Genomic DNA, 272,856 nt, shown 5'->3' with positions numbered 1-272,856 from the left:
AGACAATACAGCTAAAACAATCCAATAATTTACTGCCTCTAAAAAGGGCTGGTCCCAACCCCCTTGCTCCCATCATCGTGTTTTGACATTCATGTGACTCCCTGGGAATTTCCTAATCAGAAATAAAGTGAATAGTTTTCTACTGGGTTAGCAAAAACTAGTTCACAGGGAGACAGCAAAACTCATGGGGCAGTCCTGCACTCATGGGAGCACAGAGGAACAGAAGTACAACTCAAGTAGCAGCAGGTGACAGACAATTCTGGGGGATGAGCAATAGCATTTTTGTTTTTCCTTTCCTACAAATGCCTTTGATTCTTGGATACGTTAGTAAGAAGCATGTAGGAACCCCCAATGACTGTTACATCCATGCTTATCTTATGCTTTTGTCAGGGCCACAAATAGTCAGATTCTAAATAAACCTACATGGATACTCATCTTCAGCTTCTCAAATGTTGTGCCAGAGCACAGCTAGGGCAACTTTCAGTTTTGTACAAAATACAACATACCTACAGAATTATTTTGCTGTCCCTCTACTGCAGCATTTAGTGGAAAACCAGGCTTAGAAATATTTTCAGTAAGTGACTGACAGTTTATCCAACCCCTAGAATTAAATAATAACAACAAAAAGTTTTTATTCAGAAAGAATTGTAATCTCCTTAGCTTAAGAAAATTTCTACAGTACTTAGAGTTTATTTATGCCATTTTGTACTTACTTGTGGAAACAATTGTAGGTATTTTAGAGGCATACATATTTCTCTTTACAAGGACATGCAGTAACCAAGACTTCCAGTTTCCTAAGTGGAGCTAGCTATGTTTGTACATTCATTCTCTAAGTCAAAAAATGGCCCTTCCTACTTTTATGACTTCCTTCTGTACTTCTTTTATAAATTCATCTTCTACTGAAATCCTTCTATAGCTTTTAAGAACAAAAGGTCTAATATTATTCATTACAAATTTTTGTTTCTGTCTAATGGTTTTCCCTGAGCAGTTTACTGTCACACCTGTTGCTTATGCCCTTATACCATTAAAGTTAATATCATCAACAAAAACAAATACAGGTACAGTTTGACCCACCCCAGACAGAGAATTACCTCCATCATATATATTGATCCTTCACTAAGCAAATCAGAAAACTGCTTCACAACAGAACACTGAAAATAAAATAACATACAAATGGAGGTATAATGGCATTGTTCAATGACAGTATGCCTGACTGGAATTCCTGTGTGATATATTATACTCACTGCAGTAGAGACTGAGACTGGTCAGTTGTGTACGCCTCTTGAGGTATCTGAATGAAAAAAAAAATCAACAACTTAATAAACAAAGTACTTTATCATTTACTTTCTCAGCTTTATTACATACTTACCTCTTTCCTTTCATAACTGAGTTGGGAAACAGAATTTTTCAATCCTATCTTTACATATGTTACTAATAAGTTACAAAAGTCATTCCACTTACATTTTTTATTTGTGCTATTTGACAAAAATGTTGAAAAATAAATCAAGACTATGAAAGACAACACTCACCCAGAAGGAAAGCATACTTATGCAAGTAAGATATGATTGCTTTAAACTTCAGACGTTATACATCAAAACACCAAAACACAAGGTATTTTTATTTCAACAATTCCCTCTTTTCATTAAATAAGACAGGTTGCTGTTCCAGAGACTGTGGAGTGTAGTATACAACTCTCAATATCCCTGGAAAAGGAAGAATTAAGGAACTTCACTGACAAGACCTGCACATCAGCAAGCTCCAAGTGTCAGGGCTGCCACATACAGACACAGGAAAGGGCATGTGGGTAAGGAAAGACCTAAAGTCAGAACAGGAGCCAAATTCAAACTCTTTAGTAAAAGGAGCTTGGATCCAGTTTTTGTGCCTCTGACTGTACACAAGGGAGAAATCTCCTCTGGTATGGAAAAAGGAATCTTTATGTAAAGTCTAAGGCAATTTAGGAATGATTAAGTTGGGAAAGTGAACTGCAGAACGGTTCTCTTCCAAATAAGCTGAAGACTGGATTACTAGTGGACTATTGGCATACTGGCTGCAATTTTAAACAAATCATTGACACACAGTCAAGAACATTCACAGCACTAGGAAAACTCTGGGAAAGAACATCTTGGTGTGGACAGCAAGTGATGACTTATTTAGCTTGCACAAGGTATTAGAACAACCATTTTAGCAATGACCTGAAGAGCCACAGGTGGAGATTGCCCAGTAGGAAGGATTGCTAAAAGGCTCCTTGGAACAGAACAGATTCTTCAGGAACGGTTTCTACCACAATTATTCACGGATGTAGTTCCAAAATATGGAAATTGAATAGTTGGCAGGAAGTTATTGCCTCTGCTATATACACCCTTTGTACAAATCAGCATGGGAATTTACATAGAACATTATCCAGAGACCAGTCAAGGCTAGGAGGATAAGCAGAACAACTACTAAAGCCTCTTTGACTGGCTAACGTTGCTCAGAGAGATGCTTAAAACTCAACGAACTACCATCATATCTCAGAAGAAGGAGGAGTTATTTTGCCTGCTACAAAATTAGGTTCCAAGCAAGATCAGTGTATTGCTGATTGGTTGAGAGGTCTTAAATCATAAAAGTTACACAAGTAGTATTTATGGCCACTGACTGCAAGTACTGGGAACAGCCATTTCTTGTGCTTGTGCTCTCTTCCTTTCAGTATGGAAATTCCTGCAAAACTCAGCTGTTTTTTCTCATTTGAGCACTTATTTATACAGCCAACTACCTGAGGGGACTCTGGACATGTTCCAAAAAAAGAGTAAAGCTGGGAGTGCCACCTAACAACTTTAGGTGCGCTTCACCAAACTGGGCAAGAAAAGAAAAAGAGTTACCCAAACTATTGGTGAAAAGTACTAGGTTTCTTTGCTTTTCTGACTTGTCCTTTTGTGAACAGGGTATTCATCCTTAGACTTGGAAGAATCCCTTTCTGGGCCTGCAGATCGGCTGTTCTGGTGAGAGCCATGAAGCCAAAGACTTAGGTTAGGCAGCAGATAGTCAGATAGGCTCCCAGGGGAGAAAGGGAGAGAGTAAACGGGCACTTCCCTCATTCCCTCAGTCCTTAGACAACTGTGATAAATTTCAGTCAAGACAACCCTAGGACATGCAAGCAGCAAAATAAACTTATGGAGAACAGCCTTTGAAATAACAGCATCTTTTTGGTTTTGTTCACTGTTTCCCACACTGTCACTTGAGAGAAATTTATTTGCAATCCTCTAATGCTCTGTAAAAATGTTCCCTTCAGTGGAAGAAGGGTCTTTTTTCAATGAAGTTTTTGTCATCTAGGAAACACTTTAGTTCTTTTAAAAAACCCTCTGATACTGGAATAAGGATACATAGATAGTGGTCTTTGGACTGGTGAGTCCACAGCACTAAAGACAGTGTAACACACACAGGCTTTAAAACAATCTCAGACAAAGTCTAGAAACCTCTTTGCTTCTAGTTGTTTCATGAGCATGCTATATGCAGGTGGAAAGCTGATTGCTCAACTGAACAGAAGTTTATGGGCTAGCTACCAACTGTGGCCAATATATTAAAAAGTAGGCTAATTAGTAGATTAGGAAATGCAGAATTATCCATAGACTAGAATAATTACCCCATCATCACGCAAGCATACATTTTATTCTGCATTTCAGATTATTATCTCTTTATTTTTTAAAGAACCAATTGTCTACCTGTTGGATCACAGATAATCTTCATAATGAGTAACTGAGGGTGTATTCTGGCATGGTTAACCAAGATGGCTATCTTTCAGGTCCTGAAGGGAACATACTAAAAAGTTTGTGCACCACAACTTCTTCATCTTTGTCATGGGTTTGTTCCTCGAATTTGAAAGGTTATAGCCTCATGGAATACCAGGGAAGAGAATTTGATACCTTCCTGGAGAGAATGCGCTTCACATATGACAACTGTCTTGCCATAAAATTCATTTCAGCTGCAAGCTACCAGGCTCTTTTGCACATAAAGAATGTGAGGCCCAGTGAGTTTATTAATAATTTACAGTTAGATATGTGTAGCAGGAGACACATCATTTCTATACCTACTGGATTTATCGGTGTTTCCTCCTGACTACATATGTGGTCAGAAAATCCCTGTATAAAACAGATTTCTGGAGAGGCAGGTCCTAGGAAAAAAAAAACAAACCAAAAAAACAAACAAACCACAAAACAGAAGAAAATACAGTAATTAGAGGTAGTTTTGATTGCCTTAATTTCTACATAACTCTCCATAACTCCATAAATTTCTACATAACTCTGCAGTTGAGGTATATGTATCAAAGCTTCTGATATACAACAGACCTAAGTGGTTAAACAGCCTATCTAACTAGATTTTCAAACTACAATGTAGGAAAGGTCAGAAAGGAAAATTTATTTTACTTGGTGTTCCAGAACCCTCCCTGAGTTTGTATTGGAGATTAACTCTTTCTTCTTATTTTTTTAATTAACAACTCCAATTTTGGCAAGCTGCCTGATCCATTTGACTAAAAATACTTGTACTCCTATATGGAATAATTTATTTAATGACTAGGCAAAGGAAGATTTCTCTCTGGAAAAAAAAAAAAGGAGAGAAACCCTAAGGCTGGACCCTTAGGTTTCAAAACTAAAATGTTACTGACGTTAATATAATAGCCATCAAATTAATCTTTATGTTATGTATCTCATCAGCAAATTGCTACTATACAAGTATGCACAAATACATGAATAATGAAATACTAATTCCAATTCACTGAATATAAAATGCTGCAGGTAGAATGTTAAAAATACCATAATCTATTAAATTTACAGATACCAAAAACCCCACCCAACCCTCAGATAAATCCCCACTTCACAAGCTGAACAATGAGTCAAATAAACATGCCTTAAACCATGTACAGGGAATGTTGCCAGGTTTTAATTCTAGTGCATAACCACACGTAAGCTTAAAATGGGCTTATGCTTCCTTCCTCTGACAAAACTATTGAGCAACTATGAAAGGTTCAGCATCAGGAAATCACAGCCATAGGAAAAGCTTCTGCAGATTTCAGTGGGCTGTAGGTAAGATTTATATTAACTCAGAGAAGGTTGATAAAAAAAAAGAGTACTCCACTAAGGTCTTCAAATTGGCAAAAAGACAAAAAAAAATCTGGAAGAACATGAGAACATCTTGTGTCACTTAAAGAACAGGCAGACTCTGCATTGCTGTAATAAAACATATAGGATGCAAATCAAGTGGACCATATAAAAATGCCAAGGATGTATCAGTAAAACTATTATGTAACTACAACATGCTTGCTCACGCAACCTATTCTAAGGGAGTTATTAGGGCAGATTTTAAAGCTTTAAATGAGTGTGCATGCATTTATGTTTAAAGTAATTTAACAATAAACTTAAAATAATGCACTTAAATATCCCTACCCAAATTCTGTATGTTCAATTTGAAAATAATATATTATTTTTTAAATACTATATGCAACTATAGTTACATATGACCATTATGTGTATAGATTCCATTTATATGACTACTATGTGTATATATTTATTTTATTCCACTCAAACACAATACACTTATCTAAATAAAAACAGATATCTCTACATATAGTTCAAACACTTCCCAAGCCAGGCATTCTCAGTGGTAGTACCTAAGAAGAATGGAGAAACTAAGAGCAAACCTATTTTGCCAATATTAAAAATGTGCTGAACATTCTTCTAATATACGAGCTAAAACTGTAGATATAAGAGAGCACATACAGTTCATAGAATGAACTTCATGCAACACATGTTTTAATAACATGGATGCCGACAACATCCGCAGCAACAGTTTATAGAAAAAACTAACACAGATGTAAAAAAGAATCTGTTCTACCTTCAGCAATTATTTCCGTCGTCAAAGCCACGTCCTTATCAAGAAAAAGTAACCTTTGTAAAATAATTTTTAAAAAAAAAAGGTAAAAGGCCGTTAAGCGGTTGCGTGTTCTTCTTTTTCACTCCTATAAACTCAAAGGGCAGTTGAGGGCAGCCGAGGGCTCCCATCTTAGCCTCCACTGCTGGGACACTGCTAACCGCTCACTGGGCGAGTGCACCTCTAATGCTGACACCAACAGCAAAGGACCCCCAAATGGTGAGCATGTACCTGATACTCTGTACCGAAAGCCTAGGTAGGCAGGTACATCACCACTTTACATGTTTCCAAGTGATACTGGGCCACAAACCCAGTACAAAGAAGCGCAGCTGCTTCATAGTTTTAATCTTTGCCATGTCTTAAAGGATACAAGAGATAATGACACGCAAACGGTATCAAGGTAAAGTTGCAGAGAGGTAACATCAGGAGCAACCATATCTAATAGTGTTTTATTTTTTTCTGAGTTGGGCTCTGCTGTGTTTCACTTCCGCTAAGATGTTATTCAGGAGGGTCCAGCGGCATGCCCCCAGAGGCCCACAGCATGCATGTAAAATAAACGGGTCCATTTGCAGAGCTGAGAGCTACTGAGTCTAACGGCATGCAAAGCTGGCCTCGACAGAGAAAAAAAAAAAAAGATTAAAAAACCCTGAAAATACACATTTATGAAATAATCTGCGGGAGATCAGACGCGGGGGGGTGGGGACGACGGTTCCCGCGTGTGGACACCGCTCTCCTGACACCGAGCCCAGAGTCAAGCAGGCCGCCGCCAGCGGCCCGCCTCTCCTCTCCTCCCCTCAGGGGCGGCCCCTCCCTTCTCCCGGCGCCACAGCGGCCGCCACGCTCGCACGGGTGCGCGCAGTTCAAGCGGAGTCGCGTTACCACCGCCGCCTGCGGAACTCCTCTTCGTCCAGATCGCTCTCGGTCACAGAGCCCTCCACCACCGTCTCGTCGCTATCGCTCTCACATCCGCCGCCCCGCTCCCCCATGGCGGCGCCGCCGCCGCCACTCCCCTTCACCGGGCGCCGTCGGCAGCCGCCTTTCCCGCCACCGCACCACGCCGCGCCGCGCCACACCACGCCGCGCCGCGCCGCTCCCGTCAGCGGAGGCCGCCATTTTGTGGAGGTCTGAGCCCGGTGGCGGTGCGCTCCGCCTCGCCTCGGGTGGCAAAGGCCCCCCAGTGTGGGTGAGATTGGAGTGGCTGGCGGTACAAGTTAAATTCAGCGCCCCTCAGCACGACTAGCCCCTGCCTTCTTGGGGTGGCGGTGCCATCTCTGCGCTGTCGGCAGAGATTCCAAGATTTCAGCCTCCTTGCTAGCGCAGGGCTCCTGCTTCTGGCCCTGTCGCACACATCATTCAGCAGAGCCACAGACCACTTAGCGTACTCACAGCGACCTGCATGTCTTCTAAAATCCCTCAGGTTATCCTAATTTGTTTACTTCTGTGGCCACGTATAGGCAGCTAACTTCACTTGCTGTCCTGAGCATGTGTTCAAGCAGGAACGTGTCTGAGGTAACCAAATAATTAGTTGCCAATATTTCCACAGTATTTGCAGTAGCACTCTTATACATAACCCAGCAATCATCTGATAATCACAGCAACATTTCCTTCGGGTGGGCCTGTTCTGCCTCGGCTTTGCTTGTGACTCCGCAGCAGTGGGGACTGCTCCCCGGCTCCCGGCCCCTGCTCCCTTGCTGCTCCCATGGCCCCCATCAGTGCGAAGCTGGGCTGCAAGCGGGCCACTGCGAGAGCTACAGGTACGGAAACATGGTGGAAAATGGGGTGTCGACAGTTGCACAGACTGCAAACTGCAAATCATTATAGTGGCTCCTGCTCCCAGTGAACTTGATGATAAAATCAGCATTTTTAGTACTTGCCAAATCTTATTTGTCACCCACTGCTATGGAAAACGTGTGGAAAACAGACCAAGGCACTAAAGGTCATCTTAAATTATGTATCAATTATGCATAATTGTTGCAACTGTGGACAAATTGCTGTTTTGCTTTGACTTAGTGATATCCATATACAATTATAGCAATTGCTGTGCATATTACCAAATTACTCCAGAAATCTTGTTGGTAATACTTTATTCTTTTCAGCTAGTAAAGGTGAGATACTCAATAAAATATGAGTGTTAAGAAGCTGGCCGGGAAGATGGATACACGATAGTGAGTTATTTGGATTTACATGCATCACATCAAAGATGAGAATGAAGAGCGTATTGACATGGTAAAAACTGGCATGAATGATTTCGTCATTGACAACAACTGCTTTGGGTGGAGTTTAGGAAACCTCTTCAACAGCATATCCTTTTTTGAGAATCACATTAACACTTCACAGCATGGTAGGTTTCTCATAACGAAATGGCGCACGTCGGGAGCAGGTTTTGGAAGAGGTGGCGTGTATATCACCCGCAGCGGAATTCCTGTGGGCTGTATTTCGTTTGCAAACATTAGCCCGCAAGCTCAGACCCAAGAAAGCCAAAACGGCCGTACAAAACGGGAGCGGTGTATTGCAACCCAAACCGGCATGTCGCACCTGACTCGGCTCCCCGAAACAGAGAGGTATGACGCCATTACTTAACACCCTGGTGAATCGCATCCAGGCAGCGGGGTCAGCGTCGGGGTGAGCGCAACCAGCAGGGGGGCGGGCAGCGCGCGCGGGGGCGGGGCGGAGCGCGCCGGCACGGCTCTCGGCGCTGGGGGCGGAGCGAGCCTGTCAGTCGATCTGTATATGTAAATGCATCGCGTCCCGCCGCCCAATCGGGGAATACAGAGAGGGGAGCGCGGTGGCCGATTGGCGGGCGGCCCATGGCGAGATGGCGTGTTCCCCGCTCCTGATCCAGGCTCGAGCCGTGGGGCCTCCGCTGGGCGGTTGCCACGGCGACGCGGTGAGTGACGCTCGGCGGGCTGGGCGTGCCGCGCCCTCGCCATTGGCTGCGCGATCGGGCGATGGCGGCGGCTGTTGCGCCGTGCCCCGGGTGTCCTTGCTCGGGGCGGAGCGGCCGGCTCAGTCGGCAGTGCGGCGGGCAGCAGCAGCAGCAGCAGCAGGGGGAGGAAGAGGAAGAAGTGGAGGTGTGTTCACCTCGCCGTTGTGCGGCGGTGCGGCGCCGGGGCGGTGAGGGGGTGCTGGCGGGTGGGGGGGGGGGGGAGAGGGAGGGAGGCCGCGTTTCGGTCAGGCGCTGTGCGGGCAGCCCACCCGCCCCTCGCCACACGGGTCCTCAGCGGCCGGGTGACGGGCGGTGGCGGCGGGCCCCGAGCGGCGAGCGGCCCAGTAACGGCGAGGTGCGAGGACGGTGAGGGCCGCCATCGCCTCCCCTCGGGAGCGGCAGCTACCCCGCGTCCCGGCCCACCTCGCCGCCTCCCGGGGTGGGAGCCGCTCCCCGGCGTCGGAGGGTGCGGCCCGGGGCGCGCTACCCTTGCGCGGGGCCGCCCCCGCGCCGGCTGCCGGCGGGCTGCGGCCCGGGGCGGGCCGGTGGGCTGCGCACCCCGCCTCTCAGAGGGGGCTTGAGGGGCCTGCGGGAAGGGGTTTCCCTTCGTGGAAACAAAAAACCGCTACCTGGCAGTTTGACAGGGTCTGTGTCGTGTCGTACATCTTTCAGGTGAGCTCTGCACAGGTTTTTGCTCAGCTATTTTCACCACTTCCTTTATAATACTGTAGCTATTGCTGGGTTCCTTTATAATACAGCAGTGTGCTGAGTCAGGCAACAAGAGGTGGGAAATTCGTGCTGATCTAAGAGATGGTGTTGCAGATGCCTGCTCTGAAGCGAGTGAGAGCTGTGTGACAAGCCCTAGGTATTTAAGCAAATAGCCGCAATTACGTGGCAAATTAATGATCTAAAGTGTAATATACAACCAATCTAGGTTGCTTTCTACACTCTGGTGAAGTTTTTGAAGGGATTGCCGTTGTTTTGCTTTTTTGTTTTGTTTTGTTTTGCTTTGATTCCCAGAATGGATAGGATTTACTTTATAGTCTCTTGGAAATTTGATGGAAAACACAGGCAAGCAAGAAATGGATAGGATTTATAAAGCATCCCTTTTGAACCACCATTTTGACAATTAACAAAATTATATTGATAAACCTCAGCTCTATATTTAACGATATGCATTGCTAATTTCAAGTGGTGAGTCAGTGTAACTGTATAAATATTTTTAACAGAATTAGAAATATGAGTTGATCATATGCATTGAATTTTTTTTGTGGCACTCAGTAATGCAGAATCAGTGTATGAAATCTTCATTGGTATTTTCTAGAAATGTCAACTGCATAGCAAAAAACTCCATGCACTTCAGGCAGGTTAAATAAACATGAAGGCTTTAAAGAATCCTTTTAGGTTAGAAATTACTGCCGCTCAGTTAACCCCAAGATCAGCAGTGAGGCGTCCTGTGTTTCACAGCAGCAGTTAATGATAAAACACTGTCTAATAATAGATCTTACAGATTATTATTCTCATAAAGAAATTAATGTGGTTTTCCCCTAATTTATTTAAGTGAAGCCACTTTACAGCTATTAGTTTTGCGTAGAAATGTGAAAAATAATATCTGAGGAAAGACTTCAAAATCTTTCTAACAATTTATTGATTGTCTAGATAATTCCAACTATCAGAATTTAGGAGTTGTATTACTAGTTTTAGGACTGGGAGGACTCTATATATTCATGTAGCAACTACTAATTCTCACTTTCCTGAAACAGTGTGGTATTCAACAGTATTTCTGTTTTCATAGGACATTGCTATGCCTATTCTATTTTTGCATTCTTTCAAAGTGTTTGGCACTAAGATATTCCTCTGGCTATGTCTTATTTTAGTTTTCCTAATTAAAATATACCTTCCATTCTCCTGAGGAAAAACTAATGCCACTTTGGAACACTTTGCCAGAACATAAATCTACAAAACAGTATGTAGATTACATTGCACAGGGGAAAATGAAGAATAAAGTTGACTTTAAAAGGAGTGGATTTGTTGGGGTTTTTGTTTGTGGTTTTGTTGTTGTTGTTGTTTTAAGACTTTCTGTCAGGAAATGAACTGATTTTTTTCCTAAGGGAGGCAGTCCTCTGGATTATTTTCTCTGTTTGGTTCCATGAGCCATGGAAATCCTGTCACACCTTCACTGTGAAAGGATGAAGAAAGAGGGGTTGTTGCTGTTGGTGCTCATATGGCTGAGATTAGCATTGTAGGAAACCAAGATGATTCTGGTATCTTCAGGAACACTATGCAGATAGATTTGCCCTCTTATTTTGTCCGTTGAATGACAGCTTCATTGCTGATGTCCAAGCAAAAGAAATAATACTAGAAACATGGTCTTCCCAGAAACCTGATGGATAGAATGTTACTATTAAGGCAACACAAAGGGATTTTTTTTTTATCCTTTGAAGGGAGAATGTGTAGACCCCTCAGTCCTCTATGGAAATCATTACACTGCAAGGTTTGTACATGTAAATACTGAATTATAGATTGTCTTTGTTAGCTAGGCTGCTACTTAATCATCTTTTGAACTTTGTGATATAATTATATAACTAACATTCATCACAGGGTTTTAGAAACTGTTAATTTTGTGCAATGAGAAAAGCAAAGTCACAGTACTGAGAGAATTTTATGACATTTTGTTTCTATGCTATAAAAGGGAACTAAATATCCTTGATGAGGTTGTGTAAAGGTATAACGCAGAGCAAATAGACTGGGATCTGGTTTTTGTAACTGAAGGATGTACAGAGCATCCACATTCTCATCTATGTGAAACAGAGGTGTGAGAGTTTGTCGAATGTTTGTTACCTGTTGAAAGCCAAGGGGATGATGAAATGCATCAGTAACAAGGGAATTAGTTATGGGTACAAGAGAACCGTCACAGAATACTGTATGTGAGAAGGACTATGCTTGAGGTGAAGAGGGAACTGTTTTGAACGTGCTTAACTTGAATCACTGAAGGATATTGAGCAGAAAGAGAAGACACAGTCAGAGGAAGATGACACTGCAGTTCCTGCTGCTGAATTTGAGCATTACCAAAAAAGGCCAGTTGGTAATTTGTATAGTTAAAGTTAATCAATATTTTTGATAGGAGGAGTGAGTAGAAAGAAGTAACAGAATTTAGTGAGTGCCTACATGGGTGGTAAAAGCAAGAAGTTGGAGTCTAAGTGGTATTGAAATTGCGTGACAGGAAGATACTAAGAGATGTTGTGAGAGTGGTGGAGACTTGTAAGACATTGAAGAATCAAGGGAGATGTTTATTAAGAAGGATTGAGAAGGCAGGAGCAGATCATACTGTATTTCAGGAGATTAGAGATAAATGTGTTTTACATGGAAAGTTGAAAGGTGAAGATTAGTTTCCTTGCTCACTTCTTCCTTAACTGGTTTGGGTTTTTTTCTGAGGGTTGACTTGCAGAAATTTGTAGAGCCCTATCTTTTTTCCCCTGAATCTTGTACATATGAGCTTATACAAAATATTCTTTCATTGCAGGCTCACTAAGTATACAAAAACATTCTTGAAAATGTTGTCCCGGCTCTTTCGAATGCATGGTCTTTTTGTAGCCTCTCATCCATGGGAAGTCATTGTGGGAACAGTGACTCTCACCATCTGTATGATGTCCATGAAGATGTTCACTGGGAATGATAAGATCTGTGGCTGGAATTATGAGTGCCCCAAACTTGAAGAAGTAAGGATTTAAATTCACGTTATAGTACTTCTTGTTAATTGGGAGGTCCAGGGTTTTCTGTAGAATAAGATCAGGTAGTCATGTAGTAGGAGGAAAGCAGCTATGCAGAAACCTACCGCCGCCTTTTGCCATTGTGGATATTACAGCTGTATGCAAGCAGTGATGCATTACACAGGTTTTAATTAAAACGTAAACTTCCAGTGGCACAGCATCTAGTGAACAAGGATTTTATATTGATATTGATTGCAATATTTTAATTTTTTGAGACAGACTAGGAGTGGTACTTACTTTATTCTGAAACTTCCTTTTTAGTGCAGCTTCACAATGGATTTTTTTATTATTGAAACTGAACAAGTTACTGCCTAATGTAAAAGCTAACTAAGTTGCTTTGTATTTCAAACAGGATGTTCTGAGCAGTGATATCATCATCCTGACAATCACACGCTGTATAGCAATCCTTTATATATATTTCCAATTTCAGAACCTAAGACAGCTTGGATCAAAATACATTTTAGGTACTGTACCTGATTTTTGTATTTGCTGTATGCATTTTAATTGGTTTCTTAATATAAACTGGTAATAAATAATTTTACAAGTTATTTACAGAACAGTGTTTTAAATATTTGCTAGATAGCAGAATAAATATTCTGCATAAATCAAAGTGCCATTTTTTAAGAGATTGTGTAGAATTATATAAACACTGGAAATGTAATTATTGAAATAATTGTTTATTGTGTGAAACAAAAATATAGAGCTGTTTAAGTCAGTTTTAATTCTTGCTGATAATGAGAAGATTTATGGCTTTTATTTCTTAGAGTCTTACTTTGAATGCAGTACAATTTCCAGATTTAAATATCTGTATAAAAATATCTACTTCAGTTTGTGTCTGAACTGCTGTTAATGCACTCTGAATGATAAGAATTGTCATTTGGTTCCTTCAGGATTGGTCTGAAGGTATAATTTTTCTTTTTTTCTTTTTCTCCCAATGTATGTGAAACAAAAATTTCCAATTCTCTTTTTTTTAAAGGTATTGCTGGCCTCTTTACAATCTTCTCAAGTTTTGTTTTTAGTACAGTGGTAATTCACTTCTTGGATAAAGAGCTGACAGGATTAAAGTAAGTAATGAATTGTTATTCTGGATTTCTTCCTTGATTAATAAAGCTTGAATTTTAACATATGCCTCTTTTTTCCAGTGAAGCTTTACCATTTTTCCTGCTCCTGATTGATCTGTCAAGGGCAAGTGCATTAGCCAAATTTGCGCTCAGTTCCAATTCGCAGGTAAGGGGGTTTGGGGTTGGTTGGTTGTTTTTAGTGGAGGCGGTGTTTGGGTTTTTCTGCAATGGAGCTCTTGAATTTACTGTTGAATGTACTGTACTGAACATTATCACATGGCACGGGGGTTCGAACTATTTAAGGTCCATTACAAGCCAAACCATTCTATGATTCTATGAATAATGCAGGTGGAGAGCCATAAAGGTGAATACTGTATTGGTGATATATAAAAAGGATCAGATTTCATCTAGATTCTGTTTTCTTTTGTCTTCAGTCCAAATCAGTGTTCACTTGAATAATAACACTACAAAAGCAGTGTGCATAATCATAAGCTAAGTTAATTGTATGTATGAGTATTTCATAGGTTTAGAACTTTAAGCTACCAGTGCTTATAGCTCTGTTGAGGAGGCTAGAGTTCCTACACCAAAGTCTTCCCTAGAACAGTTATTGATAGAAAAACATTAATATCTGGGGCTCAGGAACAGTGTAGAGAGAGACATATAATGTTACAATGCTGATACTGGAAAAAGCATGTATCTAGACAAAATCCTAGCTGAACAAACATAGCATATGCGTAGACAGAAACATTCATGCTCTAATAGAAGTAACACAGTGCATCAGGAAGGATTGTCAGGACATCTTGCTTGTCATACATTGTAATGTTTTTTTCTTAATACTCTTAAGTTCTGAAATAAAAGTGTACTTAGTGAAATTGATTCATACCTACAAAATACTGTACATTGTAATTGAGCATACTAATTGTGACCAAATATTGTACATAATAATAATATCACATATATAATATGCAATAGACTAATATATTAAAATATAATGTTGTATACTATTTCCAGAAATTCCAAGTACAGAATTCTTATTCCTTTTCAAGAAAGTATTTCAGAAATTGGTTTTCCCTACAGCTTCTCTTCCCCCTTCCCCCCAAAACCACCACCAAAAAAAAAAAACAGCAGCAGACCCTCTAGAGTTTGCCATGCCTGGCTTCTGGAGGAATTATTTTTCCCCCCAGCAGGAAGGTTTAGTGTCTTTTATGTCCTCTTTTCTGTCACCTGAGTCTGAAGTGCTAAAATAACAACAGTTAGGCTACAGATATGTGGTTGCAAGACCTTTTGAAATGCCGTGGCATAAGTGGCCCCTATATTATATCTTAGAAGTCTAGGAGTCTTGTTCTTTTGAGTGTATTGTAAAGTCCATGCCGATCAGTGTTGTAGGAGCTTAGAATACTGATGAGCCAAAGGTAGGAAAATTAATCAAAATTAAACAGTCTTGTGTAAATAAAGACCGTCAAAGTATAGTAACTTATGGGAAATAAAGCAATTAAAGAATGTATTCTCTTCTAATAGTTAATTTTCAATGTATGTTTAATAAGGCCTTATCACCATACTACAACTCAATTTACTGATTGTGTTAGGTGTACTTCCTTAATTAGATTTTTGCCTGTATGTTAATGCACAGAAATTTTTTGTTTTAGGATGAAGTAAGAGAAAATATTTCTCGTGGAATGGCAATTTTAGGCCCTACGTTTACACTGGATGCACTTGTGGAGTGTCTTGTGATCGGTGTTGGTACTATGTCAGGTGGGCAATATAGTCTAAGGGTCTAAAGCTTTCCAGTTCAGAAAGACTATTTGAAAGACATTGGGATATTGAGCGATTCAAATAATATGTCTTACCCATGAGAATGGAGCAACTTAAACTATTTAGGTATTTATTTACCTTCCTGATTAGCCTATGTTACTAGTTTCCTGCAGATATAAATAATACATACATGTTGAAGAGAAGTTTGAAATACAGATAACAGCTTTCCTTGAGCATTGTGCACTAGGAACGGACTTCTGTGCAGCTGCTTGTATAAAATTAAGATCTCCTGTTATTGCCATCATTCCTGTTAACACCTTAAAGTCGTGGTTCAGCCTCAGTCAGCAACTAAACACCAGGCAGCCACTCGCTCACTCCCCCCACCCCTGTGGGATGGGGGAGAGAATCGGAAGAGCAAAAGCACACAAAAAAAAACCCACTTGTGGGTTGTGATAATAACAATAATGATAATAAAATGGAAAAGGAAAAGAACAACAGAAACACAAATGATACAACCGCTCACTGCCTGCCAACTGACGTTGCCCATCCCCGAGCTGTACCTGCTGCCTGCCTCCCCCGGCCAGCTCCCCCCAGTTAACATACTGGGCATGACGTTACATGATATGGAATATCCCTTTGGCCAGTTTGAATCTGCTCTCTTAGCTGTGCCCCCTCCCCTCCCGGCTTCTTGTGCACCCGGCAGAGCCTGGGAAGCTGGGAAAGTCCTTGACTAGTACAAGCTCTACCCAGCAATAACTAAAACATCTGTGTGTTGTCAGCATTGTTTTCATACTAAGTCCAAAGCACAGCACTAAGCCAGCTGCAGAGAAGAAAATTAACTCTATCCCAGCTAAAACCATGACAAGCTGCTAAGTTTTTCTCGTGGGCATTCTTAAAAATGAGTTACACTTCCAGTACACATACACCTATTTCATATTCTTGCAAAAAATTACTACCTCTAAAAATTACTCCAGGTGAAGAAAGATACTGTAGTTCAATTAAAAATAACCAGTCTTTTACGTCTTTTTCTCCGCACCCCGTCTACTGATCTTCATCAGTTCTGTGTGCAGTAGCAGTTGTCTTTCCTTAAGAAGAGAACGGTTAAATGTAATAGGCAAAGGATGTTCACATGTAAAGAACTGATTTCTTTGTAAAATAAATCAAAGTTCTATAGGTAGGACTAACGAGGGTTTCTGTCTGCGTATTTGTTTGTCTTTTGGTTTTTATGTGGGGCTTTTTAAAAACATCTTGCATACCTTAAAAGCATCTTTCAAAGCACCTGCTTTTCAAATTGTTTTGGACCTTTTCAGGATATTGTGTATTAATAAACTGTTTTCCTGTTTACATCTAGGAAAAATACACCTTATTTTGGTGTAGCATCTAGTTGATTTTTTTTTTTAACAATTTAATCTGGTAGCTCTTTCATCTTTACTAAGTTAGTTCTGCAGTGCATGTGCGACATGGCTAACTCACTTTTTCTGGATACCAGGCTTGTGAAAGTATAGGTGGAGTATATACTGTTTCTTGTTGCCTGAACACTTAATTGGCCATCTTGCAGCAGCAATTTCCGTACATAATCTAGGCTAATTGTTCTTTGCTTAGGTAAGTGAGAAGATTCAAGCTCCACACTTCGTATTAATTTAGAATAAGCTAATACGTGATGACTAGGGCTTAAAACGCTTGTTTTTCATAAATCTAGACAGTTCCCTCTATAATCTGCAGTGTCAGTTTAATGGTTTCTTGCTTACTTTTGCAACACTTCTTTAAGTATATATAAAGCCCATTGTATATTTAAATGTAATAAATGTCTCCTTTTATATGTAGGTGTACGACAGCTTGAAATTATGTGCTGCTTTGGCTGCATGTCTGTTCTTGCCAACTACTTTGTCTTCATGACCTTCTTCCCAGCTTGTGTGTCTTTGGTATTAGAGGTAAGATCAACTTCAAGAGGGCATCAAGCTTAGTATTCAGACCCTGTGCTTCTTGTAGGCTATGCATTTCTTCAGAGTTCCATGCCAGCATGTTTATCTTTCTTTCGAAGCGAACAGAGGGAATGCGCAAAAAGAGTTACGCTGGCTTAGCTGATAATAGTAACTTGTTAATGCCTCTTTAAATGAGTCACACTCAATAGTATGAGTTCTGATCTAAAGCAGAGTGAACAAATTACATTGTAAATTATTGGCTGTCTGGGCTTTTTCACTATTTAAAGGCTAAGGTAGACTAAACAGCAGATTGTAGGCAAATTGTTGGTAATTTCTTAACGCTCAAATAAAAATACAATGCTGAAGCTCACTTGTTGGTTCTTCTATTATGTCCTAAATAGGACTTATTTCTAAATTTTGTTATGCTTGCAGCTTTCTCGAGAGAGTCGTGAAGGGCGCCCTATATGGCAGCTTAGCCATTTTGCTCGTGTTCTGGAAGAAGAAGAGAATAAACCAAATCCTGTAACACAGAGGGTCAAAATTATTATGGTTTGTGGCTCTTCTTTACTTGTGGTTATGCAATCAGTAAGGTGTCCTGGTGCAATAAATGAAACTTTTGTTTCCTATAGACTTGTATTCTGCATCCCATTAGTCTAGTTTACTGTGGTAATTTTTAATGACATGCCCTGTATCTACACCTAAAGTCTTCCTGTGTATGCCATTTCTGTGCCAAACACTCAGGGCTTTTTCATGTGTACTAATTCCCTCCCTCTTACCCCTACAGTACCCTCAGCTTCCTTTCCTTATTACTTGACAAGAAGGAGGATGTGGTAGGACAGACTCAAAGCAACAAGTGTTACAGTAGGCCAAAAAGGGTGTTGATGAGCAGTTTGGAAAAACAGCCTTTAGCTTTAGACTTCTGAGGCATGGGAAGCAAAAAAAAAAAAAGTTTAATTTTAGTAGGTTAGATACCTAGTTACAGTTGAAAAACTAATATTTGTTTTATTGTTTTATGTTTTTAATACAGTCGTTGGGTTTGGTTCTTGTTCATGCCCACAGTCGTTGGATAGCAGAACCAGCTGCTCAGAACAGTACTGTAGAAAATTCAGTGGGATTGGATGAGAATGCACCAAAGAGAATTGAACCTAATGTTTCATTATGGCAGTTCTACCTTTCTCGGTAGGTGACTTCACAGAAGAGAAGTGCATTTCCTTGATTAAGGTGTAGTCTCCAGTGCTGCCAAGCTATGGTCCTAGGGTACAACACTTGTAAATTTGCAGATCTGACCACTGCAGGATTTCTTGGAACCAGAGGTGACATTTTGTAAGAAATATTTCAATACTATGCCATTTGACCAGTCTCCTTGAAGTAATCAAGAACATGATCAGGAGCAAGTTGTCCTGTATACGTCAAAACAGTATCTTTTCTCAGCTTTTAGCACAGTCACCTTTCAGAGCACACTGGAAGATAAATTTTCTGACTGCTTTAGAGTAATTTTTTATGCAGAACTTCTGACCATTCATACACAAGTACATGTGTATGTACATGTACATGGCAAAAGCCATGTCACTGTTACTTTTCCTTCGGCTCAACTGAAGTTAGTGGCACCTGTAGTTCCATATTACTTCTGAAAACTCAGAACTGTCTGTTTTAGGGTTTCCCCCCACCATCTTAGCAGGTCAGCTTGAATCATAGTTATCATTGGTAGAGGATGATAATTGAAACTTTCTACTTTATCATTGGGAGATAGGTGTTAATGTGATGTAGCTGTCAGTGAATATTTTACAGTTATTTTTCTTACTGGGACTGCTTTTTAGCTAAGATTTAGTAACTGTGTAATGACATCTGAAAATTCTTATGTTGTTAATAATACAAAGAATGATTTCTCTACCCTAAGTTAGCATACTTGAATGTCCTGGTAGAAAATGTCTTTTGACTGGAATTTCTATAACTGTATAAACTGTGATGAAACTATTACCTTTTCTAAAGCAAAGGGATGTCAGAATGCTGCTATAAACAACAAATTGTATATACCCTGTACTTACTTTCTGATTTGTCTGTTTTAGAATGGCCAGTGTGGATATTGAACAAGTAATCACTCTTGGATTAGCCCTTCTTCTTGCTGTCAAATATATTTTCTTTGAGCAAGCGGAGACTGAATCCACACTCTCACTGAAGAATCCTATAACATCTCAGGTGATGGTCCAGAAAAAAGTCCCTGAGAATTGTTGCAGGAAGCAATCTGGATTTTTGAGAAACAATCAGAAATCTAACAGAGTAGAAGAAGCCTTAGTTCTCAAAGATGGAAATGGTAATTTTCAGCATTTTAAAGTCTGAACCTATTCCTGAATATTTGGAACAAATAGTGAAATGTGTGTTAATGTGTTGTATTTCGAATCAAAACTTAAGAATTTTGTAAACTGAAGTTTATTTTCACTGTCTTTATGCAGCTGAAGTCATAAAACCTGTATTAGCAGAGTCATCAACAAAGGCTACATTTGTAGTTGGCAGTTGTAACCCCGGGGAAACTTCTTCATCTCTTAATGGAAAAGAGGAGGAAATTGAGTTACCTAAAGAACCACGTTCTATTGAGGAATGTGTTCGTATACTTGGAAATGCAGAGGTATGGAAAAATAACTTTTTAACCTCTACTGCAACATCTGATTTAAGATTCTTATAGTTAATTTTCCAGCTTTTAAATGATCCTGTTGATTACGATGTCATTCTTCACAAAATGATGTGGCTTTAATAACTGGGGGGGGATGTGCGTCATGACTAAAACAAAAGCCTTTCATAAGACACTTCTCCAGTCAGTTGGGGCAGAGGGGAAAGGGGTTGCAGCTTCATCTTCGTGATGTACCAAGTCATTGAAGCTTCATCACATGTGCGTGTAAGTGGGTGTCTGACGAAAAAGGTTTTGATCACATCCTGTCCTACTGTAAAATCTGACATTGGCAGTTGATTCCTTTGGATGTACTCTGATAATGTCATTGTAAAGTTGTTAAGCTTTTTCATTTGGAAACATCTAATAGGATTTTCACCAAGAGAATCTGTACTTCCTCTCCCTACCCTTTACACTTCCAGAAAGGAGCAAAATTCCTTACTGATGCTGAGGTTATCAGCTTAGTTAATGCTAAGCATATCCCTGCGTACAAATTGGAAACCCTGATGGAAACTCAGGAGCGAGGTGTGTCCATTCGCAGACAGATGTTATCTAAGAAGCTTCCTGAACCTTCATCTTTGCAATATCTTCCTTATAGGAATTACAATTATTCTTTGGTAAGTAAAAGGCAGACAGGCAAAACTCACTGTAAAACTGTTTTCCAAATACATTAAATATGTTAATTCATATACGTCACTTTGAGCACAATGAGCTTGTTCAAAACTGATGTAGAGGAAAAGAAAAGGGGCAAACATAAGGCACTACCATTTATTCTTGATGTTTTTAAAGCTAGGGAGGTGAGTAAGTTTTGTAGCTTACCCAAAAAATATTTCCTACCAAAGTATGCAGCTGCCTTATCTCAGAAATGCAGAATTCTACTAATACTGAGCCTGAGTTCAGCGGAATGATAATACTACCTTGAGCCTAAGTTAAAATGGAAGTTCATTTAAAATTCTTTTAACAGTATTAGGGTTTTTTAGGAGTGTTTAAGACTTAAGAAGATTCAATACATCTTCTAAATACTAGACTTGAGCATTATTAGCTGTTGATAGCTGTAGCTGTTAGCTTTTTGAGGTGGGAATTGGTTGCTTTATGGGTAGGGTTGTAAGGTTTTTTAAGATACCTTGTTGTATCCACAGGCATCATAAGTAACATGATGTACCATACAACTGTGGTGCAACCTTAATGATTCCTTCTGTATTATTTTTGTAAGGTTATGGGAGCTTGCTGCGAAAACGTGATTGGATATATGCCTATTCCTGTAGGCGTAGCAGGACCGCTGTTTCTGGATAACAAAGAGTTTCAGGTGCCAATGGCAACAACAGAAGGATGTCTTGTAGCAAGCACAAACCGAGGATGTAGAGCAATATGTGTAAGTATTGTTTGTCTGGCATGAAAAACTTCCTATATTATGAAACATATTTGGGGTGATACAGGGCATGTTTTGACATCCTAAAAACTAAAATTAACTTGTAGTAATCGTACTTTGTGTCCCTTCTGCTTCAATTTTTAGCTTGGTGGAGGAGCAAGTAGCCGCATTCTGGCAGATGGGATGACTCGTGGGCCGGTGGTAAGGCTGCCCACTGCTTGCCAGGCTGCAGAAGTGAAAGTTTGGCTTGAAAGCCCTGAAGGCTTTAAAATAATGAAGGAAGCTTTTGACAGCACAAGTAGGTTAGTACAGTGGCTGTTCCAGCCTTCTTTCCTGACATAAGACTTCTATGGATGGTAGAAACCTCCTAATTGGCTTTTTTGGCATGCTGCAATACAGGAAATGACATCTTCATTTTGGCTGTCCCATGTAGTGTGAATCTAAGGGAACAAAAGTCATTCTGGCTATGTACCAAGGCTAGCAAAAAACATTTTCCAGTGATAAGTGGTAAACAACTATATCTTAGCAACAAATACATTTGCATTGTGTAATACTTAATACATTATTTATTTTATCTAAGTATTTAAATATGAACATAAAAGCTTACTTTGATTTTTAGTAGTTACTATGCAAAAAGTAATTCAAAATTTGGAATCCAGCCTTTCCAATGATATCACTAATGTTAATAATCAATTTTTGAGGTTCCAGAGAATATGGGATAAACTAATGCTAGAATTGAAATGCTAACAAAATGTAAAACAGCATTAAGAATAAGTCTATTTCAAGCTATACAGTTTTTTCTAAGATGCATGATTACCTGCTTTCTTTAGGGAGATTCAGAGAGAGATTTGCTTATCAGTTTTGTTTCCCATCAATCTTACAAGCATCAGCAAAGGACAACATGGGTTTTGCTGTGCTGTAAAACAGACGTAAGAATTTCCAAAGGTCTCATTTTTAGTTTATACCTGATAGTCAGACGTCTTAAGGAATACGAATGAATTACATTTATGTTAGCACTTCAAGATACTTTATTTCATTAAGTCCAGAGATAGAAAACATAAAAAGGCAGCAAATGCTTCTACAGTGAACCTTTTAAAAGTATTTGCTCAAGAGAATCATGTGCATGGTAGCTGAGGGTTTTTTCCTGCACTGTGGGAGAAGGAACACAGAGTAGTTAACAGTGCTACCTGCAATGATTTACTGTCATTTTGCCACTTAAAACTAATCTAATCTTTTCCCTTGAGGATTTTAGGTAATTGATAAATTTTCTTGCAGGTTTGCACGCCTACAAAAACTTCTCATCAGTTTGGCTGGTCGTAACCTTTATATCCGTTTTCAGTCTGGAACAGGAGATGCAATGGGAATGAATATGATTTCAAAAGTAAGGACCAGTCCCCTTAAGTCTTTTCAATAAATGTGTATTTATTTTAAATAAATGATAGCGTATCAATGTGTGACTACGTGGCACATGAAGGCGGAAAGATAAAGACGTGGCCCTGTTAGCAATGCTAGAAAATGATGGAAGTGTTTGACCTTGTCAAGTGTAAACAAGAATAGGATGAGAATGGTGAAAGGAAAAAGTATTTTAACTTATTTTTTATTATTCACAAAAAGTGGTCTTGATAGTATGGAAGTTAAGCTGGTCACTCTGTTGCTTTGGGCCAAAGATTTTGTCCAGCAGTAATTAATCTGTTACTGTGTTTATCGCTTCCTTGTAAATAAAGGATTAGGAATCTGGTGAACGGCAGCAGAGGGGTGTTCTCTGGTTTTTGGTTGGTTGGTTTTGGTTTTATGCAGACGTGGAAGAACCTGAGACATTGGGGGGGATGCCTTGTGCTGTTTGAGATTAATACTGAAAGACTTAGATTTTTATATATAGAAGAGGCAATCAGAACCATTACATAAATGGGTCTGGTCATAGACAGGTACTACACACTTTTGTCTGATTTCCTAGTGTAGAGAAGCTCTTTCTGCTACATCCAAATCGAATTAATTTAATGCCTGTAGGTTTTGTCTTGGTGCATGTTGTATCTTCCGTATGGTAAGCATATGCCCATTCACCTGGAATGTATCCAGAGAGTCCGTGGGTGTGGGGAAAACCAATTATTCTCCATATAATTCCCAAAGTGATTAGGAAAAAAGATAGTGATGATTGGTTTTGTATTTTTTTTTCCACTGTTTCAGATTGCTTCCTGCATTATGTTCTTCAGCTGTAACTGATGATCTGGTTAGACTTAATATGATCTTGCTGTTCCACTGCCCTTGAGTAGCTTGTTTTGCAACCATAATGATATATACTCTTCTAACAGGGTACTGAAAAAGCACTGGCAAGGTTGAATGAAGAGTTTCCTGATCTCCATGTTATAGCTATTAGTGGTAACTATTGTACAGACAAAAAACCTGCAGCTATAAACTGGATAGAGGGAAGAGGGAAGTCTGTTGTCTGTGAAGCAGTCATTCCAGCCAAGGTTGTTAGAGAAGTAAGTGAATGCTTTCTTTGACTCATTTATAAAATGCATACGTTTTACAAAACTGATTCCTATCTTACATCATAAATATTAACTCTAAGTTGTTTTCCAGGAAAGGATAATTCCAACATGTATTTTCAGATACAGCTGTAGGATAAGCCATTTTTTGTGAGACAGTGTATATTTTTCCTTTCATTTTCTCTTCTGACATAATGTACGTATATTTAATGATGCCTGTCTAGGTGCAAGCATTACTATTTTCACTTTTTACTTTTGAAAAAATTACGCCACAGTTCGACAGTGTTTTACACAGGGGCTTTTGCCTGACATTAAACCCAGCCATTTTGACCATTTCATTCATTTGCGGTCTCTTGCACAAACCTGGTATTCTCTTCAAAGTTTATATGCCTCCTACTAGAATGGAAACAGATAATTGGGTGCTTCACTTAATTCCAAAGCTGCCTTAGCATCTTGTATGACAAAGGGTAACCTTTATAACCGTTGCCAGTCCTAGCCTTGGCACACTTGTCCTACATCTTAAGGACTACCTTGGACTCTCTTACACCTGAGTCCAGGTGACTGGTTGTGTGCATCAGACCAAAGCCTTGCTTGTTACCTGGTTGCCAGCACTGGCCATGAGAGACTATACTCAGGGAGGGGTTTACTACACCATACTTGGCATAGGATTCCATCAATTTGTTCAAGATGTTGTTAACTGGAGCATTTGTATTTGATGGATTTTGTGTGATTGTTTGTTTTCCCCCAGTAATTTGTCCAGTCCCTCATTGTGAAACTACATAAACTTTTAGCACTAGTATTTTGGGCAGAATTCCACAGCACAGCTACACCTTGTGTAAGAACAACCTCCGTTTTATTGTTGATCCCATGTGTTGATGCCCTAGTTTTGTACTGGAAGAGATACTTAAGACTTCTATCTTCACTCTACTGCCCAAGGTTTTACAGCTATAACACCATCCTTCCACCAATTCTCATTTTCAGACTGAAAAGTACTAGTTCCTCTATGAGGATGGGGTGAAAAGACTATTGTAGCATGTCTGTGAACATCCCTATCTCTAGATATTTTTCAGTTCTAAAATTTCTAAAATTCTGGGTACAGAATTGGACACAGTACTCAAAGTGTGCATGCAGGCTGGATTTATACATTAACATAATTTATGTCTTTTGGGTTTGCTTACTCGTAGTTCCCCTACTTTAAAACTGTTTGCATTTTTACAGCTGACTCAGTGGTAATATCTATCATAACCCCAAGATTTCATTCCAGAGTAGTAATGAGGAGCCAGTCCTCTGGTAATGGGCATGGACAGTTTTTAGGTAGACTGGGGATGTTTTTCCCCAACCCCCAGCCATGTACATCACTACATTTACTTACATGAACTCTTAAGATGTAACCTTTATGCTTTTGTCAGCGTTGTAGACTTTGTGCAGATCTGTCAGCAGTTGCTATTCCTGCTGCGCTGGAATATCTTAAAGTTTGCTCAGCACTATCTTCTTTGTTCTCTCTCATCATTTTTATGCTAAATTCAGTGTAAATCTCTTAATTTACAGTCAGTATAGTATAAGTATGCCACTTAATTTGATATTACTGTGCACAATATTTATTTATTAATGTAGCACAGCAGTTTGTGTTTGAACTCTTCAGTTTATCTCTGTATTCTTACGCAGAGCAAAATTGGGGAGGGTTTAGTGTCTGGGGCACCTTGGGAGGAATGTTGCTATCATGTCAAAGTGAATTAATGGGATATTTCTGCCAAGTTGATTTCATTTGTTTCATTCTGAAGATAATGAGATTTTTAAACCAAGAAGGTAGCTGGTGAGCTTTTCTTATCGGCCTGTGCAAGTCCAAACCCTGGACTGACTTCTCCATTGTTACTGGGACAATGCAGCCTGCATTTGAAAGGGTTCCTTTTGAACAAAAATAAAAGTAGGTATCTAGGACAGTGATTGAGCCAAATTCCATATGGAAGCAAATAAGGGGCGAGGGCTTATTAACCGTAAATAGAGTTTGTCTACTCCTGCCCAAGGAATGGTGTACTAAAAGTGCTTCACTTTGCCTAGGTATTGAAGACAACCACAGAAGATATAGTGGAAGTCAATATAAACAAAAATTTGGTGGGTTCTGCAATGGCTGGTAGCATAGGTGGCTACAATGCACATGCAGCAAACATTGTGACAGCTATCTACATTGCCTGTGGTCAGGTACGTTTGTTTTACACCTGTTCAGATTTCTTTAGTTCAGTAATTCTTAACCAAACACTGAGTTGAATGTTTTGGTTTGGTTTTGTTTCTCTCCTTCCTGATCTAAAGGATGCTGCGCAGAATGTGGGCAGCTCTAACTGCATCACTTTGATGGAGCGCACTGGTTCCACCAACGAAGACCTGTATGTCAGCTGCACAATGCCTTCTATAGAAATAGGAACTGTTGGAGGAGGCACCAACTTGCTCCCACAGCAGGCCTGTTTGCAGGTATAAATCAGAAAGTTTAAAGCAGTGTAACTTCTTACATCAAAGCTCGCTTTCACATTGTGTATTTTGTGTCTGAGTAATGTGGTGGGAATGGGGCCTTTTGAAACTTGGTGTGTTTGACATGAAAATTTTAGAATTATCTGGTGATTTGTTTCCATTTTTCTAGTTTCTAAAGCTTAAGGTGCTCAATATTAAAGAGACTTAAAGATAGTTGATTAGATATAATTTGGAAAGACTTGTTTTAATATTAAACTTAGCATAAATTAACTTAGATTTGATAGCATAATATTGCATAGTTTTCTTTCCAGATGTTAGGGGTTCAAGGTGCAAGACAAGATAACCCTGGTGAAAATGCCCGTCAGCTTGCTAAAATTGTTTGTGCTACAGTGATGGCAGGGGAATTATCACTAATGGCAGCTCTTGCAGCTGGGCATCTAGTCAAAAGCCACATGATCCACAACAGGTAAGAAACGGAAAAATTACTGTCTTTCTCTGCCAGTTTGCTCTTCTTCCAGGTACCCAAGATTCAATGATTACATTAATAATTGCAACATGTAATAGTAGTATAACATTTTAACTGTCTAATGTAGTTATCTTACTGTTGTTATAAGGTCAAAAATAAACCTACAAGATCTTCAAGGAACCTGCACTAAGAAGGTGGCTTGAATACTGGAAGAGTTTTGAAATGAAGAATTGTACTAGCAACTGACCAGGTGTACAAGGAAAAAAGAAATCTGTGAAGTTTAGAATGAAAATCACCTTCAACTCAATGATGTCTGTGTAAGAAAAACAGAGATCAATGGACTTGCGTGAGACTACTTACGCCTTTGACCTTCTTCAGTGGTTAGAGACAACCATGAAAGAAGTCAGATGTCTTGAACGTGGCTTTGGAATTCTTACTCCTACACATCATTTTCTAAAGAGTCAGTCTTATGTTTTTACAGGTTGAGATTATTTTGACTAGTAAGTAGGTCAAAACTTGGCTTGAATGCGCTGGTCCTTGCCATCTTTATTTTCTGGTTAGACAAGCATGTCTTTTAAAGTGATAGCAAACCAAATCACTTCCCATGAACTCCCAATTTAATTTTTATTCACATGTTAAACTTAAGCTATAGGACACTTATATTGATCATACTAGTTTTATAGAAACCTATGTCTATATAATAGTACTTAATTCGCTTGCTGTTTCGGCTAAGCAGCACTCATTGTTTCAACTCCACGATTTAGGTTATTCCTTTATGGAAAACTTGTGACCTGTAAAATTCTGAACTGTTAAATATAATCTGTACTGAAGTAGGGAAAAACAGTGTCTGCAGCTGTTTTGTTATTTTATTCTGGCAGAAAAATCAGATCTTGACACTGGTAACTCCACAACCAGTTACATGTCAGACAGATTAGTAATTTAAGCAAATGCAGTTTCTCAAACTTTTTTTGGTAGGAGTGTATTCAAACGACAGGAGTCGAAAGCAGATGTTTACACTTCTTTTGAAAGATGTCTGTTAAGGTACAGTGTGTTTGTATATTCCTATTTTTTTAAGTGTTTGACACTTATTTCCCAAGAACAGAAGTGTATCCACTGCCAAACTGAGATAAAATGAAGCCAGAAAATCATGCTGTTCTTTAACACTAGGGTTTTTTTATGTTCTAATTCCTTATAAACTTTTCTTTTTAAGGGGATGTATTTATTTTAAGAAGAAATCTTACCCTTTTTTCAATGGAAAGTGCTAATTAAGGGAATTAAGTGAAATGACATGTTAATACAACACACAGTTTTTGTATTAAAATACTGTACTTGGACCAGTGAAGCAGTCTCAGGTGTTATTAATGTAATACAGAAAACCCAGGTGTATTCTGGTTTGATTTACTGTGGGGAATATTGCTAAACACATCGCCTTGCCTAGTTAATCACAGGAGGAGAATTGTCAGTATGCTTGATGGTGATTTTTTTTTTTTGTTTGGTTTGCGGTTTTTGGTCGGGTTTTTTGGGGGGAATCAGTGGATTGGACTGGCATTCTTGCAGGAATGCAGCAGCATTCCTAAAGGGGTGACGAGCAGAGGTCCTTTTCTAACATGCGGATTTGATATAAATCGTGATGGGTTGTTTTGTAGTACATCAACACATTAATATCGTTGTAATGAGCTCATAAAGCTAATGTGCAAGCATGAAGGTGTACTACATGCTAGATGTGTTATGATCGCATGTAAATATCATGAATGTTGATCTTCCCGCAGTGTTGTTGCTAATATCTGCCATTTTATTTAAGGAAAGTTGGAACTACTTGGTTTCTGTGTTCATTCAGTGATCTTATTTAAAGTAACACTGTTCTGGCAATAAATGGTGGTTCAGTGTTCATTTTGGTGGGTTTAACTGACATTCTGTCTAGCAGAATTAACATTTTGTATTATTACTAAATTGTGTACATTTTGGTACAGAATTACTTTTTCAGTTTCAGTAAAACAATGGAAAATGTGTTGGCTTAATTGTGATATTTTAAGCTTACTTCACGACTTAGTGACATGCCTTAGTGGACAATATAAAATCAGAGGCTTACAGAAAATACGACGTGTACAGCGCTAAACCTGGTGGGACTATGGCACCGGAGCTTCTCAGCTTTGTTTGCAGAAGCCAGTACTCGTTTGTTCTCTCGAAGCTAATTATGCAGTTTGTCCAAGTGGGAGAGCTAATTCACCACAGCATTAGCGACACCTTCTGCTGGGACCTATTTGGGCATTTCTCCTATCTTCCAGAAAACTGTTGGGTTATACTTGGGGCAGTTTCTCACGTGTGCTACTTTTTAATCTGTTGACTTGCTGCCTGAAGTTTTAAACACTGCTTTCATCAGGAAACTGATTTTATGAAAATACACAGTATTTTGTAGTCTTGCAAGACCGGTTAAGCTGGAAGGGTAAAAGAACCCTTCAGCTCCACATCAAGAGCTATTTGAAATCCTTATCAGAGCTTTTACTTATCATAGTGCATGTTAACAGCGAAGGGGTTAAGCCTTTTGTCAGTACCCCACCAAAAGTCCTGGGAACTTAGCAAAATTTCCCCCTCCTCCCCTCTTTCCCTCACCTGTAGTGCAGCTCCCACCTTTGGTCTTGGTGATGCCTATCAGTCTACACTCGGGCATGCCATGTAGCCTGCATTCTTTTCCAGTCTCCTCAGAACTACAGGTTTTTATATCGGGTTACCATTTCATAGGTGTTAGAACATTTGGGGAAGGGGAGGGGTCTTGTTCCCCTGCATACACACTGAAAATCCTGTGTGGCCAGATTGCTGCAGTGCAACAAACAGCCTTGTACTGTTCGTTTTGAGTCCTCGGCAAAACCGAACCACCTGTCTGTAATCAAGTTTCAAAAGCTGCCACAACTTAAATGCTATACTATTATGGTTGATACAGCTTTCCAAATATCTTAAAACCCTAGAAAAAATAAAACAGGTAAAAATTGTGTATTTAACTCTGGTAAATAGTTTGCTTCTCTCTTTACCTAGATCACTTCCTTTCTTCTCTGTGTCCTGACTCTACGTTACCCCTGCCATGCCCCCATCCCCTTCCTGCCATCTGACGTGAGGGTTGCAGTGCTGTGAGGCTGGGACGCTCTGCAGCCCCAGCTCTCTCTACTTACACAGTCCTTGGCCACTTTGGTATCTCTCAGCCAGCATAAGATGTTGTCAGTGACACGTGCCATATCCAATCTTTCTGACAGGACCAGCAGCTTCTGCCTGCGCAGCACAGGGGTGCCAACCACGTTTGTGCTGACAGTACGTGTGATACCAGAAGCCTGTAGCCGAGGGTGCCTTGGCGGTGGGGCGGGGGTGTGCCAGCAAGGACCCCCACAGAGGCGCTGCTGAGCGGGCACACCGGTTCCCAGCGGAGAGCATGGCTGAGGGCACACCTGTGTTCTCTTGGGAGCGCTCAGCTATATCAGGGCGTGTCTGTGCACAGCACTGTTGGGAAAATTTTCATCCTTGGCATAAACCCTGCCCATCACGTGAACACAACTCCGAGACAAGCTGTGGTAGGTGGTCTGTCCTCACACTCCTTTCAGCTGCCTTTTGGGGTGGAGTGAGAGCTCTTACTGCCCACAGTGCTTTTAAGATACATTATCATCTCCACCTCTCTGGGGCCACGGCTTACCCTTTTTGAGGTTGTGTCCTCATCCCTCTCTCCCTTTGGCTGTGGTTAGGAAAGGCTGACACTGTGCAGTGGCACCTGCTGGAACAAGGAGGTGACGGTTTGTGCTCCAGGCAGTGCCTGAACTACAGCAACAGTTTCTCTGCTCCACAGGTCCTCTCTGGTGCCTTGGGGAGCTCATGTTCCTGGCAGGTGCATCTTGGCTCACACACAGGGCAATTCCAGGGCCATGCATCCAGGGAAACTCCTAGCGCTGACAGTTCGTACCTTGTCTTCCTGCCTAGAGACCACTGCCAGCCCTCGGCTCACCGTGGCATGCCAGCCTCTGGGATGAGGCTTGCCACTGAAGCTCACCTTACCTCTACAGTGCTCAATGGCTTTTGTGATCTATTGCAAAATTACCTAGAGTCCCATCTTCACCACTGGAGTGTGTTCAGTCCACTTCTCGATCCACCCAGGAGGACACTTAGGGCCTTTAACCCCAGCTTTCACAGGTTCTTTCCAATTACAGAACTGTCACAATCCACTCTTGGGCTGAACAGTTTGGCAGAGGGTAAACCCCCTTGCTTTCCAACCGACCTCAGGTAACTCTGGGAAGTTGGGGGCAGCTGGGCTTAACTTCTGATTAACTCCAATGTGTTATCATGACTAGGTTCCTTTTGCATTCTCAGAAACAGAATTAAGATGCAAAACAGAGTCAAGTGCCAACAACAAGTACGCAAGAGAAACGGAGAGAAAAACAGTGAGAAAGGGAAAGAGAGAGCATTGTGATAGCTACCACCACAGATTTGCAGCATCCCCTCAGTCCGGTGTATCTTCAGATCCGATGGGAGAATGTTCTAGAACGCTCCTCGTGGTCTCTGCTGTTTTCCCCTTTTCATAGTGTTGTCCTCTTGCATAGTCAGTAACTGTTCTGTGTACCCCTGCCTCCCACTCGGCGGTGGGGCGCATGCCCAGTACTGTCACTAGAGGGTGTTTGAAAGTTCTAGAGGGTCTGAGACCCCCCCCCATATGCTGTCAGTCGACCCTGGGCCCGGGTGCATGCGCAGGAGACGTGGGGTCCAAGAACTCACTGGGCTGCCCTGGTGATTAAACTGTCCCGCTGAGTGGCCATGGTGATCAGGCTTTGGTAGTTAAACTGTCCTGCCAACAATGTTTGAGACACATTTCTAGTCCCTTACACCACCCTGTCGCTCAGCATTGGTGGTGAATATAGAGACAGCGATGAAAGACTAGAAACAAAGGCAGAAAGATTATATCAACAACAAAGATTTTTGGCTATGAAGGCCAAAACATTGTAACGACATCGACTCTAGACAAGGGCAATGCCTAACATCAGTAACAATTTCATTTTCAATGAAAACAGGTTGGGGAGACAAGCAGTTTATGCAATTTGGACTGTGGATGACACAGACTGACGTACAGCTCGAACGTGTTTAACTCCATCAGGTAACACAGTGGGTACAAACTTCATATTTGTGACAACACATTGGATTACCTGAACCAAACATGGGATGACACACGGCAAAAACAGTAACATAGCTAGACCACACAATAGGTAAAATGAGATTTGTTTAACGCAAGGACCCCTGGAAGCCAGGAGAACAGATCAACATTCCAGCCTTCCCAGGTTTGGATGGGAACATGGGCTAATTTCCAGATTCCAGCAGTAATTTTGTGTAACAACCTTGCCATTGTCATAAATTTTTAAACAGCAGTTAGAATAATTCAGTTTCCCACAGGCTCTGCCTTCTTCAGCTAGTAGGTAGTCAAGAACCATGTGGTGCTGCTAAATTGCAGTTTGCATTTGGGTTGCCTGATCTGCCAATAGGTCGAGGGCCTCAGCTGTTTGACTGGTGATAATTTAATACCGCTTGCAGCCAGATAATGCCATTTAGGTGGTAAATGTGGTCTCGAGTGCCACTAACACATTCATTGGGGTACTGCATTGCGGGTCCCTAATGTTGTATGATACGCTGGGGGCTCCACACGTCCTCACCACAGGACTGGCCGCTCCCCTCAGTGATGGAGGTATCAATAATTTTGGATCATTTTCCCATTTCAAATCATCATATATTTGACCGCCTAAATGGTCTCCACCTGTTTCTGGGAGTAAGAAAAACAATGGACGGCTCACCCCAACATGACATATTCCTGACCAGTTTGCTGGCAGTGCTTTATATGCATGGTTTCCACATATCCAATAGTGTCCCTTAAGGGCCACTGATCCATTAGCAAAGGGTCCTCTCCAACATTCTGCGTGGGATGAAGGGTCAAAATAAGGGGCAGGTTCTAAACCAAATGGGTCACTTTCAACACAACAATATAGTGATTCCTTTGTGGTGTTTTCACAACAGGGTGTGTCTGAACAAAGTTCTTCCCATGTTCTCCTCCAAAGGGGCCAATCTATTCTATTACAACATCTACAGTTGTAAGGTCCTGCTTCCTGGTCCCAAATACATTCATGGCCTACAGCAGTGCCTGGTGTTAGGCTTAAGAGACCAAAATCTAGCAAATGCGTTCTTGTATCCCTCATCATTCACCCACGCATAGATATATATGAATTCATCCTTCTTATGTGGCTCTTCCCCCACCTGAACGGCTATGCTTACGTTCTGGTATGTTCACTCACACGTGCTGTTACCCACAAAGGGGCCATCCTTTTGTGTTCTAGCCAAACAATATTTACCTTTCTCAGGCGATTTTATGTGCCATGGTGAATCATGTGAGCTTTCCCATGTTTTGTTGTCTTTTGTTTCACTGTAATTACTCACCAAGCATTTCGGTAGCAAAGGTATGGCTACCCAGGGCCAACTTGATAGGCCAGGTGGTCCTCCACATATCCAGCGTTTTGTGAGATTATAAACACTTGCTAATTGTTCAGCCAGTTGCATAAAAGAATTCTTTATATCATTCCCTTCATCCCTAAATTCTCTGAGGGGGTAACTGCTTGTTCCAGGGGTTGCGGCCCATACAATATACCAGAACAACAAAATTGACGTTTTGCTCTACAAATCCAGCCTAAGCTTACAAATTATATAAAAACAATCCCAAAAATACAAATGGTTAAAGCCAAATGTTGGTCTTCCCACATTCGGTCTCACTCCTGCAGAGATCTCCTGTGAAATGAAACAAAATATCGACTTGGCCTGCTTGGGCTTCCTCTACACAGTTAAAATGAGGGAACGATCCAGCGAGTGTTAATTTTGTACTCTTTTTCCCTAGGCATCTTTAGCTTTCTAGGCATATTTATTAAGGGGTTCAGTGAGTACAAGGAGGATGGCCCCAATGGTTGGCATTTCTACCAACACTGCCTGTCCAGGAGAGAAGGTTGGTTCTCTGGGAACACCAGGAGACTGAGGTTTTGGAATTTTAGCTAGGGGTTTAGGACAAAAGGCATGTAGTCGGGGGCATCCATTTATTCCCCAGCGATTGTTGACTCGGGTAACTGCATTCCAGAGACGCTCCGCCCAATGCCTTTTATGAGGTTCCAGAAATAATTTTAAAAGTCCATTAGTTCGTTCCACTATCCCATTGGCTTGGGGGTAATACGGGGTGTGGAATACCCACATGATTCTCTCTTCCCTTGCCCACTCCTGTACTCTGGCAGCGGTAAAATGACTGGCATTGTCTGACTGAATAAAACTAGGCTTTGGGAGGGAGATAAACCAAATTTTCTGGGCCTGCACTGTATTTTTCCCCAGTTGCTCGTGGAAATGCTTTGGCTTAGACTAGGCCAGAAATTACTTCCACGCCTACTAATACATATTGTTTCCCTTCTGAAGTATTCTGATTTTTCCCCTGTAATTGGATCCCGATGGGTTTCAGGGAGTCCCCGGATCAGGGGAGTCATCCTCGCTGGGTCCACAGGCATCATCATCAGGGCTTGAGGTCCTGATCATACATCATTTGGAGACAGGACGCTTTCTGCACACTTTCCACTAACTGATCCACTGTACCTATTATGGCAAGGGGATCTCCCCTCTCCAAAGGGTTCAGCTCTCTGGCTCAATACGCGGCCCTCTGAGTTAGTGACCATGGGGCTCAGCGATTGCTTGTAGTTAGGAGCACACCAGACCCCAATATCCTTCTGCTTCATTCTCTGACAACAAAATTCCATCCCCCCCCTGACAGGGGCACTCTCCACACATAGTCTGCCTCCAGTTCCCATGGAGTTCTCACCAAGTCTTTCTTCAACTTTGCTAGTTCAGTTGATATAAATGAGACTTCTTTGGTCAGAACTTGAGGATGGTCATCATTATTGTCCTCATACAAATACTCTGTTTTAACCAGTGGATATATGTGAGGGAGGCTTTCTACAGTTTTCCTGGCCTTCGGCAAGTCTCCCTGAGGGTGAGACTGTTGGGTAGAACTCACTGGGCTGCCCTGGTGATTACACTGTCCCACTGAGTTGCCATGGTGATCAGGCTTCAGTAGTTAAACTGTCCTGCCAACAACGTTGAGACAAATTTCTACTCCCTTACAAGAACCCGGCAGCATTCCCACTAGTGCTCAGGCTATTTAGAAAAAATGCAGTGGATCGACCCAGCAGGTCGGGGGAGAGAATTGGAAGGGTAAAAGTGAGAAAACTCATGGATTGAGATAAAGACTGTTTAACAGGTAGAATGAAGCTGCACACACAAAGCAAAATAAGGAATTTATTTGTTTCTTCCCATGGGCAGGCAGGACCTCAGCACACTAAAAGTTACTTGGGAAGACAAATGCCATTACCACAGACATCCCCCCATTTCTCAGTCTTTCCCTGAGCTTTTAGTACTGGGCACACCACCATAAGGTGTGCAATATCCCTTTGGTCAGTTGGGGTCACCTGTCCCGGCCATCCCCTCCCTAGTCCTTGCCCACCCCCAGCCTGCTGCCTTGCGGGGGATGCAGGGGAGAAAGAAGCACAAAAAGAAAACCTTGATGCTGGCAAACCCTGCTTGCAATAGCCAAAACACTGGTGTGTTATCAACACTGTTAGTCATGAATCCAAACCACAGCCCCATACAGGCCACTGTGAAGACAGTTCCATCCCAGCCAGAGCCGGTCAAAAAAGAAAATCTGCATCTTGGCACCAGTATCTGCTGAGATCTACAACAGCCAAATAAAGACCAGCTCTTAGAATCACAGAATGGTTTGGGTTGGAAGGGACCCTTAGAAATCATCTAGCCCAACCCCCCTGCACCTTCCACTAGACCAGGTTGCTCAAAGACCCATCTAACCTGGCCTTGAACACTTCCAATCACGGGGCATCCACAACATCTCTGGGCAACCAGTTCCGGTGCCTCACCACCCCATTGTAAAGAATTTCTTCCCTACCTACTTTATTCTTCTGGAGAAGACTTGTACAAGGTCAGTCCATTTTCATAAGCTAGGATGCCAGGATTAAATAACAGTGCCATAATAATTATGCCACTGACCAGCCTCTCCTAGGACCACCGGGTGAAAGACCAGACTTAGGCAAGTCTATCAAGCTCAGAGGAAGACTAGTCACATAGGTCTGTCCCTTCTAGCTCTCTGCCTGCTACCACACCACAATTTGCCAAATTGCTTCCCCCTTTCCCTGTAATGAAATGCTGGTCTCCAAGAACAAATAGAAGGCAATCCTGCAGTATGTGTATGCCATAGGATGCCTCATCATCAACCCACGGTCTCAGACAAGTGGTCTTCCAACAAGGTGGTCACTGTGTAAAGTTGCCCTGAAAAACCTTACTTCACTCTCAAAACAAGTGGGTGATGTTGCTGCCTTCTTTTGCCCAGCACTGATTCCTCCACCAGTGTTTTGCCCACAGCCCACACCCAATCAAGCCTGCTTTATACACTGTGCATGGGTATAACCATGCTGCTAAGGGTAAAACTTTTTTTTAAAAAGGAACTCAAAACAAGCCAAGTACTAGTGTAACAGTAGGTACAGCAGTCCAGGTAATTCCCCTCCTTTCATCTACAAGAGCTGGCATAGCTCTGTGTGAGCTGGCCCAGTCCAACAACACTAAACCAGATAAAATTAGTTCAAATTTTGGGAATACTGGCTCTAAAAGAATGCTTCATTAGTGAATAAAAAAGGCAGGTCTATAAGGCACACAGAGAGACACCACCCTTGGCAGAGTTTCTGGCTAAACAGAATTGCACTTTATTGGGAATAATCTTGGCTTTCCCATGTGAAAATTGTTTCTGGGTAAGTAAGCCTGAAGAGTTGGATGGTCACTAAAGAAATGTTCTCACAGCAACTTCTTTTAATATTTAACAGAGCACGCTAAACTGGTCATTTAAAATGCAGGGGACACAGTCACATAGCACAGAAAACTACATGCAACTTCAGTTTTTGCTTTGGTAATACGAGTTTAGGAACAGGGACAAGTCTGGAAGACACCAGGCTGGCCAGCTCATTGAACTATCTCACTCAAAAAACGTTCCTGCTTTGCAAGGTAGAGAGGAATATATTATAACATGTATTATACTAAGGCTGGTAATAAGTCATCAGTTGCCTCAATTTTGTTGTCTTCCCTCTCTTTGTGCTCTAAGCTTATGTAGTCCCTTTATTTAAGACAGTACCTCAGCTATTGACATCATTGCTCGTCATGAAATGGCTAAGAACAGCCCAACGTCCCCGAGTTACCTGTTCAGACACAAAATCACTTATTGAGTAATGCTAGCCTTGAAATTCTGTCAACAACTTCTAAAAACATAAATTATGCCATGGACTCATTATATAAATTGCCTATTACATAACTGGAGTAATTAATTTCAAGAAGCTCGCACACAGAATTGGTGGGTGGAAGGCTTTCTGCTGTTAACCCACCACCAGTGAATGGAGAAAGCAATTTTGATAGACGAAGGTGACAAAATGGGGATTCGGACCCAAAGCCTGAGAGATGAGTGAGAAAAAAAGAAATCCAAGTTTTGGTAACAAGGAAGAAAAAAACTTTACATCCAATTTATATCTAACTGACCCTCCCCACTGTTGGCGTTATTTCAGTGTGCGAACATGGCTGGATCACTCGCTTCACCAGATGTTTCCCTGCAGCAGCTCTGCAGGGAAGGCTCACCTCTGTGCACTTGAAATGTTGTTAGTCTGAGGTGAGATAAAGGCCTGGCCCCACAGGGGCATCCCATTTCCCTGACACAGCCACGTGTGTAAGAAAGGTTTAAAAGGGAGCTGAACAGAACTTAGGTAGGTGGCTGGGAGTAACATGTTCATCCTCCATTTCTATCTCTGTTTCTCTCCACTTCCTCCATCGGTCTGACCAACTGCCATTTGTGCCTGCAGTGTCTTACCTTCAACAAGTGCAGAAAATTACTCCTTTAAGATATCTTAAAGGTATGGAGGCGCACTATAGAGCCTCAAAGCCCAAGGTGACAAGCAGCTCAGCAGCTGCAGGACTGTGTCATCACTGCCTTTTACATGACTGGTGAGGAAATTTGGAGGTGTTCTCTGTGTGTGTGTGTAAGCTACTTTTGCTCATCTATTTTGTCCAGTCTTGCAAGGGTCTTTCCCACTTTGGGGTAACCTGTGTTTTCTGCATTGCACCTCCAACTAATGGTGAGGTAGCTGCAAATAGGGAAGTTGAAAGAAATTGCATTTCAAAACAGAAAAGTAGACATCCTCTTTGGGGTTTTTTTAGGCATTTGTAGAAATGTTACCACCTACCTCAGCTAGGCAAAAGAGATAATTTGTATCACCGCAGAAAGAAGTGAACCTCAGAAACTACCCCATGCCAAACACTGAAGTGCGTTTTCAATTCGTTTTTACTTTTCCCAGTTATCTTTCTCAATATTGATTCTTTCATTCTAACTATATTATAAGCACATTAACTAAAACTGATCTGTATACAAGACAAAACGATTTTTTACTCTTAGAAGCATGAGAAAACTTTTAAACCATTACTCAAACCTTTTGTTGACTATTTTCTTCCTTTATTTCAACACATGCCTCTTACCCACCACCAGGGAAGTGCGTACGACACATGCAATGTGTATGCACTGCAGCAGCTACCCTGGTGTGTGGTTCCAGATTCAGCAGCAGCCAGCTCCCTCCTGGATCACACTGCACTCCTGAAGTCCCCCCAGTTAAACTGCATGGCTGTGCTGTAGGCTAGCTCAGACTTATCAGGGCTTAAACAAATTATTACTGGGCTGGGAGGGTAGGCTTATACCATTTCTCACTTGCAGGTGTTTGGCTTGTGTAATATTTATGTAATTTATTTGGGGGAGGCAGGGGACACCACCACTGTGTGTAGAGACTGATAAAGGAAAGACCAACGTGCTGTTTACTTTCTGTGCAGCACGAAGGCTTGCAATAAAAACAGCTAAGTCAAAAATCATATTTACAACTCTAAGTTTGTGATCTGTGGGACTGAATTTAACTGATACATACCGGGCATTTCACAGAATCACACAGAATCACAGAATCCCAGGTTGGAAGGGACCTCAGGGATCATCTAGTCCAACCTTTCTAGGAAGAGCACAGGCTAGACAAGATGGCCCAGCACCCTGTCCAGACAACTCTTGAAGGTGTCCAACATGGGCGCGTCAACCATTTCCCTGGGGAGATTATTCCAATGGGTGACTGTTCTCATTGTGAAAAATTTCCCTCTAATGTCCAACTGGAATCTCCCCAAGAGCAACTTGTGTCTATTCCCCCTTGTCCTCTCCATGGGACTCCTTGTAAAGAGGGAGTCTCCATCTTCTCTGTAGCTACCCCTTAAGTACTGGTACATGGTGATGAGATCCCCTCTGAGCCTCCTTTTCTCAATCGTAGATTCATAGAATCATATAATGGTTTAGGTTGGAAGGGACCTTTAGAGGTCATCTAGTCCAACCCCCCTGCAATGAGCAGGGACATCCTCCACTCGATCAGGAGGCTGGACAGGGCTCTGAGCAACACCTTGGATGTTTCCAGGGATGGGGCATCTACCACCTCTCTGGGCAGCCAGTGCCAGTGTTTCACCACCCTCATTGTAAACATTTTTTTCCTTATATCCAGTCTAAATCTACCCTCCTTTAGTTTAAAACCATTAGCCCTTGTCCTGTCACAACAGGCCTTGTTAGAGAGATTGTCCCCATCCTTCCTATAGGCCCCCTTTAAGTACTGGAAGTCCCCCACAGCCTTCTCTTCTCCAGGCTGAACAACCCCAACTGTCCCAGCCTGTCCTTGTAGGATATGTGCTCCAGCCCTCGGATCACTTTTGTGGCCCTCCTCTGGACTCGCTCCAACCGTTCCATGTCCTTGCTGTGCTGAGGGCTCCAGAGCTGGACGCAGCACTGCAGGTGGGCTCTCACCAGAGCAGAGCAGAGGGGCAGAATCACCTCCCTCGACCTGCTGGCCACGCTTCCTTTGATGCAGCCCAGGGTACGGTTGGGTTTCTGGGCTGTGAGTGCACACTGTTGGCTCATGTCCAGGTTTTGTCCACCAGCACCCCCAAGCCCTTCTCCACAGGGCTGCTCTCAATCCCTTAACACCCCAGCCTGTATTGATACCGGGTGTATCAATGCCCCAGCCCAGGTGCATACCTAAAGTCTCCATAGTACTAAAAGTCAAAGTAATTCACTGTAAGCTTTTGCAAAGATTTATATAATGCTAAGAAGAATATCGAAAATTGGAGTGGGCCATTACCACTATACTGAACACAATTGTATATACTGACTTCTCAAGGACAATTACAATATATCTTGGTGTGGTTGATTTACCATGGTAAAAGACTATTTGCCACTGTTTATCATGCACCATTTAAAAGTGAGAATCTGACACAGAGAAAAACATACATTTTCATAGTCAAAATACTAGCTCTGATTGGAGAGAGTGTTTGCTGAAGAATAACATAATATGCTGGATGATGTATGAGTGTCTTAAACAACAAAAGATTCCTTAACATGTTTGCCAGGTTTTGACTCAAGACTTGTGTTTTGCAAGTAGAGCAGGACTATGTAATATATTTTCTCAGCTTTCCTTTTTTCTCCTTTGTGCAGGCAATTAGAGGTGATGAAAGAAAGAAAATATATCACTGGCTTGAGTAAGCCATTGTGTGGGCAGTTATGAAAAGTTTTTAATTTCATTAGAAAGTGTAGAACTTTTTCTCTTTTCCATTGAACTCAGGCATTTAGTTTGTCTATGTTCAAAGTGGGCAGCTTCAAAACAGTCAGTGTATTGTTATTTTTCTTGCAGAGTATTGTAATAATATGGATCAAAAAGATTAAACTGATATTAGGTAAAACAAGGGAGAAAACTAATACCTTCTAGCAAAAATGTCCCGTGCATATACACGTGAGGAAAGAGCCCACAGAAATGACTGAGAAAGGGAATAATAGAGCACAAGAAAAGCAGACATTAGGCTGAGGGTAAGATCAAAACTATACATATCAGAACAGTGTTAGGCCAACATTAAGTGATTCTAAAAATCCCACCACTGGCATTTTTAAATTTTTTTTCTTCTCCTGGAATCTAGAGAGAAACAGTCCATCAAGCAGCTTTTTAACCACCAAAGTGACTAACTGACCATTTGACTGAGGTCCAGATATAAGCTGGAGCATGTTACCTCTGGGTGGCTGTTTTTCAAAAATTGTAGGCTGAACTCACCTCTGTGCTACCAGCCTCAGGAGAAATGCCCAGGGCTACCTGCTGTATCAGACAGATGCACAGCATAAAGTATCCCTTCCAGGCCAGCTGAGAAGTATGTCTCCTGAGCAGTTCATTAGGGACTGTACTGCTATTTCTGCCTTGTGGCTCCAGGCTTGTTGAGGTGTCAGTGACACCAGTGAAAATGAAAACATGTTTTCTGACACCAAAAAGACCAAAGCAAAACAGCCAGAAAATTGAAGCTTCTCAAACCATGAGGAGAAAGAGAAAAATTCTCATCTTCTAGATACTGGGCTTTTGTGATACAAGTCTTTTGTGCTATAACTGGTGAGTTTATACACATGCCAATTTTGAACTAAATTATACCCAACACCACATTTTGGTGGTGTTTTTTCCTGCACCCATTTTTGTATTAGGGTCCAGCTGAGACTTAGATTGAAACCAAGTCTTTTGCTAGTCTTACTTTCACTGAAATGTAACATTTGTTTCAGCCTTCAAGGCTGAACAAACCCAGTTCTCCCAGCCTATCCTCATATGGCAGCTTCCCAGTTCTCTGATCACCCTGGTGGCCCTCCTCTGGACCCCTTCCAGCCTGTCCACATCCTTTTTCTATAGCGGGGACCAGAACTGTACACAGTACTCCAGGTGTGGCCTGACAAGCGCTGAGCAGAGCGGGATAATGACTTCTTTCTCTCTGCTGGTGATGCCCTTGTTGATGCCACCCAGCATCCTGTCGGCCTTCTTGGCCGCAGCAGCACACTGTTCGCTCATGCTGAGCTTTCTGTCCACCAGGACCCCAGGTCCCTTTCCACAGAGCTGCTCTCCAGCCAGGTGGATCCCAGTCTGTGCTGCACTCCTGGATTATGTTTTCCCAGGTGCAAGACCTTACACTTGTTCTTGTTTCTGCTACTTTTTGAACACGCAGACTTTTCCATCTGGAAACAAGGGTGCAAAATCTGCAGCATCCAGATGAGAACCCTGGCAGGCTGGATTTCTGCCTTTCCAAACTGATGCATCTCTCCCATTTCACTCCCAGTAAAAATTTGTCTCCCAAACTGCCGCAGGTGCCCAAAAACCATCCCGCAACACCTTGGCACCCGACCTCTTCGCGCCGCACCATCCCCTAGGCCAGCGCACTGGCACCTGCTGGCGAACCGCGATATTTCTGAGGAAGATTTCACACAAAATTTTATGCGTACACCTTTACACTGCATTAGGAAATGAGAGGGTTGCGGGTAGAACCGAAGCGGGGGCTGCGCCCGCCGCCCCGCCGAGGCAGCGCTGGCCAGTGGCGCACGGCGGCCTGCCGCTCCCCGCCGCTGAGGCCACCCGGGGCCTCCCCCGGCCCACCCGAGGCGTGCCCCGCCTCCGCGGCACGGCCCCGAGCGGCACCGCCAGGCCGCCAGGCGGCGCTGCTGCCCCGCCGCCCGCGTGCCGCTCCCTCCGCCCACCGCCCTCAGCCCCGGGCCCGGCGCGGCGCGGCGCGGCCCGGCCCGGCCCGTAATATGGAGGCCCCCCCCGTGACCATGATGCCTGTCACGGGCGGCACCATCAACGTGATGGAGTACCTGCTCCAAGGTAAGCGGCCAGCGGGCCCCTCCCGCCGGCGTGGAGAGCGCCCGGCAGGCCGCGGGCCTGCCGCGCCGCCCAAAGGCGGCCCTCGGGGCTGAGGCGGAGGGCTCCGGGCGGGCTGAGCCGGGCGGCTGCGGCGGCCGCCGGGGCTGAGGCGGGGGGGTTCCGGGCGGGCTGAGCGGGGCGGCTGAGGCGGCCGCCGGGGCTGAGGCGGGGGGCTCCGGGCGGGCTGAGGGGGGCGGCTGCGGCGGCCCAGAGCCCCGCTCGGCCGGGGGCGGAGGGGAGGGAGGGGGGTAACGGATGGGCCGTCTCCGCCCGCCGCAGGAAGCGTACTGGACCAGAGCCTGGAGAGCCTGTTGCACCGCCTGCGCGGCCTCTGCGACAACATAGAGCCGGAGACCTTTCTGGACCACGAGATGGTGTTCCTGCTGAAGGGGCAGCAGGCCAGCCCCTTCGTGCTGCGTGCGCGGCGGTCCATGGACAAGAGTGGGATGCCCTGGCATTTGCGCTACTTGGGGCAGCCGGAGATAGGCGACAAGAACCGCTATGCGCTGGTGCGCAACTGCGTGGACATTGCTACATCAGACAACCTGACCGACTTCCTGGTAGAGATGGGCTTCCGCTTGGACCATGAGTTTGTGGCCAAAGGGCACGTGTTCCGCAAGGGCATCATGAAGATTGTGGTCTACAAGATCTTCCGCATCCTCATGCCGGGAAACACGGAGAGCATTGAGCCGCTCTCCCTCTCCTACCTGGTGGAGCTCAACGTGGTGGCACCAGCAGGGCAGGACATCGTTTCTGATGACATGAAGAACTTTGCTGAGCAGCTGAAGCCTCTAGTGCACCTGGAAAAAATTGACCCCAAAAGGCTCATGTGATTGAAAAGCTGGGCAGTTAAGTCATTGGTTTTCTAAGTGATCCTGAGAAGGGTGTTTTTCTAAAATGCCTTTTGAGGGCAAATCAAAAGAGGGAGAGGGGAATAAAAGACTAGGTATCAGTGTTTTGTTGACTGCAGTTACTAAGTGTTTTTTCCTTTGCTTGTAGATGTGAACAAAAGGGGATAATTCTTTAATTCCATTCAAAATATTAATAAAAATGCTAATATTGGTAGTTCTGTTGGGGAGGTACATGTTAGAAAGCATATTGCCTAGCAATCAAAAAATATTGGACTTAGGGGAATTCATCCTTCTGTGTACCAACATCCCAGTGCTGCTTGCTTGCCTTTTTTTTTTTTTTTTTTTAAAGCACCATTCAGGTATCCAGGTATCCTACCCAGTCATCCTTTTTTCTAAGTAATACATGAAGTTAATATCCTGTAATGCAGGAGGAGATGTTTAACACACTCATAAACCCAGGAACTACACAGTATAAAAAAAGCAAGTGTACATTTGTGTGGGACGGAATAGTAAAGTAATAGCATATGTAAAAGTAACGGCTAGGGCACAAGATACTTTAGTGAAACTGTTTCTGATATAATCAAAGTCAGAGTTGGAGAACAATTTAGCAGTAATATGGTTGCCAGGAGTTTTACAAATCTTTTAACACTGTTCCATCTTTTTCACTGAAGTTGGGCACAGCAGCCTTAGTTCATAAGAAAGCAGTAAGTTACATGGTTTTTATTTATTATTAGACTTCTCACACCTGACAGCATTATTGAAAATTGACACATTAAACAATTAAGAGCATTGTATAGCTGCTAATTGAAAAAGTGATGTTTAGCACCCCTCTTGACAGCAGGATGGTTAGTTACCCTCCCTGTATTTCAATGATACTTGAGTTAGGTTTGAGAGTTTTCAAATACAGCTCAAACAAAAGAAGACTGGTAAAACTAGCAAAGATAAAGAAGCTTATTTAAATTTCTCAAGTCCTTTACAGAAGGCAACCATTTTACCCGTTACTAAATTGCACCAACCTCTGTCAGAGACATTGCCACCCACCAGCACCACACAACTCTATGAAACAACTAAAGGTAAAGACCAGCCCCACAAAAAGCCTCATAAATAGCCTTTTAAGTTAACAGCTACATGTTCAGCACTGGAGTTTGGACAAGATAAGCCACAATAACTAGATTAGCACTCACCTGATGCAGTGTCTTAAGTGTTCTACTGATGTGGGCTCTGCATAAGGAGTGTGGGACACAACTGATTACTTGAATGCCGGCTGGAGAATGCCATTGCATTGAACACAGCCATGATTTTCCAACAGGGTACAAGCAAGGAGGTGGCCTGTGGGACTGCTCGTTACCTAGGCTTGAAGCATTTTCTGGAGGACACACCTATAATTCTTTTGTTCGTACTCAGGCATGACTCACCCTGATCAGACAGCATGTTATCCTGGGCCTCCGAGTCTGGAATTCTTTAGGATACTGTTACAGGACATCACTTCCCAGGGGGTGAGGCGTAGGCCCAGAGCTCGAATGTGCTGGGTTGCTCTGCAATTCAGCTGCAGTCCCACCCTGGCAGGTGGGGATCCTCAGGGCTGTTGTCATATCCTGCCACTGCAACACTGGTTGGGAGTTGCTTGCCACAGACTTCCACCATCTGTATCTTTCTCTTGTGACATGAAATTTTACAAAGAATTCCAATGGGCCAGAAAAGTTGAACATTCTGTGACAGATTTTTTGAAGTTTTAAGTACAAAGACACACAGAAAACAGTAAGTACACAGGTCTTCCCCATTGCTTTGGAAAGGAATTCGCTTGGTAAATTACCTTCCAAGCCTCTTTCTAAGTGGAGGGGCAAACAAATCATAGAAGGTTGATGTTAATGTAATGATGACAGAGAGGTAAATCCCACATGAAATTTCAGGCAGACCAGGTCAAGCAAAAGGAGGCTTAATGGAGAGTTCATAATCGAAGCTTTTACGTTTTAGATGACAATAGGTCTGACTATTGCTTGATCTGAACTATCACAAATCATCATTTAAAATAGTTCTTTTTAAGGATAATTAGTTTAAACCTTAAAAATTGCAGCAATCCCCATTACCAGCCTTCCTTATTCTAGCTGCAGAGGAGGCAGGTGTGCAGAGGAAAAAAAGCTTACTGCATCAGTGGTTATAGCTGAAGAGAAATGGATGCTTCCAGGCATCTAATGCTCAAAAAGTGTATCCCTTTCTTTTATCTAATGAAATACACTTTTCTCCTATTGATATCCTGAAGAAAATTTATTCTTCCACTAAGCCATAATAATGAACTGTATGAGCTTGGCAAAACAGAATTTGGTGGCCAGAGAAGGGAAATGAGATAGGGAAGCACTTGTTTTATGACTCTATCCTTGAGGAGAGCTGAGAGACTGATCAAAGGAAACATCCTGCCTCAGGAGATGCTGAGAGCTGAGAAAGGGGGTGATAAAGTGTATAGTGAAGGAGAACAACTAATCGGGATGTTGATAAGAATGAAACCAAAGCGTCCTTTAGGTGAACTGTCATTATAATACTAAAAATCAGGCCCACAGGCCAGGAATCTCCTCCCTCTAATAAGCCCCTTACTCTCTGAGCATGCCTGGTAAATTAAAAGTGAGCTGTATCTTCAAGTTGAAGCGAGAAAGTAATTAATCAATTACTAGCTGAGGCGTGTGAATAATAGCTGTGACTGACACGTTTAACTGTATAAATGCCTTGTAGTCTCTCGGTGCGGGGTGCTAGCTTTGTGGGCTACCACCGAGCACCCATCTTCGTTTAATTAACAAAAGTTAATTAAATAAAATACCTTTGCTCTGTATGTAGTTTGGCGTTTTGCACACTGACTAAATGAACTTGCTTTTTTTGGATAACACTATGGCACTTAGCTTTTATAGCTTTTATAGCATAACCCCAGTGAATTATCATTCATTACCTACAGTCAAATTATATTGTAGTTACACAGACGGCTACAGAAACACTTAACCTCTCCTTACTGGAAAGTACGTATTTTTTTAATTACACACATATCCTTTGGGACCAACAATGTGACTATTCTTTTCATTTTATTTTGGGGAATTTCTTTCTGCCAGCTAAAATAGGTGTATTTTTCAAGGGCAGGGATTACCTCAGGACTCTGTATTTGTTGCAATGTATTACCCAAGGCCTGATGCAGCTGAGCTTAAGGTAAGTTTTCTTATTGTGAAAGTAGGCTGGAGGAGTGGGCCAGCAAGAACCTTATGAAGTTCAACAAGGAAAAGTGTAAGATCTTGCATCTGGGAAAACATAATCTGGGAGTGCAGCACAGACTGGGATCCACCTGGCTGGAGAGCAGCTCTGTGGAAAGGGACCTGGGGGTCCTGGTGGGCAGAAAGCTCAGCATGAGCGAACAGTGTGCTGCTGCGGCCAAGAAGGCCAACGGGATGCTGGGTTGAGGACGGTCACCCATTAGAATAATCTCCCCAGGGAAGTGGTTGACTTGGCCACGTTGGACACCTTCAAGAGTCGTCTGGACAGGGTGCTGGGGCATCTTGTTTAGACTCTGCTCTTCCTAGAAAGGTTGGACTAGATGATCCCTGAGGTCCTTTCCAACCTGGGATTCTGTAATGCCTTCTATTATTTCAAGCTGTTCCTCCAGTCTTGCAATCTTGTCATGTTTCTACAACTTCACTGATTACTGTATAAAAAGTGGAAATCCCTGCATAACAACTAAAGGTAGGGTTGTTATTAATCCATTAGGCCCAGCTATTTCTGCTATTAAAGCTTGCTCTACAGAAGCTCATCCCAGTTCTTAAAAACTCTTACTTTAGAAAAAGCCACAAGTTTATCCTCTGGCGCTCCTCAGTCTGGGATCTCTATTCTTCCCATGGAAACTTCCATAATGTTATTTCTGTACAATCGAAGACACGCTGTAATAACTTTGGAAGTGCTCCATATTAAGACTAATCTATGGGAACATCTTTTAACATACCTCTGATATGCTAGCACAAAACGAGCTTTTTGCTATATAAAATAATGTTGCATTCAAGTTTTCATCTCAGAAACCTCAGTAATACAAGCAAATTGAATCTGGGGCTTATCTTTTTCCTCCCTCCTTCTGTTTGTGGGCAGTGATGTTGTAAGGAACAGGCAGACCTGATCTACCAACACATGACTCCATGGCTGGTGTCACCGATACAACTTTGGGTTTTTTGATAATGGGATGGCCTACATGGCACTGGGATTGCTGGCATCAAATGGGGGACTCCTTTCTCAAAGGGGAAAGAGGGTCTGTGCTCAGGAGCTTGTGGGGCTCATTGACAGGGCTTTAAGCTAGAGGCAAAAGGGGAGGGGGAACATATCAGGCTTGCCTGTGACAAACTGTGGGACGATACACAATGGTTAGAGGGACAGGCTGCTTTTGTGAGCCCTCAACCTGCTGCCCAGAGGAGCGCTGGGGGCACTGCAGTGCAGTCGAAGTCTTGCACAGGTAAGCTGGGGGCTCCTGAGGTAGTAGGCGCCAACAAAGAAACTCCCATGAAACACCTCAAGGGTATCAAGGGGTGCTCCAATAAGGAGACACAGCCCAAAGACAGCTGAAATGCTTCTATACTAATGCACGCAGCATGGGAAACAAACAGGAGGGGCTGGAAACTACCATGCTGCTGGAAAGCTATGACCTAGTTGCCTTTACTGAAACCTGGTGGGACGAATGCCATGACTGGAACGTGGCTATCAATGGCTACAGGCTGTTCAGAAGGGACATGCAAGGAACGACGGGCAGAGGCGTTGCTCTCTACGTCAAAAAATCCATACAGTGTGAAGAGCTGTCCCTGAAGAATAACCATGAGCAGGTCAAAAGCTTATGGGTAAGAATCAGAGGCAGAGGCAACCAAGGGAACCTTGTGGTTGGTGTCTAATACAGGCTGCCCAATCAAGGGGAGCCTGTTGACAAAGCCTTCTTCCACCAACTCCAGGAGGCTTTGTGCTCACGGGCTCCCATCCTACTGTGGGACTTCAACCGCCCTAACACCTGCTGGAAAAGCAGCGCAGCAAACTGTAGTCAATCCCGGAGATTCCTAGAGTGTGTTCAGGATAAAACTTCGTGAGCCAGGTAATAGACAGCCCTACCTGAGGGGACGCAATACTAGACCTGATGGTCACCATTGCAAGTGAGCTCATCAGTGACATCAAGATTGGAGGCAGCCTGGGCTGCAGTGATCACACAATGGCGGAGTCCACACTCCTGAGGGATATGGGGAAAGTGAGGAATATAGTCAGGACCCTAAATTTTAGGGAAGTGGAATTCCAGCCCTTCAAGGAGTGAGTCCACAGGACCCCCTGGGAAACGGTCCTCAGGGGCAGGGGAACAGAACAGAGCTGGCAGATCTTTAAGGACAAATTCCACACAGCGCAAGAGCTCTCAGTGCCCAGATGTAAGGAATCAGGCAAGGAAGGCAAGAGACCAGCATGGCTGAGTTGAGACCTGCTGGTCAAAATAAAGAGCAAGAGGGAGCTGCACAGGCAGTGGAAGCAGGGACAGGTATCCTGGGAAGAGTATAGGGGTGCTGCTTGGTTGTGTAGGGACGGGGTCAGGAGGGCCAAGGCATGGCTGGAGCTGAATTTGGCAAGGGATGCAAAGAATAACAAGGCAGGCTTCTATAGGTACATGATCCAGAAAAGGAAAGTCAAAGAAAGCATACCCTCTTGATGAAAAAATATGGTGGCCTAGTATCAACTGAGGAGAAGTCTGAGGTGCTCAGCAACATTTTTGCCTCATTCTTCACTGGTAACCTCTGTCCTGACCCCTCCCAAGCCACTGGACCTCAGGATGGAGACCAGGGGGATAAAGCATCTCCCACTGTAAGGGAAGATCAGGTTCATAACCGCCTGAGGAACCTGGATATACTCAAGTCTATGGTACCTGATGAGACGCATCCCAGACCCCTTAGGGAATTGGCTGATGAGGTTGCCAAGCCACTCTCCATGATATCTGAAAAGTCGTGGCAGTCAGGTGAAGCCCCTGGGGGCTGGAAGAAAGCAAATATTGTGCCCATCTTTAAAAAGGGTAGAAAGGAGGACCTGGGAAACTACCATCCTGTCAGCCTCACCTCTGTGCCTGGGAAGATCATGGAACAAATCCTCCTTGAAGCTCTGCTAAGGCACATGGAGGACAGGGAGGTGATTCGAGACAGCCACCATGGCTTCACCAAGGGCAAATTCTGCCCGGCCAACTTCATGGCCTTCTCTGACAGAATGACTACATCAGTGGACACCGGAAGACCTATGGATGTCATCTGTCTAGACTTCTTTACAAGCCTTTGACTCAGTCTCCCACAACATCGTTCTCCCTCAACTGGGGAGCTATGGATTTGATGGGTGGACTGTTCAGTGGATAAGGAATTGGATCGTTGCATCCAGAGGATAGTGGTCAATGGCTCAACATCCAGACAGAGACTGGTGACGAGTGGTGTCCCTCAGGGGTCTGTACTGGGACCAGTTAATATTTTCATCAATGACATAAGCCACTAGGATCAAGTGCACCATCAGTAAGTTTGCAGGTAAGACCAAGCAGAGTGGCATTGTTGACACCCCAGAAGGGCAGGATGTTATCCAGAGATGACAAGCTGGAGAGGTGGGCCTGTGAGACACTCATGAGGTTCAACAAGGCCAAGTACAAGGTATGCACCTGGGCTGGGGCATTGATACACCCGGTATCAATACAGGCTGGGGACTGAGAACAGGGATTGAAAGCAGCCCTGTGGAGAAGGGCTTGGGGGTACTGGTGGACAAAACCTGGACATGAGCCAACAGTGTGCACTCACAGCCCAGAAACCCAACCGTATCCTGGGCTGCATCAAAGGAAGTGTGGCCAGCAGGTTGAGGGAGGTGATTCTGCCCCTCTGCTCTGCTCTGGTGAGAGCCCACCTGCAGTGCTGCGTCCAGCTCTGGAGCCCTCAGCACAGCAAGGACATGGAACGGTTGGAGCGAGTCCAGAGGAGGGCCACAAAAGTGATCCGAGGGCTGGAGCACATATCCTACAAGGACAGGCTGGGACAGTTGGGGTTGTTCAGCCTGCAGAAGAGAAGGCTGTGGGGGACTTCCAGTACTTAGAGGGGGCCTATAGGAAGGATGGGGACAATCTCTCTAACAAGGCCTGTTGTGACAGGACAAGGGCTGATGGTTTTAAACTAAAGGAGGGTAGATTTAGACTGGATATAAGGAAAAAAATGTTTACAATGAGGGTGGTGAAACACTGGCACCGGCTGCCCAGAGAAGTGGTAGATGCCCCATCCCTGGAAACATCCAAGGTGTTGCTCAGAGCCCTGTCCAGCCTCCTGAGCAAGTGGAGGATGTCCCTGCTCATTGCAGGGGGGTTGGACTAGATGGCCTCTGAAGGTCCCTTGAACCCAACCCCTTCTGTGATTTTAACTGCTTTCCTGTCCTATGTTTTCCATAGGTTTTGATATTGTATATAGCTTTATAGATGATCTACAAGTTGGTTCAAAGGTAAAATGTTTTAAATAAGTTTCTCCAAAGGACTGAAAGTTAAAAATAACTACAAACCAGGATTTTTCTTCATAATTTTTAATACTTTTCACTTTTAAATACTGGTCTTAAATTTGTGATTGTAACATGGAAGAGCCAACTTCTTTTAATTTTTAGAACTTATCATTAGGATAATAAAGCTATTATAGAACAAATAGTTACACTCTACACACCCAAGGTACTCAAAAATATGATTCATGTTTTAAATCTGTAGATGAACAGTGGCAATTCAAATACAGCATTATCTGTACAACTTGACAAAAATACAGGTGGACCATCTGATTAGTTTAGAGAGTATCTGCACAACTTCAGATAAGCCAGCTCAGCCCAATCAAGTAGAAGATCTTTTTCCCCCCATAGTGCATCACATTTTTCACAGACACATTTGTCAAAATAAGTTGTTCAGGTTCTCAGACAGGATAACAACCACCATCTCATCCTCATTCCTGACACAAGTTCTATCAAGTCATTTCCTTCAGATCGTGTTTGGCAACATTCAAATTCTCCAAATGGACACAGATATCCAGAGAACCCTAGCTGATGGGGAAGACTGCTGCCTTCTCAGCCCTTCAAATTGGCTCAGTTGATAAAAACACCTGTTCTAGAGTCAGGAGCTGCTTCTGCAGAGACCACCACAGCTGTATAAACATCACCAACCCATTAATGGGAAGAAGTAAACTCAGAGAACACAGACACGTGGCAGTGACTGAAAACAGGGATTGGCTCAAGAGACAGGGCAGATTTTATAAAACTGTAAAAGCAAGATCCCTTCCAGAAGAAAGGATCTAATAGCTGCTTGCACAGAGACAATCTGAGAGGCCTACATAGAACTGCCTTTTTCATTTGTTTTTGAAGAGGTCAATTAGTACTTATTTCTCAATCTTGCAATTTATTTCATATTCTTTAAGAAGCCTCTTAAAACTTCAATTGGGCAGGGCTAGCTGTAGTGAAGTACCGGTGCCTTTATGTAAAAGTAAGATGTATTCTTTACAAATAGCATCTGTAGTGTAATTTTATTTACAGAATAAATTGCAAAAGTACATCACATTTAGTGCAAATGCAACTAATGATATAAGTTTATATACCGCTTTGTAAACTTTCCATACCTTTGTAAAATAAAGCTATCCAATTAAATTAATAAAATTGCCTGTGTTCCAAGAATTACCAGAAACAGCAAGTAAGGAGTTAAACTCTTTATAATTTGGATTTTATTTTTTGCTTTTCCTTTTTGAAGTTCCCATCAGTGGCTATGGTGGAATGAATCGTTGCTTGGTTGATTGTAAAAAGATGAAGTACATTTGAGGTATAAGATTATTTTTTAACATCGCTATATAAAATGTTCACTGCTGATATAGTAAACATACAAATTTTCATCTTATTTGCCTTACTAGCATTACCATATAGGCACTTTTCTACGTATTCAAATTAACAGAGTAACTCTGTAATAAGGCATATTCCATGCACACCATTAGAGAAGGGCAAATGAAAAGGGAAGGGTTATGGAGCATGAAATCTGCATGCATGTGTAATCACGTGTTATGTATAATTTCATCTCTACAGAGAAGATGAAGAGAGAGTTTTTCACTGTGCAGATCACATTTAATCATTTATCAAATCTTCAATAAGTTACTATATTATCTTTATTTTCAGGCACCTACCATACTATAAGACTTTCAGCTTTCTTTTGAAAAAAATATATCTGAAACGTCTTTCTCAAGATACACAGGTTAGTGAAACACTGAGGAGTCTGAGCGAGTTTCCAACTACAGGACATGGATAAAAGATGTCAAAGTCAGTACCAGTCTGCCACAGCCCTCTCCTAATGACGATCTCCAGAATGAAAGGCAGGCAAATATCTGACATTTACATTCTCACAGCAACTAAAGGGAACTTTCCAGTAAGAGCTACACATCCTTATAGCTCTGATGGGTTTTTGATCAAGAGGCAAATAATTTTCTACACAAACCTCATAGCATGGCTTTATTAAGATGAGGAAAACACATGCATGATCTGAAAATAATGTACTCATCCTCATTCTAGACTGGAAATGGTCTCTTATGTAGTCCAAATTACATCAATAAATATTATAGTGTACCTTCTCACAGCTTCAGGAAAGCCCTGGATATCATGCAAGAAAGCAGTCCATATACAGCATGGACAGATGACTTCTAGCTTTCACGCAGTCTCTTGCCCTCTTATACAGAATCTTCCTAGGTATTTCTGGATCATGTTTAATAACAAAACTTCTATAGCACATATTACATAACTAAAAAATACAATAGAAATATAAAGATATCTGGAAAAAAAATAAAGCTTTTCACACTCTTACTCCTTCAGAACCAAAGATCTTCATAAGAGTAAGACAATAGAAAAGGCAAAGTCATAAGAATATTGACAGCCCTCAGTTATTAACTGACATTTTATGTAACAAGATGATTCATTATAGAAACCAGCAGCAATGAACTATGATTATAGAAAGCAAAACAAGATGTGCCAATAAGTCAGCTAGGCTTTACTGAAGTTCCTCTTCCCTGCCAAAAAGTACCACGTTTTTGTGCATATAAAGCACATACAGTATGCTATATGTGCATTTGTCTTTTGTGCTTTTTAAACATGCACAAAAACCGTGCGAGTATCTTAGGAAGGTTGACAGTGGAAATTCTGCAAGTTGTTCAAATTTAAAGCAGTAACCCACGTTGGTGATTCCAAGTTGTACATGTCCTTCCTTTTCTAGAGCAAGCAAATAAAAATAGAGCCATATACATGTTATCAATACATGTATTTATAGTTACACACTGATTCAGCAAGAAAAGTGAGCAGGAGAGAGCTAGTGTTAAATATTCAGCCTCATGGTGTTACAACACTTCAGTGTACAAAGCCTAGAACTTGGGCCATAAAAAGACTGTAGATCCTTCGTTCCAGCATGGAGTACTCTATGTGTGGTCACTTCTCCAATGTGGAATGCTCACCCAGTCTTGTTCTGATGGCTGCAGGTAAGCAAAGATAGAAATACAGCACTGAAAAGTTAGAACGCTAGCAGGAAAACAAGAATTTGTTAAACACCTTAAATAGTATCACCACTGCTGTGATCAAGTTTGAACTGTTGGCTTATGGTTCACCTACATTAGTTCTCTAGCAATACAAACTTTGAAGTGTGAATCCTTACAGGGCCACCTGTTACAGAAGGATCAAATGGCTCAGACTTTTGGAGTCTGACATAATAAATAAACCCCAAAAGATAGGTAGCCTATGTCACACATAAAAAATGTGATAGAAACTCATTTTCAAAAAATGCTGTAATACTAGAACTATCAAACCGAATTTGATGGTTTTACACAATTACATATATCAACAGTCTACACTAACAAAAATTAAGTGAAGCCTTACTTAGCACTAAGGCTTATGTCTGACAGATTCAGATAGCCCAAAAGCGATGAAGAAATCCTCTAAGGCCATATCATCATTTTAATGTTAAAAATTTTAGATTAGCCCAATGCTCTATACCATTAAAATATACCTATTGACTTTAGAAAGTATCTGTAAATGCCTTTTCTTAGGCTCACCAGACAGGCTAAAAATTTAAGTCACAGCCTTTTAAATACTGCAGTAATTGACACTGGTCTGTCAGAAAAGTTCCATTAATAAAAAATCCTAGATCAAAAATATTCTCCCAATATAACAGAATACTTTAACCTTCATAATATTGTATAAAATATGCAATTATAAGTAGAAATCAAGATATCAAAACCTCATGAGGCTCTAGAAACTTCAGTATGTTCTCTTTTCAGAAAAAGTGTAAAATGCCAATGGGAGCTGAGAAAAAGCCCAGTACTTCATCCTTTTACACTTCCACATAAATTAGACACGTATGTAAAACCTTGCAAGACAAACTAGCAAAAGTCTACAAAAACTAACACTTGATAACTTGTGCAGCCCTTATTTTTCACACTAATAATACACACATTGTTTTAAATGTTTAAAAAAGTTTAAATGTTTTATAAAGTAAACTAAGCACTGAATTCATGCTTATCACGTTAAGACATTTCCAGATTGCATACTTCTGTTTGGCCTTAAATTTACAACAGTGAATCAAGAACGAAAAAAATAAATGTATACCTGCTAATACTAGAATAAAATAGGCTTTCCTGCTGTTTTCTCTTGCACATACGATGTAAAACGCTTCAAAAATTTTGGATATTCTCGTTTTGCCACTGCCCGTAACACTGATGCTGGCGCCCATCCTCCTGGGTTCACTAGAAGTAGACAGGAAGACATTGAATACATCAAATCTGCTAAAGGCTAGAAATGAAGATTTGTTACTCCTGCAACACTCTCCGAAATAACAGGAAAGTAATAATCAGCACATTTTTTTATACCCTGACAGCTTGTACTGTAGCACTTTCTCCTTAGTACTCAACCTCTGTCCAGTTCCATGATGCCACTACTTATAAAACATTAAACATGATGTGTTGTGAGTCTTTGGGAATACCCAAATGGAAGGTGATACTCTGTAAGAACTTACAAGAAAAAGACTCAAGTTACTCTGTATTTCAAAGAAAACAGAAGTCACACCTCAGCACGTGAAACAAAATTCAAACTGATTCTATAAAGTACGCTTCAACTCATGTGGCAAGTGTTTTGCTGAAAAAGCTGCTGGTTCCCATACAATCACAGTTCACAATTTATCAATGAAAACGTATTTAAGTAATTGGGAAACTTCTAAAAAGGAAACAAAGCAGCTTACCTGGAGTTTAACACTGTATAGTATTATTTGTACAGGATTTACACAAATTACTTCACTCCTATACGGCAAAGATTTACGGAACAATTTTTCAGACTCTGACTCTCTAGTAAACCATGTAATAGGTGGTTGAAAGAAATAAGTGGGTGAGCTACTCTAATTTGTAGCTGCAGGAGAGGAGCTAGTAAGTATGTAGCTCCAATACTACCATACACTGCTAAATACTGGGTACAGTAAGAATACTGTTTGGCTTTGATAGTTTTTCAGATAATACCAAGGATTTTATTAGTTAAAAATATGTAGACTAGAGTATACAGCTGGCAAACATCCTCACACAAAATGTATTTGCTCCTCCTTAACACAGAGTAAGAATTGTATCTCCACTATCAGTAGCTATTCAACCTAACAAGATGAATTGGGGGGGGAAGATTACAGCAATACATAAAAAACCCACATACTTTTAATGAAACTAAAAGTAATGTTTAAATTTATATATAATTTTAATGCAAGTATGCCAAGTCATCCCAGTGGCAGACATTTCTTCTGCTTACCCTTCTCCACCCCGAAGTTGTGTACTTAGGACTGGGCTACACACCACTCACATTTATTCCCCTCAGAATGCCACATAATGAATGATCGTATTCACCAATTCATGCAGCACGTTAATTCGAGTCTTTTTGAACATAAAGATCAGAAGTGTGATGCTATATTTAAATTATCAGAAAAATACATCAAGGTTTTTTTTGCCAGTGTTCTGCTCCCCAGAATTATCATATCGTGCATGTCATACTGAAAAAATTCAGACTTACCATTAGCTACATATGTAATCTTGCATAGGATGTTGTCCCTGCTTATCTCCTTGTTCCCCTCTGGTGGGCTTACTAATGTCTGACAAATCATAGCAATATTTATTTTGGCACGGACACAGCGATTGTTCAGCTGCCAGAAAAAAAAACATTTGTAAACCTCAGATTAGATTTGTTTCAGCATACTTGACTGCCTATGAAGTCTAAGACATTCCAGCAGCTGTTTCTGAGTGTTTGCGTTCTAGCACTACATGGATGTAACACGAATGTGAGTGAAATGAAAGGTACCTGGTGAATAAGGAAAGGGTTAAACTAAAATGCCTGATTCTCAGGTTTCTGCTTCCATAATACACATTACAAGTTAATTACTTCAGTTATTATGACAAATGGCTAAGGAAATATTTAAAGAATAATGTATCCACTTTTACAAGTATCAGTTAGTAACTCTTCTCTTGTAAGCAGACTATGGCATAGCAATCAGCACAGAAATGCTCCAAATAAAACAATCTTTGCTACTATCTGACAGAACCAATGAAGAACTGTGCAAGATGGACATTTACAGATTCCATATCTACAATTATAGAAGCCTAGTCCTATATCTGACAATGAAGTTATTGATTTGATTCCATACAAAATAACCTCAACCCTTTAAAATGTCTTCACATCTTCAAAAATTTTGCTTCCATTTTGCTGCAATAACTTAGATGTGCCAACAGTTGAGGTAAGGCAAGAAACCTTTTGGCTCAGAATGTCTTAATCAGGTCATTTTATCACCTGGCTTAAATAAACTGTATTTTTGCATAAACCTCCTCCCCCTCCTTCACCCTAGTATTGCTCATGCATTACCACATAACATGTTTATATTATCGTAAAAGCAGAACTTCATAGAATGGAAATAATACTTACAGGAGCACTGTCATGTTCCACAGAGAAATTGCACACAATCCATGTTTCAGGATCATTTTCACTGAATGCTGGTATTTTTCTGATGGCAGACAAATACAGCACATCCCTTTGAGAAGCTGGCCACACCCTCTGCAAAGAAACACCTGAATATAATTTGCAAAACTGGAAAAGCTTAAGTACTCACTATTCTTAGATAAAGGCAAAAACAAGCAAGGGAAAACAGGTCAGTCGTTATTTAAGTTTCTTCGTAAGTTAATTTTCAAAACTGAAACATAGCTGCTGTACAGATGCATATCAGGTTATATGGCTACGCTTAATGTTTAAAAATTTAAGGCAGAATTTTAAGGCCTTTGAAATGCAGGAAGCCAAGCTGCATTTTTTTTGCAGACAAACAGGAAGTGGCAATTCCTCTCCTGTTCATTCACAACCTCAGGTTTACATTTCAGTTAATACTTGTAAGCTACAAACTGAAATACTGGTTAACTACAAATTGATACATCTACAGTTATTTACATCTCCAGAGGGACAGAGCAAGGGATAGAAATATTTTAAACAAATACTATTTCAAAAAGCTACTTTTTCAGAAAGACAGATATGGTAAATCACTATTATCTAAGTGAAAGTTTCAGAAGCAAAGTGTCTGATAAAGTAAGAAATTATACAAAAGCCATTTTCCTGACACTCAATAGAGGGAAGAAAAGTCTAGCTTTTACTACAACTATACAGTTTACGCAGCTGTCTTACTCAAAATCATTACTCCTCTGTTACAGAAGTTTTAAGGTAACTGCATTACTCAAAATTGTCAAAGAAAAATATTTGATTTAATATTTGAGTATACTAATACTTGGAAACATGCATGAGTAAAGATTAATCTGTACACTTAATCCCCTCCTTTTTTTTAACCTTTAAGTTACAGTTGTGTTATAATTCAAATGAACATTTTAGTAAAGCTACACCAGAACTGGTTGCAGAGGGAGAACACATAATGAAGTTACAAGAAGAAATGTACCAGCAATCATACCATCTCATAATGCAAGTGTATATGGCAACTAATTGTGGACAACAATTAATTCCATTATTGCAAAAAAACCATATCCAGTGGTATGGATTTCTTCTGTATAGTCCATGTTGACTTATTGCTTCCATTTGCTTTAGATGGCTCTTACTTGCTGGCAGTGTTATATTTAGAAATTCAAACTAAGCTTGTTATTACAAGCTCTATCAGACACATGCAGAAGCAATTACGCTATCAAGACAAGTTTGAAAAATTGACAAAGTTGCAGTGTTCTGAAATGTTGTTCTGAACAGTATTTTAAGTTGCTAAGACATTGAAGTATTTCAGAATAAGGTTAGAACATATATGCCCCAGACTGTCTCAGTAGAACATTTGTACAGCTGAAGTGTTATTACCTTATGTGTCTGGTAAATGATGATTGCATTATCAGCTAAATTTTCCACAACATGGAAATTTTCAATTGTTGCTAAAAGAGGGGGAAATAAAATACATCAGTAAACAGGCACAGATATTAGGTCAATGTTATAAATAATACCCTTGCTGATAAATAGGCAAGGCTTAAGAACCAATTCCTTACTTTCCCAGTCATTACGAACATCCACATTCCAGAAGTAGTGGCAAACTTCATGTCCTGTTACCCCTTTAACAGCATGGGTTGCTTTCAAAGGATCTAAAACTATTCCATTCTCTTCCACCTCTCTTCTGTATACCTATAGCCCAATACAAAAAAATAAATTACAACGTAAGTAGTCAAAACTGTTCATGTTTTAATTAAGATGTCATCAGTTTTTTTAAAAAAAAACCCACTTACCTAGAAGACTAACACATGAATAATTTGCCATTTCAGTGTTCTCTAGTAACTACCAATCCAGACATTCTTCCACGGTAATTCACATTAAAATACCAGTATTTTAAGAATCTCTACTCCAAAAATTATTAACTACCTTATTTATCACTATGCACAAGGCTCCATAACACAGAGCAGCCAACAGAGTGACTTGCTACTCTAACATTGTTGTACATTGAATTTACACATAATTTTGATACCAAGTTTTAAGCAGGAGAGAATGAGAAAGGAATCTGTAAAGATAAAGCTATTGCAAGAGTTACACAGGATTTTGTATTAATAAGTGTATTAGAAGCCACAGCTTTTGTGGACTCCAATCCTAGCTTAAACAATGCTATTCTCAAAGTTTCTAACAGCATAACTTGCTGAGTAGTCATATTGCCAGAGAATCACAGAATCATTTAGGTTGGAAAATAACCTTAAGATCATAGAGTCCAACCATAAACTTAACACTGCCAAGTCCACAAAACTGAAAGTGTTTGTCTTCATAGGGTATCGGCTGGTATCAATTAAACAAAACCCCATTTACCTTCATTTCTCCTTCTTCTACCACTAGCTGCCAATTGGCATCTCCTCCTACATCTTGCAAAGAATATGTCATGTGGTTTTGTACCATCTCTTCCACCTTTAGAGGAAAAAAGAAAGTACACATTAATTCATTCCTTCCATCTTCTTGGGCATAGACTGTACATTATTGGAAGCCACGAGACAACATTTTAAATCCTGTACAGGAGCTGAATTTGGGCAATAGAGCTTTGTATTACAGATAAAGAACAAGCAGATACTTCTGGCCTTCAGAAACAAATGCAGAAATCTTGACTCAAATTACAACTTCATTCTTATGGGTACTTCCTATCCTCTTCACACCTCTGAACTGTCAAAACTCACTATTTTTCCCTAAGACAAATTTATTTCAACACATAAGAACTTACTTCAGGCAGCTCTAAATAGAATTACAATACACTGCAAGATATTCACTGAAAAGTATTTAAAAAGCTGAACAAAGGCTGGGGGTGGGGAGGAAGACAGACAAGCTCTAAAAGAGTGAATCAAAAGTCATATTGGAAGAGCAAGAAGGAAATGGACACGGCAAAGCATGCCTATTCTGTTTTATTGGCATTGGCATATTTGCAGTTGCCAGCTAGAAAAAAAAAAAGAACAGAAATGTTTATATTAAAAAAAGTTATGATACAGAGACTCCACTATTATAAAAACAGTAATTTAAAAATTATTCAGCTACATAGTTGTGTGCTTTCCTTAAAGGCTAAACAGTTGATACATTTTTATCAAGCTACATAAATACCTCATTCTTTTATTCCATATAATGTGCATGAAAACGGGTGCTGGGACAGGAAACAGGATTTTACTTTAAATCTACAATCTTATTCTGTTTCTTTGGTTCCCCTCCCCTTTCCAAATCTCACTCTCCCCCAGAAAAAAATAGAAGCAAAAATGTAAGATATCCATTGCTCCATAATGCTTACAAGTACTGCAAACGCTTTAATAACTTTTTTCCACCCAAAAGATAAATGGCTGCTAAAACTTGCATGTCATTGCCACTATTTTCTTGGATTACTAGAAACATCTTTTTTTTCCTAAAGGAAAAAGCACTACAAGCAAAGGTTAGTTAACTGACCTACACAAAGATTAGTCTAAGTAGTACACAGTCACGTGATTAATAGCCTGAATCATAAGTGGTTTTGCACCACTTAGCAAATCTGAATCCTACTGCACATATAAAACAACATACAAAACGTATTTGAGCCAAGTAGTAGTACAAGTAGAAAGCAAAATTAAAGAATACTTAATGATCTTTTTCTGATATGATATAGAAATGAAAGATGTTTTTTACTTTAACTTAAAGCAGTAATTTTGTTTGTACTATGTACTCCATGGGCAATACACTTAAGACCAGGAAGAAAGAAAGGTAATTGAATCAAGTCAAAATCCTGAAAGTACAACATCAAAATAAAAATCAATTGGATGGAAATTCTAGTTTATTTTTTTACCTATAAACTTCTCTACAGAAGCAAAAGTTACCAGCCCAGTTTTTGGGGTTTTCTTTGGGGTTTGTTTTGTTTTGGAGTTATAATGAACTAAACACACCTGCAAGATCTGTGTTTGTGTTTAGACAGGTGATCTCTTCCTGCCAGTTATTAGCAGATTTTCTACAAAAAAGTTTTCCTTTTTTTTCCAGTGAAACAATGAGAGTACAATCCAAACCAGGTAAGAATGTGGGATATTTGAATATTCCATTTACTAGCTCTAGGTCACTCTTTCAGGAAGGAACCCTCACCATGCTCCCACCATTTACCTGCAACACTTTCAGGTCCCCATGTCTCTTCTTCCCTAGCCCCTCATCTGTTAAGGACAAAGCTAGCTTTTGTATGTTTTTTTTGGTCTTTTGCTGCTTTTGCTTTACACTAAATACAAAGGGTTGAGTGGAATAGGAAAGAAAGAAGAGGAGGCCACCACAGGAGTGCAATCTGAACAGTTTCTTACCTCTGCTTCACCAAGCAATAGCAGTACCTACAACTGCCTTGCGCATACTACCTGTCCAAAATACATGTACTCTACGCACTGCTTGCTGTCAACCTGCACCTATTTCAGCAGGACAGTGTCAAGGTTCACAGCTCGTTTCCTACTGGGGAGGCCACACTATTACCTCTGGGGTTCTTGGCAGCCTACAGGAGTGACCTGCAAAAATACTTGTAACCTGTATGCCATGCAGCCTTGGCCTGAACATTAAGTGGGAAGCTCTTCACTTTAAAGGCCCTCAGAACAGCTCAACCTACTTTGAAGTCTGATAGTCCTTTAAAAGAAGTCATCTGCAAAGTATCTACATGCATTTTAAGCCCGCAACCTCCCACTCAACTGGCAGAGACAAATCAATGCCTTTCTAGAGGTGCACTGAAGAATGAGCTCCCGTCAGAATACATATTTATACTTCTCCATCTTAAAAAGAAGGCTGTAAGTTTGTTTGACCTTTGACTGATACCAGAATTCCCTTCATATGAATGAAGTCTAGAAACAGGTCACATTTATTCAGAATCAAGGTATTAGCTTGCCGCTCTAAAAGCCAAATCCTCAGCCTGGGGATAGAGGCCAATTTCATATTAATAAGGTCCAGAGCACGCTGCTACCAACAGAAGGTGTGCTGCTTTTCTCTTCATGCTCTCAGTTGTCTTTCATCTGCTTGTTCAGGAGCAATGAAACTCTTCAGGAGGTGAACTAACTTGTTGACCCGGTAAAAATTTGTTCTAGGGAAATTATTTGGGGTGGGGGGGAGGCAGGGTAGAGAGTCATTTCCTACAAGTTAAGGAGATCATCCTTTCTGCATTGAGTCCATTAACTTGAAACTGTGTTCAAAGGTACCCAGTAGTAACTTCTACATGGTATAATCCATGCAGCGGCTGAAAAAAGCAACTTCACTCCAGTCCATTTGATCCTAATCCTTTATCTCAGTTTCTGTTATTGTGATAAGGATCTGGTCAACCTCAGTTTTGATTCTAAATGGTTAGTTTTTCAGCCACACTAGTGCTCTGATACTCAGGCAAACACTATCATTGGCATAAGAGGTGAAAATGAGGAGGCCCATATATTCTGGTGGCTGTGAGCTTCCCTTATGTTGAACTGCCTATGTGCCCATAGTCTGACAGACAAGCAGTTCCTATTTTTGGAGTCAAACCTGCTTTCTATTACTTATTTCCACCATCCTCCTAAATAAAAACAAACTTGAAAAACTAACTTGACTGCTGCAGTACCAGTAGATGAGTCTATCAGCATTGTGCAATATGACCTGCATACTTTTCCCCTTGCAATAAATTCAAATTTCGGAAAGTAACTGACTGTAAAAGGTCAAGACAAGTGTTGGGATTTCAGTCCAATAAGCAAGTCCTTAAGTGCTAAGGTCCTGCATAAAGCTGGCAATAAGGTCTGCAGTTAGTACAATTCCAGGATCTGTTAATCAAAAGAAAATCCATTTCTTCTATTTGAAAAAGCAAGTTGTTTGCAGCATTAGTTAATAATTTCAAAAAACCTCCAAAATAGCAATCCCAGAACGAAGCTCCATATTCACAATTACATGTGGACCACAGCAGAAGGCAACTAATGGCATGAATGGCATGTCTGAACAACTTTTGAGTCTAAGGAGTAAACACATGAACTCACCTATCTAATTCCACTCTCAACTATCATCATGAGAGCAAGAACCTAGAGTAATTTCTACATTACTGGAATATGCCACTATGACCACACTGAAATATCCATGATGTCAGACTTATTTTCTGAAGGATAAGTGAATATATTGAAACTCTTCAGTAAAAATTCTCATGCCCCAATCTTGTTTGTCAATGCACTTTGATATGTCAATAATAAAACTAGTTGAAGTAAAAAATGGTAATAGTGAACCTTAACATTTAGTATTTTCATGTCATTACAAACAAATATTGAAGACAAATAAAACCTTTGATTTAAAAGCAAGAAACTCTTCAATATGAAGCAAAGACCATGTCCAGCCCACAAAAACCAGGTGTTACTCTACTCTTATTATGATCAGAAATGCAAAATTTTCAAGTTTTAGGCATTTTTAAAGCTACTGAATTAAATCCAACAGTTTCACAAGATTTGGGCCTCTGCACAAGTGATATGCAAGCAAGCAGAATGTAAAAGGACGATTTAGTACAGCAATAGAGAACTCCTTTGTTTGTCTCAACGTACTAGTTTAAAGCAAGCAGTGATTTATGTAACAAAAAACCCAGGTTCTAGAGAAGAGGATGAAATACAGCGAAGATATGCAACCCCCACTCTACACATTAATACAGTACCTGGGCGCTGAATCTGTGAACATCATCAGAGGCACTGACTAGATCAATGGAAGACATGGAGGAAGAGCGACTATAGGGCTACCAGAGACAGACAAAGAAAAAACCAAGTAATCAGAACAAAGGCACAACAGAGCATTCAGTACCAACTTGCAAGCACAAGATAATGAAGAAAAGGAAAACAAAAGCACCATAAGCAGCAAGCACAGCAGTGAATGCTGATTTCATGCACCTATTATGTATTATGTTCCCAGTGTAGCCCTGAGAGGGAGCATAGTGTTTCCAGTAACACTAAAACAAAAAGTCAACTGATCCTGATATAAAAGACTGGATTTTTTTTTTAAGTTAAATAAATTCAATGAATTTTGGTGAAGGTGTCTTGAAAACACTGAAGTTAGAAAATTGGGATTTTTTTCTTTATTATCTGACAAGCTTGATGTAAGTCAAGAGGATTCTAAATAGATATTCAAATCAGTATTTTTTGAGCCAAGACAGAAAACAATCCTTCACCAATTCCAGCCACTTAATTTGAAAATGAGTAAACCATTGAAAGTTACTAGAAACACCTAAAAAAATCTTGCCTACCCATACAAAATATTATCTAGAAATATGATAGGTCAGCCCATTATTCAGAGGAGATAAGAAATATCTTACCTTTTGGACAAATCGGTGAGTCCCCACAGCAGAATATGCATCTCCAGAAGGTAAGGAGGTTGGCCAGTGTAATCTGACCTTTTCACTTTGAGACTGCAACAAAATAGGTTTAATTATTAGTAGTCAGCTGCTATTGGGTGGACTATGAACCAGAGTGAGTCATCCTCAATCTATACAGTGGCTACAACAACTAATGCTATCCATGACAGGCATGAAGCTGTCATCATGCTGGAATTCTCAGTAAGTGAATGGGCCTCAAGAATGAATTTGTCTACACTTCAAAGTGTACTTCTGAGTTAAGGAAAATGGATCGGCACCATTAAGGATCCATGTAGCAGTACAACACTCACTGAAAACTTTTACTCTCCACTAAGCAATCCCAACACAGGTAAACTCTGTTGGGTACTATGTGTCCACTAGGAAGTCTTCTAATTCTTAACTAAGTCACTGTATTCACTATTATTCATAATCCTAAACATTAAGACAAAGGATGTACCACACTGTTATTCCCTCTCATTTTATATACTCATATGCTATGTATGTGTCTCATCCCTTTTTGATCCTCATCACTGAAGAAATGAGTCAGAGAAGTAGCGCAACCCTACAGAATTTTTAAATAAAAAAAAAAACACCAAAAGAACTACATCTTCCCTATTTCACATACTGCTAGAGTCAAAAGAAACTTCAGTGCAATAGTTAGGTTTTGAGAAACAGCTGCAGCGTTTGATATTCTTATTTGCACAGGGCATCAGTTACATACAAAGATAAGTTTTATACAGGACACTTATCAGGAACAAGAAACTAGAGACATTCAATTAGCTTGACACTTACACTATCCTTTTCTATGTAAACTATGAAGTCACTTTCTCAAAATCAGTGTTAAGCGACAATATTTAACTAATAAGTGAATTCCCCTTGTCATTGTCAGAATAAAACATCTAGAGCTTCAAGAGATGCACCCCATCACTGATTTAAGTCAAAGAAGTCTCACATGAAATGCCCATCATTAAGGCATTTTTTCAAAGATCAATACCTGTTCTTCCATTTTATCCTGTCTATCAAGAGCAGCTTCAACAGCATCAAAGAATTCTTCTTCATTAATCAGACTATTAGGACCCTCCTAGAACATAAACAAAACTAGTTCAAAATTTGAGACACCTTTAATTCCACTTAACATTAGAAATACATATTTATATATTATGCATACAAATGATAGAAGCAAATTTCTTCTATAGACCTAAAATATTTTCACCAATATTCTTAAATTACAATTCCCCTGAAAACCCTACTTGTTAAAGGAAGTTACTGCCTCTAACTACAAATTAGGGATAGTTGTATACGGAATAAAAATCCCAGGAAACTGAGTAACCATGCCAATATACTGTGACATCAGATTTAGGTTTTAATTAACATGTATCTTCTCTTAAAAATGTTTACAGTGTGTCAGTAAAGTACACATTGACATAATTGTGTAGTTAGACTCCTTGCAAGTATTCCAGAGCCTTAGGGCAGATTTCAGATATGTGCTCAAAATGTAACAAAAAAATTCTAGGGATCTGTATTGAAAGTCATTGGAAAGAACAGTTTGACACTGAACAACAGGTAGAGTTGAGTTAACTATTAAAAACTTGAGTCTACTATGTAAAATGGTGGTTTCAGAAAATTAGTTTTACCACTTTTACGGTATTGTAAAACGTGCTGGTCCAGCAAATTTCAAAGAACTACTTTACAACAGGGATATCTGGGAGAAGCAGTTGGCTTCATAACCAGGTAAACAGTGTCCAACTTCCTACCCATCATCATCATTTACACGGTATGCCTCAGTTACAGAGGACCTCCGCGACTATCTTTTAAATATCTCAGCATATTAGCATTATTTCTCAGGCTATGATTTGTAAGTAGAAACGTGTTTGATCAATGTATGTGGAAGAGTCAAGTTCTTAAAAATTATGCAAACTGCATTATAGGTGCATTAACATACATTACTCATCACAAGGTGATTTAGGCATCTTGGAATTTGACTAAATCTCTGAGGAGGAAGCTGCTGAAATACACAATTTAACAGATGAAAGGAACCTAAAAATCACTGAATTTGTCAACACAAGTTCAAGTGGCAGTGACAAGTTAAAAATCAATTCATGCTCAACCTCACATTCTAGGACAGCCTCTGCAGTCACGGTTTTCATATTTACTTTACATATTTATATAGCTAAACCATTTAAAAAGGAAGTACAAAACTCTTGCCTATAAGCAGTATCAAGTGTACAAGAAGAGTGATCAAAAATCAGTGGAAATATCTGCAAGAAAAATGCTTTCGACAAAAGCAGAACAAGGAAGCCTGAGGTGAAGACAGACTTCCATTCTCAAAAAATTAAGGACTGAGATGCTTCATCCAGTTTCAGTTTCCAAGGTAGAAAAATAAAAGTGGCATGAACACACTTGCACAAGCCAAACACTAACTTATATGTCCCTTTCCACCTCTGAGAAACGAACCAGTCTAAGTCATAGCTTTTTCAAACATTTCAGAAGCAGCATTGGTACCTCGTAGTCTGGTCCTCCAAAGTGGGACTTCTTCTTCAGTTCTGTCACAGCATTTTTGTATGCTTCTTCAATTCTTCTCCTTTTCTCTATCTCCTGTAAAATTACATGATGCAGTGAGAATTTATTGCCTGGTAAGTCGACATGCCAATAAATGGAATGACCAGTGTAGTTTTTTTCCCTAGTAACAATTGGAAAGCTGCTGATTTTCTCAATTTATTTGCATGCATGCATTATATGGGCCCATGTACATGCGTATATAATACAAAGCTCAGTCAGCTAGCTAACTTGAGGATACCTCCTTTAAGTCACATGGAAGAAATCAGATCAGCAAGCAAAAACTGGTATCTAGTTCAAGCATAGCTCTTCATGGCCCACTGAGGCTCAGACATTTTCTCACTGACAGTTTATATAAAGCTCCTTGACACAGATGCTTCGGCAGTGACAACAAAGGGTTAAAAGTAAGACTGGTAAAAAGCTAACTTACTGAATGTGGTGAGATACTAATGAGTCACAGCATGTAAGTCTGTATCTATTATTAGCTGGCATAGGATCAACGTGAATCATTTTGTGAACTCCATGCAGAGACTACCAACTCAACATCATTTTATGTAACAGATGTGTGACTGTACTAGATACACTATGTCATTGTGTATTTTGAATTAAAAAAGTAGTAATGCCAGAATTAGATGAAGTCTAATATTTCCTCTGCAAATTCTACATATTGCCAGACATTCTCAGTGAAAAAGCTATAAACACGTCTGAAATTCTTGCAGAATTCAGCTTTAATAGGCAAGATGTTTCTCCGTCCCCTTTCAGAATCACTTCAGGTAGAAGAAAGTTAAATCTTACAGGTGACAGCCAGATCGTGCACCACTACTTGCAGATATAATTATTCAGCAACCCAATTTGAACTTTAAAGATTGAGTGAAAAGCCCTTATATACTGAGAGGCTGAATTTACCAGCTGGAAATTTGGTGGTAACTTTCACTCTGGAACACATTTTCTAGTTTCTGAAGAAATACTTGAAAAGTTAAGGAACAGTAAAGGAAAGGAAAACTAGTATAAGTTTTGCACAGGAAAATTCCTAGGAAAAAAAGCAGCACTTAAATGAAGACAGTATTGTCTTTAGCTGCGATTGTAGGTTTTTTCCTTCTGAAACTACTACAAAGAGGCAATAACTGCTAATACTGCTGTTTAATAAAATTTTCCACATTTAACTTTTTTGAAAGTAACTGGAGAATCCTGTAAAGCATGACATAAGTCACTGAAAGCACAGATGTTTTACTAGAACACTTGGAATGAAAAAACCCAACCCAAAACTGAAAACCAAAACCCCACCAAAATATAACTCCTCCTCCTGCTCGCCCCAAATCCCCACACTTTCTGTACTTCAATCTGCAAATTAGTGATAATTCACATGTGTCAAAAGACAGCTTTACAACTCCAAATCTGCCAGCTTCTCTTGGCAACAACATTAAATCAGGCAGAAATGGGGAAACTGTTTGCACAGCAGAAAAATTACCGGTGTATTGAAACTCTAAAATTTAATGAAACATTTAAGTTACGATTGTCAAAGGTGAACAAAATAGCTACCTAAACATGTTAGTCTTAAGGTAAAATTAAAGGTTCAGAAGATTAAGTTTCCTCATTAATAACAACTCATAAGACCAAAGGAAATAAGAACAGAGAAATGTTGCTGTAGTCCAGACAACAAGAAAAGCATCATCACAGGATTTTGTTGCAAGTAAAACAGTGGGCCTAATACTAGAGATTAAATCCTTTCCTTGCTTATCCATTTTAAGAAAAGCCTATTCTAAAACACACTGAAGAGGCTCATACTGAAAAATATACTGCACTGGGAAAAATAAAAAGTCAAGCTCAAGATCCTGAAGATTTTACTTTCGAGCTAAGAGGAAAAGGTTGAAAATAAGGCTGCAGTTACAATTGCCTTTAGATAACTTTACATGCTTTTTTGCATTATGTTTATTCTGGCCACATGACTTTTGGTAACAAAAAGAAAACTACATACATAATTCTAAAATTAGTCATTAAGTGCATTATTTTAGCAGTCTCCTTAAAAATTAAGAAATGTTTTTATAATAATGTCTTGTTTTCAAAGGTTTAGAAATAGTTTACAACCTTCAGAATGTAACTTAAACCCCTTCATTTTATTAAAAAAAAGCAGAGGGTTATAGAGAAAGATACTCACTTTGTAACACTGTACGTATCTCTAGTAAAACTCTAGTCACCTCAAGATTCAACAAATTCTGCTGAACTGACCTTGAGCTTTTTAATATGAAAAAATTTTTAGGACAGCTATAATTTTGAAACACACTGGCTTCAAGTTCAGCAGACATACATCTGTTTTGCATCTTTAGACTAACCTAGCCCTCACCAAGAGGGAGGCTGTACCGAGGTACCAGTACTCTTACTAATCACCTTTGTCTGCTGCTGTTAAGTAAAAGGAGTTCTGAAGCTAGTGGAGTGAGGAGGCTGAAAAGGAGAGTGAGCTGGATTACAGTGGTACTCATCCTAGTTGTAAAACACAGATTTTTAGCCACTGACAGATCTTATCCTTCCTGTAACAAACCTGCGCAGGGCAGAGCCAGCGGTGTGCATCTGCTGACATGCAAAGGGAAAACTTGATGCTGCCCCTTTCAACTCTGCTAGATGGTCTTTTTACAGGCACTAGACAGACCTAAGAGCTCTAAAACCCTCCCAACTAGAACATAAACACAAACAGCTTGCTAAGTTCACGTAATTTTCCCCTCTACTCTCTCTTAGAGAAGGTATTCTGAACTTTATAATCTCACAATATTTACTTCCTTTTTAGAGCAGTTTACACATCTAGGCAAGAAAACCAAAAGTAGAAAGATCAACGCCATTTTCCTCCCACACCTATTTATCAGATGACAGAGCAATGTTTTTTGCTCAGGCCCACAGTTCTAGAAGATTATCTTATAATGCCATGTTTAACTGCTGAAACAAGATAAAAGAAAACCAAAAAGCAGCTCTACAGCTGAAGTGGAAAGTGTTAGCAGAGGTCTGAACAGAGTCAACTGCGGTCTTTAAGGGTGTAGGTGTCAAGGTGTTGGTCATGGGGGACTGCAGGGGTGGTGTCTGTGGGAAGAAGCCAGAAGCTGCCCTGTGTCAGACAGCAGTGGTTCTAGCCAGCTCCGAAACAGATCCACTGCAGGACACACCTGAGCCCATCCACCATGTGTGTGGCACCTCTCTGAAAAGATATTTAATAGAAAAAAACACCTTAGGCTGAGAGGAAGGGGGAACAAGAAGTGAGAAACAGAGGAGGTGCCAAGGCTGGAAAAAAGGAGGAGTAGCTCCAGGGCAGAGAACATATCCACACTGCAGCCCATGGAAGACCCCAAGCCAGAGCAGAGGGACATTCCCTGAAAGAACCATGTCCCATGGAGGACCCACACTTCAGCAGATTTTTCCCAGAGGACTTCCACCTGTGGAGAGGACCTGTGCTGGAGCAGGGAAAAAGCGGGAGGATAAAGGAGTAACAGAGATGAAGTGTTTTGGACTGACTGCAACCCCCATTCCTCAACCTCTTCTGCTTGGGGCTAGCAAGCAGCAGGGAGATGGCCCTGCAGTGAAGGAGTGCAACTGAGCTTGGGAAATGAGGGAAGCAAGCTGTTTTAGTGTTTGTCTTTGTTTCCCATTAACTGGATCTATTTTAAATTAGCAAAAAATTGATTTTCCCCAAGTCAAGAACACTCTGCCATGACAAAAACCAGTAATCCATCTCCCTGTCTTTCTCGAGTCATGAACTTTCTCATCCTATTTTTCCCCCTAGTTCTGCTGGATGGGTGGTGGGCAGCTGAGTGGGCAGTTGGCTGTTAGCCAAGGCTTGCCTCACCACAATTTTGTATTATTTAATTAAATAAAAAAATAACCTCTTCCAAAAGGCTAGTAATTAGAGGAATACAAATAAGAAGTGTTTTATTAGAATTAAAGTACTTTACCGTGAGTGTGCTGTAAACACCAGAAAACTTAATTGTCATATGTGACTTTAAAAAAACTGCAGGTCTACCAAAGCAGAACAACTTACCCTCCAAGTTTTTATAAGCTTCTGCTATTTTAATTTCTGGGAAAACTAGTCCAAATAAGCTTGTGACCCTCTTAAAATGTATTTACTCATGCTGTATGAGGTATCAGTTGCATGAGACCTAAAGTGAAATTTAGGTTTGAATGTTAATCACTTATAGCTAAAAACAAGTGCTTTAAATTAGTCCATGGACAAAGAAAAAAGTAACAACTAACTAAACAAGTTCAAGTTTGGTATTAACATATTATTCTGTGTTAACATATACTAACCTAGGGGCAAAAAATTCACATCATCCATGCTCTAAGTAAAGTCTGATCAACATGAGTGAACTGTGTTTGCTCAGCCTGGAGAAGAGAAGGCTTTTGTGGGGAGACCTGACAGTAGCCTTCCAATGCCTCCAAGAAAGTCCAACAAACTGAGTCAGACTCTTCACATCAGTCTATAGTAGAAAGATGAAAAACAATAGGCAGATATGGGATTAAGAGTTACTCCAACTGGATATAAGGCAAAACTTTTTCACTATAACAGCTGAACAGCAGAATAGGCTGCCCAGAAAAGCTGTGCAGTCTCCAGCTTTGGAGACTTGAAACCAGACTTGACAGAGCCCTGAGCAACCTGGTCTGATCTCAAACTGTCCTTCCTTTAAGCAGGAGGTAGGAGGGAGAGATCTTGAAGTCTCTAGTCCAACCTGAATTACACTATAATTCTATGAACAAACTTTAAGTCTTACATCCACTGTAATTCTTCCAAGTACTTAGATGAAGCAGTAACAAATCAAGCATTGACAGAAGTTGCAATACAGTTAGACAGTGCCAGGCCTTTGACATGCAAAGACAATGCAGAGGACAGGGGCAAGGACTTAAACATGGATGTATTTTGTCTAAATGTGTTCACTCTTTGAATTGTATGCCACTAAAACATATGGAATAACATCTAAAGTGTGATATACACCATATGGAAACATGTTGAATGAAAAACAAGAGACAATAGCTAGAGGACTGCACAAGACACCAGCCAGTGATGGCAGGATTCTAGAAATCAAAGCCTGAAGTACAACCTAGCTATGCCTCCAGCACACCTCATTAGAGAAGATGCTGCTCCTTTCAAGTTGCTATAGTGGTTGAGTAGGCTTAGCATGAACTATCACTGCCATTAGAACAACAGATAATATAATACCACACAAGTAAAAATTTAAGTGATTAGTGTAAAATATGACTTAATCTCTTCCATCTCCTAAAGGAAAGTGAAATTATTGTATCTTAGAGGCATTCAAAGTTAGAACCGGTTGCTCTCCTCAGTATGGTCACAATCTCTTATCACAGTTAAAACATTTCAGAGATTTGCACATTATTTTTGCAAGGATGGATAATTAGCCTCTCAGAAGGCTGTGAGCAATACACTTATTACTATGGAATACTGTTAGGTTCTTTATAGATAAAAATATATAGGAACACTATCTGAACAAGGGCTGGGAAAAGAAAGACTATGATGAATAATGTTATTATATCAAGTCAGGATGACGCTTTAACATTTTATAGGACTAATAATGAAAACACCTAAAATAAATGCTGTACATAAAAATAAAAGCAATACCTGGAATAAAAAAGTTCACATGTCATTTGAAATTTCAACTTCAAGCTAAAGAGACTTTTTTCAAGAAAAGTAAATGGAAAATGATCTTACCTTATCTAGCCTTTTTTGCCAACTTTCTTCACGTTTTACCATGAGTTCAATACAATGAGAGAGTGTAGCAAGGATGCCAGCAGTAGTTGCCTTGAAAGTTATAGCTTCTCCTTTGAAGTCTATGCCATTAATTCCTTTGGGTGTCACATGCGGAAACACTAAAATCAAACATGAATCATTCACTGCTGGCTGCCTTTAACTCAAACAAGCATTTTACATGTATGCTTATTTACAACTGTTTGAAGAAAACAGACTGGCTAGAAAGTTAACTAAAAAAATAAAAGCGCTAATGGTGTTCAGCTATCCACAGGATAAAGAAAGATTCAAAAAGAGGAATACATCCCCTCAGCTTCATCTTGCTATACTGTATTTCAAGCCTGCTGGTAATGCTGTATTACTCTGCATTCTGCAAATCATGTGGGTGGGGGGAGTGGTAATACTTTGTAACAATAGCAGTTTGACAGCTTGAAGTGGGGCCTAATTAACACAGAGCAACCTTAAACACATCTGATACAGCACTAAGGAACAATTTCAAAATGCAATCAAACCCAAAATATAACATTCAAGGTTGCTTTAAGCAGGCAAATATTTAAAAACCTCAAAGTAAAAAGGTAAGATATAAAAGTATCAAACATGTTGAGTTATCCAAGTACTGTGGGTTTTGCAGTTCTAACAACTACTTCATGCTGTCAACCAAGCCATCTGTTGCTAAGGCTATTTAAACAAGTCACTTAAAACATGTGACAAAAAAGTACCTCTCATATGTCAAACTCATATGTAGGTTGACATAATAACAAATCAAACACTAAACAGTAATGTCAGAAAATATTAGAAAGCAAAAGTAACACCCATGTTGAAGCTGACTGAGCCCAGCAAATTAAAGTAACTCCTGATACGCCATAGGGCAAGTTAATGACTTATCACCTAGCTGGATATTGCTTCCCTGCCACCCTCCCCTCTGCCCCCAGTCAGTTTGTCAACATGCCACTGTTATTTCAAAAATACAAATAAATATTTGTGTAAGTTTATCCAATATCTGCCCACAAGGGCAAAGCAGAGCTTTCAAGCAGTTCAGTTCTTGGAAGGAATAGAAATGCAGTTGCTGTTCTCTAATGGTAAAGCACAGTATATCTACACTTTGTGAACAGAAAGCAATCATCACACAGCCTTAAGCAATGGTTTAAGTCTCTAGAGGCTTTTATATACTCTCCTTTCTGAAGGAATCAAACTATTTTTCAAACAGATGATTACAGACCACACACTACTTCAGATACCTCAATAAGCATACATTCTACAGTAGAATACAGCTTATTTTTTATTTCATGTTAATCAAGAATATTCCCTGAAAGGTAAAGATGATGCGGGCTGGAGAAAAAAAGGAAAGTAAGAGAAAGAAAAATCTGTTTCAGAAACAACAAAGACCAGAGCAGCTCTCCCTCCCCCTAACAGCTGCAGAGAGAACACGGAGGAGGCTGAGACTGAAAGTGGAATAAGCTGGCAAGGAGGCGATGCAGTGAATTCACTGAGAATAATGAAAATTACACAACAGCTTCACCCATAACACTTCATGACTGAAAAATACAGTTTATACTAATAATTTATCCTGTTGGTGTAGACTGTGTCCATGCACAGACTTGCCAGCACAGCTATGATGCTTATAGATGATCTTCCTCTATTATGCAACATGCTAGACTTGCTGAAGAAACTACCACTAGCTGCAATCATTTCAGAAATCTGATAGACTGTAAGAGAGATACAGCAATGCAGCCTCATTTTCTGGAAAAAGCCAGCTTTTGCTCCTGGATATCTTTAGGTCTCAGCTACAGCTCGTTAATACTTCCATACAGTTTCAATTGTCATATTCTAAGTCAGTCTTTAATGACTAGTCCTCAAAGTAGCAGTGATACATGCAGAGCTTGCTGTTTTAAAGTCAGTGCCCATATTTCCTTTCAGCCATTATTAATTCTGGTCAATAACTGTTGCAGAAAGACAAAATCTGTTTCTTCAAAGAGGTGGTCACTTAAGAGATTCTTTACAATGGACGGGAGTATTTTGATTCATTCCTAATCACAGGAGACATTTGTCTTCCGGAACATGTCAGAAGAGGATCTCAAGCCCCATCTCAGTAACAGCTGAGCTTCAGCACATTAGACACATTTGTCAGGAGATTTTCTATTTGGAGAGCCTGAACATGTTTCCTATTCTTTTTCTATGCTTTTTTTTCCATGTCAGCTACAAGACTGAGTGTTCCAAAATGATATCTGGCATCAGGAGATCTATATAATTCAAGGTAAAGGCTAATAGGAAAGTGTTCTTCCCATTGCAACTGCTCTTCTAGCTTGGTGATGAAACTGCATGCAGCCAACTGAAAAAAGCAGCAGGATGATTTTTTTCCTACTTCAATGAACTTCAATTTCAACACCATCCAAGTGGTTCCTTTTAAATTATCCTGTATTTTAAGCATTTTGCTTTATTTCTGATTTGGTTTCTCTTGCCTTTCACTTCATACCATGCTTTAGCCTTCAATAGCTCTTCATCCCTTCTCTCCTACACCTCTACGCCTGTTAGGAAATGTCAGTTTTCCCTTCTTGTTCTTAAGATCCTGTTTAACAGTTTCACAGGTGTCCCAAACATCACCTGTTTGATCAAAACTCTTTCCAGTGAAACAGAAAATAATTTTGAAGAAAGTAGAAAGTTCCTTGATCTTTTACATTTTATGCCACCATAACATCTTATGTCACTGAACTAACACTAAGTGAAAAAGAAATGTTCAGGTGCATGACCCGTTTATTGATACCTACTGTTCTTGATCTTCTGTGGATAGCAGCAGAATCAATACGATTAGTTTTCCTCTAAGAACAACCCCATTATTTCAGCAATACATTGGTGGATATTCTTCCTCCATTCAAAGCACAAAAATCCAGCACAGATGCCACTGTTTTTTACATCAGATTTCTCTCCTTCAGCCTCTGTGCCACTTCCATCTGCATAGTTCCAGTACAAAGACACCACCTGTCTTCAAAGAAGTTCCTTAAGCAGGTTTCACCTGCTCTTCCTATTCTTACATAATTTAAATCCGAATATGCTCATTTTCCTGAGTGGATGGATGGGAACACTTGCTGATCAAGATTCTACATTCCTAGAATATGAAGTCCCAATGGGTAAATAATGCACCAGCCAGACTCTTCCTTGGTGTTTTATACAAATAATCATTGCTTCAGTTACCAGATTTTTAAAATTGAAAGTGACCAGTAAGTTCAAATACCTTCATAGTACTCTTCCTAGCTTTTCAAAGGTCCTACAGAACAGAAAGGAAAAAGCCTCCCTGTCCAGAGTCTTCTCCAGGCTAGTACACAAATCTCTCTAGTCACATTAACCTTCTCCTTGCACCCAGGAAAGGTGTAGAAGGGATCAAATTTCAAAAGACAATGGGAATATGGTCTCTTAAGTCAGTCTTAAATCTAATTATTTGAGCATTAGATTGGTGCACTTGTGGTCTGAACAGTAGGCTCGAACACTCCTTATTATAGTATGGTAAGAGGTTGAACCCATGCTTCTCACTTCCTGCCACACTGACTGCAGAACCGCCCCAGAATAAACAGACAACCACTTCAGATACAGTTAAAAAGGTTGTTCCAGTCCTTCCCAGACTGGACTGGACAGAAAGGTCAAGAAGGGAACTATAATTTTAGAAACCAAAGAATCTTAACAGCTACTCTGAGGCTAAGCTGTAGAAAAGGGTGAAGCTGAAAATTATGTTGTTATCAGTTAGTCTGAATAGTTTTCTGCTCTATACATGGGCATATGGTTATCTCAACCTGAGACATCTACGTCCCCCACTGCACTTATGACTTATGATTCTACTTCAGGGCCAAGACCAATTTTTCATTTTCTAATCAAGCTTTGAAGCACTCAGCTACTAAATATTTAATGGATTTATCTCTTAGAAATCAAAGGCGCAGAAAACCTAAGATGAGATAATTGACAAAAAGTGAATTTAATGGAATCAGGAATCATAACTGGAATTAGAAGTTCTGCAAAAAGTGAGGGCTTGCAGAAATTTTCTGTAGTGATCTATAGTGAGTTTATATACAGGTACCCATAATATATAGCAATTTCTTAGCAAGTAAGTTCCCAAAGGCTTGACACAGACCCTTTTACAAGAGGAATATGGATATCACCTCACATTCCTGTTAAACAGGTTATAAAAAATGAAGTCACCTACTTCGCATTTAAATGTTCTAAGATGACCAGATGTACTAAAAATATTGACTTCCCTAATGACATTCCCTGTATCATACATATATATAATGGATATACTAGAAGAACGTAGATAAGAAATATTCTAAAGGTAAATTAAGCGGAAACTCCTATGTGATCCTACAAAAATTAAGTTTGACAAAGGCATCTTTTTTCAAAACGAATTATGCAGTAAAAATAAATTTTCACTTAGCGTTTTTTAAAGAAGGCTTTTTCACTTCTCGTAGAAGTCCTCAAAAAATGTATACTTTTACATACACAATAGGGTTAGTGGAAATGTGCACTTGCTTACAGCTGAGCATTGCAAACTGGAATAAATCTTTCTTGCTTCTTATCACCAAAGATAAACAAAACTTCAGAGTTACATGCTACCTCTGAAATCACCATCATGATTAATCCTCAGCAGAGCAAACACTTTATATAATTGAAAAAATCTAGTCATATGATGAATTCTGGAAGCATGCTGAAAGCTCCTTCCATTTTCTCTCCTCTTTCCTTGTAAGAGTTTTGGCGGTAGTCTAGAAAGAGCACTTAAATATAGCAAGGAAGGATGCAATACATGGGGATAATAGCCAATTAAAAAGAAAACAGAAGACAGAAAAAGGCTTATTTTGCTCATGTTTTTTCCAGGTTCTTGATGAAAATGTTTGTTTTTAAAAAAACTTTTGGTTGAGCATTTCACTGGGAGATTCGATCAGATTTGGAACTGGAGGTAGTGCAACTTCAAAGTTTTGTGAATCAAGGTCTAAGAAATACCTTAGGACTAACGGAATTGTCAACAACGAGAGTACGTAAAAAGTAAAATATTTCAGTCAAGAAAGAAGAGAAAGTCTAAGAAGGGGACAAATAGATTTTAAATGCATACACAACTGCCAGGCTAGAAGTATCAGAACAGCAAGTCTTGCACAAGTTCTACATGTTTACTACATGGCTGCAGTGAATACAATAACTATATCATTTAAGGTAAGAATAAAAATCAGAATTCTGTTCATGATAACAATGGAAAATACAGTAAAAGTGCTGAAATTATGATGAGTGAGAATCAGTAACAGTGCTGGACTTAACCATTACGTAGCCATAGAACTTTGAAAAACCATGCTGGGACATACCTAACTGGAAAAGCTTTGGGCTCCCCCACACTTCTACAGCAGGTAGCACTTGCAAGAAAAGCTGTGATTACCTGTTACAAACCTCAGTTACCAATATCTGAATGATACAGCTGTTTCAACAGAATTTTGCTGTGAAAATGGCTTTGGACACAGAATAGGAAATTCCAGCTTGACAAGTTTGTATTAATGTTTGAATTAAGAATAACTCAGAATCATGAAAAGCAGCTAATAAATGATAACATGAGTAAGACATTCCTGTCACATACATTTAAATAACTATTCTTGCCATTTTCTGCTTAGTAAAGAGCATAAATGCCTGTCTTGTATCACGCTTATCATCACACCATGAAAAAGTTAAGACACACTTACATTTTTCCTTACTGCTGTTACTGTTATGTAAAAAATCCCCATCGGAACGCATTGTAGGGAAATCATCTTCATCATCTTCTACCACTAAATTTGAAAGAGTGTGTTATGGGAGTGAGAAAGCATTTCCAATTCTTTAGTGTGCAATAAAGAATTAAGAGCATCTTCACAGCTAAGCAGCATTTAAGATTTTTTCCTATAACAAGCCATGAACCCCCCCTTTTTTTTTTACCTGAGACTACTATCAACATTACTGTCAGAAACCATCAGGAGATTTACATTGGCTCAGTGTTGAAGTTTAGCACTTAATTCTACGGTAAGAACATTATTTTGGTGTTACAACTGGATAAGCAGGGAGCCATGATTCAGCAGCTATCTACTCTCTACACTAGAAAGGTTGCAAAGAAAAGGCATTGTACTTATCTACCATTTCCTTACTACTAAATGTTTCAGGCTGCCAGAACAAACTCTGGGGTGAATATAAACACCTCAGGAGACTGCATGGATACAGCAACAAGCTATGCTCTCAGACAAGCAGTTCAGAGATATCTACACATCCATACCTGAGTCTACAAGGCCCTCAAGTATGCACTCAGTGCTCTAGTTCCAGCCAATACATCTCAAGAGCACTCATTATGGCAGCAACTTTGCCTTTTTAAAAGAATGTATTGCTTCTATCAAAACTAATATCCAATTGGTTTTTCAAAATTAAAGGTAAGAAACAGTGATAAATTAACTTGAACGAATCTTATGAGGGTAAACAATTATTGTTCTATAACATCAAATGCTTAAAAGAATATTTGTTTTGTACAGCTGACAGCTACATCTTAAAAATATTAAGGTAAGCAGATTTTTATGGGAATCCAACCTCTGAAGTAAAAGTAGTTAACACTGTTTATGCAGAAATATCTATGATTGATCCCTATACTAAAGAGTAAATTTAAGATACATATTTTATGTATATGTTAACAAACGCTATAGTAACTGTTTCAAGGGATGTTACTGTGTAAAAAGCTAAATTCTATGGAGATAAGAGTTTTCAATTAGACTTTTACCTTTATCCCTCTGGAGTTCATCTTTGGACACTGCATCTGCACAGGCATCAAAGTATTTCTGTAAAGTATCAACTTGTCTACACAAGATGTCTCTAAAGGTTTCCATTTCTGCAAGCTTCTCACGTAAGCTATGGCCCTTCTGAAAATACAAGAGGAAAAAGTCTGAAATGCTTCTACATACTCAGCAATAGTTCACTGCGTAAACAAAAAAAATTGGATTTCTGCAGCTAAGAAAACAAATTCAGGTATACTAAGGACATTTTAGTTATCAGCAGCTACGAAATACTGTTAATGTCAGAAGACTGAGTCCAGAGGAGGGTAACGAAGATGATACAAGGGCTGGAGCACCTCTGCTATAAGGACAGGGAAGAGAAGGCTTTGGGGACACCTTATAGCAGCCTTCCAGTACCTGAATGGGGCCTACAAGAAAGCTGGAGAGGGACTTATTGCAAGCGTATGTAGCAATAGGACATGGGGTAATGGCTTTAAACTGAAAGAGGGTAGGTTTACATTAGATTTAAGGTAGAACTTTACTATGAAGTTGGTGAGGACTGGCTCAGGTTGCCCAGAGAAGGTGTGGACATCCCAAGCCTGGAAGTGTTCAAGGCCAGATTGGATGGGTCTTTGAGCAACCTGATCTAGTGGAAGGGGTCCCTGCCCATGGCAGGGGGTTTGGAACTAGATAATCTTTAAGGTCTCTTCCAACCCAAACCATTCTATGATTGTAAGAAACTAACAAGTGTTCCTTACTCAGTTTGTCCACTGGTCTTAATTTTTCCTCTTGACTGCACTTGCTACTTTAGAGCATTCAACAAAAACTTATTAAAAATGCAATCTTGCATGCTACCAACTTTATACCTATTTGCCCGAAAACAGTCAGCTCTAGTTTAAGATCTTTGTTCCAACCTTTACCTCACTTTGTGTTGCTCCTATTCTGCTCTCCCAGAAGTAAACCCACCCAAGTTCATGTTAATATTTCTGTGCATAAGACAAGGAAAGCCATCATTTGTTAATATTCATCAAAGGTATTAAGTCACAGAATCAACATTTCTTTTCAGAGGCACAGATATTCAGAGGATTAAACTTGGAATGGGTAATAAATGCTCCCACAGGTTTGATTTTCTTGCCATTGGAAGATGACACCACAATTTAAAATGGACAACTGCACAGAGGCATGAGACAGCTTTCTGTGTGATCTGTTCATCATCATATGATGAATTACTACACTTACAGTAAACCAAATATTTTGTATTTTTTCCTGTAATTGTGGGAATGAGTCTTCACAAAAGTTTTCTTACCATAACAAGAAATACCATAAAAGGTATTCCTTGCATGTTTTATTTATGCACAAATACTATGAAAACTTTATACACTTACCTTGAATGAAGAGGTGGATGTTGCAGAGTATCCACTTGCTCCAGAAACAAGAGACACCATGGAGCCATGGCGTCGTAGACTTGACTCTGATCCATAGCCTGATTCAGTCTAAGAAAACAAACCACACACAAAACTAGAGTGCTGAGGCTTTCAATAAAAAAAATCATGAAAGGAAGATTAATGTTATTTCCTCTGAAAGCAGTCCACTTGTTACTTGTCAGGAAGCAGCAGGGGCTTAATAACTCAAATTGTGCCTGCCTATTTATGATGTTGATGCAGCATCTGAAAAATTACTATTAATCTACTTGTTATCAAAATGATCTGTAAAAAAATTAGTTACTTACAACCTATTATGTGCTTCCAAAAGAAACAGGCACCATATGCTTAAGGGTTCAAAATAGGCACAGTGTTTTGGTTTATGTAACCCATATCAAAAATTGTCACATAGCATTCAAAAACCTGCAGTACTCTACTATAACCAGGGGATTAACATCATTTAGTTTGAAGACAATCAGCCTTAGTCAATCCTTCCAGTAATTCAAATAGTGCCATTTTATTTTTAAAAGCAACAAAAAAACAATTACTGCTATCTCAAGTTTTGTTTTTTCCTTGTCCTAATCTTCTTTAGCAAAATTCTTCACACTCAACTGAAATTATTTTTTACAAAGAAACAAGAATTCTACGTAAAGCAAGGTAAGATACTAAAAGTAAGATGGAGAATTACAGAAGACAATAATAGTAACTAATCAAATAATGAAAAAAGAAAAAACTCTTGATTAAAATAACATAAAAAGGATCTAAAAATATCAAGTTTGACAAATTTCCTCACAAATCAAACAGAAGCAGATACTGAGGAAATGGAAGAAAAACATTACCCTAAATGTTTATGTAAATGGGGTGTGCATGACAAAGGAGAAAAGAAACCTGAAAAAGAATGTAAGAAATTAATAGATGATTCAGAGTAATACTTGAAATACTGTTCATAGATGAGGTTGATCAAGTAGACAGTGACAACATGGTGAAGGACTTTTGCAGAAATAAGAGATTCTGCAGTAGCTTAGAAATTCAGAGGGGACAGGGAGAAGGGGAGGCAAACCAAATGATATAGAACAAACAAGAAGCAATGAAGAAATTCTAGTGTTGTACTTAAGTAAAAATTGGAAACTGCATAGGCTTTGGGAAGGCAGGAAAGTACAGATAATTAAGATGCAAATGAACTCAGAGTATTAAAACCAATGAGAAAAGACAATAAGTTGTTTGAAGTGGTGGTTAAAACAGGAGGATTTGGACAACACTGCAATGTGCAGGACAAAGTATGTCTATTTGCGTTACAAAGGAGCAGTGGCAGAGAAACAGTTTTAGAGAAATTAAGGTATACTGAAAAGAAAAATAAGAGTCCCAGAGCTGTCAAAATAATTCCTGAATGAACACAACTGATTGAGATTATCCAGTGAAACCAAGCAAGAAGTACCCAAGACCAAGAGTCAGTTTCTCTCTGGCCTACTTGAAGGACAAGGTAGAAGACAAGAAAGCATTGAGGAAGCAGAAGAGAAACAGAATGAGTATCAAAATTAGAAGTGGAGCTGAAAAATTAACATGACCAAGAAATGCAAGTGTAGTTAGAAAAAAGATACTCTAAAAGTCTTGGTGGAAGAAGGCTAAAGTGATCATCAACTTAAAATAAAAAAGGGCACTTGTAAATTCAAAAGATTTAATAAGGCATATCTTGAGTTCATTGCTTAATTTAACAAAAAAATCAGAAATACTGCAACTTCTCTGAAGTAGCAGAAATAGGAGTTTATGTTTAATGACAGCTTAAAGCAAAGTGATAGAATACAGGACAGTCCTTAAGTCATACTATAAGGATGTATTAATTTAGTAAATGTATAATTTATAGCAGAAATTTAAGCTATTTCATACTGAGCAAGAGTCCTAGGAAAATAGCTACAAGCGAAGTGCTAGAAGATCAATTTTTAAAGAATTAGTCCTACTACTGGTTTTAAAGCTTGACTTTAAAGTATCTATTGGAATAGGCTTTTTGTTAAAACATTTGCTTTGGATATGCAGGGCATTTTAAGCATGTCAGTTCAAGTATTAGGCAGTATACCCAGGCTTTGGTAATGTATTTGGGATGTTGGACCACATTTTGAGTTCCAATGCAATTCAGTGCAAACACTGTACCTTAATTCACTGGGCTGTAATTTTAAGTATAACAGGAACCAAATAATGAAGCTTTGATTGGGTTTTTTGCAAATACTCAAGTAAGGGCTTTTGGCTTTCTTACGGACTTTAAATCCTCCAAAGTCTTGACAAGTGAAAATGAAGTAGGTAAAGGATTAAAAACATATTTAAAAGGACAAGTAAGAGTTTTGGGCAGAGCATTTTATGAGTCACACAACACTGAAGCATGAAACATTTCTTTTAATATTTCCTCTAAATGTAAATCTATAAAAACCTCCACTGTTTTACTGGTAACTTTAGTGTTTAATCATATGCAACAAATATTAAGATTACTCTGAATGTGCTTTTCTACAGTCAGTTTGACAGTGGGGACTCATTCTATTCTCTCTGTAAGTTGTACACACCCGATCTTTCTAAGGTAAAATTTCATTTCAATAGGATATAATTTAATGAATAGATCAACTTTAAAATGTAGCCAAAATATCTATTGCACTGACGTCAGACCATTTTAACTAAGGACAGCAAATGTCTTCTGATTGCTTTCTCCATTAAGTGAGAAAGACACATCAATGTAAAAACCTGAATTTAAGCTTAGGAAGTAAAGTTTCTGAATTTCTGTATATGCAAATTTAATCAAAGACACATCTTAATAGTACTACTCTAGCACTTAACAATAGCTGTAATCTTAAAAGCAGAAAATCTCATACTTATATCCTACATTTGAATTAAATCCTTTTCTTCCAGTGTTATCCATACAATCAATGCTCAGTTAATTTAGTCCACAAAATAAATGCTGAGGGTGAAACAAACAACTTCTTTCCATATCAATGCGTAAGCTTGATTTTTTTTAGGGTACCCTTCCAGCAGTATATTTAGACTGTCTTTTATGCTTGTGATTAATAATTCCATTGGTTTATCCAACTCTTCAGAATTGGATACAGGACAGCATATACAGCTATCAGCTGTATGCAGCTATCAGCCTACAAATGCCACCAATAAAAAAGTGCTACATAAAAAGCATTTGGGCAGTTTTAACTATTTGCACGCAAGGAACAAATTCAGCACATGGAACAGTACACAACATGAATCCAAAGCATGTGCATTTGCAGCTTATATTCACGAAAGTGCCTCTGACAATACTGTTTTTATAGTGAAGGGGGTAAAAAAAGTTATATCAAGAATACATAATCGTCAGAAGAAACAGAAAATAAGTATTCCTATAGTGCCGATGCAGAGAGAAGCCACCCAGCTCACAGCAGGCACATGCAAGCAGCTTAACACAAAGAAAGCATGCATCATGCAAAGCCCCACCATTCTACTACCGCAACATCTAAATGAGAGCAGGTCACTGCCGCATTTATGTCTTGCAAAGCATATCATCATTAACCATTCACTGCAGAAATACTCAATTACATTGAGAAGAGGAATGTCGACACAAGCTTCTTCTGTTTACACATCTAATTTCCCAAGATAAAAATTGAAAATGCAGGTAGAATCCATATGATAGAAGCTAACAGTCTCTGCTTGAAAACAAAATAACTTGCAGAAATTTTATCAATCCATACCATCAAGCACTAATGCTAAATTACCATGCTCAGTATACAGATACAGTTCTTTGAAATTCCATGCATGCATCATAGCTTCAAAGCTAGACTAAAACTGGCATTTGTTAGTACACTGCAACACCTTCAGCTTTCTAAGGCGGTGCACAAAATCCATTAATCCTTTCAAAATGCGTTTTCGTTGTGATAGATGAGATGGAAGAGCCACATGATCCAAAGCTTCATGTGATTCTTTACTGGAGCAGGTACTGGTATTGGCAACAAGGCAGTACGTCAGAAAAGCTGCTTTTGGTGAAATAGCTAAGTGTTTGCAGCATCATATTGCAGACCTCCATTACAGCTCTCACTGATCCGCCTGTTAAGGATTTCCTAAAGTGGGTCAATATTACTCTCAAGCAAAACACAGACTCACAGGAAAGCTCCCCCACTTAAAAAAATCAAATAAAGCAAATTATTCTCCCATGTCTTCATGGAATTATTTTGATTATGTCTCAGTTTAGTGCCCATCAAGCACTTCAGTGTATGTTTGTCCACCAAGGCAGGTATTTTCAGTTAATATTATAAATTATTTATTTTTTTACATAACACAGCAGCAAGCAGCTCCTCCCTTTAAGGCATATGACTCACCCTAGGAGGTGATGAAACAGACATTAGTGACTCTAATCATGTTCTCTGCAGTATCTGTGAAAAATCCTACTAAGACATCCAAGAGACCAAACCACAGTATCTTATGAATAACAGGAACACAGAAGTAAATATGCAAAATGAAAGAGTTGGAATGTATTATGAAAGACTTGGAGACTAAGCAGACAAGCTCTGTAAAACATCTATGTTCTATGGTAATTTTCAGACTTGCTGCATTTGTTTCAACATATACTTGAAGAACTAGCAGGGGCACTGCTAGGATGAGCCAAGGAAGGGCTACCTAGGGATAGCTGCAGACACCACAGGCACTACAGGTAGGGCGGTCTGGGATGCACTTCTGAGGACTGAAGTTAAAGATGCAATTAACATGTGTCTGTAGATCTGATTTTTCGATTGTTCCATAGCAGCTGACAATGGAAATTTAAAGTTTCAAAAATGGGGTAGTTATTAGCAGGAAGCCAGAGACAGGAATTTTACAATCCAGGTCATAAGAGCTGGATGATGATGATTCCCCTGCCTACAGCCCTCCTGAGCAGAGTGCAGGAGACTACTTAGAAAACAAAAAAGCTTCTAACAGGAACTTTCTATGCAACTGCAAAAACAGGTAAAGAAATGTAGAAATATTTTTTCCTCCAACAGTAATAAATGTTATCACCCCATAGTAAATATGCACACTACATGCACAGGAGGAAAAAAGAGGAATTCCAAGTTTAAAAATATGTATAATAAGACAACTGAAAAAATAGAAACTATGGCAATATAGCCCTAAGATTATTCTAACTGCTGTACTCACTTGTCCAATCTAAGCAACAACTCCATATGCTTTTGGTAAGTCACCATGTGTTGCCTGCAGACAATAAGCCTCTAACAGCTGCATGAGCTATAATAGTACACAGTCTAACTAGTCCTGGAACTGCTTTCTAAAGAGAGAGGAAGGGCCAAGAAGTGGTATTAACACAGATCATTGTAGAGAGAATAGAACACAGGTTGATAAGGAGGCAACCAAAAGCAAATGACTGGCCTTTGATAATCTTTATCCACACAGTTCACACCCATGTTTCATTACATGGATGTGTACTGTTTTTCCAATAACTCTTTTAACTATTAATGTACACAGGGAAACTACTCACCAAATATTATTCAATACCTTTAAACACTAGGATTCCCCAAAGGTGAAAAGGGAGAAGCATGCACTCCAAAAGCAGAATGAAGAACAGCCAGGATGCTGAGGAAGACACCCAAGAGCCCACAGAGAAGGTGAGCAACAGAACACCTTTACCATCCCGCTCATCAGGCTTGGGGAGCACCGTGCCAAAGTGTAATTTGCAGAATAAAACTCCTCTCTGAGCAGAAGTACCAAAACCCAAGCTGACAATAACTGCATCTTCTGTATATTGACTTAGCAATAAAACTAAAGCAGCTTGTATCACTGGGCCACAAGGCTATAGCAAGACTGGAAGAGGCCTACATTTGTCCCTCCTGTGAATCTATGCTGTCAGGAGATGGACAAGTAAGAACTGGAGAGCTATGCAAGAACTAGAAATCTCCATTCTGCTACAGACACTGTCAGGAAAAGCAATGATGTTCTGGCCTCAGCCCCCACTGCACTAACCTAAGTGTTCTTACTTGCTTTAATGCTTTGAAAGCTAGCGGGAATAGTAATAGATTTCAAATAATTAGTTCATTCAACTACATCCTGCTTGATCTTGGTTTAAGGATAGTCCTTGCACAACTGTGCCTTTAAAAATAAGAATAGCTCTGAACCTAACTGAAAGCACTTACCATGCCGTTCTTTAATAGTTATACGCAATTACATAATAGTTAAGTTGCATTTCATGGTTATATTAAATATTACATCATCGTTAGGTATAAAATTCAAAAGGCAGCGTTGCCAGGGTCAATGCGCTACTGCTAGCAGGCAGATGAGCCAGGAGGCAGCAGGGAAACCCACTGCAGGAGCCCGTGAGCCGGCCTCGGAGTGCTCCTCCAGGGAGTGCCCACTAGGTGGGGGGAAAGCCCGCGCCACCAGGGATAACCCAGCCCATACCCACAGCCACCAGCACCAACCCACACACCACCCTCACAGTTAACAGACATCTGGGCAATATCTTACTTATCCTTCCAAGTGGCAGGGAAGGAACGATTGCCTCTTACTCCACCTGGTTGGTTTTTAACATCTTCACTACCTTAAAGTATTATATTAATATCACATCTGTGTTGAAGTGGAAAAACACATCCACAATCAATGTTATGCTAAGAATCTTGGGCTAAAGACCATAATCTGATCTTAGAGGAGACACCATGGTTTAACAGCAAAGTTGGTTGGTTTTTATTTTCCACTTACGTGTAAAGTTACTTTTTGCAAATCTGAGACAGTTTTGGTCCTGGAATTGAGAAGCCTACACACTTCACTTATTCAGAAGAAACATTTTTGTATCAGGAAACCCTAGGATTAAAAGGACAGGTGCAGCCAAAGTACTTGCACAGTAAGAAATAACACTATGAAAAGCTTTACAGCAACACAGAATAAATCCATCATCAGGCTTACCAATAAGCAAAAAAGCTATCAAAGCAGATGCTTCTGCAAAAAACAAAGAACATTAAATCTCTTGGTCACATAGTGCCTTTAACAGTTACCTTGTCACTGCTACAAACAAACAGATTTTTTCCCCTCCACTCAATCCTCACACATTGACCTAGCCATCAAAACAGAAATCTCTATTAAACACTCAGCATACCCCAGAATATACAATAGGTAGTAAGCACTGGAGGACAAAGAAAGTTAGAATTGTCAAAGATGGAAAAGTCCATATTATGTCTGTCAGAGGATTTAAGAAAAATTGATTACCCAAAGGAAAACTATGAGAATGCATTCAGTCTGAACTGCAATCTTACAACACTAATTTGGGTAAAGGTGCTGAAATAGAGTTTACTTTCAACATAGTATTTTTTTTGCATCTCACACCCTCACAAATTTAAAACAGTTTACTTTCAAAAGCTATTCCCTATTTTTATTTCCTTCTTGCTGCAGCCCTTTTTTTAATCAGGTCTCAACACCCACTTCCCTCAAAACCAAGGCAGACTCACTGCACCCATTACACAGTTGAGGAAAAAAGTTATGCAAAATGAGGAGCTCTGCAGGACATTGACCTTTTTGTCATGTTCCTGATATAATTTCAGATTCCTGAAGTTGTCCAGTGTTTAAGTTGCATAAGAACAGTCCTTCTATTTGTGTCAAAATTATGTTTGTTTAGAAATGAAGCCCAGTCTGGTTTAAAAGCTCTCTATGCACACAGAATCCTGTCATTAGTAGAGGCTTTATGCCTGTCTCCAACCATACGTCAGTTTGGCAACATAAAGATTCTGGATCTTAAGCTTAGACTAGGCAGATCTAGTTATTTCTAACTAACTAATAATTTTGTCCAAAGGTAATTTATGTTTTTACAAAAGATAAACACACTAAAGAGGAAGTTATCGATTATAAAGTTCTGAAAGGATAACTATATAAACAGCAAACCTACTTTTCTGCATGACAAGCAGAAAAGAGCTTACATGATAAGAAACATTTGCAAGATCTTAAGTCAACCACCTGATACACAATGGATGTACCAACATTTTTAAGAAGTTAAATGAAAACATCAATTGGTTTACAAAGACTAACACTACCTGGTTCTATAATTCTGATGTTAGTATGTTGGTCAAGAACAAGTCTAAAATGATAAAAACAAAATGCTGAAGTGAAATTATCTTAACACTGCAACTGTTCAGACATAAGACCTAGTTACAGACACAAAGGCAGAGACATGCATATAGTGCAGTTCCCAACTTAAGCTTTAGAAGCAAATTTAGATTATGCTACGAGCTCTGTATGATTGAGTTTCAAGTAAAGGGCACATTTGGATATCCAAAAGGATAACATTCCGATCATTTCCAAAAGCTTGTTCATCACCAACTTGCAGCATGAGATTATGTCCTCCCATCACAGGATACCACGATACACTGCATTCTAACAGGTCAGGACTGGGCAAATTAAGTTTTAATACACCCCATATTACTTCTGTGTTAGTTTATTTACGCATAAGCATTTAAAAAAATGCCAGTTCATTTAACCTCACCAAGTCAATATCCTGTGTGACCACTAGAGGGAAACAGCAAAAAGGAAACACACCCATCTAAAGGTTACTATTGGTCAAAGCCCAACAGTAACCCTTATCCTGTTCCTGCTTCGGTCCCTGTGCAGATAAACCTGCTTTCCTTGGCAGACAATAAAAACATAGCAGTTTTACCTTTAGCCTTTATAATTACATTTGAGACACATTGCTAAATGAGGATAAAGTTTTCCACACAGTATGTAAGAAATAACAATGACATCAGTTCCTGAAAGAATGACAGCAAATTATAAGTTTTAATAGAGACTAATGAAACTATTCTGAAGTCACAACTCTTAGCCAGTCCAAAACAGCAAACCATCTAACACCACTTTAATATCCAGTTAAGATTGTCCAAAGTCATTAGCACCAAATTAAACACTGACAAATGTTTAGGCACAGCTTTCTTAAAACTTCATCTAACATTAAGTAGTTTGGCTCAATGTAATTCAGCTTTTTAAAAAAAGAATGGTCAATATATGACATACAGTGGGCACATCTGTCTGAAGTACCATGTCTGAGTAAAAAACTTCACATTCAACTGCTGTCATTCATCTACAGCTGTCAAACATACAGCTCATCATGAAAAGGAGTTTTATATACCAGCCAGATGAACAGGCACAGGGTTTCTTCATGTACAGAGTATGCATTATGTAGGTTCTCAAACTAGTTTTCCCTGTATGCATGAGCACTTTGAGAAGCATCAGAAGAACCAAAATTCTAGTTAAACCCTTCCAAGCCCATTAAGAGTCATGCAGTAGCAATACAGAGACATTTCACTTAAAATAAGTTATCCATAACACTTCAGTCTAAGCAGGCTTAGGAGTTTCTAGAACTGTTTTATGCAATGCAACTTTCAGAAAGCTGATCTTTGATAATTAAAATGTTATCTGACATTACACACAGTATCAGCAAACATTAAATTCAAGTTCATCTGCCAGTACAAAAAACACCCCCCCACTATCATTACTCATTCATGCAAAAAGAAACAGACTTTTTATTTGCTGAAAGCCAACACCCTCTGTGCAAGACAATAGGAAAACTAACTTCAAGCACAGCACATGTCTCTACAATAAGCTGACCTACCTTGCCCTTAAAGGAAAACCTGTGAACTGGTGGAAAAACAGTTCACAAAAAGCTGCTTCTAGTGCACCACAAGGACACAAGCCAAAGGATTGATCAGGACTTCGAAGATAAGCGTTATCACCGGTTTTATACAGGATTATAATACTGTTGGCCATCATTAGGTTGTACATCAAGCTGTGGGCCACCTTCTTTGTTCTTATTGCTTTCTAGAGGGATAAAAAAGTATGAACAAGACAAAGGATGCCAGCGCAGTGCTGGATACCAACACAACACACTCCCTGCAATAAGCATTAGCTAAAGACTAGTGTACTACTGATAAAACAAGCAGTTCAGTACTGTATTTTAACTCAGCCTTCTATAGTAGCTAAACTGTCTTGTTCCGTTACAGCACCACTGTGTTCTGTACAAGCTGTAGGACCACTTTCTGTGATAACTTGTACCTTAACTGCACACTGTAGTACGAAGAGTCCAGGCAAATGCAGAAACACATTCAATATGTGTGTCCTCAGAATAAATTAGTTCTTAGACCCATATATTCTTTACTTACTGCTGAAGTCCAATCCCATCGCTGGCTCCCTCAGAGAGGTATATCCCTGAAGAATTCACCAGAAGAAAGCCACCCACATGTTAAGGTCACAAACAAAACACTGATGCTATCACCTGCAGACACCAGAGTATAACGGACTGGTGTAAGATTTATGGAGAATGGCCATACTCTTGCTGTTACCTACTTTGAATTGCAACACATTAAAAGCTGACTTCAATCCATTGCTAAGTGAGAGGAGAGAGACTCCCACCTGATGGTAGGTTAGGCAAGGTTTTCCCTGTCCATTCTGCAGCAGTGATGAAAATGCATATTCTGCCACCAGATCTACATATTCAGACAGATCTGCATATTAAGCACGACAAAGTGGCAGCCATAAAAATGGCAGTGAAGCTATGGTACCTTCAACAGAAAGCACTCCAGACTCAAAGCTCTCCCACAGTCTAGGATAGTAGAGGAAAACTTTGCAGATCACCTGTGTAAAATAACAAGACTTTTCTTGAAGCATTTTATATGGAGACACTGTAAATCAATAAGGGTGGCAGAAAATCTTTCCAGCCAGATGACACACAAGTTTTGCTTCTAATTGGAGCCTCAGGTCACATATTGCAGAATTCCTTTTCATATGACCAAGCCCAAACACATAATGGAGCATGGTTTTACTCCAGGTGTATCCCCTGCCTACTCACATGGATACTCCAAGAAGAGAGGCTATGTATGACTGGTATTGCTGGCTGAACACTCGATCTATCAAATACTATCAAAGATCTATCAAAGACATGGCCTAGCAGCCACGATGGTCTCTTCAAGAATTAAAAACAAACCAGTGCAGTAAGTCTCTGAAGATCAATTAGATACATGTGCACAAAGTCCTTTGTGTTGTTTGATGAAGATTTTGGGAAGTGTAGTCTAAATAGCTGTTGTTGCTTATCTTTGCATTTCCTTTTTACAATTCAAAACTGCAGGTTTACCTAACAGATTTCCCCAAACCTACTAATACCACTGAACACATGAAACTTTTTTTCTGCTTAACCTCACTTAAATATTTGGGGGCAGGTAGAAACAAGAGTGGAAATAAGTAGAAGCTGCACCTTTGAACAGTGCAAGGATAAAGCAAAGCTTCAAAGAGACAAGAGTTTAACCAGATCTTTTATTTACAAAGTCTGAGAACTAGCAAATTGAGGCAGTAAAACTTCACTTTGTTAAAAAAGGATAATTTCAAGACAGTAATGAGGAATTCTTTTGCTGTGGAGTAGAAAATATGACATGAGCAAGGAAGAATTGAGCTGCTATATAATAAATGTAGTTTTATCATAGAATCAAAATGACTGGGTTGCAAGATATCTCTAGTACCACCTCCTGTTCAGAGCATGCCCAATAAGATACTCAGGCCTTCACCCCATAAGGACACATTCTTCACAGAGTTATAGTATCTATTTTCAAAGCCAAATTGATTGTTATGAAACATAACTGGAACACACAGGCAAAGAAAGATTGGACTGGTCAAAGTGCAACAATCCATTGTTTATAATTAATCAAGTGTGTTGGGCTGGAAGGGACTGAAAGCTTTCATCAGGCTTTGAACAGTCTTAACTGTAACTACTTATTAATAAAGCTGCAATTTAAAGCTGCTGTTTGAACACAGGCCCAAGAGTGGCAAAAGGGTGCTAAAACAAAGAACTATTTTCTTCTTTCCTGAAAGGGAAGTTTGAACAGTTTGGAAGTGACAACATTTATGCTTGCTGTAGCACACACTTGTGTAGACAACTGAAACTGTCAATTCACTTGTCTTCCCCTAAAGCCTTATTTCAGGAAATGCAGTTTCCAGCAATAAGTGCACCCAGCAAATTTAGTAACATTAACTGACAAGCAATATCATATGTATTAAAGAGTTCCTGCTGATAACAGTGCTAAAATAATGGGATATATAAGACACATCCAAGCTTAGTTTTCCTCCTTGAAAGAGTATATTTGATTCAGTTTTAAAGAAACAAACTTTTCTTCTTTCCAGTAAAGAACTAATAACTTGAGCAATCCATCTAATCTTCCTCTGAAAGCACAGCTTCTACACAAGATCTACAAGTTTCACTACCAGCATCATAACATACACCAGGGCAAGTAGTTCTTATGGGCTGAGCAGCCTCAGCTGTATTTGTTTGCTTAAACCAGCAATTCTAACATAATACACAAATCCCCACAAGTTATTTCAGATTACTGGGGGGGAAGAAAGATGGACATCTCTTTATCCCACCCAAACACTTTCTGATGCCTGTGTTCATACTAATCAATACGACATTTAAATATTAGCAATTAAATATTAAACCTTTCTTCCTCCTCTCCCATTTAAAGCAGGTATGCTCAAGACTCCCGAATTTTCATTCCCCTGCACTAAGTCCATTCACCTAGATGACACTAAAGTGGTAGCAAATGCATGTTTTCAAGCATTATCAGTTTTTAGAGAGAAAAGGATCTTTCTGTTGTCCTGCAGTGGAAACTGTATTAGAAGAATTACCTTAAAAGCTTCCAATACTGTCAGGTGAACACTGAATTAAAAAGCAGGAGATGCCCCAAGTCTTGTTGTGTTTTTAAAAGAATTACCCCAGGTCTTTCAAGTCACATTAGGTCCTGCAGCTGATCTCTTTTCCAGGAAGGGCATGGAGAGGGTGGTGTGTTTGCAGGTGGTGTGTTTGCATGCCCATCTCTCTTAAAAGAGCCAAAAAGTTAACTGTTGAATGTTACTGAATATATAGCATTGCTACTCGTGCACCTCACTGATGCGGCTGAGCAACATCTACTTCCTATGGCTTGGGTGTAACTCTGGTCTGTTAATATCAACTCAGTTAATTTCACTGTAATGAAACCTCACTGAAGAAAACCACCCCTTATCTTTTTAGAAAGCAAAGACTGCATTTGCTAGATGGAGGCATACAGAGTACCCAAGATTTTTCTGTTAAACTGTTACTGCATAGTACTGTTTAGGCTGGTGAGTAATAATTCTGCATAAACAGCATGCAGATCTGTTTGGCAAGTGTCAACTTTTACCTGTTTAACCACTCACTCCTTCCACATTGCAGCTCAGTACTTGCTGCTCTTGATATCAAGAGCTTACTGTGATTTGAAAGGACATTTACCACTGAAATCAAGCTTGACACAGGTCTCTCTCCACAACAGTACTGTTTTCAGGAAGACTGTGCAAAAACATGCTGCCACTCTGCCACAGAGAGCTCAAGTCCCAGAACTGCCATGTGTGTCATTCTGACAAACATTGACATTCCCCTTATTTCTACTAAAGTATACACTATCAAAATGATCTACCACAGTTTTTTTCAAAGTGAATTAATAACACCTTTGAGTTTACTACTAGAACACCACTTGTTTATGGAAATGACACTGTTTATTTACTGCACAGCCAGCTGCATATTGAGTCTGGTTGCTTAGTTCCGGTCACCTGAAGACTCAGCATTAGACTTGGCACCAAGTTTACTTTAGCCATGTACAGCACCCTTCATTAAACAGCATTACAAAAATATTGACTGACATACTCTTAACAGCTTAGCAGTAGTGTGACAAGCCTTTCATGCTATCTGATACCAAGTTAGCACTTTCCAAAGTGTTTTCTTTCACATAGTGTTGCACCCACAAGGCAATGCTCTGCCCGTTTTGCATTCTTTAGACATTTCAGAACACCCTGGTTCACCAGCCTGGCTATACAGTGATCAAAAAGTTGCTTTAACCTTGATGTGCTTTTGAATCTTCAGTCAATTCATTTATTTAGCCAATTTATGGGAAAAATAAGAGTAAGTCATCTCAACTAAGTTCACTTACCTTCTCACAAAGAGAGGAGAGTTCAAGACCTCTACTAAGATTGTGAAGACTACCGGTAAATGCTCTGACTAGATGGAGAAAATTCTTTAATTAGGAACATATGGCAGACTGATCACAGCTTTCATGGATATAAAGATTTAAGATTCTTAAGTGCACATATCTACGCAGCTTCAGACTCAGATAAGCAATTGCCAACAGAACAACAAGCAAGCTCAGCTATCAACAAAGATAAGCTAGATCGTTTAGCGGTTTCTTCACAGAGTCAGTCTCCATTCTAGAAAGTACTGGAAGCACAATCACTCAAGAAACTGAACCCAACCCATGCAGTACAAAGAATTATTTCTGGGAAGAAACCAAAACCAAAACCCAGTACAGCAGAGTTGGAAAGACTGAGGTTAACAGAAGAGCAGCAAAACCTTAACACTTGTGTGCACTGGAGAAAAACAACATTCAGGGCTTACTTGGTTATAGGAAATATTGTCCTGCACAAGTACAGGACGGGTAACAATCTGCAGATAGTTCCAGAGATGAATCAGATTTAGTGCTTCTCAAGCTAAATAAGAAAAAATCATGGTGTTGCAAAACAGTAGTTAACAAGACCCACAAAATAATCCTATGTTCTATACAATATCTGTAAGATTCTCAGTAGGAATACTGAGTCTAATTTTGGTGCTGTACCTCAAAGAAAGATAAGGACTAAGTTTAGAAGAAAGCCATAGTATCACAGATTTGCAAAATATGTCCCCGCAAACAACAACTGAGGAATGGGAAGCTGTTCAGGCCAACAGAGAAAGGCAAGAAATCTTAAGTGTGGCAAAGATGAAGGGAAGGATCTCCTTTCCAGACCAACTGTGACTAAGACTACTCTATACAGGAAAACTCAGATTAGATGAGGATGGCAAAGAGGAGAAATCCCTTTAACAGCAGAAACAGGCTAAAATAACTCCACAACCTCTCATGTTACAACACTTACCAGTCTAACTTATAATGAAAGAGTGCATCTAATAAGGATGACTTTAGTTCATATTAGGGGAAGAACTAGGATGAACTTCATGACTCTTTCCTGAGGAGGACCCTTCAGTTTATTTCTCCTCTGATAAATATACTAGTCAGATGTCACTGAAGAGCAAAAATGAAAAGCCAGTATTCACAGATAAAGACCAATGAACTTGCAAAGATAGACAAGCTGCTTGGACTTGAGACAGCTGTCTCATTCTCCTGTGTATTTCCCACCTTAGCCTGAGATTCAGGCCAAAATCCAAAATAAGCAAGCTTATTACTGCAGAGTTCAGAAGACTATGCTTGGACTTCATTTTTTTGTTCAGTTATCAGGGAGTATTTTCGCAAACCCTTCAAATTCAGCTTTGAAGGGAGATGTCAAATGTGACTACACAAGAACTTAAGTTACATACCTTATGTCAACATACAGTGACACAACATCAACAAGAGCAGATCTGTTCCTGCATAAGCTTGAGCAACAGTTCATGGTCTTCTAGTTTCAAACTAGTACACAATATTTTTGCAACACCGTTAAGCGTATGTCTCTACCCACTCCCCAGCTACTTGCCTACACATTTAACTGTTAAGCAGGTAACAACTTCTACAGCTTAACACAGATACCTGAATGCTGTTCAGCCTCCTCTCAGGCAAGCTGCACTGCTGCTGCAAGTTAGTGCCTTGTAACGCCACAGCAAGAGTGGAGCACTAGCATCGGAAGCAACATGCGATACCACGGAAAGAGGGTATTCTATACAATCCAAAGTGTAGCAACAGAGAAATTCAGACTTTGTTAATGTGCTGCAGAGCATCAGGCAACAGAACAAGGCAACCCAAATCAATTTGACAAGGAACAACAGCTGACACCAAGACTACCTAAGAAACTTGTTCCAACACTTAGGCCACCAATATCAACAGATGAAAAACAAGCCCACATCACCGCTCTCCTACAATCCTCACTATGAACCTGAGAAATGAAGAGTAAAACAGTATTTACCTGCTCCTGTACCTCCCTGCTCCTGTACCTCCTGTGCTTTCGTTCATCTGCACTGTTGCTGTAACTTGAGCCAGCCTTATTTGTGACTGGGTATGGGGAGGGGGAATTACGGACAGAGGAACTGGTGTTAGGATGAAATGCCAAAAAAGTGAACAGATTAGGGAGCCTCATGTTCTCCTTTTCACACTTCAGTGACTGCTGCTGAGGAGAATTTTTTTTTTAAAAATCACACATTACTGAAATACCTAAACTCCAGGAGAGGAAGTAGCTGGAGAAATGGCACCAGATACTATTCCTATTGCTCCCTTCTGTATGATAGATCTGAAATTACACTATTGGAAAGTTTTAATTTTAAAATAACCAAAATTGTCTTTACAATTAGCATTCACCCGTCAACATTAGAACAGATACCATTTGCTAGAAATTAGTTGACGGTGCCTAGTTGTCAGCAATACAGTAAACTCATACCAAAAAAATTAGATTTATAAAGATCATGAAGGCTTTCCAGTCCTTTGATCGTCTTGGTGGCCCTCCTCTGGACCCCTTCCAGCCTGTCCACATCCTTTTTCTATAGCGGGGGCCAGAACTGTACCCAGTACTCCAGGTGTGGCCTGACAAGCGCTGAGCAGAGTGGAATAATGACTTATTTCTCCCTGCTGGTGATGCCCTTTTTGATGCCACCCAGCATCCTGTCGGCCTTCTTGGCCGCAGCAGCACACTGTTTGCTCATGTTGAGCTTTCTGTCCACCAGGACCCCCAGGTCCCTTTCCACAGAGCTGCTCTCCAGCCAGGTGCATCCCAGTCTGTGCTGCACTCCTGGATTATGTTTTCCCAGGTGCAAGATCTTACACTTTTCCTTGTTGGAATTCATAAGGTTCTTGCTGGCCCACTCTTCCAGCCTATCCAGATCTTCCTGCAGGGCAGCTCTCCCTTCTGGAGTGTCTACTTCCCCACTCAACTTGGTGTCATCAGCAAACTTCATCAGGCTACACTTGATCCTGTTACCCAGATCACTTATGAAGATGTAGAGTTAACAGTGGGGGACTCCACTTGTGACAGGTTGACACTTTGAAAAGGAGCTATTTACCACCACCTTTTGGGTGCGGCCTGTCAGCCAATTCCCCACCCACTGCGCAGACCACTTGTCTAGGCCATAACGCATTAATTTCTCCAGAAGGAGGCCATGGGGAACCATATCAAAAGCCTTGGAGAAGTCCAGGTAGACAATGTCCACCACCTGCCCCATGTCAACTGGGCAAGTCACTTTGTCATAGAAGGCCACCAGGTTTGTCAAGGTTGATCTGCCCTTGTGAAGGCATGTTGGCTTTTCCCAATCACGTGCTTCATCTCTTAGGGTAGGAGAACAGAGCAGCTTCCTAATGATAGACAGCCTTACAACCAGATATTTTACAGGTCAATTATCTGCTCACTACATTTAAAGTAAACGTTTAAGTAGAAGAAAGGACACCTGGTTACACATGAACTATTTCCTCATTTGCCTCACTGATAGTCTTATCACTGTTTTAGACTTTTTCTTCCTCCGGTTCAGGGAGATTAATAAGCATTTTAGAAGCTATACTTGAAACATTTAATCTGCCAAGCATTCAGGAACTTCAGCAGAAAAGGCTAATGCAATGATAAAAAATGCAACAAATTCTAACAGCCTTTATGCTTGAACATTAGATGTTTTACATTTCTCAGCTACCAGCTACCCATTGGTATTGCTAAGCAGAAAGTTTTTCTAAGTCTACTCATACTCAAATTTAATATAAAATTCATTTTAAATCAGTGATTTCTCTGTTTGAAGCACAATGAAGCAGTCACAAAGTTTCAGTCCATCTTTCATACTCTAAAGATAAACAACCTTGTGACATGCTACAGTAAGTCTCACAAACATACTTTTGTTAGCAAACAGATTAAGTAGCCTACCAGAACTACCTACCCACTCAGTAAGCAACAAAGGGCTTCAAAAACAAAGTACTTTATATAGCAGTAGACTCAAGTTAATAAAAATGACTGCTTAGTAAAGGAAATTTCCTCTCAATTTTATTCAAATTACGATATGAGAACTAGGTTCTTCAACTGGCAAAAAACCCCGAGTTTTTATCTGGTAACAACAGCTTGCCAAGGAACTTTTGCTTGAGTTTTGGTAACCTGACCAGGAAAGTTCCTTCAGAGAATTTCAGAGTAAGACAAAAATCTGAACTTTTCAGTGAAATTGGGTATTTTGCCTCATAAAAGTCCATCTTCTTTCTGCTCTCAAATCAAGTGTTCAGATATAAAACTTCCACAAGAGCTGAAGAAAATTAAAGGATGGGTGAAAAGTTACTTAAAACTAAGGATCACTGACATGTTGTTCATACAAATTCAAATGAATTGGGATTAACTTCCAGGCCACAAGAAAATCGATTTTCCAGATCCTATCAATGTTATTAAGAAGCAGTACATTTTCCCAGTTTATTTTTCCTATGAAGTTGCATATAAATTATAGGATATAGCACTAACCACTCAATTTTTAAAATACAGATACAAGACATTTGGACACACATTCTTTAAGAAACAGTAACAATAACCAGACTGAAAACTGGATTTGGACATTTCTACTTTACCTTTAATTATAGCAAACACCTATCTATGTGCATAGAGTACTTTTCTAAGGTTTCTGGTGATAAGACTCCTATGTATTTTAGGAGGAACAGTTAGTAGGAACAGATGCACCTCCACACCTACAATATTCATCCCATGAAGCTGCTGCTGTATTACGAAGACAACAGAATGTGGCACTGGATAAAATGCTAGTAACTCATGATTGAGATTTCATTATGTACTTTGAACTTGAGTCCAAGCTATTGTTATAAGATTGCATTACCTTTTGCTGTTCTCCTTGCCTTGTCTGGTCTTGATCATGGTATTTATTTGCATACTACAAAGCAAATGCTTTTTAATAGTATACTGCTTTGATACAGTAAATGGTTTGATTGTTTATTTAGAAGTGAGGTGTCAAAATTTCCCTCTCCATTTAAGAAGGGAGACAACTGCTCTTCGTCTTGAATAGTGTAAACACTACAGAGGAAAGGAATATGCAAGAAACTGAAAAATCTCAAATAGCTATGAAACTACAAACTACACATACTGAAAAAGCATTGGATTCATAAAAGTCAAGTCCAGCATTATATTAGGACAGCAAGATGCAAACTGAACTATTTCTTGTCATTCAGCATATACAGAAAGAATTATTTCCAATTCCTACCTGTAGGCCTGGTTTTCTTCAGTTTATATAACATTCTAGAACACGACTCACTCTTTTAGTAATGAGTAGAACAATAACTTCAACAAAATAATAGAAAAAGCACTCATTACCCCCATCCCAATACTAACTTTAAGTACCTACTTTAAAAATTGGTTAGTGGAATTATCCTAGAAATGTCTCATTCCACTCCTTTAAATGTGAAGACAGGGGTCTGGTATAATTTTTTTTTTTTTAAAGAACCACCCATTTCTTGCAAAGCATGGATGTTTAAGCCATCCAAACAGAAATATTTAAATAAGCCTTTTTTTGAAAGTGGAAAAACTGCATAATTAATCAGGCTCTTCACAAAGGGAGCTCAGTTTTGGAAGCTAGAACTCATGCTCCTCAACACTCATTTATGATCTGAAAAGGAGGCTGAATAAGATGACTTAAGTTTACCAGTACTACTAGACAGAAGAAAAGCAAACAGATACCTCATGGTAGGGGCTGGGCAGTTATGCAGGAGACGAAAATTACGTGTTGATAAACAGAAGATTTTTATGTTTGTGACAGAGAAACAATTCCAAATTTACATACACAATGACAAACTATTACCACTCAATACTTCCATATTATGAATAGGTGTTTGTATAAAATTGTCAGCTCAGAACTCAGCAACAGCTAAGGACAGCCTTAGAAGAGTGGAAAACAGCAGCATGAAAAATACTTCCCTTTGAGGTTGTGCAGAGCAGAGTTTAAGAGAGGATTTGGGTTTTTTCCTCTCATTCATTCCTGCATGGCAGCATGCAAAGACACAGCCCAGATTTCTGCTTATCCAGACTTCAGGTTAAGTTCTGCACTTCACCAGCTAAAACACTCACCAAACCTAGTCTGAATTGTAGCCCTGGGTTATCAAGTTCCACATCCCCACGATCCCATACCTGAAGACTGCCATGCCTGTAAGTTTTTGAAATGCCAGCTCTATGGATGTGTAATCTAGCAACTTGTTCAGTGATCCTCTTGAGACATTTCTCTCAGGTATTGCAATAGTAAAACTATGGTATTCTTGTCTCAAGAATACTCCATTGTTAACTTTGTAGTTTTTTCACTAGACTATAGAAAAGAAGCATCATTTTGCAACTTATTAAAACATACAAAATTGTTACCTCTGTATCAAAGTGAAGGCAAAAGGCCAAGCTATAAATGGACTAATACTTGAGAACATTTTTTTAGGGAACAATTATCAAAAGGCAGCACTTTACATTTAAAAGCATGTAGTGCTTATTGTAAGGATTGCCCAATAAAAGGAGAAACTTCCTAATTATACACAGTACTTATATAAGCAATACTTCAAGAAGCTGAAGGTAAAAATACCTACTTAGATATCTATTTTAAGTTGTATTCCTTTAACACCTGCATAACCCAGATGCAGAAGTTGCATTGCGCTAGGTATTTTAGTTAAACTCAATCCCTTTGGGCAGTGCCTATCTTATACCTGAAAACATAATTAATGTTTTGCATGCTACGTACTTCAAAAATACCTGACCTTCAAGCCCTTTAGGTAAAACTGAGTTCACTGGAAGGCATAAGGAATAGATCAGGAAAGATGAACCAAAATGCTGATGAAGAGTACGGACTTAAGATAAGCAGACAAAAGCCAGTAATCAGATACAGTAAAAGCAGCCAAATGATGAAAGAGAGGAGCCTAAAACCAGGATGATAACCTAGGAGAACTAACAAGTTTAACATCTAGGACAGATAAACAATTCAATAATCAGCGAGAGAGGATGGGCAAAACCAATAAAAAGTCACTCAAACATAATGCAAGCTTTTTTTTTTTCAAGCTAGAAAGCTCAAGAAAGGTTCATAATTGTTAGCTCCCAGCTCTTTAAACTCTTATCTATAAAGAACAAGCAAATAAATTCCTTTGAAACATATTTAACATGCAGCTTCAATCTTGTAGCTTCTACCTATCATAAGTTCCTTGAGTACTTTAATGACCGTACAGGGAAGTTTACAACTTTCCGCAAGCACTGCAAGATCTAACAAGGGAGTGAGAAAGGAAATCAGGAAAAAAAACATACCTTGTGTTGCTCTATTGCATCTATCCACTGTTGTCTGTGGTCTGGGTCCTGAGCTCGGAGGTACCAAACACTATCGTTTACGCTAATATCAAATCTGCATTCGTCAAAGTCATGGGGCTGTGACAGAAGAGTGTAAGATTAGCTAAAATTAGCAACCTGATCAACAATACCTCACAAATTATTTTGACACTTTAAAACATTGTAGCTAGAAAACATGGTATATATTGTCTTGATAAATTCCATTTTAAATTCTAAATTCCATTTTACTCAGCTGTCTCAAGTAATAAACATACACTCTAATAATGAAAAATGCCAGTCTTCTGAAATAGAAAGTCTGTTTAATACATTCTTATTACATAAATTTGTCACGAAAAGTTCCACACAAACCTTGACCAAAGCTTCATCTTCAAAACAAATCATTCGGCAAAATAACTATCGGACACAGCCGACATCTATCTATATATATTTTTAATATATAGATTATATATATAGATTATATATCTGTATATATTTTTTACATTTCAAAGCACGAAAAAATAATTAAGGTTATTGCTATCAGTATTGATTTTAGATGGAAGGAATACATATGTCAAAGCAAAAAGCACCAGGATAGAACCATAAAAGCAGACTATAGCAAAATGACAGGAAGAGCAGGAACTAAAGGAAGCTGTGGCACCCTCTGCCTCAACTATTTTCACAATCTAAGACAGCATTCTCAGGTAATTGGGAGCAACATGCAATCCTTTCCAGTATCACCACTCAAATGCATCTAACCTTCAGTCCATATGCCTCAAATACTAAAAAGCTTTTACTTGCATTAAAAAGCTTTTACAGCAGTTAAGCTGGTGAGGAAAACCAGGAAACAAACCAGTGATCTCATCTGCCCTGTGCCTTGACACTAGCAGTTCAAAGCTACTCCTTAGCAAACATCCAACTGAGCACAACATACACCCCCACCCACCCCTTGAAAACTGTTCTTAGAGAAACTTATCACAGGTACAGCTGAACACCTTTCTGAATTTGAATACAAAGAGAAGTTACACATGCAAATAACCGTAAGAAGCTAACAGGCTCTAAGGTTAAGGCAAACAACACAATCTGAATCATAGCATACCAGGTGTGAAGGGATGTCAAGGATCAGCTGGTCCAACCTTTTGTGGTAAAAGCACAGTCCAGACAAGATGGCCCAGCACCCTCTCCTGCTGAGTCTTAAAAGTGCCCAGTGTTGGGGAATCCACCACCTCCCTGGGGAGATTATTCCAGTGGCTGATTGTTCTCATTGTGAAAAATTCCCCTCCTGTGTCCAATAGGAATCTACCCAGGAGTAACTTGTACCCATTACCCCTTGTCTTTTCCATGTGACTCCTGTGAAAAGGGAGTCTTCTTTGTAGTCACCCTTTAAATACTGGAACATGGAGATAAGGACCTCAATTATTGATTCCAGATGCTAAAGACATGTCTACCCATGTTAGTAATATCCTTTACAATATAGGAACTACTCTGTGAATACATTAATCTTTCAGACAGCTAAAGCACTGTGGGTCACTTGTGAAACACTCCACAAAAGTAAACTTAGAAGCAAGTCTCATTTGTTCTCACACACAACAGTCCAGTGTCAGTAAGAATTATGTTCAAGGGATCTGGAAATCAGAAGCTACTTACACATAACACAATCTTTCTTGTTTAAATATACTAAGGAAGAAGTGCAACAGAAGCCAAACTACCAGAGTTTAATAAAAGTACGTGAAGGTTCAGTGGTGGGTTGTTTGTTTTTTTTTAAAGCTTCACATATTCAGTCAAGTACTGGAACCTAAATTTCATTTAAAGAAATTTAAACTTCCCACAGAAAAAAAATCCCAGCAACTGAGAAGTCAATCAACTGCAGATACTAATTACTTAGTACCTGATCATCTCAATTTAAATACAAACAACTTTCAAACCAGTTCTATATATTGCTTTGCCTTCACTGAACCACATAACAGAGGTGTAAGAAGGGACATGCGGTGGGTTGACCTTGGCTGGACTCCAGGTGCCCACCAAGCCACTCCATCACTTCCTCCTCCTCAGGGGGACAGAGGAGAGAAAACACAACAAAAGGCTCATGGGTAGATATAAGAACAGGGAGAGATTACTCAGCAATTGCCATAATGGGCAACACTGACATCACTCAGGGAAATTAATGCAACTTATTGCCATTCTATGTCAGAGTAGGATAATGAGAAATAGGAACAAAACTAAAGCCACCTTCCCCCCTCCCTTCTTCCCAGGCTCAACTTTACTCCTAATTTCTCTACCTCCTCTCCCTGAGTGGCACAGGGGGACAGGGAATAGGGGTTGTGGAGAGTCCATCATACACTGACTCTGACACTCCTTCCTCCCGCTCTTCCCCTGCTCCAGTGTAGGGTCCCTCCCACAGGAAAGAGTCCTCCACTAACCTCCGCAACATGAGTCCTTCCCACAGGCCAGAGTCCTTCATGAACTGCTCCAGCGTGAGTCCCTTCCACAGGGTCACAAGTCCTACCAGCAAACCTGCTCCTGCATGGGCCACTCTCTCCAGCGGTCCTGCCAGGAGCCTGCTCCAGTGCAGGCTCTCCACAGGGTCACAGAATCTTTTAGTCATTCACCTGCTCAGGCATGGGGTCCTCCGCAGGCTGCAGGTGGGTATCTGCTCCACCATGGACCTCCACAGGCTGCAGGGGGACAGCCGGCCTCACCATGGTCTTCAGCACAAGCTGCAGGGGAATCTCTACTCCAGCATCTGGAGCACCTCCTCCTCCTTCTCCACTGACCTTGGTGTCTGCAGAGTTGTTTCTCAGAGTCTCACTCCTTCCAGCTGCTGTTGTGCAGCAGTTTTTTACCCTTTCTTAAATATGTTGAGGCACTACCATTGTCACTGATAAGCTCAGTTTTGGCCACCCACGGGTCTGTCTTCGAGCTGGCTAAAACTGGCTCTGTCAGATACGGAGACAGCTTCTGGCAGCTTCTCACAGAAGCCACCTGTCACCACTGCTACCAATACCTTGCCACATAAACCCAATACAGGACATGAAGTCCTCTAGTCAAGGCCCCTCTTCTTCAGACTTCATTTGCTACATTATTATTACAATATATAAGATAGATGTTTATCTGCTTTAGGGTAGCAAACCTACCACATTGATGTGTCAGGCTTATATGCCAGCTACCTGTCTCCCAGACCCTCCTTTAGCCATGTGGTAGGGGTCACATCAACAATGGAATATTGTCCCCAAAAGCATCCAAAATGCAAGTGTACAAGAAGGGATCAAAGTTCTTCCTGCTGTCACAGCATTCCTCTGCTCAATCTCTCTGAAGCTCTAGGGAAGAGTTAAAAGCAATTACATGACATGCAGTTAGAAAAACTTGCCAAAATTAATCTTAAAAGCCTGCAGTACTACTGACTCCACACTTCTATACACATCTTGGTCCAGTGCACATCATCCTTGTTTTCCCCCACCCCCATTTCTAACCTAAACATATTCTAGTATGATTTAAGACCTCTCTGCCCTTTCCTCACATAGCAAGTTTTAATATATTTGAGAATCTATGCCTTGTTGCTGAGACAGGGAGTGAAAATGTCTTCCTTGAGGTCTAGCTGAAACCTTTAAACACTTTTCTGGGCCATTCACTACATGCATACTTCTGCATTACCTACAGTTAAGAGACTAGCCTATCCAAAAAAACAGGTCTAGGGTTATACGCAGCTCACTCTGCAGTTTCATGTTACAAAGCAGCTAGCTTATCAGGAGGTCCTGTTAGACAAGTTGGTTAAAGGTGACAAATACCCACTAACAAGGCTAAATACTACTTCAATGCGAAGTCAGGCAGGTGATACATGATTTGCTCTTGACACATGCATATTACCTAATTATCATTTTATAGTACTTATTAATTGCCTATTTTCCATATTTTTTGGCAACTGCAGTCAAGCCCATTATTTCTCTCCCTTTCCCTCTTCTTTTTTTTCCAAAGACAGGCTGTACCGTAAGAACCCTGAATTAACTGAACATGAAAGGCAAGTTCTCTAATATGCATTTTACCAAGAGAAAATAGTCACGTTACCTGTTCTTTTCTTAACACACGACAAATCAAGGTGTTGTCTATTAACCCTTTTCATAACCAGGAATGAGTTCACATTTCATCTTCATTTTTAGGTGAGCTGGGCAGACCAGGAGTCTGTGGCAGAAGCAGCCTGAGCCTGCACCAAGTGCTCCTTCTAGAGTCAGCATAAAATAAAAAAAAAAACACAAACAAAAAAAACCTACCAAGCACCTAAATCATAATTCCACGCAAGAATATGCTGCAAGAAATAGCCTTCCAGCATCCCCAACACCCTTTCTGTATGCCTCCTAAGCCTTCTTCCAAGGCACCTGCAAGAGAATCCTGCCGAAATAAAGGAAATTGCAAGTGTTGAAGTGCCCCAGACCTTTATGCATAAAACCAACCGACACTAGCTCTTAAATTCTGAACCAGCAGAACAGTTTATATGAAGAAACATTTACTTGGCTACAGTCACTGAGGAAGTCCGTAGCCAGCTCGGGTCTCATGAGTCATGACTGTCTGCATTGCCACAAAAATCCTTCCTGCTATATAGCTCTCAAGCCTGAGGTATTCATGAAACAGTTCAAGTGCTTAAGGCATAAGCAAATCACACACAGAAGCTTAAGTGTTTTCATATACTTCATAACCTTCAAGTGTACTGTATGGGGGGAAAACACCCACCCAACTCGAATGAAGAAGCTTTTGCTTGCTCTTTCACTACTCTAAATGGTATGTCTTCTTTTCCCTACAGAGGAAAGATGGGGCAGTTCATAGTAGATCCAGCTCATGTCTGCACATCACAACTATTAAAGTGTGCCTGTGCTGCTATTCCCGTTGCAGAACTAAAGCTTATCTACAGTTACTTTATTTTAAAATTTTGAAGGTTTTTTGTATTAAGAAAATACTGAGCAGGGCACTAGGATGCAAAACAAACAGTAGAGGCCTACAGGAAAACAGAACCACGATTCTTTAGTTTAGATAATTTTATCATGAAGGCAAATATGATGTACTGTTTTATTCCCTCTACTAAAACTACTGAAAAATTGTAAGAAATCATTGCTTTAAAAAGGCACTTTGTAAGGCGATGCATTTTGGTTTACTTAATTAGGTTTCACAAAATCCTCTTAAGGGAAAAGCTCAAATTATCTGAATTCCTCTAATGATCAGTTAGCTTTCAATCATTAGCAAAGACTTTAGTAGTAGCTTAAAGTTAAACCATGAAACTTGACGTTTACCCCCCGCTTCTCTTAGTGCAGCCCAAAGCAAGTTAACAGAACTTCTCATTCTTTTTTCCAGGTAGGCTTGAGGATGGTGTCAGTCAAATGATACTTAAGTGAAAATTGAGAAAAATTATTTAAAATTTTTGTAATCAAACTGAAAGGTTTTTCTTTAAAAATGGCCTAAACTTATATGCCTTATATCAGAATATCTAAAGCTATGACAAATGCTAATTTTCAGCTTTTTAAAAAAGAAATGCCTTAGATAAGTAAAACTGACTTAACATAAGATTATTCTTCCTATATAAATGTAAAATGTTTTGCATATATTCCGCCAATGCAAATCCTGTAAACCCATGTTTATGCATTTTTTTTTTTGCAAGTAGGATGAGTATAGGGACAAAACACCCCAAGATCACTTCTCCTCCACTCAGAATACAAATTGGTGCATTTTGTCTTTTGCTTCATCTGATGGGACAGTTCCAGAATACCACTTTACAACTCTGGTGTCTATCTTCAAGCATCTTCACATTTACATGCCCAAAAAAGTCTTTTAAAGATTACAGTAGTCTCCACCAATTGCAACTTAAACACCTCTTAGAAAATGGACAGGAAGTTATACGCTGGAAAATCATATGCAAGCCAGTTTATCATAACAATGTTTGCCAGCTCAGAGCCAAATACACCACCATTTCCCACATGAATGGTGCCACTTTCCTACAATGCAAAGTACAATTTATCCACTGGTTTGTGGATTAGTTTTTCCACCATCCCCATGGATTTCAGGAAAGTGTCTCTTCTGCACCATTCTGCAACTTCCTGAAGTCCTCCAATTACACAGTACCTGAACAAACTACCACTTCCTCCACAAACAAAGGAGTTCAGAACAGTTACCACATAACAAGATCTACAGATCTGTCTATACGCTCTCATAGGTCATTCAATAGGTTCTGGACATGGATGTGTTCATCCAAATGCCAAAACCCCCTCTATTCTCTCTAGTTTCCAACAGGATATCCAGACAATCATTCCAGGACAGTATGTATAGGACAAGAAAGGATAGAGGGGGGACAAGCAATTATCAGAATACACTAAATTGCATCTATAATATGGCACTACTCTTGAAACAGACAGATGTTCTAAAGAGGACTGCATTCACAGACAAACAAGAGAACCTCCTCACAACAGGAGGCAGCAGGCTGGACAAAGGGGGAGTATTTGATAATTTAGGTAGCAATAGAGGAAAACACTATTCCTTGTTAAACAGAGAGAAGGCATAACACCTTATATGGTGAGCTATACAAATACAATGCTGAGGACCTTAAAAAGTAGCTTAACTGATGCCACAGGAAAAGGGGAAGCCAGTGAAAGCAATGTAAAGTAACAGGTAACAACATTAAAATGAAAATTAAAAAGTCTCCACCATTTTCAGTAAGCAGCATGTATCAAAATAAGGAAAACATTGCACTTATTGAGGAATGAGACTAACACCCAAGTGTGTATTTTGACTGCGGGAGCAAATCAAAAAAAGAACCTATCTGATGCCAGGAAGGAGAAGTTACACCAATGCTTTCTATATGTACTTATTTTGAACTGCTAACAAAAACCCAAAGATAAGAAGTTTACTTTAAGATTTGTGCTTTATGATTGAAGGAATTAATTGTAAAAGTACACATGAAAACTGCATTTCAGCTCCCATGTAAAACCAGTTTGGAGTTGGCAAAGGCTGTGATTATTCAGCTAGGAAAAAAAGAAAAGCAAGTGAAAAACCTCAGCCAAGTTTCAAAAAGTGCACATCTTAAAATAATTTTTCTAAACCATTTAATTCATGACAGATCCAAACTGTAAAGGAATTATGTCCCCTCCCTACAAAATCTAAAATGGCTGAAAACATGTTAACTTATGAAAACTACCGAACAGAAAAGAGTGAAATGAAGTACCACAGACATAATTTTAAAGTTATATGGTGAATAGTACTTAAAATCAATAGAAAAATCCTCTCAATCAGCTGAATCAAAATATTTTTTACCAATTAATACTGTGCTTGGTAAGAATTTTACCAGACAAAGTAGGTCTAAAAACATGGTCTTTTGTGCCATATTAAATACTATAGAGAAGTATTTAGGCAAGTTAGTGTATTTCTTTCTGGAGCCACTGCTCAGTTTTCAGAATAAAACCTGAACACTGCTATTCCAAATGGTCCATCCCTCCTTGTATACTTCCTTTACATTATTTCATCTGAATGGGTATTATCACTGTATTTTCCTTTAGAGATTTCCTCCTTTTCCAAAGTTTGAGTACACACAGCAAAATCCTCCCTCTGCTTAGGAACAATCCTCGGCCGTTCTTTCTCTTTCCAACAACTACATCAATCACATGCTATGTCTATAACAACTCTCTAAATTACTGTGGTGACTTGACCATGGCTGGCTGCCAGACCCCACCCAGCTGCTTTCTCACCTTCTTTCCTCAGCTGTACAGGGGAAGAAAATACGATGAAAAGCTCATGGGTCAAGATAAAGACAGGGAGACCACTTATCTGCTGCCATCATGGGCAAAACAGACTTGACTGGGTGAAAATTAATTTATTGTCAGTTAAGAGTCAGATGGTGAGAAACAAAGACAAAACTAAACACACAGGCACAGGCTGCAGCCAGTTCATAACACTAAGACTGCTCTTCCTTCCTCACACTCTTCCCCGGCTCCAGCGCAGACCACCTTCATGGCTGCAGTCCTTCAAGATAAACCTGCTCCAGCATGGTCTCTCCACAGGCTGCAGGGAAATGCCTGCTGTGCAGTGCTCTCCTCCATGGGCTGCAGGAGATCTCTGCTCTGTGCCTGGTGCACCGCCTCCTCCTTGCGCTCTCACCTCGGTGCTTGCAGGGCTGTTTCTCACACTTCTTCACTCTTCTCTTTCCCACATGCTGCTGAGCAGCATTTCTGCCCTTTAACTATGTCTATCTCGAGGTGTCAACACGGTGGCTACGGGGCTCAGCCATATCCTGCAGTGGGTCTGCTGGAGCCAGCTGGAAGCAGCCATGTCTGGTGCAGGGCAGCCCAAACTCCCCTGGCAGAGGCCACCTGGTAGCCCCCACCCTTACCATGGACACCCACTACAATTACAAAAGTCCACGAAGATCCTTTTGTCTCTATGAGTTATTTTTGAAGACACATGGCTTTGGAAGTATAAACATTACTAAAAGTTACTAAATAAAGTCATTAATTTTGCAGGGTTTTTAATAACATCCTGGATCTAAGTCTCAGGGTGGGGCAACTTAGAGAAAGCATTATACTTCATTGTTTATAATACATTTTATTGAAAATGTACTGAAAACCCAAGAGATGTTGCAAGTTCTAATTCACTTTATTTGTAACATTGCCACTGGCCCCCCTCCCGCCACCCCCCGCCCTGAAGCAAAATCCCAGTAGATCCACAAACCTGGGTAATTAGGGTCAGCCAAAATTCACAACAATGAATTCTAGTTTCCCTTTCTAACCTCCAAAATCCAGGCAAAACCTAACAGAAACATTGGACTATGATGTCTTGTCTTTCCTTGCTGCTGTTAAGCAATACAGACCCACTTTTTAGTTACATCAGCTGGCTGTGGTTTTTTGTTTGTTTTTTAACATGATATAGGAAAACCTTATTGTAAACAAGCAAGTAAACAAGACAGCTTTATGCCTACTGAAACAGTGATGATCCTTTTAGCTGGCAAAACATGGGACATCTAATTATTACTGCATCAGAAACCTTTCGCATAATGGCACATTTACATATGTAGAAAAATGTTATCAAGATAATAGGCATAAAAATATAAAAACCTATTAAATATTTTTACATTCTTTGCTACTACCCAAATATTTCACTTAGGTCTTAGGTTAGGGTGTTTGCCCTTCAAAATGCCTTTCAACGCTGCTTTTTCTTTTAAATTATAATTATCTTTCCAAAACCTAGCTGAAGTAGAGAGCCCACTGCACCCAGGAAAGCAGAAGCAAGCTAAGAAGAATTTAATATTAACTTGTTAGCACACTATGCAAACTTCAAAATTAGCTTGGTTTAATCCACTGCAAAGAAGCCTTCTCATCTGAGATTCACCTTTTTAAGTCTGGAACAAGTATCTTTTTTATGTGTTACTTTAGCAGTGAAGCCACATGTAAAATTTGAAACCTACAGTTCTCAAGAGCAAATCTGGTCAATCTGGTTTTCTGCACACCCAGAGAAGTTCAGATGCAGGATTTATCATATAAAAGTAATTTTTACTTTTTTTTTGTGGGGAATCAACTATCCTAGAGTCTTACAGTACCCAATTTGTAAACTAATAGTTTATCCAATTACCTCTGTGCTAATAATGTGGATGTACTATGTAGTATCGAGTCATGCTGTATTGGTTTATATGCAGGCACACCTCTGACACATGCTATTCCCAACTGCCTACTGAAAACCAATTACTTGTAACAGCAAGAGCTAGGGTATAAGAAACACGCACTTGAAATATGAGCTAAACTTTGGTCAAAGACATGGAATGGCACTGTTAGAAGAAATGAAGGCAAGACTGAAGTAATTGTAAAACAGCATGTGCACACAGCCATTGTCTAAGTGATATACTAGTCACTGTGGATATGCTGTGTAAGAGCTCCATGGATTACAGATGGCATATTAACAGATTTAGATATGCACCATGAGAAATCAGGATACAACTAATTGGTCTGTCCTGTCTGAACAGAGTCTAAAAATTCTAAACTTCACTGAAGTCATAACGACTTGCCTTTAGAGCTAACTATCAGTTAATGACTCTAGGATATGAGATACTGGAAATGGAAGTGTACATGTTGTCACTTTGATGGGAACCAAGCCAGAGAACTGAGGCCCCTGCAGAAAAATGCATATGATGCTTCCCATGCATCCATTAGGAGTGAAATGTTTGCATTATCCACTGACATCATGTATCAGCCATGGAAAAAGTCAGAATTACTCATTCTGGAAAAATATCAGCTTAGAATTGATTTGAAATCACCACGTTAAACTCATTAGGAATCCCGTCATACACAGCATAAAGCTAGAGTTATTAATCAGGCAGGAAGCAAGGCAACTTCACATCAACTTCAGAGAATGCAGAAACCCTGTGTGTCACTTTAACTGTCCTACAAAAATAATCTTTTAAAAATAGGAGCAGGAATCACATATACACTGCTACACCCCTAAAATCACTATTTCTGTATTGATTAGCTTTGTTTTATCTCATACTATACACTGCGGCATGCCATGGAAGACCCAAAAGTGTACATACACCAGCAGCAACAGTACAATATGGACTTCACAATAAAACCATGATGCAACACCCAGACAACATTCTGTCCTAAGAGAAAAGCCATGCTTTGCAGCACTACGTTGAGCTGGCAGAAAGAGTAGAGCACCGTGGACTTTGACTGACAGTAATGGGAACAGAGTTCCCATCCTATGAAACCAGCAGAGCTGCAGCTAAAGCAGAGGCCTGCTGTACCTGTGAAAGCAGCACACGAAGACTCACGATTAGCTTGGTATGAATCCAAACATACGCAACTTACAGTACAACTGTATAACGATTTCTATAAATGCAGTATTAACATTACTAGCAACAGGTCTTATGCTAACTATGCAATGCCCCAGTTCTTATCTGTACAGCTCATAATAAACTTGTTATGAAAACCGGCTCTCTGAACTAGGCCTTAGTACCAGGTGTTTCTTGTTATGATGTACAATTTAAGCATGAGACCAAAGGCCTTGAAAATATGGACACAGACTAAAAGCAGAGGACACAGAATCATAAACAACTCAGTTATGGTCAGTTACTGGTCAGTGAAAAAGTGTAACCTCCAGAGCTGGGAAGGTTCTAAGTAGCAGCAGCTACACAAAGCCGAGCAACATGGTGAGGCACCTGCTGCAGCTTGGAAAAGTAACACCTCCCTGGCATCACACCACATGCAATCCAGGACTGGAGGCCTCAATCATTTTATAAAAGGTGGTTATAAAAGCTCCTTTATGGAAAGGGGGTGGATTAGCAAAAGACAACAGCTACTTCAGTTCTGTCCCTGTCCTGTCATCCACCTCCCCCCACCTCTTATTGACGAGTTCTTCAATCAGGTCACCCTGACCTTAGCAACTAGGACCACAAGGACAAAAATATCAGGCCAGCTATATGGTACTGGCTATGTGGTACTGCATACTTATAGCCAATTTAGGATGTAAGTCAGATACAAGACTGACTGCTTTGAATACATAATGATAATGGTTAGTGTGTAAGAGCTAATGTATAGTTATTACTATAATTAACAATATGTAAGAACTAATTTTAAGCGCAAGGCATGTTACTAATCAATGTCAGCCTAAAAGCTTTCATTCAAGTTTAAAATTGACCTGATCTGTCAGTCTAAATTCTCCCATCACAGCCAGCTCTAACTCCTTGATAATTATTAATTGATAATTATATTTGTGTATACATATGTCTATATATGCACACATATTTAGTTGTGAAAGGGCTTAAAAAGAGGGCTTAAGAAAAAGAGCAACTTTTCGTCTTGAAAGAGAGCAACTGAAAGAGCTCTAAGAAGGTATTAGATATTAGTCACAATACAACCTGGGTTAAGCTCCTGGAGACATGGGGTAGCAAGTTCTGTTCCAACTGGTCCTTTTAACTGAGGAATGGTGGACTTCAACTGAGTGGAAAGACACACCAAGCAGACTAAGAAGTGGCTGAAGTCAGCCACTTCAGTCAACTAATCCACATTGACTAGAATTCATGAGGAACATGGCTAAAGCAGCAAGTGAAATATATGCCTGAAGGAGAGGGCAAAAAGATGAACTGGGAGAAGCAGAAACACTCAAGTAGTCTTCTGTGAACTATTCTGTGAACTATTGTGAGCATATCAGCAGAAGCAAAAGGCTGGTAAGTCAGCAACTTCAGGACGCAGCCCAACAGGAGATGACTTGGTGCAGCTGCATATTAGTTGATTAAAAAAAGAGTATTCTGACCTTTTTACTTAGCATATTAGGAATGCATATCAGAAAGTGAGGACTGGTATTATAGAAATCCTCAATAGAGATGTTTAAAGTGTCATTAATGGCTACCACAAGACAGATCAGATAATCAGCAGCAGGTTGCCTAGCAGCACTGTTGAGCAACACTACAAACCCAGAGGAGGGTGACATATGAACCAATCATATCCATGAACTATAAATCAACTATAAATCAATCACATGAAGATGCACAGGAATTCATGCTGAGCAAGAATAAGGATTGAAAATACCACAGAAAAATTTGCTGAGGTATAAAATCATAGCTTTAATACCAAATGCAAACACTGGAATTATTTAAGGCATCCATGAGAAATGCTCCACAGCATGAAAATGCTCCGATATAAACCATGAACAGGAATTGTGATCCTGAAGTGGATGTCAAATCATGAACACTGTTAAAACTTAAATAATTCTCAAAAAAGTCAAGCGGAAGAAATGATATTCTAACTGATAATAGAAAGTTGACAGAAGTACTGTTGGATTACAGGCCTAATTTCAAGTGTGTGGTAACTCATTATGATATTTAAGTACTAAAGCTAAATTCTTCAGCAATATTAAGTAATCCTAAAATATTTGGTTAACACACATTGCTGATTTTTTTCACATCTTAATAATTATGGAATTCTTCATCATAATATGAATAACCGTCTCACTTGAGCTGGTCTGGATGCATATTTTTCCACTTCTGACTTAATTTCCTCAATACATATTAAAGAAGAAATCTTCTATTTCTGTACCCTGCCAAATAATTGCTTTTTGCTTGCTAAGGATATTAGCAATCTAGAGCACTTTGATAAATACAGGGCCACATTCTGATGGTTTTCACTTTGAACATCAACCCAACCACTGCTGGTCCAAATAACCCAAAGACATACAAATTTCTACAGAGGATGTGAATGCTAAAAGTAACTACCCGGGAGAATCCCATGTTCCAAGCAACTTCTGCCTGCTGCACCAGCACTGGCCCAGTGTCATTATCTCCTAGACATCAACTCTCTCCCTCACTCTCCTGTTGCTCTTTGCCATTTTCCACTCCAGAATACAATCGCTTCAGGCCTTTCACATATGAGTAAGCATTCCTGACCACACTTGCCTCTGTCTAGAATATCCCTTCAGGCTTGTCTCCCACTTAGCCAAAATTTTCTACTAGTCTGGATTTAGCTACTTGATTATTTAAGGCACACACCAAAGCCTAAAAGTACTAATTGCCATGTGTAAAAGTACTAATCACCACTAATAAACCCCAATCTAGCTAGGACTTGCATTCTATGTCTTAGTTTACTCAGGTCATCTTTTTAGTAGCAATTAAGGCTGACTAAGCACTTTATCAAATTACTGAAAATGAATTATTTAATTAAAAGCTCATCACTTCATACTAAAACAGATTTTTTTCAATAGTCTGAGGTTGGAAAACAATATTTTCCAATGCAATTAGCAATTATTACAAGTATACTGCTACAGTATTTCTGTCCAGGGCATGGATTTATAGCTTAGCTTTTTTAATAAAAACTTTCACCAACTAAAAGCTCCCAGTTCACATTCAACTTAACTGGCAACAGACTGAATCAAACCTATCAGTCAATAAAAGCTGCCATTACATCATTCTTCTCTTATCATAAGCAGGTCTGTTAGCAAGATCAAAGTTCAGAGCAGTAGCTAGAAAAAAGCAGTTCCAAAGTTTACCCACATTAGTCTTCCAAGTGGGTCCACTTCTATACACTAACAATCCAACTGCTTCTGAAATACTGTTAGATTTCACATTTTATATAATTTAAAAGAAACACGCCAATGTACTGTTAACATCAAGGTAAGTTTGAGTCTGTTTTGCAAGACAATTCTTCATGCCAAAAATGATTTAAACAATACTGCTAAGAGTATTTGCCTACTACTGACATTTCCTTCAACTAAAAATACACATCTTTATTCTAAAACTTAAATATTCATTGAGTTTAAAGTTTCTGTGAAAAAAGATCTCATAGGAAGCTTCCCTGTTTAAATTGACAATCGCATAAGCATCCTCTATTAACTTGTCAATCTATTTTTAAAAATGTCAATCTTTACTTCCCTTCACAAGTGCCCAATTATTAATGGTGGCCAGCACATACTATAAATAAACTAGAAATACTGCTAGAGTGTGGAAGGGTGGCTGCTCAACTAACCGTATCTTTAAAGACTGGGGTAAGTTTTTTATTATTAGTGACTGATTACTGAAACTATCTCACTTTTTCTTTAGACTATGTGTAAAGAAATGAGAAGCTTAAACCTGGAAACTGGCAGTTTAGCTCTTTCATGTATAGTGCTCTTGTTCCTTTCGTAAACTGAAACTAATACATGTTATACTGGCCACAACTTATTAACTAAGTTCTTCGTAATAGCAATTTATTGTTATTTAGAAAAAAAAGCTAAGATAATTCACTAAGCTGTCTCTCAGGCAGATTTCAGTTTATCTCTTGCCTGCCTTGAGCTCCAGATATTCACAATAAATATTCAAGAAATGTACCCTTTCAGAAGTCCATTCTGAAGGGGAATGGCTTGCAACTTGAATATTAATATAAAATATAATTACTGCCTTCATTAAGCAACAGTGATTTCTAATTACTGTTTGGGGGGGACATGACACCAAAATAAAAACAGCCCAGTTAACTGAAAATATCTCTATTATTCACATTGAACTTATTGCTCAATCCTGGTCCAGACATTTCCACAGAACTGTCTAAATGTCTCTTTATGACACAATAACAAAGTGTTCTATAAAAAGAAAGAGACTAATAGCCAATAGTACATTTCCATTAAGATTTCGATGTGAGCATGCATCATCACAGTAAAATCAAACCCAAGGAAATCATTGCATCACAGCTATTCCATCTTGTTTAAGCTACCAAATTAGAAACCAAGAAGTTTTTCTATATCAGTAATACATACAGAGAGGAAAATGAAGACCAGCCACTAGATTAAAACAACAGCCAGTATCAATCCTATCTGAACAAAAGCTGAAGTTGGAATATAAGCTTTTTGAACTCTACCTGTATAGGTAGTCGTCCCTAGTGACAAAAAAAATAAAAAGTTCACACATGACTGAGTTTAAGCATTCTTTAAATTTGTCAAGCATGATATTTCTCTAAGCATTTTTCAAGATCCTCTATATAGATACATGCAGAAGGGCTATTACAGACCAGCCAAATCCTTTCTGGAAAAACCCTAGATAAACACTTTGTTCTTAAGAATTTGTAAACAGGTTGGAAAATCTATTAATATAAATTACCACCAGGATTAAATTAGTGCTGGCCTTTCTGTGAGACTGCCTGAAGGGGGGGCATAGCAGATGACCTCGAGAGTTCCCTTCCAGCTTAAGTTATTCTGTGCATACCATGTTATTCTTGATATATAACACTGATTGCATGAGCTAGCGCAAGTCAGTCTGTACAAAAGCAGCAATGGCACTATCAAGCAGGCATAGTAATCAAGGCAAAGACAGTAGAGCTGAAAGGTCAGTTTGCCTGGAAGTTGTACTTGCAGCTCTCCAGAGTATTTCTATTCTTTTAATGACAGACCCTAGACCTTCCAATTCCAAAGCTGAATCCCACAAATCCACCACCACAGGCCTGCCATCAGCATTCACTCATCATCATGTACACAGGAGTCCCCACTGAAAGTTTGAGTTTAGGAATGAAAGAACTACAAAACTTTAAGGTAATGAAGAGTATCTTTAATAAATGCCATCTGGCTTTGACAACCAACTACAGCAGTAATTTAGGATGGTTAGGCTAGATTAATATAACAAACCTTAAATCTGTGTATATATGAACTTTTTATAATACCCATCATTTCCTGCCAATCCCTTGACCACATAGCAGACCTTCTAACTTGAGTTCAAGCCTCCAACCTGCCATACAGCAATTAAACACTTCGTGGTGTTTTTCCTTATCTGGCTGAAAGCAACTCAGTTACCATCATGTGTTGACTTTCATTGTCCCCCCCGTAACTTAATTCACATGGCCAGTTCTTAACAGTTCATTACTTGATGTAATCCAGTTGGCATACAATAAATGTTCATCCTTTAGTCCTCTATTCCAGTAAAATCAGCTCTTTTCAGTCCAGTGGTTAATATAGCAAGTAGTCCAACCAGATCCCATCTTTTCATTCAATTAAGGACTACTGTCACAGGAACTTACGTGTTTTGGAGAAACAGCATTGTAATTCTACACTTGAAACACCTAAAGAAACTATTTTAACAAGCTAATTTAACAACACTTCCTTTCTTTAAATAAAGAGGGGAGACAAGTGTCTTACAAAATATCCCTGTAGAATTATCTGTCAATCTCTGCCCAGTGTGATAGGAATGATAAAATAAGACCAGAAGCAACTGCAGCTTTCTGAATACAACATTCATGTCTCAATACTATGACTTATCATTAGGCTGCTCTTCATTGCTAGAAATACAGTAAGACTACTCAGTGACAGCAGCTTCCCAAATTTATGTTTATATGCCAACAAAACATGGACATTCTATACTGTAGCAGCACTAATTACACACATGAAATCATTACATACCCCACTGGATCCAAACATGCATACCTAATCTGAGTGCCTAAAAGCACCAAGGAAACATTACAGCCACCAACACCATCTCACACTCCTCATGCCCTGCTTTATACTGAAGGAAAATTTGGTGAAAAACACCAGGTTAGGAGTTAGGTAGTTACTATGCCTGACTTTGGGATCAGCAAGACCATTGAAAACTAAACTTGCAGTGTGGTGAAAGACTGCTAAAAAATATTCAAGATTAAGATCCCAACTACATTAAATCAGTGCTACTGAACATTAAACTCTTAAGAAATCTGACTTTCCCTCTCTACCAAAGTAATCACAAGACATATAGTAAAGGGTAGGTTCCACTGGCAGCAAAAGTAGTTTTCACACATTATCATCTCAACATTTATTTTGTCAGCTACTGGTGTTCTCCTATGCATTTAAATACACACTAGTAAGCTTATAGTTAGTAAGATATTAAAAGGACACAGAAGTAAAGATTAACTATGTACCTCAGGAAGAATATTTTAAACCATCATTGAGCATAATTAGTTTTCTATTGAAAACATAGGTTTAAAAAAATACTCAAATTTCCACCAAACAGCTATTAACCAGAAGCAGTCATGCTAAAAATCTGGTTTAGAAGAGTAAGTTCTGAAAAATAAGACATGGAATAATCACATGACAGCTTGAAAAGTAAATTTCTATATCCTAGAGTCTTGAAATGATCCAATAGCATTCCTGAACCTCCAATACTGCCACAACAACCACTTTACTGCAGCTAGAAATAATTAACAGGAGTTTATGAGGTTTCAGAGATGCCATCTCAAACCACAGTCAAACTATTAAACTGCCAAATATCACTCACAAAGCATGAGCCTGAACAAAAATGGAACAACTAAAATACCAGATTAACTTTTAGACCTATGCCCACTTTTTATTCTTTCTTCAACTCTGTTGCTTCTTTCTCAATGTACCCAAGAAGCTCAAGAATGGAAAAAAATGCAGCAATTCAAGTTTCCAGATGTAAAAAACACCAGATAGAAAAGGAAAAAAGCCATCGTTATCTCTAAGAAGTTCCAGTGTTACATACTTCCTAGTTGGAAGATAAGCTCACCAACTTCCTTCACCAAGTGCAATGTACCAAAACATTCTGGCAGCAATAGCAGCATCACTATAACCTTTCACTCTGCCACCAGACCTGAAATTCAGGCTGCTGAGATGTGCTCTGCAGCATATTTCCAGATGTCCCTTGGCCTACCTCCTTGCCCCCACCTTCCTGTCTCTGCCTGGCTGGCACATTAAGCCCCTTGCTAGTGAACCTGAGTCCTTTTTAGAAGTCCTGATCAGAGGCTGGTACTACTAGACTGTCAGAAGAAACCTAAGTCAGAATTCCTAGAGACTGTTGTTGTACACCATATGTTCCTAAGTAATATATTGAGGAAGTTTTAAAAGTTTAAAAAGTTTTAAAATAAATGAGGTAATCTGTTTTAATTAAGATTACTACAATACCTGTCAGACATCTAAATGTAAAAATCTGCTTTTTCTTCTGAAACTTTTTCCAAAATTCATAGTTGATGCAATTGATCCAGTCTTTTTTTTCCAAACCAAGACATGTGTAATAAAATTCTACTTGTAAGCTGAATATTAGCAAGAAAGAAAAGTTCTCATGTGCCATCCTTAACTTGGTTTTTAACAAAAACCCACATTCAGTTGGAATAAGAACATAAATAGTAAGATTTAACACTACTACTCTAGCAGTTTGTGTGCTACATAGAAGTGCAGCTATTTTTTCCCTAGATCATGTTAAGTGGACTGACTCTTAACAGTAACAAAGAAAAGCTACAGCATGCTTTTTGGCAAGCATTAGTCATAACTATTACATATCATAATTCTGAAAGCTGCAAAAAGCAGATATTTTTCTTTATCTTCTAAGGCCAATTCATCTTGATAAGATTTCATTTATATGTAGGCTCTTTATTCTTACCAGTAAAATACTGGATCTTTTAGCAAAAGACAAAAACAACACCACAGTAACTTGTTCAGAGGAGGAAGCATGTGGTAGAACACATTTTCTTTTGGAAAATGTGCTACACAGTCATGTTCAGAAAGCACAGTCAGAGAGCTACTACCCTCTCTCTCTAGTGCAAAGACTGTGACAGATGGTACATCCTTTGTGAAGTTGGTCCAGGGTCTCAGGCCAACCCCTGGAAAAACTCTGCAGCCTCTAGAGGCAAACTGTACCCCTACCCATGGAAACCTCTAAAATAACAGGTGAAAACCACTTACTGCAGCCACAAATGAGAACAGCTTGTTTTCTTATCAGGTACTCCAGAGGCTCCACGGTGTTCCACTGATACCACTAACTATCATAATAGATGACCTAACAGAATTCACCATACACACATTTGCTTTCACCAGACATTAGCCTAGAGATATATAACACCCCAAAACATGAAAAGATGGCATTAAAGAAATAGCACTTACTGTAATCACAGCCTTGCTCAGATGGATAGATCCTCTGCAGCCATACTCTGTTTCATCTTCAGACTTGTAATAACTGAGTATGTTGCTTTTCAGAACTACCCATCGATCCTGCCACCCATGAATGTAGTTGGTCCACTGTAAAAAACAATTCCAAAGGTCAGCTAATAGAAAAATAGCAATAAAACACAGTGTGGCTGATACTTCTCAGGTTTTCAATCACCAGGAGAAAAAAAGCAACTTATTTTAAGTTCTTCCCAACTGAGAACTTTAGTCTGCTCAGAGCTCCTAAAGGTACTAAAAACCAGTTCTTTCAAATGAACAATAAGATAACAGATGTCTTGACTGCAACTGCATTGCCAACACCATTTAAAGAAAAGGTAATAAACATACTAATGACACAAGTTGAGCGAGGGGGGGAAGGGGGAAAAAGCAAACATTAATCACTCAGATGAGTTTAGCCACCTGATTTAAAATCTGGAGTTAGATCAAAATCCAAAATTAAGTGGAACATGAAAAACTTTATTTTATATAAAAGTTATTTACATAAAAATTATTTTACTAAAGTATCTAGTTGTCTTCATATAAATACAAGCATCCCATTATCCCACAGTACAGTATATAACTATTGTAGTATCTAGAGTAATCAGGTCTTTGCCAAGTTAATATTGCCCATAGATGTTGCTTCAGGTTTTTTCCCTAACCGCTTTCTCATTAAGAGGATACTCATCAGCAGACATCAATTCATCCTTTTGTTATTCAGATTTTTCTAGGGACTCCACATTCACACATGGAACGAAACTGATATTCTAGAAACAAGTCCTGGATTCATCCTACAGAGATCTAGTAAGGAAGCGACTAAAAGTTCTGGTTATTTATCTTGTATTTGCAAAATCTTGCCAACTGTACTTTGTAGAATCATACAACACTGATAGAGCATCAGGATTGTTCTGTAACTCTCACTATACACTGGTGCTTGGTCTTCAATCAGTGCAAAAATTACAAATTGGATAAAAGTGGAAACAGAAGCATTGAAAATAATTTTATAATGCAAGCATTTCTTTGACCATGACAACAGTTCTTTGATGAAAAGCTCTGAGAAATAAACTCTTTTTAACATTTAAGTCTAACCATTATTCATCATTTTGTAATATATAAATGGGGGGAAGTCAGTCAACTAACAGGCTCGCTTCCACATTATACTGCATGTATTAGTTAATACATGACCAGTAACTACAAGTTAACTCCAGTAATAACAAGGGGAGGCCTAAGAAAAAGCAATTCTATAGCTGAGACATTCCTAACAATTTTCAAGTGTAGGTAAGATCTTGATTTGCTCTCCAAAGATAAGGCCCTTTTTGATCTCATAATATATTGATTTTTAAGTTCCATATTTCTTAAAGAAAGCCTCGGCTGTGCTCAGTACATGGACTGGTAGCACAAGTGATCACAGAGGTGTATTATTTCCTGCCTTCTTTTCCTCATGCTCCCAACTCCTCCCAGATGTGAAAGGTAGAGTTCAAAGTTACCTTCAGCAAAACTGCAAGGGACAGGGAGGAAAGCACCTCTCCTTCTTTGACAGAGTTAAGTGAGACAAATATAGCATTCAATATTGCATTTGCTGTTGCAATCAATGCTTGCTGTTGCAATCAAAATGCACCACCAATTAAGAGACTCCTTGAAGTATACTGAAGAGGCTCAAGGTTTTGGCAAAGAAAAAGACTGCTGGTTTTTCAAGCATCTGGATACCTGTGCTTCAAGAAACACTCTTCCACCTGAGGTTCCTTCTTCATATCCACCTTAAAATTGTTACCAGGAAATGCAATGGAAAAAAGCCTAGAGTTCTGAAACATTTAAAGAGACCAGCAGGACGTACCTCTAATAAAATTACTCCGTTTCCTTCAAAGTGTCTCTCTCTACCGAAGGGCAAAGCAGCTGAAACACTACTAAGCACACAGAGAACTTTTATCACTTTAGAATTTAATTATACACAATAAGTTACTAAAAATAGGTATTTCCTTACTAGAAAGTTTGGTTTGCTACCATTTTATTTGAATTATTTGTCTCAAGTATTACCAGGGCATCAGCTAACAAAAGGTAAACTTATCCCTCAAGTACATTCAACACAACAGGTTTTACCATACTTGACTATTTGGATTACATCCTGTGCTCTCACAGGAAAGGCAGCATCAGCTACACTCAGCATAACCATCCAGAAAAATAAAAAGTTTGCACATACCTAAGCTACATAACATCAGAAGCCACAGCTTCTCCTACTAGGCCAGTAAGAAACAGCACCTGGGCTTAATAAAGTATTTAATTAGCCAACATAAAAATCAATGACATGCCACAAATAGGCAACCAAAGGAAAATCTTTGCAATGGAAAAAAACCCATTAAAACTACACTAAAACAAAACCTCATATTTACACTCCATCACATCCATCTCATCCTCTCCCTCCTCCATTAAATGCCAAGATCTTACAAACTGAAACCAAGACCCTTCTCTTCTCCTAACCGTTCCTCTCACATCTGAGGTTAAAAACATTTTCAGGCTGGAAGGAGTTCACAGAGGCCCTCAGAAAAAGCAGAGTGCTAGCCCCATTACAGCTGTTTTCTCAGCATCCAGTGCTGGTTTATGATCTCTGTATCCTGTGACCAGTGCCTCCTACGCTGGTTTGTGTCCAGCCTTATCGTGTAGAGTACAAAAAATTCAAAACATAGGGCTTTCATTCTAAACATATTTCAACATTATTCTGAAGGTTCTTTCTATAATAAAAAAATAATCTGCATTCAAACTTAGCCGTTCAATACTCAACTTTAAAATACGGCTAAAAATAAAATTTCCCAGTATCACCCAACGCATACTTGCAAGTCATCTTATCTTCAGTAATAGAAGAGCAAAAATTAGGTTTCTTTTTAAAAGGGGAAACAAGCTTTAGAGCTATTTCCCTTCTGCTCCTCCCCACCTCCCGTATCTCTTGCTGCAGGAGTGTTTTATTGCCCTGTGTTGATACTTGGGCTAAAGGCTGTGCCACTCCTGCGCCCGTCCCCACTCCCGGGTCGCCCCCCGGGAGCTGCGGGGGAGGCGAGCGGGGTGCCGCGGCCCGCACCCTGGCCCGGCTCCCCTGAGCCCCAGGCTGGGCGGCCAGCGGGCTCGGAGCGGGTCAGCCGTGGGGACCCCCGCACGCCTGCCCGCGCCGCCCGGCCGGGCTGCGGCCGCGCCCGCGGCTCTGCCCCGAGGAAGGGCTCCCTCCCGTGGTGGGGAGCTGGGCAGAGGAGCGGGCGGGCGGCTACTGCGTAGAGGGGGCCTGGCGGCGGGGACGCGCCGCCGGTGTCCGCGGCTGAGGGAGGGGGCGCGGGCGGCTGGCGCCGAGCGCCGCAGCGGCTCCCTGGCAGATTCCCCGCCGTCAGGTGGCGGCTGCCCCGGCCGTGCCAGTGCCTCCCGCCGAGCCGCCCGTCCCGTCTCCCCCACCAGGCCCCTCGGCCCAATCCCCCAGAGCTGGCGGGAGCGGGGCGGACGGGGCTGACAGCCCGCGGCCCGCCGCGAAGCAGGGAGGGCCGGAGCCAGAGGGAGGAAGCGAGAGGCCGCAAGGAGGGGAGAGATGCGGCTTACCTTACTGAGCACCCCGCAGAGCTCAACAGGCAGCCCGAGCTCGGTCTCGGGGTCCTCCTCGGAGCCGGAGGAATTCCAGCTCTGGTTGTCCGACATGGAGACCAGAGTCGCAGCCACCGTCGAGCAGGGAAGAACCGAAGCGGCTCCCGCCTACAAGCAGCCTCCTCCTTCCCAAGGGACGGGAGCGGCGGGCTCTACCTGAGCAGCACCGCTCCGCGCCCGCGGGTGCCACCAGCGCCGCCCGCCCCTGCCAGCGACCGGCCGGCGCCGAGGCACGCAGGCTTGGGCTGCCCCCTCACCACAGCTCCACGGCCCCCGCCCGCGGCAACAGCCACAACATAGGGGGGGCGAGGGGAGGAGGGGCGCGCGCTCCGCTCACAGCTCCCCCGTCTGGGCCGCCGCCATTTTACGCGAGGCGGGCGCTCCGTACCACTATTTACCGGCTCCGCCCCACCCCGCGCCCGCCCAGCCCCTGGACGGGAGTTGTAATCTCGCCCCGCCCCGCGGCGAGCCTGGCCGCCGTTGCTTCTCGGGAAAGGTAGTTTCTGGCACTGGCTAGTGCAGTACGGCGTGCTGGGAGGTGTAGTCCGCCCCAGCGGCCGTCTCCCTCTAGCTGGCAGGTGGGCGCCATTTTGGCTTCGTCGTTTCTGTGGTGGTACGGGCGGGTCTCGCCTCCGTACCCCCGATGAAGTGGGGAACCCCGCTGCCGCCGCCGGGTGAGGGCGGCGGCGCTTCTTGGGGCGATGTTCGCTTTGTTTTTTGTGGGGTGAGGGAGGGCTCTTTGCTTAGTGAGGTGAAGCTTCTCTCCGGGCGTGCTTGCTTTCTAGTGTGAGAGATGTGGCTTCAAACCGGCGGGACTCAGGGGTAAGCGCCAAGCCTTTTCCTTCACAAAAATGGTGGCCGCAGGAAGGGGCGGGAGGTGCCGGCGTCTCCCGGCTGAGTTGTGAGGGGAGGGCGGGCCGTCCCCCCGCAGGTAACGGGCTGCTCCCCGGGTCGAAGGGGCTGCCGAGGCTATCGCCGTGCGGGCGGCAGCTATAGCGGTGAGACGCAGCCCGCCGGGCCGCCGCGCTCTGCGGCCACGGGTGGGCTCGGCGGCGCGCTCCTTCCCGCCCCACGGGGCGGCTCGGCGCCCCCGCCGTCCCTTTGCAGCACCGGCCGTGCCCGAAGGCCTGCGGTGAGCAGGGCGGGAAGTGGCGGTCATCGGTCTGCCTCAGCTGCGAGGTAGCGGTGTCCAGTCTTCTCTTTGCCTAGTATTTTCGCAGTTTAGGGAACGAAACGATATTTTTTTTTCTTCAGGCTTGCGTCTGAGATACGTGTACTGGCTGATATTTATGGATGGAAAAATATTTGCAGAAAGGAGAAAAAAAAAGGCAGTTTAACGTGTCACTTCACAATCATGAACAGATGTAGCTGTTCGGGAAGGACTTAAGATTTGTGCTGGCTCATCTCCTTTCTCGTGATTTCTTGGAAAAAAAAAAGTGCTAAGTAGTGTTGGTTGAGGAAACTTCAGTTTTGGAACACACACTTCTGGTTATATCACAAGAGCAATGCTGTACAGTTGTATTTTCTCTGACTTCCTCATTATGACAAATCATTGTGTAATTTTTCCATGTTATGCTGCTTGAAAGTTTCCACTGAGGGTTTATTATTTTTTTGAAAGAGCTCTTAGCATTGACGTAGTATTTATATGTTCTGTATATACATAGCAGTTCAAAGTTAAATAGTATTAGTACCAGCACAGAGACCCTGGTATAAAGGTGCTTACAATGAATACAGCACTGAGAGTGATTGGTAAAGCAGCATCATTGTCCTAAACGATTAGAAATAAAGACCGGTCAGAGATGGCTTAATACTTTTGTAATCACTGGAATGCACAGAAAAAATTTTATATGATTCTACTGTGCGTGCTATTTTAGACAATTTTCTAATATATAAAATACCGTTGAGAAACTGTTCTTTAATTCATGGGCTGTTTGTAAAGAAACCAAGCGAGACTGTTTTTCTTACTGTCGGTAGCCATGTACTGCGTTTGTTAAGCAAGCAGAGTGGCTCAGTTTTGCATATATCAATAGGTATGACAACAATGTACAGTTCTTCTCTGCAGTATGATGATGAAGTTAAGTGGTATCACACGTAAAGCCAGTTGTCTTTTCTCCATTAAACTCTGAATGAACTTTCTCTATCCTGATCGGGAGCAGGAGATGGAGACATGTCGGAGCAAATCCTTGTGGCAGTGGAGTGTACTACGTAGCCATGCACTGTCATGCTTTTGGTCTAGGACTATTCACCCAGTTCCAGAAGTAGCCTCCCCTCCCTTTTTTTCTTTTTTCTTTTTTACCTCTGGAATATAGACCGAATCAAAGAGGTGTTAGAAATGCTTTGGGTAGTTACTCTTTCAGGTTCTTTAACAAACGTATTCATCCCTGTTAGAGAGAATATTTATTTAATTATTAATTCTAGCTAATATTTTATAACCAAACTTTAAATGAATAAATACTGGATGCTAAAAGGATTGCTTTTTTCAGTTTTTCATATAATGCTTGTCTGTGCCAGCAAGTAGATTTTTTACACTTGCCACGTCCTCCTAATATTTTTTTTTCCACAATGTCAGCAGCTTATGTTCCTCCAAAAGGTGTACTGGGGTTATGAATACCATATGTAAATTAACTCTTCTTTCTAATGCGCTCACCATCTTTTTCATATATAACTTGCTGTCTCTTACTCTTACTGAGATCAGGCCATATTTGCGTTAGCAAGAATGTGGTGCCATGGGAGTAGGTTTGTAAAGGAAAGATTTGGTGCTGAGGATCTTAAGTTCATCTTATATACGCTTTAAGAGGTGTTTCTTTGGACTAGCACTAGTCTGGTCCCAAGGAGGGCACCTGAATTGTAATGCATCAGGTGTGCTTTGAAAGCACAGCCTTCCAGTTTAGTTTAGGTTGAAAGGAATCTGATTTACCTGCTCCAAGACCAATCTGGGATGCAAACCAAAGTGTGAGAGATGGGGATGGTCAAACTGATACGCTGGTGTAGACCGCTCACACTTCTGTGTCTCCTTCTATGCCTTTTCCACAGGATCTTTATTTTGCGCTTCATCACAAGCCCCAGTACTCAATCTGTGCCCCTTCTAGTGTCTTAGAGATTGCGAGAAGTTTATAAATGGTTGTTTTAACTGGAAATAGCTATCATCTTTATTAGAATAGTGGAATAGATACTGTTGTTCTGTATTGCTGATATACTGCTTGTAATACAAAAATGGTTTTTTGAGTTTTCTGAAGATGACAGTTATAAAGTGGGTAACTTCATAAATTTTTTTCTTCTCCATTTTTATATCTCTTATTTACACTACTGTACCTTCTGTTTTAGCATGTTCATTGCATGTTATTAAAACACATTAACCGCTAGTGTATAAATATTTTCTATTATGTTCGTGCTTATTGTTATATTGTTCTTAAATTTAAGGCTATTTTTGTTATGAGGATCCCTCAAGAAGCTTTGTTTATGCCACAGCATATTGTCTAATAGCATAGGCTCTGAGATATAAATGATTCAGACAATTTTTTCTAAAACAGTTGTGATCTCTGTGAATCACTGTATTAGGATTTTTCTTCTGAGTAAAAAATCAGAAGATTACTGCTATTTATTAATATATTGGCAATAAACATTTATCTGTAGAAACGAGGATAACTACACCACTTCTGGTGTGGGTCTTACTGACAAATGTTGTTAATAATAGTTTGGTTCCTTCATTATTTTCTTTATGGTTTAAATTACTAAAACATTTGCTTCCAGGAATCCAGAAGTACTAGGAAAACTTGGTTAGAAAGTTGAGATAAATCTTAGTTTAAAATGTCTTGTAAAATGCTGAATAGAGGCAGAAGAAGATACCACAGTTCTTTGCCCTTTGAATAAACTTTGAGGTTTTAAAGACATGATTTTTTTTAGAGAAGCTGAAAGCAGGATTTGCTACAGAATTGTACTGCATCTTGCCTGCAGAAAATTAATAAGGGATGAGTATTCAGCTTGTTTCACTGGCATCCCTCTTCCCATAAGCACAGAATTATTTAAGCAGTTTGATGAACGGCATAAAATATGTATTTTGACATTTAATTTTGGGCATTGTCAGAGGCAGTCTCTATTATCTGTTTACTTTGCAGTGTGAACTATTTACTTTCTAAAAGGATTGAATTGTCTGTAATTTGTTATATCTTAAAGCCAGTGAGTTCAGAAAAGACATAATTCTCAGGCTTTGTTTTTGAAAGCTAATTCTAGGTGCTTGTATGGGATCTATGTTTTTGTAAAATGCTGAGTCAGCTGCTGGTTGAGAAGTAGTCCCATTCAGCTGTGTCAGCTTGGGTGCTTGGAATTTTCACTTCTGTGAATCCTGGCCCAGTTTTCTGTTCAGTATTAATTTATTGTACCTTGGTGTAGTACATTGGTAGGAATACTTACATCTTTCTTAGATTCTGTTTTCTAGGGAACTAGATTTTATTGTATTGAGAGAATAGTGAAAGAGCAGCAATTCTGAATGCAGTAGTAGGGAATCTTAGGTGGTCAACACTGTGTATATTAAATGCTAATAACATGGTTGTGCAGTCCCTCCTGCCAATTCTTTTCTTGTAAATCACTACAGGATTAAAACTGACAGGAGTCCTTGGGACTATTCGGAAACCAGAGCTCTAGTAAATATCAAACTCCCTGAGGCTGAAACGAATTGAGCAGATAGGTAGTTCATAAGGACAGTCTGATGTGCAGGTGGTTTGTCCTGCTGAGGAGGGACTTTAGAGCCGCTGATACTTAAATCATTATCAGAGGAACATATTTTTACAAGGGAATGAGAGTTAAGCAGCTTGTAAGTTTGATCCCATCAGCCAGAATGTTTCCTTCCGTGTAAAATGAACACCCAGAAGAGACAGTTGCACTACTTGTTGGAAAGGATGTAACGTACTGTAACTGTTCTGGGACAAAATCCTCATCCAAGTAATGGATAAATCAAGCAATATGAAATCAAATGCACTACTGAGGTTTGTAATGTAACCTTTTAAATATCAGAAATGTTAAAAATATTCTAGTGGGGTTAATTTTCCTAGTCTGTTAAATGTACGTTTGTTCTTGTCTTAGAAATTCAAGAACTAAAGCAGTGCAGTAGTGGGAAACCTGTTGTTCAAATGGCCTGACTATTGAGACATGAATTTCTATACCAAGGTGGGTTAGCTGAGTTTTAGTTCTTCAATGATTGTGACTCAAACAGTTGCATGCCCAACTTAGACAAGTATACTTCCATGCAGTGAGTGGAATAAGAAATGTAGCTACATGGTCACCAGTTCAATCTTAATTAGCAATTGGAGTAAAATGGAAGCGGTGTCCATTAAAAACGTTGATTTAGATGAGTTGTGGTCTTATTGGGAAGGTCTTATATACTCTCCTTTTTTAATTACTTACAGTATTGTTTCACTAGCACCCAAAGGCTTTGCTTCGAGGTGGCCTGTGATGTGGATTCCAATTGTAATAATTTCCAGTGCAAGGGAGACATTTGGAAGTTTGGAATTCAGAGTTACTCTTGACTCAGTCTGCTTGGCTTGTTTAGTCTGCATTCATCTTCAATTGTTTATTATTCAAGTATTCTTTAATGCTTGGCAAAAAGTAATGAAGTAGATGAAGTATTTAATGCTTACTTGTGAAGTATAGTCTTTGGTGCAAGTGATTTTTCATTTCTGCCCAAGAGTATCCCCATTCACGTACAGTGGAGTTCAACAGCATTCCATGTCTCTTGTCAAAACAATTTTCATTAGGTTGTTTTTGTTTGTTTGTTTTGGTGGGATATTTTTGTTGTTGTGTTTTGTACTGAATTTCTTACTGAATGAAGTACTGAATTTCTTATCCTTTGATTCAATATGTATCTAACTTTCTACATCTTTGGGGTATATTTTATATTTTACATGTATATAAACTGAAAGTTTTTGCAAATAGGTGTATACAAGTTGTTCTGTCTGAGATCTAGAACCATAACTACTCATTAATTTATGGGTTTTGGTAGAGGAAGCTGCTTACAACACTAGCTAAATTCCATGTCAATATAAAAGAAAGTGACTGCAAAGAATGGTTATTAGTGACTTTTTTTGTAGCATTCTCACAGGGAAACACACTTATCCAGCTTGCTTATTGTTGTTCACATTGCTTGTCTTGGTTTATTAGGGTTTTTTATTGGCTTAAGTGTGTATTATGGTGAGATGCTGGCCTGGCAAAGTTTTATGACAAGCGTATTTTTGGAAGTAACTGAAACTGCCTCTTTTAGAGTTTTAAACTACTGAATTACCTTTTTACTGAAGATGTGTTAAAGCTGTATAGTTGATATTTGGCTTTTGAGGATCTTATGAGCACTCACTAAGTGTTCTAGGAGTTTCATATGATTCACAACCATCTCCTACGTGGATGTGATTATTTTAAAAATTGTTTTATGGAAGAAATTCTTCCATCCCACGCTTGCACTGAGTGCTCTGAACTTCAGTAGTATTTGATAACGGGTCATTTGTAAAGCTTTCTTAAGAAAAACAAAAGACCAGGAATCTCATCTACATATATAGCTATTTAAAATGAAGTTTTTTTCTGTCTTTTTCTTCTCTTTGATGTTTTTGGCATAATACTAAGTTCAGAGGCATTTATCTTGTGAACATAAGAGTGATCTGTACCATACCACACTTGATTTTAGCCAAAAGCCTGAGGAGTGATCCTTTGTAATCAAAACTGGATGAAGTTAAATCCTAACTTTGTTAATCGTTTATTGTGTTTTCAGTGCTTTTACAGAACTCCTAGTAACATCCTGACCTTGTCACTGACATTAAGGGTAATATTGATTTTTCTTCTGATGCAGCCTGTGTAATGACAAGACTCCTGAAGCTAACCCTTCTCTACTTTTGTACATGAAGTTAGCTGCTATAATTTTGTTTTGTTCTTGCTAAAGTAAGAATAGAAGAGCTTAAATAACAGAATCTCTAAAACAGTTTAATCAAGGGAAAATTGGAAGTTTATCTTGGGCTCATACTAAAATAAATGAGGTGTCAAATTTTGATGAAATGTTACAGGTGGCTTTTATGAGTTTTGCAGGAATTAAAGAAAGTACTTAATTTAGATCCTTGTTTTGCCATCCTAAAAATAATAATTAAAAAATCATTTAGAAAGGGGTCTTTAATAATTGTGTTGCTATTTGCAACATCAGTGGTTTTTTACATGTTGTGGAGACTTACTCAGGACAATTGGGGTGTAGAAGATGGTCCTTTACATCTGTAATATGTCTTGATTCCTACATTTAGCTTTTGAGCTGTGGGAGAAGTAGGCAGTTGTGTATCTTAGTAACTTCTTTGCATCTCGATATTGGCGTGAGCATCTGTGATAGCCAAGGTGTCAGAATTTGATTTTCTTTACAAGGACTGGTACACAATTTACATGCATCAAATCATAATTCAGTATATAAATAAATTATTTTTCAAGCTTTTCTATACTGGTGTGATTTTCCAGTCCTAGTATTTTTTCGCAACAGGTTAACACTATCAATAAAAGGCAAACAGTTAACATACTTTCCAAGTGTTAATAACGTGCATAATAACACTTGTCCACTGAACTGAATATTGTTAGAAATATTTTTCTTATATAGTAATTTATTACATTAAAATAATAAGGCATTTAAGTTTTCACACAGCAAACAGGGTTTCTGTTACTGGAGTTGGAGGATTTTTACTGAAGACAGGCTGGAGGAGTGGTAGAGGGTCAAATATAAGCCATTTCCTTCAGGCTAGTTCAGTCAACTGTCAAAAAATACACTAAATTTAAAAAAGGTAGAGGCACTTGAAATTAAGTTGTTGCTCTGATTTTACTGCTGTTACAGTCTTTTGATGCTTTCTTATACTATAAAGCCTTGTCTGACTGGTTTGGTTGAATTTCTATGCCTGCTGCTAGAAGATCATGATTGGGGTTTTATTGCTGGTCTTTTTCCTCTTGTAAGCATCCCAGGTTACTAACAAAGCTTCCTACACACTAATGCTATTCTGTGGTTTCTCTCAACTTCTTTGTTTTGCATTAACTCTTGGCATCCACTGCCAAAGCCTTCCTCTTTGCTTTTAGAAGTCCTTCCAGTAGCAACTGGAAAGTTGCCTCCTCCACTTAGAGATGATTCTCCTGTTCCCTCCCCCCAATTCCCAAATCACAGGAATAATAGGATAGTATTTAATTGTAGACTGCCTTCACAGACTTCTGTGATTTCACACCCTACTTACTCAGTGTGATGCTGAGAGAGGTTTAACATGTTCTGTTAGAGGAAACAGCTCAGTCTTGCAGCAGCTTCTTGAGGTGACAGCATGCCAAAAATATGTCACTCTGCCTAGACTGTTCTGAGTTAGTGTTTCATTAGACTCTAAACCTTTACCGACTTTTCCGAAGTTGTTTTAGGAAAAATTTTATAAGATAGTGTCACCACAAGCTAAATGTTTTCTCTAGGTCAATTTTACATTAAAACAGTTATTATTTGTCCTTACCAGTTTCTACACTGACATTTTGTTCCCTTTTTGCATAGTGTTCCAAACTGCTTCTCCTGCTTTTCATTTAAGTGTTTCTATTTTAGTTTTGTCTATGGCAGATGATCCACTGGTTTTATCTGACAGTGCTATGTCCGTTGTCTTAATGTAGCTTTTGTGATTCATTTCAATATGCTAAATATTTTACATTGGTTTTTTTCAGGCCCGTTAATCTGAAACCAAGGTAATCTTCAGGTTCTGTTGATATTAAGTGGCTGAAAATTCTATCAGTTGTTATTCATGTTTTCTCTTCTGTACACCTTTAAGCTTTGGTGGAGAACTAATGTCATGTCTTCAGACAAATGTTTTCTTCTTAATTCCAACTAAGGTATTATTTGATGTTTATACACTTTATCATCTGATACTAGCAATGTATTTTGTTCCACACAAGGAGCTGAAAACAAAACATATCAGGAGACCACCATTTATAAGACTTTTTAAAGACAATTATTTTTCCATCACTGGTATTATAGTAGGTTTTTTTCTCACCGGCTGTTTGACAGTGTGATATGAAAGGCTTTTGACTGACATGAATTAGTGTTTAAAACTTCTGCTATAAAACTGAGCTTTTAAGAGTGATCTGAATGAGGAGGGGGGAAATATTTGTATATGCTAGAGATAAAGACACTTCCAGGAATAATGAACAGTTTAAAAATGTTGCAAAGACTGGAATAGGAAATGGAAGTGATCCTGCGTTCATTCCAGCTTCCTGAAGGGGAAGAGTGATAAAAGAACCAGGGGGAATAGTGGAGGGGCATTTACCTTGAGGAAAGTATTTGTTGGGAATTGTGCCTGTTACTTACCAGAGATTGCCACTAACAATAGAATTATTGCGGAGCTGATTGATAAAGGGGTGCTTATGAGCTTGAGGTGAAACTTGGAATGTTGTGTGGGATGCAGTGCTTTTATCTTTGATTAAAGTCTAGCAAACACGTTCTGGTAAATGTGTATGTTAACTGTAAACAATTGTGCTACTGGAAGTGAAAAATTGATGAACGTTTGTCATTGTGGCCTTTTATTTGATAGGTACACATTAAAGCTATGGAGCCACTCACATTCTTAGTTGCCATTGTAGTAGTTCAAGTGCTACTAAAGGGTTGAGAGAAGAGTTTTGCTCTCTGCATCTTCTGTTCTTTGAAGTACAGCTGGAGATAAACACAGCATTACTTACCTGATCTTGCATCTTCACATGACATCGTAAAAAATAATCTGAACTAGTAGAATATGACTAAAATTGGGATAGATCTGTCAGAATATCTTGACTTTAGTTGGCTACTGTGTTTCAGGAGAGGGCTTCAGGAAAATACAAACATTGACACCATTAATTTAAAGAAGTGACCCATGTGGTTATTTATTAGGGAAAATTCATCTCTGGATGCAAAAATACGTAACGACCACCTTCAGTTGGGTTGCTAATGAGGCCCACTTAAGTCCTGGAGCGGGAAGGCAGCTTTTAGAGAAAAAATGTGACACACTTAGATTTGTGTAATTTGTGGTTTTTTAATAGGGCTGCTATATGTGCCTGAAAGGGTGTGGCTCCTCCAAACAGGAAGGGCTCCTGTCACAGGGAACAGCTTGAAGGGGAAGTTTAGGAGTGAATGTACTTCCTGCATGAGAGTAAAGCTGAAGTGGTTTACAAGTCAGCAACTTGGGGTAGGAAGAAGTTCTTTTTGTATGCTTTTCTAGTGATGAATATATGTTAAGTAATTTATGCCAGTATCACACTTGAATTCTGCTTGTTTTAATGTGGCAAAAATAAGACCACAGGTTCATGCTACAGAGGGTAAAATTTGCTTTCTTTATTTTTTTTTAAGATCAGTTTAATAATTGGACAATTTACCATCTAATTAGAACCTACTGAAGGATTCGGCTATTTACTTTCATAAGCAACAAGGGAAGATGTTGGAAGTTCACCTATCAGAAGTACCTGCATGTATAAGTAATTATTGATGGCAATTGAAAATTAATGGAAAAAAGAATGCATTAATTTCACCCTGAATTAAACAATAGGATTTTATGCAAAACTTTTAATTGAAGCCATCTGTTTTTAAAATATGAGCTTTAACACAAACGAAAGTTTTGAATTTGAGCTTGAAATTACTGGGAAAGATTCTATGGCTTGTCTCAAGCAGGAATGAGGACTAAATGAACAATGGTCTTCTGAAATTTAAAAATCATTATATTTCTTTTCTTTTAATGTAATAAACTAGTGAGTGGTATTTTGTGTTTAAAGCAGTATTGTTTCATCTGACAGGGTAACATACAGGCATAAATCTCTTATGCATGCATACGGTATTAGCTTTTACCTGAAGTTGGTGGTGCTCAATTATTTCTGTAAGGGAGCTTTTAAAATAGTATGTTTTTAAGTTAATAAAAAAAGTAAAATCTTACTGTCTCCAAACACTGATAGAGTTACAGCTGGCTTTATGTGGTGAGTGTGGCAGGTGACCCATTTTACAGGAATACAAGTTTTCATATTTGTGTTAAGTATGTTTTCTAAAAAAGTATAACATGCTTTTTCAATAAATGGAGCAAATTAATTCCATTTTTATTTTTATTTTTCAGCTGGAACTTAAAAAAACTTATATGATTTAAATTCTTTTTTTCAGGTACTAGGTCTTAAGAGAGGTACTTGTTTTCAAGAAGTGCTATGGACAATACAAAAAAAGTTGGTAACAGCTCTTGTCATGATGGAGTCCTACTTAGAATGGGCCTCAATGATAACAAAGCTGGAATGCAAGGTTTGGATAAAGAGAAAATCAATAAAATCATCATGGAAGCTACTAAGGTTTGTTCATTACTCCTGGTGTTCTATCTGTTGCCCAGTATCATAAGGCCCTCTTCCTCCCTTCTCTAAATTTGATCCCTCGTGTAAATGGAGGGCAGCATTTCAGCTGTGAATAAATCCGGCTGTACCCTATGGTACACTGACTTACAGATTTATCCACAGCGCTGTGGAGGAACGCAACTGAGTATGTCCTTAGGTGCTTCCTTTTTGGTTGAAGCAGTTCATAAATATCTCAGCATTGTCCAGAGGTAACTGTGAAGGTTGTAGCTTCCTTTGGCCTCTTATTTTCCCCTTTCCCATTCATTTTGCCCACCCAATCATTAATCAGCGAAGCAGATGTACCTCTTTTGGTCACCTTTCTGTAACTGATGAATTTGATGTAATCAGGTTTTTCTACTACGTTCAGCAGAATTTCTTTGTGCTTACTTGACTGTCTTCTCAGTATTCAAAAGAGGTGGCCAGTAGTGTGCAACTTTGTACCAAAAATCCACAGAGGACCCCACAAATGCACAAACATTGAAATATTAGTCCTGTTGTTATTGGAGAGTCTTTACAAAGAACTACATGGGGATAACACTTTAGTTGAGCTACTCTGGGGTTTCTTACTATTCCTTGCGCAAATATGTATTTCATTTGGTGTTGCTGTGGCCCTCGGTTATGTGCTTGATACTTTGCTCATGAATTCTGTGTTGAGTACTGTTGGTCTGTGGTAAACTGCAGGGGTGGGAGGGAGCACGAAACATCCTACAAACAGCTCTTTTTAGCAAACTTTTTTTGCTTGCTTTTTCACTTTGACTCTTAAGTTATCAAGCCCCTTATTCATTAGATGTTTCTTCTACTTATTCTGTTCGCTCTCTTGAAAACTTAGTGCTCTGTCAGACATACCCCTAATAATGGTATTTGGACAAATTATTTCATCAGAACAGTTACAGTTTCATTTCCTGGTTTGATATAGAATGAACTGTATAACAGGCTTTCAAAACTGACATACAGGCATCTACGTACTAGAATATTTCTGTCAAAAAGTAAAAGAATTTAAATACCAGATACAGCTTGAGAAATCTGAAAAGAAGCGTTGATTCTTTTTCCTAATCTTTTCTTTAGTCTTCAAAATTACACCTACAAACGTGACCCACAATTGTATTACAACAAGATTTTACAGCATTTCAGCTGTGAAATACTGCAGGAGACATAAAAGACCTCACAGCTTAATAACCATATTTAAGTATTGGGTTTCTTGCCTCACCAACATTTTGGTACTTGTTTCCTTCAGCGAGTCTCAACAAGTCATGTTTGATTGCAGAGGGGAGAAAAGATGAAATCCAAGTCTGATATTGAAAGAAGACATATCCTCATTTCTTCTAATTAGAGATTTCTTCTTAGCAATGATACATGATACATTAGTCTTGCCATTCATCCACTTTATCATTATTATAAAAGTGGATATTTTTGCTTTTTATATAAATGCCTGATTCTTATTTGACTATGAACTAATTCTTGGCATTAGTGACAGTTTGGTAGTCAGAGGCATTGAGCCCAAAATTTGTCCACTTTCACAGATTTTATCAAGTGGTTCAAGGAAAGACATTACCCCTTCCCGCAAATGTTATTTCACTTGTAAGCTAGGCAGATGTTGCAAGAAAAATATTTCCTGGTTTTGAATTTTCCTCTTTTCTGTTTCATTGTATGCCTTCTGTTATGAGTCAGGAAGTCACATTGTACATTTTCTGCATGATTGTTGTCTTTTAACGTTTTCATTACATCTCCTTTTATTCATTCCGTTTTTTGAAGGAGCAATTACATACTTGAGAGCAAGAGGGCTTTTATACCCATTTGCTTTTCATCATCTTCTCCCAAATAGCTTCTAATTCTTCAATGTCCTTCAAGATTAAATGGTCAATGAAATACTCAGCTTTGTAAGTGGATTTGACTTCTACAGTGTCATTATTTATTTCCATGTAGATTAAATCCTTAAATCAATATTTTTTTAGTTTTATGCTCCTTATCTTGGAGGTATTGCAAAGGATAGTTTGACTTTTTATCTCCAATTTTGGAATTTTTGTTGTCAAGTATTAAAACAAGTAAACATAGTAAGTTCTCTAAATAGTTCCTTATACTCATCGGCGTATAGGGCATGTGAGAAGGAGAAATATATTTGTGTCATTTGAGGAGAGAGATGTAAAGCACCAGTGGTCTCTTTTGTATATCATTTATATGAAAATCCAAGGTATGCATTATTGTTACTGTGTTTTTCATTTTCTGTATTTAAATATCAAATGTGGTTGTTCTTAGGAAAAGACAAATAAAAACCTCAGTGTTTTTGCAATTTTCTTCCAGGGTTCTAGATTTTATGAAAATGAACTTAAAAAAGATCAACAAGTTAACCAACGAATTGAAAAAATGATGCAGCTAAAAGAGAAAATTACACCACAACAGCTCTTGAAAGCACAGCTGCAGGTATTCATCTTTTAAAGACTTTTTGGAGTAAATGGTGAATGGTTGATGTTTTGGTGTGTTCTAGTTTATTGCATTAAATTCTGGTGATAAGCACAGTGTTAACTACCATTTCGATGTTAGTGATGCAAGTTAAAGTGCACAGTGTTTTGATGATGTAATCTTAATAAAAACTTGCTAGAATAATAGATTGTAAAATCACTCCAAAATGTTACCTAAATAAATAAAATGAAGCAAAGTAATTCCTGTTCTTCTAAGTCTGAACAGTTTAAAGGGATGTCAGTGTGGTTTATGTAAAAGTTTTCTTAAATTCCATGTAAATAAGTACCTTATCAGTCTTGAGTTTACTTTCTGTTTTTATAATATATGTATCTTTGTGTTCAATGGCCTGCAATGGGATGAGGGTGATCACAGTTGTCACCTCTTTTGTGCTAATTAATTGAAAAATCATCATGGCAAGCACTCACAAGAAATACAAGTGTCCTGAACTAGGAAGACAAAGGGGTTATTTCTCTTCTCAAATGCAAATGATAGATAATAGTATTCAAAGTAGTATTGTGTATGAAAGGTTGCTAAAAGAAAACAGCACCAAGGTTGCACACTAAATATTCTTAGGTGCAACAGAATTAAAGTTGCTTGTAGAAGCTTAATTCCTTTCCTTTTTCATTTCTACTGTGATTCTCTAATTACACAGTTGCTTGCTATTTTTCTGTAATAGGATTCAGTGCACAGTGCAGACAGTGTTCACTGAGAGGGCAATTATTCAATATTTGCTGTTGTCCTCATTATTCAATGGGTGGCCCCAAGATTTATTTGTTGTACACTAGTCTAATCCAGCTTTGAATGCAGAATTACTGACTTCCTTACAGGCTTTTCTATGTTGTACACCACATAGTGTGAATTCTTTAAATTATTCTTGCACTACTCAAGAAAAATAGAGAGATACTTTTGTTTTATAGATGAGGAGCTGAAGCACATGAAGATTAAACACATCCATTAATTTTGAATGCCATTATGAGGACTATAGGTCCCAAGCTTTTTTTGTTCTTTGCAGATTTGCAAATTACTTCTGTAAATTAGATGCCAGTGTCTCAAATTTGTCCTCAGAAAAGCTTGCAATTCCTGAGTACCTCTGAAATGTTTGTTATAAACCTGTATGCCTCAACTCTTTTTAGTTAATCTTTAACATGGATCAGTTATGTCTCTGCTGGTGTATTTTTTGGTTGGTTGGGGTTTTTTTGGTGTGTTTTTTTCCTTTTTTTTTTCTCATTTTCTGGGGTAGCTTTTAAGTAATTTAATTATGAAAAAATACTTCAATTTCCATCATTCCTTCACCACAGAAATGTTCATCTTACAGAGAACAGTCTTTCTTATAAAATGAATTACATGAATGACACAATTAGTGTATGGTTACGTAGTTGAAGAATATATAGTGCATATATAGCAAAAGCCAATAAGTTTTAATTGCTTTGACTACCTTCATGCTGTCTTTTTCTGAACTTGATTCTTTGACCTTGCAACATGTTTTTTTCTTCTGATGTTTTGTATGAAAATTGTTTTCCATAGAAGAAGAAAGAAGCTTAAAAAAAGAGAGGAATTCTTTCATGTGGGTCTTACTGGGACCTGAGTTTCAAACCCCATGTTTGAAATCTTTACGCCACTTGCTCAAATAGCAGTTGTCTTTACTTCCAATGGTTTAAGTCAGCTGCCATGCTGCATGAGAACTGTCATTAGAGGGGGATAACATACACACTTCTTTTGCTGGCTAATTTTAGATCTTTCCTGCTATAAAAATATCTTAATCTTGAATTTTTGTTCCACCCTCTGTGTGCAGATAAGCTCAGGTTCATGATTGTCATTGCCCTCATTTCTTCGTCACAAGTTATGACTTTTTTGCTTTTCTTTCTCCTTTCTTTTAATTTTTGCTATTCTGAATTTTCCTTTTCTTGTCCCACATCCCCAGATTACCATTAGTCCTCTTTCCAAAGAAGTCCTTGCGTATGCCCCCAGAGGCCCCGTTGAAGCCCCCAGTCTCCTGGCCCAGCTTTATCTGTCTCTTTTCAATACCCTAAATGTCTCCCCCTTTTTCTGTCACTTAACCTGCCAGCTACTCTTGCCCAGGCCATTACCTCCACCTTTAACTCTGCAAGTCTTGTTTGTCCTATTAGGTTTTCTTAGTGTGTGCTGCATATTGTTTAATCAGCTCTCTAGGTCTTCAGATATAGATATAGTCGGCTCTCATTATCTTCTTTTCTTCTTTATTTTTGTTGTCTATCAAGTAATTTTTAGTACTGTCTTCTGATATACCATGACAGAATTTGCTCTCCTAAAATTTGTAAGTGGGAGGTAGTCCAGGGTTATGAAGGCATCCATATATCTACTTCTATGAATGCTGCAAGTTCTTATCTACAGATCAAGTCCTGTTTGTAGAACGGTTAGGGGCTCGTATACGGCTTCCGTAGCTGGCTGTGGATGTTAAGTGCTGTCATGTAAAAACAAACAAAAAAAATTTCCCACTTATTGGATTTGTTGTACAAAATCTTGGTTACATGGTGAAACAGTAATATAAATAAAACGTAGAATCTGCAACATAGTGCTGTCTTTCTCACCACTAGTGTGGGTGCATGCCAATAAATTTGTGAGGTTATTTCTCATATTTTTACAGTTTTCCTTAGAAGGCCTTCTTTGCAGAAGGGCACTTACCACCCTTGATTTTGCAGATATTGGAGATTAGAAAGTACTCATAAATCCTCTTAAAACTGCCACTTCTGTGTACAAATATATCTTCGGTTTTTTAGTTGGATGTTTTTTTTAAAATCTGAAATTTGAAAGGTAGTTTTTCCTAATGAGTGTCGTTGTCTTTTAAGGGAAATTGTATACTGTACAATATAATGTAGTTCTTAATTTTTGAAAACTTTTCTGTAACAGAGCTAGATTATCCTAACAACCTCAAGAGGAACTGTTTGAAATTCAGCAGTAGTTAATAATACTTTAAAAAGTATCCAGCTGCTAGCAGATTTGCAAACTGCTGTAGTGATGTTATTTTATCCATGTGGGGTTTATCCCAGGTGTTTATCCTGTAAATATTTACTACTGTCTTAAAATGGTATCACTGTTCGTTATGTCTTCACCTTGTCAGATGCTTTTACAAATATAAAATGTATTTTGAATAATCTTTTCTGTATTACTTTGACAAAGCAATTTGAGATAGAAAAGTTGTATTTTGCATCATGGGATAAGAAAGAATGAGTGGTTAGTCTTTAAATTGTCTAAAAGTCACTGTAAGCAAAGTTAAACTTCTGATTACAATTTGCACTTTTTAGGGTTTTTTTTCATCTAGCTTAGAAAAAAAACCCAACTTAGTATCTCTTTTATTCTTCAAAGGAAAATTGAAAGGTTTTAAATACTGGTCTACTTGGCTTGCCTCTGAGGAATTATTCCATAACTTCCCTTACCTTACTAAGGAAACATTTGTAGGTGCCCAGAATTCTCTGAGTATGTCTGGGTGTGTTTTGTTTTAGAATGTCACTTGTATCAGTTGCCTTTGAGGAGTTATCTTTTTGTATTTCTGATTAATTTAATGTAATTTTACTTCATTCTTTAGATGCATATGTTAGCTGATCAGTAACTACCATGTTAGAAATACATTTGGGGAGAAAAAGTAAAAAGAAGTTTGTAAGTGTGATAAATTGCAATACAGATGTTTTGTAAGCAGAGGAACAATTGACAGTATTAATTAAGCAATTTGAATTTGAGAGTAACCTGAAAATTATCTGTGAAGTATAGTTTTAAAATAAGAATGCTTTTCATGATTATAGTGTGACTCGCTGAATTAGTAGTGTAATGAAAACAATGTAAATTCCTGACTTTTTAAATGTGTGTTGTCTAAATGGCTTTTCCTTTGTGCTTTTAATTTGTCTAAACTGGTTTTCTCAGCCTAAGGGAGCATGCTGTGCTCTTCTGTATGGAATAGCCTAGTTTGAGGCTCCATTCTAGCCTTTCCTTCCCTCAAATCAACTCGGAACAAAACAGAGAAGACTTTGTAAATCATTACTCAGCAATTTAGTTAGAAAATTCATGGCCACCTGCCTTGGTGTCTTCAAGTGTCTTCAGCTCTAAAGATGGGGTTTTGGGTAAGGTTTTTCTGGTTTTCATTAAGCAGCTCTGTTGAGGGGGGGAAAAAGAGAAGCTGTCTTCAAGTAACCATGCAAATTGCATGTAAACATTCCTCTCCAGGACCATAAACCCACTGCAATCAAGCGGGAGACATTTCTGTATCAGTATCTTGATATCATGAATATGTTTGTGTGTCCTTGTGCTTGCAGGCAAAGCGAAACTTTGGTTCCTTTTCACTACTTACTTTTCTTGAGCTCTGTTATGCCTATTTGTTGCTTTTTGGTTTTTGTGTTGGGTTTTTTTGTGGTTTTGGTTTTTTTTTCCCTGCAGTAGCAACCTTTTGTTGTGTAAATGGAGGTTAGCATAATCAGTAGTGTGGTTAGATAATCACAGTATTGATAGCACTTCCTTGCACTTACTTTTTTTTTTCTTTTTACATTTTCTCTTTTGCTTCCAGAATGATGTGTGGTGCTGCCACTATAATCATCTTAAATCAGCAGACATTAGAAATTGCCTGTCAAATAATGTGTTTATGCTTTATGGTGACACTCGCAGTTCATACCTCATTTGTAGTTGAAACGTATTTCAGAAACAATCGCATGATCTCCAAGTCTTTTGGTAAAAGAATGCAAGCAAATTAAGGACAATTAAAGTATTTCATGGAGAGGTCTGTATGCTTGGCCACTGCCTTATAACACCATGGAGCTGATGAAGCAGGAGTACTGCTTACAGTCTACTAGTAGACAATACATCTTTAACTCTTGGAATGAAACGCACTTTCTGTGCATGGGATTTTCTTTAAAAGTCACCTTGCAGTTTTTAGTGATCCAGCCTTACATGATATGGACTCCTGTAACAAATATTGAGGAATTTTATGAAGGGAATAACAGTAGCTTACTTAGCAGTAAGTGAACCTGTTTGAGACTTTATTTCTGACAGGACAAGATAAATGCATCTGCCCTGTGAGCTGTTGGTCTTTGCTTCACCTGTCTGGGCCAATTTTCTGAAATGTGATAGCTTAATTTAGGAGTGTTGGAAATTCTCTAATAGTACATTTTCAGTTTTTCTTTAAATAACCTGTGTCACAGTACCTAAAGCTGCGTATTCAATGGTCTTACAGAGTTTCTGTTTGAATCAGATGATGCATCTTTTTTTTTTCTCCACATAGATTGGGTTTTGTTGTTGTTTGGGTTGGGGATTTTTTCACTGGGTCTGGCGGGGTTTTGGTATCATTCGCTGCAGCAGTGTTTTCTCTGAGAGCAAGTTTCATTAGAAACTTGGTTGGGGTTTTTTTGTTGGTGCTGTTTTGGTGGAGTTTGGGGTTTTTAATGGTATACCAGATGCATTTGAGTTTTTAGGATCGTCTGTACTGTTGCACTTTTGCCAGGTTAATAGTTTTTCAGTTATTGGTTTATTCTGTTCAGGTGGACAAACTTGTGATAGATCTGGAACAGAGCCGTGACCTTAGCAGTACAATTGTACACATTGACATGGATGCCTTCTATGCAGCCGTCGAAATGAGAGACAATCCAGAGCTGAAGGAAAAGCCTATAGCAGTGGGATCAATGAGCATGTTGGTAAGGCCAAATGTCAAGCTAATACAGAAATCAATTAGACGAATCTGAAGCCTAATAAACCATACAATAATATGACACTGTTATATAGAGATTTTTTGTAAGTGTGGAAAAAATAACAAAAATAATAGAGGAAACATCTGTTCTTAGACTAGATCATGTAAGCTGGATTTTAGTTTTCAGTAAAAAGTGTACTGATGAAAGTTTAAAGGATGTAAACAGATTGAAAGGAGGGTGGGGGAATGGATGTAAACTCTCAGCTTTGTCAGTCTTTTTTGCATGGAGATATGTGATTAGAACACAATTATTTAGCACTAAACTTAAATAAAAACTTGATTACTGAACACTAAACTTACTTAATCTCTCTTAAGTCTACCTCAAATTACCACGCTAGAAGATTTGGTGTACGTGCAGCCATGCCGGGATTTATTGCTAAAAAGCTATGTCCACATCTAACTATAGTACCATTAAACTTCGAAAAATATGGCAAAGTGAGTAAAGAGGTAAGTCAGAAAGTGCTTGCTAACCAAAAACTATAGTACTTGGTTTTAGAGTCTTTCAATAGATCAGTTCTAGATAATTTGAAAAGTGGTAGTTTAAACATAAAACTCTTAAGTGATGTGGCTTTGAGCATAAGTTCAACAGAAACATTAGTGCATTCGGGTAAGAAGATGAAAAAGCATTGCATTCAACCATTTTACCATTTGTAATTAAGTCAGTGGTGATGCTGATAGATATTTTCAAAACTGAGCACTGAGCTAGGGCTACTACTTAAGCCCTGTTACTCTTAAAACTTCAAAACCATGGAGCATGATCTAATTACTAGGAAGCTGCACGTACATAGGAAACATGGAGATAATAATGTCATACAATGCATAATCATAATTTTGAATGCTAATTACTGCAGAGAGAAGCACAGAGCATTAGTGAGTTCTAAATGCAGATTCATTTGTTTTAAAAGAAGGGACTTGAAATAAAGAGCAAAAAATTCAGAAGAAATCACAATTTGCTTTAACAGAAGTAATTTTACTTAGTGCCAGGAGATATACTTAGGATATCCAATTTTTTTTTAAGATCTTTTTTCAGTCTTAATTCAAACCAGTGTGTGGCAGAAGTCTCCTGACTTCATTAAAATTATGCTGAGATTTACTTGTTTATTTTTATGAAGCCTCAATCTCTTCACGAAAGCTAATTACTGATTTTGATCTTATTTGATCTTTCTGACTTCTGTTAAAAAAGCATGTATAAATATGAGTATTTCAGAATGGGTTTCAACTTGTTAAGGATCTTGAATTTCACAATATGCATTGAATTTGTTGTTTGATTGGCTAAAGTGTTAAAGGTTCAGGTTGATTTGTTTTTCTAAATTACATTTTTCTCTTGGGACTTGGATTGAAAATATTTAAATTTATTTCATTTTGTCATTAAAAGGTGAGCAGTGAATCTTATCTTTAAACAGTTTCAGATTAAGCTAATGTGAGCAAATGTTGTGATACCTAAGAATTTGACTAAAACTGATAGAGAAAACATGATGCAGTCAAATTTTCCTCATTTAAAAAAAAAGAGAGGCGGGGGAAAAAGAGGAGAAAAAGTAGAGCCTTTATTTTGACCATTTAGTTTGTATGTTGTATCTTGGGAAGATGTACTTATCACTAAAGAATTTTCTAACAGGTTTTGCCTGTGGCATTAATCAGCACTCTTCAACAGTGGCTATAACTTTAGTTTGAATGTAATTTAAAACTTATGTGGTGGTTTTGTAAACCTTTGCATGTGATGTCTGACACAGACTGCACAGAAAGGTGCATCAGCACATCTGCTCTGCTAAGTTCCCAGGCTGAGTTTTAGTCAGGTGGTTACTAGAGTGTCTGTGAACCTAGTGCCAGTGGAGTCCTTATACACTGACCTTAATGACTTCTGTAGTAAAATACACTGCTCAAAATCTGTTTAGTTCTCACTTATTGTTGATATCTTGCTACTTGTGAGAAGCAGAACTATAATATTCCAATATCCATAAATAGTTCGTTCTAGAATATTTTTAATATTGATGGGTCACTTTGAAGTTTCGGAGTACATTTTTTCACCTCATAATTGTGTGTCAAGATGTGCTCTTACAACGGCAAGGCTCTAAACTTTCACTATGTGTTTATCAAGGTTAGAGAAATACTGACCGAATATGATCCCAATTTTATGCCTATGGGCCTAGATGAAGCCTACCTGAACATAACAGAGCACTTGGAGGAAAGACTAAACTGGCCTGAAGATAAGAGAAGATTCTTTCTTAACACAGAAAGCACTACAGAAAGAAGTAAGCAAATTACTCTCTTTTCATGCAGACACCTGATACTGAGGGGACAGATGGTTTCTTTTAGGGATCCGTGGCAGAATGTTGATGACACTAAATCATAGTTAAAGCTATATTTTCTTAACAGGAAGTAACGATTAGTATAGCACAGAATTTATGATTAGAACGGCACAGGGTTTCTACAAGCAGAATCAATGTAGCACAATCTATAAGTAATGTAATATAGAATTTATAACAATTTATGATTTCTAATCACCTAAATACTAACCTCACCTGTAATTTTTAATCACCTGTACCCTCTGCAGATCAGGCTGGATCTCAATACATGGTTTGCTGTGTCAATGCAACAACCATAATCTAGTCTTGAAAGTCATAAAAGAACATGTGTCACTCCCTCAGTCCTCAGAGGAAGCGCGCAATGGCAGAGGCGTCCCTGGCCACGGGGGGTCCCGTTCTCCCTGCCCAGTAGCAGTTCTGGTCCAAGCTACACTTAGGACTTAACTGCTTGGTTTTACGGACAGTGCTCTGGGTGCCATTAGGCTCCTGTGCTCTGTGGCGGGGTCATCAACACCACTGGGTTGGCCAGGTGCCTGGGGCTTTCAAGGCTGGCCAGGAAGGGAGCCATCGGCCTCATGCCCAGGAACCTCGAGGCCAACAGGGAGAGGAAGAATAAATCTGTTTGTTTCATCTGCTCAATGTACAGAACCTTCAGGGCCTGACAATGAGGGGAAAGGGAATGAATACGTGACCTGCTCGGTCCCAGAGAACAGCTGCTTGTCTTATAAAATGGCATTGGTTATGCTAACCACATTGCCAGGAGTCTGGAGAAGGGGATACTAGTCACACTTGCATATAATGTAAGCTTCAGATAAGCTGTACCCATTGAAAGTGTAGATACTTAAGTCCTTGCTTAATTTGTCGTCCCATATACTCTTTACCTCTGATTTGTTAGTTTAAAGGTTAACTTCTGCTACTACTCACCTATGCATAAAAGGTATGCTGATGGTGATTTGGACTTGGAGGATTTGGGTTTTTTTAACTTGAGTAAAATGTGTGAAAAATGGTACTAGGTTTAGTAAACCCAAGTGTGTATATTTTTCCTTTACAGTTCAACATGATAATTTTGTGAATAAGTAGTAATAATCTTATGACTCAAGGAGGTGTAGAATAAATGGACTTACTGTTCTGAAGGTTATTTGTATTTTGCAAAGATGTTTCCTAAAATACTATAGTGAGTCCTGTACGTCAGAAACATGAGAAGCTGTCTGCAAAGACAGTGTATGTAAGCTCTAGTTACATGATGATTTTGCAAGACTAAAAATTTAAAGTAATGAGCACTGCAGGAGTTACAGTAATGCTTAAGATATGACTGGATTTCGCTTGGCTCTAGAAGATGGAGTTGAAACCACATCCACAACTGTATACCCAATTGGGAATAATTAAAAAAGGAGGAGTCATGCAAATGGTTGATTGATGCACAAACCAGAACATTTATATTATCAGTATTAAAAAATTATCTAAATAGCCATTAAGAACATAATCAAGGATACACTGAAACTGAAAAGCATTAATGGAATAGAAAGCAACAAACTGGCATAGTCTTTACAAAAATATCACTGATGTGTAGTCACGTGCCTTTTCAGATTTCTCTGACATCTTTGTACTTCTGAAACAGAAACAAGCACTCAATGTGAAACTGTTAACAGTAAAGTTTGTAGAGTCAAAGGGCTGCTGACATTACTTCTTCTACCATGGCAGCAGTTGAAAACAAGCAGCTCACCAGGCTAATGGGTCTAGAACCAGCTATTCCAGAACCCTAATTTTCTTTGGAGAATATTGAAAAAAACCTCTGCAGAAGATTTTGATTTCCACAAAAAAAAGGGATCAGCTGGACTTCACTCTGATATAAAACAAAAATAATGCCAAAATTTTGATGCTTTGCTGCTGCTGCAGCAACGCACTATTAAATGTTGTTGCTTTTTTGGAATTTATGTCCAGTGTCCTAGCCAGTCCTTCCAACCTCAGCCAAGCTCAAATCATATTAACAGCAAAGCAGTTAGACTCTCCTTTCTTCAAACAAAAATACAATGCAATTGCTTTGGCTAAATAATGACTTTTTTTATTCCAGACAGAAAGAAAGAAAACTGCTAATGAATTCTCTTCAGACACTGCAGAAGGAAATCAATGAAGTATGTTTTATGTGGAAGGATTAATTGTTTGTGTTTCTCTCTAACATAGATAAAGATGATATGTCTGCCAAATTGAATGAAGATGGATACTCTTCTTCACCGGTGCTGTTTGAAGACAGCACACCTCTGATGGATGACCACCCTGAACACAGACACCAATCAGTGGGAAAACTGGTTGTCTTCGGAACTTCTGCAGAGGAAGTTGTGAAAGAAATGCGCTTCAGGATTGAGCAGAAAACTCAACTGACTGCTAGTGCAGGTATTCAGACGCATATGAATAATAATAATGCTTTGTATTTCCACGATTTCTTCTACTCTAATCTTAGAGGGCATTAATTAAAAAATTAGCATTGCCACAGCATTCTTATGCTGCAAAGAAATATGCTGTCTTTGGAAGTCTGCAAAGACTATGACTTTCAAGTGTGTTGAGAGGTGTTATGGCTATCAAAGCCACTCCTGTGGTTTTGTTTGTTTGGGGTTTTTAATCATAGAAACAGTTATATAATCTTTTTGCATCTTTCTTCTTGAAATGTAAGTAGTGTGGAAGAATTACCGATGCACTCAGAGGCTAATCTTAGCACTGGTGTTTATTGTTTTAGTGCTTCATGTAAATTGTTTTAGTAAGCCAGTGTGGTCATAGTGAAATCTGTTGCTGGTTGCTAAATTGCTGTTAGTTTGAAGAGCAGATAGGTATGGTTAAGGATTTTCGACAGCTCTCCACACTGTTCCTTGCTTAAGGGAATATCAAAATTCATTAAAAAGATAGCTCTCAGAAGTGAATGCATGTTGACGTTAATAACTATTCACTAGCTTTTTAATGTTTACTATTCAAGTTTTATGTCTTTTGACTTTAGGTAACCTACCTGTAAGTCTCAACTGTTTTGATAATAATCTGGCTAGGGACACACAATTCTTTTAGTGACCCTCATAGTTTGGATGCTCTCCAAACTGCCTTGTGAATCAGATCAGTGAGGCATCAGGGAGTGCTGAGCTTTATGAAGCAGGTGTGGAAAGCCACGCAAGTGTTGAATGTAAGCAGAGGTAAAGGAACAGCTAGTAGCAAGAAGCAGGATGACACCCCCCTCCTGTGTGTATTCTCATGAGTGGTAGCAAAATAATAATTTTGTTGTACTGAAATTTTGTCTCCCTAAGGATAAGTTACTATTTAGAAAACAGACATAGCTTTTATAAGTGCATCAGGTGTTCTAAGCCCAAAAATGAAAAACTGTTAGCGGGCTAATTGAAACAATAACAAATAGAATTACTTCTACCATCTTGAATAATACGTTGTATCAGTGAGCAAATCAAAATTTAGACTGCTAGGGCTGTAGCGTAGAGTAATTCTATTTTTCATGCTGAATGAATTCCAGGGTTCATTTGTAAAAACAATTACTTTGATAGAAAAGAGCAATCCCTCCTCATCCTTATCAGTGTCAGTGGAAGATACGTATATAGGGAGAGAGATACGGAGATACACACACACATATTTCTAAATGACCACATAGGAGTGGTAGCCCACAAAAGACTTCAATTTGGTAAATTTTATCAAAATTTATTTCGTTGTTTTGCTGAAATTCAAGGAAGAAGTATCTCCTCATTGAGTTCATTTTAACTACTGTTGTAAGCATTTCCTTTTGTCTTACCATAATCACCATCATAAAATCGTTCAATCATGTAACTGGTGTTATTTTTAAACACTTGGTATTTAACCCCTTGTGACTGATTAGTGCATGTTGTGTTACCCTGACTATCTTAAAATAGTAGGTACACTTTATCTGGTGCGTCCATTATATTTGATCTACCAAATGTATGTTCTCACATGTCTTACAAAATTTTTTGCAGAATTGTAACAAATCTGGTTATCAATTATTGTCATTCTTTTACTTTTGTTTAGTCTCTGCCAAATATGTAGGCTAATCCTGTGCTTTTAAGTATTGGACAGTTGAAATTAAACATTGTCTTGTATTTTTTAAAAATACGGGTTTTGTTTGCTTGTTTTTAAGGAATAGCACCGAATACAATGTTAGCAAAAATGTGCAGTGATTGTAATAAACCTAATGGGCAATGCAGAATTGCTCCTGACAGACAAGCAGTGCTAGACTTCATAAAAGATTTGCCCATCAGAAAGGTAAGCGATACTATGGCATTTACTATGCAATCATGTATGATTCTTATGTTCTAAAAGCAAGATTTCTACTGAAGAAAAATATACTTTTCTAGGCAATCTGCCCAGTTGTGTTTGATTTAAATTGTTCTTGGTATTGGATCTACAAATGGAAAGTTTCCAACATAATACTACTTCCTGTTTTTCAGGTGCCAGGTATAGGAAAAGTAACAGAAAAGATGTTGAAAGCCCTTGGAATTGTGACTTGCTCAGAACTTTACCAGCAGAGGGCGCTGCTTTCTCTTCTTTTTTCAGAAGCATCCTGGCGTCATTTCTTGGATATTTCCCTTGGTCTGGGTTCAACACATTTGGAAAAGTATGGTTTGGGGTTTTTTATCCTGCATTTACATTTTTGTAAATTTAAGTAACATAAGCAAGCAAACTGTGCCTTCTAAGACATATGAAAATTTGGTTTGTTTAATATATTTGTTTGTCAATATTTTAAAATATCTCTGATACCTGTTATTGTTATACTTACGGCTAAGATACACACAACAGCCAAACATTATAAAACATAAGTTTGTACAGCCATTTCTCATATATGAAATCTAAAAAGTCTGTCAGAGAAGTTGTGCATATCAAGAAATCAAGTCAGTATAATTTAGGATGACCTCATAATTACTAAAATAGCTAAAGACAAATGAGGTATCCTAAGCAGAGGTGTTCAATCTTGTTTCTTCTATTAAAAAAAATACACATGCATTGGTTTTTATTATCTGATTGTAATGAAAATCACACTGGTATCTGATCTTCTTTGGTGGTCAGTTGCCATATTTCTAATGAAAGTAAGTGAAGTTTCTGTGTCTCCTATTGTTTTTATATGCATATTCATAATATCAGCTTGTGAATTTGCTGGAACGGAACTGAATATTTTTATATCCTTCTCCATATCTGTTCCTTTAAGGTTCGTACTGCTTTAATGGCTTTTTAGCCTCCTTTTTCGGCAGGGAGAAATCAGTCTTATTAGTGAATACCTCTTTTCAATAATATCTGTCATTTTTAAGCATGTCCTGGATATGAACATGGAACACTTATTTTTAAAAAAAAAAACAAACAACAACCAAAACACGCATAGCATTTTGCTGTTTGTGTAACAAAGAGTCTTAATTTAGGATTGAGTCCTTTCTTTTAAATATCCTTCTATCCTTCATGAAGTGCTGAAATTCTGTTTAAAAATTGCTTGACAATGATTTGGTTTTATTAGGAGTTCGAAAGTGTCTTACGTACTTCTGGAAATCCTATTCTGTATTATCTGTTACTTCTCTGACAGTAATTGATCTTCCTTTTTTTTTTCCATTTGACTACGAAACAATATATACAGTTAGCGGTTTGTAGACCAGTGATGTGCTAGCACAAATCTTGTGGTGGTTTTTTTTTCTTTTCAGAAGTATGTTGACTTGAAACAAAATATGCAGTAAGATCGACTTTGTGAAGGTGACAATAAAAGATAGTGTGGTTTTCCAAATATTTGTTTCTGTTAAGATAATGCAACCTCAAGTGGTCCCTTAATAGTTGGTGCACTATCTCCCCTTTTTGCCCTGTTTAGGTGTTGTACAGTCTGGGAAATCTCCCTATACGTTAAAAAAAATGCAGGAGCATTTCAAAAGCAGAGATTATCATTGCGAAGGGGAAACATTTAATGGTATTGTCTAGGAAATTTATTTCTTGATTTTGTTTTTATTAGCACCAAATTGTTTTCAGTGATTTTAGTGTGCAGAAAGAAAGCCCTTAACATACCAACACCTGAGTCCTCAGTAGATGGTTCATCTTTGGTCATTGTCTTTGACCACTTTCTTAGGAAAATGTGAGGTTACTGAATTTATATTTCTACTACTGTCAAACAGAAGAAGGACCAAAAAAATGCTCTGAGTAACTCCTTCTATGCAGAAGAGTTGTTAAAGGATGCTGAATTAGAACTGGAAAGAAAAAAAAAAAAGACAAAACAAAAAAAGCGCCTTAAGACTTAACATGGGCAATAGTTTATATAGAAAGCAAACTAATTCGTCAGATAAATATTCAAATATATATAGTATGTTCAGGATTTTAATGCAGTGCTTTGCAGTTATAGCTAGGTGAGACAGCATAGGATTTGTTGTTAGGTTTGTTCTTAAATAAGACTCCTCCTGATATGAGAGGGGAGTTTTGTTGGTTTGGTTTTTTTTACAAACTTTATTAATGTCTGTGGCTGATCTATATCTTTATTTAATCTAAAGTAGTATAAGTTTTTTTAAAAAAAAAACATTCTCCATTTCACACTCACTTAAACTTGATGTACAAGGTTTGTAGAAAAAGTTGACATCCAGATTTTGTGGAAGAGACTGCTGTAAGCTACTGAAGCATGATTGGTTGACTTGAAGTTTACTAAAACAATAACAGTTCTAGGCACAATATAATAAATTGTTCTTCTTTTTAAAGGGATGGAGAAAGAAAAAGTATGAGCACTGAAAGGTATGCCTCTTTAATATTGAAAAAACCCTAATCACTAAACCTACTTAATGCTAAGTAGTGTATACTTTTCTTAGTCATATAATTTAGTTGGGTACTTATATGTATTTAAACACCACATATACAACAAGCTCACTAAATCAGATTCATGCTTTCATTATTTCTTTTTCCTTGGGTTCAGAATACTATGGAGGTACTTCTGTTGGTTTGTGTGTTCTCTTTTCTCATTATCTGATTCTCCTAATGCTTTCAATACATCAAAGAGGTCTTTAAGCCATAGTATAGGGTGGAAATATGTTAAGGGCTTGAATTTTTTTTTCACGTTCCAGTTTAATGTCAGTGTCAGTCTAGTAGCCTGCAGTCACATGCATAGCAAGTATAGTATAAAGTAAACTTGCAAAGCAGACAAAACTTTTGTGTGGTTAACTAAAACTGGTTGTGTTTCTAACCAAGTTTTAACCAGTGTGAAGTTCCTTAAGAAGGTGGTGTGTGTCACTTCCAAAAGTTCACTTTTAAAAAGAGAATACTGCAAGGAGAATCTGTAGAGCACCATAATAATTATCCCTACCCTCACGTGTCATCTCTTAGAAAAGAGGAATCATAGACTCATTAAGGTTGGAAAAGACCTCTAGGATCATCAAGTCCAACCATCAACCCAACACTACCATGTCTCCTAAACCATGCCCTGAAGTGCCACGTCTACGCATCTTTTTAAATACCTCCAGGGATGGTGACTCCACCACCTCTCTGGGCAGCCTGTTCCAGTGCCTGACCATTCTTCCAGTGAAGACATTATTTCTAATATCAACAAGAAAAGATTTTTATTTCTATTGAGACTTAGTAGTTGTGGGCAGCTTAAGCGAGCCCTGTAAGGTCTGATACCACCAGGGATGAGAAATTATGGCTGTAATCTTGTGTTGGCTTGCAGGTAGGCAGCTAACCTGGGTAGCCTGTTGTACCTTCCTGCTTTTCTTTCTTCCTTCTTTTTTCCATACAGGAAACAGTTTTAGACCAGAGATGTCAGTGGGCTGCTGAGATCACAAAACTGGTTTATACTGGGGGAAGAGATAGGCCTGAAATAGCATTCTCTCTGTCCTGCCTCTTCCAAACTTAGGACTTTCGCAGCTTCCCAATTACTGCAGCATTGCAATGCTGTAAATCACCACAGCATTGCCAGGATAACATGAGTTACTCCTTAGATAGTGGCATGAGACCCACAGTAAAATATTCATCCTGTTAGTTTGGCAGCATGGAAACTGCCAAATTCCCCATAAGGGAATGCAAATCATAACAGAGGATGACTTTTCAATAAGATCAGGTGAACCTGAATATCATTTACAGATGTGAAATCCAGTGTGACTATAGGGACTTTACACTTGTAAATATAAAGCCTGGCATGAAACAGTGGATCTGTGAGACCTTTCCAAAAGCATCTAGAGCTGTAAGTTTTGCTTCCCACTTCTCCTAAAACCACTGCTAACTGAAGGCTGCCTTTCCACTCGTTATTACTAAAGAGCATATGCCCAACAAAAAAAAAAACAATACTGTAATTCCCCTGCTAAGAAGCTCTAGCAAAGGCAGTTAGCAACGTTTTTGGCAGAAGGATAGTTTTTTCTCCATTGAGGCTAGACATAATTATCCTAGCTGGCATCTTTTTCTTAGCATCTGCATTATTTATTTCTGATACTTGGCTCTGATGTTGACTTTCTAATCCTTCCTTTCTTCTGATGTTACACAGCATTGTATGAAGGTGATTAAATAGAAATAACTTGGCTGGCTCCATTAATTCAGTTGGTGTTAGTTTTCTCTTTTGCAAATATTTAAGCATTAATGACCTTAAATCTGATACATTTTCAAATAGTGCATGGAAAATTGAAAGCCAAATTATTTCACTATTTGAAGGGCTTTGCAAACATTTTGAAACCCATAAATGTGCACAAATCTTTCTGTATAATATTCAGATTCATTTGTCCTTGAAGTAAACACTCAAGCCTATACAACCTTAATGTGATGTAGTTTTGTTTAACTGTACATAAAATACTTTTACATGGCAGACACAGAACAAATTTTAGGATTCATACTGAAAAAGAGATCATATCTTTATCTTAGAACATTCAGTGAACTAAACACAGCAGAAGACCAGTATAGCTTGTGTCGAGAACTCTGCAGAGACCTTGCTCAGGATCTACAGAAAGAGGGACTTAAGGTATTTATATTATTCTCTGTTTACTTGCAAAAAGACAACACTTTACCTGTGAAGTTATTAAATGCAGTGTTAGTGTGAATGCTTTCAGGAGCATCATACCATGCAATCTATCTTCAGAAGTATTCATTCTTTAGTTTGCAGATTTTTAGAATGATTTTTGATATTGTTCAGGTGGCTATCTAATGATATGTGTGGAAAACATTGAACTAATTAATGAAGTTATTTACCATAGAAACATTTTGTGCTAAAAGAAATGTTTACGAACAAGTAAGAGCTGCTTGTCTATGAGATGTGCTTTGGTCACTTGTAACACTGATGTATTTAAAACACTGTGTTTCTCTCCCATATTCATCCAGGATCCAGTCAGTAGCCAATACCGTAGTTTAAGAAGTTCACAGGTCCCAAACTTGTTGACACATTATTCATATTATTCGGTGGTATGAATGGTAGGAACAGTCCCTGTATTCCTTCTCCCCAAATTTCTGTTTATTATGTGGAAAGAACAGTTCATATTTTCTATGGAATTCTTTATGGTAAAGCAGGGAATAGCATTCAAGCCTAAAGGAATTGTGATTAGTCTTCCTCAGCCCTAAAAGATGACAGGTTGAAAGGGAACTCATCGGCTGAGAATGACAAAGGGGTAAGCTTACAAAGGCACCACAACAAAAGGAGTGCCATTTATTTACATTTGGGTGGACACGCTAAATCACACAAATGGTTTGGCAGGTGTTGCCAGGGGAATATCTGTTCCAAACACAGGTGTTGTGTGTGTCTCTGATAGCACCATGCAGGAGGAAGGAAGTTTTCAGCAAATCCTTTATTGTATATCACTTATGCATACTAAGTAGTTTTCCCAGCAAAGTCAAGATATCTGGCACTGAAAGTTTCTAAGTGAGGAAATAATTTTTTGCAGACAGGGTAGAAGTTGTGATTGTAGCCAAAGCATGTAATCTATTGAACATGCTCTGGTGGCAGATGGTCTGCTGGGAACCCTAGCCAAATGACCCAGTTCAGAGAATTGGACTTTGGCAGCTGTTTAGGAGCAAGTGCAGAATCTTGCAGAGAAATTCTTGGCAGTGCCCCATGCTGTATGCAGATAAACACGCAGTCTTAACGATGGCTTTAGGGCCCTTATATAGATGCTATGTAATTATTGTTTCTGTGCTGTATATGACACTCTTAACTTCTCTCCTGTTGTTTTTTTTTTCCTTCTCCTAGGGTAAAACTGTTACCTTGAAGCTAAAGAATGTGAACTTCGAAGTAAAAACGAGAGCTTCAACTGTGCTGTCATCTGTTTCTACTGAGGAGGAAATATTTGCCGTTGCTAAAGAATTGTTAGGAACAGAAATTGATAGTGTTGCTCCTCATCCTTTACGGATAAGACTTATGGGTAAAATATTTCAAACTCATTCTTCCTTTTCAGAGTTAGGTCTCACAGTGTATCAAACTAATAGACTGTACTCTAAAGTAAAACTGGTGTAAATAGATTTATCTTTTCTCTATTAACCCTGATGGTTTTTGCAAAATGAAACAACAGGTCTGGAGTGCTGAATGGTGACTCCAGAATTTTCTACTAGTTGAGGTTGTACTTTTCCTGGAACAACATACACATCAGCATGAGAGTAGAATCTTAATGCCTAGCAATGCTTAATTCTGCGGCCTTAGAATAGCTTTTAAATCTACTTTGCACCACAGCAACAGGTAGTTTCTGTCCATAACCTCTTTTAGAAACAAATGCTTTAAATAAAAGTGCTTATAGATTTGAAGGTGTGATGTTCTACAAGGTTTGAAAATTTCATTCAAAAGTAAAGTATGTGTTTTGATTCTATGACCCGTATGTTTCAGGTGCTTACATGTTCTGCTTGAACCATTCAGTGATAGACAAAACTTATTTGTTTGTGGTATTTGAATGCGCTGAAATAAAAAACGTTTTGGTAGGGAAACTTAATGCAAAACTCTCCTTCAGACTGAATTCTATATAACTATTAAGTTTATAGCCTCATGTTATGGTGCAATCAATTAAAACTTCATGGGTATTGAAATTAATGATATGGTTGGGCAAGTGTTCAGGTCTGATAAAACTGTATGGACCTTGTTATCCATTGTTAGCATTTGCTAACAATTAGATTGTTTTGACAATTTGCTAACAACTAGATTAGCATCTCCATTTAGAGACTTCTATTGAGTGTATATATATCTCAAAAAGTGTCAACTAACAATTAGTATCAAGTTTTCATAAAATTGGTATTATAAGTTTGTTTTTCATCATTAGGTGTACGAGTATCAGGATTTCTAAGTGAAGAAGAGAAGAAGTACAAGCAAAAAAGCATTATGAGTTTCCTAAAATCAGGAAAAGAAGTTGGTTTTCATAGGCTTCAGCCAGGGAATTCCAGCCAAGACTATTTCACAAAAAATTCAGAAGCAACTCCCAGAGGGAGTTTTTTTGATAAAAAGCGAGCTGCGAGGCAACTAAACAGTGAGAATCTTTCTCCAAATGCAACTGTAGGTAAGCAGCTCTTTCATGATAGAAAATCATCAGCAAATTTTGTGGAAGAAACAAAGAAAGTCCCAGATATAGAAAATTCTGATGTGTCTAAGATCTTCACCTGCCCTGTTTGCTTTGAGGAGCAAAGTAGCGATAATTTGGAAGAGCTTAATAGGCATATTGATGAGTGCCTCAATGGGACTGTTGTTAAAGATACTGTGGAAATGTCCAAGATTGACAATTCAAGCAAAAATACACTTAGCTTTCTTACACAATTTAAAAACGAAAATGTTGATGAATGTGAAAAAAATAAAACAGATCAGTTAGCAGAAACAGACCGGTCTGCGAGTACATCTGACAACTCTACTAGCAATAGCACAGAAAAATTCACTCGGGTAATATCTGATAAACTTCAAAGAGAGAGACAGCCTAGCAGTCTCAGTGATATTGCTAGAAGTGTGTGTATGAAACAGTGTCTCTTCCCCAAAAGAATTTCACAAGATGATGAAGACCATTTTGAAAAGACTGAACATACAGAAGAAACTAGCTCGCCCTGTTTCTTCGGAGCCAAAGAAAACAGTGTTCTTGTTTGTCCAGTCTGTAATTCAGAACAAAAAACTACCAGTCTTGTGTCATTTAACAGACATGTTGATGTCTGCTTGAACAAAGGCCTTATCCAGGAGCTGACAGAAAAAAAAGATATTCCTACTAAGACTTATAACATCGAAAACTCAAACAGAGTTGGTGAGTATGTGCATTAGGACGTATTTGATTATTCAAATTATCTTCTTATACAATTAAAATAATTTGGTAACGGTGTACTTTGAACTTCTCAGGGCTTTGAGATTTTTGCAACAAGTTCATCTGAGTAAGGCCTGTGTAAGACTGAACATTTTTTTTTGGAAAAATATCAAATTGGTTCTCATGACAAAACTAGACTTACAAATGTGATGGTAGTTACACAGTGCAGTCTCATTTGCCACAATGGTGGCATAGGAATTACTGCTCATTTCTATAAATTGCATGTTTGCTACCCCCAGCCACGGTCAGAAAGGTGCTTGTAAGGCCCCTGAGATTTAAGTGAAAATGAAAACATTTTCAACCTGGATTGCTTCAAAGCTTAATTTGACAGAAATGTTCTGTTATGCCATGTGCTGGCAAAAACAGAGGGGTGATGAACTAAAGCATAAAGGTAGGAACTTGCAAGCCTATTTTACATCTGGTAGAGTGTATCATGCAACTGCACCTGTAACATGCCAAACCAGTAGCATATTTACTTGAGTATCTTCTCTTTTGGATGAAGAGTTCATCTTAGGCCATAATGAAGGACATGTGCAGGTAGTCAAGTACCTGCTTAAAGTACCTTGTCCCTAATCTAACTTGGGAGCTTTGTAAGAGGAAATCAAAATTGTAGTGTGTTAGAAATATCAGGACACAAGTAAGACTTACAATATGAATCTTTTACATAGAAAATGTTATAAGTATTGTTGATGTTCCATGTACAAACAAAACAGGCTTTGTTGTAAATGAAAACCTTACTGTTGGTAAAGATTCTTTTTTCCTTCTGCAGGATAAAAAAATTAAAAATACAGTTTTCAACAACCTTGAAAGTCAAATATGTTATGCTGAAATATTTCTGAAAACTACAACAAGGTTCAAATTAATGTTAGAATTCATTAAACTAAAGGCTTTTTTCCTTTTAAAAATATCAATATAAACTACAGACTCAACTCAAACTGCAGATAATGTTATCTGCTCCTTGAGACAGATTACATTAGGTTACGTTAAAAAAAACAGCTTTACTCAAAGCTGTTCTTGTAAAAGTTCTACCAAATATGCAATTTCTGTAGCATTCTTTATTGAAGTAATTAATTTTGGTTGTTTCCAACTACTTTTCAGGAGGCTTAAGCAGAGGACAGCAATGCACAAATCCATCACACGGAATAAAAAGGTAAGGGTTTTCTGGAAATCTGAGTACACAACTCATTTTAAAATAATAAAGTTGAGAAAAATATCTGGTGTTGTAAAAGTTGTGTAGGTATGCATTGTATATTTTAACCTCTTACTGGTTTTTTTTCTTTGTTTAACTTTAGGTCTGGACTAACAACTTCACAGTCAGTATCAAAAAAGGCCAAGTCGAGCAATTCCACACATACAATTGAAATGTTTTTTAAATGACTGTGTAGCAACATATTCTATATGAAGTATTTCATAGTGTTTTATGACTGCAAATTAATTTAATGTTGGTGATAGGCTGGATTCAGGTGCCTGTCACTTTGGAGCCATGGTTTGCCTGTGTAAAAAGAACATGATGTTTGAGGTAGAAGAAGAGGTACAACTGAGGTGATTCTTTTTTTTTTTTTTTGAGTAATACTTTTTTTCCCAGTTATTTCTGAGAGTCAAAATTTAGCAAATTTTAGCACTTTGACTTTGTTTATATTGAACATGTGGAACTTTACTGGAGTCACCAGCAGACTCATTAATTTTCTCTGCTGTTCAGCAAACAGAAGAGGGAGATTAGAGCAAGCGGAATCATTGGCTAGGGTGCCACGCTGTGCTTACTGAAGACCCTCATCCACACTGACCTGCTGTCATCTTTGTTGATTATATTGGCCGAGGTAACCATAGTACCTCAGGCTGACAGTTCCTTGGACAGTTCAACACCAAATTTAATTGTGGTATTAGTTGTGTGATAATGAAGAAGAGCTGAGTTGCTCAGTTTCAGCTTACGAATGTCTGTCTTCTCAGCCACAAATTGATCGGTCTCACAGTTTCAGAGGAAAAGAACAAGAATTTAGAGCACAGTCAAGCTTTCATTGTCACTGAAAATGGCTTCAGTGAGAGTTGATGGACCAGCCCTGAAGGACTCATTTTGACGAGATACAGGATGACTTCACTGATTTTAAAAAACATTGATCTGTTGATGAGAGAAGGATTCCTCTAGGCTGGTCAGGCAAATGCTATTTGATCCTTGGCCTTTCCAAACAGACTGAGAACTTCAACTTTCTTCGCAATTGTGAAATTGTTACTGGTCAGTAGCACTAAATTTACTCTAAATAAAAGGTCATGGTGCAATAATAATAGGAAAGATGTGCAAATTTGCAAGATGCTGAACCTTCTTATGGTTTACCGTTCTCATTAAAATTATTTTGTATTTCTGAATATATTTTATTAGTGTATATGCAGAAGAAGGAAGTCGTAAAGTGGAAATATTGAAAATAATCTGTTTAGATTCTTCTGTTCACACCAAATTGCTTAAATGTAGACATAATTAAATATTTATCAGGCAAATAATTTATGATAGCGGCATATTTCTTAAGTTATACAAACAATGTCAAATGCTGTATGAAATATAAACTGCTTTTTAACTGCAAAATCTTTAAAAGAAATGGCTACGATAGAAACATCTGCTTTGTTGTTTAACTGTATTGGAAGTATTGTGGGTTTGCTTGGTTTTTAAACAAACAAATGCATACCTGGTATGTTTTAGATGCCCAGGCTAAGTCCAGAACATGCTTGTTTCCAGACTTGCCAGAATGATTTCACTGTCTCTACCTGCTCATCTGTGTGTTTGCTAGATGCCACTGTACCCACAGCTCTGTCAATTGAATTCATGTCAGTGCTCCCTTACCTGTTTTGGACCAACTCAGCTGGACCAGTTCAGACTATGTAAACTGACTGGGTTGACTTTGTGTAAACCAGTTCAGTGACCATTCAGCGTGAGCTGTTCTGTTGACGGAGGTGGGAGCTGGAAACTTTTGGTAGGAAAGACATAAAAGCAACTGAGGGAACAGTGGCGTAAGATACCACTGCTGTTTAGAAAGTGAACACCTGTCCCTTCATTAGCTTGTATCTCTGATTCAATAAACTGTAGAATTAAGTATTACCTCGTCGTTGCATGTATTTCTTTGCATACGTAAAAATACACATTTTATTACTTAGCAAAAAGTAAACTACTGTTAAGTGCTTGAAAAGAATGAAGTTAGCTTGGCTTAGCCTCAGAAGTTGTCTTACTATGCGTTTAAAAAGAAGTGTCATAGAGTTATCTGAGTGTCATCAAGTTAAACTTGTGGAGTATGTTACAGTTAATGCGGACATAAAACTCACAGTATGATTCTGAGGCCAGAAATGTCTGTCTTTTGAGGTGTGTGTAAAAATATACCCTTTCGGAAAGGTGATTCTGTATGTTTATAGAAAGTGCTCAGTGACGTGATTTTAATGGTTTCCATGTAAATTACTTATTTCAATGCAAAACGGAAGCCTTTCTTTTCCTAGCCCTTATAGTTTCTTATACCACATTTATTACTGGTTTTATCTGAAGAAGGCCTTCAGTACACAATTAAGTATTGCCATAAACTTCAGTGATACGATTTTTCGTCTCATTTCATGTGGAGAGGACTGCGTAAGCCACTGAGATGCCCCCCTAAGAACACAATTGGCTTGAGTTTATCTTGTAAATCCTCAATACCCAAAAACTTACGCTGTAGGCTAGCGTATTCCTACTGAATCTGTTTACTGCTCTCTATAGTAATATCTTCATTTACTTTTGAGTTTTGAAATATCTTGCCTGCAGAAAGTCCTACTATGCTTGGATATCGCAGTGTCCAATTTTTTTTTATTAGTTTTTATTAGTTGCTGGATACCTTAAAATCTTTATTTCCAGAAACTTTCCTGTTAGGAATATATAAATCCTTTGGCTGTTTTGTTCTGAGTTGCTGAAGGTCCACTTTGAAGTGTTAGTAACAGGCAGGAACACCAGCAGGATGGAGTTTGGGCTTGCATTTCTCTGCCTGTAGCTTGATCCATGTTGGAATTATTTGGGGGGTGGTTTATCACATCCCTCTCTCACGCATTGTAGTATGCAGACCCAAGCAGAAGGCTGGAGCCATCAAGGACCATACAGCCTACGAGTGAACCTGGGAGCAGCCTGCAGGTGTCAGAGTTTGTTGTCCAGCTGGTGTTCTGGGGATCTCTGTGTGTCTTTTCTGATTGTCTGAAATTACATGCTACATTTGTATACGTAAAGACCTGTTGAGACTGGGCCTCTCCATTTTATTGTTCTACTTACTGCTCATAAGCAAAAGCAAGTTGCAACAGGTAGCTGTAACCAGAAGGGATATGGGGAGGAATTAGGGTAACAGGGATTCAGGATCCTGCAGTGTTTCATACTTTCAATAAAAGTATACATTTTAATACAGATTAATACACAGTTGAATAAAAACATAATACTTGCTACCTTGACTTTAAATATCCCCTTCCTTTACAGGACATCATCTTTGCTTGTTCCTCTTTCTTCTCTACGCACTATTCAACATGTTTTTGGCTTACTTTACATGTTTTCTTTATATTGGTTCTACTTGTTTATGCATTTATTACTACTGTTATTTTAAATATTAAAAAAAAAAATGCTCTGAGTTCCTGGCAGAGACAGCTTTGTGAAGGCAAGTGAGGAAGATGTTCCAGTACTCCCTTGCTCTGCACTTTATTCTGGATTCTGCATCTCTCTTAGTTCCTGCACCGGTCTTTTCTGCAGGTTGCTGGGGCCATTTAAAGAGTCAAGATTGTGGGAAGTGGTTAGAGGATGTGGTAAACTTGCCACTTGCTAACTTTGAGCACATAAAGTATAGTTGTACTGGCAAAGTTAGTTAAGAGACAAGGGACATGCTGTGAAATAGTATTGCATGATAGTAATTAGAACTGGAAACTAACAGCTGCTGTTTCTAGACTGTATGTAAAATTATGATCCTGGTTTAAAGGTTCATGCTATAACTCATGCTCTGTTTCAAGCTGCAAATCGATTCCTCCTTTGGTGCCAGCTTTGTAGGGAAACCTAATCGTCCAAACAGTTACTGTTGTCTCTCATTTTGAAAAGGAGCATTAATGTTCCAAACAGTCACCATACAGCAATAAAACTCTTCCTCTTAAGAAGTTTCGCTGGAACATTTGACTCACAGGAAGCAAGTAAAAGTGAAACCATCGTGATCCAGCTAGCCTGAAATCAGTCATGTGATCTTCTCTCTCTGGGTTTACTTTCACAGCTTTTGGGTTTTTTTTTTTTCAGCTAAGTAACATTCATCTACTGGTATTACAGTTGATGGAACTGTCTTATCAGACCAGGGTGTATCAAGTGTAAAGATTCTTACACATCACAGCTGGGCTGAACTGAAAATGTTTAAAGGAGAAAAGAACTCTGAAACCTCTTCATGTGTGATAAGCAGAATCTGAGTAAATGGGTTTGTATCCAAATTCGCTCAATTTACAAACTCTTTTGAGTCTTTCAGATGAATTTTACCATGGACATGTACAGTGTTAATAATATTTGAAGGTAAAGCAACTGTGTAATTTATAAAGAAAAAATTATAGTGAAGGAACTAAACTGTGTCTTCAGTTGTGTAAGGCTGAACACTGGTAGTCCTGCATTCTTGGAGCTGCTTTTCCAACATTTATTTTGCAATGTTAGCAATATCAAAGGCTGTTTTTAAATTTTACACAAAAAAACTTGATGCCCTACATCTGAAAGTCATTGTTATGTGAAATGAAATACCAGTGCTGGCTTAAGTAGACCGAAGTAACGGTTCAGAACAGCTGAACCTTTGGGGATGTGGACTTGGACAAAAGCAAATGGAAGTATCGTCTACCTGAAAATGAATAGGCTTGTGACTGGATCAGTACTGCTACTGCGTGTGTGTATTTCTGCCCAAATTTACAGCAGAAGCACCTCAGTCTCGCATCCCCAGGCTGTGTCGTGCTTGTGGGGCGCAGGGACGGTCACCCTCTCCAGGCCAGTGAACACTGGTTGGCAGCAGTGGGAATAACTCCCAGGTGAGGTTTCCCTCTGAACCGGCCTTCAGCGAGCTCCGTAACTACCCTGTAGCCACCTCCACGTAGCCACCCATGGCTCCGGGGGTCCCATGCAAGCTGTGATGCCTCTGTGTGCGTATTTGTGGCACTGCTTTTCAAAAGTGCCTCTCATTTGCGGGGCGATTTGGGAAGCACTTCGGGAGCAAACAGGACTACCTTTTTGTCTGGTGTGTGCATTTGTAGGTGCACGTTGCTATTTGCACGAAGGCTAGCCCCTGGAGAAGACCTGGGGTGGACTGCGTAAGGATGACCCTGGTTGGTGCGTAGCTAGTATTGAGAAAGCCTGTGTGTTTATTACCTGGTTTCTGTTAACACAAACCCCCGAGGCTGCTGTGCGCCTCCCTCCCCCCGCTGCGGGCGCTGCGGCAGGCGTGGCGGGAGGGAGCTGCCGGCGCGGTGCGCTCCACTCAACTCGCGGCCCCGGGAGCCGGTTTGTCAGGGCCAGCGCAGGGCACCTCCCTCCGCGCCCCGGCCCGGGGCCCCTTCCCTCCGGCGCGGAGGAAGGGGAGCCCGGGGCAGCGATGGAGGGGCCGTTCCACCTGCTCCGCGCCGGGGAGGATGCCGTGCGGGGAGCCACGGCAGCCAGCCACGACGGCCGTGAGTGCGCGGGGGTCAGAGGCGAGGCAAGCCCGCAGGCGGCGCTGGCCTTGGGCCCCTTGCTGCCGGCGGGGAGTCCACCCACACACCCGCTTTTTGCCTCAACCAAACAACAAAATGAGCGGTGGGGGTTAAAAAGGAGGAGGTTAAACGTGAGCTGCTTTATATAAGGACATCAGCGAGGGGGTGTGGGGGAGGGGAGCTGGGGTTTGGCACGTCTGTCTTCCGAGGGATAGGTCCTGCGAACTGCTCGGTGCCCCGCTCTGACTTCAGCCGTGAAGCTGTCCGAGGGGGTTCGCTGGCGTTAGTCACATCCCTGGGGCTGAGCGCCTGCCAACAGTTTCACAACTGATGCGGGCCCCCGTTATGGGGGGCACACAGAAATGGGAGGACCTTCTGGCCTCCTTGCACTCGGTGGCACGACTCCCAGTGCCACGGTCTCCAGCTTTCACTCCAAAAACCGGGTTGCGAAAGAAGAGCGTGCTCTGGCGTGGGCTGCAATTAGAGAAAAAGGGTTATTGGTGGAAACTGAGCGGTAATTGTTAAACCCTGCTGTGGCCCTGTCCTGTGATCGCAGTGTGACAGCCAGGAGCTGTTCTCCTGCGCCGTCCTTCCTGCTTCCAGGCTAGCAAAGAGGGCAGATAAAGAAATTAACAAAAAATCACGGTTGGACTTAAGTAGTTTTTCCCATGACTTCTTTGAATTGGAAAACAATTATTTTAGAAAAAGTTTCTTGTGACTTAACAAAATACCTACTATGCCCTAGTCATTTTATTTCTGGTAACAAACAAGAAAACATAGAGAAAACATTAAAAATTATACCAAACTTTTAACTGCAGAGTAACAACTATAGAGTAACAATAATTTTTGTTGTCATTTGAAACTAAACATTGTTATTATTTTTGTATTTGGAGCTCTTCGGCCAATTCAAATTCCTGGGTTTTTTTTTTCTACGTGCTTTTTGAGACAATGACAGTTTCACCTTGTGGATACCACAACAGGAAATTAAAAAGGCGGGGTGGGGGCATTGGAAAGATTTCTATTCTGAGTACTGAAACTTCTGGTGCGCGTTTTCACTACATTGGAAGTCATCCTTATTTGTGGTATTAATGAATGACAGATGGAGGCCACTAAAAGAAGGCATAAATATGAGGAAAGAAAAACTGAAGGTACCCCAAAGCTTGTGTTTCTGTTGAGGAAGGCTTCCTGTTTTCACATCAACAATGCAATTTACTTTTCTGCATCTTTTTACTTCCTTGCCCTTCCAATAGAGGATAAAAATTAGGGTGTTCAATACACTGCAGACAGGGTTCTCTACAAAGAAAATCAACGGATAAAATGTCTGCCTTTAGTTAGCTCAAAAGAAAAATAGAATATAACTTTTATAGTTATAAATATAATGATATAGCTATTATATAACCTGTAGGGCAATAATCCAGACATTTTGTGTGAAGTCAAAGAAAACAACCCCCAAAAAAGACTGATAGCCACAAATAGATAATCAATTGCTGCTGCTCCTTGAAAACAGTGTGATTGCTAGTAATGCAAGGAGTGCCAAATCCTGGAGACCCCAGTTTGGATATAAAGCTTCTATAAATCTGTAGTCAGACAGCTCTATACTCTTGTAATTTCATGCATGAAAAAATCATTTTGCAAAAGCACAAGAGGTTGCGCAGCAAGTCAGTGCCACGGCATGTCTGGATTGTCTCTATTCTTAACTCCTGAATTAAGATGTATTAAGAGAGAGACATTATTAAGAAACATCACACCCAGAGCAAAAGGTCTTCTTTTTAACAGCTTACAGCCAATTCATGACTTCTGGACAGGAGAGAAAAGATCAGCCATAAATTCTTTGTCAGAAGTACAAAAAAACCTGTCCTTGCCGACGCAGATAGGGTAAAGAAACATAATTTTCTCTTGTTTCTTGAAGTCAGTACAAGTAAACTGGTGGGATTTTTCTGGAATGTCCTGAGATGCAACAGCATTTAACTTTGCATCCTTGTGTAAGATACAAGTGTGAGTGTTCATCAGCAGTCAGTAGGAATGAATGTGGCCTAATTATAACTAATTGCAGTTAATTTGTGCCCTACGTTATGTTTCCATGTTTGCCACAAATTGGCTTTGAGCAACATATCCTGTGACCATTGGTTTACCCATGTTTGAAATCAAGGTAGCGGAAAGCTCTGCCAGACACTTTTTTTAGGACGTAGACTATGAAAACTACAAGTGATTCATTTATTCTGCAAAAATCCCTGCTAAAGATGCTGATTTTGCTGCCAGCCACCCCCCTTGTCACAGATGCCAGAGATTGCATTTCTATTTGCAACTGCCTTTTTTTTTTTTCTTTCCTATTTTTTTTTTCTGGCTCTACCCCTATGTTGTAAAACAAGCACGTAATATTCTGTGATTTCCAGACAATTTTGGGAGGATGCTTTTGTTGTTCGAGGTGCTTTGATAAAGTCAAAGGAAAACTGGAAACAGCTTTGCAAGAGCCCGGTTTAATTTCTAGCTCATTTTGTAGAGTACAACTGTGATTATTCCCACTGACGTAACATGTAAAATGCAATTAAGTGGATACCATACTGATTTTCTTCAGGATGCTCTGCAGTCATACTGCCTCAACCTGTATTCTCATGAGGCGTTAATGAACTTAGACATAATGCAGTAGGATGAACTTGCAAGAGAGGCCTTTAAGGACCACGTAATTACTGCAGTTTCTAGTTCAACAGAGTGCCATTCTCTTTGGTGGTATCATTGGACAAGTGGCTTTCAGGCCAAAATATTCTAGACAGAAGACATCTAAGTGATTAAATTGTTAAGTGTGATATTCTAGGAAAATGAAAGTGTTCACCAACATTTTTGCAACTGATTTAACTGCTACACTAATTTCTTCTAAGTGATTAATTAAATGTTAAGGTAGAAACATGAGAAATATGCTGACGTCTAAGTTAGCTAAACAGGTTGTTAGACACTGGAATTTTATTTTCCAAAGTTAGTGAATATGAGGTGTCTAAATGCATGCTGTAGCTACTTTAGTTGACCCAGATGTCCATTTTTGGGGTGAGACATTAAAGGAAGGTCCCAATGTAATAGTAAATTCCACATTGGGGCCAAATTTTGAATTCAAGTGCACACCTTTTTTTTTTTCCCTCTAAAACTCCTGGGGGATTTTTTTGTTGTTGTTTGTTTGCTTGTTTGGTTTTGTTGTTTGTTTTTTTTTTATTCTTCTTTTTTTTTTTATTGGGTCATACCATTTGGTTACTGCTATACATTTTTTTTTCTGTTTTGGTGGTGTGTTCTGTTTAAAAACAGAGCAGCTTCTCCGAGAATAAGAAATAAATGCTGCTGTTTGTATTGTTCACTGCTGTAACTATAAAATGCTTTGGGACCCATTTAGATGGTGAGAGCTTCATAAATGAGCTCTTATTTCTGTGAGCAGTGCAAGTAATGGTAATCCATGCTGTGAAAAGTCTACCTCTATTTGCACTAAAAAGGTGAAACTAGAAACATCAGCCAGATGTCTCTAGAGGAGAAAAATGTAATCCTGGAACACTTCTGTGATGAGAAGCAAATGATTCTCATAGCATGAAATCAGGACAAATAACAGAAGGTAAGAACAGTATGATCTCTTCAGTTGGTTATGCTTATTTTTTTAATTAATACAATTTTTGCGTCATGTTTTCCCACAGTATTACCAGATGAGAGAGATTTTCAATATGCCGCTAAACTGAACAATTTGGAAGCCATGGAAAGACTGTTTAAAAAGAACGTTAATATAAATGCTGTAGATACTGTGAGTATGAAGCATCTGACAGATCACGAATCCGAAATGTGACTCTTTGGGGTCCCACGGTAGAATCCCAGCATGCTAGGCCCATCAACTGTAAGGTGATGGGGCTGCGAGAGTCCCTTTAGGACCTGATTAAGAGACGTTTCACACATCCAGTATGGACAGTAGGATTCACGCAGCATAGCTTACAGGTCTTTGCATATAGCCCATATAGCCACTAGTCTGTGCATCGTATCGGGAGCTAAGAACTTCTGAATTGTGGTCCCTGCTCTAATATCTACTCTGTGTTCTTGCGCGACTAATTTCTTGAGTTCCCCATCTTTCAGAGTGGGAGGACTTAACCTCACAGTCACTTTGAGAATGAATTTATGCTGCTAGCATTACAGATGTCAGTGTGAAGCGTTACTGTTTGGTTTGTATGGAACCACGGGAGCATTCTACCACATACTCTGGCACCAGGCCAAGATCAGAGTTCAGATTTACTGTAGGTAGATAAAAATGCATTTCTTATGCTGACATTAACTCTAGGCCTAAAATCTGAGGATGTATCAAAATAAGTAACAAAATACAGTGTGGTGTTCCACATGAGAAGTAGTTCAACAGAAGTGGAGCAGTTGTGATATTAATCTGGGAGTTGTGGAGAACAGTTTGCTCTCAGTGGCTATGTATAAATCATCTACCTGTGAACATCCTATGCTACTTAATAATGGTGTGTGAAAAACTTTGCTTCCTGTGCTGTAATTTTAGACATATACATGAATAAGTCACCTGATCTGCATAGAAGCATAAGATATAAAATCCAAACTGACTTTTAAAAGTTAACTGGTTCAATCACTTATATATCCTTATATGGAAACTCTCAGTGATTTACGTTAAACCTAGTTATGTACACTTTAACTGGAAGCAAAACCCATCACTGAAGTTTAATTCCATTTAACCAATCCATTTTAAATTCACACCATTAATTACTTTAATGAAAAATTAATCAGGTGTTCCTGATAAGCATTGGGCCTATTCACCTGTGTAAAATTACTCACCGTTTGCAAGGTGGAAGCTTTCATTTACCTAGTAATTACTCAGCCTGTGAAGGTGACTTAATAATGAGTGAGGGAGGAGTCTTGTAATGCCTTGAAGAGATACAGCCAAAAGCAAGGATACCGAAAGCAAATATAATTGCATAGCTCTGGTCCTCAGCTTTTCAAATCAAACCATGTAATAAAATAGTAAACATGGATGCTTCTTGAACTGCGTGCATCTCCTCTAGACAGTATATGATTACTTAATCCCACTTTGACATTTCAGTGAATTTCAGTAAAGGGATGATGCTGCATAGAGTAACTAAATCATTCTGGTTCTACAAGAGATCTTTAGGGTCAATACTGAAATTCTATCCAAGGGAACAAAAATGCAGATGAACACCAAGAGTGGCTGTTGGAGAAGAAATATGCAATTTTATACATATTAACAAATAAATTTGTTAATAATCAGAGAATTCAGAAATCCTGACCACCTGCACAAGGAAAAGAACTGTGTTACGGACCTGACAACTAAAGCTTTGCTTATTTCAGCTGAAGCGCACTGCATTCCATTTTGCTGTTGCAAGAAGTCATATATCAGCAGTGGATTTTCTTCTCCATCACAAAGCTAGACTTGATATAGCAGATCAGGTAAGTTGGTTCACATGTTTTGATTCACACAGTATAGGAACACCTTAGGGGAAAAGCAAAAGTGGATATTCGCCTTATGCTCCCCATTTTGCAAAGTTTAGTGCTTGCTGTAAATGCTTCAGCTTGTTTTTAGGCTGCACGTGTTTATATGAAAAAAAAAAAAAACAACAAAAAAGAGGAAAAACACATTGCCCAGAGCCTTGGCCATGTTGAATACCTGAGTGAGCACAAGGGCTGTTGAAGCCACTTGTGCAACTACGCTGTCTGTGGTAGTTATGTATTAATCATTGGCCACTTTGTATGAAAGTAATCGCTAAAAGTAAAAGTTAGCTCTGGAGATTGCTAGGGGCTCAGAAAGTAACTCCTAGCGTTCTGTCCCTGCATTTTATGTGAGTAGCTTAATGCAAAACTGCCAGCTACTCTGCAGCCTCCAACACATTACGAGTTTAGCAGTGTGTGACTGATTTTGCTGGGCCAGATGGTGGTCCACAGTGTAAGATTTGGTTCAGATATTAAAACCAAATGTGTGGTATGTTATTAATAAACAGGCTATTCAAACTAGGAGTTTTCCAGGGAACTCAGTTATCAAAATAGTTTAATGACATACCTTTTTTCCCTGTTTGCTTCTTTTCTTCTTATCCACTGTATGTGTCAGTATTTAAGTTCTAAGAAAGACAAATTCCAGGTTGTGGAGGGTGGAGGGAGAAAGCTGCCTTGTTTCCACATTGTGTTGCAATGAAAATAAGATGAGAGAGAGATGTTGGTTCCAGTTACCAGTGGTTCCTGGCTTGGACATATGTTTGCAGTGTAGGTAACCATCTCCTCATCAGTGCTGCTTGAGTTGTTCTGAAATGTTCTCCCAAGCTGCCCTGTCAGTGAGTACCTCACATGTTGCTTTGAAGAAGCATAGCTGTCTTTCCACACCCTGTCCTCTCCTAAGCAAATCTTGCACTGTTGTAAGCAACATTTCTCTTTTGTCTGGCAAGCTGAACAATGACATTGCCTGAATGAACTACTCTAAAATTAATAATCTATGGTATAAATGCTAATAGGATAGTTCTGCAAGAAGTGGACAGTTTTCTTTAAGTAATAGTGCTCTCTATAGCAACAGTTAAGAAATAGATCCCTGGATCTACTACAGACTACCACTGCATATAATGTTAGTGTAATTTTATTCTATAAGTGTTGTAAGTTATTCTTTATGACAAATTATTTTTCAGTGGCTGTCTTCCAGATTTGTTGAGGCAATAAGGTGACTCAAAACATTTTATGGGTCTTTTAGGTAGTGTGATAGGTTGCACTGAAACCAGGTTGGAAACACAGACTCTCCCCCCATGTTCGTGTTCTATGAACACTCAGAAACATATTCTAATTAAGGATTACCTTTAATTATTAGCTGTCTTTAATTCTTAGATGTTGTTAATCATGTTTTTTGAAAGACCAGTGGAAGCACTCCATCAGAGCTTAAATATTGTGATATTACATACTGTATTTGTCAGAGATTCATGTATTCTCTGGCAATCAGTTTGATTGCAATTGATGAAGACACGATGACTTAATTTCCTACTTCATTGCAGTTTCTGACATACTTTCTGTATTAATAAGCATAGGGTCTTAAGCATTCTTAACACTTTTCAGTTCAAAACGTAAGCTGATTAAAAACACACAATAGTGTTAGCAGCAGATGTGTGGTGCTCCCACCTTCAGACTGGAGACTTGACATAACTCATGGAGATGGTTAAGATGTTTTTTGATTAAGTGACGAATCTCTAAGAAACCAATAATACATTAACTGGCTAATAAACACACCACTATTATTAGTAGTATTAATTCACAATTATATCACTGCAATTTCTGGTGATTGAGTTACAATTCTGTTGCTTATTATCGGTATTAGTGTTGATACACTATTACATTACTGCAAAGAAGCCTTATTCTATGGAACTGCAATTCTGCTGCCTCTCCTTCTGCACTTAATACCATGGTACAAGTTTATCCCTTCTTACCCACTCTACCATCCACCTTGGACTTGGTGGAGAGTCCAGCAGGAGAGTCCAAGGCGGTCCCTTCCTGTATCAGGGAGAGCTTGGGTTTGCAGGTCACCTTTACCACCATCAGCAGGAGTCCACAAGATTGTGGGCATCACCAGATCCTTCCCTTTTTTGTTCTTCAGCTGATTTTATACCTTATTTGCTTATTTTCTCTCTCCTTTTCCTGAACCTACCTTTTCGCTATCCTTATGCCTCCTTTTCTTCTCGTAGACTCCTCCCTATTAAACAGCCACCACACAGAATCACAAAGAGTGGCTGAGGTGGGAACCTCTGGAGATGACCTAGTCCAGCCTCCTGCTCAGAGCATGGTCATGAAAAGCTATTTATTCCTCATTCACAGAGGAGAAACTGGGGAAGGGTTATAACTGCTGAGGAAGTGCCTTGATCCTTCTTGCTTCCTTTAGGTTCCTCCGAGTCCATCTCTTAGACCAGGTGCTTTTATGGTAGAGTACGAGTGTCTTGTGTTTACACAGCACTTAGCACAATAAGCCGTGTATACCTGGACACAGTACACACAAACTGAGGAAGAGATGTGGAAAAGTTAGAGAGATCAATGGCCAAGATGGAGACACTGGCTGGAAGTTCCTTATCTCTATTCCTTTTGGCTGTAAGAAGTTAGCAACAGGGAGGGGTTTCCCTTATAAGAGAAGAACTTTATAGAGAATTTGAGAAGGAAATAGAACTTTAAAAAGAGGGCTAACTGGAAAATCATGGTGACTCGTGGAAACACAGTCATTACATACCATCATCTGTAATGTCATCTACCACACCCAGTGCTATCTGTGTGGTTTCTGCAAAGAGGGAATACTTTCCAGGCAGTATTTAATACCCCCATCTTAAAATGGGTTCAGTCCTTCTCTGGAGATGCTAGACCTTCTGTCAAGAAGACGGGCAGCCTAGACATTTAGCTAGGTCTTGATGCATGACATTTAGCTTAATTTAAGTGAGATGAATCCTAATCACGCTACCAGCTGTTAATACTGATTTTCTAAGAGCCTACAGAGCAGAACCCACTCATACACTGAATTAATAAAAAAGATTTAAAGAAATTTGGCATGAGGTATTTTGATGGTAATTTCTGCCTTTATCATTTTATTTGAAGCATGGCTTGACAGTGATTCATCTTGCAGCTTGGACTGGAAATCTGGATATAATGCGAAAATTAGTTAAAGCAGGCGCTGATCAAAAGGCTAAGAATGAGGTTTGTTGATGACATTTTTTTGCCAACTCTAAGCATGTTTATGTTGGAAAAAACCCAGACTTGTTACAGAGCTGCTTATGATTTTTCAGGAAGGAATGAATGTACTGCACTTTGCAGCTCAGAACAACAGCGTTAAAATCGTTGATTATTTTCTCCAAGATCTTCATCTGAATGACTTGAACAGGCCTGATGAGGTACAGTATGTTTCTTTCTGTTTATTTCTTTGATGTCATGAGGCATCTGTTGTGGGCAAAACAATCTTTACCAGGGGAATTTCAATAAATTTTAACTTATTGCCAGTTATATAAACTTTTAATTACTGATTTGGGTATTGAGAAACACGTAAGACAAACAGCCAGACAGGCACTTAGGGAAAATACCTTTCCTCCCTCTTTGCCTGTCTCAGCTGAACGCCAGGCACCTCTCCTCCCCTGCTCCCCTTGCTTTTGCTGCATGTGATGCTCAGTCCCGTCAGCGAGGCAATGGGAGGCAGGGGAGGTTGGGGTCTGTCCGCAGTGGTTTCCTTTTTTCTCTGCTCTTTGTTTCTTACTCTTTTCCTCTGCCTCAGCAAGGGTTCTTCCATAGGCTGCAGCCACACTGTGGGTGTACCTCCTGTGTCTCCCCCTGTGCATCTTCCCCATAGCAGCGACCACCCTTTCTTAAACATGTTTTCACAGAGGTATCATGTGCTGCTTTGATGGGTTGGGTGCTGGCATGTGGTGGGTCAATTTTGTCCATTGCGGAGCCAGCTAGAAATAGCTACGACCAGCACAGGGCAGTCTCTGACATCCTCCCGTGTAGCTCACCCCTGCAGCCCCCTGCACTTACCAAAACCTGCCAGTTACAGCCAACACGGGCATATTTTGCCAACGTAGAACATAAACCTATATGCAGCCATCCTACAGAGGTGCACCAACTCTTCAGCAGTGCCGTGGCCTTATCTTCACCAGGTTTGCTGTGGTTTTATTCTTCCTTCTTGCAATGTTGGGATCTTGTTTTGAGAGCTTACTTAGCTAAATAGGATATTTTGTCTTTACATGAGGAAAATTTATTCATGTAGGATCTGTCACCAAAAGAACAAAGTCCCCCATACTTTTTTTTGAGTCTTTAATTGTATTGACCCAATTGTGCATAATCGTGAATTCTTTCTACACCTGACAAAGCTGACAAAACAGAGTTAATTTAACAGAACAAACCTTTAGGTTTAGGCCTTGGGAAAGAAAAGGTGAAGAATAATCTTCTTTGTGTTGAGGTTATTTCTTAATTATCTATTAGTTGCTTGCATTTTTTTTTCACGGACATTTAATATAGGCCACTATCAGGTAGTGAGCCTGCCTAACCAATTAGTCACTGCCTGATCAGTAGTATGGTTTTATGTCAAGATCCCTTTCTGCAGGTGAGTTGTAAGCAGTTGGAAAAGTTTTTGTCAGTTTAACCACCACCAAAACCCCACCACAATGTACAGGACTAAATTCAGGCCTCCTGGATGAAATTTCTGAGATATGCCTGTTCTGCTCTGTGCTTGCTGAATTTAGATCTAATGTGTTACGCCACAGAAATAAATCTTGCAACTTCTTTACTGCCTGTTTCTGAGCATCCTCAGACTTTTAATGACACAGTTCGTTTGATAAATATTTTCATACTGAGAAGAATTAAGGGTTAACTATTTTGAGCACATTTGTACCTTATTACCATTACTGAACAGTTTTCAAATATTTTCTTCAGGATATGCAAGATGTATAATCTGTTTTTTTTACACTAACTAAATATTGCATCTTTTTAAATTCTTACTCCTCTTGTATATATCTACATTTTGTTAATCTGCTTAGTTGTGTGATATATAAATTTTTATGCAGAATACACACAACATGTGCCGTACATCTAGTAAGTGGAAGCAAAGTATTTTTACTTTCAATAACACTGTATTTCTTTCAATAATTGTTTTCTAGAAAGGTAGAAAGCCATTTCTTCTGGCATCTGAAAAAGGCCATATTGACATGATAAACAATTTGATTACTCTGAAGCTGTTTACATCTGAAAAAGATAAGGTAAAGATTTGTTTTCCACAGAAGTACAGCTAAAAGCATGCTTATGAAGGATTATTTTGTTTCAGTGTAGTTACTACATAACCAAATGACATGGGTAAGCTGTGCAGATGTCATGGTGCTGGCAGTGATATGTATTGGACCAACAAATATGTGTTGATGATTGGTGATATCTTGGTGATTTTTCAGTAATTAAGGGAGGACAGTGGAACTTCTGGTCTTATTGCCAGGAGACTTTTCCATATACTTCAATAATTCATGTAAAGCAGGAGTAGGACATGCTGTCTGTTGGGAGAAGTGGGAAGGTCTGGTGCTTAACATGCCAGCCGCTGTACTGGGAGATGATGTTTCCCAGTTTTTTGCTCTGCTCAGTTATGTCTGTGTGTCACTGCGAAGTCCTGCATGACTAATATCTCAAAGTTGTTTAAATACTTCAGGATGCAAATAAACACCCATGGGGATTGTCCAGAAATTCCTGCACGCTTCAATCTGGTATTGTTTTTGACACTGCATTTTAAGGTGTCCAAATAACTTTCAAAGTCTGCCCTTAAATCTCCTTACTTCACTACTTGTGGAATGAGTGTGTCAGTGTTTCTCTGCATCCAAGGCATCACAAGGATCAACACATTAAAAATTGTATAATGGTCAGATACTGGATTTATAGAGCCATGTATGCAAGCACCCAGGAAGTTATGCCTTTTTTTTTTTTAAATTGTGGTGATACTTTAAAAACTGCAGAGCAACATGGAGGTCTGGTGTGCCAAGTAGTTTATCAGCACCAGTTAAATAGCAGTGTTGTCCCAGACATCTGGCAGGCTGAATATGTAAAGCAACAATGATGGGAGGTGAATGCTGTGATCTCACAGAGTAAGTAAGTAGGTAAGAAGCCAGGACAGCAACTCATCTCATTGGTCACTGAAAGCAATTGCACTGTAACCATCAATTAACAAACATACCTTTTCCTAAAACATATTTGGAATTTTTGCCCTTCCACCTCTACAGTGCTCTGATTAAAGAGCTGTTCTGGACCCTCATTTCCCTGAGGGTTAGGATCCTTCTCCTAATCTCCTGCTTCAGTTTGTTTCTAGCCAGTTTTATACTAGTTCTTGTGCCAGCATTGTCTTACAGCTCAAAAGCTGCTGCTCTTCCTGATAATCATCTAGCTTGCTCTTTGTTTTCATTCGATTGCTGGTATGCTTTTTTTATCTTTCTTTCTTAGCTAGTGAGGAATTGTACTGATGGTGAAGAGGATCGAAGATTGTGACATTGGCATCAAAGCCACTACAAGATTGTATACACTTACCTATAGGTTTTGGCTGTTTATCTTTAGATCAGTGCTTTTGGGGGCTTGATGTCCCCATCCTTGTAGTGCTGTATGAAAAGCAGATTCGTCACCTGGTGTGCAATTAGTCAATAATCACACACTCAGGAAAGACATTGCTAATTTATTTCAGGGTTATACAAGCCTGGGTGCTCAGTGGTTTCCCACAAATCAGGCACACCGAAGCTGACTACCGCATTATATTTGTACAATAAGTCCATACATATTCTGCCTATCTAATACATATTCATTCTCATCTACATAGGTTCTCTTGGCTCCGATTCAGATTCTTCAGTGCATGCCTTCCTCTCTTCGGGGGTCTTGGTGGTGTCTACAGATGAAGTACCCTAACCCTTTTTATCTATATATGGTCACGTGTTACGCAAGGACAATTTAAGGCTATTTTCTTTTGCCAACTTTCCTTAATTTTCTTCTAAAAGGAATGCATGTCCTTGATTAAATGGATAATTGCTGATGGCCAAGATATCCCATCCCTAAGCTTAGGTTAAATATTAAAACACAAAACAGTGCTTGGTCAAAAAGAAAGGAGTCTAGATTAATGATAATTAAACATATACAATACCTGTTCTTTCCAAGGGGCACCTGTTCTCTCACAGTAGGAACCAGTGCCCAAAGTTTTCTTCTGATTCATTCTTCAGGAGTTAGAATTTTAGGTCTTTTTCACTGGTAATAGGCTGCAGTTCTCAGAACTTGAGACATCCAGCTAGACCAAGGTCTTGTATGGAAAGGTTCCTTTTGGATTATTCTGAATCTTGGAACATTCTGTGTGTATCTGCCTCCTTTTCCGTGTATGTGAAAGAGAGAAAGACCAAAGGTTTTGTGTTTAAGTGCATGTTGTTTTTACTTTATGTTTTTACTTTATGCTGAGTTTTAAAATATCATATTGGACATTTTAATTTCAAGGAGGGAAACACAGCATTGCATCTAGCAGCCAAAAACGGTCACAGTGAAGTTGTAGAAATTCTGCTTGAACAGTGGGAGGACGTAAATGACCCCAATCAGGTAAGGACACAGAAATTACTGAAGGAGATAAAGTTTGAGATTTGAAAAATCAATTAAAAACAACTTTTTAAAGGAATAAATGTTTCACTGAGTAGACTTCATTAGTTCTGCTACTTTTCTGTTTGCATCCTGTTTCATTTTTTCCCTCCAATAAATTCAGCTCCATTATCTCCTTCAATGTCTCTTCCTCTGTCCTCTGTTCCTCAGACAATGGTCTCCCCTCTGTCTCACAAGTCCTAACTACCAGTAGAAGGAAACAGGACCTAATCTCAACTTTGCTTCCTGTCTTCCAACATTTCCAGCCATGCAATCTCATTCCTTTTACTGTCTCTGGTCAGGCTGTTCCCTGAGCCACTTCAACATACATACTCAGCACACACCATCACAGGCACTTCAGCAAAGAGGCCTCAGATTTGTGCCTTGGTCACGTGATCTCGATTGGCCGCACAGAGTTGGCTGCAGTCACTGCCTACCCACTTTTTTTCCCAGGTTAGTGTTGCTGAGTTCAGCCAGCATACTCATAAAATGCGTATTAGCTGTGAAGGTTGTATCCCTTAGTTGATGCACTCATGAGCTTAATTTTAAGGCTTAAAGTAGGGGTGGCAGAGTGAAATGCACACTGAGTACTCAGCTCAGCATTCCTTGCTCTGGTCCTTGTGTCTTCTGCTTCTTCTGTGGGGCAGCTGGAACAAACTGGGCGAGGTAACTCACTTTCTTGTGGGCCAGCATGCCCATTGCAGAAACCTGCCATGCAGTTGACAGTCTGTTCTGCTGGCCCAGAGTGCAACATGAGTAAGGGACACTCACTCCTTCCCAAGGCCCTCCTCTTCCATAAGTAGTGACAGATTTATGGGTTGAGGGGTTCTCTCTTATCCAGCTTGTCTGTTATTTCCACCTATGCAAGCTTTGAGGCGTATGACCTCCTTTGGGGTGTGAAGCCCTCATGTTTCCAAGCCTTGTATAACCATGTTGTTGCTTCTGCATACAAAGCTTGTATTGCTTGTGCCCCTGACTTGCCATGGCTGATGGTGCAACCTTCCTGTCCAGCCAGAGATGTTCTGGTCTGCTGATAAACAGTTAGAAATTCGTCAGAAATCCATGGTCTGACTAAAATCGGCACCTACAGTATGTGCTAGCATGCCTGATGTTGAATGGCAGCGATTGCTACCCACCATCTTTGTTTCTGTGGCTGCTGCTAGTCATCTTCTTGGAAAGAGTTTGATTAATATTTATGAAGTAGTTGTCTGTATTGTAAACCTTGCCATACATCTGTCAACATAAATGTCATCCATTGCTTAAGTGTTGGTGAGTTGCCATTTCATTTTAAGTGTTAATTTAGGAGCATTCGGGTTATGCTCTCTTGTGACGATCTCCCCTTTTCTGTTGAGCTGGATGAGTCTGACTGAGCTAGCCTGTTTTGTGTCACAGTCTTACAGTCATGTGGCTTAAATTGGAACAGACATTTTCTCTCTGTTGGTCTAGAACGGAGAAACTCCATTTTACTTGTCTGTTGAAGGAGGTCATGAAAAATGTGCTGAACTCTTACTGGAAGCAGGGAGTGACATCAACATTTTAACTCAAGTACGTACACAGTATCCTTCCAGCACACATGTACTGGGTCATCCTGGGCTGTGGGAAGGACCTTATGTTCTCTTTGCTCTGTGTGCTAACAGTATATTTGCACTGCTTATTTTTATGAAATTGTTAAAAAAAAAAAAGAATTGTGAATGTGGAGAGTGCTAACAAAAAAAACCTGATGTGGAAGAAATATAGCATAGATTTATTTGACAGAGCTCTGTGGTGGAGCTTTCTTATTTACTGTATGTCCAATAGTAAAACATACGGTTAGGAAACAACCAACTAGGGTAGTTGAAAATCCTTCTTTTTGGCAGCATGTATGACTGAACTGATGACAAACCTGTTCTCCACATGTGGTTCCTGGACTCCAGTCCAGCTGACATCTGTTGAATGGCCTTGGCTTGCCTGCTGTGAGAAGTTTATGATTCCAGCAGACTGAGACCTTGTTTGTTTTAGCAGAATTATGAAGTGAAAACTTTTCTATTGATTTATTTTTAAAAGTTTGTTACTGTGACTGTACTTGCTTTTTAAAAGTCAAACTGAACTAACAGACTAGATGACGTGTTGGTATTGTTGTTGTCCACGGTGCAGGATAGCTGACAATGCTGATTTATGTCTGTCTTAAGAGAGATTGAAAAGCACTACAGAATGTATATTAAAAACGGTGGTTTTAGCATGTTTATCAAGAGACAGTAAAAATGGGAAGTTCAGTATTTACAAAAGCACGTCATGCTAACTGCTGATCCACTTCTTTTTATATCATTTTATCAAAGAGAGTTTTTTTTGGGGGGAGGGGATAATAACACAATGAAAGATTATCTTGTGATAATACTCTCTTTAGTACTGTTTTTCCAGCAACAAAAATTAAGTTTTTGCTGTCTATACCATTTCTTTCAGAACAATAGCAGCGCTTTGCAGATTGCAATTCAGAATGGACATCTATCCTTGGTTACTTTTCTTATTGATAAGAATATTGACCTGGTTCCTAAACCCGAGGTGAGTGTATCTCAATATAACTTTTCTGCTTGTGTTCAGCATGTCCCGTCTTTTATGGCCTTTCTTAGGAATTCACACAGCTGAATGAGATCGACTAGTTCCTTTATTTTTTTACTGTACATGTTATTAAATGCTTTATGGATGTTGGTTAGCAATATGCCAAAGGCAAGGTCCTGTTGCACAAACCCAGTGTGTGCCTGGGCAGACTGGTGCGGTGCAGTGTGGAGGTGGCCACGCTAAGCCAAGGACCAGGCATTAGGAGAAGATGAGCAAAGTACCTTGCTTGAACTAAGGAGCAGTAATGCTGGCCTCCATGTGTGCCACAGGCAGAGTTAGCACTTGTAACTGATTTTGAATACAGGTAAATAAAAAGTAAATGAACACTTCAGTGCTTTTACCCTCTGCACTCAAAACCTATGCCTTCAAAATCTGCACGCCACCATTCCTTGGGGTTTAAAAAGAAAGAAGTGTTCCTAATATTAAAATCCTGTCTCAATTTAGATATTACAATTTTTGTTACATCTGAGATTTTCTGTAAATCGGAAATCGTTTTTCCACTTCTACAGTACGGGATGAAAACAGAATCTGGGACTCGTGACTTATCTGCCATGGTCACTGGCCTGTTGCATAATGTTATCAAGGAAGAACAATTTATGATGTGCTTGAAATGACTGACTTTAAAGATCAGGCAGTTGTGCTGCTTGTTCTCATTGGCTTTCTGTGGCAGAAATAACTCATAAAATTGTAACTTACATTTTGCAAACATTTCCATGCAGTGTTGTGTAAAAACTAGCTTTATTTTTCTGGAGGCCTGAAGAAATTGCTGTTTATAAAGACACCGATGAACGGGTGTCTGGCACCCGTGTGGTATGGAGTATGGCACTGGTATGGAGTTGTTTTTTAGCTGTATTCAACAGCAAACTGATGAGTCACAGGTTCAGCATGCAAAATGATCTCGCCAATCTAATGGCTGGATCGTGACTGATGTTAGATTTGTGCTCCAGTTATTTTAATGAATAATCACTCAAATAAAAACCCCTTAAATTCTTTCTAGCTGTAATTTGCTTTTCATAAATATGACAGGAAGTCAGTTTAGTATGCAGAATATTTACAGCAGCGATATGTGACAAGAGTTTATTCCTAGAAAGTAGATTTTGACGGCTGTATTCTGTCTCCAGTGTGTCCAACTAAGGGCAAACCCAGTTTTCTGAAGGAACAGAAACATTGCCCAAAGCTTTCTGTTGTCAACCAAAAGTAGCAGCACATCCTGGGTACTAATGTGTAAGAGGAGCACCTTGCTGCATTCCTAAGTGGTGACACACCGAAACGCACCCAGTGCACTCAACATTTCCTTGTTTCTCAGCTGTATTTGTTTGCCTGCTGCTGTAGGTGTTGCAGGAGCAGGCTGCCATCTCTGGCGTAACTGCATCTCGAGGTGTGTTTTCTGCAGTCTCAAACCTCCGCTAGAGCATATCACCTTTGCAAGGGACAGATTTTAACAAGAACCACTTTCTTGTCTGAATGAACTTCTAATGAATGTACTGAAGTATAATAGCTTATTATTTTCCCTCCACAGCAGCAGAATTCCCCTCTCCATTTAGCAGTCATCAATAATCATCTACTGGTAGTAAAAAGCCTCTTGGATGCTGATCATGACATAAACTCCTTAAATCACGTAAGAAAAACTGGGAATTAACATAACTTTACGGGTAAAGAGGAGGTCATGTGGATTTTGCTTGAAATAATTTCTTTTTCCTCATGAGCTCAGGGTGCAAAAAATAGGAAGGAAGAGGCAGTTCTCTCCTTATCTTTTCACGTGTGTGCATATGTATTAGTCACTGGTACATGCTGTGCTAGTATTGTTTGCGCAAGATAAAGACAGCAAAATGCTATATACTCAGAAAAATATTTGGATTGATTTATTGCTTGAGTGTTAACAATTCATGCTTAATAAATGACAGAAATGTCTCAACAGTATGGATCTCAGAGGGGAACCCAGTGCAGAGTGTCAGCCGGCTGGGATGGAGTTAATTCTTTTCATCGCAGCCCATAGCCTATGGTGTTCTCGATCTGTGACCAGAACAGTGCTGGTAAGGCAACAGTGTTTCCTCTGTTGCTGAACAGTGTTTGCACAGCACTGAGCCCTTCGCTCTTTCACACGCTGCCCCTGCAGTGAATAGGCTGGGGGTGTGCAGGGGCTGGCAGGGGACACAACCGAGCAGATGACGCGAACTGACCAAAGTGATGTTCTACACCATCCAACATCACAGTGAGTGAGGTCACATCACACAGACAGATGAGGTTACAGGGCTCTGTGGCACAATTGGTTAGCCCATTCGGCTGTTAACTGAAAGGTTGGTGATTCAAGCCCACGCAGGGATGCCAGCATCTGTTTTCCATACCTTTACTAGGATTGTTTGGCCTCTGCTTGGTGCTGGTGGTCTTTGGAGGCCTGGTTGGTTGTTGGCCAGCTCACTGTAGCCCACCTTCGCCAACCGTAATCCCGTCAGGTACTGGATGCCCTCCTCTGTGGGAGGCCACTTATTGCTGAATGTGATGCTGACGTATTTACTTTGGTGCTGGCTTTCTTGATCCCTTTTTCGCTGTACAAAGCATGACCATTTTCAGCCTCTGCTGTGTCGTGTATCACTTTGTTTTGCTTTTCCTGGGAGAGCCGAATCTGGTATTTTTGGGCCCTATGCTGCTGCTATCTGGGTACTCGGAACACCATCTCATGGTGAAAACCAGCAATTACACCTTTCCCCTTTTTGCCTTGGAGAGATGCTTTGTGGAGAGATGAATGAATAGCACCTACCCCTTCTCCAGGATGTGTCTTTACTGCCTTCTTGTCATGGCCTCTCAGTTCATTGAATATCCTTGTATAATCAGACTGTTCATACTAGTGTGTTTTGTGAGCCTGATTTTGATTATTGTTCATAATGTTAAACAACTGATTGGGAATGCCATGCAGGAATGTGCCTGGAGGTGGCCCATTCCTGGACGGCAGGGTGTGTGGGAGGGGTTGGGCAGGTGACTGGGGCTGTTACTGCCTCCACTAGCTTGTGATTTCACACTTGAACAGGCATGTAGTCCCAGGTAGCTGGTATGCCATTTGAAGGAGGGCAGCCTTGCCTGCCCTGATGAAACACAGTGATTTCTAATGCTGTGTTGGGGCCTGGCCCATGCCTACCAAATTGCCACCTAGTGCTCTCAGAAGAGGAGGAGAGATTCCTGATCAAGGAGCACACAAAGGGACACTGAGATTGTCTCCTGTTCTGAAGCTACCCGTATGGACGCTGAAGAGGTCACTTAATGTGAGAGCACATACAGTAGGTTAACCAGAGACCCAGCCCTCAAGTATTAAAAATGTCTTCTGTAGTCAGGAAGAAATGGTGGAAACAGAGGTCAACTCAGTTGGTAAGAGAAGCAGCAGCCCCGGCTGAGGGGCAGAAGGGGGAAGAATCAGAAGAGGCAGCCTGAGCTGCAGCAGGATGGGAGAAGGAAGAGACAGGAATGACAAAAGAGGGGAAATCTACTTGGTCCCAATCCCTGAATGACCTGCGAGCTAGGCAGCAAGTATTCATCCATCAGCAAAGTGAGTGCTTTGCTGCTTGATTGCTCCAGTGCTGGGAAGGTAGGGAAGCCTAGCATCTGGGGACTGTCACTAGGGACTATGGGATTGACAAAGGGATCAGAAAAGAGGGAGCCACCTGCAAGACTCAGGAGGTAGCTCTTAGCAAGCATGAAGGCAAGGTGGGTCTTCAAAGAAGATACTGTAAACCAGCAAGACAAGTGGTCTACCACAGAAGGTATCCAGTATCTGATGGATTAAGTGGTGGTGGAGGTGGTCTACAGCAACCTGGCCAACAACTGGGCTTCCAGAGATTCGGATGACATCCAGTGCTCATGGTCCATGTGGCAGAATTTTCTAAGGAGCTCATGGATGTTGTACACCGGCACCCTGGCCATAGTGGACTTGGTGGACATTGAGACACCAACTCTGTATAGACTGGTCTTCCAGCTGTGGTGCTTCAAAGAGAATCTTTCTTCCCCCTACCTACTGACCCTACATCTCAGCTGTTGAGACTGTCCCTTCAGTCTGTTGAGTCCCATGTTGGGCACTGTGGCTCTGTGTTGGGGAAACGCATGTGGGTCTCCTGCATGACAGGTGGGGATGAACCCCATGATAGTGACAAGGACTGGTCTTTGAGAAATCTGTAGTTCATCCCTCCCTGTTGATCATTTTATTGCTAAAGATTAATTTATACACATTTTTGTGGGAGGCTGAGGCTGTCTTTTCAGCTGGAGTCAAAATAAATATGATGATAAGCTCTTCTGTCATGTAAATAGATAATTTTGTAAACTTCTTGAGCACATCTTTTAGCAATGTTTCATGCTTTGTCTCTAGCATATCTGAGGTTATATAAAATAGCTACATGCTTATCTCTAAATTACTGCAGGAAAGAAAGTAGGAATATTGTTGGAGGAAATTCTGGAGGTTATGTGATCATAGCGTATATTCCCAAAAGAGCTAATGAGAGACTCTAAAGTGGAACCCTGAGGCTGGTGTGTCTTGGTGGTTGACCCTGCAACCTGTAAGTTCAGATCTAAAGGCAAAAAAGGTTTTCTAACCAGACCTACAGAATGTAGCTGTGCTACATTAGAGAAGCATAGGCACAAAACCTTCAACTGAAAAGGATGCTATGTCACATGAAACACACTAAGGGTCACATCCAGATATGCGGCGTTTCCACAAATGACAGCATATCTTATTTGCCACTGCATTACACCCATAGACATCTGGAATTTCTTTTTTTAATATTCCGTAGAAGGATAAATAAATAGGTTTTATTAGGGTACATGCAGCTGTCTAAAGACTACACAACCTTCATTTGAGACCCAAAGATTAGACTTGAGGATGAATGCCTCTTTTAGCTATACTTCTAGTAAATGGTTTGGGTTTGTTTGGGTTTTTTTTTGCGGGGTGGGGTGGTTGGGGTTTTTTTTAATCCTTTTTATTGTTTGTGTGTGTGTTTGTGTGTGGGTTAAGGCTCAGCGAATACATTATGGAGCAGGTAGCCTTCTGTTCTGCCTTCCACGCCGTATCATTGTTTTGGGCAGGGATGCCTAACAAAAAATGTTGTGGGCTGTGACACAATGTACTGTTGAAAATTATGGATGTCCAGTTGTCTTTTGCATGAATTTCATTAGGGAAAAGGTTACTTGAGAGGATAGTATGGGTGGAGGCTGGCAGTCTGTCCAAAACACCTTATTTTAACAGGGAAGAGAGAGGGCTCATTAGGTACATTAAAGGAGCATGACAGCAACTTTCTCCTGAGCCAGCTGGAACTCCTGTCTGGTTTTCCTGCAGAGATCCCAGATGCTCTGTTGTTTGCATGAAACAAAACTGGCAGGTAGATCGCTCAAAAGTTAAATGCTTTCATTCTGTTCGGTGTTTTCTAGCCAAGGCCATCTCTTGTTGTGAATCTTTAGATTCAGATTGTGAGTGCTCTGCTTTTAAGGGGGAGTTTGGCTTATCGTATTTATTTGGTGTCATTAATTCCAGAGGCAGGAAACCCCTCTACATCTGGCAGCCGATCTTGGCAATGTGGAGCTGGTGGAGGTGCTGCTGAAGGCAGGCTGCGATCTCAAGACCATGGATAAGGTAAATTGCATTCCTCGCACTTGCATGGATTATGTGATTTCTTCTTTTTCTTTATAATTTTCTTCCCAGAGATGCAGGAAGCACTTGTTTCCAGTCATCTTTCCTAAGTAAAGCTGACTGTTAGTTGTTACAGAGGACGTCTCCTTTAAATGTTGATGTATCTGCAGCCTGCAGAGATCGGAAATGGTTTTAGTGAAGAGCTGGGTTTGAGTTCAGATGTTATAAAAGCCAGTGGAGTGAAAATATAAAACTTCCAAGCTCTGTATTTTGAAGGGTAAACCCCACTGCCAGAGACCTCTGATGGAAAAAAGGACCAGGCTTACAGAGTGGAAAACAGCCTGTGGCTGTTGTAATTGTGCACCTGCAGCCAGGTTCATTGCCAGAAGAGGCACAGGTATTGCCAGCTTCACTAATTGCAGTGATGGTGAGTTTGCCCTCTAGCACTCTGGACCAGATGGAAATGGTAGTGCCATGTCCCAGATCCATTCAAGTGCTTAGTCCCTGTTGCTGATGTTCAGCCTGGAAAGACTGAGGCAAAAATGGCAATGGCTGGAAGAAGTACCAGAGCAAAGAGTCTCTGGGGAAGTGCTTTTAAAAGGTCAGAGTACCAAATCCAGTTTTTACAAATTTTGCTAAATCACTGCAAGATTGTGCCTGCCCTTTTTATACTGTTACCACTACATTAATTTTCTGTATGACTGAATTGACAGGCTTCTTGCTTACCATAAGCAAAAGCTAGTTCTTCAGTTACTTAAAGAAGTAATTTTTCAGCATAAAACTGTCACGATTGGGAGTAAAGCTTTATGGAACCAGGATCATCTCCTTTTCCCTAGCCTGTGAGGCTCGGGGATCTGAGTGTGGGCGACACAGTTGATGTGTTTTGGGAGGCTGAGGTAAGATGCTGCATTGCAGTCAAGCCTTCCCCATTTGGAGTCATGCCTACACTAGTTAGACAGCTGCAGTTCTCTTGTGGGCTAACTCCGAATGAAGTCTTGTCCAGTTCAGACAGTGCTGTAGCTGTTGGAAAATTGTCTGTATCTGTTTGTATTCCAAGGGCAAACACAGAAAATTACTTCTTATTGCCTGTTTTGACCTTCAGAACCTGCAAGCCTTTGGGCTGGATAGTGCCCTGGTGCTACGCAGTGTTGACTGAGTTCAGGGCGTTATGAGAATATGGCTCTGAGCCAGCACAAGTTCTGTCACCTTTCTGTATTGGTTTTATTTCCTTGAGTACCTTTTGCCTTGTCTGTTTGCTGGATAACCTCTAAGGCCATGCCACCATGAGGAACATTTGCAAGTACAGCCCTCTTTGAACTGAACTGATGCTGGGATGCCAAAAATGTTCCTGTCCTTCCTTACTGAAGAGTAGGCAGGAAAAGGGGGAGCCTGCTTTGACTGCACAGTGTTTTCCTGGCCTCTGTCCCCTGGCAGCAAAGGTGCTCAGTCTCTGGAGCTTGTCATATATCTGCATGAGTTGCAACCTGTTACAGCTCAGGAAATGCTCTCTCGGGAGCTCTTCCATCCTCCCATCTGCAGGTATAATTGTGGTTGGTTGTGATTGATAGTGCAGAGCGCGCTCCCTGTGTGCAAGACTGCCGTGCTGTGTGTTACATGCAGGATGCCAGCAGTGCCTGCACTAGCACAGCAGGCCAGAAACACCCCCTTTTCCATCCTTCCACCTCCCTGCAAAATGCAGAGCACCTTTACAGAGGTGGGACCCAAGGAGCTCTTGTGGTCTCTGGACTCTTTACATATAAAGTATGTCTAAGTTATAACGATTTTATGAAATGTAAATGCCTTGGCTTACAATGTGATGCTTTTCTGAAAACAGGCTAATTAGTATTATCTTGAGCAGAGCAAGGAGCTAGAACTCAAAAGGTATGTTATTAGGAAATCTTATAATAGCTGGAGAGTTGAAATGCCTTATAATTTAATTACTGAACCTTCTAATTAAGAGGTTGGCTTCTTTTTAGGTCTAATTTTCTAGAATGCCTAGCACTTAATATATGGAGAATACCCTGAATATTTAAATCTGAGGCAGCTCCACTCAGTGCAAATCTGCTGAAAATAGAAGATTGCAGAGAGAACTAGACAGTTGCAGAGAGAACCCTGTAGAGCCACTGAGATGCCTTTATATCAAAGTGCTGATAGTGGAGATGGATTCAGACAGACTGAGCAGTCCTCTGCAGCTGGAATTAAACGAATGGCTTTTAATTCCTGTGACTGCCTGTACTACCCGTGAAACATCACCTTCAGTTGCGCTCACTTCAGTTGTCATGAGAAAGTCATTCGCACACCCTTTTTCATTTTGTGAGCCAGCTTTTCTTACCATCCAAAACAAAACACAGGTTTGCCCTTAAAGTGGGAGGTCTCCAACTTTGCCAGCCTATCCATCTGAAATGCCAGTTTAACCATAACATGAAAGTGAAACTGTATTTGTGGTAGTTTTCAGCTTGTGGATGCCTGGGCTTGTGTGAACTTGGAAGCAGTGACTGGAGAGCACAAGCTGGTATGAAGTACACAGCAGCCTGAGCACAGGAGGTTTCCGAAAGCAGCTGTACCTCGCCAGAAATTCTTTAGCGGGGGGAGTTCAGTGTGGGAAAAAAATTGACCACCTCTGGGCTGAGGTGATACAGCTCATGCAAAGCATAAAACTTTAATTGCAGCTACCCTGAAGCCATAAAATTGTAGTAGTAAGTTTTCTTGAAAAAAAGGGATGAGGGTCTGTAAACAAAGCTCCCGTGTTTCTTCTATGATATACTTATCCATGTATGAGATAATGTTCTGATTCACTATCTCTGCTTTCAGCATGGAAAAACTGCTCTAGCTGTGGCATCGAGGAGCAATCATGCCCTCATTGTAGATATGATCATTAAAGCAGAAAGGTATTATGCCATGAAACAGGTAAGAGGCATCTTTCATTACACTGAGGAGAACTATAAGGGAAAAGCAGATTCTGGCCTTGAAGAGCCTTTCACCTGAGGTGGTTCCTTTTGGCAGGTTGCAAGACTGGCCTTGATAAATTGAGGTTAGGATTGGGAATGGGAAGGTCTCCACCCCATCCAGGTTTTATTCCTGACTAGATGTAAAATTTTAGGCAGATCTCTTTGTTTTCCCTCATCATACTCAACACACAGAGATAAAGAGGAGGAGAGAGATTCTGACTCAAATTCAGACTGTGCCATCAGCATCAGGGTTGGGATGACCTGAATACATGTTGATCCCTGTGTCCTTTGGTACAGCAAAATCCATGGTGCAAAAATGGAGGAGTGCAGGTGTCTGTCACTCCTTTGCTAGCAAGGACTCAGTACAGGCAACAAATGTGAAGGACACAGCTTAGATTGACCTCAGATTGCCTGGATATCTAACCTTCTCTCCCTAGTTGTTATGTAACTGGAGACTGCTTAGTGGTGGCCCTTCCAAAAGGGCTGAGCGTCAGATGTCTTGTCAGATGGCAATTATTTCGGCCTGCGTTGACTATCCCAAGTCACTTATGAATCTATACACACTCCATAGACAGTGTCTGAACAAGAAAAGCTGAACTTAGTACCTCTTAAAATCAAAGGAGTATTTGGAGCTGGGCTGCTGGTGAGGCCCACTCTAGAGGCGTGCCTTGAAATTCAGATTCAGCCCAAATGAGTCTTGAAAATTCAGGACGTGTCATGGCACAGGGTCTTAACTGGGACCATTTAGAATTCTGAGAAAGTTTATTTATTCTGTCAATAACAGCTGTAGCCATGAAGAAACTGCTATACCTACACACGTGATGAAAGGGAGGTATTTCACAGGATGGTGAATGGTCATTTTAGGCCATATTAATGCTCCACAAATCAGTCTTGTATTGGCTTGCTCAGTTTTTCTTGTCCGGAGCAACAGGATTATGGGGGCTCGCTGAGAATTGATTACATTTGCTGGGTTTTGACACAATACAGTTTAAAATCCCCAAGCTCTCTCAAATACAGTTTTTTCACAGACTGGTCCTAGTGAGGCAGTAAAAGACATCTCTTGTAGCATCCACTGTAAGACCTGCAAGATGCTAACACAATTTATTTCTGTAAACAAGTAATTCTGTGAGCACCTGAGCTAGCAAACCAGGGCAAAAAGACTGGCAAGAGGAATTCACTTGACTGCCAGCTCTCATGCTCTCATTGCTGAGCTGCCACACAAAGCTGTAACTTCATTCTCATTCCTGCGGCCTGCTAGGGAGTGTTCATTTTACAAGGTTAGCCGAGTCCCTCCCAGGACGGTATAAGCATACTGATCCTGAGTGCAGGCATGTGAGTTACCCTTTCTTTCACCACCACGCTCCAGCCCTGTGTGTGCAAATCTGTGACACTTAATGTTGCAGGGCATTGTGCTGGTAAATCACAGTTCTAGATTAATTATTATGAAAAACACCTCCACAAACTCCCTGTTTTGTGCATATTTGATTTGCACCAGTTCAGCTGGAGTTGTCAGGTACGTTATTGTTTCTTTTGGCTTAAACGGGAATTAGAAGTGAAGTCGTCTGCTGCCAGAGAAGTCATGAGAAGTCTGACAGCAGCGAGCCTGTCATGCTCCTAACTTCTTGGCATTGTTTCCTATACCGCCTGAGGAGAAGAAAAGATGTTTAAGCAGATGGTTTTCTGTAACATCTCCACAGATGTTGGGAAATAGAAGCACAAGTGTTTGTATCTCATTACCTGAAGCTAAGAGCACAGACTCTGGGAGCAACTTGGATCTTACAGTTATGCAACATGACATCGTTTATATGGTGTTACCATATAGGAAGCTACAGCATTTTGAACCTTTGTTGAAAGAACTGTCTTTTTGTTACATTGAGCTGACCTATCATCTGTGACAAGGCATTAGTTACAAAAGGAAATGGCACGTTCCTGTGAGGAAGTGCACAATACTGATGTGAGAGTGTCTTTCTTCCCACCATTTGCCCTTTTTTCTATTTACTGCTTCTTGAGGGCTGCTGTCACTGTCCCACCCTGCCATTGACCAGACACGCAATTAGCAGCAAAGAGAAGCCATGCTGCTGCAAAAGGAGGACTGTTTGTTTGCTTGGGGGTTGGTGTTTTTCGGTGGTTTTTTTTTTTTTTAAAACCTCAGGAGAGAAACCCTGAACTGGGGAGAGCCTGAAGCTGTCCTGTCAAATGTCGTAAACCTCACTTTGCATGTGCCAGGAAGCATGAAATAAAGTCTGCACCAGAAAAATGGGATCAAACACACGTAACAATGCTTAGTTACTGAACTAAGATTTTTTTTTTTTTAAAATCTTGGAAGCCTTATAAGGCTAAGAAATAACCCTGTTGTATTTTTCCAAATTTAATCTGGAATGGAGTATTTTATGACTAGCATTTTTGAAATGTGGCATGCTGCCATTTCCTTTCTTGCTTAGTATCTGCTTTGTAATCCTGTGTCAACCTCCTGAAGACATTTTTCACTTTGGAGGCTGATTTGAAACAGGACTAGCACATAAACAAAATTAAATATAAAAGTAGTTTAAGTTCACCTACCGTAGGAATGAGGCTTTTCTCTGAGCATAGCTGAGCTAGGACTGAAATCACTGCTAGATGTGGCTCTTGCAGAGGTGCCCAAAGAAGCAGCAACCCCACCATTCCTTTTTCAGGTGAGCCATTCACATGGCAGCAACATCACTTTTAATCTGGAGGGCAAAATGCGTGCAGTTTTGGTATCTATCTGATTTTGCCTATGCAGTCAATAAAACGAGAATCCAGGTTCAACGTGCATGTGCTTACTGCTGCCTAGAGACTTCGTGCAACAGGGCTCTGCATGCAAAACCCAATGGCTTGGGCTGCCATCAGATGACCTCTGTCAGCCAAACAGCTGACGGGGCAGAGGCGGGAACAGCTTGAGCGAACACCATGCCGATGGTGCCTAGCCTCTTCTCAGGGAGAGGTTAGCACTTTAGGAAGCAAGAGAAAAGAGTAAGAACTGTGGCTGGACCCCAACCATGTTCAAAATGTGATATATGAAGGAGACAGAGCCAGGGAGCACAGCAGCGTGGGCCTAGTACTTGCTGTTGCTTGCCAGAGAAAGTAGTTTATTTTGCATTTAGCTTAATAAGACATAGCAATAGACACAGGAGAACTTAATTTCTAGTCTGTTATTAAGACTAACAAGATCACCCATGCTAAGACATCTTCCAAAGAACTCTACTAGCTCAATATGGTTCATTTACCTGCACTGAGCAAACCACCTGTCAATAGCTACATATGGCTGTACAGGACAGGGTGTTCCCTGTTCGCTAAGGAAGGGTTCCCAGCTTCATTACAAAATTTATGATCTGATTTCTTTTCCAGGAACATCTAGCTCGTAGTGATGACAGGTCAGACTTCAGCTTGTCCTTCAAACAAGACCACAGCACACAGACCAAGCAAATCCGTTCCTCCCTGTGGAATCTAGCATACAACCAGCTAAAACCACAGGAATGGAAAAAAATGGCCCTGTTCTGGAAGTTCACAGATGAACAAATTAAAGCTATTGAAGAACAATGGACAGGTAACAGTATCTGAATGGCTAGACATAATACATAAGCTATAAAAAACACAAGGCAGAGTTGCTTTTTAAACTATGTGAGTATCACAGGTACACACTGACCATAGTGCTCTTATTTCATTTGCAAAAGAGAGTGGTGTGCATGGATACCAGGCTTTTCCTGGCTCCTGGGAAGCGGTGCTGTAGAAGTACAGGCCATTTCAGTTCTCCCTCTTGGCCTAAAAGAACCTTCATCTTTGGACATCAAAACCAGGAGCAATGAGCACCATGGAAAGGTCTTGCAGGTCACCCTGCAAGTGAGGACCTAGAAAACCTTGTAACAGCAATTCCTGGTTTCAGGCATCTCAAGTGCTGGGAAAGTACTATTTCTATAGCATGCATTCTATTTGTTTACTACTGTTCCAGGGTGTATTTCCACATGTTGAGCAAAAATGAAAGGAAAAAAATAATTTTAAGGTGTATCAGCTCCCCCCCCACCCTTTACAGTAGCCTTAGGATAAAACCAGATTTTTAAAATATTTTTTTTTAACCTTTGTAAGTCTCAGTCTTCATTTTACTTCTAGGTGAGAAAGGAAGTAAATGAGTAGGTTTTAAAACCTCCTGGAACTCTAGAAGTGCAAAAGCATAAAATACACTGTTTCCAGTTTATGGAACAGACAAATGCTTTGTGTATTGTATAGGGAAAAAAAGTTATAAGGAACATGGAAACAGAATGTTGCTCATCTGGTTACATGGTATATTGCTGACTCATCAGAATCCTGTCAAGCATATATATGAAGATCTGGTGGAAGCAGGATTTCAGCCTTTAGCTGGTAAGTTGTGTTGTGGTGCACAGAGCGCATTACCCTGTCTGCCCCCCTGCAAAACTGCAGTGTGGTGCCAAGGTCCCTGCTGGTGCAACGATGGAAGGTGTGACCGTGGTGGGGCTGGAGGACACTTCCTTTCTGGAAATCTGTCCTTGCTGGGGGGTGAGATTGCTTGAGGAAGAAAGTTTAAGTGTGACTTAAGATTTCTGAAGGAAGACAAAAATGTGCAAACTTTGCTTCCCTCCTTTGTCCTGCAAACAGGGTTAAAATGTGATTGGCCATCCTTCATTTAGATTAGTCTGACCTTGTAAAAAGTAGAGCATGTCAAGAAAGTGTTTTCTCTTACTTTACAGAGAAGATCAGAGCTGCAAGTACCACTGACATGGACTCCAGAAAATGTGCAATTTCATGAGTTCATCAATAAAGCATGGCATATATGATGGAATTTCATGCCACACAGAAAGTGACTTTCAAGGTCAAATAATATCTTTTCTGGAAACAAAAATCTATTTTGAAGTTGTATGACTTTTTCCAAGCTAGAAGAACTTACACTCCTGAAATATTGGTTAGTTCTCATATGCTTGCTATGCAATGATTTAAAGAGTTTAAGAGTGAATTTCTGGCTGGTAATATATGATTATACTGCTAACCAAGAACCACCCCCCCTATAATTTCTACACCTGGCTTAACACTGATACACTAACTCTGTATTGAAATGGAAAATTAAGCTATTTTGTATTTGACATTAAATGTAAATGAGATGTTTTCTACATGAAAGAAATTAAGAAGTGAAAATTGTGTACAAATAACACTTCCAGAAATAGGTCTCATTTGGTTTCAGGTTTTTATAAAGCCTTGCTAGGGTTGTAGTGTTCCTGTCTGAGGAGCGCTTTTCTCTTGTTTAATTAGTGCTAGGATTAGGACAAGTCTTTCTTCTTCAGCATTTGATTTATGTAGTAAAAATACACAAAAATGTAATCTCTAAAGCCATGTGTGGCTGGCTGCAGAATTTTATATCATGGCATAACCGTGTATATATACTCAAAAAAATGAGCATTTAATATTTAATTCTTAACACATTTAGCAATTTTTACCTATTACATGATTATGTCTTGAATTAATATTTGGTAGTGTCTTGCTGAACACGTTTAAAGGTTTTCTTGTAATTTAATATATTTCTTCCAATCTGAAAAATTATTTAAAATGTCTATCTTCATATTCTTGTCTATAAGAAAGTAGCAATAGTTTTATCATGTAAGGGAGAATTGAATTGCCTTGTCTATATATGTAGCATTATTTTGTATTAAATGATGATCTGTATCTTAGTCTGAAGTCTTACGTGTAACTGCCCTCTTGTGTGCAACCTGTTTTGACACAGCTGTTTTCACAGAGCATCACAGGAATATGAAGAACAGATTGGTAAATCGTCAGGTTTTGCAGTTAGGTATCTAAGATCACAAATTATTAGATCTTGACAGGTATGCATCAAGTTCTGCAACACTAGCCTGAAGAATGTTTAACAGTTTGATGGACTCGATACCTCACCTGGCCCAAGTCGCACCCTGGGAGTGAAGGAGCAACCCTGTTATTCTTCGTTTAACTATGCTGTTCTAGGATATAATTAAAATACATGTCAATTACACTTAGTTGCACAAGCAACTAAAAGCACGTTTAACAAAAATAAATTTAATTTTCATTTGAAAGTAGGTGTTTGCTTAGTTCCAACATTACTAAGAGATTCAGACAAAAAAAAATATCAGATTTTATCTTTTATTTTAAAGGGTACAAAAGATTCCTTAAATAAAAAGTGTTTATTGTAATAAAATAAGTTCTCAAATAGTTTGGAGGTAGAACAACATTTCAAGTTTTTTTCCCCCTCCACATGTTTACTAAAAAAGCACTTTCACTTAAAATTTTTTTTAGAAAAGGGTAAAAAACATGATACATACTTTAGGCCATGCTACCTCAAATCTGAAAAGACTAGGAAGAAGTTCAAATTGTACCTTGATAAAATCCCCCACCGGTAAGAAAGATATTCACTCAGTCAACAACTTTTATTGACTGAACACTGGTATGAGTTTGCCCCTGAAGCATTCGCCCAACTTGTCCTGCAGGTCTCACAGTGGTAGAACCAGAAGAATGGAGCACAGATCGAGGGTATTTAGCAGCAGTTGCTTGGGATATGGTTTGCTGAAAAGCAATCAGATACAAAGACTTAACAGTACAAAAAATTTCCCAAATACTTCTGAGTTTAAACAGAAAGATTTGCAAACCAGCAAACTGAAATACACTTCTCAAAAAAAAAAGCTTACTTTAACAGAATGAGTAATTTCCTTCCTTCCTTATCTGCAATATACTTCTCAGAAGATAAAATACTAAACTTCCGATCAACTAGGTACCCTGAGCTTTTATCACCTCAATCTTATTTCAAGGTTGGTCTGTTTGTTTTTTTCACCAAATTGTTCAGAATTTTCCTTTGTAGTGCTAATTTAATCATGCCAACATTCCTTTTGGAGTTCAGTATTTGCTATGAGGAAGTCTCTGAAAGGCCTCTGGTCTCTGAAAGGAAAACGTTTGCATTTATTTAACAGCAATGAATTTTCTCCCCAACAAACTAGCCAGCTTACTGCAACAAACAGTAGTCATTCTGCTTTTAATCAAGGTGAACTCCCCTGTCAGATTAATTGAAGAAAAATGCTTCAGTCTGGCTGAATTCCACTTAGGCATTTATTTGCAGAAAGATTATACGGAAAATGTCTTTGGGATCATCACATTTATTACATTTTTTTGAAGTCAGTTTTTAGTACTTTAGGTACCAAAGTTCAGGTATTTTACTTATCACACGGTCTGAATTCAGAAATTGTTCTTAATGAAAGAAGTCTCACACCAAGCATCTAACGCACTAAGGATGTTCAAATTAAATATACATTTGTTTAGCAGCCCAAATTCTCAAAAGCTACGTGCTGTCTGCCACAAGACTCTGATTCACTGCAGGAAATGAGTGAAAGCAGAACATCCCTCACATGGACAGCTTGTACATGTATCCTCACATGGATACTGCTTGTTCTGGCAGTATCACTGAAGAGAAACTGAACTTTCAGATAGCACAGAGAAAACTCAGATCCTACTTCACGGGTTAAAATAATTTAAAAAAATCTTAAACTATTTCATACGCCTCCAGTCAAAACCATTTTTTGCTCAGATTGGTCTAGGAATGTAGCAATTACCTAGGCCATTTGGGCCACTGTTTACAGTTCTCTTGCATGTTGGTTTCATACCCTATTAACGCACTCAATTTCAGTGGTTTCTTCTTGATAAATGGGGGCGAGGGGGAAAGACTCAAAATACCACAAGCAGCGGGCTTGATGAATTTGACTGCCTCCAGAACAATGGTTTTACTTTTCTCCCCAGTAATTTACTGAGCTCTGCCTGTCAGTCTAACCTATGTGTTTATCACCTCTGGTTGAGTCACCCTTCCTGCTATATATCATGAAGCTTGTTTTAAAATTGTGGTTGCACGGTGTCAGCACCAAACATTGCTGTACCAACTGACCATATCTATGAAGAGGAAGACTCACCAAAGAACTGGCCAAGAAATAGACAGCCAAGACTACTATACCTGTGAAATAATTACTACAGAAACAAGACAAATAGATTTAAGTGGCAACATTTACTTCCTCTCCTCACCAGTGCCTTCTACCCAGCCCAAAGACAGTACTGTTCATTATTTTAAACAGGACTCAAATCTGATCCTTGTCTAATACCTTTTCATGGGGTAATTTTTCTTTAAACCACCACCAGATATCATGTAGTAAGAATTCTGTTACAAGCATAATTCTGACTTACCTGGGTGACTGGATGATGTTTTTCAACAATGACTGAACTCATGGGTGGAGCAACTCCCATCACTGCTAAACTACCACAAATTCTGGCTTTTTGTCCCATATCAGCTCGGCCCGTGATTCGAGCAGTGATTGTTCTTCCTGCTTTCTGTTGACCAGATGTTATTACTTTTGCCATGGGCTACAAATAAATTAAGTATTAGTTGGTAAAAAAGACTAAACATGATATTTGCAATGCTCTAGTATGTCTGCTTAGTTTTACCAGCCACATGCCCAAACGGAACATGGGATGCTGCAGGTAATGCAATTACATTACATGGGACTGAATTTGCTCCACCTAGTTGCAACCTAGTTTATTCCATCTTTTTCCAGTCTTAAGTACGAGGGAGCATTTCAAGCAAGTGACTTCTGTCCTGAGGGGAGTGAGTCTAATTTAACACAAATCAAGTAGCATGGATCATTTAGCTTTGCTCACTGGCTGCATACTCAACTGACAGCTGCAGGCACTTCTATCACCCTGGAAAGTCTTTCTAGGAGTGACATAGCAGATACAAAAAAGCTTCCATGCAGTAAAATGCTGCATCTTTCTCTGACAGCTGGTAACAAACCGTATCAGATGGGAAAAAGAAGAGAGATCAATGCAGAAGACAGCAGAGAAAAGTAAAAAGGACAATTTAGCAACAAATACAGAAGAAGGAATAAGGGAGACATTTCAAACAGCAAGATGCTAAAGCAAAGCATATTGTTTCCAGAAAAAAATCGTACCATGTGAAACACAAGTATAGCACAACAGGAGCAACTGAAGTGTACATGCACCCTTCTTCATTTTGTCACACTTCTCCCTCCCGCCTCCAAAAAGGATTTAAAATTGCTCCTGACAAATAGGTTTCTGTAACATTAATGACCATTTGCAAGCTAGTGTCTTCACACAGCTATGTCAACTCTACGGCAGTTTCCTCAACTGCATATTTGTGTTGCTCTGAAAAAATGTGGAAATAATGACACTAAAACTAATATTTGTTATAATTGTGCCTTAAAGAAAACCAAAAAAGTTAATTTTAGCACATTACCAGTTTCTGAGTTGATGCCACACCAGATCCTGCAGCTGTGCTAGTGACAATTACTGGAGAATCAGAATCTAGCCTGGTCTGAGGAGTGCTTGCATGACCCAGGTGGGTAGAAAACTGTAAATTAAACCACAGTTTACAAAGAATGAGTATAACTTTAAAGAATAAAACTGTATTTTCTAGAAAGTTTGAGGTTTTGGCTTTTTAGGGTCAGTTTTTTGACTATTCCAATACCCTTCTAAATTCTACTTCTTTGCAGATATTTTATCTCTAACTTTGCTTTTTCTGGCTAATTAAAAAATATCTGTCTAAAGACTGTATAAACAGTCTGAAACACATTTGATACTTTTAGAATGAAAAATCAGGAAGAGGAGCAAGCACAACTTCTCTGTTCTAACCTGTACTCTATCGTGAAATTGTTTTATAGTGGCAGCAGCATCTTCAGCATGACTATAGGACAGGTCCAGAACATCCAAGCTACTGGATAATGATCTGGCTAAGATGGCATGACAGGACAATAAGCCAGCTTTTCTACTTTTTGGATTATATTAAACTCAGTTTTTTTGCAAAAAACATCTTTTTTCCAGAGAGAACCTTAGACAGCAAATTCTGCTTATTATAGTGACCTTGTCTTCATTAGTTTAATGTACTTTCACTAAAATAAGGAACAGATCTTAATGAAAGTATAGCAGGTCACAGCAGTTGTGCCCCAGTCACTTCACTTACACTATGCAGTCTGAATACACCCATAGGTTTCTTTTTACACTTTGACTGTCTTCAAATTCCCTCAATTCATGGGCTATGGCATTTATCTTTGAAAAGCTCCAACTGAGGAAGTTCATTTTTGTCACTAGCAAACACAGTTCTGTTCAGCTACATGCTTACCATGTCTTCCATCTGAAGAGTAGGTGCTGGTGGAGGTGGTGGTGAAGGGGGATTGTATTGCGAAGGAGGTAGCCTTCCTGCAACAATGGTACCATTATCATTTCTCCTACTTCCTATATCTATTATTAGAAACACAAAGTAATGGGATCAGCACATAATCTAGTAAACCCTACGGGGGGGAAAAAAAAAAAAAAGAGATAAGTCACAGTAAAAATTTGACTGTTCCTTTGGGTTTTCTGCATAATTTAAAGGATCAGCCTGTTCTTTATGGGGGGTGGGTGTGTGTGTACATATACATACACACACACATATATATATATATATAAACATTCCTGCATTAGACCCTTCTTCTCAGATGCTTGGAAGTAAAATTTTCCAAGGGGCTTGTTTCCATGTTATGCCTCAGCATCTCTGTGACACGTGTGACATACTTGTAGTGCAAAGAACTGAGGTTCTCCATACTGCTTGCCAATACTAAACCCAGTGTGCAAGACCTGCTCTTTCACAAAGGGCCAAAATCCAGTTCAGACAGAGAGCACCAAAACACAGAAAGCCCTTGCAGAAGTCCAGTATGGCCTTAAGAGGGCTCACTGTCAGTAAAATAAAATGTTATTTTAACTTTCCTGAAAATGTACTGCAGTTTCAAGGAGCCACAGATGATGCTCAGCAGCATCTCATCGCCACATACAATGGTTGGACAGTGGCCACATCCTGGCCGTAGGGCTGGGACGATCTCCGGGTGCCCTATAGCCCTCATCTGCCCCCAACAGCTGGCTAAGCCTCAGCTTGTGCAAAATCCATCTGAGATTCCTTTGTGTCGCAATGCATACATCCCGTGGAGGTCAGACCTGCAGGACTAAGCCCAGTATCTTTTCCAAGCTGTTTTAGTGTTTTCCTTTAAAATACAAATTTCCTTAAAGGAAGCAGGGAGAGGTATTCTTAGTCTCCCGCTTCTGAAGCGGTTCCAGAAGGGAACTTTGCTCATTCCAGGGACTAGAGTGACACCATGTGGTAGGTGTGATTTTTTGTTTTTCTCCCAAAGTGAGCAGGAAAAATATAAGGTAGTTTGAATTGGTGTAACACTCAAAAGATTTCAAGAGTGAAAGTATGCCGGAATATTCATTTTGTACATTGTATGTATGTACAAACACCTTAAGCTTAAGTATAGACAGGACCAATGCACAGATACAGACCATTCAGATCAGATCTGTGTTACTTAAAAAAAGCAGTCTTAAAAAAACCCTAAGTAAAAAGCCATGAATCCTTGTGGCTTCCGTGTTCCTTTAAATATACAGAGAGATAAAAGATATTCTTAACACAATAATAATACAAACAAAGACAACAAAATAATCTGCAAATTAGTAAATCAGCCATATAGATTTTAGACAATCAGCATTGATTCCAAATGTTATTAATCCATTAATGTTGTGAGACCTGCACACTATTAATAACATACATTATAATATACAAATAACATCATATATATTATGTGTATATTAAACGTACAATGTCATAACGTAATAATAAACCTGTAAAGGGAGCAAATTCTGCTTTTATTTCCAACGACAGCAGGTGGCACTGCAGTGTTCATATAAATATATAATAACTGACTGACTTTGGCACATGGAATTTTTAATGTCCACAGATTACAAGACTAGAACTAATGACAATAATGATCGAATCTGGTGTTTAAGCCCCCTGATGTACTCATCATTGTTCTGTTACACCTGAGGAAGAATGCAAATGAATGGTTGTACAACCATATTAAATAATTATGTAAGTAACTTCATTAGAAGCACCGACCAGCTGTAACAAGAAAGAGATAGTGTGCCTGGGGCAGGGGAGAAGGTAGTACAAGAGGCAGTGGAAGAAGATGACAGGCATGGGACCAGGACAACAGAGATGGTGAGATGTTATGAAGCCTAGGAAGGACTACAGTGACCACAGGAAATCAAAAAGCATAATGCTGGACACCCAAAAAGTTGGGTAGAGGCACTCCAGCACTGTCCAGCACAGCAAAATCTCTAGGTACTGTCCCTGTGGAAGCTCCTGCTTCATAGTAAAAATCAAGCAAAATGTTTGATCCTACTTTTTTTTTTTTGCTTCCTACTTACCTTCTTTACAGGTTTACAGAAACAATGCTTTCCTATTTCAGACCAGTTCCCCATCATTACTTGGGAGACCCACTGCCTGTCGCATGTTTTTGAAAAACAACAAACAGATACAAGCTAAAGCTTCAAAAGTGAGTTGTTCTTAATTTATAACACAGTGAAAAATAAAGTACTTGGACAATGCCCTGCAACTTTATTCCCAAACTCAGTATGCTCAAGGAATTATTCATTCTTTACTTTCCCCAAATACTGATCCTATGTTTTCATTAGCACACAGCTACCACACTTAGCCAATGACATATTCTAGTTTCCTAAGCAACTTCACAAATACTACAGATGTTTAACAGGCTCAGACCACCGCTCAAGTAGGTATCCTCTTACAACTTTTTTTTTTTTTTCCTCATAGCTACATTTTTTGGGATATAGTTATCTGTAGTAGTTCAGAAACTTCTGGTATAAGATTGTTAATTTAACAACTGAAGTTACCCGCCTAAGGCCATTAACAGCTGTTGCCAGTATGGCTAGTTGTTAAGCCACATGTACAGCTGTGACACTTCTGCTGGGACAGCTCTCTTCCCTTTAATGTAGACTGCTGCACCAGCATGATTATGCTCCTTCTTCTATATATTGTCTCACTCTGAGAGGGTAATTTCATTACACCAGTAAGGGTGTGCAGCTCTTTCGTATGTAGCTGCACAAATATTACGAGTGTGCTGCTGATATAATTACACTGGTGTTTCCTGTTCTGGCACACAACTCCAACTAAATACAGAACCTGGGAGATTTACTTGCCTGTTTTGCATTAAAATGCAAGATTAAGAAAGAAGGAAGAGCTGTCTAGGATAAGCAGATTCATTGCACACTGAGATTCCAGAAAACAGAGGAAGATTTTCTAGGATCCCCACTGCCCCCCACCTATAACCTGAGTGGTGACAGAATTCTGTGTGATCTTCCACAGTATTTTAAGAAGTTTGCCATCCCTGGCTTCTGGTTCTGCCTTCAGTTGCAGGTTACTACCCTCACAGCAAGGTGGGAAGAAGAGAACATGTTCCACCTTTCAACTACAGTAGTACAAAGTTCAGCATCAGAATATGTCTTAACATGTTTAACAGTACTTTTAAAAATAATAAGAGTTTTGTAAACTCTGTATTGCCACAAGTCCTGGTATTTAAAAAAAAAAAAACCAAACAAAAGAAAAGGGAGAATCCTTTAAAATCAACAAACAAAAAAAACCCCAAACAAACATGACAAAACCCTCCCCCACTATCAGATTAGAGCTGCTCTTTACACTGACCAGTATCTGTCCTACTGTCCTTGCCCTGAAACATGGTCATTGCTTCCAGATTCAAAGCACATACACCACGCATAAAGGCTTTCTTCATGGTGTCTTCGTACTGTTCTCTTTCGCTCTGCAGTCGCAAAATCTCAGATTTTGTCTGTTCCAAAGTAGCGGTTAGCTACAAAACAGAATAAGGAAAACAGCTGTCTTGTACTTCTGAATGCAAACTACAAACATATCCCTCACTTAGCTTTAAAAGTCACTTAATAGTTTACAAAGATACACATTTTCACTTCAAAATCTCTTTCACTTAAAAATGTCAGGTTCACCAGAGATGAACAGCTAATTGTCATTTCCTTAATAAGCTTAATTGGCAAGTTGAAGGCAAAACAAAACTTAAAATCAGCCTTAACACAGTAGCTGTTATAGGAAAAAAAACTGTACTCATCACGATCATTCATAATAATAATGGTCTTCTATTTCCATTGTATTCTTCACTAAGACCTCAAAATGCATAGCCAATATTAACAGTGTGCTCTTAGAAAACAAATACTATCCCTGTTGGTGGACAAATACAGATTGGACTCTTCCTGAAATGAGACAAATTTACTTCACCTGTACATGCAGATCAACAACATTTTACATCCCATGCAGGGGAGAAAAAGTCATATTTAGAAACCACAGTAGAGGTCTTAATCTCCTCAAATCTTCTTGTGTACTTGGGAGCTCTGTTCTGCTGCAAAGTCCTCATATTCTTCAAGTTTGCTGAGAAAGAGGTACTTTGGAGGGATGGGGAGTGAGGGAGTGAAGGAGACAAGGACTGAAAGAAAGAGAAACCTTGTTTTACCTCTGCAATTTTGGCTTCATAATCATTGGTGAGCTGAACACAGACATCTTCTGCCCTTAACTGACAGGCTTTTGCTACTTTTTCTTTCCATTTTTCTTCACTATGAGCACGCCATGCTGCCCATACTTTCTTCATCAAAGCTGTCCGGAATTGTTTGTCTGCTATTCTATTTGCATATTCCTTAGGAAACAAATATAACCACATCATAGCAAGTTCAGGTTTCCTAAAAGTTTAAGTACTCAAGTGAGCATGGATGATCATTTTATAACTTATTACATACACCACAGTAGGAACACCTTTTACTGAGTCACATGTGACACAGAGAAGCAATATACTACATAGCATCAGCCGCTTAGTGTTTCTTCCTGCACATGTCACAGCATTGCTATCCCCAGGATGAGAAACCATATTTGCAAACTCCTAGGGTACACAAAACAGTTTTTACTCTTAACTTAATGACACTTAAACAACAACCTCACATATAGGGTGCAGCCGTGCATGTGTGAGGCCATTTAGTGGGTATGTGGCACATTTTGATTCAGTGCAGGAACCATATAAAACCTGCAGTCATAAAGTTTGCAGATGACTATCTTTTTAATAAATTTAGACTTCGGGATGCTTTAAAAAGTACTTTAAGACAATTCAATTACTCTATTTCAAACTACTCACCAGACAATGTATTTCAGCATTACTTTTTCAGAAATTAATTAGAAAAAAATAAAAACAGCAGGATAAAAAACAGACTTCAAGTTATTAGTAAATCCTAAGATGGGGGGAAGGAAAAGAGAAAAGGCTAAACCTCTCTGCAAATCAGCCACGTTTTGGATAGCTTCAATGAACTTGACTCTAGCCAGGAATCTGTACCAATGAACAAAGGTCCTGAATATAGCTTCTCCTTTTTAACAGCCTGGAATGGGAGAGGTTTGCAGTCTTGACGTGGGATCCTTCTTTTCTGTCATATTTCACTTAGTAGACTGTTTACTGTTAGCTGCCTGATGCAGTGCCCAACATTTTGCGTGCAGCTTGCTCTTAGCTACTTCAAGTTTTGACAACATGAGAAAAGAGGCAGTTGAAGTTTTAACTGTGAAAGTGGGTTCCCCCAAATATGCAGCACTATATCACATCACTGTTCAAACATAATGTGTTTGAAATTTAGATAGAGATTTCCCTCGGTGTCTACTTCAAAATGCAAATACTGTAAACTACTACTAGCGGAGCAATATAAGACAAGGGGAGGTTTGATTTTTTTCCCATTCCAGAGAGTATTCCAATAGCAGTGTTCTTTTTAGAATTGATGTTTTCAAACTGTTATTTGACACTGGCAAACATGTCAAAATAGAAACACTGTCATTTCTTTAAACTGTAGCAGAAACTGCAGCAACTCTGACCCTTTTGAGTTCAGAGGTTTCATTTGCATTGCGTTTTTATTTTGTGCACATACCTCTTGTTTGGCTTTAACATGCTGAATCCGCCACAGTGAAAACTTTCTCATCAACTCTATTCTCTCCTTTTGCCTCTCTAATGCTTGGGTCAAGTTACTAATCACCTGCAAAAATATTTATTAACACTATTTCAATAGCTATGATCTTTGTAAAGTCAAATAGAATGTACTTTATGAATGAGATATTTTTCAATTAAAGCACTTGCTTTTAACAGACGCTTTCTACTACATCTTCCCCTTAGTCTAATCAAGCAGGAAACAATAATCAGAGTTCAAATCAGGAGCAAAATTCCAGTGGCTTCAACGCTCAGACTGCAGCACTTAAAACACTTTTGCTGTATAGTTTTGGGAAAAGTTCAATTGACTTGTTATTTTATCCTACATCTGCAGGCTTCTGTGCTACTTTCTAACAATTAAGTGTTACTGTAGCACAACATCAGAAGAATCACTTATTTACAAAGACAATTTTGATAAATCAGGAACATTTATATTAATAGTTTGCTTTAGTGCATTACTAATTAATTGAAGCGTAAAGAAACAATTTATCTGCAGAAAGCTTATTCAATTTTCTGAACAGAATGAACAAGCTAAGGAGTTGCTAAGAACTAGAAAAATCTGATTAAGAATTGCCATTCTCTTTAAAAGATCTCATAAAAGGTATCGTATAGGCCTATAGCAATCAAAACACTTGAGAGACAAGGTGGCCTGCTGAACAGAGAATGCAGCTAGGGACTTTTACCACCAACCTCTAAATATGTTTTAATTAGTATACAGAGCTGAGTTCCCAGTGACAGAGTTAGATCACAGCATCACCAGATTAAGAAATACCCCAGGCATGATGCAAATTGGGTACAACAAATCACTGACTATTCCTCTACATTTTTTCCTCACCACTTAAGCTAGATTCTGCCATCAGTCACATCTAAGCAACTCCAATGAGCAATAGTGACAAATATTTGGACCTTCAGGAGTTATTTACAGGTATTTTCACTACTGCATAAAGAGGCTGAAGAACAATATTTCGTGATATGCTAACGTATTTATACTGCATATGTTATATGCAATAATTACTGAACACACATTAATGAAATTAATGATACTTAAAATAAATTTACCCTTAAATCAAGAAGGTTATCTAGCAAATAGTTCAAAGCTCCTATTTTGTTTCGGTACCAAATTCCATAAAAAGTATTTCAGTTCATTAAGCATTCTGAAGATTGACTATTACTAGGCAAAAGCTTGGTTTCTTTAAGGTGTTCAAAATATCCAAGTCAAAAACAAATAAAGGTCAATTTGATACATGTGAAGTAATTTAAAGTTGAACCACCTCTAGATGTTTGAGTTCTTCATAATACTGTATTTTAGTAAATCTCGTATAAGCTACTTTTCTCTACTTATATATGACTAAGTGTAACTCTGCAGTTTCAGAGTAACCCAAGTCTCAGCTATGTAAGTAACAATGAATTTATCTAAAATTAGAAGTAAATTTGCATAAATTAAGAAATCGATAAGAAAATAAAGCAAACTAATATAATAATTGCTTTTGTTAAAAAGGCATCATATACTAATATAAACCATCAAGTTTAGATGCTGCACACCAGAAGTCTTAACCTAAATCCATGTTTGTGATATTTTTGCCATTGAAAAACATTTGTGAGATTTCCAGTGTGAAAAAAAGAATCTACAATATTGATAATATTTGTGAGGCTGATTGACTTTGGGTTATGCCCATGTCAGAATACAGCAGTTTTAATAAATACGGTGTGATACATGGAAGCACTGCCACCTACCATTAAGTCAAATAAATTTTCTATTGAAAACAATTTTTTTTTAAACAGTACTATAAAACTGGCTGAAGGAATAATATGAGGAATGGACAACATTGTTAGCAACACTGATTCTTTTTCTACTATACAGTCTAAATATATTATTTACTTCTCTATGTCACTTGCAGCAAGAAGAATTTTGTTATTCAAAGAGCCAGACCCAAAAATTCCATGTGGATATTTTTAAAAAGAGAGGAACCGCTAAATTATGAAATTGAACTACTACCTCATCTTTTCTGCCAATAGAGATTTCGTAAGTACGTAGCAACTCCTTCAGGTTTTCCATCTCATTGCTCAATTGTCTTACATGTGCAGTGTGTTTCTCTTTTTCTTGTTTCATTTGAAGCTTGTGATGTTCAATCAAACTAAGCTTCCATTTTCTCAATTCAGTCAGAACATTTGTCTGAAAAGTTAAAGGGATGACAGCAGTGCAATTAGTAAAATTATTCTCTCCTCCCTAACCTTTTAATCTTAAAACACTTAGCAATTAAGGACACATGAATATTTACAGTGAAGCCTTCATTAGACAGGCTGTTTATAAATACTACCAGACATGATGAACTATTGAACGAACATCCCTAATGGAGGAAGTTATTCCAAAGTTCTTGAAACAAGATATTCTAGTGCTTATACACAATATGCAAAACAATAATCAATAAGAAATCAATCATTTCCCAGTGTAATCACACTGTGCTCCCGCACTTTCACTTATTCTACAACACACTGACACCTGTTTGTGATTTTTAAGGACTCGATACAAAATAAATACCTTAAGACTTCCACTCCAGAGATCAAGTATGTTTTCTATTTGAGTTACTTTTTCATCAGGTAAAGTCAATTCAGTTGCTATAGTTTCATTGATTTCTCTTGGACCGCATGTGGACCCTTGCGAAGAAGTCTCTTCTGAAGGAATAGGGCAAAGTCTCTCCATATTGGCCTCAGAAGACACCTTCACGGATATTAAGGCTAAAAATGAAACAGAGAACAAAGACTGATACTCTGGAAGGGCTAACTGGTCTGCATTTTGGAGGGAAGTCAGAAGCCAGGCATTAAAAAAACCCAAAATATTTATGCCATCAGAAACCTCCTTTCCTCATATAATACAAACTTATTCAAATATATGCATCCAAGATACATGTATATTTCAACCAAGAGTCATATTGTAACAGTAGTCAAATCAAAACTACTGCTCCCTTAAAGCATAGAATCTTTTAATGTCATTTCACATTAAAGAGGATGCTCACAGCAAGTACAAAAAAAATAGCGTTGCCAGAAACCAAAAGCATATCTCAGCATCAGTTACCATCTCAGATGGGAAAAAAACCCACCTAAACAACAACAATAAGAAAACCCCAAACAAAGAAAGTAACAAAAGCAAATAAAAAAAACTTTTGTCATTTTCCTTAATGAGACTAAAATCCTGAGGCCAAGGGCCTTCCCTTGTGCATTCATAATAAAAGCAGTGGGCATATTTCTATGTTGGTGTGTACCCACATCCATTTTCTTTACTGCCTTTAATTTGCTCATCAAATTAGATTTTAGACTCTTTGAGAAAGGAAATATCTACTATGAATTTACATAATGCCTTACACATAAGGCCTCACTTTCAGGTGGTGTGGTGAACTACCACTGCAATAAAAATCAATCCACACCCAGAAGCTAATTGGCATGTGTTTGGGTTCCAATTGATGGGAAGAAAAAAATGAGCTAAGAATTAAGAAGTTAATATTTAAGTAAAGAGAGGAAATGAAATATTTTTTTTCATATTTAGTTACTCCATATAGAAAATTTATTGTTTGAGTTGACAGCTAAATAAAAAAATTTGGAAAGAAGAGAGATTAGCAGGTTCCTGGTATTAATAACAATCAGAACAACTTCACAAGAATGCTCTCCTTCTTTCATAAATGGAGAGGAAACCTCCAACATTTCAATCTCAATTTCTGAAATCAAATATTGTCTATACAATTGGTTTCATATTGGATGGGTACTATTTTTTGGTATAAGCATGCAGAGATGAGCTTAACTGCTTGTCACAAAGCAGTATTTTCAGTGGACGCTGGAAACATGTTTCTAACTTATTCAAGGCCCAACTTGATGGCTGACACTCTTACCGTTACTGTCACTGTTAAGTCTCCTGTCCAAAGGAAGTGAGGAGAGCTGTCTGGCTGATACTCCCCTCCATCATGTAGGTTGAATTGGAAGTACTACACTTGTGCACCGAAACAGGACAGAAATAAGGAAGAACTGTGATGCAGAGGTATTACAACTGCTTTTTGCTGTTTCTCCCAAGGTCATATACAACTATATATCATAACATTAACATCAGCTTGAGGTAAAGAAGCCCCACCTAACACACTTTCTCTAGACTAGATTTCCTACCCTATTACATAAGCAGACCACAAACAGAATATTCCTAATCACACCAGTATGTTAAGATCAGGCTTTAGCTTTTTGCCATTGTTTCTTTTGCAAATGAGAGAAGTATTGCTTAGCTAATGGCAGAATTTGAATACTCATTGCTTGTAAAGATCTCCAAAATAAGACATGCTAGACAGATGACCCAGACTACTTGAAATACATCTAATTTCAGTGATGAAGTATCTGGCTGGCCTTTCACAATGTAAAATAATCAGGAGTGTTACTATTGTCAAATATTCCCAGTTCTGTCCTTCACCATTTTTTCCCATTCCTATGTGCCACTGTGTTCTTCCTTCAGTTGTGACATTGATGTAAAATGCATGAAGGTTTGTTTTTATTTTTAAATTTATTATTTGCTTGTATTACAAAGATACCCAATCTACACAGCACAGTTTGCAAGATATTTACAAAAAAAAACCCCACAGAACAAAACGTAACCAATATAAATAGGATATTAAGCTAGACTGACAACTGCCAAATAATCCAAGATTGTAGTATTACAAATTCATCACTCCCCTTAATTCTTACTATTTACAGACTATCCTAACTCAGCTTCCATTTTTCTGTATTACCATAGGATGGATCCTTCACCAAATCCACTGAGTGTATCTGTTACATGTTTATATCATAATCTCATGTAATTTATTTTGCCTTCCAGTATTGCCATAAGTTTCTAGTTGTATACATATTAATTTTATTCTTGTTCCTAAGGCTCTCCTTCTGTCACCTGTATTCCTTCCACGGCATTACATGATGCAATTCAGTTACAGTGCACTAAGTTACCAAGGACATGGAACCTTTTGGATATGATAAAGTATAAAAATGTATTTCATTAAACAATCCTCACATGCATTTACTCTAGACTGTGTTCTTGTTTATAGCAGAGGTAATGAAATCAGCTGGTTTTCCAAATGTCTGTTATCCCAGTACTATTCTTTTGTTTTATTTTTCCTGCATTCCTCTTATACTTGACTTTTTCTGCTTTTATTAATTAGATAAGCTCTGACAGACTGTTTCCACACATGGTCTGCCATCAGTGGCCAAGATGAGGGCAGCCATTTCTAAAATATATAATTTTTAAAAAATCTTCTCAGAAGATTAATGGATCAATACTGAGGACCAGCAGCCTGAAGAGAGGAATTTTCCAGCTGTTTGGGTATGAGTCATCATGACACATCTTTGCTACAAATAATTTACTGCTCCTGTCTTAGTCATTTTCAAATTTAATCAACTAAACTGGTAATGAGAACAGGAAATTAAGTTTTAGGTTTCAAAGTTTAAAAGCATTTGGACACTGAATTGAATAGTACAGCATGTTTTATTCCAACTATTATTCTTATTTAACTGGAAGCTTTTAGTGAAGATATTGTGTTTTATTAAATTTACTGCAACAAATAGAGATTACCCGTAATTAGACCTCTACCATCATAGTGAAAACATTCACCTCAGTTTCAAAAACCTGAGGAGAAAGTCAAAATCCCAGACCAAAGAATAATCCACAAACAGAACTTCATTTCAGAAGGCATCATGTGGCACTGGAAACTCTGTTGGTCTCAATACCAACATTACGTGCAGAAGGGGAAAAAAACCAATACAAGCGTGAGAAGCTCTGCAGAAGAGCAAACTTCTAGTTATTAACTCTATACCCAGCACAGATGTGCATTTTGTATTACAAAGTTATAGGATGCTACCCTAATAATTTATGGTTTTTGTTTTTTAACACAGTAACAGCATTAGAGCTAGACCAGGAAAGAACAAATGTCGAAGAGCCTGATCTTTAGTATGAACATGTAGCAATATCAAAAGGATGGATCTGATCATTATCAGGGGCATAGTATTAAACTTGAATTTAACTACTTTCTCACCGTTCATCCAATATCTTGTTATTAGTATCAGGGGAAAAAAAGAAGGTATTAACCCTAAAATTTTTTTTAAAAAAGGTATTAACCTTAAAAAAGGCCATTAACACTGTGATAAACACCACTCAGATATGCAATCATCCTTGATCAGTACTAGAAGTTATATAGACAAGCTGGGGAGATTTTGGTCAGAACCTTTTTCTAAAAGTTGAAATAACTTTATAACTAGATTGTTTCAAGCTCTGTCTCAAGGAGATAGAAGACATCTCTTTCCTAGACTGACAGGACAGAGTGACATTTTGAACAGTAAACCCATGTTTTGATAAAGCAGCAAAGCACCAAAAGTTTATTTATAGTGTGTATTTAATAGAAGCATGATGGGGCTGTGTAAATGCCCTTCCTGCCTCAGTCTCCAAGAAGATCAAGAGCACATTCTTTACTGTTTTTAACCAAATTGTAAGACAAACTGTATTTTGCGAGGTGCTTTGCAAAGATAATAAACATCTGAGTGTCCTAACTGAAGGGAATATGTGGCTCCTTGTAATGACTAATACATAAAACTGCAATGCAAAACTTTGATCACCATCAAGTATAAGAGAATTTCTTTCCCCTCTCTCACGACAATTAGCTACAGCTTGCAAATAACTATTCTTATTTGGTAATACCAAGCACATTAAAAAATAACTCTATTCAAATATTTCAAGAGAAGCAATCAAGGGAATGGAAATTTGTCCTGGCACTTCATTTGCGTACCTTTAGACAGTAAAAAGGAACAAAGACATCATAGGTTACACGTTTGGCTCTAGGAAAAAATAAAAAAAAAAAAGTAAGAGCATAACCCCTCTCAGAGTTAAAGAGAGACAGCAGACAGTGCTGGCTAAAATCTTCTTTCAAACAAACATGATCAAAAATGGAGTATAAAGTAATCTACCAAAAAGGAAGCACAAGCCTAGAGTTTTGATGCTAATCTTCTTTCTTATGAACAGCAGTATCAGACATGAAAAATATTTCCTTATAAAACAACATTCCACTCAAACTGGGAGACAAAACTCTAAGCAGAGAGAGCACTGGCGACAAGACCAGAACTGGGATTTGCTCCATAATATAATTCCACATAGCTGGGTTTGATGTTTCCTACTCCCCTTTCAAGAACAACTTTTGAGGCTGAGAAATACTTCCACCAGCTGACCTGAACTGCTCTACAATTGAAGAGTTTTGCAAGTGTATTTGAATCCTGTCAACCTGCTAGTGTGTCTGATCAACAGCCTGCTACAATAGAAGATGATTTAGAAGAGACAGGCACCATGCTCATGAAGCTCAAGGGAAGAATACAGGGAGTGACCACAGCTGTTGCAAAGAAAGCTGAACTTATCTCAAGACAGGGAGGGCCAGAGGGTGGCCTTTGTTTTTCATATATGGCTGTTCCAGTTGAGTCACAACTGGTTGTGTAAGTGGCCTTAGGTAATCAAGAAGGGCAAATGCATTCCTGTGCTAGCCAGATGAGCATTTGGGAAGAGTTGGCTCAGCCCAACAGTATAAAAACTCAGCAAGCAGGAAAATGAACTTTCAACAGAGCAACAGGCTTGAGCAGGCTTTAATCCGCATAGTCCTTCCTGGAGGCTGGAGACACCCAGTGTCATGATGGTTAGTGTACAGAGACCAGTAACAGGAACCACATTTGTACTGTGATCTAACTGTATATTACAATTACTCTAACATGCTGTCACTTTTCACCAAGTCCTGCTCAGATTTTGGCTAACACAAAGCTCATGCTAAGGCCTGATGTATCCTGGGAGTAGTGCCATTAGGTCAAGACAAGAGCAGCATGTAGGCAGGACATGCTGGACAGAAGGGCTAAAGGTCATTATGCAGTTATCACCTGCAGTTTGCTGTCTCCTGCAGCCATAATTCTTGCACATAAATTGTCTGGCAGTTCCTTCAGAATCCACTAACTTAAAGAAATAGCATAGACCAAACTTCCAAGCTGGAAGGTACAAATACGTCAGCTTAGCCAAAAGGCTTTTGAAACATGTTCAGTCAGAATGCTGAGGCTTTCGTGCTTCACGGAGTGATACTAGGGAGACCTGCAACATGATGGGGGAGGAAAGATGAGCACCCTCTCTGTCAGTTAGGCAACTATTTTGCTCAGAGGTGTGACCTATGAGTTGTGAGTTATGAATTGAACTTGTGAGTTAGAAACATCATGAATTTAAGGGATGAATTAGTGAATTCATTTTAGACTAGTCGGCACAAAGGGGATTAAGCCCTTCTTTGACATGTTTGTTTTCCTTCCTACTGAGCTCAGAAAATAAAGTTTAAGTTACGAAGTATGCTGACATGTAAATTTGAGACATCCAAATGGACTGTGGCATGTGCTTCCATTGTAATTTCAGTATATTGCTCTATTACCCTGCTAAACCAAGAGCCCATGGAACAGCAAGTATCTTCAGATGAGTAAACTGATTTTAGAAGACTAGATATTGCACATGAGGAGGGTTTAAAGGAACCTGGTCTCTTGACAGTAGGCACCAAATGTTCTTTGGCTCTGGAAATCAGAGATAGTTTAAACATTACCTTTAGCTGAATCAGGTGGCAATTTTTGGTACTTCAGCCCAATATAACAGATGAGGATATTTTATTCCCCCAATCAAAAAATTTTTATCATAATTTCTTAAACCCCAAGCACCTGCTCTCATTCTAGGAATTGCAGGAATACCATTTACTACAGTGGAATTTTTTCTACAATGTTTGATTGCTCAAAAATAATTGCCATAGTACAAAATACCAGCAGCTTCTACTGATTTGTTTGCTTATGCAACTTGGTGCAACACTGAATCAAGTTAGTAACCTTCAATATGTAAAAATCAAAATGCAAAGACTGTACTTGAAACTTTCCTGTTGGCAGAACTTTATCTAACTTTATTCACATTCTAACTCCAGATCTACTTCCACTACAGAATATTCTCTATCTCCAAATCTCCATTCCCATGCTTTCAATGAACCTAGAATCACACCCTCTACATTTCCTACAGCAGCCTGACATTCAGAAGAACCACCACACTAATTCTGCATGGGAAGAAGTTACAGATATGATGTCCTTAAGGACTAAGATTCTCCATTAATTTACAAAAATGATAAAAACATTTCTCCTTATGGCATACTGGAAAGAGGTATTGGCTTGGGTGTCTGAACATACCTGAACTCCACTGTACAGACTTACCGTGGAAGGATACAGAGTATAATCAATACTACCACCCTCACTTTAGTCACATTCCTCATTTTAAGAATCTGTTTCTAGGTAATTTTTTATTATATTGTATTAACATGAGTTAACTAAATGGTAATTGACAGCTTACTAAGACTGCATTATATTCTAGTGAAAACAACATACAATTTAAGATGACAGATTTATTTTTTGCTTATGGTTCTTCTTCTAATACGAAATAAACAACTTTCAGCATCTGCATTGCCCTTTGCAATCGCACTGGTAAACTCCTGCTAGAAGAGAGCTATTTAGTTCTGATCAGCATGGCCAAGAGTTCTTGCATACACTATCCATGAACATTTACTCTAAGATAACGATCAGCACCAGATTTATACAGTAATTCAAGGATGCTTGGCCTCTAGCAGCAAAATTGTCTACATATTTTACACCTCATACCCCTCTAAATAATGGAGACAAACCCATCCTCAAGGGTCACAAAAGGAGGAGTAAAAAGGAAATGGTAGGTAAATATTTTTATCATGAAACAGCATGATAAAGAATAGAAGTTAGTTTGAAGTAAGTTCTTCCTGATTAAGCTAAACTCCCTAGTAAAGCAATAATGCAGGTATGATTGTTTACTATTTCTTCTGAAGCAAAAGTAACAGAGCTTGCTCAATCTAAATGCTAGTGACAAAAGCAAACAACATATAACCATAAATACCAGTGTTACTAATGCATCACAAGACACTAAGTTTATACAACCCTAAATACCAAGCAATAAAATAAAACTAGAATAGCGTGACTGAACTAAAAGAGAAAGAATGACATTCATGTAGTGACATGATTAGTCATTACACAAAGTTCTTAAGGTAACTCTTGCTTCCAAATTATCATATTTTAAATACTCATTCATCTATCATGGCAGCACTGGTATGAGCAAAAACAGTTGAGACCTGTCAAATTTCAATGAAGTATACTGTAGGTAAGGACACCCATTTTGACCATTATTACACCAACCATTTTAAACATCTGCATCACAAAACACAGAACTGTCAGCACATCAATACTATCATCTGAAAGCAATGCAGAGAGAAAACCCTTCCTAAATTTCTTATTGTGCAAAATGTAGATGTACTATATATGACCTGTATGTATTTTTCAAACAGAAGCTATTAGTAAACTTAAGTCAAAAAAGTTATATCATTGTTCTTGTAAGCTCAAGGCGTAAGCTTTGTTCATACTACCTGGAGTCTTATGGTGAGTGGCATCATCTGTTACACTTGAAAATCTGCCAGCTGCTCTCAGTTCCAAAGCAGGTTCTGACCACTTCGAGACACACTGTTCAAACTTCGGAGTCACTACAGCATAACGAAGCAGCTCTTCATATTCATCCTGTCACAAAGTGATGATGAGTAATTATAAAACTACGATTACGTTTCCAAAAACTGGGTACATGTAGGAAATGGTTTTCAGTAATTTAAGAGGTTTATTATTATGATTATTATTATTGTGAAAACTAGGAGGATTTCCCTTAAAGTTGCAAAAGTGAGCTGTTTTCCTACCATGATTATAATAAATGATCTTTCTTTCATGTTCACATTCATTCTGATTACAACTAAATGCACTCTAACAGTTACACAGAAAGACTTTGCTAGATGCAAGAATTGGATACTATAATAGGCACCTTAAAGAAAACGAACTAAAAAAAGTTCCAGATCACGTAAGCTATTAATCACCCAATACTATTTCTAAGCATTATTATTACCGCAAAGAAAAATGTGTATTTTTATAGTAGCATCTTTGTCATGGCTCAACACAGTCACATTTCACATTGCATAACATTACAATTTCTTTGGTGGGAGTTCTAAAGCCAATCATCAAAAGGCATTTAATTATTCAGGTTTTTTTTAGATTAGACAAAAAATGCATAATACAAAGTAAGAATGATTATAAATTACATAGGTATGAGGAATGTGTATATATAACTCATACAAAAGCTCTCCTATTAAAAAGTTATAAACCAATCTAACTGGTATGTGGGAGTAAGCCAATTACATTTTTTTTAAATCTCCTAGTTAAATTTCCTTTCTCAGAAAGAAACTATTCAGAGTTCAATATGAAACTGTGAACAATCTGTATTATAGCTTAAACATACAATCCAGTAATTAATTAAAAAAGTTCCAGTAGCAGTTAAATGCTGATACTGACCAAAGCCACTAATTAAATATTTGGAAGAACCTGCCAGTTGGAAAATACTAAAACAGGCCACTAACGGTAATTTTTTTCTTAGCTTAATACTATCATACTAATTCTGTTTAGTACCCTAATAAGGTCAAACCTCAGAAACCAATTGTGAATCGAAAAATTATTTTCCTCTTCAATCTGGGGAAAGTTAGGGGGAAACAATCAGTTACAAGTACCAATCACTTATAATATGTTTTTGAATCTACCAGCTGAAAAGGATAATGTTTTAAAACTTTCAGTGTATGCTTACATTTATGTGGGTTTGAACTAATTAGCAAACATTTTAAGAAGCCAGGTTTTATACATTCTAGCTGAATTCTAGTTTCCTGTCAAATTTCCATTTCTCATCTTCTAGCTTATAATTTTGAAATTAAAAGGCTAAATACATGTGAAGCTATATAATTACAAATACATAGTGTATCTTTTTCATAAGCAGAAGGAAGAATCACATTCCATGTAAAAGGTGTAGTTAGTTGCAAATGAACAAGTTATTGATTTTTCCATATCCATCTTTCTAAAGAAATACCTTTAGATTTATCAGATGTCAGAAGAAGAAAACAGATATCTTCAGATGAGTTGTTCAGCCAGGAACTACATGGAACTGTACAAAATTCCCTCCAGCAAAATTTCAGCGGAGTAAAAAAACCAATGCATTAGTCTTTACTGTAACTTATCTAAATTAAATGATTGCGCAGAAGACATTAGATCACTTCTCTGTCTTCTTCGAAGAGATCGTGTGACCAAATAAGAACTTAAAAAGTAATTCTTCTGCTCAGACAAGTTAGTTTTCAGTCAGAGCTGATACAGCTGCTTCCATCATTACCTTATTCAATTCAAGGAGCATGGTAGGTAAGATGTCAAGTGCAATTAGGTGACTCATCTTGAGTCACCCAATTTAATCACTAGCACACAGTCCGTCTTACTATAGACATCCTGAGCACTCAAAATATACTTATCAAATAATGGCAAGAAATTATCTAGTCTTTCAAGTTCTAACACTTTTACTAAAATGCAAAGAATCCACTATGTGCAAGAATCCACACTCTCATGCACCAACAGAAAGCATCAAAAGACAGCATCCCACAAAAAATCTGGAAATAAACGTTTATAAATTACAATATTACAACACTGTTTGAATCAAGTTGAAAGCAAATATAAAAAGCCCCACAGTATCCCAACTGTAACCAGGACTTATACACACACACAAAAAAATCCTGGAGATGTAAGACATAGAAATGGAAACATTAAGTGTATCATCTCAACCTTAAATATTACGTAACAAGGATGCTGAATTGGAATGCAGTATTGACCAAAAAATTTCAGATAAAAACCTCATAAATAAAATTAACAATATATATTTGTTTTACTTACTATCTTTGTTCTGCTTTGAACAAAACTTTCAAGCTGTTCTGTCAACTACAAAAATTCTGTTAAAGCATAAAACCATAGGAATATGCCTGAAGGTCAGAGGAGTTTGATCATTTAATGCATACTACCTTGGTTTTGTAGAAGTAAATAAATTAGTGTTGCAATAAGTAAAGGGGACAAGAGCATCTGGAGTTCTGTTTTTTTTACTTCAATCCTATTGCATTATAAAAATTAACAGAAGCTGCACAGAATTTCTCCTTAGGAGTACAGTCAAGGTTACTAAACAACAAGAAAAGAATGGATTAAATGGACAAGTCTTGTAGAACTCAGTTATAGGCAAATGGAAATTTTCTAAGAGCCAATGGATTCTTTTTTAAGGAAAGGGTAATGATCTGGCCAGTCTGTATTTAAAAGTATCAAATTATCAAAAAGGCCCAAACAAAACAAAACAAAAAAGGCCCTTCAAAATTATCTAAAAGGAGTATAGTACTTTCCTGTCAATATCCCTATTGCTCAGCTGTGACTCCAGTGCTGTTGTTCTTCAGCAGTAATAGACTCCTATGAGGAGCGGCCAGGGACTCTGGGCTTGTCTAGTTTGGAGAGAAGGAGGCTGAGGGGCAACCTCATCGCTGTCCACAGCTTCCTGAGGAGGGGACGTGGAGAGGGAGGTGGTGAGCTCTCCTCCCTGCTACCCAGTGGCAGGATGCATGTGAATGGTTCAGAGCTGCACCGGGGAGGTTTAGACTGGACACAAGGAAGCACTTCTTTACTGAGAGGGTGGTCAAACACTGCAACAGGCTTCCGAGAGAGGTGGTCGATGTCCCAAGCCTGCCAGTGATTAAGAGGCATTTGGCCAATGCCCTTAATAACATGATTTAACTTTTGGTGAGCCCTGAAGTGGCCAAGCAGTTGGGCTAGATGATCATTGTAGATCCTGTCCAGCTGGAACTATTCTATTCTAGACATTCTCAGTTGCAAAGCAGTCATTCATTAACATTAGTTTATCATTCTCCACACGGTGGCCTTAGAATCTCCTTGATCATCAACTAGATCATAAAAGAAAATTCTGATCTTTCAAAATTCGTTGCACAATGCCTTCATCCTGTTTTCCAACTACAAAAGGCACTGGAAACACAGATTAACTACTATTGCTGAAGAAAGATTAAGAAGACTTATCCGTGAGATATGACCACAAAATAGAGAAGCATATGAATTGCAGAAATGAATCACCCATAAACAGGCAGTTTAAAAGGGACAAAGTCAATCCACATGAAGAAAAAACCCCTTGATTTAACAATGTTTCTGCTGTACATTCCCATTCCATCAAGTGACAAATGTGGTGTTGCATTTCTACAGGGGAACTAGAAAAACTTATTTTTGTCAAAACTAGCCTGGTTTGGACAGAAACCTATTAAAGACAAAAGCTCACCCACTATTCAAAGAGAAATAGCTGATTATTAAAGGATGAAAATATGCTACTTTCAAAAGAATAGGACAAAGACTTTATCCAGTATCTTTGTATCCTCGCAAAAAGAATGCTGAGCACAGAGAAGGAAAACCCCCCACCATTACGGTTCTGGTATATCTTTGTGTATTTGATGCAGAAAAAAAAATAGCATTTCCTTTCTGAGATTAACTTGACCCCAAGCCAACTCCAAGAGAAATAAATCTACTTAAAAAAAATCTCAGTTCTTACAATATTATGTAAGAAGCCTAACACAGTTATACATCATCCCTCAGAAATAACAGGTTTCTATCCTACTGTGTCATATTTATGCTTCTTGATAAGATTTAACACATAAAAGTAACACCAGAAAAAAAAAAGTAAGAAAATTGTACTATTTCACTTGGAGCTGTCATTAATCAATCTCTCTTAAGTTTAGATAAGAGTTTTCACATAAATTGAAATTTCTTGTGAAATGCACAAAAGGATATCCAAGTGAAGATATTTTAATATCAGATTTTTTTTGGTCTAATTTGCTTGTTTTCACTAACATGTTTATTATTTTCCTGTACAAGTAAAACATAAAAAATGTGCAAGTTTTGTTAGATTTCCTCATAATTATCCCTTGCCAAATAAAATGCCACGATAGTGAACCAAATGAGGTTGCCTCTTTCCTACCTGAAGATCTGAAGAAACAGAACTGCCCCGAACAGAGCCTTTTGGTAAAACTGGACTTGCGCTTTTCTCCTCATCTGATGACATTCTGCACAAAGTTAGTCTATAAAACAGTAGAAGCTGAACTTCATTTTTCAGTTCCAACATGTTTACCATGTGTTCAACAACATTTTCCCCAGAAACAGGGATTCTGCTGTAGAAAGTACATCAATACCCATTTGGTGGACTAAACTGATCATATAGTCTCATTATATAATGCTAGGTAGGAAACTGGCTGATCCAAACCATACTCAAAACCACGAAAAGACTTCAACTGAATTTAAAAGAAAACAACGGAAACCCTAAAAGTAACAATATAAAAGTTTCCTCTTATTTTACATTGACTGAATAAGTTTAATACCCAATGCTTCAATATACACAGTATAAAATTTTACATCAATGGTAACTAAAATACACTGCTAGAGGAAAAAAAAGAAATTGATATATCAAGAATAACAGAATCCTTAACTTACAGATACATTCCTGTGTCAGTCCTTCCTTCTTATCCACACTGTATTGTTTTGGAACTTATCAGCTTGTTTCAGTACAAAATTTCTATAGAGTGACAAAGGAATGACAAAGCTACACTGTCATTTTTTCCCTCCTGAACTACCTCAACCACAGTCCAAGCTGAGATGATGCCCTGAATACTCCAATACCCTGAAGCCTTCACTTAGCGGTCAACATCAGTCTCCCTTCACTTTTTCGAGTCTTCTTGCCTTATAGGCCCAGGAAGATGAACAGATCTGGAAGGACAGGTAATGCCTTAGGTTCAGGTAACATCAGTCATTCCAGCAATTTCCAAGCAAGATAGTGAGGTAATCTTTGAACATTTCAGAAGCAGGCGACGTGGTAGAACTGACAAGAAACGTGAAGACTTTCTGAAAGATACATGTATCTTTTAATTTACTGCAGCCTCGAATAAGTCCTTCAGTGAAGAACTAAAGCTCTTGTGATAAAACTTGATAGGATACGGGGGAAAAGAACTCTAAAGGATATGGGGGGGGGGGTAATGAAAGGAATTACAGAATGAGTGGGAACTGAGTTCTAGGCAAGGTGAATTTGTTAATGAATGAATGGCAGAGTGATATAGTTGCCTGATGCACATGAAACAATCATCAGATTAAGCAGGGAGTTGTTAGCAGAGAGTAAGCAAGGGAAGACAACCACGATCGACAATGAGAGGAACTGACTGTTTGTACAATGTAGCAAACAACCATGCAAGGAAAATTTATTTTTAGAGAGACCTGTAAAACTGTCAATTATAATATTCCCAGCTTTTTTTAAACAGATGCATTTTCTGACAGAAATGTTATCTTAAAATTGCTACTTGTACTGTCATTAAATTGGCAGGAGTATCCTCCTTAAGCATCATCATCTTTTTTCAAAATGTCAAAAACATGCAGTGATCTCATAGCTCTCTATGTAGGAACACAGATGGATGCTGATTCTTCCTGCACCTCAAAGGCTCTCTCTGCCACAGGTGTCTACACCTTTCAGAATGGGAGGTTTGTTTTTGTGGTAAACATGGACATTTTAAAAATGGTATAAGGAGAATTTTAAATGCTGAGATTTCCTACAACCCAAGGTTCAAAAGGCATGATTACCACCTCACTGCTTCCTGCTGAGCCCTAATACACTGACCACGTTTTTTAAGTACAAAATATGAAGTCTTGGGGAGGATTACTAAATACTTCTATTGTGTACACTGGTGTGTAGATGAGAGAAGAAATACTAGCTTCTTCATCTCTTCCATTTTTATTCTCTCCTGCTCTGATAATTTTCTTCTTTCCTCTCTCTCACAAATTATTCCCTATCTGTTCCTTTGGTTTTGGCCTCTCTACCTAATCAAACAACTTTATACTAGCACCCCACCTTCTTTTAGTTGATACATTCTTTTCATAGCAAATACTTCTTCACTAATCTTAAAAAGTCAGCTTCAACTCCATATGCCTTTCCACTTACATAGTTTCTTGTACTGTGGATCCTGAGTACCCTAAAAATCCTGGAGGTATTCAAACACGCATATGTGTACGGGCATTACTAACAGGATTTAAAGGTGTATTTACAGCCAGGGATTACCAACACTCTTCTCTTTCCTTCTCATTTAACTTAAAAAGAGCTAAAGTACTATCAAGTCTTCTGAGAACCAGGAGGGCAAGTGGAGTTTCATGTGAACACAGATGCGTCCAAGGAATCGGAAGAGAAAGATTTCTTCCAAAAAGTTTGTTCAATAACTTAAGGCCATTGTCCTGACTTCTATTTTCAGTTTTCTGAGATCATAGCCTTGACACTCAGTCTAGTGTATCTAGTTCTCTGCTTATCACTGAAGGTACTCTCAAGCTGTGATCTTCTAAAACTGAAAACGTTCCTTTGTTACAAGTGGTGCTACCTCTCCACTCCAGGCCACTCCTCTCTTCAGATCTATAACTGCAGCTTACCTGTTTGACTCTGTCTTATAAAAGTCACTTCATCTCACCTCATGCCAAGTGTGTTTGCCTCCTCTTCCCATCCCTTTTCTTTATACCCATGGACTAGACCTCCACTGTGTTTGTCCATCCAGTCTCTATCTGACTGCCTTTACTGACCTGAATGCTGCCTTATATTCCACCCACAGGTTACCGTTTAAAGTTTGAGCTTTTCCCACTTCTCTGTTCTGCCTGTTTCTCTAACATTTGCATCTAATGTCTAACCTTGCGTTTTGATTATTGCAAGGTTCCAGTGAAAATCCCAGTAAACCTAAAATTCTAGAAATCTGCTTACGTACAGAACAGATTAGATTACTGTGATAAATTAAGACAAATACCTCTTTTAAGCTGATGTTTAGTGACATCATTGCCATGTCATGCTAAGAATAACCTGTCTGCTTTGATCTCAGTGCACAAGCACTAAGGTCAAGAAAACAGTGGATAAGCTTCCAAAAGAAAAATCACGGGATATTAAGTAAGACACCACCTCTGGGTCAACACGTTGATTTGCTAAGCTGCAAATCATTATATGAGACAAGTGAGAGGAGTATCTTCAGGCTTACCATGTTCTTCTAATATTCCCTGAGCATATACCAAAACATCTGTCTGACTTTGTTAAAGATTCCTGTTAACAGCAGTAGTCTCTTCCAAACCATAAGTGTACACTGCTAAGACAGCTACTTTTAGAAACAGGATGCAACTATGAAGATCTTTGGTCTGACTCAACATGGCTGCTCTCATCCCTCATTTTGAATTGCTTGAGCTGTGTTCAGGATTTTGTGCTTTTAGGTTTTTGACTAAAAGTGACACTTTCCAAAGACTACTCCATCTCCCCATACACACAGGACATATTCTTTCCCCTTAACCGTACCCCCTTGCAAAGCAGCACTGCTCAGGCTCACATTTTTCAGCTTCTCACTACAGCGTCTCTGCAACCTCCCCTGACGCCCGCAGAGCTGACACTACAGCCACCGCCGCTGTCATGTCAACCAGCAACAACAGGGACGAGCCGCAGGGTGTCACGCAGGCACCTGGGAAGCACAGCCGGGGAGGTACACGCGTGGACAGGCAGGAAGGAGCACAATTCCATGCGTGAACAGCAGATTTCTCTCTCTTTTTTTTTTTTTTTTTTAACCCGGGGCCTTTAAGGCAACCAGGCCAACCACCCCGGGGCAGGGGGTGCCCACAGGCCCCGTCAGAGGGAGCTCGGGTCGGGGGTCGGGCTGCGGGTAAGACGCCGGGCGGGGACACCGGGGTACAGAGAAGGTTCTGTGGAGGTCGCAGCACCCCCCGCCACCCCCCTCTCACCTGCGGGCACCGGCGCCCCCGGCCGCCGAGCCGGACGGTTTCAAACTACCACAGCGGAAGAAGAAGCACCTCTCTGATAGGCTCGGAGAGCGTGTACAAAGCATTCTCCCATTGGGCAGTTTGGGGGCAAAACAGCCAATTAAATCGCTCAGCTGGGGGCGGGGCGAGGAGGTCCCACCCATCGCCCGCGGCCGCTTCACTTCCCGCCGGCTTCTGCCCGTCAGCGGCTGCTGCGCCGCTGATTGGGTGCAGCCTTCCCGGGGCTGGAGCGCGGGCCGCCGGCGGCCGTTGGCGGGGGCGTGAAGAAGGGGCCGCGCGCGGGGCGGGGCGGTCGTACGGTGCAGTTAGGGGTGGGCGGCGGCGGCGGCGGGAAGGTGGTGTATTGGGGGCTGCGGTCCTGTAGCGGCTTTGTGGTCCGGCCTTGTGCCCCTCACAGATCGTCGGGACGGGGGTCAATGGCCCTGTGAGTTCGGGGGCTTTTGGAGGACCGTGCCAGCCTAAAACCCCGGGCTAAGCAAAGTGGGGGAGCTCGGTGTTCTCCGGGTGGGGAGCAGCTGCTGGAGGGCATTCCTGTGGAGAACAAGGATTAAAAAAAAAAAAAAAGAGGATTCTTTGGTGGAACTACTTCGTTCTTAAATATTTCCCTCTATGCTGATTATGAAGCTAGAAAACCTCCCTGAGTAGGTGCTTTAAATAATTTTTTGAAGCAATGTTACAGAAGGAGCTCTGGGCTTTTGGTTTCCAGCATTTCTGTCCAATAAAGACTGCCTATAAAACGTTTTGTAAGTAGACATGCTGAATGATTTCAGCTGTCAAATTCGGTCTGCCCTGTGGTAGAGCCGTGTGTAGCACACCCCATCTGAGGCAAAGCTGCTGGGTCAGCAGTTGGAACAGTAAGTGCCTGGTGTGATCCCAGAGATAATTGCTTTTATTGCTCTTATCTGAGGGCTATAATAAAAGAAATTCAACACCAAGTTTTAAAGATTTTTCTATCCAGCACCAAGGAGTACAGAGTCCTTCTGTTTGCTAGCCTTCATTTATCCCGATACTACCTTAATTGTTCTTTTTGTAATCTAAGCTGTGGCATAGACAACCGTTTCAAAATAATGTACAGCACTGAACTCTGGCTACAGCTGTACCATCTGGTATACTAGAGCCATAAACGTCCCAGTCAAGCTCCATAATGTGTGAATATACCTTATATTGCCCTAACATTTTGTCTGATAACTTGAGGATAGCATAGACATAAAAGATCCAAACATTCACAAAATTGTAATTTCTAATTTGCCCTTTATAACTGTTTACAGCAATGTATGCATCCTGCTCTAGAATCTTTTGCATCTGTGAAACACAGTTAAACAAGTAGGGAAGCCAACACAAAATTTCACCTCTTTTAGAGGCATTAACTTCTTCTAAAGTAAGCCTTTTTCTGTAGTAATAGGCCTACTTCAATGTTTGCCTTTTTTCCCAAAAAAACTCTATTGCAGCATCTACTTATTTGCCCATTTTACTTAATGCGAAGCCTTGCTGATGTGGAGTGTGTTTGCTTCTGCTGCTTTCCACTCTTAGGTCTGAGACATACATAACATGATCAAACCTAAGATTTCTGTTCATCTTTTTAGAGTACTTCTCAAATGGTGTAAGATATGTTAATGCAAAAACGTCTACTTTCTAGGTCGCCTTTAAAAAAAAGACCACCAGAGCCTCTGGATCAATGAATAGTTTTAAATTATCCCAGGGGTGATTTGGTAAAATTAGTAGGCTGGTAATAATATGCTCCTTGTGCTTTTTTTTTTTTTTTTTAAACAGATTTTATTCAGGGATTTCAAGATAAACCTTTTATCATGGCATATATCAGGTATATTTTTTTAGATTTTCGAAACTTCCCTATTTTTATATATGTTACATTGTTCTCTGTTGTATTTATAATGTGTTTATTTATTTTTGATGCAAAACTGATTGCCCAAATCTTACCTCAAGCTCAGCCCTAATCACAACCAGGTGAGTGATGTCTGTGTAGGCATCAATGTAAGATATTTCCTACCCTAGACACGTGCTTTCATGCAGTAAACTAAACTATTCCTTCCTATTTTTATGAAACCTTATCTTTAATCCCCACCATAACTTCAATCTATCACAAATGACCAACAACTAGAATTAAAAAAAAGGCATTGTCCTTTGTCAGCCTCAATTCTCCTTTCTAGAAATCTACACAGTAACCATCTATTAAGTTGAGGTATTCTATTTTTCTTTTCTAAAGACTTAATCATAATTTCAGTTTAACATTAGCAGAAGGGAGGTGCTGGCTTTGTTAATACTGAATGCTGTAGCAACTGACACTTAACAACATCAGCCTTTCCCTTAGGCCTAGGAGCTCAAGGAATAAAGCAAATTTCCCATATTTTTCTGTAAATTTGTAAGCCTAACTAAACCTATAATCTTTTCTAGGTTATAATAAAATAAGATAAGCATCCTCTAAAATTAATTTTAAATCTTTCTGTACCTACTAACACTACTATGGGTTCAACAGCGTAGTCTGTTGAGAATCCTGCAATCAGCCAAACCATTCAGATCTTGATTACCAAACAATAATCCAGCCCCAACCGTAAACCTTGTCTAAGTCTTAACCAGTACAACCATATTTGTTCCCAACTGGAACGTAATATGTTTGCCCTTGCCTGTGTTATCTTCCACCTTAGCCAAGTACATATGCAGAACTGAGCAACAAACAGGCATTCAGTCATTCCTTGGCCCTAATAACATCCCTGCTGTTAGCCTTGGCCATAGCCAAGTTAGCAAAGTCTGCACCAAAACCTCAACACAAACAATTTTTTATATTGCCATAAATTGCATTTATGTCTGAAAGCTAGGACGGACCTTCCACTGGCAGAAGTAACAAGAGTGTGATTTGGTTTGTGGCACATAAGCTTTATTAGACTCTGGTTATGACTAAAAATGGGAAAGGGGTTAGGTTCAATTTTGAACCCAGCAGAGTTTGAAGACAAGTTCCATTCCAGGATATTGTGAGGTCTCCAGGAAGCGGATGGAGGCTGGTATCTATAGAAATGACTGGCTGGTCACTTGATTTGTGTTTCTTATGGAATTTGTTTAAAAATAATTTGGAGACATATTTGGAGTTAGGATCTAAAGAAAGTGGCAACAGAGGGCTGTTTTTAGCTGTAGCATCTGGTAAGGTCTGCATGGTTTGATGAGCAAAAACTCCTGCCTGAGCGTGACTCCTCATTATTGTGCAGCCATTGTGTTTCATTGAGATATACAACGATGCTTGTTGAGGTTAGTTTCCAGAAAAGCAGAATGGAAGGACTTTGCTGATGGATTGTAGTAAGCATGAAGGAGCGGATTGTTTCAGAGAAACCGTTTTTTAATTGATTTGTTTGTAAGTATGTATGATAGGGTCTTCGGTTCCAGTTAGGGTTAAATTTGGGGTAAAGAAGAACTGCATTTTGTAAGGTCTGCGTGAATAGGAAAAGCACTGACCTCAGAGCTTGTCCCAGCACTGTTCCTTTTCTTTGAACCTAGCATCCAGCTGTAATCATATCTTGGTGACTAATGCCTACACCAAACCAAGGCATGATCTGTTTTCCTTTGTCACAACTGGCTTTTCTGCAAGGTCACAGCTGAGGGAGGATGTTGTAGGGTTGTTACTGTACCCTAACATGAATTTGTAGGATTGGACTATCCCTCAACTCTAAAATAAGCATCACAAGGAAGAATACTGTTTGTCAGTGGACAGAGTTGTCCTCCATATCAAAGGGCAAGAGGCACAGTGGCATTTGTAGTCATGAAGCGCGGCAGAACATCTTGTTGCAGGAATTCCTCTATGCATATCCCTAGTATTTAAAAGGCAATATAATTAAGAGCAAGAGAAAAGCTCCTCCGAAGAGCAATTTTAGATCACCAAATGCAAACAAGCTTTTCTGATGCCTCTATATATGGAGAATCAGCCTCCAAATTTAGGTATTTGTTTGGTGTTTGAAATAAGGGCACATGAGTGTACTGCAATGTTTTGAAATGCTTGTCAACATCCGACTTATCAAGAAGGCTTATGTTTTTCTGGTGTACCCTAGTGAAACAGAGCACAAGTTCCTTGTCTCAGACCCAATGATGTAAGAGTATTACTCGAAATAGAGAGATGAGAAGTACTTCTATCATGCTGTTCATACTAATTTGTGTTGCACACTGCTGGTGTAAAAAAATAGGATGACTCCGCATAAAATAGCTGTTTAAATACATGACTGCCATTGGCACATAAGATGTAGCCTTTAAATATGTGTTTAGTTTTCAGTCTTACGTCTTTGTGAAAATGCAGACATTTGAAAGTTGAAGAAGATTGCAATGGGTGCTCAAAACAGTCTTTGTGAAGCAAACATCTACTGCTACTTCGTAATTAGATAGATAAAAAACAAGGAAGATCAAATGGTATAAAGCTGATTGGTACTATAGAGAGATAATTCTAGATAGTTAGAGAGCAATAAAATGACAATGATTACCCTACTCCCACACTATGGATTTTATGGAGTATCTGATAAAACCTTCTGTTGAAACTTTCTGATTCTGAATTGTATATCAAAAATACTAGTCATCTTTAATGTTGGATTCTGAAGTACAATAGAATTTGCAATTATTTTTGCAGAGGGAAGGAGATTTTTTCCATGCTTTTATGACCACTTAATATCCAGCTCTAGCCAAGCAAATGCTGCACCAGTGATTTGAGCTAGGAAAAGTACAGGGCTGGGACTTAGTTTTGGAACTGTTACTGTCCTTTGATTTTTTGAAAGAAATAGAGAGAGGGGAGGCAGGAGGAAGGAGATTGAACTGATTTGGTAGCATGAGTATATCTACAAAAGGTAGTCTTTGTTCCTTGAAAAATTTTTTTGATGATTCAAAGTGCAAAGTAAACATAGTGTAGTTTAAATGAAATATTCGTGGATTTTTAGTGTTGTCCATAATTCTATAGCTTGCTGAAATACCTTTTCAGTGTTTTCTGTTTTTGCCCATATCAATCATGATTACTGTGTTGGAAAAGGAGATGCTTTGTAATAACTTAAGTGTGGATACTGGACTATTACTGTTTGGCTCCACCAGATTCACTCCTTGGCTCTTTACTGTGTGAACACAACATCTACCTCCACTCATGTGCAGTGTTAGATGCAGCTGTGGCCTGCGTAAATCTGTGCCTTATAAAATATGGTCTCGCAATCTCTCTTCTGCTCCGTGGCTCCACATGCCTCACACAGGAGCATCAAGTATCTGGAGGCAAAGAGCTGGGCAGAAGGCACTGGGCTACATCTTTTAGGGCTTTACATTGAACGGGCTGTCATGTTATGGCTACTGCCTTGTGCAGTGGGACCTTCGTAATTGTGTGGTCCAGGACCATTTCTTTCCCATTATGTGAACTGAAATAATAAATATAGCTGATTGGCAGGTCACCAATTTCAAGATTCAATGAAAATTTTTTGTTCTAACTGAAATAAAGAAATAAAGAAGCATTTTTCAAAATACCAGTATTTTGTACACAATTGAAACCCTGATTTTAGACAAAAAATAATGGCTAAAGGTAATACTGTGATGGTGCAGTTCTACATATTTTGGAAGCTACCAGCATTCTTTTCTTATGATATAGACTATAGTAATAACAGTCATATCCTGTGAATATGGAACACCTCAGTGTTAAAGGGCTCCATCTTCTACCTGATATCCCACTCTCCCCTTGTAGAAATGCTGTTCTGAACATGCCATCTGTTATATAACAGTCAGTGCATATATCAAGTATATATCCTTCTAAGAGAAAACATGTGAACTGGAATTAGTATTGAGAGATTGGAGATAGTCTGGGGTTTAGTATTTGCTGTGTCTCAAAATGCATTCTCCCATTTTTTTTTCACAGATAAATCACCTCAGAGGTTGGCAAGCGCTTACAGGACAGTGTTTGTTGATGAGCCTATACCTGCTATAGGTAGGCCTAGTTGATGTGTTCATACATACTTAAAAGTTTCTCAGAGGGCATCTGATTTTTTTCACTCGAGTGAGCTTTTCCACGTCAGTCAGTCAGTCTTTTTCCCATCAGTAACAGAAGCTATCATGACTAAAGTTATGAGTGGATTTTGCATGAATTGCAAGAAAGGTTTTTCTACCACAATGACTTATTGGATGTCAGAGATTTTCAGTTACATGGAAAAAAGTGCTACTCTTACACTGGATTGAGTAACATTCACCTGTTTTTCAAGCCTCTAACTTTTTTCCAACATGATACCGCACATGAAACTGGATCTGTAGGCTTTGGATAAATTAAAAGAGAATGCTACCCACAGGATCATTTAATCTTCCTTTGGCAGATTTTTTTCCTCAAGCTAGAGAAATACCAGCCACTTGTTCTGTGTTCAGTCTTTAGTGTAGAAATAGGAAACCAGCTGATTAAAAGGAAGGTGTTTCAACGATTGTTCTCCTCCAATATTGAAAAGAATTGGAATGGAAGAAGCCTGAATATTCTTGCTTGCCCTCTGTATCTAAATTCCGTTCCATGGCTATATATAATTTCAGTAATCAGCTCTTGCTCTGTGGCAAATAATGGTAAGACTACAGTGACCAGAATATACTGTTTCAGTCAAGTACTTACCTATGTAAAGTACTTAATAGCAATGCATTGTTTATATTTTTAATAATTACAAGAATAATTTCTGTTAAAAGCTTCTGAATTGAAAAAAAACCTGTAAGCAGCTAGATAAAGTTTTACAATACCATGGATAGTCTGCATCAACTAAAACAGCATTATAAGTCATGGGGTCATAGTGTGTTCCTGCTCTAAGAAGCATCTTGAACTGGTCCAAAAAAGATCTGTCAACAATTTTGCCAAAATCACCTGGAATATTTCTGTGGTAATGCTACTTTTCTCCTTTTAAACTGCGGGGAACAAGTGATCAGTTAAATCTCTTCTGATGGGAAATCAAAAGATCAACATCTCTAGAGATCTTTCAGTGGAAGGTGCACATGTACAACATATTTGTGGTGACATATACTGCTGCAGGTGCAGCAGAACACCACTGTGCTATAGAGTATTGAAGGACTGTAAAATGTACAGCATCTGCTTCTTTCCAGACTAGCAGTAAGGCTGCCCATAAATCTGCTATTGAAAATCATATCTGAAGAAAGAACAGTGGTTTTGGTTTTGAAATTGCTCCTCACAGCAGCATATAGGGTTTTAAAGAAAGGTAAAACCTTATTTCTTATAGGAGTCTGTAGAAAGCATTTAGCAGCAATTAAACTGTTTTCTCTGAAACTAAGTAAAAGGTTTTCCAAGCTTAATTATATTAACAATCTGTTCCTAAGGAAAACACAATCTTTATAAATAACAATTGTGATGTTTGTTGCTGTCTTCAAAAAAACTGTGCACTGTACTTGCTTTATCACTTCTAAGAGGTTCTTTCTGCAAAGCAATACTAGACAGGTTATTTCAACGAGGTTTCCATTCTAAAGCACAGATTAATTTGGCAAATGGTGTGCAATAAAAGCTTGAAATGATTAATGTGAAGTAGACTTTGATCCTCCCTCTAAGAGCAGCCCATTTACATGAGTGATTGTATAACAGTCGTGTTTCAGCATCTCTCCAGCATCTTATGGCAGGATCAACATGTTAGCTGTTGACAGCTGTAACTATGTATATTTACATTCCAGTTTGAATCCTTCCAGCCCATTTGCCTGTAGCCATCACTCTCTCTCTCTTCCCTTTCTCAGGCATGTTCTGCAGTCCCTGTACTTGCGTGCTCTGCAGCATCGCTAGCTGAAGGGCAGTTTCTTTCCTCGGGGTTGATTTCTTCCCAAGCCGTGAGTCAGCAAGCAAGAGAGCTGACGACATTGCCGGGATGGTCCACGCAGAGATGTGCCTCTGCAGTGACGCAGCCTTTGCTCACACAGGAGTCAGCAAGTATTGTTATATCACCTCTACACCAGGTGGCAACATACCATGCTGCTCTGCTCGTGAGCTGGATTTAAAGAAACAAACAGCAGTCTGTAGAATTCAGTCAGCACATAAAGGAAAAGCGAGGTTTACGTGCTGAATCCTTATTTGTTCATATTCTGTCCACTGCTTATCCCCCTGGAACCCCGGCTTTTATTCAGCTTTAAGGAGCTTTGCCATTTTAAAGATCTCTGAAAACTCTCCAATCATCGTGAGATGTTCTGCAAGAGATGTTCAGCTATAGGATAGCTCTCTAGACACGTTCCAGGACTCAGAGTGTACTAGTATGAAAATAAGTAGGCTGAAGCTTGAGCTTGTGTTGCTTAAGATGTGTAGAAACACAAAGCTGTATAAAAGCTACCATCTGTTGTCCCACTGTGCTTGCCAGGATGAGAAAGCAGCAAAGGTCACTTTAGTCAGTGTGGTCTCTGTGGCTTAGGTGACAACATAGCAAATGGCCAAGTGCTTTCTATAACTTTTAGAGCTGTAGAGTCTTATAGAATTTGGGGTTTAGTGGAAACTTATGCTTTTTTGACAATCACAAGATAAGACATGTTATTGATAGATGCAACTGTTCTTGATTACTCCTAGAGTCACAGACACAGTAGCAGTATCCTTGCTCTGTTACTCCTTCATTTTGTTTGAAAACCAATTACCTGTTTCTGGAATTTATGTTGTAATGTAACAAAAAATAACATAACGTAACATGGTATGATATGGTATGACATGATATGAATAATATGCTATGATATGAATAATATGATATGATATGATGTGATATGATATGATATGATATAACATGATGTGATATAATATAAACATGATGTAATATAATATGATGTGATATATAATACAATATGATGTGTATGATATGATATAATATGATATGATATACTATAAAGTAATATGATATGATATGATATAATATATAATATAATATAATATGATATGATATAATATGATATGATATGATATAATATGATATAATATAATATAATATGATATAATATAATATGATGTGATATGATATAATATAAAGTGATATGATATAATATGATATAATATGATATGATACGATATAATATGATACGATATGATACGATGTGATATAATGTGATATGATATGATATGATATGATATGATATGATATAATATAATATAATATAATATAATATAATATAATATAATATAATATAATATAATATAATATAATATAATGTGATATAATGTGATGTAATATGATGTAATATGATGTAATATAATATAATATACGATATGACATGACATAATATAACATAATATAATACAATACAATATACTATACTATATTATAATCCAATATACGATACTATATTATACTATACTATAATATAATGTGATATGATATAATATGATATGATACGATACGGTATAATGTAATATGATGTAATATAGTATAATATGATGTAATGTAGTATAATACAATGTAAAATAATATGATATGATACGATACAATATAATAATATGATATGATATGATATATGATATGATATGATATGATATGATATGATATGATATGATATGATATGATATGATACGATATAATATAATATGATACGATATAATATAATATGATGTAATATAGTATAATATGATGTAATATAATACATTGTAATACAATACGATATATGATATTATATAATATGATATAATGTGATTTGATTTGATATGATATGATATAATATGATATGTTATAATATAGATGATGTAATATGATATAATATGATATGATATGTTATAATATAATATGATGTAATATAGTAATATATGATGTACTATGATGTAACATAACATAACATAACATAACATAACAAAATATATACTATATTCTATACTATACTATACTATAACATAACATAACATATTAATAATGACAAAGAGCAGTGGAATGCCATTAACTGAAAGGAAGAAAATAACTTAAATACATGGTGTAGATTGTGTAAGAATGTACAACAAAGGTACCTTTTTGAGTTTTAGAAAGGATTGTTGGCATTCACTTTAATATGCAAAATGCTATACATTATGACAGTTTTTTCTTTCAAATTTTCTGGTACCTAGTTAATAAGAAATTTCTCTCTGCTGATAAAGCAGATTCCTAGTCTTTGAGCGACCAGCACACCCAATGCAGATGGTAATAAAAACTTAGGTTTTTATTACAATGCCTTTCAAAAAAATGTTCAGAAGTGCTGCTTATCTGTGTACGTCTGTGACATTCAGGCTGATATGTTTTGCGTGGTATTGATCCTGCTAACTTAAAGCCTTTTTATTGCAGACTTCTGGGATATTCATTCTGGATTCCCCTTATAGCTGTATAAGGGACATCTGTGATAGCCTCATCTGAAAAGTGTTTTATGGTCCTAGCAGAGAAACAAGTGCCTGCAGGGTTCAGCAGATCTCATACATTTCTAAAAGGTCAGATGAATCATACCACAAAAGTGCTTTTCTCTCTGTTGTGACTATAAAGAGAGTCTAGACAACTAGTTCAGATATCAACGTATTAGACATTTGCATTTGCTCAGATGATTCCTATCTTTTTTATGTAATTGTATTTCAAATGGAACTACAGATTCTAAGAGGATTTGATTATTAAAACCCAGATTTTGTCAGTTTGGCCCCCAAATTCTGCAAGTCTGTCTTAAAGATTGATGTGAGTAATTCTAATCCATTTTTTAAGTAAGTAGACACAACTCCCACTATGTCAGGTGAGGAATGAATCTGGTAGGGGCTGTCTGACTCTGCTCCAGAGCACTATGTTAACATAATAAAGCATAGTCAAAAGAAAAGCAAGAGAAGAGTCTTTGTTAAAGGTCTAAATGGCTTATTCTGTGAGGTTTGTGCAGCAAACGTAAGAAGCAAAATGTAGCTGTGGTTAAAAGGTTTTTTCAGTATTTAAAATGCAAACAACAAGTAAACTAACAAGACAGTATTATGAAAGAGAATGGGAAGATAAAGGGTAGATGAAAGAAATGATACAGACAAAATCCAATCCACTAACATGAACTGAAATTAAGGGAATAAAAGTGCTTATGGAAATTTTTGCAGCCTTAAATGAAAGAAAAAGGAGGAGAGGGGGGAAGATAAAGGCATCTGTGTGTAGATGAGTGACAACATTTTAGGCAGAATGTCAAAAGCTTTGACTTTGGGTTGAAGCCAAACAGAATCAGTGACAGGGTGGAATGTAATCTTGTATGGGACTACTTTACAATGAATCGATTAATCAGCAAAGTCAGAGGCTTCTGTTATGGAAATCCTGCAAGAATAACTGGGGTTTTATTATTAATTTTTTGAAGTCCATAGGCTACCATTTAGCAAAGTCTTATTTCAAGGAGACTAGCAGTGCAGGGTGAAATAAGCACTGCCTACCATTCATAGGCCATCTCTGGTTATCTTTACAAGAAGAGTTTGAGACAGCGATTGAAGGTTGAGGTGGCAAATTTAGATAGAAGTATTGTGATGTACATGACACCCCCAACTTTACACATCATATCTTGGATTTTGAGCTGCCCATCTTCACTTAGGAACAAGGTCTTCCTTTTACAACAGGTTTTATAAGAACATGAGTTGGTGCTTAACAATTTTTACTCCTTTCTCTTGAAAAAGCTACAGTTGAACTGGAAAAAGTTCAAAGAAGGGTAAAAAGTATGACCTAAAGTATGAAGTGGCTATAATAGGAAGAACGATTAGGCAAACCAGAGTCTGTCAACCTAGAGAAAAGACTATTCTATGGTAAGGTAATGGAAGGCTAAAATACCCCAAGTAGTATGAAGGTGGTGCATTAGGGATTTCTTGTTTCCTCTCCTGATAAAAAAGCTGGGGAACATCGGCTGAAGCTAACAGAAGCCTTATTCAAAACAAACAGGAAGACTTGGTTCTTGAACTTTTTTTAGTATCTATAATATTGTTTGCAAGAAGCTCCACAAATGCACTCTAAAAGTTTACATGCATCCAGAAGCGTGGACAAGTTCATGGAAGAAAAATCCTCCAATACATATTGAATACAAAGACATTATCTTTGAGGAAGTCCCAATATGCCGTATTTTTGGAGGTCAGGAGACTGTTTGGGAGAAGTCCCACCATGTGCCATATTGTTATCTTTTTACTTCAGGTGCTCTTTTGGGGGCAGAATACTAAGCTTGATGAATCTCTAGCCTTTGCTCTGACCTAGAATCACAGTTATGTTAGAAACAGTGCTGATTTTAAATAATAATGGATTTAACTGATTGTGTTAAAATAGACTTACAACAAAAATATGTACCTTATATTGATATATTTTTTAGGTAAATGTACAAAATTCATCAGAATTCATTTAAGGTAGAGTGAGTGCTTTTTATTCTGTGTGTGAATTACAGCTGTCCTTATTGTCATTTCAGGAGCATGCTTAAGAAGAAGTTGAAAGTTTTGAAATATGTCAGTCCTGTAGCAAAACCAGTGAAGATGACAGATAGGAGAATAAATAGCGAAGGGACATGTTACCTTTAACTCTGCTGTTTTCCAGTTTTCTTCCTCATAAATACAAATTTTCTTCTCCCTTTGCTTTAGTTAGCTAGGTTTTGTTTCATTTGCTATCCCCCCCTTCCTTTAGATGAGCAGTAACTGTAGTTGTGCCAAAACCAAGAACTTCCTATTTTCCATTTTTATTGGTATGTTTCTTTTCCATTTATAGGAGAACATATCTGATCAGTAGTACCAAATCTGTGGCAAGTGCTGCAGTCACTCACATATTCCTGCTTCTCTTCTTCAGGATTGCAGATTACACACTTTCCAGCATGTTATGTGACTACAGATGGCTCTTCTATTTGCAGGAAAGAATGGCACAGTAAAAAGAGATTTAACCCGGAAGAAAGCTAAAGGAAACAAACAACTGTTTGCCTTGATGGTGTTGTGGCAACATATGGGAGGCTTGAGAGGGAAAAGGCACCTCTTCAATGTTATTTTCATTTATATGGAATTTCTGAATGTGTGAGCATAAAAGTAGTTATTATTACCTGCCCTATAGTCTTGTATCTGGTATGATGCAGAAAGTGAGAAGTAACATACAGAAATTAACATTCAGTTGAAGGTAAACTGCTTATATTTGATGACATATATCTATTAATATGAAGACAATAATTTAGAGCACCTTTAAAGTTATTAAATTTTTCTACCATAAAGCTCATACTCACTAAAGCCTATTGTGATAGTGCCATGTAGGATTTTCTTTTTGCAGTGCTTGGAAACATACCACCCATCTGTAGAGAGGCATTAAAGTTCTCCCATCTTTCTCTTCTATTATGTAATTAGTCAGTACTAAAAGTTACATTGAAAAAGAGTTTTTCAGCAGAAACCCTGCAAAAAATAACATACAAAGAGTTTTTGTCAAAGCGTGCATAGTCATCAGTGACTGAAAGCTGTAGTAGGAAACAGACCTTTAATGAATGCCTCAAGTGGGTGAGCTCTTGGGTTAAGTCTTACTGCGTTGAAATACAGAAATTAGCTCCAGTAATATATCAGACCAGTACAGTATTGGTATGTGTTAGTGCTAGCCTGGTGTGGGGGTATAGGTTGACTTTGATGAATGGTAGCTAGGGACAAGAGGAAAAATTGGAGAAGGAGGTGCAGCAGAGGACTAGAAAACCTTAAAAATTATGACTATTAGTCTGGACAAAGAAAGAAGCCAATGCAAAAGCAACCAAACAACATCTCCCTTAAAAAAAAAAAAAAGGGGGTGTTCCATGCCAATTTAGAAGATATTGTAAACATTTAGGATGAGATTCTGCTTACATAAACTTACGTATGCAACTCAGACTTATATCTGAGCTAGAAGTCAAAACTCCCTTTCCCATCAGTGGAGAAAGATGTGCATGTTTAACATGTGGTTTATTTCATCCTAAAGTGGAAATCTAAAACCTGTTATGAAACTCAGGTGACTAGTTCAGATGCAGACATCTAAAGCTAAGTAGGAAGTATTCCATTCTTTGTTAATGTAAGGGTGCCCTTAATGTGCTGTTGTTCAGGAAAAGGAAGATGAACAGGGAGAAAAGTTTCTTTTTCAGATTCCAGTTCAGGAGACAGGTATTAATTACCTTGTTTTCTTGAGAATGTTACACTGGGAGCTTGATCATTATAGCTTCTTTAGCTTAACAGAATCATAGCTGCATCCATTGGCTCTTGAAAGGAGGCAACCTGAAAAGAAGTGTAAAGGCAGCATGGAAATTTGTAATGAGGGAGAGATCTTGGACTGGAAACAGCAGTACGCAGAATGTGGTTTGACACAGTAAGAGGTTGCTCAGCTGGCACCAAAACCTCTGCCTAAGCAAGAAGCATCCTCCCTGTTGGACACTGTGAGGTGTCTTCATCCAGCTAACTATCAATACAGGCTGCAACAATACGTAAATATGTACCTACACTTGGGGTGTGCATATATAGAAAGTTGTGGGCTTTTCACTGGTGTGTAATTCATGGGCTGTAAGGAGCCACAGATACACAGAATGCTAGAGCACACTCACCTCTAGCAGGAGATGTGTAGGGAGTGGAACCAATGCTCCCAAATGAGGGGGGTGTGCTTGTAACTACTCAGAGGTCCTGTGAGAAAGAGATGCACACATGTGACTGTGTTTATATGTGTGTGATTAGGGCTTTTTGAGGGGGTTGTTGTAGGAGGTTGTTTTTATATGTGTTTATTATCAACATTTCATATGCATCTAATATTGTGGTTTATTAGACTTTTCTATGCATCTAATATTGTGGTTTACTTGTATTTCTGAATCTTAAATATACAGCTCACTGATTGCTGGTAAATTACTTGTTGTTAATAAATTGCTTTTGGTGTAAACTGAGCAGATTTTCCTTGCAATAATACATCAGGTCTAGCAGAAGAACTCTGAGGCAGGAATAGTGTTATTGCTGCTGTGCTATAAGCACAGCTGTGGACTATAGCACCACAGAATAGGAAGGACAGTTTTCTGCTGTAGAGTAATAGCACAGTTAATAGCTAGGTGATAAATAAGTTTTTGGTTTATGGTGAGATCTTGCTAGTCTCTTAAATGCCTACCACTGACACTTTTAAAATTTTGCCTATAGGTACAATGAAAATATCAAAAAAGAGTCTTAGTTTTGTATCAGTTAACTTGAGGGGTAGAGTAGAATCCTTCTAAAACTAGGGGCTTGATAAAGAAATATAGTTCAGGAAAGAAAGGTCATAGTTCATTCATTATGACAAATAAAAGAGGAAGTAGAATAAGCATTACTGATGGTAATTAATAATGCACCAAGATAATTTCCTGTGATACACTATGCAGAGAGCTACATTCTAGAGTTTTATGATGATCAGTTTCTTCGAAGATAAAATCTTGATTAAAACCTTGGAAATAAAAGACAACTGAGTAAACAGTTGGAATCAATTTTCCTTTAGTTAGATGATGTAGCTAAGATATGTTTCAGTATTTCTGACCAGTTCTAGTGTTTGTATCAAGTTCATAGGCTTTAGTTTTAAAAATGTTATTAAAATGTTATAATTTTAATTGACTTAAAGCTTTAAACTTCCCCATTTGAGATACTATGTGTGAATAGATTTTGATCTTAAAAAGCTTTGTTAAAAGGCCCCAAAGTTACATGTACAGTAAGTCAGGACTGGTCTGTGTTGAGACTTTTAATATTCATTGAGGAAATAAGGCATTGTCTTAGCCATAGTTGTGAAGCATAGTTGTGCAATCCTTAAATAGTGAATTTTTGGTCATTAAGACATTATTTGCAAGACTGCATCTTAATTTTCCTCTTCATGTTGCCTCATGCTGTGGTTTTATCATTTCAGTTTTAGTTCGTACAAAGATACCGGGTGTCTTGAAAAGAACATTTTTCTTTACTCTAAAGGGAGCAATTGAAATGTGATATTAAGCAGATTGTGTAAAGACTCTAACTATCTGGTGGCCTTAGCAACCCTTAAGAAAACTCATTTTTATGCAAAAAGTAGTTTTTTTTCCTTTTTTTCTGATCACTCAGTTGTAGTATTGCATCAGGGCAGAACAGTTAAGTATTATAATCACTGGTATTTTATGGCAAGAATATATCATGTCTAGACATTGTCAGAGCCCTGTTTGGGTTCCTGTATACTGAATGCAGATGGGCCATCAGGCTGTCAGCTCTGTAGCTCATTTTATTCCTTGTACCTAAGGGACAATTATACATATAAAAGTGTTTATACGTTATTATATATTTAATCAGTGATGCCAGCCTTTCAGTGATATGGACTCTTCAAATTTCTCAATATCATAATGACTACATCTGTTTCTAACATTAGGCAGGCATCATTCTCTTTTTCTTGTGTCCAGAAGATCAGGATTTCCTGAGACACTCCTGCCTATCTGTGCTAAAATTTGATTAAGAGAAGGATCTAATGTTCCTGAGAGAGAAAATAATTGGCATTAAGGAGTTCTGGGTTTTTGTTTGGTGTCTTAATATGTTTGTGTAGCACTTTGGAATCTTGCTAGAAAATATACTGATATGTACAGTAAAGTATCCCTATTTGTTAGATAATAATTATTTATAAAGAGTAATCAGATCCAACATACTTTTTCATCTGTTTGTCTTTTAATTTACTCCTTTTACATTCAGGTCATGAACACCACTCTATGGGACCAGCAGCTCAACAGAATGAGAAATGGTAAATTTGAAAGAACAACTTAGGAAAACCAAGAAAATGCCTAACTCTGCTCATGGCTGGGAAAGCTACAAGGTATATCGATTCTTAGTTAGTGACTTGAGAGGCATTAACTGTTCTGTTCTTTTTTAACCGTGCACAGAAGTCTACATTTCTAAAGACTTAGTGTAGATCCAGGGTTATAATTTGTTTGACTGCATAATTGATTTATCACTATAGTATCTCTTCTAAAAGCTACATTTTCCCTTTTTTACTAATGTCTGGTGGTAGCTTACCTTAACAGAGCAGTGTTTACACAGTTAATTTCACATTTAGGAAAGCCTTCTGTAGTGCCAGGCCATCACCTGAACATTCTGATACAGCTTCTCCCAGCAGACAGTACTAATGTGATGGTTATCCTTGTCAGGTGTATTACAGTTATTCTAATTTTTTATTTCTTCAGGTTACATGAATTTTAGCATTCATATGAAGTGAAAACTACTTTTATCCTTTTATCTGATGTGACTTATCTTCCCATTACACGACGTTTATTACTGAGATCTCTTCAATTTTGGTGATGGGTGTTTCAGTCATGTTGTGTTGCAGATTTAGCACTTTCACACTGTATCGTGCTCCTCCCCTGTCTGTATAAATTGATAGCACTGTGAAGTCTCCTTTGGATTTCATGATGTTCACACAAATATAGATTCTCTGAGTGTTTGTGCAGTTTGCTTTGTTTTGTCTCCTTTCCCAAAACAGCTAATATGTAAGCACCTGAAAATGTGGTACTGAGAGGAATAATGCTTAGAATTTTTAACTTTTATTTTGTTTCATAGCCTGTCTAGTTATCAGTTTGTGTACTAACTAATTTCACATAACCTTGCATACCAGCTGATTTAGGCTTTTGGGACCAATTTTGTGGTTAGGATTTCTAGGTAATTCAGTGATATTTTTAGAGAAAGGCAGCTTCTCTTGGGGAGGTATGTGGAATTTCAACAAGAACTTTTCCAGGAAACATGTCCCACATTTTAAAAAAGGAGAAAAATAAATGAAAAAGGAAGTGGTGGTGTCCACAAGAAATGATTCAGTGGAACAAATATGGGTCTGGTTGAGAGGAAGTTTTGAGTTAGGCTTGTATTCCTACAACTGATGAATCCTAACTGTGATTTGGTGTTAAAATATTATTTAATGCTGAAGTAGCTAAATATCATTAATCAGTACTGTTGCTGGGCTTTAAGAAACTAAGACATTAAAATGTAGACAATTCCAATCTTACAGTTTTCAAAACAGCTGTTAATTTTACATATGCCCATTTGGATGTGCTAACTGCAAGATAAACAAGAAAGAATTTGATAGAAAGGTCCTCCACTGAGGATGGGACTTTATGGTGTTTTTCTTCAAGTGTGTTGAGTAGTCAGGTTCTTTCAACAGCAGTAGAAGCTGCAAGTGTTCACTACATGCGGAGCTGAACAGTATGTGTGAACTTGCTTGTCGGCTGGTATTATCAGATACCTGGGAATGTTTACTAGTCACAAGCCTTTCCTTTCCCTCACTGATGTAGAATAGGCACTCTTCAGCTTAAGAAATAGTCTTAAAGTCTTGTGTGAAGGAACTGTAACTTCGAGAGCTTGGCCAGTAAGATTCTTAGGGATCCCAGTGCTTTTCATCAGGAATAAGATTAGCTAACCCCATGATGTTCAGCCTAATAATTTTCTTGGTTCCTGTTAGCTTCTCTGGTTATGAGCCAGATCTCTGCTGATATACATACCTGTAGTGGAGCAGCTGGCTCTGAGAACAGCCAGCAACATACAGCTGGCTGTGACAACGTACAGCAACAGGCTGTGACAAGATTCAGACCTGGGATTCTATTTTCTTCTAAATTGATGTCATTGCTGTGTACTTTTTAATTGTTTTAGTCCAATTCCCCAAAATCAGAATGATGGAAAAAAGTGCTATGGTCTTCACACTTTTTTTTCAAGAGAGCATTTTATAGTTTCCTTATAACAGTGAATGAACAAAACAATTTCAGCTGTGTGGGCTTCCAAAAGAAATGCAGTTTTCTTATGTAACGACATATTTTGCTGAAGGGATGTTTTTAATAGAAAACATGCCTATTTTCTAGCAGGAACATTTGCAATTTGAAAGGTAGGAAGGAGGGAAAAATGTGCTGTAAAATCCATCCAGTTTAAAAGGTAGTGATATAAACTCTATAAAAAGGTAAATTTTAAAATGCAGTATGTCCTGCAATGTCATGAGGAGATGCAAACTTCTAATCATTTCTACAAGTAGTGCACATGTGAATCAAAACAGGACAAGGAAGACAGATAAAGTTGTGATGAGTCCTTTCTGTTTGTTTCTTTACTTCTCCCATTGACCTCTCCAGCTCCTCGCTGAACATGGTTCTGTCAGGTGACTGCAATTAGCTTTTTGCTGCTAGTGCTTTTGTGACATTTGTTATATTCACCGATATTGGGTTCACTCTAAAATGAACTCTTACCACTGCATTTGAATGTTTGGAGGATATTATCATCACATTCATGCCTAATCCTGTAGGTCCTCTGCCCTTTGAGGCTGCAGGGAGCTTTTCTTTCTTGAAGTTGGATTTTAGAATACTCAGTACCCCTCATGAGCCATACAGGATCTCACTGGATGTGACTTATTAATAATGTTTTCAACAGCTGCCTAAATAATGTTGGCCAGCAAGTGAACAATTCAGTTGCTACCTCCACCTACCAATATAAGTTCACCAATATAAGTTACCTACCAATATAAGAATCTCCTACCTATCTAAATTAAGGCTGCATCTATACTAGTAGATGAAAACTTCTCCAAGGCCCTAGGGCTAACTGGCAGATAATGCCATGCACATATATTAGTAAACTCTCTTATCCTCCAAAACCAGGGTGTTTGTGTACAATCTGCCTTTTAGAAATAGTTTCAGGAACACAGTGCCTTCCAAATCATGCTCATGAATTATTTGGGAGAATTTTATGACAAAATTGTTTTAGGGAATATTTTATGAATTTGCTTGTACAGACAAGTTTGTTCTAGTGTTCAGGGTTGTTTCTGGATATTGTTTAGTTCAATACTGTATACATAATCTTCAACAGAGTCTGAAAATCACAACATTTGGAAGAAATAAAAGGGTAACAGTTTCCCTTGGGGAACTAGTGGGGTGACAGTGTACCAGATATCAGTAGAAAAATATTTCAGTATGCACATTTTGAATTCTGTATATGCTCTTTAATGTTAGATAGATATTTGAGATGGGGGCTGACTCTTTGCAGGAAGAACTGAATTAATATCACAAATGGTGGGGCTTGTTGTAGGCCTTGCAGTTTTATAGCCAGTATATGTATATCATATGAGAATGAACAATAGTTATAGTCCTTTCTGGCCCTAAAGTTTAAACACAGATTACAAGTTAAGTGTTCTTTACTAAAAGAAACTTATAGAAGGCAAAGGATGCATGAAACTCTGGAGCTGAAACCATGTAACTCCTAAGTGTTTTTTCAAGATATTGTCTGAAAAACAGATTCATCGCCCAGTGTGCAACAAGCCTGTAATCACACACTTGGGAGAGACATTGCCTGTGTATTTCAGGGTTGCACAAGCCTGGGTGCTCAGTGGTTTCCCACAAATCAAGCACGCCGGGTCAAAATCACGGTAGGTATTTATAGAGTTAAATGTGTTAATAACATGTAATATTCACACCCCCCAGCTAGTCACTGGTTAGTCACTTTCTTACTTCTTCTTAAAGGTACAGGTCCTTTTAAATTTACTATGCACGCTCAGAGAATAAGGGGCTTATTTAAGTAGAGGGCTTTCTGGCCTATGGGCGTGACTTTTAATATTATAATGAGGATGGTTCACTCAAAGGACACTTAGTTCTTACCAAGTTGACAACATACATAAAACATCCTGATTAGTTGTTCTCCTTAAGGTCTAATTGCTTCAAGATGTCCTTGGTTAAAGGGTACTGACTTCGTCTGAGGTGGGAGTTTTTCCTTCTATCAGTCTCTCAGTCCTTCTCCAAGGTTACCGAATGCCTGTTCTTCTAACTAAAGATAGTTTAGTGCCCTTTAGTTTTAACATATACAAACAACAACTTGGCCTAATAAAATGTTAGCTAAGTTTCTTCAGCAATATGACTTGGAGACATTTGCATAGCACTCGCTTCCTGTGGCTCTGGGACAGTTATGACAGGAGCAGATTCTTCTTCAGCAGTCAGTTTTGCACATACTCACCACCTTAGATACTAATAAGCTCCAACTTTAGTAAAAGTGAACCGTGGGCTGTGTCCACAATGACCCGAGGCAGCGAGAAATAGACTCAAATTCGTATTTTCTGGGTTGTCGTATCGGGTTATAAAAGTGGAAGACCATCCCCACAAGCTGCATATTTGCCTCTGTCTCTCAAACTGATGAATGGAACCACCTTGCAAATATGAGAAGTTGAAAGTACTAGGAGGTAGTAACCACCATCTAGCAAAGCACAGCTAAAGGAGTTGGTATACAAAGTTGGTAAACCAAGCAGTTGGTATAAAATACAAGAGATGAGAAACTGGAGCAAACTAAAATATTATCTAAAACTTTGGAGGTCTGCAAGTGGAAGATGGAAATTATGCCCTGCTACCATCAAGCTCAGTAAGATACTAGCCCATTCCTTAACTTGATGAAAGTCTTTCTAATCTGACTCTTTAAGAGTCTGAAGCTTTTTCCACTAAGTGAATTTGAGAGAAGGCTTAAGTGCATATATAAACATGCAAAGCATTGTGGTGCTTTCAGTCTCCATCAACACTTCTGGCTGTTGTCAAAGAAATATTGTCTTGGACAAAGGCCTGGACGTAGGCTCCTGGAAATGTAACTCTGGATGTTTTAAGCATGTTTTAGCGTATAGTGAAATTAGGAAATAAAATAGTTACATGGTTTTCTTTGTTTAATAATTGCCATTACAGTGCAGTAAGGAAGTCTGCTGTTTTCTGGGATTGGCAATTATTCATCACCTTGAAAACTGTTTTATCCTTGGTTGATAGCATATTTAGGATAGTCCATTACTACATCTTATTGAAAAACAGGAGCATTCAATTTTTAGGAGAATGACTTTGTTCTTACGGTCACCTGATATTTGTATACGGATATTTTAAAGATACATTTAGATATATTCTCTTTCTCACAATAACTGGAGCAATTACTACCGGCCAGTACTGTGAGGCTTTTTTCTGTAAGGAAACAGCATTTCGTGTTCCAAAGTACTTCTGGTCTAAGATGACCCACAAAATAGACACTGAAATCTTCTCTTCTTCAGTATCTCAATGAACACCATGGTACATTGTCTTTGATGTTACTCCTGGCATACAAAATTAATCAAGTCATCCTCTTAGAGGTTGAAATTCATAATTTTACTCCCATTAAGTGTAAATACTACTTTAAGTATCCGTTAATTTAATCTTAAGTGGAGCACTAGACTCATAGGCTTAGACTGAATCTTTGCATAAAGGAGAGTGTTATTTGCATAATTAGAGAGTGTGAAGATTTGGTTTGGACAGTGAGACAAGATTTTCTCTTCAAGGCTTTTAAATATGAAAAAGTGATATATGCTTGCCTTGTAAGCTGTGTCTTTTCTCAAATTTCTATTTAAAAACTTTTTTGGAACAGTGGCTCAGTGAATTATATTTTTTCATAATTTCAAGCATGTATGTTTTCCAACCCATTTATTAATCACTAACTTCACAGCAGTTTTGCATGATTTGAATCTACGGAGTAGATCTTTAATACATATCTTTATCTTTGTTGTTTTTTTTTCTTAAAGTACAAATAAATCTTTTCCCCATTGTTGTGTGTAGCTAATGGCATAGTGTTTTTCTCAATATAAACTATACTTAATCTGCTAAAGAAACAAAATCTTTAATATGAACAGGTGGATGTAGTCTGATATAATGACACATGGAATTAAGATGACAAACTATCCAGCATGAATGTTGGTGACGTCATTTTTGCAGAAATCTGAACTATTTGTACCCCAGAGCCAGGGAGTCCTCTTCTGTATTTTATCAGAAGTCTGAACCCAGAAAGTAGTTCCTATGCTTTACATAACTCCAGGTCTTTTTTATGGCTGAACAGCTTGGCATAGTACACAGTATTTCCATTTTTCCTAGTTAACTTGGATATAGAATCATAGAATCATAGCATTTTTAAGGTTGGAAAAGACCTCTAGGATCATCAAGTCCAACAGTCAGCCCAACACTACTATGCCTCCTAAACCATGCCCACTAAACCATGCCCAGAAGTGCCACATCTACATGTCTTTTAAATACCTCCAGGGATGGTGACTCCACCACTCCTCTGGGCAGCCTGTTCCAGTGCCTGACCACTCTGGAGGTAAAGAAGATTTTCCTAATACCCAATCTAAACCTTCCCTGAAGAAGCTTGAGGCCATTTCCTCTCGTGCTGTCACTAGTGACTTGGGAGAAGAGACCAACACCCACCTCGCTACCGCCTCCTTTCAGGTAGCTGTAGAGAGCAATGAGGTCTCCCCTCAGACTCCTCTTCTCCAGGCTAAACAACCCCACTTCTCTCAGCTGCTCCTCATAACACCTGCTCTCCAGACCCTTCACCAGCTTTGTTGCCCTTCTCTGGACATGCTCCAGAAAAAACAAGTTCCTTCGTGTAGTGAGGGGCCCAGAACAGAACACAATATTCAAGGTGTGGCCTCACCAGGGCCAAGTACAGAGGTACTATCACTTCCCTACTCCTGCTGGCCACACTGTTCCTGATACAAGCCAGGATGCCATTGGCCTTCTTGGCCAGCTGGGAACACTGCTGGCTCATGTTCAGCCGGCTGTCAGCCAGCCCTCCCAAGTCCTTCTCTGCTAGGCAGCTCTCCAGCCGCTCTTCCCCAAGCCGGTAGCATTGCATGGGGTTGTTGTGACCAAAGTGCAGGACCCAGCACTTGGCCTTGTTAAACTTCATACAACTGGCCTTGGCCCATCGATCCAGCCTGTCCAGTTCCCTCTGCAGAGCCTTCCTACCCTCAAGCAGATTGACACTCCCAGTCATCTTGGTGTCATCTGCAAACTTACTGAGGGTGCACTCGATCCCCTCATCTGGATCATTGATAAAGATATTAAACAAGACTGGCCCCAACACTGAGCCCTGGGGAGCACCACTTGTGACCGGCCACCAACTGGATTTAGCTCCATTTGCCATAACTCTCTGGGCTCAGCCATCCAGCCAGTTTCTTACCCAGTGAAGAGTACACCTGTCTAAGCCATGAGCCACCCAACTTTTCTAGGAGGATGTGGGAGACAGTGTCAAAGGCTTTGCTAAAGTTGAGGTAGACAACATCCACAGCCTTTCCCTCATCCACTAGGTAGGTCACTGTGTCATGGAAGGAGATCAAGTTGGTCAGGCAGGACCTGCCTTTCATGTACCCATGCTGGCTGGGCCTGATCCCCTGGTTGCCCTGCACATGCCTGGTGAGTCCACTCAAGATGAACTGCTCCATAACCTTTCCTGGTACCGGGGTCAGGCTGACAGGCCTGTATTTCCCTGGATCCTCCTTCTGGCCCTTCTTGTAGATGGGCATCACATCGGCAAGCCTCTAGTCATCTGGGACCTCCCCTGTTAACCAGGACTGCTCGTAAATGATGGAGAGTGGCTTGGTGAGCTCCTCCACCAGCTCCCTCAGTACTCTCGGTTGGATCTCATCTGGTCCCATAGACTTGTTCGTGTCCAGGTGGAGCAGGAGGTTGTAAACTGCTTCCTCCTGGATTATGGGGGGTTTATTCTGCGATCCCCCCTTACCTTCCAGCTTAGGGAGCTGAATACCCTGGGGATAACTGGCCTGGTGGTTAAAGACTGAGGCAAAGAAGGCATTTAGTAACTCAGTCTTTTCCTCATCCTCGGTGGCAATCTTCCCCTCTGTGTCCAAAAGAGGATTGAGATTCTCTTTGGTTGTCTTTTTGTTGTGAATGTATTTTTGAAAACATTTTTTGTTATCCCTTACAGCAGTGGCCAGACTGAGTTCTAGCTGTCTAATTTTCTCTCTGCAAGACCTAACAAGATCTCTGTACTCTTTCAAAAATGTTCAATATATCTTTCAAACACAAGTTCTGGGCTCAACTCAGAAGCTACTGGGGAGGCTTGGTGAACAGCTTTAAGCAAAAGGTCTGATAATAATAGTCTCCTTCTGTCATGAAACCTATCTTCTGTTTAGCACTGAGAAAATATAGACCTCGTTCTCTTCGTACCCGTTATTGTGAAATTCAGGGCCTGAACTCACAGAAGTATTGATTTGACTGGGCATATGGATCATAAAAGGCTAGGGTTAATTTGTGCCTTGGGTCACATTAGTATCTTATAATTGGGTTTATTTAGATTTAAATTAATAGGGTCTTTTTAATTGGAAAGCATACAAATAAAGGTGTTTTTTTCAGTGTGTGTGTCTAGACTCTTTTCTTAGGGAATTTCAGCATTGTCTTCAAGGCCATGCTCACAGGGTATGCATGAACCAGATTACAAATCCTAGTTCAGTTGTGAAAGCCCAGTGGGATCTGTGCATCCAGACAGCCCAGTGGATTAACACACTGTCAGTCCAGGTCTGCATTTCCTTACTACCTTACCTAAGCGAGCTTCTGAGAACCTCACTGAAAGCAGGCTTATGCTGCACAGGCTGTAGGGTGCTCTCAATTAATTTCAACAATTTGGACCTTGAGTCCACAGTTTATCATGCCTGGCCTTTGTGCTGGATACACAGAAGAAGTGGTTTTGTGGCTCCTAAGTGATGTGCCCTCCTCCTACAGGTAGGCACCAGCCTGCCTTGCAGGGACAGAAGCATGTGTATGGGAATGGAGCTCTTAACGTCTTTACATCTTTTGCTAACGCATCTGGCTTTATATAAATACCCAGTTATGATTGATTAGGGCTTTCAACAAAGGGCATTGATTAATATTTGTGAAGCTTATTAGAAGCATGATCATACATCCACACATGTGTCCTATTGAGGCATGCAATATAGTGTGCATTGCCATTAGCTGTGGGGCAGTGAAGATTAAGCAGCATAGGATCTTTCTTCCAAATGGTATGCTGCTGTTTATTATTTCTGGGGCTGCAGTTCTCTTTCCTTAGTCTGATTCATTCTGAGTCATACAAAACACGTCCTCATTGAAATGGGGTGCACAGCAGCAAGGGCTGTCATGCTAATTCTGCACCATTAGGTAATTGTTTGAGTCTTTTCTAGTGGAGATGTCTATTACACAGGCAGTACAAAAAGACTAGGAGAATGTGGGTGTCTGGTGGGAGGACTCAAAGTTAGAGGAAAAATACCTATTAGAAAAACTTCAGCTTCAGCTTGCTTATTACAATATATGTTTGCCATTCCCAAAAAACGCCAATATTTCCATTTAAAAGTATTTGTAAAATGTAATTTGAGATATGGAAAAGATTGTTCATATGCAGAATTGATCCTTTTCATTGCAGTGAAAAAGGACCATAAAGATTCATCTATTTGGGGGATAGATTTGGGGCCCAGTGTGATATTGGATCAGTTCCTATGACAGACATTAGTGAAATGATATTTAAAATGTGTCTTGGAAAGCAGAAACTGGGCTGCTAGTAATGTTGATTATTTTTATGCGTTAACTCATTGGTCCTATTGATAACAGCAGCGCAACTGTTATGCATTGTTTTAATCCTTCAGTCTCATTTGGTAAGAAATTTAATAGGGCATATTCTGGTTTACAAACAGGGTTACCCTCCCTGTGTGAAAGGCAGAATCTGAAGCAGATAGTACTACAGTAAATATATTTTAAATTTATTTTCTCATCTACTGACTAAAATTCCAAAGCTGTTTACTCAGAAATAGGCAGCCTACTCCTCCACTACTTGGAGAGATATCATATTAAAGAAAACAACCACCAAGGATAGCACATCAGAAATTACTTCTATAGTCACAAAGGGTGGTATTTATGCAGGGATGAGGCACTTGTCTCCCCCATGCTGTGAGCAAGTCAAGAATGATCATTATGGATAGCTGAAAAATACCTTCTTCCCTCATCTTGCTGATGGTGTCTGGATGGTTGATTTGGAATAAGAAGCAGAGCAAAATAGAATGGCTGACATGAAATATGCTTGATTTTTAAAGTGTTGGTTGAAGTACATTTGATTTTATTTTCTTTGGTAGCAGCAGGGACTTACACTAGAAACATGAACAGAACTGCATGAAAAACAAGAAGGGACAGCTACTGTGTTAGTGAAAAAAAGCCAGAACACAACACTCTTAATCAAAATACTTAAAATAATTGTAAATTATATTATTGCTTTTCTTTTCTTGGAAGTAGAGTACTATATAAAGATAAAATGTGAAAGTTGGTTGTTTTATACATAATCCATCTCTTATTTATTTTAAATCCCTTTTTGCTTTGAGATACCTTCCATGGCTATGAATTATGAGAGTGTCTTTTTTAACTGTGTAGCTTTTGGTAAAATCCATTATCAGTTCTTAGTTTGAATTCAGTTCACATTGTCTTCTCATAGGCTATAAAGAGGTTCAATCTGTTCCAGAACAGTAATCACAGTCCATTAAACTCTGTTCCCTGTAGTCTTTGTTCCCAGTTACATGTGATGCTGTAACTGTGTGTGTGTGAGAGGGAAAAAAAATCTTTAAGCAGCCTTGCAAAATTGTCATGAAGATTTACCAGTCCAGGCAAAACATATGCTTGCTTCTCCGTAAAGTGATGATAATTTCCCTGGAAAATTTGAGAGTGATTCACCCGCCCAATTAAAAAACCAGAAAAGCACCCCCCAACCTCCCCCAAACCAACTCCACCCTGGGGGAGTAGATTTTTGCAAAACTGTATCTCCTATATTAACTCATTAACATTCTTGATCACCAGCTTAATCTGCATGCTATGAAGAGAAGCCAGGAAAATAAATAGCCTTTCGTGTTAACTTCAGAGATAACTGAGTTGATCTAAAATGTTGTCTCTGTAGATTGAAGGTCTGATATTTTTCTGCTGGATCAAACCTGTTTTGAAGAGCTTTAACTCCATTGATTTTAGCACAGTGGACCATAAACCTGGTGTAAGATCATAAGCTTATTGACAGATTTAAGTTAAATAGAGTAATAAAGGATGTTACATTAAAGCTGTAGCCCTATGTGGTTTTCAATGTGTTTTCAGTGCAGAGGAATAAAGTGTCTCAAAAATCCATGTCAGCTAAACAGCCTGTCTGATCACAGTAGCTGAGAGAGCTGGAGAAGAAGTAGATTTCTACTCTTGTTCCATGACCTTTCTGCTGTTAACACTATTCTCAGCATAGTGGAGTATAATGTGGAGAGCTTCAGAGAAGCTAGGGTATTTTGCTTTTTATTTAGCTGTGTAAGATAAACCTGTTCAAATGAAGAATACTGAAGGAATGAGTTTCATCAGAAATGTTGATCTGATTGCCATTTTAGCCCCAACTCATTCATATGTTTGACCTGAAATAAGCAAGTTAGTTTTGTTTCGGTGGGGTGCTCACAGTTCAAATCTTTAGTTGTTTTGCTTAAATAATGCCAACATGTTCTGCAGTTAATAGGCTCAAGCCTAACAGTTTCAGAGCTATAATCAGCTCCAGACCTTGCACAGTATGGCTTGAGGTCTTTGGTCTTTTGTGTAGGCTGCCTTTTCCACAACTTGCTGGACAGTAATTTCATGCAGCGTTGTTACAACCAGCTTTAATTTCTTGTCTTAAAGAGAAAATACTTATGGCTTAGTGGAAAGGTGATTGCAGCAAGTTTCAAGAGGGCAAGAGCACTGGTGCTGAATGGTAGGATGCTGGGCATCCTGTTCCTTCATTACTCTGCTGGAACCATAGGAGCGTAGCCTGTTCCTTTCAAGGCACCAGGGAGTCCCTGGAATTAGTGTTGCAGTCCCTTTTGAGGGGTATTGGCGGTTACAGAATGGAAAGGATATTCTAAAGGTAATCTAGGAGGAGTTGCCATAGGTATTTCGCTTTTTCTTAAAACAAGCACAATCAAAGAGCACTATCTACTTATTCTCTTCTGCCTGAAATAAATGCTTTACTGGTGTTGTCTAAACAGGATGAATACCTGCCAGCAAACTTTTATTCCTGAGGACCTGTGCAGAAACATGCAGTGTGTATGCATGGAGGAAAGACAGAAATTTGGTGAAGAAATAGATTTAAATTTTCAGTATTCAATTCTTTATTCTATAACAAAAAATGAAAGTGTATTTTAATGAAAATATTTTGACAGTGTCCTTTTAAATGTAAGCTTTGATTTCAAGGCATTTAATTTGTAGCATGTTTTGACTGTGAAACAGACATAGTAATTATCTGGCCTGTTCTTCCTTTTTTGTATAACAAATTTGTTTAATTGGAAATTGGATAGCAACTTCAAACCAACTATAATTGGTGTGGTTTTGGGTGAAACAGAAAGGATCTAGAGTGAAAAAAATGTGTGCTACCCAGTAGACTAGGTGTTCATGTGTAGACCTGGTGTACTATATTCTGGGGCTTCATTTATGGGTGCTGGGGCAGCAGTTTAAGGAAGCCAAGGAAACTGTGGGTTTATATACCGTTAGAAAATATGGTTCAGATAGATGATCTGAACTTTTATATTAGAGTAGTGAATAGGGGACCAGACATGGTCGGTGACCAAAAGATCAGCTTAAAGTGCTGTTGTGAGCCATCTGAACATGGTCTTAGCCTACTGTAGATGTGAAATATTTCCTATGATTTTCTTGTACAGTTAATGAGATTTGGTCCTGGACAAAGAGGAAATTCTGTTAAATATACGTTATGTGGATCAACAATTTTGTCTGTGGAAATGTATTATATATGTAATATATTTGTAATCTAACATCCATATGTATACTATATGTAATAAAACACTGGCAACTGAAGGTTAAAACTAATTCTCAGGTATGTTCCATTGATATGAGCTTCTGATTTTAGTTTAGTTTGGATATTAGCCTTCAATAACTATATATGTGTTAAGTTTTCAATTTTGTGGTTTTTAATTTCAGAGAAAAATTAAGGAAGGCTGCGTATCTATGCATTGGATATTCAAGACATTGCTGTCTGAAATTTACATTAAGAAGTATTCCTTTGTCCAACTGCAAGAGACCCTTCCTAAAATGTGTAGTTCCAGAAATACAAGGACAAATACAAAGTTTATACTCCTATTTTTTTCTGTCTTAGAGGTAAATAACATTGACATCTTGGGGATCAAAGCTCCTTTAAAAAAAATACTTTCATTTTATATTTTAATACATATAATGCATAACACAATGCATAATTTGAGAGAAAAATGTCATTAAAGGAATACAATTTTTGAAAGGTAAAGCTCTGAAAAGCACCTCAATTGAGATTCATTATTTATGTGGCAAGTATGTACTAATACTATAGCTGTAGTACAATAAAATCTTGAACTGTAAGTCCTGTTTCTTAAAATATTGCAATGTAGAAGCATAGCATTTTTTCAATCAGCTAAGTTACACAGATGTATCAGCTTTTTAATACTGATATTTTATTAATTTTATTAATGTGTGCCATTTTGTGTGTGTCAAGTAAGCTATGATAGGCACATAGTAAAATGTTCCATGTGTGGAGAACAGAGTTTAGCTCCTGTGATAGAGTTCCCATTCATTCACGGTTTTCAGATTAGTTTGGGAGTAGTACTATTACCTTTTATAAAATTGTTCAGTGCTTCCTATGATGCTTATAATTGCCTCAAATTTTCATCGTTTGGTCTGAAGGCTTTCTGTAGGTCATTTACTACAATTTTATATTTGTTTTCAGCCATTCTTAGGAATAAACAGAGAGAAAAAAGTGCCTTTTCCCAGTGCTTAAAATAAGGGTAAATAAAAGTTCTTTAATTTGTAATTCTTATACCCTTTGGGATAGTATTGAAATTTGCCAAGGAAACAGCCTTTCAGTCAAGGATACACTTATTTTGGTCTTATAACATTCAGTTTATATAAATCTATGAAGGATTCTGATTTGCATATGCACAAGTCTTTTAGTATTAATCAACTCAAATTTCAAATCTGGTCTGTCGGGGCATGTTTCAGCCTCACACACCTCCTAGTGCTGACAAAGTCATGCACGAAATGTTTAGGCAGAGTAATTACATCTGCTGCAATGTCTTTGTGATGCACTTGCCTGACCTGTGGCAGATTGAGGCTGGGCCTTGGAACTGGTGTTCCCCACCTCTTCCTTACCTAGGTGTTGGCACCTGCACAATATAGAGGAAAGTGTCAGTCTGACAGGTTCCCAAGGGATGAGGAGCCAAGGGCAAGAGCATGGATGGCAGGGCAGTGCCTTGCCAGCTGGGGGCCTGTCCCACTGCGTCCAGTGAGGTGAGAAGGGAAGGTCTGGAGATGCTAGCCAGTTTCAGCCAAGAGTCCAGATGATCAGGCAAGTGCATAGTGACAAGGCAGGTCCAAGGTCAAACTGGCAAGTCAGTCTACAGGTCAGGGTCTGCATCAAAGTAGAGATGGAAAGAATTAGATTTAATTAATTATGGAGTCTGAGAGCAAGGATGAGAAGCAACTAGAAATGAAATTGCACTCCAGAATTTGGGTGAACTTGAATAAAGTCTGCCTGGATGAGAAGGCTTGGACTGGCAGGAGCACCCTGAGTACCAAACACATTAAAGAAAGAGAATAAGAACCAGACTGGGACAGGGGCAAGGCCTTTTTGAAGGGAATAATGCGAAAGGTCTATATTTAGAGCAATGGGTTGAAAAATATACATCCATTGAAGAAAACTTGGCTCTGTCTTCTGAAATGGTGGTGAAAAATTCAATTCCTATGTTCTCAAGAGATATTTCTAGAGCACACTGAGACACTTAAGAAAATGACTGCCTGTCTGAGGTTACTCTGAGTGGCATAGGTATGACTCACAGAGCTGTCACTAAAATAGTGTGTGGGGGATTTCAGATTTCTAGTTTTCTTTCATTAAAACTTAGTTTGTGTATATATTTTCTTTATTCAAATCTCACAAACGTACCAAAGATGAGATTTCAAATTAAAAAAAAAAAAGAGAGGAAAACATTAAAAACAAAAAGACTGCCACTTCGCAGATAATCGGTACTACAGTCTTTAATTACAGACTCACCTGTGTTTTCCAGGTAATGGATGATATTGTGCTATAGATGGAGACCTGGGGTTTGTAGGATTCTGCCTCATTTACTGCATGAATTGAAAATATCACAATGAATATGGAGGGGATTGTAGTAAGGGAGTGGGGTATCATGAAAATAAGCTTTACAGAGTTTAGATGAACATAGGGATTTGTGATACTGAAAGCTATTGCACTTGGCCAATTCTGAAGGATGTGAATCTTCTGTAGATCCTGTGTTATATGACAGCCTTGTGCAGGTAGCTTGTATTTTCTATAGCATAACACTAGACATCTATGTTTAGGCACCTGGACTGAGACCCTACTTTGTGCAAAGCACTTATATATTAAAGTAATAATTATATTGAAAAAAATATCAACAGATAATTAATACTGATTTGAACATCAGAAATGTTGGAGTGGAATGGTGTAAATTAGATTTAGGGTCTTGCACTGAATAATGTAGATAAAGCCAATTAGATGATTACTAAATAAGTATAAGCCATTTGGTGTGGAATGGCATTAGGTGCTCCATATGAGAAACAGGAGCATAGGAATGTAGTTGTTTATTTTCATACAAATGCTCAGATCAGGTTTGCATAAGCACCACAGACCTCCATTCTCGGTCCTTAACTTTAGCAGCTTTCACTCTTTTTAACAATTTTCATCTAGAAGCCTGCCACAGAAATTAGTGAGAAAATGTTGATTTTTCTCTATCCACAATGAAATTAAAAACAGAGTTCAGTACCTCACTTCTGGTGTGATGGAAAATGATGCTGCTGGTTGAAGTCTATGTGGTGAAGAAAAACCCTGAATATAGCCTTCTAAAGAGTACATGTCTAAATGTTTCAATCTGTATCATAAACCCTCTGACAATCACAGTAAGTGTGAAACGGTGTAAACCATACAAATAACAACATAGAGCCACTAAAGATTAGGAAATTCTGTAGGTGTATAATAGTTAGGCTACGCTGTGTTATCAAGAAATACCAGCTTACACATATAAAAAATAAAGCTTTTACATTACAGATAATAACCCCGGTAGCCAGCCTCCCTGTTTGTACTCTGAGCACCTGTGAAAGATGACTTCATGTGACATTTATTCTCTCTGTCTCAACTCTTAGGCTGCCCGAGTCACCATTTACCTTGTGGTCCATCTGAGGAAGTAGTGGGCCATCCCAAGTAGTGAACAGCTGCAACAGCCACTGTGGATCTGCTGTTTACAGCTGAAAAATACTGTGGTACTGAAAGACATGAGCTTTCCAGCCATGTACTTTTGACAGCCAGACTGTCAAATGCCCTCTTATGTTCCCCTACATTGAAGGAAAAGCCGTTAAGAAAAATCATGCCAACTTCAGAGCAAGCAGGGATTGCTACTTAAGCATTCAGGATTGTCTTTAGTTTTCAGTTTTGGTTTTCATTGGCAATATACCACCATTATTTTGCAATTGTAAATATAAACACGATTGCGTATAAACTGCAAATATAATGTTAATTTAAGCCTCCAGTCTTTCCTTTTTTTCTCTCTCTGTTCCCTACCTCATTTCTCACTTATTTTTGGTCGGAAATCAAAAGAAGGGACCAGAATGCTAAAAGCTTTTCTCCCAGCAGTGTGTGTATATACTTGCGTGTGTTATGAAAGCCTGTGCTGATTGCAACAGCAGGAGCCAGCTTCAGGGAACAAAAGCTGTTTTCTCTCCCTGCCATTTCCTGTTCAGAAATTAATCTTGCATGTGTGTGTGTGCATGCATACACACACACGTGTGCGCGCACGCACACCTAGAAGCATAATAGGAGTTGGAATTCACTTCGCCAATGTGTTGCCCATAGCACTCTGTGAGCTAATCTCAGTTGTAATATAGTCTTTTTTGCACCTGCAACTTTTATTTTAGGTACTCTCTTGATTTCTTGTTTTGGTAAACGTAAAAAATATTTTTTTGCATAGAACATCATTTATTCTAATACAGCAAATCACGGGTCCCTCCCAGAAGGAAGGAGCTGCATACATTCTTTCTTTTTTAATAAAAGGTGCATGAGATGGGGTTTTCTGTTTGACAGCCCAGAATGAGAGAGTTGAGATAGAAGTGCCCAGGAGTCAGCTCATCAGTTACCAGGGGAAAACTGGAGAAGAATATAAAAATGAGACTCCAGAGATGTGCATTATATCACTTGTGGCAGTGTTCCATTCAAGTGACAATGTCAAAAACTCCATCTTAATACGCTGCATATAAAAATTTGCAGGCATGCCAATTACGCCGTGAACCTACAGCCATGCTGACTTTTAAACCTGTGCTTCTTAAATTAATGTGATGGTGGAAAATGCTATATTAGTAGAAGACATCAACATTTATGGACATTAAGATGAGGAAGTGAATGCCCATTTCACAGGTGTGCAAATTCAACATGCTTTTCTGTTTGAATGGTTCCATAAATGGGGTGGAAGGCTACATTTTCAACTGGTACTGGAGAAAGGTACCAATGAACTTAAAAGCTTCTTCCTTTAAAGGTACAGGACTGGTTAAAAACCCAAAGTGACAGGCAGGATTTGAGAAAAATAGCCAGTAGTAACTGAATGGTATTGTAATCCAAATTCTGGGCAGGATATCAGTATAATAGTTTCATTTTTGCTTCTTAATACTGATATATGCAAACCTTCTGCAGAAATCTTAGTCAGCATTTCTACTTCTACAAAGGCACCTGAGTGGTATTTCTTAAACCCCTGAACTGTAATAACATGTACTTCTTATGGGTTTCTTTCGTGACTGAAACTGACATTCCTGATGCAGTGGAAGAGCTGAGAAGGAAGAACAGGGAGCAAATATACCGGCAGATTCTTCTTGCTTTAAATGAAAGACAAAAAAGTGTGGTTAAATTAATTGTAACCAAGGTGCTGCTACTTTCAGCCTTTCATGGGATATTACTGGTGTTTGAAATGCATCCACAAACTGATTTTTACTGTGTGAAATGCATGTACAGTACTGTCATGCAGTTTGTTTTCTTTTTGTAATGGAAGGGAAACATTAACAGAATGTTAACTGAAGAAAATCCTAATATTAGTGCTGAGAAATGAAGCTTTGCAATAAGGTTGTGTAGGAATTAATTTGTTAGTTTCCATCTGATTTTTGGATGAAGCTGTCAGCTACTCTTCAGTAAAATCAACATTACAACCCAGTGTCTAATATCGTTCTTGTAACAGCTGTTGGAAACAACATTTCTTCTTGAGGCTCAGCTATCTCCTCAAAATTGGCTTTGTCAGTTTCTGCAGTGTATGAAGCCAACTAAGTGATGATTTCTTGGCTGAAGCATTTAAATAAATTGTAAAATGAATGTTTAGGAAGGTTTTTGTTTATTTTCTACCATGCTCACATATGCCTGTCTGTGACCAGTCTTCCATCTGATAAGAATTTGAATGCACGAATGAGAAAAATTTAAAGAAGGACATGCTGACATTCTGCATTTGCAAAAACACATCTCGTGCTGTGTGTATCATGTTAATCTTTGCCTCCCCTTTTATCACCTGACTTAAATGGAAATTTGCAAAAATTATAATAATGCAAATTATTTGTATCACTAACTTTAGAAAGAATTTGAACAAATTCTTATGTCATGCTGGGGACAGTTTAACTTAAACACATGCTTAAAGGACTCAGGACCTTGCTGAATAGGTATCAGATTTATTAATGTACTTAAAGATGTTCCTTGAGTGGAATCTTTGTTAGATTTTTGTCACATTTGCCTTTTTCGGCAGCTTGTTTATTTAGTTTTAACTTGTTTTTAATACAAAGCAGTCTAGGTTAAAAGTCATAGAATCATAGAATCACAGAATGTCCTGAGTTTGAAGGGACTCAGGGAACATTGAGTCCAACTCCTGTCCCTGCACAGGTGTGCTGCTTTTGGCTGAGAAGGGGTTAATTCTCCTCACTGTGGGGGTCGGCTGCCTTTCCAGCTTCCCGCGCTGTGCCGCGTGGCGGGGGGGCGGGGCTGGGAGGGGCGGGGCCACGACTGGGGCAGCTGACCCCAACTGGCCAATGGCAGGTTCATTCCATACCATGTGACACCATGACCAGTATATTGAGGGGGGGCAGTGGCAGCGCGGAGGCGGCGCGGCGTCGGCGGGTGGCGGGCGGCGGGCAGCGGGCAGCGGGCGGCGCGGGCGGTTTGTTTCTGCAGTTCGTTCCCCCTCTCCCCTCCCTTCCCCCTCCCCCGGGGCTTTGCGCCTCTCGTTGTTCTCCTTTACATTGCATTTCTGTTGTTGTTTCTTTTAATTTTAATTATTAAACTGTTCTTATCCAAACCCACGAGCGTTACCCTTCTGATTCTCTCCCCCATCTACCGGTGGGGAGCGAGCGAGCGGCTGTGTGGGGCTGAGCTGCCGCTAAACCACGACAACAGGACAACCCCAAATTCATACCATATCTCTGAGGGCGTTGTCCAAGTGCTTCTTATCATCGGGCTTGGCACCGTGACTGCCTCCCTGGGGAGCCTGTTCCAGCACTCCACCACCGTCTGGGTGAAGAACCTTTTCCTAATATCCAACCTAAACCTCCCCTGGCACATCTTCCTGCCATTGCCTCAGGTCCTGTCATAGGTCACCAGAGAGAAGAGATCAGTGCCTGTCCCTCCTCCTCCCCTGGTGAGGAAGCTGTAGACCGCAATGAGGTCTGCCCTCAGTCTCCTGTTCTCTAGGCTGAACAAACCAAGTGACTTTAGGCACTCCTCATATGGTTTCTCCTCTAAACCCTCCACCAACTTCATGGCCCTTCTCTGGACACTCTCTAGTACCTTTATATCCCTAATGTACTGTGGTGCCCAGAACTGCACACAGTACTCAAGGTGATGGTGTGCTTCTCTAATTAATATGTTGGGTGGCAACCAGGAAATTTTGAAATGGCCTTCAAAAGGCAGCATGAAACTTTAGGAATGAAGAGAAAATAAGACATAATACCATCTAGAAAACATATACCATACTACAAGTATGGGAGTATGGTCGGAACTGGAGAGTTACCAGATTGGAAGTGGGATGAAGATATGATTGGAATTGCTAGAGTTGAGATCAATGTTAAATTTTGCAGCTCCCAATGCATCTTAAAGAGAAATACTTTTCCTTGGTATTTTAAGATGCAATAGTAAAAATGTTGGTAGCCCTCTATGGTTATAACTCGAGCAGAAAAAAATCATGTGTAAATATTATTTTCTCTGTGTTTGGGAGCATGTGAATGTCTTTAAGATAAATACTTCCTCAAGAGAGATGGTGCCATTTCTTTTCTGTAATGATCTTTTCCATGAATGTATGGTGTTCAAGCCAGCAATATTCAGGCCAGTGAAATAATGGGAACTCATCTCTGTAAGCAGAAAGTCATTGGATGTTGGTCTCAAAAGTGTATATGTGCAAAGCTGTGATTCAATTTCAAACATTGCAGAAGTCTTCTGGCAGTGCTAAAGCTGGGATAACTTGCTTTTCTGATACAGAAGATAGACAATGTTCTAGTAATGGCAACAATGGAGGTTATTTTCAATAATTTATCTGATATCAAACCTATCTATACTAGGTGAAACCTTGTCCTTACTGAAGATAGAGATCTGCCTGGGGACTGATATGGTGCTAGGATTTAATCTGCTGCACTGACAGGCTGCAGCTTCAATGTCATGTGAGCATGCAGTAACGTCTGTTCCTAAGGGCTACTTACTGGTTTTTGTTTTATTAATAAACAATAAACGAATCCTTATCTACTTTTTAACTCTGTGTTATCAGACTGTATTTTATGATAACATTTATATCATTACAAATCTATATACTACAACGTATATAATGTTTATAATTAACATGCTTAAAATTAGGTATGAGATTTGGCACTTTGCTATCTTCTGGTTTATATCAAAAAGCACTTAAAAAACTCGAAAATATGTATATGTCAGGAAGGGGAGGAATGTATTTTAAGTTTTGTCATCTTATACCTTTAAAAAATTGACGTTTCTAGAGATGAACGGCTAGTAGGACTTGAAGTTAACATGATTTGTTTTGCCTGTTTCTTTATTTATGCATGACATTGGTCTGTGCTTGAAAGCCTTATTTTAGTCCACTGTTCTTGGTTTGTATTGCATTTTCAAATCCTTTTGTGTACAAACCTACATGTGTTCCATTAACTAAAAGAAGGGTAGCAGGAGATGCCTCTTATTTAGTAAGTCATCTCTAGCTCAGTCAGTGAATATAATTGAGATTACTGGAAACATGCAATAATTTAAGTGTTATATTGGTATTCAGTAACGTGGCTCTAAAACCGAGATTTTAATGACTGTGTTTGATTCTATGCTGAAGAGTTTTTCCAGGTTTATATTTTTCCACTGTAGTTTGGGTTTAGAAATGTCTGGCTCAAAACTTTTTAGTGGCATACCTGGGATGCAGTTTTGGCATCCAGGTGGTGGAAGACTGAAACCAAATTAGGATTCAAATGTTGCTGGTACATTTACTGAAAAAGAAGGGTCAGAACTGGGCTGCAGACTGAAGAGGGAGTCCTGGAGAATCAAGCTTGCTATTCCTTAAGGGAAAGGAAGACTCAAAAGTGATATTTATGGCTACTGGGAGGGATCATTTTTCTTCCCATCTTTCCCCTAGTATCAGTTACTGATTCATCTCTCAGTGGTGGCAGCACTAGTAAATATTTTTTTAGGGCTCTGAAAGGCAGTAAAGTAGTAGACTATGACAATTATACTGCCTTTTCTGAACTTGTCAACTCCAAGCTTTGTTTATGACTAGCCCAAGCCCTGCATTTAGGTATAGCATCTTATTTGGTCATTTTAGTTTTGATGGTATACATGTTTTGAATGGCTTTTACCTCATTTTTAACTGAACCATTTGTTGCAGGTTGTGCAGTATATATATGGACATACACAAAATGTGTTGTATTTGGAAAGTGCCGTTACCTGTTCAGCTAATCTTTTGGGGACTACAACACTCAGATGGCGTGTTTTGCTCTGAGGGCCCCTTTAAAGAAAAAAAATCATGTGCAGGGCCAGAAAATATCCATGTGATGATGTGCCTAATAGCAAAAAGAATATGTATTTGTGAAACTACTTCTATTGTCATCTGATCCTCTGCTGCTGCTTGGTCCTGCTTCTGACCTGTTTAAATATGTCTCTCTTTGATGTTATGGACATAAGTTGTCCAATTCCCAGGATTCTTCTTTGTGCCTCCTGCCAAGGTGCACTAATGCATTAGTATGTATTAGTTTTCAGAAATACTTCATTTGTAGGTTTAGTAGAATTAGGTCCAAATTTTAATGTTTGGATTGAGAATTCTTTGGCATGTCCAAATTCTAAAAACCAGGCTCTTCTTTCTAATTTTTGCTATTTTCTAAATTTTTAAGTACCATTTTTCAGATGTGCTGGACCAGGTCTTTGTTTGGAATATATCTAAAATAAAAATTGGTTTACACAGTCTCAAAATGCAAAATATTCAGAATGACTATGGCCTCCCATTAAAATTTTATTATTAAAATGTCTTGCTGACAAGGACCGAGGTATTTACCTCCTGCATAATTAAATTTTTTCTTTTTTTTTCCTTTGGCAAGTTCTTACTGTCTTGCAGAGTAACAGGGAAAAGAACATTACTGTAAATTATATTACTTCCTTGAAGGTAAGAAAACAACTGTCATATTTTTTTACTGATCCTTGTACTGAGTCATGAGAGAAGATTCCTCTAGAAAAGGAGCAACCTACTTTATTTTATAGTGGTGGGTACTACTTGCTCTTTTCATCATATAGCTCATACTGGTGACTAGCTTATCTGTTGATATCAAGCTCTGGGTTATGTACCAGTTGCACTCGATTTACCTGACATATTCTGGTTTTAACAGGTCCACATTTTTTTTGTTTGCTCTAGACTTCTTTTTTGTTTTTTGTTCATTACATATTTAGTCCAGAGTAATAGTTGGGCTGCATTTTTTTTCCCCAGCTCTTCCTTTGTAACCTCAATGATAATAAAATTATAAAATAATAGTTTTTGGATCTAATTTTTCTGGATCATTATGAAAACATAGGTCCTTACCAGTTGGGGATAGCTGCTAAATACTAGCAAATCTGCTGGAAGAAAACCCACAAACCTGTTGGCAAGGCTACCAGGAAAAAAAAAAATCCATATGCCATATAAAATCCTATAAGGTTTTTCAGTTCTGCTAGTAGTACATATTTCTCCCCTCTGTGATGTGCTCCTCTTCACAATGCCTAGATATATTTTCTTTTCCACATCTATAAACAGTATCACAGATTGTATTTTGGTTTTCTTTCTACTCGGCAAATGTGTTGTTTGCTTGACTTTGTTATGTTACTTGAGTTGACTTTAAGAATGTTTTTATAATACATAGGGTAAAACCAAGTTAACCTGGGTCAACCTGAGGCCCAGGCCTTCAGAGAGAATGAAACTGTGAAACTGTGAAACTGCATTTTGAAATTATGAGGCTGCCACTTCACCTGGAGGAAAGAATGCAGCAAACCAAATTCAGCCTTCCTACGACTCAACTGAAGTAAATGCACTACTGCCACCTGTCCCAAAGGTCACAAGAATTTTCCCCAACTCCCTCTAAGTTCAGAAATGTGCATATCTAACAGGAATGATGAAACACTGAAGACAATAAGCTTTTAATTTAAATCATATAAATATTAGAGATTTAAGGTAAAGCAATAACAATACACTACTCCCTCCATCATGTTTTTCAAGTTATTATGAGTCCATGGAATGTCTAGAGGAAAGCTGACTTTGGCAAAAAAGATGGAAAAGATGGAGGAGAGAGAATTCTTCTTCGACATTTATGTGTTTGGAGTATTCTTTGGAGGGTACTGTGTGTTTGAAGATGACACTCTGTGCGAGGATGATACAGGTCTGGCATTCCAGCATCCTGACCTGTGCCTGAATCTCCTATTACCATGTAATGGCGGAGGTCCTGATTCCCTGCTCACAAGACAGTATATGGTCCAGTCTCTTCCAGCCAGACCTTGCATGCAGGCCTGCTTTCACTCCTTCCCATCCCTGAGAAGGAGGGGGGTGGGACAGGAAGGATCTGGTAGGTGATCTGTGTCTGAACCTTGCTCCAATGTGGTTTGAGGTGGCAAAGTTCTACATACAGGCCAGCAGCGCTCAGGAACGCTCACGTGCATGCCGGTAAGCAAATGAGTAATATCCTATTATTAGATTGGCTGGAGAAATGTTTTGTGCTTTAAAAAGTGCCAGTCCTTGCATTTAAGTTCTGTAAACAATGGAGTATATGCCTTGCAAAGAGGCACTTTACAGTCTGGTGCCTGTGTTTCATGCTGCATTTTAGATGGCTGGTTGACGTTTAAAAAATGTGACGTTAATAAAGCTGGAGAAGGGAAGAGGTGTGTCAGGTAATGCAGGAGTACTAAAAAAGGATTAATGTGCAGCTAGTAGAGAAATTGTATATTAATCAGTTGTAAGGAATGTTTTTTTCCTTCCCACTGATGCCATTCTTACCATTTACATTCCAGTCCTGCAACTTGTTTGAAAAACTGTTGTAGAAGAAAAGTTACTTCCAGGAGACCTTGTGTAGGCCTAGTTTTATGCTTCTAGTTCTGATGCTGTAGTAAACCTGGCTGGAGTCTGGCTTTGATGCAGGAGGAAATGAAGGCCACCTGAAGAAAAATCAAGTGTCTTTAGAGAGGAAATGGACCACAGACCTGATTATGCATTCGCTTCCATATGAAGTGGAGCAAAACTAGTGCATATTAGGGAATAAATCAAACCAGGGAAATGTTTATTAGATTTAATATCTGTAGCAGTCTTATAAATATCACCACTCCCCTAGCCTGCGCTACTCTGAGAGGGTCAACACAATTTTCACTCAGAAAATTGGTTTTGTTAAACTGTAACTGCTACTATTTTTATTGGGCTTTCTCTGAAGGTTTTTTCTTCAGGTACTGGAAATGATATAGTCAAAATCTTTCAGTTTTTGGAGAGTTTAACATTCTAGTAGGATTTATTCTAAGGATTTGCTTAGTACAGGAGGAAGGATGTTGATTTTTGTAGACCATCAAACTGTTAGAGTGCCTTTCACTATTTAAAGCATTGCTGCCATGGTACTAAAAAACCAAGTGTTGGGAAACTGACATAGTAAAACATTATTTGTGCCTATTATTTGCATATAATCTTTCTGTGAAAATATGAGGTTTTAAGCATGTAATTTGTTCCTTTCTCTGCATATGTGTGGTCTCTCACTTTAGATGAAGCCAGTCATGTAGCCTCATTTCCAGTTCTACTTCTGCAGTGTTCTTCTGGGTTCCAAGCTTTGCAGAAGCCAGAGAAGAGAAATGAAAGAGAAATTAGTTCTATAAAAGTCTATAAAGTTTGTAAAATTTTCTAAAGAATTCCCTCAAGCTACCATGCTGGCTAGTATTTACCACGTTTTAGGACGCTGTTTGGCATGATCAGCTGTGGCAGAGTGCAAGTTATTGCAAACAATGGCAGTCCAAGTCACTAGGCGATGACAGGCAGTGCTACCAGGGGGAGGAAGATATACTAATAAACAGTTAAAAAAGCTTAAAAAATTTTGCTGCATTTTAAACATTCTTACTTTGGATGGGAAACAGTCACATTAATTTACCATTTTGTGAAGGTGTTTCTCTGGAAAAAGCAAACATCATGGACAATAAAGGTGAACAAATTTGCATGTTTTTCATATTGCATAAATTAAAGAATACACCCGAATCAAAACAGTTTTTTGAGACGCATCTTCAGATATTTCTTAAAAGCATCTGATCTCCATCAGATAAATGTGTTTGATCAAAATAGGTATTGCAAAGTGGAGCATGTAAATATTCCAGTTCAGTAAGTAATTTTCCTTTAGGCAATTCCATTTCTGCTGCCCAATATGTTTGGGCTTCAAATCTGTTGTTAACCATTCTGATTTTGTGTCTGTCATTGCTGGCTTTGTGTATTTTCTTTTTCTGTGCCATGTATCCTTCTATATCTTCCCATTGTTCATCTGAGCTTTGTGTTTTCACTTCAGTGAAATATGCAAATATCGGTTCCATGGAAGCTTAAAATGAAGTTGCTGCTTATAACCAGGTTTCTGTCTAACTGTTGATAATTGTCTTTCTAGTTCTTTCCTTTTTGTCTAATGAATTGGATATTTGTGGATAGCAGCTTCCTCAAGAACAGACAAACTCATTTATCTTCTTTTCTATCAATACAGTGGTGGGTGACATTTTATTAGAAAAGGGTATGAATCATTTAAAGGATTTTTAAAAATTTCTTGTAAATATACCAAATGATTTTTTACTGACTGTTTATCAGGAGGAGACTTTACAAGACAAAGTGTTCTGAGGAGGACAAAGAGTGAAATCTTCCTGTGTGATGGATGAATAGCATGCCCAAAGGTAGCCCTTATTACTTGGTAGGCTTTTAACTTACAACCATGAGAAGACAAAATGTGATCTAGAGTCCTACAGGGAAGGTTTTTCCAGATGTTGGTTTTACAAGGGAAGAGCATCTCTCCCATACTTTAGGAAGCCAACAGAAGAGATAGACAGCATTTTCACAATATGGGTCACTGCAGTGGCAAGGAAATTTTAAATTTAACATCCAAGTGATGCTCAGAAGTCAGTTGCAGCCTATTCTATTGCAGGCTTTCAAACCTTGCGTCTTGCAGTAATGTCACAGGTTTGGGAAACAAGTTGAGCATTAAAAATTAAAGCATCATACAAACCAAAAGTATGAGAATAGAATTTAGGAAAAAAAGATCAACAGTGTTTTTCCAGGCTTTATCTATTTATGACATCAGAAGGAAGCAGCATATGGAATAAACTGTATGAATTTTCATATAATTAACTTATTTTCTCTATGGGAACAGGGGTGTTGCTTTAGTGGACCATTTAAAGACCTGCCTGGGCTACTACCTCCTGCCCAACAGCAGACTGAGGAAGGAACAACAGATATGAAATTCCTTCAACAGGAGGATTTCAGAGGCCTGCCCATACTACTTGAGATCAAGTAAGAACTGAATTAAGAGCTGTAAAAAACTCATTCCAGGAAAAAACCCAGCACCTGATCCTGGAACACTAGATGGCATCCACTGGGCCAGTGACTTTGACTTCTTCCACCTTCTGATGATTGTGTTTGATTTGTCCTTTTGGAACAAATTGTTTTACTTTGAAGCACACCATTTTTGAGACTGAGTGAAATTAGTCTTGGCCAAGCTAATGTGAGATGCATGTATTTGACACTTAAATTTCACATTTTTGCAGGGCATATTTTTTTGTGTACTATATAGAATCCTTGCCGGATTCTAGTTCTGTGACATCACACCATTGCCTTTTTGCTAACCAGTATTTACTCCTGAGTAGTAGCAAAAGCCTAGAAGTCATGGTGCAAACCATGGCTGAACGGTTTCTGAAAGGGGGGTGGGGAACTAGTTCTCAAACCCTTTAATCAAAAAGAGTTTATTGTTTCTTCAAAAAGACACAATGTTGGTATTAATAAATTTCATAACAATGACTAAAGCTAAAGCTGCTGGTCTGTCTTTTTGTAAAAGGTGGTAAAAAACAGTGGTAAGCCAAATTCAGCACCAGGTGGTTTTTGAAGATGGACACTGAAAATTTACACATGCATAATAACCTGGGTATTTTGGAGCCACTTGGACCACAGAGGGGTGTAAATGTCCATACTAAAGATTAGACTTATCAGCAACCTTCACTATTACTGACCATCAAGTACTGCTATGTGAATATTTTCTAAAAGTAGAACCCATCTACCCTGTGGTAGCGAAATAAACATGCTTGTCCCTAATCTTTAGCATTGATGTCAACTGGCATGGGGTGGCCTGTGTCCATACTATTGAATTCTCTTGCCTGCTGAACCAGGATAGTCATATCCAAACTACCTACTCCAGCCTGTGCTAGTTCACACAGGTGTCATTGTTTGCGAAAGTACTAGTTGTCACAGGTCCAGCCACCATCCTAACAAACAAAAGGAACAAATGGTCAAACTCCAGTTACCAGGAACATTGCCTTGCATTGTTTAATTAACTTGTACACATACCTGCTCATTCTGTTCACACCTGAAACATGGTTGGCTTTGTCTTTGCTTTTAAAGAGTCAGAGAGATATAGTTAACCCAGATTATTTTGGCTGTAACTGAGCAACTTCAAGTCTTATCTTCCCAGTCTGAACCTTACAAGAGCCATCCCCTTGGTGTTTGGCTTATGTTGGTCTAAGTATCTTATGGCAGTGGATACTTCTGAAAACTATTCAGAATTACTATCTGGTTCAGAATTGAAGCTGCTCAATAATTTTTCAGTACAGTTTTGTGACTAGTTAAAAATTGTTCACTTATTAGGACTGAAAGCTTTTCCTGGAAATGGTTGGTTATGATCAGTTTACTGATGAATTTTAGAAGAAAAGCCCAAGCAAACAGATTGAGCATTACAGATTGTGCCTTTCAAAAAAAAAAAAGTTCTGCTTTTCTTGACCCAAGGAATGCTGCACAATGGGAGACCAAATATTTTCCGTCTCTTGCATAATGAGAAAGTGTGTCCATTTATACAGAATATTGGAAGATTTATATTATCCATCTGCTGTTGGGCTAAACTCAGTATCTTTGTTTAAATCTGCAGATCCATTAATGAACTAAGCACGAGATGTTTTGGAGGCTGCATCTTTATTCATGCCCATTAGAGATAAAAATGTATATTGCAGCTTACAGAGTTGTTACTTAGTCTAATACTGAGAAGGCAGGTCCATGGGCCTTTCATTTGTAATAGTTAAGACTGTTCTAATCTAATACAATGATATTAAAAGAAGTGCAAAAGTGTCTTCTTCATTTTTCAGCATAAAAGGTTCTATCATTTTTCAAAAGTCCTCCAAAATAGGGAGAAAAAAAAAGAATGTGGAAAGATAAACAGGAGTATATAGAAGAGAAAAAGACTGCATATTGTTAGATGCCACCTCTCATCTGTGTTGTTTCTGAAGCTATAGCTATCTGGGAGTGAATGGCCTATGATAATGAGACAGTTAGATCTGTCTTCCAGGCTTGTGAACTTCTAGTTTGCATTGCATGTTGGAGAAATCCCAAGCTCCATCTCTGACTGTCAGCCTTCAGGAGCCTATCAATAAAATGAATTCCCTGCAAGTCAAGTGAAATCAGCTCTAAGCTGGAGTCCAAATCCTCTGAAAAGGCTTAAGGCTCAGTTTGTCTTGAGTCTTAGCTCCAGTGTGGTGAGAAGAGCATAATGTTGAACACCAGTAATGCTTTTCCCCGCCCACAAAAATGGTGTTCAGAAACTTAGAAGAGCAGGGAGAACACTTTTGGGGATCTTTTCTTTTATTTTTCTCTCCAGTTCACAACCTGGGCTAATAACTGAGAACAGGAGACTGACTCTGCAACAGCTGCTACTGATGTACATCACTAGCTCATCTCTAATTAGAATAAAAGACTTTCTCAGCAGCAGTAAATCTGTAATAACTTAAAAAATAATAATGAGAGCACAGAATGAACAGATTTCCCGCTGTTTGTTCTTGCTCTTTTTTATTTTTTTAAGGTTCTTTGTATACCTGCTGAATTCTTCTACTGTTTAAATAAATGATTGGAAAAATTATTCTGCTGGCTATTTCATAGGGACTGCTGTTACTCAGATGTTTTCTGTTGGCATTGCACCTCTGCCTCACTATAAGTTAACCCTATGCTTCTGCAAATCTAAAAAAATTAGTTTTATGCAATTAATCTGCAATAAAAAATCAGGTACAATGTTTTTTGTTTTAAAGCTGTTTTGATAGTTATGAGAAAGTAATTGTTACTGTATTTGAATTGGCAATTTACTGGTGACAGAAAAACAAGCACACTAGCCATTTGTTTATCATAATGGTGCTCTTACATGTCTTGGCTGAACTAACCCTTGGAAGAGTTACCTTAGATGCTCCTAATCGCAACCTAATTAGCAAAAAAAAAGCAAATGCAAATGCCTAGGTTTAAGACAACATTTGGCATCTTCTTTCTGTTGTATGTTTTTCTCCTGAGGAGCGTCACTTGGAGCTACACTTCTTCAGTGTAGCCAGAATTATCTGTACAGCCACTTAATCTTGCAAAGGTTACAGGAGTTGAACGTAAGTTGTTCTGATGAGGCATTCCAGGGCGTGGACTGTGCCGCACTTTGTGACTGTGTCATATGTATATTGTATGTGCTTAATGACTGTAACAAGGAGCTGACCATTAAGCACTGCCACTAATGAGAAGGAGGGAGAATACTTTTGCAGTACATGGAAGTTGTTAATGGTTTATTTACTTTTAAAATTTTTGAAGTAGAAGCAAATCACAAAAATTGTAGAAAAACTTAGGTAGCTGTGAAAGGGTTTTTTGGGCACGATGAACTGGTGGTTTCTGTTATATGTAAGTCAGCCATTTTAACTCCTCTCCTGCAGCCTGTGGTCAATGGTTACTCTCATCCTTTATAACTTACTTGCATCTTTTCCTTTGAACATGAGCCACTGTTGATTCTTCTGTCTTTCCTTTACATTCTTTCCTCCCTGGGATCTAGCCCTATTCTTTGTAAGAAAAAACACACCATCATTCACTTATTATAATTTGCTTTCCTTGACCTCTCAAGGACTCAAGTAAAATTTTGAGGAACCTCTAGTTTTTATGAGAAGGACCATTAGTAAAATGACTGTATTTGTTTGCTTTCATGATATATGATGACCAACTTGATTAAAACTTTGCAAGTAAGCCAGGTATTTCTCACCTCTACTTTTAGTGATTAACCTTCTGTAGCCTATTTTTAGTTTTTTAGTTTGATAGATGAAGCATGGAGTATATAAAATTGTATAAGTAAATGATACATTCTGCTAGTTCCAAAG

The 272,856-nt window shown here is 39.1% G+C and overlaps 7 protein-coding genes across 22 annotated transcripts; 4 read left to right on the top strand and 3 right to left on the bottom strand.

Moving 5' to 3' along the window:
- Nucleotides 1-480: 480 nt before the first annotated feature.
- On the bottom strand, nucleotides 481-6,895 carry LOC135310672 (ankyrin repeat domain-containing protein 31-like). Its single transcript, XM_064439542.1, has 5 exons — nucleotides 6,781-6,895; nucleotides 5,866-5,918; nucleotides 4,068-4,147; nucleotides 1,245-1,291; nucleotides 481-601 (listed from the first exon to the last, which is right to left on the bottom strand). The coding sequence occupies exons 1-5, from the start codon at nucleotides 6,885-6,887 to the stop codon at nucleotides 481-483; spliced, it is 408 nt and encodes a 135-aa protein (XP_064295612.1). The 5' UTR covers nucleotides 6,888-6,895.
- A 1,935-nt stretch (nucleotides 6,896-8,830) lies between these two features.
- On the top strand, nucleotides 8,831-28,796 carry HMGCR (3-hydroxy-3-methylglutaryl-CoA reductase). Of its 3 annotated transcripts, none has more exons than XM_064437782.1 (20): nucleotides 8,831-8,972; nucleotides 12,351-12,546; nucleotides 12,950-13,061; nucleotides 13,574-13,661; nucleotides 13,740-13,824; nucleotides 15,305-15,410; nucleotides 17,235-17,341; nucleotides 17,765-17,881; nucleotides 18,360-18,511; nucleotides 19,399-19,643; nucleotides 19,783-19,955; nucleotides 20,417-20,611; nucleotides 21,208-21,366; nucleotides 21,508-21,665; nucleotides 22,639-22,744; nucleotides 23,673-23,843; nucleotides 25,908-26,048; nucleotides 26,157-26,315; nucleotides 26,612-26,778; nucleotides 26,927-28,796. In XM_064437782.1, the coding sequence occupies exons 2-20, from the start codon at nucleotides 12,382-12,384 to the stop codon at nucleotides 26,979-26,981; spliced, it is 2,661 nt and encodes an 886-aa protein (XP_064293852.1). In that variant the 5' UTR covers nucleotides 8,831-8,972; nucleotides 12,351-12,381; the 3' UTR covers nucleotides 26,982-28,796. The 3 variants fall into 3 exon arrangements, with proteins under 3 accessions (XP_064293852.1, XP_064293851.1, XP_064293850.1); XM_064437781.1 differs by lacking the exon at nucleotides 8,831-8,972 and adding an exon at nucleotides 9,135-9,499; XM_064437780.1 differs by lacking the exon at nucleotides 8,831-8,972 and having other exon boundaries at nucleotides 26,624-26,778.
- A 13,645-nt stretch (nucleotides 28,797-42,441) lies between these two features.
- MED18 (mediator complex subunit 18) lies at nucleotides 42,442-46,317 on the top strand. Its single transcript, XM_064438250.1, has 2 exons — nucleotides 42,442-42,602; nucleotides 42,921-46,317. The coding sequence occupies exons 1-2, from the start codon at nucleotides 42,530-42,532 to the stop codon at nucleotides 43,472-43,474; spliced, it is 627 nt and encodes a 208-aa protein (XP_064294320.1). The 5' UTR covers nucleotides 42,442-42,529; the 3' UTR covers nucleotides 43,475-46,317.
- A 4,725-nt stretch (nucleotides 46,318-51,042) lies between these two features.
- CERT1 (ceramide transporter 1) lies at nucleotides 51,043-125,955 on the bottom strand. 2 transcript variants are annotated; one of them, XM_064438248.1, is made up of 18 exons: nucleotides 125,525-125,955; nucleotides 121,913-122,047; nucleotides 102,569-102,685; nucleotides 81,272-81,379; nucleotides 79,895-80,033; nucleotides 78,843-78,926; nucleotides 73,105-73,262; nucleotides 67,353-67,445; nucleotides 65,845-65,931; nucleotides 64,812-64,904; nucleotides 64,161-64,238; nucleotides 59,864-59,959; nucleotides 59,065-59,197; nucleotides 58,883-58,953; nucleotides 57,473-57,601; nucleotides 56,570-56,699; nucleotides 55,136-55,272; nucleotides 51,043-54,006 (listed from the first exon to the last, which is right to left on the bottom strand). In XM_064438248.1, exons 1-17 carry the CDS (start codon nucleotides 125,618-125,620, stop codon nucleotides 55,145-55,147), a joined length of 1,875 nt encoding a protein of 624 aa, XP_064294318.1. In that variant the 5' UTR covers nucleotides 125,621-125,955; the 3' UTR covers nucleotides 51,043-54,006; nucleotides 55,136-55,144. The 2 variants fall into 2 exon arrangements, with proteins under 2 accessions (XP_064294318.1, XP_064294319.1); XM_064438249.1 differs by lacking the exon at nucleotides 64,161-64,238 and having other exon boundaries at nucleotides 125,525-125,954.
- Nucleotides 125,956-126,095: 140 nt separating this feature from the next.
- Nucleotides 126,096-162,700, top strand: POLK (DNA polymerase kappa). Of its 8 annotated transcripts, none has more exons than XM_064438240.1 (16): nucleotides 126,151-126,388; nucleotides 135,599-135,744; nucleotides 136,701-136,879; nucleotides 139,217-139,336; nucleotides 144,874-145,026; nucleotides 145,395-145,526; nucleotides 147,175-147,328; nucleotides 149,564-149,773; nucleotides 151,518-151,642; nucleotides 151,828-151,994; nucleotides 154,094-154,126; nucleotides 156,233-156,329; nucleotides 157,548-157,719; nucleotides 158,602-159,558; nucleotides 160,714-160,765; nucleotides 160,908-162,700. In XM_064438240.1, the coding sequence occupies exons 3-16, from the start codon at nucleotides 136,742-136,744 to the stop codon at nucleotides 160,990-160,992; spliced, it is 2,595 nt and encodes an 864-aa protein (XP_064294310.1). In that variant the 5' UTR covers nucleotides 126,151-126,388; nucleotides 135,599-135,744; nucleotides 136,701-136,741; the 3' UTR covers nucleotides 160,993-162,700. The 8 variants fall into 8 exon arrangements, with proteins under 8 accessions (XP_064294312.1, XP_064294310.1, XP_064294317.1 ...); XM_064438241.1 differs by lacking the exon at nucleotides 126,151-126,388 and adding an exon at nucleotides 126,478-126,745; XM_064438242.1 differs by lacking the exons at nucleotides 126,151-126,388; nucleotides 135,599-135,744 and adding an exon at nucleotides 126,096-126,144.
- Nucleotides 162,701-166,061: 3,361 nt separating this feature from the next.
- Nucleotides 166,062-196,619, top strand: ANKDD1B (ankyrin repeat and death domain containing 1B). Of its 2 annotated transcripts, none has more exons than XR_010370463.1 (15): nucleotides 166,062-166,272; nucleotides 169,962-170,065; nucleotides 171,631-171,729; nucleotides 174,883-174,981; nucleotides 175,071-175,175; nucleotides 176,931-177,029; nucleotides 179,272-179,370; nucleotides 180,853-180,951; nucleotides 181,846-181,944; nucleotides 183,521-183,619; nucleotides 187,511-187,609; nucleotides 190,418-190,513; nucleotides 193,921-194,119; nucleotides 194,680-194,928; nucleotides 195,276-195,291. XR_010370463.1 is itself a non-coding variant. In XM_064437749.1 (15 exons), exons 1-15 carry the CDS (start codon nucleotides 166,197-166,199, stop codon nucleotides 195,332-195,334), a joined length of 1,563 nt encoding a protein of 520 aa, XP_064293819.1. In that variant the 5' UTR covers nucleotides 166,062-166,196; the 3' UTR covers nucleotides 195,335-196,619. The 2 variants fall into 2 exon arrangements, 1 of the variants encoding a protein (XP_064293819.1); XM_064437749.1 differs by having other exon boundaries at nucleotides 194,797-194,928; nucleotides 195,276-196,619.
- Nucleotides 196,620-196,683: 64 nt separating this feature from the next.
- POC5 (POC5 centriolar protein) lies at nucleotides 196,684-225,334 on the bottom strand. Of its 5 annotated transcripts, none has more exons than XM_064437743.1 (12): nucleotides 225,249-225,334; nucleotides 221,437-221,536; nucleotides 216,947-217,094; nucleotides 208,990-209,186; nucleotides 208,447-208,623; nucleotides 206,395-206,499; nucleotides 204,954-205,133; nucleotides 204,122-204,284; nucleotides 200,717-200,835; nucleotides 199,835-199,948; nucleotides 198,769-198,945; nucleotides 196,684-197,112 (listed from the first exon to the last, which is right to left on the bottom strand). In XM_064437743.1, the coding sequence occupies exons 2-12, from the start codon at nucleotides 221,518-221,520 to the stop codon at nucleotides 196,963-196,965; spliced, it is 1,614 nt and encodes a 537-aa protein (XP_064293813.1). In that variant the 5' UTR covers nucleotides 221,521-221,536; nucleotides 225,249-225,334; the 3' UTR covers nucleotides 196,684-196,962. The 5 variants fall into 5 exon arrangements, with proteins under 5 accessions (XP_064293813.1, XP_064293814.1, XP_064293816.1 ...); XM_064437744.1 differs by having other exon boundaries at nucleotides 200,717-200,793; XM_064437745.1 differs by having other exon boundaries at nucleotides 196,990-197,481.
- Nucleotides 225,335-272,856: the final 47,522 nt, after the last annotated feature.

This window comes from Phalacrocorax carbo, chromosome Z, assembly GCF_963921805.1.
Source record: "Phalacrocorax carbo chromosome Z, bPhaCar2.1, whole genome shotgun sequence".
Classification (NCBI taxonomy): domain Eukaryota; kingdom Metazoa; phylum Chordata; class Aves; order Suliformes; family Phalacrocoracidae; genus Phalacrocorax; species Phalacrocorax carbo.
Note: the sequence above shows the minus strand (reverse complement) of the source record. Positions and strands in the feature narration are given on the sequence as shown.

Coding starts and splice junctions, on each gene's coding strand:
- LOC135310672 (XM_064439542.1), bottom strand. CDS start 6,887: ATGGGGGAGCGGGGCGGCGGATGTGAGAGCGATAGCGACGAGACGGTG. Junction 5,919..6,780: donor GAGTTCCGCAGGCGGCGGTG/GTAACGCGACTC, acceptor TATTTTACAAAG/GTTACTTTTTCTTGATAAGG. Junction 1,292..4,067: donor AGGAAACACCGATAAATCCA/GTAGGTATAGAA, acceptor TTTTTCATTCAG/ATACCTCAAGAGGCGTACAC.
- HMGCR (XM_064437782.1), top strand. CDS start 12,382: ATGTTGTCCCGGCTCTTTCGAATGCATGGTCTTTTTGTAGCCTCTCAT. Junction 13,825..15,304: donor CGCTCAGTTCCAATTCGCAG/GTAAGGGGGTTT, acceptor TTTTTGTTTTAG/GATGAAGTAAGAGAAAATAT. Junction 20,612..21,207: donor GGAATTACAATTATTCTTTG/GTAAGTAAAAGG, acceptor TATTTTTGTAAG/GTTATGGGAGCTTGCTGCGA.
- MED18 (XM_064438250.1), top strand. CDS start 42,530: ATGGAGGCCCCCCCCGTGACCATGATGCCTGTCACGGGCGGCACCATC. Junction 42,603..42,920: donor GATGGAGTACCTGCTCCAAG/GTAAGCGGCCAG, acceptor CGCCCGCCGCAG/GAAGCGTACTGGACCAGAGC.
- CERT1 (XM_064438248.1), bottom strand. CDS start 125,620: ATGTCGGACAACCAGAGCTGGAATTCCTCCGGCTCCGAGGAGGACCCC. Junction 122,048..125,524: donor TCTGCGGGGTGCTCAGTAAG/GTAAGCCGCATC, acceptor TGTTTTTTACAG/TGGACCAACTACATTCATGG. Junction 73,263..78,842: donor TAACAGCAGTAAGGAAAAAT/GTAAGTGTGTCT, acceptor GTTTGATTTTAG/TGTTTCCGCATGTGACACCC.
- POLK (XM_064438242.1), top strand. CDS start 136,742: ATGGACAATACAAAAAAAGTTGGTAACAGCTCTTGTCATGATGGAGTC. Junction 136,880..139,216: donor TCATCATGGAAGCTACTAAG/GTTTGTTCATTA, acceptor ATTTTCTTCCAG/GGTTCTAGATTTTATGAAAA. Junction 154,127..156,232: donor AAAAGTATGAGCACTGAAAG/GTATGCCTCTTT, acceptor TCTTTATCTTAG/AACATTCAGTGAACTAAACA.
- ANKDD1B (XM_064437749.1), top strand. CDS start 166,197: ATGGAGGGGCCGTTCCACCTGCTCCGCGCCGGGGAGGATGCCGTGCGG. Junction 174,982..175,070: donor ATCAAAAGGCTAAGAATGAG/GTTTGTTGATGA, acceptor ATGATTTTTCAG/GAAGGAATGAATGTACTGCA. Junction 179,371..180,852: donor ACGTAAATGACCCCAATCAG/GTAAGGACACAG, acceptor CTGTTGGTCTAG/AACGGAGAAACTCCATTTTA.
- POC5 (XM_064437743.1), bottom strand. CDS start 221,520: ATGTCATCAGATGAGGAGAAAAGCGCAAGTCCAGTTTTACCAAAAGGC. Junction 208,624..208,989: donor TCTGGAGTGGAAGTCTTAAG/GTATTTATTTTG, acceptor TTAACTTTTCAG/ACAAATGTTCTGACTGAATT. Junction 198,946..199,834: donor TGGCATCAACTCAGAAACTG/GTAATGTGCTAA, acceptor ATTTATTTGTAG/CCCATGGCAAAAGTAATAAC.